The following is a 288,358-nucleotide window of genomic DNA, read 5'->3' as shown; positions in this document are numbered from 1 at the left end:
ACGCCCATTTCTCCTCTACAAACTATTTTTTGTAACAGATCAGTTAAATTGAGCATAGCCAAGATAGCAGTAGAATATGGAGATTGGAGAATATTGGATTCAGACCATTGGGCAGCCCTGAAAGCCAACACTGCCTGAAAGCCAATGGCAGTGGAATTCCCCAAGGTGCTAAATCAGATTGCTGCTTAGTTTATGCCATTGTAATGTTATTCCATCTTTTTTTTTCATCTGCTCCATCATGGTATGGTATCGATATTTTGTGCCCATATCTGTGACCTTCCTATTGAGATAAAATTTCTCTAAATTAGGGTTGGTCAAATAGCACTAACCCACATCACAAAAATACCCAGCTCCTATTCAGAAACCCTAAGGTTTCTCATTCTCCCTGAAATTGTTTTAACTTATTTCCACATGTCTTAATCTTGTTCTTTTGTGCCATATAATAACTGCACTTTGTAAGTATGCTGGTGTGGTTGTGGTGGTTACATGATTTGCATTAACATTAGAGATCTTTAATATGCATAATATGTAATAGCACTTGTAGTTGTGTTATTTATTTATATTTATATATCTATATGGATTAATTCATATTTGCCCAAATACCTTAAGTAGATATGGGAATATACTGGTGATTGTATTGCACAGAGGGACTCTAAGACACTAGAAACACAGCTGTGCTTGAAGAATGGAGGAGGTATGGGGAAAATTTCTCTGTGACTGATTTTTATTTGGCCGCTGGGCTGATATGCTCAGTAAGGGATACATTCTGATAATCTTTTAAGCCAGGAATTCTGCTTCATTGCAGTCATATTGTTCCATCTCTTGTCAGTGGAAAGAAATGGCCCAGTATGGGGCAGGGAGAGGATTTCTCTGCACCAGGAGGTACCCTGGAAAGGAAGGAAAGAATAAGATATTCTGGATGAATCCATATTAGCTGTGGGGCCATTTTATTTTTTTGTTAAAAAAAAAAAAACGATTCTGTATATTGTTAACCTCATGGAAGACCTTCTGTCTAAGTTGTCGGTGTAGCCGTGTGCTCTGTGACCATGGCCCAGCATGCAGCCGCTTTGTCTGACTCTCCTTCGATGTTTCACCTTTCTTCTGTGAAGGACGCACTGCGGTCTCACCTCCTGTGCCTTTCAAACTGAAGGGAGAAAAACCAAACTAATTTCACACCGATTCTTCGGTGACTCTTCTATGAACCTGGAATGCAAATCATATTTACCAATAAAAACATGCAAAGATTTTTAATAATTTGTTCAGGAGTATAATTTGACTGGCAGAATGGCAGCAGCCCTATGGTTATCTATAAGGCATCTTTCATGCGCTTCAAAAACTGAATTTATTTCAGTTTGAACATGCACACATTCCTTTTTGTTTGTTTATTTCTATGACATTTGGGGCAAAATATGCCTCCCCAGTAGCTATAAGCATGAGCTCTCTGATGCTCTTTACAGTGTTGTTTGGCTAGAGGAAACATAATAAAACAGGCAGCCACACTAACTACCTTAGGTAAAATGCATTACCAGCATTATGGTGCAGAGGGTCATCATTTGGATAAGATGATAATCTTTATGAGGTGTTAAATCTTTCCCTTTATCTGCCCAGTTTGTCTTCGGTAGGTTTAACCGATTTTATGACACTATTCTACAAAATACCCACCATAATGGACTGTATGGTGTGTATTCGGGTGCAAAAATATAAAACCTAATTTATAATAATATAAAAATCCTTGCAAATAGCATTTGGGATTTGTAGTAGAAGAACAAACAGCAATGAGAATGGTTATGAGTGTTTACTGAAGATTTCAGTAGAAGCTCATAGATCTTCAAAGAACAAAGCTTGAAAGGGTTATGTGAAAAAAATGAGTATAAACAATTCCAAATGTATTTAGTTGTTTGATCCTGTTCTTTTAAAACAATTGCCAAGACCAGTGTCTATCCGCTGAGGTTTTGTTTATTGAAGTTTATTCAGATACATTCTACTTTCTAGGAGAGGATAGTGAGACCAACATTTTATTTTGTTGTCTCCTAAGTATATTCTTGCATAAATATAGAAAGTTGGGCTGTTCCTATGGAGAACAATGCCCTTAGCCTTTTGCTCCATTCAGTCATAATCTGGGCATCTTCGTGTATTATTTATTTTATATCCCAGTCTGGTTAGCACTGATGTGCAATACATACAAAACTACACTAATTAATATAATCCTGCAAATTTGGCCTGCAAATTATTCCACCGGAGTGCCATAAATTCACACAGCATTTGTATTTGAGAGCATGTATTGTAGCATATTAACTAACACCTATGTAATGGAACAATGTCGCAGCACTATGATATTTTTGTTTCTGTTGTGCTGTTTTCTTTTCTGTACCTTTAAAAAAAAGTGTTTCATAACCAACTCTTACTGGGGTCAGCAAGCAATCTTTATGTAAGTTTTTTTTACTAAACTGGAAAACATTTCCTTTATGCCGGGAGGCATCTCACTACCCTGCCAATAAGAGCTGAAGAAGCTAAGAAGGCCATGGAATACAATAGTATAGAAGTTTTTTTTTTTTTTAAACGAAGAAAAAAAGTTCCACAGGGCTATTCAAATTTGACTGGGTGTTATACAAATATTATGATAGTCTATCAGGAGAGTCATTGCAAAGGTGCAAAGCCAAATTAAATCTTGTTTGACTTTCCAATGTTCTACCAGCTGATCAGTAGGTACCCCACGGAAATGACTGAGATGTCAACATCCTTACCTGTAGCCGTAGAATCACAGCTACCTCATTAAATTTCAAAATAGTTGCAGCTGTGCACTGCCGCTTATACCCTTTTGGTAAATATTGAAACTATAATTAGAAAGTTACATTAACCAAGGGAGGGCTACCTTTCACAGTAAACTGCCAGTTTAGTTGTCTTAGGCAGTGGAGCACATGAATACTATAGGTCAATGTAGGTTATACTAGACTTGGCCCATAAAATGTATAGTTTATGGTGATTTTTATGATTTCTTAGCATATAAAGTTATTCTTAGCATACAAAAAAGTAAGGATAGAAGATGAGAGCTGTATACTGATACGTCCTGGTGTTTTTAAAGAAAACTGACAGCTGTGCTTCTTGGTTAATATGTCTGTATTCAAAGATGGATATGTTATGATAACATTCATAACAAATGGATATGCTATTAATGCTATAACACACATAACAGGGACTCTGCTGCACGTGTTTCTGTGGCATCTGACATGACAAACGTGATGTGCACTAGAGTACATAAGGAATATCTCTGTGGCTGAAAGAGAGGAAAATATACGAAGACACAAGCCGATCTTTCAGACACAAATATAAACTAGGACAAAAAAAAAAAGAATCTTTCTCTGTCACTCACACAGCTAAGAAAGGGCTATTCCTGCACAACAACTGATGCACACTCTGAGCCTTCGTGCATGCCTTAATTTAGTTACTCAAGGGACCTGTTCCCTTTACTTTGCATATAATATTGTTGCTATTCATGTGCAAAATATCACCAGGACAATTTCTCCATAGACTAGCATCCTCAGCTTCAAGTTCAGTCTGAAAGTAACTTGTCTGGTATCATTATAATGCTGACTCTTATTTGTGAATAAACAAACAGAGGAATGAAAAAAATAATATACAACTGTTCTAAAGCTCCTCCTCCATAACTCCATATGCATTAAATTCACCAAACTGTTCCTTTGTACTTTTGATATCTGTATTGCTGCCATTCTGTGGCACTGTTGTGCTAAAGAAAATGAAAAAAAAACTACAAAAAAATTCTGCGAAATTTGCCTTGTCATGTTAGCCAATGAAATTACATTTCTCCCGGTGTACATGCTTACATAAAAATGGATGTTAGGCTTGCATAAACGGGCACACATTGGGCCTCATTCACAACCTTTCTTAAATATTCTTACTTTTGTTTTTAAAAATGTTCCTGTGAAAAACCAATATGGGATTTATGACACATTTGCAAACGACTTAGCTCAGGAGATAAGAGTGGTTGTCTGGTAGTCGGAGGGTTGCCGGTTCGATCCCCCTCCCTGGGCGTGTCGAAGTGTCCCTGTACAAGACACCTAACCCCTAATTGCTCCCAACGAGCTGATTGGTACCTTGCGTGGCAGCCTTTCACCATTGGTGTGTGAGTGTGTGTGTGAAGGTGTGAATGAAAGGCATCAACTGTAACGCGCTTTGGATAAAAGCACTATATAAATGCAGTCCATTTACCATTTTTGTGCTTATCCCAGGTGCTTGAGATTATGAATGCTGATTGATTGTAATTTTTATACATAATCCTGTTCATGTGATTAGCATAAGGAAACAGCCATGAACAAATACAGACAAAAATAAAAAAAAGATGAAATGTTTTTGGAAACGTTCTTATACACAGCAGCATAAGATCAAATGTGATCGTAGACATGTTTTGTGAATGAGGCATTTATCTTGCGTAAACAAACCTAACCTTTTCAGTACACAGTACCGAGTGCAACATATAGTTTTTAAAGACCCATAAAATCATTTGGTTACCAAGTGTCCTTTTAGGGTCTCCAAATGGCCTTTTTGGAAACCTGCCTTGACATAGCTCAGAAAAAAAACAATGCAGAATATTAATTTGTGGTATGGTCATCAAATTTGAACCACGATTTGTCCAACATTGTAGCTGTAGCTCCATTGTATTTCTTAGCTGGCACTGCCACAAGCATATGTATCCACTGAGAAAATAATAACATATTAGGTGAGATAAACTTCCACTTCCACTGTGTTTGAGCGTCTGTCACTTTGTTTCAGTAATATTTAAAGTAATTCTAACCAAACATAACTGCCAAGGGTTACCTTACAGAACAGAACAGAACAGAATTACAGAATTATGCATGTTGTCAAATCGGTTCAAGAATATTAACCATTTATTTTGAATTTGTCATTTTCAGGCTTGTTTTTAAAAAGTGGGTGCTACAGATGTCATGGGTTTGGGGTGTAGTTCTGTTTTTTGGCCTCCCGGCCTGATTATTACCTCATTGGATGCACCTGTTTCCATTTATTCCTCCCTATGCTGTGATTTTGGCCACCTGTGTCATGCAAGGCTATTTAAGACGCTGTCTGAGTTTCAGTCCTTGCTTCAGTGTCGACTTATGTTCACATTGAGCCGGTAAGGTATTCAGAGCCTGTTTAAAAGCCTCCTATTCTCTCGCTTCTCAAGAAGCATTTACCCCTTAGAAGGTTTGTATTTCGGTCTGTGTTTCTGGGCTTTGTGCCGGCAGACCGTTAGGGCTTCACCTTTTCGTTTTCCTAAGCTGCGTTTTAGGTTCTTGGGTATCTCTGTGTTCGACCCCAAGTTTTCCTTTTTGTTTTTGGGTCTGAGCTGCGACTCAGTTATGTTGGGTTTCCCTGGTTTCTATCCCAACTATTTTCATTCCTGAGCGGTGCTCAGTGGGTTTTCTTTCTGTTTCTCGCCCTTGTTTTTACGGGGTTGTTTTTGGTTTGGCCCTTTTCTTAAGGCTTGACAGGGAGTTTAAGTTTTCACTCCTGTCATTCTGTTTTATTTTTCCCCTTCCTCGTTTCCTCTAGCCTCAGTGGCTTATCACCTCGGTGATAAGCTTTTCGAGTCCCTGTTCAGTTGTGTGTGGCCCTCCGACACCCCCCCCCCCCCCACAACAGAATGGGTTATCAGAACCAAGTGTTTTACTGCATAGGTAAAATATCGGCATGTACTCATCATACATTTGGTTAAATTCAGGACGTCCAGCCTTTGTTTTGAAATACAGTTAAAATCACTGTTTACCATTTAAGCAGCACATTTCTATAGAGATAACATTACATTACATTACAGGCATTTGGCAGACGCTCTTATCCAGACCGACGTACAACAAAGTGTATAACCATAACCAGGAACAAGTATGACAACTCTAGAGAGAAGTACCGGTCCAAGTGCAGGGAACAACCGCATAGTTCAACGTGGACCCTGAAGGTTAAACTGATTAACACTAACACAACGAGAACGGCAACAACGCAGTCTATGGAAAAAATACAAGCAGTAGTTAAGACAGTTAATGCACCTAAGTCACCTACGAAACAGCTGCCTAGTTACAACCCTAAGCTTACAATCATTTACAGGGGGGTAGGGAGGGATGGGGAGAGGTGCAGCCTGAAGAGGTGAGTCTTCAGTCGTCGCTTGAAATGGGTCAGTGTCTCAGCTGTTCTGACCTCCACGGGGAGGTCATTCCACCATCCTGGGGCCAGAACAGACAGGAGACGTGTTCTGGAAGTGCAGGTGCGAAGAGGGGGAGGTGCCAGGCATCCTGAGGTAGCAGAACGGAGGGATCTGGCTGGCATGTAGGGTTTGAATATCTTGTGGAGGTATGCTGGGGGTGATCCCTTGACTGCCTGGTATGCTAGGACCAATGTTTTAAATTTGATGCAAGCTATAACAGGCAGCCAGTGAAGGGTAGTGAGCAGGGGAGTGACGTGGGAGTGTCTGGGGAGGTTGAAGACCAGACGAGCCGCAGCATTCTGAATGAGTTGCAGGGGTCTGGTGGCAGATGCCGGTAGTCCAGCCAGAAGAGAGTTACAGTAGTCCAGGCGGGATAGAACCATTGCTTGGACCAGGAGCTGGGTTGAGTAGGTGGTGAGAAAGGGGCGGATTCTCCGGATATTATACAGGAAAAATCTGCATGCCCGGCTTACTGCTGCGATGTTCTTCGAGAGGGACAGCCTGTTGTCCATCACCACTCCGAGATTCTTGGCACAGGGTGATGATGTCACTAAAGTGTCCCCTAGGAAAATGGAAAAGTCAAGGAGGGGAGAGGATAGAGCAGGAATAAAGATTAGCTCCGTCTTTCCTGGGTTGAGCTTCAGGTGGTGATTGTCCATCCAGCTCTGGATGTCCCTCAGGTAAGCGGAGATGCGGGCAGGGACCTGTGTGTCCGATGGGGAGAAGGAGAGAAAGAGTTGCGTGTCGTGGGCATAGGAGTGATAGGACAAGCCATGGGCAGATATTACAAGGCCAAGGGATCTGGTGTATAAGGAGAAGAGAAGGGGACCGAGGACTGAGCCCTGAGGAACTCGAGGGGACGAGGGGACGGGGTGGTGATACCTTACCCGCCCAGGCAACCTGGAAGGAACGGTCAGAGAAGTAAGACTCAATCCAGTCAAGGACTGTGCCGCAGATCCCTGTTGCTGCCAGGGAGGACAGGAGGATAGAGTGCTCCACAGTGTCAAATGCAGCGGAGAGGTCTAGAAGAATCAGGACAGAGGAGAGGGAGGCTGCTCGTGCGGCATGGAGTGACTCACTGACCGAGAGGAGTGCAGTCTCGGTCGAGTGGCCAGGCCTGAAGCCAGACTGGTGGGAGTCAAGCAGGTTGTTCTGAGAGAAGAAAGCAGAGTTTGTTAGATAACACAATGGAGTGTCCATTTCCCCTTATACTTGCTTTTAATAAAAGGATTTTATCATCCGAAAGTTACAATCATACATCTGTTTGAATGTCATAGTGATAGCAATTTAATTTTCCTTCATAAAATGCAACAAAAATATTATGTAACTGTTAGATTCACCAATATGTTCAGACAGAGCAATGCAAACCCAAATGTCAGTACTACAGAATGACTTCAGTCTACAAAAAGCACAAGAGACTGAGTGCTTTGAACCAACAGTAATTCTCTCTTCTGTCTCAGAAGTTTGCTTGCCCTCTCTCAGTCTCACATGAATTGGCTGCAGCTCGATTGTTTCTCTAAAGTTTTTGAGTAGGCCTACAATTTTGGTACTCTCTGGGGTCAATGCAGAGAACTGTAAAAAGCCATTTTGTTTAAGAAAAAAATGTGGTATTTTTGAATATGCAATTATTTGATGCTACGGGGCATATCACCGTATTCATCTTTTTCTGTATGGAATCAAGCAATCCAAAGCTAAATTCAGTTGCCATGGCATCTATATACAATGGATAATTTCTCCATATCTCTCGTTCTTTCTTTCTCACACTTTGTGTGTGCGTGCACATGACCAGAGGAGTGTATTACTGTTTATATGCATTGAAATGTAAAAATGTTATGTTCCGTAACAGCTTTATTTTGTTCCTTTTGCATGGCCAGAAACAACCACCATATGCACCTCCTCTTATTCTATCATGTTTCAGATATCAGACCGTGCATGAGATATTTGTTTCTAAGCTTTATCAAGCTACAGCTTGTCACATTATTTTTCAGCTGAAGCATTAAATATTACAATGCTCAATTTGAGGTATAACAATCTTGATTCAAATAAAATGGCACATCCTTGAAGCTATATTTGAATACATTGCTGAAAAATAGGCCACGAGACAAAGAAACAGAGAAAAAAAAGCTAGAAGAAATGTTTTTTTTTTTTGTTTTTTTTTCTCCTGCAGAATGGAATGCGTGGAGAATTAATACCTTCATGAAACTGTTATGTATATCTTTATATAGCAATGTACATGACCCATTCTAAGCATGGGTGGATCTACCACCTTGGAGGTGATAGTTATTTATTATATATCACTGAGTTATAGTAATGAATTATTTTAAAATAAACATTAAATGCTTTGTGGTGTATATATTAATTGTATCTCAGAAGCCGGCACCAGGTGGGGAAATGCCTCTGAGAGAAAGAAAAGAGGAAAAAATGACAAATCACCTCAACGGCTTTAGTACACAATCCATCATCCATGGTAAGGAATGGATAGGAAAAAAAAAACTCACCCCCTCATTAAATAAACCCTGATCACAAGAAGCTTTCCACTGGGCCATGAGTAAATGTTTCAGCAGATTTACAATCGACACCTTTGCCAAGGAGCTGCTGAAAAATTGTCTCGGTTTTGTGCTCGGATGTGTTTGTCAGCTTCAAATTTGCCTACTGGCTTCAGTGAGCTTTCAGTGAGCTGTTGCTTACCTATGGGTACATTTCAGTGAAATATATTTCCTGTTATTCTTCTCATGGTGGCAGGTCACATGGTGAGGAGAGCCATGTAGAAGACTTCAATCCCTTTAATCATGGCAGCTGAAAGGGAAGGGTATTTTCCTCCTGCGTCTTGATGTGAGATAAAATAATTGTTTAGCCGTCAGTGCTGCACCCTATAATCTTCTCAAACAGGGTGTGTGGGGAAAATATTATTTTGGGAAATAATATTTATTATTTTTAGATTCCATTCACAGCATTCTGTATATACTCATAACTTATTTTGAGCTTTGTAAGACATACAAAAGTCAACCTGAAGGAAAAAAAAATACATGTCCAGCCATACAGCACCCTTTCCATTGAATTTTCATTGTGAAATTGCAAGGATCTTCTACACTGGGCATGTAGTGAATCTGTGCATACTATGTCCATCAGAGACGTGTATCCAGAGTGATGGTAGTGGAGGAGGTTGTCTACACCAGAGGCAGAACTGGAACAGACCTGCTGCTGCGCAGCTTTGAAGAAAGTGGCTGTTCTATATTTTCAGCTTGTTGCACGACACACCAATGTGTTTGCACACATAAATTAGCACTAAAATGCTGGATGCCTATTATCTGATGTAAATTACACCCTTATATCACTGCAGGTGCATCCCTAGTTCCCTTCTGTACCAGTTGAGAACAGCAGATATTTTAATAAGCAGCTAATTAAATTCTGTCCTGGCAGAAATTAAATACAATTAAATATGTGAAAAAAAATAAATAAATAAACAAATAAAACTGTGGCGTCACTAGCTAATTTTTGTAGAGGGGGCAGGGTGATTTTGAAAATACAAAAAATAAATGCTGATCAAATGACATAACCAAGAAGTGAAAGAAAGAGAGCCATAGATTGTGAACAGGAAACATACAGTAAGACGTTCAATCAGATCCTTAGACGGTTGCTCCTAGCCTGTTTTATCTCTCAGATATTTGTTCTCTGTGCTTGCAGCAAGGCCTTTGGGCAATATGCACAGCATTAAAACAATATATTCTGATTGATAATGAAAAATAAATTCTGTGATAGAAGTTTTGCACAAGCCATTATAACATTTGCTGCTCAAAGCTTGGGATGTGACTAGGGCCATGGTATCCATTCAAGATAACATGCTTATCCTTATGGTGGTAAACTGTCTTTACTGAATCAGACTGTGATCATTTGAATTATTCGAGGTGAATACAGAAAATGCTACCATGAGAAAGAACACATTTCCAATGGAAGTTCCAATGATATTCTGCCCCAGCAAATTAATGAGTTCTCTAGTTGAGCTATGTCAATAGTTCCCAAACCACAAATTATTAATTAAATCTATATTTCTGTCTATATGAGTTGATTATATATGCAATATATTAACAATTTTGATTCATTGCACCTGGTAAGTAATTTTGTGATATAATATAAATTCAATATGTAATATCAATACAAAAAATCACTTTTTTTCAGAATTTATGAATGCAGATTACATCTTACTCATGCGTCATGACAAAAGCAAAATATAGCTGTCTAACAAATCCAGCCTATATGAAAACCCACTGGATAGAGAATGCAATAGATGCAAAGCAAACAGAACCATTATAGAAACACAAGCAACATGTTGTGCTGTTTCTACGTGTCTCTAATGCACTGACGCCACTACACATGCAGAGAAGATGAGCCTTAACCTTGTCTTGAGCCCAATTCGTGCTGAATGAATACATGGCAGATGGTGTCGACGATGAGCTCTCCCAATCAAAAAAAGAAAAAGTGAAAGTGGAAAACTGAAAAGGAGATGAATTGGGATTCCACTTCAGGTTAAACAGTGATTTCTGCATTAAAGTTACACTGGAAAGAGCTGGAAAGGTTGTCTCTGGATTATCATGCTATCATTGGATGTGTATTTTTCAGCTGGCTTTGACGTATTGGTGTGTATTGTTTGTTTTCTATGTAGGCCCATTGTCTTTCTCTCAGGGGCATGGTGTAACCTTGCAGCACTCGCACATTTGGATACACTAAAGACTTAATCAGTGTAAGATGGGGACAGGACTTTTTATTAGTGTTATCATGTAAATATACCCTTGTTGTGTGGGAATGTATTCGCGTATTTGTGGTGGGAAGTGGGGATAAATTTGAGTTAGGCTCAGTATTATGGCTTGCTGTAAGCTGACTGGTCCGGATCCTGTTGCCAGGGAGTCTTGGGCAGACTCTCTAAAGAGATGTGTCTTAACACAGTGCATGAAGGGCTTGGAAGAGAGGAGATCTTTATTTAACAAAGAACGAGCTTTGGCATCACAACCAAGTTATGACCATGGTTACAGGGGGGCTCCACAATAACAAATCAAAAAGCACAATGTAGAAACAAAACATTAAATGGTAATCTTTGCAGTTGAATGGAGGGCACAGAACATGTCCATTTTGATGATCGGACGCCATTTGATGAAAAATATTATAAATGAAAAACTCAGGGGACCATGCTAATGCTTGTCTCTTAAAAAGGAAAAGGAAAGGTAATAATGATGAATATACAGTATAATTAAAATTATAAATATTTGTACTGAATGAAAGCAAGTCTAGCCAGTCTCATGTTAAAGGAGGAGTTCACTGGATTTTTTTCTTTGAATAATTTTGTCATAATTTCACAGTAAAAATGTGAGCACAGGGAGCACTGCAGCTGAAGTGTGCGTACTCTGCTGATACACTTTCCCACAGGACAGTGAATGCTTTTTTAGCTCCATGGTTTACTACAGTGGAGCTGGTGACAGTCAGACGAGAGGCACATTTCTCCCTGACTACTGCTAGTAACCTGTAGTCGCCTGGTGTGTAGCGAGGGAGTGCATTTACAGTGGCAAAAAAAAAAAAAAAACTGTAAAATCTCTGGGAATAAACAAGTTTTGCCCTGCCAGCAATTATCTCAAGCAGAATGTTTGGTATCTATTACAGTATCCTTGCAGTTTCTATAAAATAAACATTCTAAAATTTTCAGCATCTGAATGGAATAACCATTCCATCAAAACTCTTATGTAGAACACACCTTTCATTTCTACATTTCATTCAGAGAAGATTTGCCTTGAAACATCTAATTCTAACATAGCAGTGGCACCACCTGGGAGTTTCACCAAATAGAATAAATATACCCAGTACAAATGTGGATTTTTTTTCATTCTGAGAAACTGAGGCCTGTTAGGTCCTGTAGAAATGTCTAAGATACAATGAGCAGCTTCAGAGACTGATAACTCGGAAATGACTGATGCCACAGAGATGTTCGTTGGGTGTGTTTACTGGTTTCTGGAGTAATTCTGTTCTAGCCTTTCTCCTTGGCTTTATGTCAAGTTAAGTTAATATTCCTTATTGCACCACAGGACCCCAGTCTTGGTTATTTCAGCTTTGTAAAGATCTACTAATTTGCTCTCCAGGGAAAATTATGTAACTGCTTAGTTGTTTATTTTTGTTCTAACATACGCCAAAAAAAAAGAAGCTACTTCTGATATATACCTGTTCCTGCAACTGTGAGATGTGCATATAAATTTACTCATAAAAACCTGATACATATAATATTTTCATCTGGGAACTGAGGGAAAGGCACAAACAAAATGGTGCCTTTGTGTGCCCATGATGAATTATGCACTTGATAAATTAATGCATTTCCATTGTTCTCCTCCAGAGCAGCGCACCTCATTAATGGCATCTCCTGAGTGTGGAGTGGCTTGGAGATGGGGAGATAAAAAGATATAGAGGGAGGGAAAGGAAATGGCAGATTGGACAGGAGGCCCTCCCTCTCTCTGTAAGGAATGGATTTGGGGAATCTAAGGTGCTCATTTACCATTGCTTACAGAAGCTGGCTTGTTAGAGTGGGGATAGTGCAGGACTGTCTGTTCTAGCAGTGTGCTGGTGCACTCTGATGAGGAGGGTGCATTGCGGCTGAATAAGCTGAGCTGGGGATGGTGGTGATTAAATAATTTGACTGTAGTAATGAATCATGGGATTAAATGGCAGCAAGGACCCCTGGGAATTAGGTGCTCTTTATCATTAGGGTGTGATAATGATGTGAGGATGGTATTTCCACTGCCTTCTATAATGTGAGACGAATGGACACATAATGATGAGTTTGCCTTGCAGTTGAGGTCTATTCCTAAACTGGAGGGACTAATTCAAAGCAAATACATTTTAATGAAGCATAGGCTTACACTGATTCCAGTAAATAATTTAAAAAAAATAAAGAAAACAGAATTTTTCACCTACTCAGCTATGTATGTTAGAATACAGACCTCCCTCATGCAAAAAATTATTTTAATTGCATTTTTTGCAATGAGTTGTACTGAAAACTTTAATTATCCTTTTTATTTTTTTATTTAATTATTATTCAATGAGTGGTGTCAAAAAGGAAAATGATGAATACCTGTGTTTTAATGACTTCTAATGGGATTGTTTTCATGTGAGATGGCTTTGCATCTGTTATTGAAAACAAAGAATGTTAATTATGAGTGGTAGAAAGGGAGTTCATTTATACTGGGCCATAATTGGCGTGCTTATCACCTGATGATTGAGTGTAACTAATGCTTCCAAATTACGTGGCGGGAGTGGATTATTGAACCATATTTTCCTATCAGATGTATTGTAAATTCATGTATTGTGTTTATCATTTTAACTACATTCAAGTAAAATAAAAAATAAAGTGTCCATGTTGAGTATAGAGTCATTCTTCGCTTTAGAGACAGGTATAAGAAAAATAATTAAATACAATACCCCAGGGATGACAAGAAAGTATATGAACAGTCATAAACAATTAAAAATAGAAATAAATACAGGAATAATATAAAAAGGAAAAGAAATGCAAATGAAGCGTTTTTCCTGCACCTGGGATTTATATCGGAGTCAAATTGGACAACATATGATCCACAAAAATAGTTGATTGGCTTTTGAATAGGGTATGATCATATGCGCATTGCATGGGAAAGCACCATAGATCTGGTCTGAGCGGGTGGCAAGAGTACCAGTGGCAGACTATACTGACCCAAAAATTGCAATGAGCTGCACAAAAATTGCAATGTGCTGCTTGACCTTGACTGACACACCCTGAGCAGTGGCACTCCTCACACGTCGACCCATGGTGAGTCATGAAACTCATGCGTCAAAGATGAAAATGCCACTTCGCCAGTGTGACGGTTCGCAACATGCCATGTGCAGGCTAGGAAATAGAGTATATAATGTTATAATATCATGTGTATTAAGTCAAAATTGTTTGACATCAAAGTGATCAACTCTAAGGTTAGAGAAACCATCATGGAACATTATGTATGTGCAGTTGAAATGAATTTATGGGTAGATTTTGGAAAGTGTAACTTGGGGTGCATATTTATGAATGCCTTGGCCATATGTGTGTCTGTGTGTGTTTACCCTGCTCTTTTCTGTTAGATTGCAGTGGAAAAAAGTGAGGAAAAGCCTCCTCGGTATTGATGCCTCCTCTCACCAGTTCTTTTAAATATTCATGCACATGCTTCATCCCTGAAGGCATCTTGCTCTGCTGCTGTGCCTCTTACTGCTTTTATATTTCATGGAAAAACATGGCCAAAAACACAAATTAAGTACCCTCAGTAGTGGGTTTTATCATGGATTTCAGCTATGCCTGTGTTTTGTTTTGATTGATGTGATGTTGGCCCCTGGAGACCACTCCGTAACAAAATTGTGGAATGTGGGATGTCTTTGATAGTTGCTATGATCTTTAAAATGCTAACATCTGATCAATGTGAAGGTGCTTTAGACAATATTTTAAAAGTCTTACTTTTATGTGCAGGGGCTCTGATGAATAGCCTTCATGCCAGGCTCATAAAAAGACCGCAGACAGTCGTCTCGAATGTGCTGTGACTATCACACATCCCACACAGAGAACGATCTGAAAACATATTTCTCAACTCATCCTCCGCAAGGCTACAGCTGCAGTCATGACTTCCGCTGGGCAGCAGTTCAAACTTTGTCTCCTCCTGAAATACATCTCCTGCACTGTCTCCCAATTATCACACTCCAGGCAACGTGAGGTGGTTTTCTGTTGTACATCTCTTCCCCCTGTCTGCTTTGATAAGAGGGCTTTTCGTTGTTAATGTGCTAAAAGTCCTCTTAAAATTTCTGTTCTTGTGCCACTAATCAGACCTTTGGAGACATTTTTAGATGAGGCATTCTGGAAAGAGTAACTCCTGCTCTAAGACATTAACACCAGCTGAAGTACTCCACTTCTCTGCCACTGTGGTCATGTATTTCAGTTTGTTTAAAATATAATTCCCCTCCTCAGTAGCTATGAAATTTAAGGACCACAGCACTCAAACAAGCATTACCATTATTTTTTTCACAATTTAACCAGTTTTGTGTATAAATGATAGAGAGCAGACAAGTGTGAAAACAATTACAGTACTGACAAAAGAAACATGATTCCTCGTTGTGAAATATGAAAAGCAAGACACGCAACCTTTCCTTTGCTGTGCAGTTGCGTCAACCTGACAGGCAGACATTAAGATCTGGTGTTCTCAGTCACAGTCTGTCTGTATTTGTTTATTTTTCTCAAGTTCTCATTCTGAGACTCAGGCTTTTTAAATTCACATGGTGTTAAGCAGCAACTGCAGTGGTGCTCAGGACTCAGGGAGAAACAATACATTTCCTAATGGAACACTGCACTGCAGGAGTAAATTGCATTTTTATATGTTCTTGGCTAGGAGCAGCTCTGCCCCTGTTTAATGAATTCTAGCCTCATGTTTATTGTATGAGTCCTTTACAATTTAGGCATAAATAAATGATACATTTCATTATGTGTGTATTTTAAACATGCTTTCAGGGAAAGTTGTGATCGTTAATCCTTTGTCTTGTGGTAATCCTAATTGACTGCTTCAAACAGGATCAGCTCAGCTGGCCCTCTCTTCCACAAGTCATCGCAAGTGTGTTTCTTAGTCAATTATTTCTTTTTTGACAATAGTATTTTCACCAGCTTCAATGCCTGTTGTTTGTGTCCCTGTAGCACAGGCAGATGCCAGGGTTTTATTTCGAAGCATTACTGGGTATATGTTGAAAGCACAGGGCCAACAGAAGAAGTGATTCCCGCTCCTCTGTCTGTCATAATGTCCATGTTATTACTGCTAGGGAATCAGAGAGAAGGGAAAGTTCATTGATTTTTCCTCCACAGCAGCTGGTAAGGACTGAACAAGACTTTCCCTTGTCCTCTTGATTTTTTGGACATTTTTATAAACAGAAAGATCTGGTCTGGGTCTGTGATTTGCAATCAATTTTCCAGCTGAATTTCAATTTAATGACTTACTCCTAGTGTACTCCATTTTACTACAGTACAGTTGTAAGTAATTGTCTAATATGCCTATTTTCGATGCATGCTAAATGCAGTAACGTTATATTAGGTACTCCACAGTGTGATAATTGTATAATGAGTTGTTTCTCTTTGAACTGACCATCAAATTAACTGACTTCCTGGGATGGGATAAGCCACATGCTGGAATAATTTATCTGTCACTATAGAGAGTCAGTCTTCCAGGTAATTTCATTACAAAAACCTGGCAGCTTTTGATTTTAAATTTGCAATTGTCATTCTATAGGTTTAGATGGCTATGAAAGTGTTATCTATCGTAAATAGGAATGAGTGGGTATTCTACATGTTATCAATCCCTGCAGTCTTTTTCACTTTTCATGGAAAATATCTATATACTCTAATGGAAATGCTAATAGATATGATATTGACATTGCTGGTGTTTATTGAATTAACTAGCCTGGAATGCAGAAGTCTGTGGTGTTATGTGGATCTCAAGTTGCACTATTTTAAGAGCTGATGTATTTTATTACTGCATGTGGGTGCTGATTTCTTATAATGGCATCAGGAATGTAATGGGACTTATGTAGCTTATATATGTAGTATTGTTCTACATTACCTCCATTTTTGGGTGGAGATGGGGGTTTTGGGTTTTGAAGTAATATTTTATTATTAACAGAGTTTAGTTGCATTTGGGAGGTGGGGGAGCCAAGTGGCACTCAGCACTTGTATGGGCACTTCTTGCTCTTTTTATTTAAGAACACAGATACGGACACACTGACATAAACTAATAGTAATTCCAAACAAAGTACTTCCTGTCAACACATTGATTAAATAATCCTTTCCTTCACTAGAAATTTTCATTTGAGATGCGGAGCGCCTAAATTAAAAACTAGACTGATGGGAATGACTCTGAATGCTGGGCAGAAGCGTGATGTAAAGCAGACTCAATTACTGCTGATTGATAAGGCCTTGGTTTTGCATCAGAGCCCCAGGCCTCCAGGAGGAGCCCCTCTCTCCCTGTGGCTAAAGGGCCAGCCAGTTTTTCCAACCTTTGAGAATTGATTGCTCTTCCTTCGCTGCAGTATTGACCGTACGGGTGAATGCTCTTGGCCCACAACTTTCGACATGCTGGGGGTCAGCTAGTCCCTCCGCTGTGTGAGCAGAGGTGGTAAATCTCCAAAGACAGCGGCTGAGCAGGAAACGCCATTCGCTAACTCCCAGCCTTCCTGGCACTTGTGTCCAAAACTAATGCGACACTTGGACTGGCATCCTTTCCCATACGGCCACTTTTGAAGTGGGAATGGCCATCTGTCCCTACAGTCTCCCATGCCAGCACCAGTCTGTCCCTCCCTTCCTACTGACTGGCAGGTCCTGGAGCCCTTCCAGGACCTGTTCCCCGGATATCTGCACCCACGGTAGAAACCCTCTGGCACCTGGGGCTAGTGTCACTGTTCTGGACAAAGCTGCAATCTCACTTTTTAGCAAGTAAGAACAAAGACACCTGTCCCATTTTGGTTCTCTTTACTTCAAGTGATGTCAAGTGGCACATAATTCATTCCAGTTAAGCTGAAATGAATTAGCTCCAAGTGGGCTATTCTTGTTTGTATACTTTATTAATCACACAAAGTAATAAAAAAGCTTGCATTACAGGTACATTATATTCCCTGCTAAGGCCGTGCAGGGACCTATTGAGGGGCAGGTGCTCAAAGTGAGAAAAGGGCACACCAAACTATCATTATGCTACATCCAGTTATTGTACAGAATATATTTAACAAAAATGAATGAATGAAAATTAATGACAGCAACAATGATAAAACACATATTACTTTTTTATTCAAATCAAAAGATCACATCAGGCACTTGGGGCAAAAGGGGCAGGTATTTAGGCTCCAAGTGTGCATGTGTGCGAGTGTGTGTGTGGGTATGCTTATGCGTGTATGTTTGTGTCTGTGTGGGTCTGCTTCGGGGGTGGGAAGGAGTGATTTTCCCATGATGCATCAGGCCACTGCTGAGCAGATGGGCACAGCATGAGGTGAGATTAGTCATGAGGGACACCGTGTTTGCCAAAGACACAGTGACCCACCCTCTCATACTGGAGTCCAGCTTATATAGAATCAGTTACTTGGCACCCACAGGACAGCACGATCTCCTCGTATCCATAGAGCCAACTTGTGTTCAGTCGCTATGCACTACAAGTTCACAAATACATACATATGCACAAACACACTGGGCCTCATTTATCAAATGTGAGCCAATCAAATTTGATTGTATATTATCCGTAAATGCTTTTATGCTAACAAAATGTGGGATCTATCAATTTTCATATTTCAGTTTGTTTGTAGGATCCGAACAGATTTCACGAGTGCTCTAAACCATTTATATTGTGTGCATAAATTAAAAAACATGGTTTCAAAACCATGGATATTTGTGCTTGTATCATTTAATTAAATAATCTTTTCATTAATCTTTTTATTTTTAAAAGAGAAGCTAAATTATTTTCATAAATAAGTCAATTGAATATTATACTATAATTTCTCAAATTATAATACAAAAATCAATCGGATTCAATATTAAAACTTAGTGATGCTTAATTTGTGTAATCCTGATAAATCAAATTAATGCTTAATTGAAATTGAAATTGAAATGGGTAAAATAGGTAAAAATGTTCACTATAAATAGGTCATAGAAGCCATACCTTAGGCCTTTGTTGCTATGGCTGACCTCACTTAATTAGAAGATTTGGTGCATAGCACACTTTGGAGAGAGGGCATCTTTAAAGTCCAGGCCAATTTGTTTTGCTGAGGATGAAGAAAGACTGCCGAGACACCTCCTGAGCCTGTGAAAGGACAGGATGCTGTCATCCTCTGGGGTGATTCCATACAGCAATGTCTCTCCTATAATTTGGCCAAGGCGTTTATCTTGCGACTTGCGTAGACAACTGGGTCAAACTATGACCAGCCCCTGTGGCTGATGTGCTCCATTTGTGGGCTAGGTTTTTCTTTGCCTCGAGTTTCATGTCAAACAATTTTGTTTCACCTGTGGCATAGTACGCAGAACTTGAGAAACTGAGTTTACAACAGTGATATCTTTCCAGGGTTTAGTCTTACCCAGTCCTGACACTTCACAGCTTATGCTACTGAATAAAATATATTTTTGGGCTTGTACTTCCATTAACAGCACTTCAATCTTAGCTTCAGACGGTTTTTTTTTTTTGTCTTGACTACCTCTTGAAATTTTCTGCAGTGGAATTCCAAGCTCCTTACATAGTATTTTATGGCCGTGAATTTATTCTAATCACAAGTTCTGTGAACACTCTTTTAGTTTACAATTTATCTGAATTTATCAACATATACATGTAGATAAAAAGGTATGAAATGTAAAAATTGCACTTACATTAAAGTAACTGCAAAGGCAAATCCGTGAATGGCTACTATTGTATGGGCTTACTATAATATGCATTAAGCATCAGCAACAGTATGATAAATCAATTGCATTGCAATATCGACTTATATGAGTCTAAACATTTCCATCAGTTCCTATTTGTGGATTGGATGGATGGAGGTCAATTTGGGTCCAGGTCCTTCATGATGTCATGACAGACCTGATATAATGGCCAATGAATGTTATAGTCTCATTGCATATCTCCTCCCATAGTTTGAGGCAAATAAAAGTATTCTCAGCTTCTTTGAGTTGAGTGAAACACTCTTTTGCCATAGATAATCATTGTCTGTGTTATAAATATTGATATAATATTCTGCTCTCCTCACAGGTTCATTTGTATGGGTTAGGAGATAGCAAACAGCTCCAATAAAGTTCCAGACTCATAAAATAAAGTTCAGGTACTTTACTGGCATGATCATTTCTTGTAAAACTGCATGCACAAAACTGACAGAAATAAAGATTTTTACTTGCCTGGTTTGTTTCTCTTTTTTTGTATACCTACACTTACAACAATATATTAGAATTAGCGTAGACTATTATTATTAACATTAGACTAGCAGTGGTATTGTAAGAACAATACATCTTCTAATTTCTCTACATTAATACACATTAAACAATGGATAATTATTTTGTTAAATACTATTACAGCCATACATCTCTCAAGGCTAATGAAGAAAGAAAAGCTGAGACATTAACATCAATCATCTAATTTTTAAAATAAAACTATTCAACGGTCTCATCACGAAGCGTCTTTTGATGGACTTAGAAACAATGAAACTATATGATGTTCTTATCAAGTGTTTTTCATAACCTTAGGCTATATAATAAAATAGTCTATACACTAATGTTAACCAAAAGAGGAAGCCAGGAGCTGCCTATGAATAGTGCAGAACATAGACTGTGAGTGATTTTGGTGCAGTAATGTACATTCACTTTTAAGGTTTATTTGTACCAAAGCATGCACTGGAAAATATTCTGTAATATTGAGAAGTTGGGTATAGACTATTGTTAATTGTTTTCATTTATGAGGTAGACTGCAGTAGGCTATATATGTAAGGTCTTATATTTCCCGTTTTGCGAAATCGAACGGAATCACAGAACCTGTGTTAAAAGGCAGAATTTACACATAAACCGGAATGACAGATAATTGTGAATTTGGCGCCGTTGAGCATTCGGGATACCATTGTGTATTTGTTTAGCCCCGTGTGTTTGTTTACATGTGGGTGTGGCCGTTTGGGAGTTCAGTGGGGAGGTGAGGTCGCGGGGTGCTCCCAACCACGGCCATACAACAATCCTGAGGTTTTTTTCAGCACTGATTTTATGACTGATTGGAAAGGTGTGTTATAGTTATGGACATGACTTTGAATAGATATTTGGTGGATGTGTTGAAGATACATCCCTCTTTAAGTTGATGTACACACAGCAATGTCACACCAATAAACAAAGAGGAGTACATTTCTTCAGAGTGCTGATCTGTGTCACTCATACATGTGTAGTTTGCTTTTAAAGTAGAGGCAGAAGGCAGTCTTATAGATTGATTCAAATTATATGAAGCATGAATCATTTTTTTTATACCCTTGACAGGCTGGTCTATCGTGTTGTGGGTTTAGCAGCTTGACAAGCTAGTCAATATTAGATATTGCTGCCTGTGAAACTGGTTAATATAAGCTATTTCTGCCTGAAAATATTACAACAAAAGTAAGACTAGCAGATTACACATCTTACAGGCAAAGTAGGTGGCTGTTGGGCAGGTTTACATAATCAATAACCGGGCTCCACCAATACTTCAAATCAACTTGAGTCTCATCTTGTGTCTGATTTAAAATGATGTCACATTAAGAGTAAAAGGCATGGTGGAGTCAACTCAGTCAAGTGGCGACCACTTAAAATCAGTGTGAAATTTTGCCATCCTTACAATGTTGCAAACTCTAGCATGATACAGGCAAATTATTACATTTGTTTCACCAGTGAAGTTTGATTCATTACCTCAATTTGCATGCTGCCTAGACTGAGAAGAGGGGCCATAAAGATGGTACATCTATAGTCAGCCTCATAATGAGGTGTAGGAATCAGTGAAATTAGATCTGTGATAAATGTTGAATGAAGTGTATGATTGCATTTCTGATTGTCAACTTTTAAACCAGAGACACTGTCCTAGGTGAAGTACTTGAAAACTGGAAACTTGAACATTTGAGAATTATGCTTAATGTCACTGATGCATGAACCAAGTAATTAGAAAACAGTGAGAATGATCAAAGCTCAGTGGGTAAATAAATAAATAAATAAATAAATAAATAAATAAATAAAACATTGCAACGATGAAGGGCAACTTCCCCTGTCTTAAGAGTTTAGATCAAAGATCTAAGATCAAAGAAACTGGAATCAGGTCTACTGCTATAAATTTAAAGTGAAACTTCAATGTTAAAAAGAAAAAGAAACAGCAGCTTATTGTAATCCCTCCTACTACTTAATTGTCATCCAGGCATTTCCAACAACTATTTATAGGCCGGTTTTCTCCATACTATGGACAATTATTAAAATGGCTGGGTTTTTCTTGTATAATATATGGATGCAATCTGCTTAGCCAAGTGTAATTGAAACAAAATGAGACTACTTTAGGTTTACTTTTTAGTTCTTTTTCTGCCAGTGTTTTCTAACAATCAGAATATTGAGTTTCTTTTCTATTATGTTTGCTTTTGGACTGTTATATCTCAAGAGGAAAAAACTGAATGAACAACGCAGCTAGCAATCAAAACAGCTCTGCAATTTCCCAAAAACATCAAAACAAAATTTGTGTTTCTCATAAATATGCCTTTTAGTAGGCTAAAACAATGGACTCCATCTGACTCCAACAGGCTCCAAAGGTCTGATGGAGACACATGTCTGCATTAGGCAGGGAAATTAAAAATTGTAATCATCCACCTGGGTCTTCAGCAATTGTAGATAAAGGCTGCATTAAATTATTTATTTTCTCTACAGGCACTTTGATTCATGGTGATTTCGATTTCCTGCACACACAGATTAAATGGATGGATATTTTACTGAATAAATTCAGGCAAGATGCTTTCCGACAGTATACCACCCAGATTCAAACCCATGGCTTTCTGGGTATGAGCCTAGGTCCATTGTCACCAATTAGGTCTATCCATACATTTCCTATCTTGTGAAGAGCAGCCATGAAAATGATTTCTCTGCAGAGCGACAAAGCTTGTGTTTACAGCATTGTGTCTTCAGAGTCCTGAATCCAAAAGGCATTAGTTGTGCAGCGATGAATATTAAAGTGTGGTCCAATTAAATATTCACAACAGAGTGAGACAGGGAGTGGTCTCATATTGGGGTTTATTGCTGTTATTCCTGCCAGAAAGTACTCTGGATTAATATTTCATGAGTGAGAAATAAAAAAATAAAAAAACATGCAAAAAGTGTGAAATGTTTCTTCAGCGAAAAGAGTTTCTTCTGAAAAGTGATCAAGTATTACGGCTTTGATATGAAATATAGTATCTTCATGTTATATTTACCTATCAAAAATAAATATTATTCATGCTCTAAATATTAATGTTCTGGGAATGGTACAATATGCTTTTTGACAATAACAGGCAGATACAGAAAAGATGTATAGATGCATATTAAATGTCATTCTAGCAGACCCATCCATCCATTATCTATACCCACTTATCCTTAACAGGGTCACGGGGGGGGGGGGGGGGGGAGGCGGGGGGCAGGAGGCAGGAACACACCCTGGGCAGTGCTACCCATGGAAAAAGCCAACCTGCCAGATAGCAATAGAGGCCATTGGAGCAAGAAGATTGTTTTTTGTTTGTTTACTCAACATACATCACAATGGCATTGGACGCTATTGTCAGAAGCTTCCCAATTGTTTGCAATTGTCTGAGAATTTCATACAATCCAACATTTTCAGTAAATTCATATTCATTCAGTTTGTTCTGCTAGAGTACAGCACCCAGCTTGAGAGCTATCATGTTTTAAAGAGTACAAATGGCAATATACTAAAAGAACACAAGTTGTTCTAAGACTAGCTGTGTGGCTTTCACAGTATTCTAGCATTACTACTTTTATCATCCCCATTAAAGAATTCACATGGCAGGCAGCCTTATCTGGAGGACCTGACATTGCTCACACTTAACATAATATCCATTTATCCAGCTGGGCATTTACAATAGAAAATCTTACCCTTTCCTTTGTAAATAACTTGCTCAATGATAGAACTGACCCAGTACATTCAGTATCATGGTCGTGTGGCTTTATTTTTTGAGTCTCTCTCTTTCCCTTTCTGGTGAGTTCCCCTAAAGAACTCTTGTCACTTAATGTGGCTAGAACAGTTTACAGTCTGGTAATTTCAATGGAGGATAAGACTGAAATTAGGAACTTATCTAGAGCCCATACAGAAATTTTATATGTGCAACGAAAATTATATCTAGAGATTTTTATTTGATGCCATTACTAAACTGTGCACCTATCGATAGAGTGGCATTCACGGCTTTTGGCAGATATATTGTTGTTTTATTCAACAATGTTCAAAATACTGCGTCAGTAATAGATTATGGTTTATCAGTTATAGAATACAATTTTTTTGCTGGTGAGGTCTGCTTTTTTCTCCATGGTTCTTCAGTTAGCAGTGACAGACTTAAGAGCTAAATATCTGGAACTCTCTGACCTTGCCATATTTTGTACTTTTGAAGAAAAGGAAATTTCAAGGTAGCATGTTGTTTGAATTCATTGCCAATGTCAGTGACTTTCATGCATTGGCCGGTGGATTGTTTTTATTCATTTATGTAAATAACAAAGTTATGGACTTATTTTAAAATCATCCCCTGTCTGGTCGGTGTGCACTTGACATAATGCAAATCAGCATGTATGATTTGCATAAAATACATTCAGCTGAGGAGCACTGGAAAACATGACAGCCTGACAGCCTAGTCTCTGGCATGAGTCCAAAAACATAATGGAAAATAAGTATAAATATTCTTAGGCATTTAGGATGAGCACACAATAAGGAACATCAGTGGAACGCAGATAGAATATTGTCTGGATTTTTGAAAGAAAAAAAGGCCTCTCTCTCAGGCACCATAGTTAATCATCTGCAATGTCCATGAGCACAGGATATGAGAAATGTCCAATCAATGCATCTGAAAAGGCTGGGGGTGATGGATGCTTTTGGAATGGCAGCCCTCACAAAACAAATGACAACCTGGCGTGTTAGAGGAGCCACTTTCCGTCTGGCAGCGAAGGGCAAGTTCCAGCATAATATGCCAATTTGAACTGCACTGTCTAAACAAGAAACAATCAATTTGTCAATTTCGCACCCCCCCCCCCCCCTCATTATTGATGGGGGGCAAAAACACAGTGCACATTGAACTTCTCTTAAGTGAGATTAATGTTGAGTTGACAATATAAAAATAAAAAAAACTACAACTATAAAACTTATAACCAATGGAAATACCTTATGTTGTTATGTTGCAGAGCTTTAGTATAAAACTAACAAGTTTTCAGTATTTATAAGTCCGGACAACTTACAGCAGGAATACTGTTCCTGTTGATATGCAAAATATATCTTACCTATATACTTGTTATTATTAATTCTCCAAGGAATTATGTGATTTATCCACTTGGTAAAGGTTGACAGCAGGTGCCAAACTGACCTGGGACAAAGAGAAAGGGGACTCTATGCCACATCAAACCCTCCCACTGTGGTGATGCTATGCTAGCCCTTGTATTTGGACGTAAATAGCAAATTTATCACTCAGATTATTCCAGTTGAAGGATACAAGCACTTTTGGTTGTGTGAAAATGTTTGTGACTGAAAGTGAAATTGTAACACACTACAGTACAATTTTTAGAATCTTAATCTAATATTGAAGTGATTACTTATTATAAACTAGCTTTATTATTTCAACAGGCTATTGTCGTTCTGTTGCTAAGTTTATGTTAATCAACAATCATGCCAGTAGTGAGCAGGACCTCTAAGGTTGAATAATTTTTGTTCTATGTAGGCTCTCCAAACAGTTGCCTACTTATTATTTTCAGTAACCCATTATCCTAGTATTACAAACAGATTTTTTTGCTTTATAATAATTGACCGTATTGCCAACTACGTAATTGATATCAAAGCCATTTACAAATTGCAAGGTGGTTTTAAAATAACTACACAAATACCCAGAATGCCCAAAATACTATTTTGAAATACAATACTGGTGTGATGCAAATGTCTTTAGACTTTGCAACTATACAGCTGCAACAAGACTTTAGACTATACAATCTGTACACCTGCATTTGTCTTTGTTCTTTCAAGTTTATACATTTGAGGACGGAATATTGCATGACTTAATAATGTTGATACGTTAGTACAAGCAGTCCAGCAAGCTTTAATCACAAAGTCTTCCTGCTGACACTAGTGGAGATTTCATATGTTGGTCACACCTATCAATACCACATTTTATCTTGAGATGACAACATAGGGTCAACTTACAATACTTGACCACATGTAGGAAATCATGATTAGCATTACTTTGGAATAGGAATCGCTTAGTTTTCGTGAAATTAATTGGAGAACATTTTTTACAGCAAGGTGGTGTGTAAACAGATTTTTTGGATTGTTTTGATATTGACTGTCTCCTCAAATCAACATCCGAAATTCTAATCTTAAATAACTGTTAACCCTCAAATGGGTGTCAAGTCAAGTCAAAGTTTATTTATATAGCACATTTACAGCAACCACAGTTGACCAAAGTGCTTGAACAAGCTTAAAATACCAAAAATGAATATAAAAGTAATAAAAATAAGAATAAAAGGAAACAATAAACAATAAACATAGTGTGTGATGTAATCAACCGCAATCAAGCTTTTTTTTTTATTGTCTCAATTGTTATTGGCATGTACACTTATCATCAAAGTATTGGCTTGCCAAGTGAGATTTACAATTAAGGGGTATAACCATTGTGGCTGGAAATTGGGTTCTTAACAACTTTTCTCCGAAGGTTGTTCTAACTGTCATGAAACAAAAATATGTCAAGAACAAAACTGTTGCCGATAAATTGAAGCTCCCCAGTCTTCTAGTCTGGCTGCATAAAAGCTGTCACGCAATGACTTCCGAAATGCTCAACCTTGGAGATGCTGAAGAAGATTTTGCAGGTATATCAGTATATCATGTTTTTAAGAGAAAAGGACAAAGTGGTGTTTTTCATTCACTTTCATTTGAATGCAGTTTAAAAAACATGTACTGCAACCATAATGTTAAAATCACTGTATCTGTTCAACTGAAAACAAAATACCTGGATGACGAAGCCTTTGTTATTTAGAGCGAGACAGGATTTTTGGACCGTTGCAGCCTCAGAATTTTTCATTCGCTGAACTTATATCAAAATAAAGGTTATTAAATCTTCTTAAATCTGTGCATAACCATGACATTTGGAATTACATGGGTATACATGTTTGGATTCTGCAGAATGAAGGGGGGGTTCTCAACCTCAGATCTGAAAAGGACACTGTCCACTCACACATTCTGTCAGCACGTAGGGTACGGCTCTCCAACAGGCTCCTGTCTTTGAAAGGTGAGAAATAGAGGAGAAATTCACACCTGCCTTCATCTGAAAAGAACAACCTGTCAAGACTCCATTTACTTCTCCAGTCCCATACGCAACAATAATTCCAAAGCTAATGAAAAATGCACAGTGCATCAGCATCCTATTCATTTAAAGCATGCTCTTGACTTTCTCATTTGAAAGGTGTCAACTGCATTCAAATTGTTCAAGAAGTTGCAAAGTGCTTTGAGGATTGGATTTCCACCTTTTGTTGTGAATGACAGGTGAGCATTGCCATCTGAAAAAAATTCCCTTTTTTTTGAGACAGCCAAAGATTTTCCTAAGGGTGTTTATGCATTAAATTAATCTGTTGTGGGACTCTCACTTTTTTATTTGAAATTGAGATTCCAGTTCACGTATATAGATTTCGGTTTTCAGATTTTGGACCCAGATAACCTCTTCTGAATTTCAGGTTCAGAAGATTTAAGTGCATTGTCAACAAAAGTCACCTTCTCCAAGATTGAATTTCAAGGCAGGGTCTTTAAACCAACTGCCCTCATTCAAAAAATTAAGGGGTTCGCAACCGGCTTATATGCGACTGGGTATGATTTTGCAACGAACCTCACATAAACATGGTGTTAAAACATTTCTATGATCAATGCCTACATTGAATACTAAGATAAGTACCAGTAGGACCACATTGCTAGTTTTGATAATCATGTATATTTTTATATATATGATGGTACTAGCAACACAGGAACAATAGAGTTGACAGAATGGGAGATTGAAGTTTGTCGTGCACTTCTAACCCTGTAGTTGACTTTTACTGTACAGGTTTTAGGTGCCAGATCTAGAATACAATTTGGAAAGATTGGAAGGTTTTTGTGAATTCTGACTTCTTCATTTACTGGTTCAATTTGTTATTACTAGCTGATAAGAATAAATAATGATTTAATTTCAAGTAGTTTAGAGACTGTTCAAGTAGCTTTTAAAAATGTTCAAAACATAAATATTACTTTCATTGCAAGATGTAAGAAGCAGAAGTCATTTATTCAAAATTGAAACTAGAATGACTATTTTCATATAATTTTGTAATTTTTTTGATGCTGTTCCATGCGCTCTTCAGAGAGTCCATAGCTATGCGCTCTTTAATCCAAATTTAAAAAGGCATAAACCTTGATACTTTACTTGAGCGCAAACTACAATCCAAGATCCATTAACAGCCTGTTTATAATCAAGATTTGTATTAACTTTGACTTAAATTTCAAGCATAATAATATTTATGCTTAATTTCAATAAATACTGATTCAATCCAGGTCTGTGTATTTTAATTGCGCATATGCTTTGTTGTATTTAACCCGGGCATCAATGAGTCATACAAGTTTGTTTAGCACACCCTGTCTTTCTGTGTGTAATTACTGTCTTTAATATGACCCAATATATAGGGAATGTCCAAATTTGTGCAAATGGGAATAAGCATGCCACCCATTTCAAAGCACTTTTTATGAAATTATGTTGTGTATTGGGCCGGTGGGCCACAGCTGAGAGGTGTGAAATTCAGAGATGCATATAAGACAGCATTTACAATCATATTGATCCAGGGAAGGGATGTTTTCTGTAATTCAATTCCGTTGATTCTAAAAAAAATTGAATCAAGTTTACTGACATTTTTGCCACCTTGCAGAGATGTTTGGCTCAACATAATGTAACATCAAACTGTCTGACATATTGTACAAAATCAGCACAATTTCAGCAATACAATACAATCATTATTTCTGTATCAGCGGATTTTCATTATGTGATATCACCTTAGAAATACATTCGCGAAAGATCACAGGGGGTGAGGGGATACCTTTTTAACTGATCACAGAAAATTCACAACAGCTTTGAAATATTAAATTGAACCTTTAGGTGTATAGGTTATGATTTACTAAAGCACATGAAATAATGGTTGCCCTTTCAAAGTCTGGTGTTCCAGAAAAAGCAACATTTTTCAGAATTGCTTTGTTTCTGCTTCAGTAGATTTTCATTATTTGACTACTCACAGACTTATCTGCAGTTGAAGCAATTATCAGTATTTGCTCTGCCCAATATTAGCTAGACACAGAAATGAATATTGGGCTGGAAAAAGGAATCAAAGTAAATTGTTTTTGCATATTACTTTCCTGTAAAACACGGGTTGATAAACATTGCTTCGATAGAAGAATGCCTTTGCAAAACAATGCAGAGCTGCAGGCAATTTGTTCATTTATGAGCTGCAAATAGCTAGATGAATGGAAAGTCATTGGAAATTGAATTATTCTCATTTTATTACACAGCTTTGTTGAATGCCCAATTCTGATTGTGGTCGAATAATTCTGAATATTGACCGCTGCTATGGGTAACACACTGCTTTAACTTAGAACTCTTTGCTTGTCACTCTGCAGAAAGAAATGCCGTGGAGGCCAATTTGGTCATTGTCGCTTTGAGAAATTCTGTAAGTTTCCCCTTTTGTGACTTCCTAAACATTCAAATTATATCAGAATGTTAAATAAATATATCAATATTGCATAAGGAACTAAATATCTAAACATTTACTTGCTTAAATAGCCATGAATGGTCATTTTGATCACTGCATGTAACATTGTTGAGAAATGACAAGGCTGCCAATGCCGTACATGCCTGTGTTGCCTGCTAAATCTAATTGTTATTACAGTAATAACTGTAATAATTAGAATAAGCTATACAGTACATTCAGTTAGTTAACATTAGCTATAAACCAGTCATACAAAGTTTTACAAAGTCATAGAGCGATTTACATTGACAAAGTGAAAACTGATTGCAAACAAAATGTTAGCTATGTTAAATTACAAGAGGTGAGTAAGGGCTGAATCATATGCCAGGGAGGAAATGAAGGTCAATAGTGTGAGGACAGGGACAGTGAGCCAAAAATAGTTAAGTCAAGAGACTAGTAAAGTCTTGCATTTCAACGTTCTATATTCTACAGAGATTGTACAGAGAGTTAAGGAAAATATATTGCAATAAAAGGATAGGACTAACTCTTAACATCTATTTCCCATTTAATTTGTCATCATTTTCACACCAGTTTCTCATCAAAATAATAAAGATGCCAACTGAGAGCATTCACTCATGCCCTCAAACACCCACATACACCTACGCATCTAAGCAGAAGGAGTATATGTGCCTGATTCTCAGTGAAGTCATTTTTCATGTGTTTTTATGAAAAATACTGAGCTAATCATCCTTTGTATGTACTTCTTCTGCTAGATTTCTGTTGTGTCCATGCTTATAGAACCTAAATACAATAATGTGGTTCATTTAGCAGAATTATTCAGGGATCTATTTGCACTGGTGAACTCCATTCTGTAGTTCTCAAGCCTTGGGAAACAAATAGACCATGTCCTTTTTAAAAAATAAGCATGTATTCTACCATTTTAACAGTCATGCTTAGAGTTACTGTAACAGATTGCCATTTTTGAAAGAAAAAAATTGGTTAAATTAAAAGATGGTTATCCTAAAAAAAAAAAAAAAACAGTAGAAATCTTAAAATTAATAATTAAGGTATACTAATTAAGGTATGCAGTGGAGGGCAGAGGAAAATGAATTCTGCAGGAAAATCTAATTTTGATGATGCACCAGTACCTAAATAAATGCCTGATCAAATCAGTGTTGAATGCAAAAAAGAAATGCTAGTGCATCGGCTTTCATAGGTTTGGATGTTCAATTAATGATTTTTTTACATCAATACTGTAATCTTGGGTCATCAGTTCCACTTGCTGCCACCCATACTTTCATGTTGCCCAGGCAGGCAGGCAGGCTTTGATAATTCAAACTATATGAGAGAATATTCCTACGATATAATATATTGTACAATCAGTATGACTGTTTTGCTTGTAATATTTTCCAGAATGTTTTCACAAATTCATTTTTCATTTGCATTTGCAGAATATAATCCATTTACAATACTAAAATGAAGCATACAGAACATACCATGATATTGGAACAATTATGTACTGAAAATTAGCACTTGATGTCTGTGAAAATTATCATCTGATTTATATTTTCTGATTTTGCTGCAACACATTTTTGTCTTGTCTACTTTTACTTTGCTCTCTCTCTCTCTCTCTCTCTCTCTCCCTCCCTCCTTCCTCACACCCACTCACTTCACTGGCCCAGTTCTGTGTCTCTGTGGAAATGGAGCCCAAAAGGCACAGAATAACACACAATATTCTCACCGCACCAGACTCATCTCTTTCCACCATTAAATATTCCATTGTTCTGGCTTGTTCTGGCCCTTCCAGAATTATTAGTATTGTTTTCTCAGGCGAGCATGCACGCACACACACACACACATAAATAGGCCAGTTAAATTTACATGTTTGAAATGCAAATGAATGCCTTTATTGGATACTGTGTCAAAATGTTTTTATAAAGAAAGCATAATTGAATTGTTGAAATATAACCTAAATATATGAATAAATAGTAATGGCACTAAAAACTCTCAACATATGCCTGTTCTTGTCTCTAAAGTGAACTCAAAAAGCTGCTGTCATTATTTTTAATTGTAATGAGAGATGCAGCAGCCTTCAGGTGTGTGTATTTTGTTTTAGCTCATAGCACACGCATGGATGTGTGGGAGCATTTTATCCAATGTTCATGGAACCACAAGTGTTAGTTGTGTGGCTGCAATGAAGGTATGCCAATTAAAATAAGTAAAGAAATAAATAGAAATCCTGTAATACAGTAAAATGTCTGGCAGCAGAGTTATAGTTGTAGTAGTTATAGTGGTATAATAGTATATACCTACTACAAAATTACAGTGAAGTAGACTAAACGTATAGATAATTTTCTGCATTCAACTAGTCTTTACCATTTTACATGAATTTACATGACTTATATGTAAATCTATCAACATTGGCTGGCAATTTATTTTGTAGATGAAGTAACACTCTGGCAATTGTATTTGTTAATAAGAATATTATGGGCAATATTGATAGATTAACAGCATAACTTCGTAACTAAACCATACATGTAAGTTTTGGTACTGTGAATAAGCCCTCTACTAGGTAGGTTTACTACTGTTGTATTTCATACAGCCTTCTTTACTCATTTTTATCAAGGGTGCAAATGATTTTGGAGAGCATTGTAGCATGTAAATAATAATACTATTTATTTAAACAATAATATACATTTTTGTTGAATTGTGTTTAAAATATTTATTAGGGGTGTCAATAATTGTGGCATTTTTTTGGGAAAAACTTGTATGAACATACAATGTAGCTCATTACTTGTTCTGTTTATTTTATAAAACATTCTTTGCTCATCTTTATCAAGCATGTGAGTTATTTTTGAGGCACTGTATATGGTTCTGCCATTGGTATGCATTTACAATAAGAGGTCTATCATTGTAACAAGTCTGTGAATTATTTTGAGACTGAAAATGCTCAAAAAAGGAAGAAAGAATGTACAGAAAGGCAGTGGAAAGATTCTCTTCCACCTGAATGTCGAGCTGAAAGATTTTCTGAGATATGGACTTACCGTTTCGCTATGTCCCAGAGAAGGCAGAGGCTGTTGAAATGAAAATGAGATAAGCATTGCCTGCAGAGACAGTTCAATACATATTTACAGTTTAGACGTTGAAGACTCCCCTATCGAATTAATGTGACAGTCACCTTGATCAGAGAGCAATGAAGAAGTTGGTTGAGTTCACCTCAATGACTCAGAGGAGATCTGAAGATTTCAGCATAAAGTCAGGCATAGGTGGATTTGCCAAGTATTTCTCCATTCTCAGCCATTTTCTCTCGCCTTCCCTCAGTCCAAAACGCAATATCTGTGCACATAAGCACAAGGTTATCAAAATATATTTACAGTAATTACAAGACTGAAAACAGAGTAAATCTGCATTTTTATTCGATCAAAAGCTTGCTAAATTAACTTGCTGAGAAAATATGTTTCTCATTAAGAGCAGAGTGAGTATATCTACTGTAAATAAAATATGACAGTCCCTGGATATTTGAGTGTGGACTTTTTAATGTGTGTGCATGTGTGCGTGCACATGTATATGCATACAGTACTATGCAGAAAGGCATAATATGCAGACATTTTTAGCCTTGCTGTGGTCCTGTATTTACAATCAAAGAAGTCTCCTCCATCCTCAACCCTGCCCACTCACCACCATTTTTAAATTTTATATATGTTTTTATAATGTTTTTATTTTTGTATCTCCTTTTTTGATAGCTGTTGCCATCAAATAAATTCTGAGGCTGACTCGGGCTTTGAGCGAGTCCTGTCAGCTTGTCATTTCACTTAGCTGTACTCTTCACGCCACCACTGCAGCAGCTAGCTATAGCAACAAACGCTCCTACACTGAAACTTGATCCTACCCCACAGGCTCTGTAGCCACACCCACCCCTCCCTACATAGAAAAGTTGTCACACATCTTAGAAGAACTACAGGCAGAGCAGCATGGATCTGGCATATGTGCATGAAGACAGATTGCCAGTGCATCATAGATATGACTGAGCATAGTTATTTTATAATATTTTCAAGGTAAAAATTGTGCATAGCATGGTTTTAAAACACCGCATAAATGTAATTTTTCTTCGACAAGGTTACACATAGTAAGGTTATACAAAGATTTCAGCAATGTGCTTGTAAACGGCATGTCAAATAGGGTATGATATTTTATGACCTGACCAATAAGAATTATTTATGTGGCAGTAGTTAAACAGGCCTGCAGAGGCGCCTTTGCCCTTGACTCAGGGCATTTTTGAGTGGAGTCCAAGTGGTCCCCTTGAGATGGCCTTCAGGCAATGTGTCAGAGGGCTGAACTCACTGGCTCCATGACAGACACTGAAATATGAATGAAAGAGAGATGAAAGAGGGACGGAGAGGGACCCCTGGTAACCTGTCAGCAGAAAAGACAGAAAACCGGACTGCTGGAAACAGTTTGAAAATCACAAATCCCCTTTCACACCGCAGGTACAGGGACCTTTAGCTGCCTTTCTGCACTGTAAGACCTGCCTTCTCATCAGTGTGATATGTGATCCCCCTGGCGCATGCCACCATTTGAGAGCCCCCTTTTTATTATTACCTTAAAGGTGACTTATTACTACTTACATGCAGTATGAATGGATAAGGCTAAACTGCAGCTATCTGAAACACATGGACGCTGGTTATAGAGCTAGGCATCAGTACCAGACAGCTTTGCCAATAACAGAACTCAAAAATATTTTTCTTTGACTTCGTTATCAGTAACTACATCCTATTTGTTTACACCCTTAGCAATCCCCACACATATACAGCAGTCATTTTAAGCTACATTTTTAAGGGCGGGAAATGTTTGATGTTACTTGATGTAAGTCATTAGAGTGGTCCTATTGTCTTTTTGCGACGAACTGCTCTTTACACATGTTATGCTTATTTATATAAAGACCAACAGTCCCACAATCACTATAGGTTATAAAGCCTACAAGCAGACGGTGAACATTTTTTATTCAGCATACTTCCATCCATTCCTTTCATGACAAAATGGAAGTACAGCAGTACTTATATTTATAAATTGATTTGGGACAGTTAAAGTGCAGAAGGCAGTATTTTTATAACTATTAAACACATTGCATAACAGTCAGAGGATGAGGAACTTGAACTCATCTTATCCTTGCTTATCATTTGGCTGTGAATCATCCTTTTTTCTATGCCAACCCTTTTTTGTTTGGAAGCATATATTCTACCTAACCATACTGCTGTTTGCACTTTAAACTGCGAAACAGGTCTAAAATGTTACATTTTTTCATAGGCCTGTGTTGAATTAAATCAACATCTGCCCATAAATGTATCCATGACCAAAACATAATGAGCTTATAACAGAACAAGTATTGTAGTTTGTGCTGCCCAGACACAATGTGCTGACTGCTGAACTTACCATGCTGTTAAAAAAACAAAACAAACAAACAAAAAATATTGCTTGGTTTGCATTTAATTTAGAGTCAATGTTCAATGTTAAGGACAACTGGACAACTAAAAATTGAAACTAGATCATGCTCTACACAACTTTGTTATTTGGTTATTTCTTTGACCTCAGTTAAGGATGCAGCATACTGAGATCAAACTAAACACATGCTAAGAGTTTTCCCCCCTGGTTCACATACGTCTCATAATTCTTCAAATGTTACTATTCACAGTGAGCTTCATCAATACATTGGGGTCAGTGCGTGGAGTGAAATTAAATTCGCATGCAGTGACCTTCTGAGAAATTAATTTTTCCATGTTTCTCCCTGCTCCCTTAGGTCAGTCAAATATCTGACATGTTTCTAAAGGGAAAGCACCATCGTGTTCTCACAGCAGCAGAAAAACAAAGGAAAGCAAAGTTAAAGTGTTTTTGTATTCGTGAATGCATGCATGTGTTTTTGTGTGTGCATGCGTGTGTAACTTAACTAGTACCTTAATTACACCTGCTCAGCCTTTATATTTTTATCCCAGTTATTTCTCCTCATTCTGAATGCCTCACTAGTGATGAAAAACTTCTCATGCTTGACATCTTTTGTACATGGTAAATAAAGAAGTCTAAATCTACCTGTGAGTGTGCTACAAAATATAATTTGAAATCAAAGCTATTTTTTGAAACAATGATATAGCAAAGCTATGAATAAATTACTTATACAGTTATACATATATTTATGCATTTTTTAAATTACATCCTACTATTTACTGCAGTTTGAAAGCATTTAAAAAAAACATTTATTAAAAATTACGTGTGGACCCTCACTTGTGAAATTATTCATTACTTTGGTTGGATATGTTATTCTCCATAAAATTTCCAATTATCTAATACCCGAAAATACACCAGACAAACATATTTTCTTCATAACAAGCATGGAACCGTCCAGACCCACGGCGCAACTCAATTCCGCAGACACATTTTAGCTGGCACCACCTGCGCATGTGTCCTACTAAAGGAAGCACCACCTGCGCATGCGTCCCACAAAATGTCCCTCAAAAATTGTCCATGCGTGAGTGAGTGACCACAATTTTCCATGCATAGCCCACGGCGGCAGTTCCTGCAAGCCTTGGGGAAAATGATCGCAAGGAGGATATTGAATGAGAAAAAACCTTTAAGACACCACACCAACATATTTTTGTTTGATAATCCTTAAATGTTTGTATTCTTGAGACATTGCAGTCCTTTACTGTGCTTATTTACCTTTAAAAGGCAATGCAGTCCAGGGTCCATCTTTAAGAGAGACACATGTTTCAGCAACTTATGTGCTTGAATATCATTACTCAAACTGTTTGAGTTTGTGCTCATTTTCTGATATTTTCTGAGTGAAAAGTGAAAGTAATCTCTTTTTGATGCTTACTGTGGAGGTTGTTGATGTCTCTTCCTTCCCAGAGCCTTGCAAATGAAACTCCAAAGAATTCAAAGCATAGGAGCTTACATCACTTGTCATTGGAGCAGAAAGTGTTTCAGTAGCTTGGAATGAGATTAAACTCTGAGCCACAGAAGCCTTGAGAGACAAAGGAAAAATACAAAATAAACATCAGTTACAGGTGAAGAATGACTCTTTTTTTCACAAACAGTGCTGTGTCCAGAAAGTACTGTGATTCTGAAAGAAGAAAGACAAAAATATGTTAAGGCTAATACTAAGACATTTACAAGTAATGTAAGTAATGTAAAGTACAAGAAGAAACATATGCATGTTGACACTCTACATATGTTTACATATCCCAGTGGGTGCACTGGAAGAAACAAGGAAGATGGTCAGTTGTTATTCAGATGCATTTCTCTCCCTCTGTGAGCTAGTTATTTAAAGTGGCGTTGCCCATCAATAAAATGAGTCTAACCTATATTTAACTTGAATGTCTCATAATTCACAGGTGAAGAGCTGGAAACCTAGAATCTTTCTGAGCTTAAATGAAGAGAACTTATAGCTAGCTGATGGTTACAGTGATTTAATAGATAGTTGGAGAAACGCTTTATTTTAGACAAGCAGAATTTCTGTCCCAAATTTAGTTCTGATGGAAGTCTATAAATATTAAATTATGATTAATGCACATTATTAGCTAAATGATCTGTCTGTCATGGTTCCTTAAGCCGTGTGTGGTGCAGCATTGTGGGTTGTGCTAATCGACGCCGTTTCGTGCTAATCGGCTACTCAGTATCCCCGTTGAGGAAACTGAGTGCTGTTTCGGGTAACTGAGTGTGGTAATCTTCAGGACCGCCTGAGGGCGCTCTGTGATTGCTTTTGATTACGACAGATTGTTTGCACCTGATTGAGAGAGCTTATATACGCTCACGTGAGATCTGTTCTTCGCTTTAGTGTCTACTTACGTACATGAAAGCCGGTACAGAGAAAAGCTCTCTTAGGAGAAACGGTGGTAAGAAAAAGGTATAGGATTTTTGAATTTAGCTTTTGTTTTGACTAGTAGTAAGTCACCTGTCCTACTAGTCACCTAGCTTTAATTCTTTATTTTCCGCCTTTTGCCTTCGTCATTTACGAGCCACCCTGTTCTTTTGCTTTTCTTCAGACTGCACTGCAGTCTTCCTAAAGTTCACTCACTCCTTACGCCTTAGTTTCATTCTCCTGCAGAGACATTTACTTTGTGTTGGGATATTCTCCCTTAGGAGTTGAGTCTTCTTTTCGTTATCCCCCTCCTTAAGTCTCTTTCTGAGACCTGGTGGTTATTCCACTTCAGTGGGTAAACTTTAAGAAACTCCTTTTGAATTCACTGTAGTTGCATGTGGTCGTTACCACTTCCCCACCCTCATATTGTCTAGTTATAATATAACAGTGCCCAGGGCTGGCCCAAGGTTTTTGGGGGCCCTAAACAAAAAGTCTATATGGGGTCCTCTGTTTCGGTTGAAAACCACCCCCCAAGCCCCAGCCAGCAAGATTTGGCACCAATAGAAATATATTTAGATTAATGAAAAAGCCTTAGGGAACACAATTATTTATTGAAATATTTAAAAAAAATATTTATGTATATATCTTGGAGGGAGGGGGCCCTAAACAAATGTTTACTTTGTTTATTGGGTCAGCCCGGCCCTGACAGTGCCTTAGCAAGCTACATAGCTAACATTGGCTGGCTAGCATACTTTGCTATGTAAATTGCCACCAGCTGTTCAATCTTTTCTACTCCCTGATCACAACAACAGTCAGCAGTCTTGTATTAGTTGACAGTAAGGACATTAAAATGAACACTACCTGGCTTGTTAACAGTATATCATATATTATTAAGCTGCTTCATCCAATCTTGCAATGAAACCTCATAACAAGGAACTGGATAACCGTAATAGAAAATAAATGCAGTATTACCTTGTGACATTAGATTATAACATATTTGTAAGAATTAACTAAAGAACAACATTAAATCTGACTGTACTTGCTTTCCTAGCACAGAGCCTTGCAGACTACTGATTCTGAAACTTGAATTGGGGGGGACTTCTTATGGAGTGATTGCTTATGAAACAAACATTTAGTGAAAAATATTTGAAGAAATTATATATTTAATTCATCACACATTTGGTAAAACATGAGGTGGAAATATGTTGGTGTTCCTGTAATTTCATTGCTCAAGTGCCTAGGCAGATGTATAAAATGTGCCTTCCCACTGTACTATGGGATTTTAAGTGAATAGAGAAACTGCACAGCTACAGAAGATAATATAAGACCATGCTGAAAAATGTGTTTATAAAGCTGTTCTTTCTCAACTATCCATTCAGAATGTCTATAGCAAGATAAGTGATTGTGTGCACATGGGAGATGTTTTGTGGAAGGTACAGACCATCCACTGAGAATGTGTCTGTACCTTGCACAAAACATCTCCCATGTGCATATGTCAACACATATCAACTTGCTAATCATTCTATATGGATCTACTTTTAAAAGAACCCAACAAGGGAAATAAATTGATAGCATTTTGTAAGAAGAAACTAAAAAAAGTTCAAGATAATGTTAAAGCTGGGCACTAAACATGGAGACATTATGTTTATAGCATGTTTAGTGGAGATACTAAACATACCATAAACTATGGTCAAGGTGGATTGAATTGAAAACACAGTTTAAAATTAGTAAAAATATTAATATACAAATAAATGCAAAACAAATATTTGTTTAAATGCCAAAACACATATTCCTATGTAAAAAGCGCACTTCAAAGTATAACACAGGGTTAACTAAGTATGTCCCTCAGAGAACAAGGTTACTTGAACAGTCTCACGTTCTCTACTGGAGAAAGACAGCACCTGGGCTGTACAGTACACATTTCTATTTGGGTTAGGGATGCATGATATAGTGGAAATGACTATGGATGGTTCCTCAGGAAATAGTGTCCTAAACCTCACATTAATATGTTAGCCGAAACTGCCTCTTGGAGTACTATACACACACTCCCAGGGACAGGAAAGCCCTGGAGCAGAACAGTCTTCAGGCAGTAGCCAGTGCATCTCAGAGACAATGAACTAACCATTCAAAGACTCACAGGCGAGGGAGAAGCCCCTGGAGCACAATGTTCACGAGGCAGCCAGAGGCTATTGTGCAGAGTAGGGCAATTCCATTGAAGTCCAATACATTTCTTCCAACATAAATTGAATTGACTCAAACAGATAATGTTCAAAATGGAGGGCCTTAGCCTGACTCAAAGCTAAACTTAAATCCTAAAAGGAGAAGGGCCAAGGAAGCCAGGCACGTTAGACTCAGCAGATGGAACAGCAGCCACATTCAGGCAAGACTGAAAATTGTGGATGCCACACCTTTACAAAAGTGGAAACCACTCCTGGTGGAATATGTTTTGACTGAGGGATTAGGAAGAGCAGGTAACTCAGATGTTAACATGGCCATAGTGAAAATGGACAGCTTGCTTCGCAGAAAGAGCTCAGTATTTCAGCAGACAGAGCAGAACCTTTATCTTACGAGGATTTTTTAAGGAGTAGGGCATGGAAGTAATGCAGGGACGACTAACGACAGTGTGAGGTTAGCCTTATTCAGGGCCAATGTGTGCTTGAGAGGCAACTTTCAATATAACGTTTTATCATGATTGCATTGCATTACATTACATTAAAGGAAACTTTAATTGTGAACATCCTGGTCAGACACCACAAGCCTCTCTCTTGGCAGAGAAATCCTCTACCTTCGGTAAACTTCATCTTGGCTAACTCTCTTGAAGAATGGTATTGCGAGGCAACTTCCTGAAACTGACCAGGAACTGTTTAAAAATAGTGGGCAACTTGTTACGATCCAGAAAATCCTTCAACCCAGATGCAAGATCTATCTCCTTTATCATGTACGAGCAAACAGAAAACCCTTGTGGAGTACCTTGCAGCCTCAGCACCAGCACCAGGAGCTAACCCACATGTGGTAATCCTCCCCAAAAGGATTAAACAGTATTTCTACTTCAATACCTAGTGCCCTTTCAGTGTGCATCAGCAGAGCTCTCAAATATTCTACAGAGAGTTCCAGAAAAGCTATATCTTTGGCAGGGGCTTCAACTGGTCCTAGTGGGGAAAAAGGCACAATAACAGCAGAATGACAAATACGCCATCTGCCTCACAAGAGAGCTAATAAATTACATACACAGCAGTGCAAAAGGAAGAAAACATGGTGGAGTCCATTTGGATTTCTGTGAGCTGGTCGTGCTGCTTTCTGCCTGCAGATGATAAATACGTCCTATGAATGGGGGGCCCTACTTCAGCTATAAGACAGATGGAAATGTCCTATAGTAGAAACACCTGCTCATATATGGGAATTTATGGTGGAAATAAGTATTGCACTCTAATCTATCACCTGGCCAAATACTAGTTCTACCGAAGTGACGATCAGTTTTGTACATATGGTCAAAAAAATAATCCAATTATCACTTACTTACCAAATGGCTTTTTCGTGGTCAATTTTTAAATCTAGAGATATTTGGCTTTTATAAGTGGAAATGGCTAACAAAATGAATTATCTTTTCACCTGTGCATTTTATTTTTTCACACCTTTACCGTATGACACTAAAGTCCTAGAGCCTGTACTCTTTAGAAACATAGCACGTTGTCTCTGTATTTACCAGAACTGTGGCCAGTTCTACACATAAAAACTATGGCCTATGGTGCCCTTCGTATATAGGGGCACCAACCATCTGTAGGAGGGAAAAATGAAGGGGGACACAGAAAAAGAGCTGTGTCCATGATAGTTGGTGCTCCCTGCATGGCCCCCACCTGCCCACCAACCCCCCATCACCACCTTCCCCCACCATCACAATTGGGCCTCTTCTATTATTTTGAAATCATAGTTATCTTCAAAAATAAGTTTATCATTGAAACTTATATCAGTGAAACTAGATACTCTGAGATTATTCCCTATTAGAGAACTATCCTGGACATGATAGCAAAGGCTATCTTTATCCTATGGAGTGTGCAGTATCGATTGGATGGTCAGGGGATAAGAGCAAGACAAAGTGCTCACCTTGATTTGGTGATCAATAGCACAAGAAGGTGGAAGTTTTGTCAAATTAACAATGAAAATAAGTATCCAGTATTGTTCATATATCCTACTGTTGCTGTGTAACTCTGGCCTTGTAAAGGTGTTTGGTTAACATGCTGCATTAAATGCATAAACAGAAACAGTGTAAATAATGTATAAGTAAATATACTGATTCAATGAATTATGCACATTATGCACATTAATATGTTTTCCCAAGTATAAAATCAATCAGAGTCATGGATAAGTATGACTAATAGGCATGCCCAAAAAATGGCAAAATGACAACAAAATGAAAAAGAAAAGAACAATGGTTTCCAAACAGGTTATCTAAAATATGAGGGGTGAGAGGTGGGTAAAACAGGATCATTTTCTTTGCGACTCAAACCTTTACATTTCAAATGCAATCATAAACATTTCACCCACAGTATTTCAATTTTGAAAAGTCTGTCTGTAGTTTTCTACTGTTTGAAGATGATTTTTAAAATATATTTCCAGACAAAGACATCTGCCTTCAAAAATAACCTTGAAGAGACAGTATTATAATAGTCACACTAATTATAACATTTAACAGTCATCCTTAAATGGATCAAGAGGCCATCAAGACCTGTTCATTATTAAAAGCTTCAAGAGCAGAACAAAATTCCCTTATGCATATAAAACAGTCCTAATGAGAGCTTCTGTTTTTTCTGTGCTTTCTTGGTCCAGTGAAATTCACTGTGTGAACATATGAGGTTCTTAAGCCAGACATACATGACGGAGGGACAACATAACATATAAAATATTTTTTTTAAAGCAAAGGAGAAAAGGCAAGGGCAAAAGAAGAGAATCTGCTCTAGAAATAAGTTATAGAGCACAGAGACTAGGAAATGGATGGACAGGAAATTACAGGGACAGAGAAGGAAAATGACTCCTCGCTCTTTGCTCTGTTTCCAGAGGCATGCCTGTCATATGTGTAGGGAAGGAGGTGAGAGAGGGAGAGAGAGAGAGAGAGTGATGAGGAAGGCCGATTAGTTCCGCCTGATGTTGATCGATCAGCTCTATTAGCCAGATATCTGTGCGCACTCAAGCAAGCTGACCTCTCGGCAGGTAAGAGTCTGTAAGGCCACAGCTGTACACAAGAAATGTAGTAGAATCAATTCAATCTTAAGCTCTGTTGGTTCTCTATGTGCTATGTCTCAGTCCCAAGAGGAAAAACAGATCAAGACAACTAACCGATATCATACAGTGTATTCACACAGTAAGTTCACATCCACTGAAGAAAGAGTGGTGCATTGTCTCCTCTCAATATTTTAAATGCAAAGTTATTACTTATCCTATGAAAGCAACTGACTGTAAAACATTTTTTACAGTCAGTTGCTTGACAATATCTTTCATGGGATAGTTGAAGCATGTTCTTCAGCTGTCCCACATGTCAATTATTTTTGTTCAAACAGCAACACTTAATGAAATGAAATTCATGATATATTCAGAGAGCATCCAATTCACGATCTTTGAATTTCTACCCACAGCATCACACTATCTGCACTTGTTTTCGGAGACTTGCTGACGAAGCATTTGGCAATTTTGCTTTTTGTTGTAATGTCTTACTGGCACTGTTAGCAATGAAATACTCTTTAGTTCTTTGAAGATTGCATTTCTTTGAAATATTGGACAGCAGTGTCAATTTATACACTTCACTTTCAGGCAACACACAACATTCATGCTCAAAAGCAGGGCATTTTTGTTCCCATTTAGCTGCCTGATAACTATTCTTGTCCATAAAACACATCAACAGTACCTCAACAGAAACCCTTTCTACCTTTAAATGATGCTTTCATTCTGCATCAAAAAAGAAGCATTGATCTTGACCTCACAGACCTTGGGTGCATTTACTCTAAATCTCTATTTGTGCATTTTCACCTTTCTTCAGTATTGTATGCCCTTAAACAGTAGGGTCCAGATTAAATCTGAGTGTGGTATAAATAGTCTTTTTTGAATTATGAATTCAGGCTATTCAATAATATTTTCATTTTTTATTCCCTCACAATATTCGTCAATGAATTTGGCAATGATGATTCCATTCCAGCATTCAGCAAAATGTCACATAGAATTGAGCAACACTTATTTGTGTTTGAAAATTAATGGCCATCCATACAAAGGTAATTGAGTCTGGATGGAATCTGCATGCATCAGTAATATGTAAAATGAGTTTCACCAAAGCTTTTGTGTTTTTGTGTTAATACAACATTCAGAGATGTATTATAGATTACAATATCCTTTGTCTCATGCATATATTTGAGTTGCTGTTATAACTGCCTGGATGACAAATTGATAAATGGAGAAATGCCATTATACCATGACAATAATTCCTGTGCACTTATTCCCAAGAAAGAGGACTGTCTTTGAGCTTTGTTCAAGCCAAATGACTGTATATTGTAAAACGTAAAGCATAAACTTATGTTTCCACATTTGTGGATCTTACAATTAAATTACATGATACAATTTTACTTGTAAATTGTACGATCAGAAAAAAAAAAAAAGACTTTTACATACATTTTAGCATTAGCAGATGCTTTTATGCATACACAGATTACATTTTCACATGCATTTCTTTTATACATCTGAATATTTTTTTGAAGCAATATAAGTAACAGGTTAAACAACTTGCCAAATTGACCCCACAACCTTTGGGTTACAAGTCCAGGTCCCATACACTTGCAAGTTAAATATAAGGAAAAATTACAAAAATGTATGGAAGTACATAGCTGTAACGTGTATTACAGATTTTAATGCCCTGGCCACAACATATTAACCTGTTATTTTGACTTTATTTTCTGTGCCTAAACATACTCATTAGTTTTGGTGATTGCTTGTTTAATGAACACATGTTCCTCTCTCCAAAATAAAGCACATCTCCATTCAGAGGCAGATCCTGCGGCAATGGGTTTCTCTGAGGAACAATAAATGTGCTTCAGCAGCAAGTCAACAGGGCTGTGTTGTGTTTATTTCTAGATAGAATCACAATGAAAAAATAAAATTTGTAGTTGGCATCAATATGTCAGTATATCTATTTTTTTGGGTGGGTGGAGAGTGATGTGGAGTAAATTTACTAGATAGCTAGATGGGCTATATTAGATACATGTGACATCTTTCACTTTCATGTGCGTGGGAACACACGCACTCTCTCTCACACACACACAAACACGGTCATACATACACAAAGACAAGACCATGCATAAACACTCAGGCCTGTGCTTTTGCCTTATCTTCTAACACGATAAAACAAACGTAATGTGTGTTTATAGAGAAGCTAGTAATTGCATTCCTATGAGTAATTAAAACAGGGTAATTAATCAACCAGAAGCAACTAACTGCATCATGAATAAGATTTATCTTCATCATGGCAAACTGATATTATCCGTCATTAAGCAGATTCTTAATGTTTAATTCCAGCTACTCTCCTAACGGTGCTTCTTTGATTTTGTTGTAACAGGAAATTTTTTAATTTTATGAGACTAAAGCACATTGTAAAGCTTCAGTCATTTCTGGCTTCTGATTTTTCTGTCTGCATGTTTTTATCACTATTTTTCTCATTCAAGAGCTTATGCCTTAATCCATACAATTTATTTTGCCACAGGCTGTTAAATAAATTAATTGATCACAGAAAACAAGGGGAAAAAAACAACTGCAGCATGACAAAGGAAGAAAAACTGTCAGATTATCTTTACATTGCAGTAAATCATAATGAAGTAATAATTTAAACTGACTGTAGTTTGGTTTATATATCAGTATGAAATCGTTACTGATGAAGAGGAAGGACACTAAGGGCATTCTGATGTATTTTGCATGCATATTAGATATACTCCATTCATTACTCAATTTCAGGTGTAACAGTGCTTTTAGGACTGTTGGTACTGCATTTTATCTGTTGGTAAAACACAATCTTCTTTTGTTTATTTGGACTGGACTCCACACCATACACAAGTGAAACTACTGCATTTTTATAAGATGTGCACTCTGTTCAATGTGATGAAAAGCATTAAAGGGTTTGCTGACATTCTTTTGGGCTTTGTCTGCAATGACATTGCCTGATGCTTCAGGCGTCCTGCGGCAGGCCTTGGGAGATGTGTTCTAAAATGGGCGCTGGAAATTGACCAGCCAAGAAACAACAGCAGCAACAACAAAAAGGAATCACAAAAATAAACAAAGAGAAAATAAAACTTTGAACCATGAGGGAATTACACCAGCAAAGATTCATAGCCTCACTGTCTCCTGCTTTTTTTCTAACAAGGAATAGAATAAAATAAAAAATTGTCTGATTTAAAGGGGATTCCAAAAGGACACATTTGTCTCAGTTTTGTAGCCCAATAACTCAGTGCAGCAAGAAAAATGTCTAGTCACCATAATAATGATAATAATAATAATAATAATAATAATAATAATAATAATAATACTATTATGCTGATAGTCAGAATAGAGTACATGGGAGGAGTTTTGAATAATTACTTTCATTTTTCAGTAAAATAATTAGGATGAATTTCTAAAAATCAGGGTTCTCTACATAGCATGGAGATACTATAGCTTGAATTATGAATTTTCTGTCTATCCCTACATATTTTTGGGAATTCTTGGGCTGTGCAAATGGCAGTTTTGACACTGCTGCCTGCCTGCAAGACTGGAACACAATATAAAGGTCCTGTCTAATGCAGGGTTTGATTAGAAATCTTATATTTTTAGATTGGCTGTCAGAGTTACTGTTGCGTCAGTTCTGTGTCACTCATAGTGTCCAAGGCATTTTTATCTTATATAATTCTTGCTGTCATTAATTTTCCTCTCAGTGTGTTTTATAACAGTACATTCATTTTAAGGGAATTCATTAGGTTGTGTTTGTGCAATACATAACTGTAATGCTGTTCTCTTAAAAATAACATAGTTAGCTGATAACCTGCAGTTAGAAGATGCTATGTGTTCAGGATCCCTGTATTAGCCCAGACTTGCTCCTGGTTGCATTCAGGGACTCTTCTGTACAGAGAAGTGTATACAATATTTCACTTAGTGCTTTGTCAGTCTTTCCAGCCACCCCAAACAGAAATGGCAGTTGTTAATTACCGTGATTAATTGCCTGTCATTGATTAAATGTACCTTGTGTTAAATCATTGATGATGAGTGACTGATGAAATGTTGTGGGTAGAATAGCTCAGTTTGAACTTCTAGGTTTTGCAACCAAATTCAATGTTCTTTGACCTGCTATCTTCTAAATTATGCCCAAGGCTGGTGAATGGGCTGTAACTGTTTCTGATGCATAAATACCTTTAATTGCAATTTAATTGGGGCCACACTATTTAAGATAGTAATTAGAAAGGTTAATCAGAAAGGTTCAAATTTATCACAAAATGGCAAGCTAATTACAGCATTACTGTATGTCTTTTTCTGTTATCTGAAAAGTGTGCTTTGTGGATTATTTATAAGACACAGGAAATTGGACTCGGATACCAGTCGCCTTCAGAGTAATTCCATCGGCTCTCAGTCTGAGCATGGAGTTTCTATGCTGTCTGCACCCAAACAAGAAATGCACGAAGTACAAAGAAGCAAACAGACAGCACCAAGGTTATATCTGTCCTGCATCTCAACAATCAAAGCCCTTGGTTTGTGACAGTGAGGCCAGTATTATTTGCATTTTGATAGGTTGCAGCGCAGCAAGAATCATAAAATTCCAGTGACACCTGCGGAGCAACTGGCTGGCAGTTTGCAAACTTTGGCGAGTGAGAACATTCTGCTGATCAGTGCCCAGTCCTATCAACTGGCCAAGGCAACTTCTATGTGATATTACATGAAGTTTATACACCTATTTGGAATTGTTCTCAGAACAACATTGTCACAATCCCAAATGAACAGCAGCGAGGAGCTGTAGCCAATGCATTTGAACTTTGGATCATCCCCGCTACGCTATTTCTGTATAAAGTCACCTGGAACTGCACAAGTTTTCATTTAACTGTCAAGCCTGATGGTCATGGCTGATACCCAGCACAAATTTATAATGTTGGATATAAGTGGGTTTGGAAGGAAAAATTGGTTTGGCATCATTCTGGCTGTTTTTGGACATTGGTTGAAGAGTGACCAGCTGAGCCTCCCTCTGTCAAAAGAACTGCTTGGAATAAGAATAGTCACCACTTGTGCTTCACGGGGATGGAGTATTTCTAATAGGTTCTTGTATTACTACATACACTGACTTTGACCACCGCCAGCAGCTTACTGGCATATCCTGAAAATACAATGTAATCCATGCTAATAATGTTAGAGTGTTTATGTGGGTGAGGTTTGTGTGAGGTTATAGCTGTATCAAATTAAACATTTGAAGCTAAGCCAGGCTTTAAAAAACAGATAATGCATTTCCCCCAATTCTGAATGTTCAATCATGCTAATGCAGGATAAGCACGCGCTCTTGCCTAAAACACAATGCCGCAGCCATTTATTTTCACACCATGGTCAACAAGCTGGGCTTGCACAGACATAAGTCGGAGGAAAACACTATGGTCGTATCTCAACAATAAAAAAGCGAGGGTCCAATCTACCAGCGGGGAGTGCTAGTGCGTAATGAAACATCATCATCCTTGCCTGGTATGGCATCACTGTTGCATCAGCTTTGTGGCACTCATAGTGTCCAAGGCATTTTATCTTTTATGGACAGTTTCTTTCTTAATAGCGCTTTGCCACCACTTCTACTCACATTTATAGTTAAGGGAAACCCGCCCTTCCTGAGTAATGCTAACGCCAGTGCATTGCCCGATGGGGCTACCAGTCACAGTTAGCACTGGCATAGCCCCAATTTGATACCAGACCACAGGGCCCTTCCTTTCACTGGAACAGTGCCATAAAAATATGTGCCATCTCTTGGGAGGTGATACCTCTGGGGAAGCCCCAGCACAGTGATGAGCACTCTGTGCTCTAGAAGGTATCATTCCACACAGATATTAAAATAAAGCCCTGAGTTGCTGTGACCATAAAATATCCTGTGAAGCTTTCTAAAAATAATATAAGGACATTGAAATTGAATTGAAAATAAAAAAACGGTTTTGTCAGTCTGGCTAAATCATCTAAATCATCCTCCAACAGTTGATTGTGCCTGAAAGTTGGCTGCATTGTCTGGAAAACTGGGATTGGAAAAAGAGCAATTAGGACATGAATCAGTCTGCTTCAGCTGTGCTACTTTATTAGGAAATGTTAATACATAAAAACAGAGAATGTTTTGACTGCAATGGGTGTTCATCAAGTCTCAAACTATTTATATTTTTACATGACTGGAGCTGGTCAGTATTTTCCAGCCAGTTACTGAAATTTCTGCAGTAGGCACTGAAATAGGTAGTTAAATTGGCTAACTGTTGGTTATGGTAACATTAGTGTTTTAATTTGCTGGCTGGATAGCTGTTTCCAGAAAAAGAGACTGACTATAAATGATCAACATGCATGAAGTGGGCAGAGCAAGTTTGGTCAGGAAACTGACCTAAGCCACAGCAACCACATGTTCTCATACTCAAGCTATCACATACACACATCACTGCATATTCTCATACTCAACCAATCACATACAACGCATCACTACATAAAGTTAATATGGCTAACGTCTGATCCAAGGTTAACAGCTTGTGTGCCGTCTCCGTGCTGGAGGGATATCGATATGGTCTTCCTGATCTTTCAGAGCAGGTGCTCTGCTGTACATATAGTTTAGGATTTGACGTTTGGATGATCTGCTGTTGGAGGTTTTGGAAATTCTCCCATTTTGTATGAAATATGTATTGTGATCTTTGTTTAATAGGCATTGCATGCTGGTGCGTGCACAGATGTACCTAAAGCAAATCCATTCTGTGCCAAACCAAAAAATAATACATTTTCATAAACGCCAATGCATATATTTAATCTAAATACAAAATTTGTCCTGACTGAATGTATATTTTTATCCAACTTATTACTGGGTAATTTCATAGCTAGTTCATAAACCTGTCAAATATCAGATACTTGAAGCCTACAACGGCAGCTGTCTCTGAAGGCAGTTGTCTACCTGGGCAACCAGGCAGCTGTCTGTTTCAAAATGGGAACACAGTCTTGTATTTTTTTTTTTTTCAGTCACCACTTCATCCTTACTACAAGAAAAGTCCTTTCCTCACTGGATTTTTTGGTGTACATGTTCATCATTTTATTGCTCAGCTATATGCCAAGCTCTGTCACTGCTTTACTTTGTCTAACATACAGCGTACGATCCAAGACAATATTTGTTTTAGAGTTTCAATCCTCAGCTGTCTGACTGACTGACTGAATGGTCTGCCTGACATGAAGCTGTTTTACCTAGAGTGCAGCCATGCTCTGGGTATGTTTGCATTGGTCAGCTCTCCAATATAGACATATAGGGATAATGACCTCAGGGCTGGGCATTATGCAGTTTTAACGCCTGACACAAAGGTAGTCAATTGCCAGAGGTGAAGCTGATTTCATGACACACAGTGAGCTCTGTCATTTTTGGGTGTGTGGCCCTGTAAGCTACATCTAAACAAAATACTGTAGCTAGCATTACATCAGAATTATTACCAGTATTATTACACATCTACTTTGTTATCTATGAGTATCTAAATACATGAGCTGATAGTAATGTGGCCATCCAAGTCATCACATGATTATATTTACAAATCATTAGCTAATATATTATTTTGTGGAAGAATAGTTGTTGATTGTTAATTCAGCTGAAAGGGACATTTCCCTTAGGTATAACACAAGTAATTTCGTGGAGCTTACCCCATTGTATTTGTGTAGTGTGAATGTTGGATTTTGGAGCCTATCCCAACACACAATTCACTCACCATTAACTCACACAGTCTTACCTATGGGCAATTTAGAATCTCCAATTAGCCTACCTGCATGTATTTGGACTTTGGGAGGAAACTGAAGTATCCGAAGGAAACCCACGCGGACATTTCATAGTCATAATTTAATAATTCATTTCATGAGACTGATTAATTATTAGACTTTCTTGTCAAAACCCGGAATTGAGTGTAGTGAGAGGGTTGACACATTGAGTCTGTGCACTAGCTTGAGAGCAAAAATCTTAACACCCTTAAGAAATTTGTGAGTTGGTTTATAGAAACATTCTTTTTGAGTTGCTCAATGTTGTAATATGTTGTGAGTTTCTCTGCGACTTTATTGAAAGTTTTGACAAATTGGTGGTTTATTGTTTTGTCTGTACTATGCATCTGCTGAGCAAGTGCACAGTATTCATTCGTAAGCTGTTCAATTTTATTATAGGTTTCATGGATTACTTTCGTGCCACCAGATCATGTCAATGAGACTCTTGCCATTTTCAGCAATTAACAAGAGCTGTGTTTCCAAGCCCTTATCCCTCAATAATGCCTCATGCTCTGTCAGCACAATGGTGTTTGGTGTGATATCCATCTTCATTTCCACAAATCTGGGATAAAAATAGAAGTATGAATGGTACAGCAGAATACCAACTTCCCCATGATTTTGCATGGTTCACGGGGGAGTTTTATTGACAAAGAATAACCTTGTCTGGTAAATGTGCTCCTAATATGCATGTAACACATTTTTTGGCTTGGATAATGCTTAAAAACTTTCTTGACAGTGGTCACAAGTTGGAAAATTTTAGGGAAATTGACACTACTCGCCAGTGCCACAATGTGGACATTGCAAGTTAAAGCCTGGAAACATAGTCTACCTAAGTATGCAAATGCAAATGAAAATGCCAGGCTGACACACTGCAAATGCACGGCTTGGTTGTACATACTCGGCGTGCATTCTTATGTCCATGTGGAGCTAATACTGTGATACTTAGGTACACTGTGTCAGCAAAGAGATCTTACAGATCGGTTGTGAGGGATTCCACTTGAAGAACAAATAAAATATGTAAAACCTAATTGTCTTTTCCATCTGTTGATTCCTCCATGACCACACACATGCAGTCAGTTCTTTCAATCAGGTCTTGAATGATTTTTTCTCTTATGCAACGTAGTAGTCTGCTGCACATACTTCTGTCAAAGCTGTCGATCTGATGGAATTACCCCCTATTAATTACATTCTTGTTTAAAAATGCACACAATTTGGATTTTTCAAGTGTAACTTTTTCAAGTGGAATATTTGCACTTAAGAATGCACCTGTTAAATCTTGAATGACATTATGTCACTGCTGAAGGCACTGCTGACAGTTGATTCCCCCTGTGTTTATTTCAGACCTTGATTCATGCTTATTCCTTTTTAAATGTCAGTCTATTGTTAACATCTTGGGATTTACTAATAAATATCAAATTGTGCAAAATAAATTCAGTCTGTCAGTGCGAAATGTACCAGGTGGATACTGCTTCACTCATTTGCTGTTGTATGTTTGATATTTTTGTCATTGCTCTTGTAATGTGACGGGTACAACGAGGTGATTTGGCCAGTGAGACTTTCAGCAGTGCGATGTGGAAGCGATGCTACTGAAATGACAATGACAGATTTGATTTTTCATAAACCCACAATCATACATCACAATAAGGTAACATACTGCACAGGGCTGATAGCTATAACATTTTAAAGCTATAATAAGAGTAGTTATAGCTACAATGTGATGAATGAAGCTATAGAGTGGCCTGATTATTATCAATATTTCCATCCTCCCCTACAACTCTCTTTGTAGTACTAGGAGTCTGTTTTGGCTATGTAGAACCCAACTATGGTTGGTAAATGTGAGATGTCCTGAGATGTTATGACAGAAAACATTGTGTAGTGTATGTCCGGCCTAAATGTTTGCTTTTACCAAAAGCCTCAAAAGACAGGAATTTACATTTATCAGCCCTAATGCTAACATCAGCTTGCAGGGTGTATTAGCAAAGAGCTTTGACAACTGCTACAGGCCTAACTGTACGTCAAAGAACTCATAATCACCACTGGGCAAATTGCTTAAGATTCAAACCTTTGACGTAGCCATTTTGACTATCTCTTTCTCATACAACATGTTCTAAGCTTAATTTGCTGATGCATTTTAATGGATATCGTGCTTTTAACAATATGAGGTTGGAGACACGTCTTCTTGTAAGCTGTAGACACTGAATTTGGTTGCAGACACTTGAAGTATCAGCTTAGCCTTGTGGGGGTTCCAATGTACAGCGCATGTGCCTCTTCTGAACGTCCCCCAAGGGAGTCTGTGCAGTCTTTTACAAAATGGCCATGGGAAAAGGGAATGGGATTCCATCCACATTACATATTAATGGCAGTAATAACCTAATAATTCCTAAAGATGTACATATTTGTTTAGCCAAGGGTCAGTGGCAATATTAGCTGAGGGCTATTGTACTGTGCTGGATTTGGCCTCATATGACATCTCTTTACTTCACAGTAAGTACTAGGAGACTCAGGGGGATTATGTATATATAGTTTTTGCTTGTGTCATTATCAGATTACATTGTTACGGACACCAGCCAGAGTCAAAAAATAGTTTTATGATTCTCTCAGTCTCCTCTATTGATCCTTTGAGAAATGAAGGGATACGGAAGGAAGACGAATGCTCCGCATGCCTCCTTGAAGCACCTCTTCAGAGCACTTGTGCCTCTGTGAGCATTAAAAACAGGTCTGTCTGTCTCTCAGAACAGATGAGCCTGTCTTCTGCTGCACCGGGTGCTGGGAGCCATGTGGCCGAGCCCAGGAGAAAAAAAAGCACTGATATCCAGGCCTGCACTGCCGCAGAGAAATCATTCTCATTCCAACAGCATTGGAGCTCCGAGGCTTAAAATGGACTGCGTCTTGCACTCCATGTACAATGCTGCATGCTTTTCTTCTGCATTTGCCCCATTCGATGCCTACGCTGTCCGTGCAGCGAATTTGTTCATCTTTCTTTTTTTTCCTGGGTGCGATATTAAATATTCACACAGAAAGCTCTCTGCTCAGCTCTGCTCATTGAAGCTATTTCCAGTTCTCTCTGTGGAAATCAGCAGCATTTCTCCCTCAGTGGCTCCACCCAGCACTATTCTTCAAACCATGGAATTACTCATTACACTGCATTGTTTACTGTATTCATCGGTTTCTGCATTCTATATCATTGTCCCCCCCCCCCCCCCCCACAATGGTAATGTTTTCAGATGGCAAGCATTGTTGGGCTGAATGGCCTGTTCTCATCATTATGTCGTGTTATGTTATGGTACAGTATAGTATGATCCCTCTTGTGTTTATTTAAAGCTAATTTGTTGACGCTGTAATATGTATTGTTTGTCTGCCAGGAGTGGGGCGTAAGCATTTCTAAGAGGATCTCTTACATCATCTTGTAGATTTCAGGCTTGACACTGTTGGCCATTTGCTGTCAGGGGATTTAAAAATGAGCTTGGTCTGAATTTATTCTGCAAATGACCCTGGTTGCATTGCCCTGCATTCGAAGATACTACAGGGTGAGCGTAACATAAAATATTGCAGACAAATTCAGTCTGCCTTATGCGTTATTCATGAGGATGAATTATTTGTATTCAGCTAATTAATCATGTATAACAGACATTTAAAAGAGCAAAATACCAAGATCGGCATGGTTTAATATTATGTTGCTGCATTGCTAAGGTGTTAGTGTTCTGTGTGGGGGTCTCTGTGTGGTTCTCACACCAACTGTGCACTTATATAATCCTCTGAAATATTTATCAAATTACCTCTACAGTCCCTGCTGTTACATTATAAGGTGTGCAAAATAGCTTATCTACATTATGTTTGTAATCATACTGGGTATCTTAAACAATTTAATAAGATTGCAGGTTTTATAAAAACTAATAGTTTATAAATCAGTTCCATAAAAATTAATTACAGCTTTTAAAGAAAATGATGAGCATTCTTTCTCTACACATCATAATGGTTGGCTATTCTGGTCGGAGTTACATGTTCCAAATCAGACATGCATGTGTCAAAGAGTACAGTATAACTGAAGACAGACCATAACTCTACAGGACAATCACCGTGATGCATTGTCTGTTAACTGGAGGTGCAGGTGGAATAAACTGGCCCACTGTCATCTATCTTTGTCTATAGTAATGTGTCCAGACCTGAGAATGCACTTCTCTATGATTTCTTTTTAAGGGTCACCACCTAAGGCTGTAGATAGTATTATCTTTGATGATAATGATCATCAAAGGATTACTATGCTGCTCTGTCTGTGTAGGTCAAGAACTCTGGGTCCTCTTGAGGTTCTCTCCTCCAAAATCACAGAATCTTCTGTAAACCATCCTCTTTATAATCTCAGTTGAAGGCACACCTTGGGATTTATATGTCAAACATCTGGCCATATGTGCTGTATGAATATGGGAAATGATTGGATATAAACAAAAAAACCCAGATTGTCAGTTAAAATACAGTTTGTATTTGATAAGCAGTGTATAGAGCTAGGCAATCAATACAAGTCATGTGGAGTCTTGTTTTGTCTGAGAAAGGACATAGTGCAACTTCCAGATTGATTGCTGTGAAGTGTTTCTTTAATTAAGTTTTTAAGCTCTCTCCAGATAATGAGTCCACTCATCTCTGTACCAGTACCTTGTCTCTTTTTCCAGATGTTGACATTTGTTCTGCCTCTAATTGTCAGAAAGAAAAAAAAAACTGATTACTATAAACTCTTTATTCCATTCTTAACTTTGTCCATGAGACTAATTTTTATCCATCTGTGTTACTGGAAGACAAAACACCCATCCTATTGTCCAGATTAACTGAATCTCCATTGAAAATTAGGATAACACGTAATACTCACAGTTATACGCTAAATAACTATTTGGCTAATAACTGTAACTAGCAAGCTATAACATTTGAAATGACATGTACCAAGGCAAATGGAGAGTCACTGGGCAAATAAAGGGTGCCCTTTTCCCTTTGATCCCCTGCCCAACAAATAGCTTGTACACACTCTAGCATATGCCTGTAGCTATGTTGCTATGAAGTTAGCTATGGATAGATCATGTGTGCAGGCTAGCACAAATTAGCTAGCAGACAACTGGATAGAGACACTAGTTACATAGAGCTAACTCACACCAATATTTCAGAACAGTCACACGACACATGCAATTACAGTTGTGCATCCATTGTTGTTTCCAACCCATTTAAAAAAAAAAAAAAAAAAAAAAAAAAAAAACTTCAGTATATTTATTTCAGCTAGTTCAGTGTCTGTGATGAAGGCAACTGACCCAAAGGGCTTAAATAAAAGCACACTACATTTTTATCTACAGTGCACATTACAGAGCCTTGACAGGTGCCTACACACATGGCTGAGTGCATACTTATTAAGCTCAGCCATGTGTATACTTGCATGACTTTGAGCAACTTGTGAATTTATTTAGGAATATTTACTTCTGGGGAAAATATGGGCAGAAAATGTGTAATTGCCTCTGGTGCTTTTCTGCACTAGAACATTTCTCTACTCTACCATATATTTAGTATTCTAGATGCAGATTGGGAGTTTCTGCTTTCTGTGTATTGTCAGGGTAGGATTCCTTCAGTCATGGTGGATTGCCTTTGCCACCTCTGCAGATTTTGGGTGTCAGACCCAACCTGGTAGGATACTGCATATTTTCTGAAAGAGGTCCTACAGCTAATACAGTCATTCCCCAAAATTAGGTTCCAACACCATAATGGCATATATCTTCCAGCCTTGTATCGTCTCTCTTTAACCATGATTAATGGAATCGGTATTTCGTGGTTCCTGGATTATGGATAAATAATGTGCTCAGCATTCATCCCTGCATGCAAAAACAATGAAGAATGTAATAAAGCAACTTGTTATATTTAGAATGTTTGGTTTCTATCGCACCCTCTGCAGTGTAATATTCTTATGTATCCAGCATGGATCCTCAAGCACTGTATTACTGTAAACAGAAGTACTCCTGTTAATGAAACAACCAGCCTGGTAAAGATGATAAATCATTTGACAAGCAGTGTTTTTTGTGTTTGAAATGAAACAGAGGACACATTTTAATTTGCGACAAAGCCTTGGAATTATGGCACTGAATAAAACACGGCATTCAAGTTTGGATCACATCGAAGAGCTGTCAGAACAAATGTCAATTAGTGCCAGTTAAGATGCCAGTTTTAAAGGCTGAAAAGCAAAGCAGTAGGATCATGTATTTTTTTATTTCACTGAGCTTGGATGAGCATTGCTGAACTGCACTGTGATTGATTAAATAATAGATGCAAAAGACATGGGAAAATGGGAGGAAGCCTATTTCAGTTTAATCTGAGCTGTCAGTGATGGAGCAGTGGGTGCGGAAAAGCCACTGTTTTTTAGGGATAGGAGAAGATGACCTATTAGCCCTTGCTAATGTTGGGCTTTTTGGGTTTTGCCCATCACAGCCCGGTCATGGATTAACTTCCCAGTAATGTATTGCTGGAAATGACCTGTTCCACCATGTAAATGTGCACTGCAGTAGAATTATGGCCCATATACATTCTTGACTTCTTTTGTAACCTGTAGTTCTCTAGCACTATGAGGTCACTATAGTCCCTTCTCTAACATCTTGTTAAAGAATCATATCATTATGGAACATTTATCATCTTAATTAGTCTTAAAAGTGGTACTATTAAAACACAGCATGTTACAGGTGAGAGATAAATGTCAATGCCAGCATACATCACTGCTGTTTTACCCCCTGAGCAAGGTACAGATCCATTACATTCCTGACACAATACGATCGATATTAATCTAAACAGACCGAATAACAAATCACTTTGGTACTTTTTACATCAATTAAAGAGGAAATTTGAACTGTGACACAAGTGAATCTCATATAATTCTAAATTTGCTACATCCATTTCAACTGCTACATTCATATTCTATTTTTTTTTTTAAATCTCAAATTAAATTATAACATGAAACACTTGTTTGAATTTAATCCAAGGTAATGGAAAAGTGCATATTACTTAAAACGGAAGCGGATTTAATCCCTTTGCACAACTGGTTGGAGTAACAATAGCCAATTCTGCCAATTTGCCATCCTGTGGCTGTTCGGTTCACTGCACAGGTGATGGTAAAAAAAAAAGCGTTCCTGTTGAGAACAGTCGTCTGTTTTCAGTCACTGACAGTTTTGCTTGTGAGAAGTGGGCTGTGAGAACCCTGTATAACCCCACAACACTACGGTCTACTCTCACTTTAGTCAATTAACATTCGAGGGAAGAAAAAAGAAGGAGCCAGGCTTCCTGTCTCCAGCCACAGAGCTTTCCTGAAATAGGTTGAAAGCCAACCAGCAAAACATTTTTTTTTTTTTTTGCTTGGCTTGTTAGGATGCGTTCCCTAGGACTCCTTGACACTTCTAATTTTGGTCTCAGCGCTAGCCTTAGATACAGTGCTCCTCCCATCCCACTGTGCTTAGATCATTGCCAAAGTGAGTAATTGTCAAATAGGTTTTTTGTGATACTCCAATTAGTAACGGTGATTTTTAGAGGTCATTGCATCATGCATATGCAATGTAAAGGCGCATCGAAATGATTCTCAGTACCATTAAGTTTATAATATCTGGGGTTGTATTAGGTGTCCTTAATCAGGTCCACTGCTGATATGTCTAGCTTGCAATCCATACTCTTATTCAATGACAATGCTATTTATATTGCTCAACACTCATCAGATTACAATTTTATGTAATGTCACCTTCATCTTGATGCTCAGAAAGAAATGAACACTCTTATCTCATAAGGTATGCTGAAAGTAAGGCTGTTATTGTAATATTGTAATAAACTGTAAGTACTCCAGCACATAAGATAAGATATACTTTTATTGAACCCCGTGGGGTAATTTATCCTTTGCATTTGACCCATCCTAGTTACTTAGGAGCAGTGGGCAGCCACAGTGCAGCGCCCGGGGACCAACTCCATTTCTGAGGCCAGTGCCTTGGTCAAGGGCAACTGCAGGAGCACACCTAGCATGCATGTCATATTGCATGTGAAATGAAACAGTGAAAAGTGCAGAATGTCAGATTTAATTTGTAGGGATTTACATGCATATCATTGAACCATGTACAAACTGCAGCCCTTTTTTATTTGTAGTCCCCCCATTTTGGGGGACCATATATTAATCTTTTTTAGTTATACATTTATACATCAGAACCTTACTGGAGAAATATTTATGAAACACGCTAATTGCACCATACCTATATTGAATCAATGTTGAATCTCCTAACCACAGTACATAGATACCATTGGGCAAGAAAAAAGGGACAATAATAATTTTACTAAACTCTGTATGCTCTATCAATTTCTTTGAAATCACAACAAAGAAAAGATGACTTTTTTACCTATCAATTATGCTTTCCAGTTTTCCGTGTTTTCTGCACGAGCAATTACTCCCATCTGTTCTTGCATCCTCTCACCAAATGCTTTTCTTACTAATTAATAAAGAAAGCAGTGAAGCAAATTTCACCTCCATGATTTTCAGTTAGCACATGCGTTTCAGAAGGATGCAGTGCCTTTACCATTTAAAGCAGCTCAAGAAGTGCACTCTGCATCAGCAAACCAGACATTGATGTGGCTTTTCTCTGTAGCACCAGTCTAAAACTCGCTGTAACCATGAATAACCTTCCTCGTGTGGCAATAAAAGTGTCACATCATGGCATTAAATGCAAATGTTGCTCAACTGCATCCTTTTTATGGATGTGCTGTATTTGAATTTTTAGCCATTTTTGCTCCGCCTCTAGATATTGCTCTTGTGCTCATTAATAAGACTTCCAATTATGCTGCCAATAGAAATTATGCTATACCTAATGGTGACTGTGTGTAATTAAAACAACGCAATAAGAACACCACAGGGGATGTTAGCCATGAAGGGATGTGAGGATGTAATGAGTACTCCCTGGGACTACAAATGAAAAGTAACCTTTTGTATCTGTTGCGTACATTGCAGCACACAATTCTCCACACTGTTTTTAATTGTATACTAATTTAAAAAATGTTTTTGAAACTAGGTCAGTCAGCTGACAACACAAATTACCTTTGCATAGATGACATCAAGGTATGTAGGCATAAAAGGTTGTGTAGCCTGTCAGATTTAGGGGCCTATTGTGGCCAGATCTGGTAACCCAGTTTCAAATTTTGTTGCAATTTGACCAGTCTGTGGGTGTTAACACCCCTTACTCTTTAAAAAAAAAGTGTTGTTTTGGCTACAATATAATAATATAATATAAAATATTATATTATTATATAAATAAATACATAAATATATATTATTGAACTGTGCCTTTTTGCATATAAGACAAAGTGAAGTTGCAAAGCCACACAGGACAAAGCAGTGACTGGAAGCAATGAAAAGGGCATAATATATGCATGCCAGTGCCAAGGTCAAAACTGTTGGCTAGGCTGTTCAACTTTTATTGGGTGATGTCTGTTCATTTTGCAGCAACCCTTGTTAAGTTAGTTGTAATTGTATTTAGGAAGTATCACATTAGACTCCGATGGACGAGACTGTCAGATTTCTGTCAGATTTCAAACTGGATATTATTTTAAATTCTATAACTTACAGTATTAACATTTTCTTGGTAACTAGATGGCTAAGTATTATTGCTATGGAGCTAGCTGGTGAGCACCACCAAGAAAAGCACTGCTTGCTGAGCTGACAACTATTTCAACTTAAAACAATAATAATTCACTATATACTATTATAGATTGTAATTAATCAGTTAATCTTTCAATTTGTATTTGGAAGCTTAACTAAATTCATGCAGATTATTTTTGATTGTAGACAGGTGTTTCTTTATGCTTGGCAATGTTAAATTATGAATTTAAAGTGATGCCTTTCCTGTAGGCTGTACATTTATAATTTTGTCTAGATTAGTTGCTATAATTGTAGCTTACTTTCATGAATTAAATATTGCTGGTAGCTACAATTACAAAATGCCCCCTGCTTCCAAAACATATAAAACATATTTTATAATACTGCATTCTGTTAATTAAATTGTTAATTATTTTATGTTTCAGTGATAGGTTGCAAACTGAATAACATATGCAGAGAGTTTTCACTAATTATTTTATTATTTTAATATCTACTGTACATGGTAAATGTACAGTCCTTTACTTGGGAATTTAAGGCTAATGATAAACATCAAGGGGCAGCACATTGGTGCTGTGGGTTGCACTGTTGCCTCTCAGCAAGAATGGTGGTTCGCATCCCAGCCGGGGCCTTTCTGTGTGGAGTTTGCATGTTCTCCCCGTGTCCGTGTGGGTTTCCTCCAGGTACTTCCGTTTCCTCTCAAGGACATGCAGGATAGGTTAATTGGACAGTCTAAATTGCCCCTAGTTATGAGTGTGTGAGTGAATGGTGTGAGTGCCCTGTGATGGACTGGCGGCCTGTCCAGGGTGTATTCCTGCCTCTTGCCCAGTGCATGCTGGGATGGGCTCCAGTACCCCTCATGGCCCTAACCAGGGCTGTGTCCCAAATGACTCACTTGTTCACTCATTCACTATTCCCTATGTAGTGGGAAATATGTAGCACACTACATAGGGAGTGAGCGGCAGACCGAACGTTTGCTTTGGGACACTGTTGTCATCACCCTGCGCCGCTACTATCTTTTGAATGTCTGTCGCACTATAACAGAAATTGCATTCGTTATTGATGTGGCGAGAAAGCGACGTTGTTTTTTGGTCCCTGATAAAAAAATTTTTGAACGTAATCTGTACATGTATACATGAAATTCTCGGTTAAATATTCATTAATGTTGGCCTCGACCAAATGTATCGCAGTACTGTTCAAAAATCTTTTATCAGGGACCGAAAATGACGTTTTGCTTGAGTTGCACTGCTACCGAGATTAGCTAGCTTCTTAGCTAGCAAGCAGCTCTCCGGAGAAAAACCGTTAACGTTACACTTAGCACTCTAACAAAAATTGGTGACTTTTTGTATTGAATATGCAAATATAATTCATGATTTGACATAACTATGGACAACTTGTATTTATACAAGCAGCTACCTCTCCCTTGTTCCAACCGCCATCTTTGTTGAAATAAACCGTAAAGCCCTACCGCAGTGTATAGTGGGATGTTGGGCTTCTGCATAGTGTACATAGCTTTTACCATACATTTTACAGTGCATTGTGGGGCGGAAGTAGTTCACTACATAGTGTGCTACAATTTTGTTTCTCAGATGGGACACTACAAAATGGCCAATGCCAAAAGTAGTGCACTATATAGGGAATAGGGAGTGATTTGGGGCATAGCCCATGAGTAAGCGGGTTGGATAATGAATGGATGCATGGATAGATAAACATCAGTTAGACATTCTGAAAGCTCTATATTTCTTAAAGTGGCACTTTGTGTTTCCAATGACCTTCCCAAAAACTGTCAGAATACTTATATAACATCTAACAAACTGCTGCCACTGATGAACTACGGGTGAATTATGTTATCCCCATTGACGTCACTGGATAAATTTTCCTTTGTCTATCATTGCCAGGGGAGTTCCATGATTCATGATGCTTTCACTTTCATTTTTAGACTTAAAGCATCTGGAAATTGCAATGTCCATTAACATGAACAGCAGCTCTAGAGGAAGCAGGATATATATATATATATATGTGTATATATATACATTTTTTTTCTTTGGTTGAATGGCCTTTTCAACAAATAAAGGAAATAATTGAATGCATACACAATATAGCACAACAAATAATAATAAAAAAATCAGATACACGTTTCACTATGATTTTGGGTTCCTCAAATTGAAGGTGTATGCATTACCCACTCTTTCTGGTAAGTATATCCCCCATATCCTCCCAGCCAGTAGTTAAAATTCCCTTAGCCATTAGTGATTGCATTGCACCATTTTTCACCCCATAATCATACTGGGTCTTACATACATAATTATACATATATAATAATGGATCTCAGAAAATGCAATTTATACTTACAAAATTTCATTAAATCACTTGTTATTCATCTACTGCTTCCAAATCACCCTAAAATGTATTCTCTAGCCTTCTTTAATATACAGACCATGTGCACTGAAGCACACGCACACACACGCACACGCACACGCACACCACACGCACACGCACACCTAGTTAGCTGTAAATACATGCCAGTGCACCTCTTACTCTGTATGTCAAGTTACATTTGCACTCGGCTGCTTCAATTCATTACATTCGTTGAAAATCCTTCATACATTTTGAAAGGAAGCACAGCAAATTCACATTCCTTCTGACCAAGCTAATGCAGGTCTGTGTTAATCTAAGCCTAGGAGCTGTATTTTACTGCAGTTAAATATTCAATTAGATCTTTAAAATATGCTGCCAGGAGAAAGAGGCTCCAGTCAAATTCAGCCAATGATATCGTACTTCTTGTGCGCAGCCTTGCCATGGAATACTAATCTATGCTCCAGAGAAACTCTCTGACTCTGATAGCACTATACTGATCACATCCGTTTCTGATGCTTTTAGCAAGAGTTTCTCTGAGCAAATAAGGGATGAGGGCTTATTATTATGGCTTCTTTTTTATTATGTTGTTTGCACATGTCTCTGACAGTATGGAGAGCTTGGTGATTTCACAAAGTAAGAAAAAAAAAACTTGATTTATAGGCTCATGGCTTGCAGGGACATTTGAATTATAGCAACCATATAATACTAATGTCGGCAGTGGCGGTGTAGTATAATTGGGGTCACCATTTTTTCTAATGCAGTTTCGCACTTGCATTTCATTTCTCTGCATGAGGTCAGTGTTGCCAGTACATGTTAGAAAATTAGCACCTTCCCAGTCATCCACATTGGTAAATCATTAGTGTGGTCTATGTCATTAGTCATTAGTGTGTTCATTAGAACAGCAGACATGTAGAAATGCAGTTATCACATGCACAACAAGATAAATAGAAGGCAGTTCTTAATACATAAATTCATAATAAATATCCCCTGTCATTGCTTGATGATGCTTGGTGTGAACGTATCTGTATGAAGAGATCTTTCTTCTTCAACAGCTGGTTGGCATGACACGCAACTTTGTTTTCTCCATAATATTTGTGTGTGTGTGTCTGTCTGTATGTACATCTGTCTTATTGTACGTCGCTTTGGATAGAAGTGTCTGCCGAATAAATGTAATATAATTGTGCGTGTGTGTCTGTGTGAGCTTTGTACCATAACTCCATCAGTTCCATTGCAGTGCTGAATTTTTGTGCAAATAATATGTAATTGTTAGTTCTCATCAAATCCTGGAATCAAATCCAGATGGAGCTCATTGAAAGAAACAGTTTATTTTAGTGTCCATCAAGGTTGCAACATGTCGTCAATTTCTCCTCAACGACTCTGAACATTTTGATGCAGTGACTCTCCTGACTGTGCACTGTTATTTGTAGTACTGAAATTTGTTGCATTATTAGATTAATTAGAAGTGGTGTGTAGTGCAACTTTCTGCACAAGTTTGTAAAGTTTGGGGAAATTGCTTGGCCAAATGCCACTCACCAGTACCACAATGTAGGCATTACAAGTTAAATGGATAACATTTGGCATCAAGCCTTTCAGGATTCCCTTGAATGCAGTCACACTGGAAATCTACTGCAAGATCCAACAGGTATTCCTAGGTGTCATCCACATCTGAACATTAATTTACATCAGACCATAAGTATCATGGGTAGGGTACTGAGCTTTTAACCTAAAGGCTAGAGGTTCAAATTCCAGGTGATGCCATTGTACTGTTGCATTGTATTCTTAAGCAAGGTACTTAGCCTGAACGGCTTCTGTGATTTTCAACAAATTTGCTGTGACTGCTCCGTGACTTTTTTCGTGACAAACTCCCAGCCTTACTGATAGGTAATCTGTAGTATTTTCCCCTTAGAATTCACCAGAAATTATAATTTCATAGCTGTTCTTTAAAAAAAATTTATTCCAGGGGGACATGCACCTGGACCCCCCTAGAGAGTTGCAGTTCTCAGTGTCTTTGCATTTCAACACCCCTAATATTCAAACTAAAGTTACACCCTTGTTACCACCAGTGTAGTTATATTTTTAGTCTTGTTGGATTAAACCATTCTTGCAACACTTATATGAATGACAGTATTAATGCAAATACTGTGAACTGTCTTCATACATGAATTGCTTCTTTGCATGAACTGTCATATTATACTCTTTAGATTATATTGTTTAACATATTTTAAATGCAGAGAAATTCAGTATATGTCAATAATCAAGAGAGTATGGTCTGAATAAATGATCAATTCATCAAAATGAACTCATTAAATTTAACATCATTGTTCATTATATAAATAATCCAGCTGTGAATGACTTTTAAAGATATAAATAACCCATGCTATTTGATTATGACAGCTGTGGTTTTGACCTTTAATCTTTCACACACTGTTCACCTTAATCAGTCATAAAAATATACTAACAAAAAATGATCAAGCCATAGAAACATAAAATATCAGAGACGCTGATAATGCATCAAAAAAGTATGGCTTTTTTCCATAGTGACATCTGTGATGGCAAGGAAATGAAATATTCAAAAAATGAGCAGCTGTGGTGTTTCCATGTCATCTGTTTGGTCCTTAGCATTTCACAAGAGGAGCACAAGGTTTTTGTATGGGAGGTGCATGGGGGAGAGCCAAGAGCGCAGCATTTATGACATTTTGAATAAATAGTGCATAATGCTGTGTATCTGATTAATGGAACATTTTTGCTACTGCGATGAGTGAAGGGGCTGTCAGAAACGTTACTCCACCAAGCTGTTGGGGATGTGTGGATGTATCTCCTTGATCAAGTTGGAGTTTGAGCAGCTCACCTCCTGTAGTATGACTTCACCACCAGCAGTGGGTGCAGTGTGAATATTTACCAAGTTGGCATCTGCACAAAGCTTTGCTTTGACACGTGTCTCCATCTGTGTGAGGCTGAATGCATAGATATGAGCCAGCCATGCAGCCAATCAGAACACAGACCTTGATGTAGGAAATGGCAGAAGAGCTGTAAGGTGTAGAGCAAAGAGCATCTGGGTGGAGGTAGCTTTAATTTTCACCCTGCTGTACTGTGAATCTGAGGGGAGCCTGAAAAGGATGGAGTGAGATAGACGGGCAGAATAATACTCTCACATCGTATTGGAGATCCCAGTGGCATTGCCCTCGGACACCCTGCTGAGCAGACCCTTCAGACGGAGTTGCAGAAAGACTGAAACTAATTCAAAGCTTGAGCTCAGTGGAGCCCTTTGTTTTGAAGTGTGGCAAAAATCTTTTATCCCACTGATGCATTTTAATAGAAATGAGAGAGAGAGGGAGAGAGAGAGAGATATAGATATAAATCTTCTCATTCTGTCACAGGCAGGCTGTTCTCTTTTCTGCTCTCTGTGCTGGCTGTGTTGACTCGAGATTCTTAATGAGAGTGCAGGCAGGAACTCTAAATTATTTAATACGTATGAGAAGAAATTCAGATTCTCTCTCTCCTCCTTGATCTGAAAATAGTCTTTCTTTTAAAGGGAACACGGAATGAATATTTTATCTCCGCACCACAAATGCAGTGTTCACCTTAAATGGCAGTTTTTTTTTATGGGAAACATATTTTTATGAAACATATTTGACTGGCGAAACCACTTTCATGTTCAGCTTTTAAGATCCTCTCCGTATCTGTAAACAGGAGTTAAAATGGATATCTCTGTTGTTCTGAGACCCTCTTTGAATGGTGGTGGCTGTGTAGCGTGCTCAGCTCTGGTGTTTGTTATCCTTCTCTCTCTGACTACACCTTGCTGGGATTTCACTGTCATATTTTAAACACCCTCCTCATCAAATGCAAATAGGACAGAGTATAAATTAATTCTCCATCAATTGCGAGTATTATCCTTTGGTTCCAAATCCCTGTCCATTTACCTTTGGCGTAATAACTGTTCGCTGTGAAGGCCATTAATCACGTTTGATTTTAATGCCCGGCGCCAGCAATCTCACACAGATGCATCTGCTGCCTGAATCCGGGGAGCAGCCAGTAATTTCCATGACAAGCTCCGGCGATGATCCCTGGATATGCCTCTAAGCCCCTGATGTGCTGGGGCTTTGTCTAATAATTCCATCTCCCTGCCAGTTCTCTCAGTCAGCCCACAGAATGCTTTTCTCAGAAACAGCGCGTTTTAATACACAAAAAGAAAAATAACGGAAATGTATAAATATATAAATGCCCTCTAAAGCCACTTTCATATTTCTTCACTGGTTTTATATGACAGGTAGCTCTCGTATCCCCCCTCTTTCTGAGTCCTCCACTTCTTATATGAATTATTCTATTCATCTATATGTCATAAATATCACATACCTTTAATGTGCACAATACCTACAAGCCAAGTGAATGCATACATAAGTATTTGTGGGGTATACAAATATATTTATATGTTTTGAAGAAAGCATCCCGTGTATGATTTATACATTTTTATTTTAATTTTGGCACAGAGAATGTATATTTTTTTATGGGAATAATATCGGAGATATGGGGGAGAGCTGGAAAGGGATATGACGGTGAGAGAGGAGGTGGAGGCAAACCAACGCATTGGAAGCTTAAACATGTCTTGTTAATGGTTCCCTTTCCATGATGGGCTGCCAGGAGACAGATGTAAATGACGGCAGCGAACTCCCCTGACGGTCGTTAGCGGTGCAGCCCAGGGATGGTGCATGATGGGATGAAATGTTTTTATACACCTGAGGTGACACGCCTCCCTGGCATTATTGTCACTGTATCTTCCTGGTATCTTCCTCTGTTTTATCTGCACATTCATTTATACTCCATGCAGCATCTGTGATTTACTGCACAAGATCCTACAGAATGAATATCAACTTACACATCTTTTTCGCTCGATCCATTCGATCTCTACAGGGGCAGGGGTTTTCTGTTCATCTTTGCAGTAAAATCACAAATGTGCAATTGACTTAGAAACTGGATACTTAGTACTTGAAACATAAGACGCACCGTAAAATATGACTGTGTTGAAAGTGAAAAAGTGTATTTTTAATTATTGCTATATACGGCTTTGTAATCCAAATCGGACACATCTCACCCTCAAGCTGGGTATCCCATTAAAGGCAGTCTAATTACAGATCATTAATTAATGCAATCTGTGTGCTGTAATATAAATCCACACACTGTTGCACTGACAGCACCAATCAAAACAAAAAACGAAGGGGGTATCACAATTTTCATCTGGCGTTGCATAAATCTTGAGGAAATGAGATGGAGCAAGGCGGAGGAAATTAATAGGGTTTTATATTCTCTCATAAGAGCCTTGCTGTAATGAGTTCTGCCACTGAGGCTACCCCAGTCCCTTTTAGTCCTTCAGTCACATGTTAAAGAGCAATGGCGGAAAACAGCTGAGGAAGGGAAGGGTACTGACTAGCGGTGGTTCTTTCAGGTTTACGTATATTGCTTGCTTTGCACTGTTGTACTTACTGCTTGCATTGCAGTAATGGACCATATTCTTTTCTAGTTCTTTGGCTTATTAAATTTTCTCATGTTATAGGCATTTGTCAAAATGGTACAGTGAAAGGCTGTCTATTTTGGGCTTTTGCTAGTGACAGAATGAAGAATGTCCATGCAAATTGGACTGGCAAAAATTTGTCCTCAACATTTTGACACGCCGCGGATATTAATACATATGCTTGCTGAATGACATATTTACCATGACACCAATAATAAATTGTTTTTAATACTGAGAAATTAGACATTCTGAGTTCCCAAGCAAAATCAGAAATAAAATTCCCAATGGCAGTTGCTTCGGTTTGGTAGTGGAAGAAAATAAATTAATCTGATTCAAAAATAATCAGGCACATTGATAATGAAGCACAGTGCCTTTCTCTCTTCCCTACGTCTAGCTGACCCTGCTGCATTGCAGATATATCCAGCATTTATGGTTTTGTCCTTAATGAGCCCATTAGTTTTCATCGTGTGTTTCCATTTATCTCTCTTCTGCACCAGCCCCCCAATGGTGAGAGACAGGCGGGTGAGGGTGACGCAGATTTCTCAGGTGTCTCAGTAACAGATGGGTGTCTCATTGCTGACGGGGCTGCGAAGCTGCATTGCTGCTCCAGGAACCCCAAGGGCAAGGGACAGGTTCTGAACCATGTGGCAGAATGCCGCACACCTGTCTTTGTGGGTAACGCACAGCATATCCAGAGCCTCCGAGCAGACCTGTGGGCAGGGATGGGTAGTATTTCAATTACCCCAATGTATTTCCTCATTTGTCTCTGAAAATTTGTACAGCATGCATTTGTATTTAACAAATTTGACATTTGCATTTAAAGATTAAACAGAATTTTATACTGAACTAATTTTATTTTGTATTTAATGGCTTGCCTTAGTCATTCTTAATAAGTAAAAAATATGGTTGTATTGTACATACTGGGTGTATTGTGCCTGAGAATCCTAGATGAGAGAGTCTTTTGCTGGCCTTACACTTGACAATGTGTTAAATGATGTCACAGTCTTGGAAGTCATAGTAAGTCTTACCTCAGTACCCCGTTACGACTTATAATTAGTATGAGGCGATATTAAGACTGCTCCGACTGAGTTTGTCACAGTTTCTTTTTCTCGTCTTGACCATTCCAACAAAATCAATCATTTTATATTTTCATATCTTCTTTAGTCTTTAGTCTTGCCTCAAAAGGTTTGTGATGGTCAAGGATGTGATTTATAATCCTACACTGCTGAAGCTTACTGAAAAGATGTCAGACGAGTGGCATACAGAATGTTGGTGTGGAATAAGAAGAAACAATACAGAAAACACTAAACTGGCTTTATCAGTGAACTTAAATGCCCTCCAGTGGGGCCATAACTTTGTCTAGGACACCATCTTTGAGCAAACCTCCACTTTATATACATGAAAATGAAGCTTCTAATTGAAATATGCTTTTTCAGGTTCTTCAAATACTTCTGTCACAGCTTAAAACCTTTTTCTCCGATCCGCCATAATTATGAATGCATTGTATAGCACAATGGCAAGTAGTTAGGAGAACTAGCTGGCATTTCGGCTGTGCGCATTTACTCATTATCAGTACAATCTTCATGACGCATAGTGGCCCATTTTTTAATAAATTGCGGATATTTGCTTTGTTACCGTTCCTTGGACACTGGTGCCCAAACCACTAGGGGGCTGGAGGGATAGGTCTACAGCAAATAGCCTCCTTCTTGTTTAAGCAGGGTATTGCAAATGTATTTACAATATACAAAGCACTATTTTGTAATTAAATACTTAATTAAGACACATTTTTGTGTATTTAAGGCTGTGCATCTGATTCTTGCTACAGCAGAATTGCTACAGCGGCACCGATATTGACTATAGTTTGTGTCTCATGCTGTTTGAATCCCCTGGCAAGGTCTTCATGGAGGCACAAATCCTACTATTCTGCTGTATTTGTCATAAATAAAGCCTCTATGGTGCTTCAGCCCCAGAGTACACTGTCTGGTACCAACATAAATTCCATTTCTCATAGGTTTAAATTAAAGTGAAGGAAGCATTATTGCTAGGGAAACAGTAAAAACATACAATTTCCACTGGAAAATACATCAAAGTAGCTGTAACTATCAAACTGAAATAGGTAGATTAACTGCTCTGCTTCATTGGCTCTAGCTCCTGGAGAGCACCGCAGTAATTGTGTACCCAAGAAACTCTATTTTTGTTTCTTTCTGTGGAACACTCTCTTATATAGCCCTGACTACAGTATATGGTGCAGACCTTACTAATATCTCATCTTTTAAGAAATTGTGCTCTCAATTTGATTTAAAATGTCATTATATTGAAACTGAAAACATCAGCAGCAAACATTCTCTCCATCTCTCACATTCACATAAAAATGTGATAATGCAGTTACGCAAACATTTATTGTTGCAATCTACATAGGTACATTGCAATCACTGAGTTTGTCTTTCCATATTCCTAGTTCCAGAGCTGGTATTACAGTTGACAGAATAAATAAAGTGGACCGTATCTCAATGCAGTCGCATTCCTAAGACTGCATACAGACCGGTCTGCAACAAGACAGCTCTAACTGTGAGTTGCTGGGTCTTCGGGAAAAAAATGAACAAAGAGCAAAGCTGAGTTTGATGGCAGAGATGTTGGTCCTGGTTTGGTTGTTTGATTTTGTGTTGTGTAATAGACAAATTCAAAACCTAATTTTTGGTGATTCCTGACCCATAATGTGTGAGTGTGTATGTATGTGTGTGTGTGTGTGTGTGTGTGTGTGTGTGTGTGAGAGAGAAAGAGCTCTATCAGAAAGAAGGATGAGATGGAGCAGATTATTAAAGCCAAAAGAACATTTGGGATAACTTTTTAAAATCACATTCAGGACTTCTGCTCTGGGTGGTGTTGTCTGAGGCTAGGTACTAAAACGTGTCTTGACTGGTCAATGCTTGGACTTGGCAGTGCTTTGCTGCATTCTGGGATTAATTCAACCTCTCACAGTAGGTCTTGGGGCCTTGCTGTAAGGAGAGAGTGGAGTCCAATGTGTAGCTCCCGCTGTGCTCAAGGAAGTTAATCAGAGGCAAAAAATAGAAAGAACAGATGCTCTTTTTTTCAAGAGTTATTACTGGTGACTTCTGAGGAGTTGCTTAAGGAAGGATACAAAATGTGCTTTCATCCTCTTTTACACTTCTTTAATCATAATAATATTATTATTATTATTATTATTATTATTAATAACCTTATGAAATATCCTACTTTACTGATTTAGGCACCCACAGTATTTGATGCTATCTTAGTTTATATGATGGGATTATGAAATGTTTATTTTTTTCCAGGTGGTGTCTCATTATTTCATTTTTATTGACAGAGAAAGATTGTAACACTACTGATTTGGATGTTATTCAGTTGCCTGCATATGTCATTAGTAATTTTATTCTTCGTTGATTTGATTTTTCTTTTATCATTCAAAGTCAACCCATTTTTCTGTTTCTCATTACTGGCAGTCTCTGAGAGCCTGAGACTTGATATTCAGAATATCAATGACTCTTTTTTCTGACTAACAAGACTAAATCATCTAGTTTTTGTTCTGCAAAGGTGCTACATTGCTTATTTTTCTCATGTGAACTTTTCTCAAAATGAATAGTTTAAAAACTGATTTGAGGAGTTCAAACTCTTTTAGAGTCTGTTTTAAGTTCATCTTGGACAGTATTGAGATTTGTGATGTGCACAACTGTGAGGCTATTATACTGAGGGACAGCATCAATATACAACTCTCCAGCTGACCACCTCAGTGATTATCACTGAGGATAGAGTGGCAGTGACAATACACTGTGCTCTATCATTTAGGTAAAGTACATGTACGTGGTCCATAGCTCATCCTACACAGTGCATGCATGTACATATGAGAAAAGCAATATTATTTATTTTCAAGTGCTCTCTGAAATGGTTAAACTCTGTATTACGTCTCCCTGAAAGGAATCAGCTGTCTGAAAATGATTTTTGAATAATATAAAATCAACTTAAATATATTGTGGTGAGATTGTGGTGGGGATAGGGGGTGGTAGCTAAATGTCACCTTGGAAAGGAATACCAAAATTAGCTAGATGTATTCTGTTTTTCACATTATTAAGCACAAGTTTTTGTACTACTTGTTTATACAGCTAAATGTTTGCTGATGCAATCCATGGTGAATACCTTAATAAAGGACGCAGTCTCTCACCTTGAAAACAATTTTGGGCTCCAAATCCTCAGCCACAATGGCATGCTGCCACACTAAATAATGGGGACAAAAATATTGACATAAAAATATCATCCCCATAGATAATGAGATCTCAATCTCAGTGGGAATAGAACGCACTGTTTTCCATCTTTGAGAAACGGGTAAAGGGGCATGCATTGCCTGCTCTTATGCTTTCTTTTAACTCCAAATGAATGGTTTGACACAAGGCTGATTGGATTCCTCGCTGCCCCGCGGGCGATATCACATGGAGTGCAATCCCTGGGGCGATTCTGTCAAAAATAATTTTAACCAAGCGGTCTGAGCCAATTAAACACCCTATGCTGTTTATTCCCTAATACCTACCCCACTATGCAGAGAGCTGGGCAAAATTGAGTAATGAACATGGGTGTTTTGCTTCAGAAAAAGGGAAGCTTGAGATCAACATTATCAGCAGTGTCTCTTGACCAGTGTCTCTCATTAGTATCATATTTTTATTAATATGTATTCTTTTTCATTATTTTATGAAGACAAAAACTGGTCATGCCGCTCACTTCAAAATTCGGAATATTACTCTGTACTAATCGCCTAATCAATTGTATATTTCTGCAGGTTTCCAAACGGTGATTTAATTTCCATGAAACCTAACCTTAATCTTTTTAGCTCATGGTATTACTGACAGGCAAGTGAAAAGTGAAACCGTTTGATAAACCTCACTGTTTAAGTGCATTCTAAAGCATTCTAAGAAACTATATTTAAAATGGCCCTTCAATTGATTTTTTTTGAATTTATGTGCAATGCCTGTAATAGTTTCAAGTTAATATAGAAACCAAGAATGCAGCCCTACTGTGTACCTCAAATAAACCTCTGGACTGAGAAATGTTTTAATCTTGTGATGAACAGAATTGCACGTGCACACACACACACATATATAAACCAATTCAAGAACCATACAAGCACTCAAGTGCACTCAAACTATGACACTTAGCTACTATTTACTGTACATGCTGACCCTATCATTAGCTTGGACGTCATTGGGGCAAAACCATTAAGGTAATATTAAGTACACTGTGGAATAACACACTGAGGTGCACTGATTGTGTCTGGGTTAGGGGAGCCTTCAAGTCACCATGTACTCTTTAATCATGTTGGCTTTCTCTATCTAAATGATTAGAATGCAGTTCTGGCTTTCGCAGAAGCGGACTTATTTCACCTCTAACGGACCCCGAATACTGCGAAAAAAGCTAAATTAGGCCATTTGGAAATTCTCTTGTGTTACAATATGTGTACATTTTTGGTGTTCATTATGCATTATCCCATTATGTATTTCTGGAATTCTGCTGCCTCGGCATTCTAGGCAATGCTTTTGTCCCTCGACTACAGTCAAGCAATTTAGAATGTAGAATGTAATGTCTTATTCTTCATCCATGTTGAGCATTGAAACCACATGTCAGGTGCCTATGGACTTGCTAGCCTTCATATGTTTTCCATTGATCAGATCGGGGCTGAATCAGCGGCTCCACACTGCAATAAAACAGTCAGGTCCGTTTTGTTTGCAGAGTGGATGTGTGTGGCTTCGAAGCCGAGGCTATTTATCACAAGTATGAAACAAACTGTAAACAAACCCTTTTTAAAGAAATTCTTTAAAAGGGGGTGGGGTGGAGGCTGGAGGAGGGGACAAGCACAAAGCCTAAGCGATTATGAATATAGAACCTCATCTTCAGATCCCGCGAAAGGAGCAGATGGTCTCATTGACTATTCATTGCATGCAATGTTGCTGTTGTGCTCCGCATCAATCATGCAGGGAACGTGCAGTGACTCTGGCCTGTGAGTGTGCTATTGTATCTCTATGCAGGGAGGTCTGTATGTGATCCATAATGAATGGCAGTGCCGCCACCCATGGAATCAAAAACGCTTGGAAATTGCATGTAAAACGTGAATATTTCTGTGAGGTTCATATTTGATGAATCCATAGAATAGGGCTATTTGATTGCTGTATACTGTCAGCTAACATCCAGAATAAAGAGTTTAAAAATTAAGGTTGATTTTGTATCAGGACATGCTCTATAGTAGCTCTTCACAACTTCAGATGTCACTGCATTTAACTGTAATTTAACTGAATATATTACAATCTATTAATGCACTCCCCATTGCTTTCTCAACCTTATTTTGCTATTTTTCAACATTACTCTTCATTACTTAATGCTCTCTGACACATTTCTTTCTTCTAAAGCATGGACACAGACTATAATTCTGAATTAGGGTTATTTTGCCATATGGTTCACACAAAAGTAGCCTTTTACAGAGCCAGGGATGAACTGCAATGGTGCATTCAGTTGAATTTTGATGGAAAGGATTACCCAGTATTATATTGTCAGTTCTACTTCCAGCCTGTTTTGCATTTGAATGTTTGTGTACGAGTTGCTTGAATGGATAATTAAAAGTGAATTGACAGTGTTGGTGTAGAAAAGGGCATTGATCCCATGTCTGGTAAGCAATTTAAATGCTGTCACTCAAGGATGATGAGTCAGGTAAGGAAGACATTGGATATCAGTGGTCAAGCCATTAAATACTGAATGAGTGATTACATTGAGTGGCAGGTACAGTAATCGGTGAAGAGGGAATCATTAAGAGTGCTGTTTTAACTGAACATTGCAGATCACCAGAGAAACAGGTTTTCTACTCTGAATAAGTGTTTTCTATTGCACATCAGTGGATCATGGAAGAGATCCATACTTTGATATTTTCTAGGCAAATGCCACTGGAGAGCATAAAAGGTCAACTCCAAATTAAGCCAGAATAGAGGCTGAAGTTGTAGGGTTATCTGACATCAGAAATTATTTTTTATTATTAGTGAGGTAAAATTTTGACATGAAACACTAAAGAGGATACATTTTAGCTTGCTTTTAGAGCAGTGGTTTTCAAACTCTGTCCTGGTGGACCACTATGTATGCTGGTTTTTGTTCTAAGCAAAATTGCAATCGCAGAATTTTAACAAGCTGTTAATTTTTCTTGATTAGGTGCTTTCATGTTTTAGAGCAGGGGACCCCAATCTTATCCAGAAAGGGCCAGTGTGGATGTCGGCTTTTGTTTCAACCAACACACCAGATTCTACTAATTAACCACTCGAATCTTCGCTAAGCACCTTGATTGAGTTTAGCTATAACTAAAACTATGCTTTAGTTCAAATTTGCTATTTTATTATTGTGAGGTGGTGGCACCTCTCACTCTGATTTCTGTGGGTTAATTGTCCCTGATGAGGGTCAGGTGTGGGAGACCTATATCTAGCCCCTGATTTCTGCGGTTTAGCGCAGACTCATTGTTCGTCATGCTCTTGGTGTGTAGGGGTGTAAGAATCGGCAGAAGTTACTGCATTGATCCTATCTGCCAGATTTGGTCACCATTTAGTTTCTTCTCTAGCTGATTATCTCTTAGCGCTGTGGAGGACATTTTGCCCTCGTCTCTTTAGTTTTCCTTTTGTTTTCTACCCGCCAGGCTGCGAGTGTCCTTTTTCTTTTGTAAGTTACTCCACTCTGTTTTTCTAGTGGGGTTTTTCTTTCTGGGTAGCTACGCTGTGGCGGTGTTTCATTTCTTTTAGTTTTCTGAGTCCACTGACAGAAGTTTCAGTGAGTGGAGGGAGCATTTATTTCGCTCTTTATTAGTTGGTATTTCCCATGTCCCTTTCTATCGCTCAGCGGTTTTGTGGTTACCCCTCGGGGTTAATTTTTAGATCCCCTCGGTCCGCAATTGTGTGCCACCCTCCGCAACCGTGACAATTATACTCTAAGGGCCATACAGTTCAATATTACGCCCACACAATGGGGTACACAAGTAATCCTACACAATGCAATTCTAGTCCCAAAGTGGCCAAATGATCCTTTAAGATATGATTTACCATAAGTAAATAATTTTAAAAAAAAAATTAAAAAAAACTTTAACCGAAGGAAATGATTTTTACATCCTTACCAAATAGCATTGATATGTAATTCAGTTCTGAAGCAGATCACACACAAGTGGTTTCATCCATTTCCTGCCTCTGAGGCCCAGTGTTCCATACCTGGTGCATGTCCAGTCCTTTCATTGGTTCATTATTCTATCTCTCTGCTTAAGTGTTTATTGATTTAGTGGTAGTATGGCAGTGAAAGCAGTAGCCTTCAGCCGTAAAATAGTTGCAGTAAAACTGTTTTTATTACCAGTCTCAATCTACTGCTTGTTGAGTAAACAAAATGCTCCCGAAATGTGATTTCCTATAATGCTAGTCTTCCAATTAAGCATGATCTACCGCCTCAAAAATGTTTATTCTTTATTTCTGCTATATTATGTTGTGTTTTCCATATAAAGGGATGCTTACAAATTTAAATGTAGAGACTACTACAAATACAGGGTCCTCATTGCTGATTAAACATAATTGGTGATATTAAGTAGGCTTTCATTAAACAGGATCTAATCAACATTAATTTAACCTCTGGATTGCAAATTACAGATTTTTGAGGGATATCCACATAACAATCACATTCAGGCCAAAATATACAGTATAAATAAAAGACAGGATTGCGTTTCTAACCCTGTCTTCTGTAGCCAACTCAACTCAACCTGCAGTCAGCTGGCCAGCTCATTGAACACATGAGAGAAAATAAAAATGTGTACCACATAATACCACAAATGTAACCACATAATATGAGATTATACATGTGACAATTCACTGTTATTATATTTCTTGTAGTATATTTTAAATTCCATGACAGCCATGTGCCATAAATATTGCACCAGACAGCTAGCTATCAATTTATAAAGAAAAGTCATGTTCAATTTCATGGCTGCAGTCACTGAAATTTGCAAAATGATTACCTTTGAAGTATGACAACTTAATACAAGCTAAAATTCATCACTTGTAAAATGTAAGAAGATGGTAAGAAGATAGATAAAGCACTGGATAATATGGGGAGAGCAGGATTTAATTGACATAAGGATCTGAACTATAACCATTTATAATTAAATAAATATTTCATAGCCAATGGCTTGACTTCACTCTTCGCTGCAAATATGATACATTAAGGAAATACAGTATATGCTCTTTGAAAAGCTATTTACCAGCCTGGATTTAATTTTCCCAAACCATTAGATTTTGATTTGATAATAATGATTAAAATATGAACTGAACGGCTCAAAATTATGTTGACACTGTGGTACAGTGCTCGTGGTTAAAACTGCCTCTCACATTGCATTAACTGGATGACCGGCAGTAACACTCTTTCATTCAATTTTATGCAGCTAGAAGTAGAATAAATCAATATATTGAGTTTTCTGTCATTGTTTTGCATGGACAATCAAACACACTTTATTTATACAGTTTATTGTTTGCTCGGTTTGCAGGTTGATTTGTAATATAGAAATTAGATAGGCCTCATTAATATTTTGAGTAGCATTAGTTGTCTGTTTTATACCTGTCACAATACTGAAAATATGTGGCACACTAATGAGTATGCTTATGCAATGTATTGCTTTTCAAATGAGTTTAAGCATTCATAGAATTCATGCAAATCACTGTCAGTGTAGCTATTATCTCTTGATACAGAATAATGAGGCGAAAATGATTAGCATGTATCTGGCCCACTTAAGCACTCACATCTGTGGAAACATTCATCTGTCTTTCAATTTATTCCACCATTCAGATGCAATGCTCTTCCCTCCACTTCCAATAGAAATGGCTTTTCTATGGCTTATAACAAAGGCATCCGCATTGCGTCTGTGAGATAAAAACGACGTTTTATTAACAATCCGAACAGCGCCTCAGGGTTCTGTTAAGGCATTGGGATTTCTCTTGTTTTGACAGGGGTTTGGGGGGTGAGTAGTAGCATTCCTCTGATGGGGTCAGACCCAGTGGCTATTTCTACTGTGTTACAGTAGAAAAATATATATTTGTAGCCCAAGGCTAAAGTCTGAAAGACTGTGGATGGCTAATACTCTTTAACCATCCACAACCCATATGTTTAGCATCCTGAATGGCCAGGAAACAACCATTCTATGGCTGCACAGTGGGCTAATCAGTTAAGAGGTAGTGCAAACTAGAAGAAAATGAATAACATTTAGAAAATACAATGTAATGATGTGTACAGAATAATTTATCGGCTTTCACCCTAATATTTTCTCATATGCTAATTTACTGCGAGATTTATTTATTTATTTATTTATTTATTTATTTATTTTTAATGCAGCAAACAATAGTTAAGTGCCATCAAGTAATTTATTCTTATCAGCAATGAAATAATGAATCGATTCTTTAACATATCCTCTGAACATAATTCAACATCTAATAAAATGTACATTTTGGAGGAAAATCCTGTGGATTAAAGGTATTAAGGAAGAGGAAGATCTAGGTTCAGCCTTTCAAATGAACCACACTTGGTTAAATCTAGTGAAGAGTACAATTGTTACTGTATGGGAGCTGAAGACAAATGATATACAAAAAGGAAAAACTTCATTATACAAAAAAATAAAGGTGAAAAAAGAATCTGAATCATGTGGTTCATTCCGATTGGATATTTGTACAGATTTTTCATATTAAAAATAAAGTGATTCTGTAGTAAAATAAATAGCATGGTATATTCTACAGTGGAAGCTGACAGTCGTCTGCATTAACATTTCTGCAGCCCACCTGCTGACATGGCATTTATGAGTACCAGAATCATAATCCTGGACACATCCTCATTTATCTGATTTATTTTATTTCTCTACACGATTGGTTTCTTTGTCTGCATCCTGTGCTCATATGCATACATTTGTGTTCACTATGCTCTATCACTTCTTTGGACGTACATTTGAAGAAATATGAAATATGAAGAAGGTGAAAAATATGGAAAATAATATAGCAAATATGAAGACCACCATTTGCCACGTTCTGTTTGATAACCAACCGCAATCCTCACACTAGCTGAGGAGATTGGAATACTGTTGAACTGATTTTAAAATAAGAAGCGCAATGAAAATAGCGCTGAAATTGTATTACAATCATTGGTTTTGAAGATATGAAATAATGGTGCCAATTTCAGATCAAAGACAATCCAGACAAATGTTCATTAGCAGCTCTTGTTTGTCCTCTTGTTTAACGTCAGTCTTGACAAGTCTTGGGTAACCTTTTCTCACATGTGCATTAGGCAGGAATGGCCACACGTTTTTTTCAGCGATTTCTCAGAGCAATGCCTGTAAGGTGCATGTTTTTTTCCACTCTTCATTCTGGGTCTTCATGGTTCTTCCATGTTCTCGTTCCCTGTCTGTGCTCATACATAAACCAACAAATTTTGATGCCTGCTGTACGTCCTCATATTCCATTGTTCTATTTCAAAACCTTGTCAGAGACAATGTTATGGCAGTCGCCTCGCTCCAGCACATAAATTGTAAGATGATTCATTAAGAGAGCATGAGAGAGGCCAAGCGACAAATTCATATATCAGATGACACACAGTTTGGTGCATTACATGCAAGAGATTCATGTGTCACATTCAGTTCAATTTCAGATGTCACAGTGCCCCTCAGGTCACCTTCTCACTGTAGTGGCTGTGAGGTGATATCTGAATGGTATGTGAGTATGATCATGCTTGTTCTCTTCATTATCTTCCTGAAACTCTAAGAGCAGATTTGTCCTGACCGTATTTGCGGGAAAAAAAATGTCTGCAGTTCAAAAACTGTTTCGCAGAACTCTGACAAACACAGGAAACACTGCCCATTAGCTACATTAGCAATGTAGATTCTAATTTGACAACAATGCTCAGTACAGAAATACATCTAGAACTTTGTACTTGTTTAGCACAACATGCGGAAATCAGAGTATGTTCTCAGTTATTGTAATTCCTTTGGCACTGATTTTATGTGCCAGCCCAATAGACCTAAAGTGATTAAATCCCTCCACCCGGATTTAAAAAAAATCTTTATGAGTAATATTTTCTGTGGAAGATCCTGACAGGAACACATTTAAATGAAAATGCTGCTCTAAATTGCAACTACAAGCAGATATTTTTGATTTATTATTGAACAATTAAAGAGAGTGATTTTTGTCTCTTTATGCTTTCCTGAGGGCGTATCGATTTATCATGCATAGATATTTTAATCTGCAAAGGAAGTAATAAAAAAAATTACCATACAAGTATAACTTTGGTTAGAAAACAAAGAAATAAAAAGGGTTATAGTTTTAGCTGGGGTTTGGCTATGATGCTATGAAATGGCTGTATTGAATGTGTAGTGAATATGAGAATATGTAAGGTAACATTACTACTGTAAAATTCAGGAGAAGTGACATTCGTTTGCTAAAATTAGTAAGCCAAGCATTTTAGCTAGATAATAATAACAATAACCATTTAAACATTTTAGACTATTTATAGATTCTACCTTTCTACCTTTGATGCAATGATTTTTATGACATTTGGCCACCAGGTAGGAAAATCATACTTCCATTTGATTACATAGTCATAATCAAATATGTCCACCCCCAACCTTGTACTTTAAGAAAGTTAATTATTTAACAAGGTTATTTTTTTGTCACAAAATGTGTGTTCCCTCAGAATAATACCCTTGTTTGACAAGTTCCTTGCTGCCAATTACTTGTGAGTTTGATACAGCAAAGAACCTGTCTCTTCTTCCTCATTAGCCACTTTCTTGTATATATCAGTCAGCCAGCTGCTTCATGTAGAGATTTCCCTAAAGGCCATCATGAACTGGTTTCCTGTATTCATTTTTCCCAGGACATTTCCATCTAAGGCCATAACGCATCCATTTCCTTTTAAGAGTACAGTGGAAGTAGGGACATATCCTTGATAAATGGCTTTCCTCAAACACACATACACACACACACACACACACACGTACACTTAAGCACAAAGAACAATGCTATGTTTGGAGATTTAATTATCCCAGTGCTTACAGATGCAAAAGATACAATTCTTAAATTAGCAATGAAGTGAAATGCAGTGGAAATACTATGGTTTGTCCCATGGACAAATTTGAGAAAGCTGATACATACAGCATTTGGTATATGTACCTTACAATTCTCCAAGATTTAACTAAAATAAAATGCATTCTTATTGCATGGAATATGTTTCATAATCTAACAAGATGCGTTGCCTGTTTTCTATCAAATTAATGTTATATGTATAGCTAAGCAATGATTGAAATAATAGTGATTTAAATGAACCCAATTTACTCCCTTAAATTATTTATGAAGAAATGCTAGCATGAAATATGATCGTACACTATGTACATTTTATTAAATTTATTGCCTGCGAACTTTACCCAAGTGTATTGAAGTGCTTTCATTTGAACTTTTTTCCCCCCAAGACACAGAGCCTAAGGCAAAATGGCTACTATGGAAATGTACATTACATTTATATACTTTTAGAGCATAATGCTCCTACTGCTTTGATAAATCCTAAGGATACGCTCTAACATGATTTGCCAGTTACAAGGTTATTGTTTCTTGAGTCTTGGATCTGCTGATGATGTGGGGGTTATCTCTAACCCAGCTGCAGTTCTTTTGCCTGAGGCTTCCACTTCCTCTCCTGCTTCATTTTGCTCTACTTACATCTCATTATCATTTTACACATTATAAATCCAGACCAGGTTAGGCAGACACATCCCAGCCTATTTCTGTGTAGGTATCTTTCAAGGTGGAAAGAGATCAGGACAAGGAATTCATTGATTTCACTTTTGCACACACAGTCAATACATTTGATAAATACATTGCCCCCACCCAAAATTATTCAAATACCTTGCTAAAGATGAACTAGGTCATGAATATAGATTTCAATACTGTATGGGTCTGAATATTCACATATAAATATACACTTATTTTCTTGGACTGTATGTTTTGAAGTATGCATGAAGTATTTTTTTATTTATTTCATCATTTCATTTGAAACATTTTCCCAATGGTTACACTCGTTCCTGTTTCTTAATCCCTTTTGATTCTTTGGATAAGACTGTACTGGGAACTGAAACAAATCACATTTGCAAAACCTGCTTGCAGATTTAATTGATTTTGTAGTTCGGGCCTCTAGAAAATATTTGATTATTGAGCTACCCATGTACAACTAAATTATTAATTAACTACATTACCAGAATCCAGATATATATTACATTCCCACTGGCCTGTCTGGACCATCTTCGGTATTTTTTTTTAAAGCTGAGTCAACTACTTGTATGTACTACCACACTGTTTCTGCTCATAGTATTTCAGGGCATGTTCAGTACTAAGCTGTAAAAAGGAGTCACCAGCTTTAATATGCAAGCAAGAAAATCACATGGAAGCCATAAAACTAAAGTTTCAGCCCACTGAATTGTTTTTTATAAGTGATATATATGTATAAATGTTTGTTTGACAGCTGTGCCATAATGAAACAATCTCACTTGTGCGTACTACTAAAATCATCTTGATCAGGACTTACTTTAATCCAAGGTTTCTGCTGTATTTTGTGTTCAGTTGCTTTAACTATTTTCATTTTTAGAACCCTGTGAAATTAATTCACTGTGCTATGAAGAAGTAAACCTAACCAGATATATCTAAAAGCATTTGCTAAGATTTTGCTTGCACATATTTTATTCATTAACCTTTATTCATACAGGGCAGGTTGACTGAGTATGCGTGTTCTTTTGTAGCAATGCCCTGTGAATGGGGGATGGGGGAGTCACCACAAACGTACGTAAAAATACATCTGCTTAGAAAGAGTTCTTAAGTAGAAAGGCAAGAATAAAAAGATGTAGAGTGAATGGTGATTGGTTTACATGAATTCATAAGCTGCAATGCCAGCTCTTGCCCCAAATTCCTTATGTAACCATGCTTTCAATTAGACTGCATTTTTCAACTAAATTCTGGAAGTCTATTCCATCAATTCAAGACTTAGACGTTTGAGCACAGGGTGCTAAGAGGTGAGGGCGCAGGTGGAAAGTTAAAGCAAAAGGCTTCTTCCCTCAGCTGTCAGGCCTGAAAAATACAATTTAGGGAATTCATTAACATCCTCCCGCCATAAAAAAGAACAATTAACACCAATTTGCTTCCCCGGGAAATGACCGCTGTTAAATAATTGGTGGCAAAGAACCCACTGATTGATTTTATACATTTTACTGCCTTCTTTTCAGCCAGGACTGCTATAAACACCACAGCTCAGTGATTTGTTCTTAGAGAACTGTGTAGCTGATGACCAGGGCACATCATTTTTGATTCTTCTCATCCCCCTACATCAGTGCTTTTAATTCAGAGACACTCTGCAGGGATCAGATCTGTCGAGTCAAAATACGTAAATAAAATAAAGATACTGAGGGCAATTCAGCTCCTTGGAACAAGGGTGGATTCTGGAAGAGAAAAAACACCACATTCTATCTTGCAAATTGACTCCATCCCTATTGCACAGAACATTGTTTCATATAGCCCTTGTGTGTTACAGGTGCTCTCCGATTCCCAGTGCTGATTGTAATTCAAAGCCCCAGATATGGGGCAGCACTCTTGCCCCTAGAACTGAGGTCTGAGATAAATTTTCTGGCAGAGAACAGTTTGTGCTTTGACTGAAAATAGAAGCCATCATTTATTCATTGATTGAAACATCAGAGATAGCAAAAAAGATGGAGATAGCGGACAGGAGGTGCCAACTAGGAGACAGTGTCCTTTGCAGCATTATACATAGACTGTGTTAGCTGTCTTTTATCTTAACAGAGTGACCAGGGTCTTAGATGGATCCAGATGAGTAAATCACAGACATGGACATTTGCTGGACACAGTGACTGTTATTCTATATTCTTACTGTATTACAGTTAAGATGTTCTTACTGTATTTCTTCAAAAGCATCTTGTCCTCTGTTGTATTTCATTAACCCTGACAATTGCAGTCTGTGTAGTATTGACTGTGGTATTGGTGAATGGCAAACACATTACAGATGGCCCAGGTAATGACCATTTCCTCTAATGCTGCCCCTGTGCACTTAATTTTTGAGTGTAGATTTGTGACTAGTAACTCTGCAAAATAATTCAAATGAATACAACAGAATTTTTCATTTACGTGATTATAAAACAGTAAAATTATTTTTTTTAAATAGTGAAACATTTTTTACTTCTTTAAGAAAAATGTAAAACTTAAAAAGGTACCTTTATATTTAAAAAGCGGCTGGAGTGCCAAATTGTCTTGTTTTGAATATTATTGCTCAGAAGATATATAAGTATAATACCACGTTTGTTACAAAATAACATTATTCTCATCATCATCATCATTATAGTTAAGGAAAATGTACTGGTGAATGTGCAGTGAAGCTAAAATGTAGTTGAATGTGGAAATTAATGTGGAATGGAATTTATCTGTATAATCTGGCCTGTCTGTCTGCCATAAGTTAACTTGCTTATAGTAAAGATTTGCTGGAGTGCATCAGGCTGATGGTGTATTTTTTTCATCAGTGTGTCACTGTCATCCATTTCATAAATTACTTGTTGTAGAGGGTTGAAAGTGTTGACTGTAGATATATAGCAAGAGTTGTGCCAAGCAGCTCTATACAACTTAGTCCAAGCTTTAATGATGACAAAACTGAGTGTCAAACCTTGTGATACAGTGGGAGAAGATCCAGGTTGACTCCAGACGAGTTTAGAACAAACACGAGCTCAGATCAAAACTCCTTTGTTTATTAACATGAACTATCTCATGGCAGGTACAACACACATCCAAGTAAGCGCAAAAGTGTAAGCCATTTATCTCTGCTAAGAAACACAAATAGCAGACTTGTAAGTTCAGTTATGAAAGAGGAGCCAACGGATAGATCATTGCCCCAAAGATAATTAGCTTGATACGTTCTTGTTTTATATATATATATATATATATAAATATATATATATATATATATATATATAGTCTTGGAATATTTTTTGTTCAATAAAAAGATACGTATGAGCTAGATAGATTCTTTCTGTACAGTTCAATCTAACAAAAGTAGCACAGTCAGTACCAACAGGAAGGTGATACAAAAACATAAAAACGGAAAGGACAGCTAAATCAAGAAAAAGCTTTGCCCCACAAGTTAACTAACCCCATTTGATTTTATAGCATCATACAGCAAAAACATCCATAAGAGCAGACTATGGTCATATAAAAAAGCCCATGCAAAAGAAAGGAAGAAAAAAGAAGAGCTTCACGTACAACCACAAAGACAAGAATCATAAACAGGGTGCTTCCAACAGTCATTGCCTTCATTTCTTGAGTTGGCGTGTTTTTTTTTTTCCAAGACCTGTTTTTATTTGCTACCAATAAAAGGATATGATTGGATTATGTTCTTCATTGTGTGTTCCACAGCACATTTTCCCCTTTTACTCTCTGCAAACAAAGCATCTGAGTTTATCAGTAAGCTCCCAAAGCTGATGAATGATCAAACATCAGAAGGTTATACTTGGGATACACTGCAACTGTAACAATCCTGTTTGTTGGTGTTCATTAAGAAAAAAAAAAGAACGGCGTGACGTTTTAGCATCTGTCCTTATTAGTGATTCTTTTTTTTCTTGTACATCACATATAGTTTTTGAAAACTTATATTTTTTATGTTGTTATGTTTCTCTGTAGCATAATCCCACTACATTTACGTGTCGTGTGATACACAGAATGTCTCTGAGGGGGTGCTTACAGCTCTTCAGAGCGGATAACGTGGAACAAGGTTACATTGTACAGCACCTGATGACCGTTGTTCCATGCGTAAAGGGCTCTGTCCTTGGGGTTGTAGTCTAGCATGGAGATGTGAGAGTACTTGTTCTGGAAGGCGATGTCTATGTACTCATAGGTGGAGGAGTTGGTGTGGAAGGCATAGTACACCTTGGTCCCCCCAGCATAGCCATTGGTAACGTACAGTGTGCCACAGATCATGAAAGCCTCCCCGGCGCTCCTCTTCGGGTGGTTTGTGGTCCAGCTCTTGATGATGTGCAGAGTGTTGGGGTTCAGCTTGCTGATGACAATGTTCCCCGCATTCTGATTGGTTGCATACACGGCCCACAAGCCCCCTTCATCCACCATCAGATCAATGTCAGAGTGGCCACCCCAGGCGTAGTGATACATGTTGTTGTAGCCGGCATAGTCCAACTGGCGAGACTTGCTAATAGAGGAGGTCTTGAAGTCAAACTTGATGATGATGTGACTCTGGAACTTGTTGAAGTAGATGGAGCCATTGTAGACCACCTGACCAGTGCCAGACCAGGGGTGAGGGAGACGGTGCGAAGTGAAATTGTCCGTGGTCATAAAATCTGTCATGGACTTGTACTCACGCACAAAGCGATTGTTGTGGTAGCCATCCATGTACCACACCTAGAAGACATAACCAAAGAAAAAGGTCAGGTGGAAAAGCAAAAAATAAAAGAAAAAATCTATCAAGTATTATATAATCCATATAATTTTACACCAATAATAGTAATTACCAAGATTTTAACCTTGATGCAGAAAGTTTTTTTAAAAAATGGTGAAAGATGCTGTTCCTTCCACTCATCCTTAATTTACAGAAGAGGGGATGACTGCGATCATTTGACTGCTGTCTGGGAGCCGTAATGACAATCAAGACCTTTCAAGATAAAAGCCTTTTTGTTCAGCTGCTTCAAAGCAGCCTGCCTTGCTTCCTGTGGTGGGAAGTGGGACTTCCAGATAACCTAAAATTGTCCATCACCTTTCCTTTTCACAATCACTTCTGAGCACTGCTTTGATGAAGAATCAACCAGAAGGCTAATTTTAGGTGGATGGGTAAAGAACCGTCATATGTTGCTCTCAAATAAGAGACAACAGAAAATTAACTTTAATATACCTTTCTAATAACCCATAACATGCTCTGTTTCACATACTGGAGCAAGCGCCTGCCAACCAAAAGAATCAATAAAAACATTAAATCGCAATGATATGGACAGTTAGCATTTGATTATGTACGTGTAATGTAAGAGTATGAACGGTAGTTTCCAGTCCTGTTCCATAGTCAAACTGATGTAACCTTCCCGTGGGGAGGGGGGACAACTAAAACTGCAGTTCTACTCACTGGAATTTTTATGCATACTATATTGCACAATTTAACTTACTGCACACAAACTGCAGACTGGTATTCAAAACTATTCAGTGACATTAATGTCCTTCCAGACTCTGCTTCTTTCATTAATGACTTGACTGCCTAGATTCAGTATTAACCAGAGAGATTTACCCCCACTATTTGCATTTTAATGCGTTGCCATAATGAAATCTGTGCTGTCCATTTGATTAACAGTTGCCCAATGAACATTGCTAATATTTTACATTATATGCTTAGCAGATGCCAGTATCCAGGGTGACTTACATGGCTTACATATTATCCACTGATACAGCTGAGGTTTTTATTTAAGTAATTTGGCTTAAGCGATGCGCCATGCTTTGCATCACGGCTCTACCTGGGAATGCCATCCAAACCATTTTCTTGATGTGTCCAGTTCACTGCATTATGTTGATATTAACAGTCTTACAAGCGGCTTGAATTTTAATCATGCGCATTGTCCATATCAAAGTCCAGAGGAATCAACAGGACTTTGATCTGATAACCCACAAATCCATACATCTGCCTCCCTCACCAGTGAATCAAGGTGAAAAATAATTGGAATAATTGATTGATAAATACTAAGCAAATGGTGTCTTGCACTGTGTGGCAAGGGTAATGCACCCCTGAGGACTAATGTGCGTAGCGTGCCAGTTTGTGTGCAACCAGGACTTACCCGGGTATCTCCCTCAGGTGCCAGGGGATCAGTCATCCAAGATCCAAACCTCGACCCAGACGTCTTTATAGTGATAGGGTCACTTATCCCCGTTAGCTTGCCGCAAGCTGCAAGGGTTAAATTTAGCTGTAAGTTCCTTTTCCAAAAATATACAGTTGATGGTTCATATATACATTCACACACACACACACACACACACACACACATATGCGCAAGCCCACACAAAAGCATTTCTGACCAAATATGCGTTAGTTGTGTATGGTTTATATATGTCTATAAATGTATTTCATGATTGATGTTCTGTCCAGTGTATATATACACACACATTTAATGTGACACAGGCAATGACAGAATGAAAGTCAAAGGGGTGAGCAGTAAAGAACACTCTTCATTGCTGAATTAAATTCCTCCATTTCGATGGCTGATGTAATCAGGCAGAACTAGGGCAGATGTGTGGAATCTGTCAATGTTTTCTAATAAGAGAGTTAGGCGCTGCCGTGCTCAGTGAGCTCTCTCTCCTTAGCATATACAGCACCTTTATAATTAGGCTATAATTAGTCACTCTGCTCTGCACTAACTGTAGGTCCTACTGAATCGTAAGAACTTGCACATGGAGCTATTAATTGATAAGGTCTTCCACCACTAAAGTTGGGTAAACAATGTGAGCTATCACTCAATTAGCTAAACAAGATGTAAAGTTTAGTAGGGCAAACAAAATTGTCCTCTTTTCAAGGTGTTAATTGTCCTGACACATAATGTAACACATAATTATACCTTACATAGCTGCTTAATTACAATTTTAATAGGTGGGCGAAGAAGACAATTACTACTGCACTTTCATAGACTGCAATTAAAGGTGGCTGTCTGGGTGGGTAGTGTATGTGAATCATTAACATTTATCCTTGAAGAGATGAGGTGTTGCAAGGTTCTAAATTGTTTGTCATTGTTCTACTGAGACAAAGCATATTCTTCACTTGAAGAGTTGAGGTGATTGTGAATCGTTGATGGTCACATAGTTGTTTCCTTTCTCCCTACCACCAGTGTGTCAGGTCCTTCTGTATCACCATGACTGTCTGAAGAAGGGCAGATGGTACGGTTGCCATGCGCTTGTTGCTACTCTTGATAATCCCCTGATACAGACTTGCACTATTTGTTAATCCCTCCATGCATAGAGCAATGCTCTCCTTTTGTCCACCCCCCCCCCCCCCCCCATGGAGTAGAGTCAGGGAATCTGAATTATATTCTTGTTTTTTATATATATTTTTCCTTAACTACTGCTTGCTTTCACACTCCTTCCATTTCCCCTTATGTGCCTCACTGTGACAAAAAAGCTGATAGATTTTACACCTCTTTTGTATTTTTAACTTTGAGCTGCTGATCTGAGAACTGTTATGAGTCTTAATCATATCACAGTGAACAGCAGTAGCTGTGCTATCTTCAGGCACAGCTATAGATAACAGCATCTGTCTCTTAGAGCAATGCATCATTCTCACACATTGAGACCATTTGTTTGTAGCGAAACTACTTCTAAGGATAGAAGGCAATTAAAGATTTTTTTTTTTCCACCAACACTGTGCCATGGCCCAGAGAGAACCATAAAGGAGCAGTGCAGTGTTTTCTTTTCTGCTACATGTTGGATAGTATAAATAGACTGTTACCAAACCTGACAAGCTGGTTTACTCACTGTTGCCAGTTCTGAATAACTGAGTGCACAGTTTAGCATCTCTGGTAAATTTGAGTGGAAATAACATGAAGTGCTCTCATTTATGTCAAATACTCAACGAGTATCAAGTCAAGCTCACTAAACGTCAGTGGAAAGACAACACTGTGTTTGTAATGATACTAAGATAGATCCCTTACATTGCATATCCAGAACTACATGCAGCCTAGGGATTACTGAAAGCAGTAATCTGTCCTATTTTTATAATATTGTATCAGAACTGCTCATAGCTTTGGCCCAAGAAGAGGACAGAAGCTATAATCTCGTGTTGGCATTAACTGAACAAAATTGTAAGGGCTTTATAAACCTATGCCAATGAAAATTAAACAGGGTTACATCTGAGCAAAAACTATATTTCTAAATGAGTTTTACGAAAAAAATAATAATAGTTTGGTGTATTTGGTTTTCAGCTCATTTGTACAAATGTGAAAGGAATTACTCCTTCACAATCAATATTTTTCAATGTAGATGAAGCATATAAAACAGGACATTTTAATTCCTCTAGATATTTCTATCATTAAATCTTCCAAATTTGCAACTACAAGGTATTCATTTTCCCCTCTTGTTTATAAAATGCCATTTTGTCCTGAAATTAAAATGCCCTTTCAACTGTTGTACTGTGCATGCACTGAAAAGGCTCTTAATCCATCCATGTTGATCAGCCAGCTGTTCACAGGGGCAGCTGTCTAGCAGTCGATGTGTCAATTCAGCAATGTACTGGGCTTTCCAGGGGATTTCTCTAACAGAAACAATAGAGAGAGGACAGAAAAAAGGATAGCAATTTGTGCTTTTCCTCCATCATTCACGAAGGAATAGCAGTCTGTCCTGCCCACAGGCACACAGATGGGCCACAGCCTCCACAGAAAGCCCATCTCTGTGCAAGCCCAACGCTATTTATTTATTTGATTATTTTACAGCGAGCTGCCATGCTCCCCGCTGATAAATGGCCTTTGTACGTGCGTCACATGCCATCACTCTCCCCTCGCACAGAAGTGCGGGCCAAACGCCTCTCAGCTATTCAATCAGCGTCTCAGACCGAGCCAGCCGGTGAAATCAGCTTGGCCCGACAGGGACCGAGCCAATCACCGTGGGGAGGGAGAGCCAGGAGAGGGGCCGCGGCTGAGAAATAAGATGCCCCAATGCAGGCTGACCTCTCTCTGTCTCCTCTAACTGTGTGCACCTTGGCTTGATTCCTGCCATCCATCTCTCTGTATTGATGCCCTGGGCAGGGAACAAACATTCTGAGGACATCAGTCATTGCGGAAGGGCTTGGGATGCATAAAGGGTGAAATAGGAGACACTGCATGTCAAACGAGAACAAATGTTGATCTGTGATTTTTCTGAGGTGGAGTTGGGCCACGACCCTCATTTTCAGTTGCATTTCTTTATACTGCCACATGCAGAAAAAGCAGTTTATTCCTAGCAATATAGCCAATTTAGAGAAACAGATCCTCAAATTTCCCACGGTTGTGTTCCCTTAGCTACCTTTATTTTTCATAGACAAGCGGTAACCGTATTATATAGGACACAGTGATGATTATCATAGTGTGTCTGCATCTGTGCAACTAAAATAAACGTCCACATATAAGAATTAAATGCAACTGTGGTCATAATATAAACAGTGAGAAAATGGCACATACCTCATTCTTGTTCATACTGTTTTGATATTAAACTGTTATAGATGTTCTGTTCTCAGTCATTGTTGTATCACAAGTGTATGAAAGGCAAGATAAGTGCAAGCTTGCTGACAATTCATCTAAAAACAATATATAAATGTGGGCAGAGAAATAACTAAAAACAAAAAACCACATCTACTTTGCTCCACAAAGCCTCCGTGTACAGTACCTACACGTTGAATTTGTACGAATGTGGAACACAGTAAATGGTGAGCATTTGTTTTTTGCATAAAAATAAAACAATAAAAAAATACAATGAAAAATGTGTAAGTTGTGAAATTTTACATGACCTTATGACTGAATAAATGTGGTCAGGCAGGTATTTTGAAGCCAAAGGTGCATTATTTGCAAATAAGGCAACGGTATAGGCATGTGTACTAATTTTATAAACAATATAATAAAAAAGTGATGGGAAGCTGTAAGTGTCATAGATATGTTCAGGCCAGGTGTGTTAGAATTAAGAAAGGCAACATAGGTGATGTTTTTTTTTTTTTAAACATTTTTTACAGACAGTTGAAACCTGAAGAGGGTGGGAGACAAAAATATCACAGGTGTGTTGTGTGTGTGATGTGGTATGCAGTGACTGGATTGCAGATGTTTGGCAGGTGTGAGACAGCAGGAGTCTGGAGGTGTGAGTGATTTCAGCTCCGGTCTGACCCCTCCCTCTGGGATAGGGTGGGGGTGTTCTCTGCGCCTACCTAATTTTTGCATGCATGCACGGAGCCTCTCCTCAAGATTTGACACTCTGTTCTGTAGCTCCTCGTAGTCATAGGCTCCCATCTCCTCCTGAAGTTCGTTTAGAACTGACGTCAGATTCTGGACTTCCTCTTTAAACTGCAATACCAATTTTGCATCGGCTTTGTACTCCTCCAACACTGGTATCAATGGCCTAAGTTCCTCCATTTTCGCTTTTATTGCCTGAAAGGTTAAAATAAGCTTGGTTCAGTGTCATGCGTGCAAATTGCTGTCCAAACACCTGCCTTGCCCTACACTGACTGTCTCCCTATAGTGAATGCAGGTGTGCCTAAGACCTTCCACAGCACCAAGAGCAGATATCCAAAAAAATACAAGCAGTATGAAACGAGTCCTCAGTACACGAAAAACAATTGGGAAAGCTCTTTATTTTTCATCTTTTAAAATGCAACATCTTAGGGTTACATGCTTCATGTCACATACAACAAAGTGTTTCTTTTGTTGTCATTTTAGTAGTTTTTCTTTAGTAACCAAATATCCACTGACAAACAAACAAAATAATAATAATAATAATAATAATAATAATAATAATAATAATAATAATAAGCTTTAAAAGCTATGTATGGAATGACGCTACGGTTAACATGCAGGCAGAGAGCAGTGATGGGCTGGGGTCCTTAGTGATTAAGGTGCTAAATTCAAATAAATTGCATGATGCTTAAAAAAAACAAACAAAAAAAAAAGAAAAGAAAAATCAGTAGCCCAGTTCAGGGTAACATTGGATAGAACTGCCTCTTCAGTCTCTGCAGCATTGATAAAATTTCTTAAAGTTAGCCCTGCAAGCAAGAAAATGAGATACTGTTGAGGGATCTAGCTCACTAGCCTATCTAATGTACACAAAATAAACAAGTCTCCACATTCCCAGATGCACATCACTGCACGCGTGACATACCAGAAGCACAAGTGGGGTGAGTTTCATGGCATGCACAAATATCCACAGACACACAGGCTCAATATTATGTTGAGATGTTAAGATGTGCAAAACCAACTAGTAATTAGTAATCAATAATTAACAAAGGCCCTACAAAATCATAAAACTATATTTGATAAGGTTGTTATTTTTCAGTGAATTTCAGTGAGTATGGCATACAGTCCTATTCAGTCTCCTTGTTAGGAAACAACCTTTTATTTTAACAAAATTGCTGTTATATTTTTAGCTCATAGCTCCAAGTATTGCGTTTGCCAATGCGTCAACTATACATTTTGTCCAAATTGCAGGATTGCTATGGGGGAGTCACCTGCTATAATGGTGGAGCATTGTATACCAAAGAAACTGTAATAGGTAATAGAATAGAAACTGTAATAGCTTTGCACATTTCTGCACACAATATAATACACATTTGTCATGCTGCTTCACTACTAAATAACATTAATTAAAACTTGATAATAAGACTGTCATTTCTTTTGCCGGAAATTGTGATTGTGGAAAGTACAAATTGGTATGGTGGGAATAGCCATTCCAAACTGTTTTACTGCAACCTGACAGCTATGGCTCCATTATAATATAGCAGAATAGTGTTAACTCAATAAAGAGGCAAAAATGGCTAACTTAAATGAATGTCTTTGTACATGACATCAGGATTTCTCATTTTTAAATGGCCATTAACAAGGGAGCCAATCAAACCTATAGGCGGGTAAAGCTTTGCAATAATAGGCTTCACAATGCATAGGTATTAGGTACCCAGTTTTATTCATCTACATCTCTTACATTCCCAGTCATGCAGAACTGGCACGTTTTTGCCACTCATCTAACAAGTAATAATAATAATTATAATAATAATACATAAAGGTGAACTCTTTCTTCAGAGATATACAATGCTTAGCAGTTATGATTGAAGGCTGTAAATTTGTGAATGTAATGTTCACAGTAGTTCTTTGTCTATCTTTATACTATGCCATTGACATGACTACAAAAGGCTCACAATTTTCTTTCAGGTGAATTTTGGGGGAAGCGATATTATATAAGGTACATTGACCTTAAGCCCAGCTAAAACCAGTCAATTGGGCAGTCAATGGCTTTGGGAGAAGATCTCTCTGGATCTGAAGGATGGTGGCAATAGGAGCTTACCTTGTATTGTTTGGCAATGTTCTGCTTATGGTTTTCCTCCACCTGTCGGAACTTGGTCTCCAGACCGCGCAGTTGAATTTCCATCTTCTCCACATACTGTAGGTCCCTCTGGGTCCGCTGGTCCAGAACCTGGATGGACTGTGTCATGTTCTGGACCTGAAACAGGCAGCAGAGCAGTGTGTCACTTAGTGTTGGATATGCTTTATTCTTTAGTTCAACTCAAATTGGGCTAAACAATATGGCACTGCTGCATCCCACACATCTAGTTAGATAAATTTGTGTTTATAGTCCCTTTACTGAATCAATTGTGATACAAATCAAATCAAACACAGCAAAACATCATATAACACAGATTTAAAAAAAAAAGCATTTAAAGGCTTTACCAAGGTGTTTACTCTTTTGGTTAGCCGTTTTATCTGTCAGAAAATCTGAAAATCAGACAATCCTCAAAACTACTATATTACAGAGGAAGTGCATAATCAGCCCTACATTATTTTTCAACTAACAAAATAACACAGCCCTTTCACAAAATGCTCATTTCAAATCAAATTGAATACTTAAATTACACACTTGCAGTCTTGTGTATGCCAGGTAAGATATACATAAGTATTATACAACATTTTTTCATGCACTAATGAAACTTTATAGAATTGGGAATTGAATCCATCTACACTTTAAACCAAGCTGCAGCCATAGAGGTAAATAATATATCATCAAAATATGTCTTCAGATTGCAGCAACTTATTGAACTTTGTATTGTATCTTATGGAGAGGAACTAATCAGCACAAGTGGCAATGTCACAGATGACACCTTAATGCAGGTCACGTAGATGTGCTGCTGACAGCAAGGTAGTTTGAACTACGGCAACGAGGACAGAAAGGGCTTTTCTTGCTGAGCTTGTTCTCCTGTTTCCTGATAGTGTCACCCATGTGGTGAAAAGCCTGTGTGAACTGTTTCGCTTTGAAAGCTATTATCAAGGGAATCTATTAGTGTGTGATTCCTCTCAATCTCCCAGGGCAATTAGTTATGGTAGGGTGAGGGGAGGGGCCAAGACTTGGGTTAGACAAGAAGTGTGTGGCTTGAGGGTTTAGTGGGGTGCAGCGCCTGTGCGGCTGGTGTCAGGGGCATGGAGTGGAGTGACGCAGAGAACGATGAAGGGTGGTATCTGTAGCAACTGTTGTCGTGGTTACTTTTTCCAGCAGCTGCCGCAGCTGTTTGGTCCTGGCGTCTCGTGAGCACATGGCTTGCTGGGGTGCGACCACTGTGCAGATACATCTACCCTCACTGTCCTGGGCTGAGCTGTACACCTGCCAGGATTCCTCTGGGTTTGCAGGCAGCACCTGGGCAGGAGCCAATCAGGAGGAGGAACACAGTCACAGACAAAAAGGAGGAAGGAAAAAGGACAGGCGGGGAAACAAAAGACAGAATCATTACACTGGTCCAATCTAGGAAACCAAAATAAAATTGTGTCTCCTACAGAAATTTTGTTGTAAAATTTTATAAAATCGAATTTTGTAAATATCTTTTGTCCTGCAGTTCAGGGACTGAGCTGTACTTGTGCAAAGCACGATCCATTTATTTATTACTTTTTTTTTTTTTTTTTTTGAAGTCACGTCTGTGAGATGATTACGCATGATTACGTAATGTGCCATCTGGACTGTGGCTCTCCACTGAGGCTGCAGTGTGTTCAATCTCCAGTAATCAATTTCTGCCCCAAATAATTGTATTGAGGGCTCAAATTGTCGAATTTAATATATTTTGAGCCCTACCTGATATTCTGATACACACCTTCACAACAACAATTACACTCCACTTTTTCCCATTGATTTGAAAATAAATAAATAGATTAAAAACACTATAGAATACAATATTGCTCTTCAGCTCATTTTGAATTGAATAACATCACAAGATCTAGGGTGTGAATACCCCACATACACCAACAGAGCCTCAGCAGATTGGAGGACTATGTCATGTTTGTCATTAATTTGATTATTGTTCCGGGGTGATATTGATTGTCCCATAATTCAGGCAGCCAGGCGTCAGGTATCAGCTATTGGATGAGTGATGACAGACAGGGACACTAAGAGCTTCCGTTAATCTGGACAAATACGTCTACCACATGCTGCACAATTCTCATGGGGGTCCACCATGGAGCCTGTGCTGTTAAAATATTCATTTATATGGCCCTTACAAATGGACACTTTTATGGTTCAGTTTACCACCACACAAGCTGGATCATATAATGCTATTATTCCTGTGTCTCTAGTCACAAGGTGACTTTGTTCCGAGGTCTGGGCTCATCCACTATCTTCAGACAGTGAGTAGGATTAAATAGAATCACTTTGATAAGACTGTAACGATCAAGTGCCTACTCTTTTAACCACTCAAAAGACAAGAAGAACTGATGCCCTTCCCATCATTGTGTAAACAATTGAAATGGAATAAAGTAGAATTATGATAACAGCCTTTAATATGTAAGTGCAAAATATCTCTGGATTCCAAACAAATGAAACCACTTCATTGCACTCTGACTGTGCTGGGTCAGAACCAGCTCAGCCTAAGGCATAGTGACTTCACTGTTTTTAAAACTAATTCTAGAATGATCTGTAAAATATTTCATTAATTCATTTTTACTCTAGTATGATAAACATGGTTTGGAAAAAAAAAACAAAAAAAAAAACGCTTTTGCCTTTTCTTCCATGTACTATACTCTGCATTTATTTTTACAATTTCATTTTAAACTACCGATTCATTCAGTATGTCAATGATCACCCTGCAACTACTGTTGCCATTCTAAAGAAATGGCAACAAAGAATGCTCTGCATAATCCGTGGACAAGTCTTGGCCTTATATTAGACAATGCAATGCAAAACTAACAAAAGATAAGCAAAAACCACTCTGAGTAGCCTTTCAAGGCATTAAGACCTAATGGGGGATTACCATAACATGTGTGTGCCTTTAATGGATCTTGACCATTTTCTTAATACATATTGATTGCTTGATGAGTGCAAAGAATTTACAAAGCAATAAAGCTTTCACACACACACACACACGCGCGCGCGCACACACACACACACACACACTGTAGTGTAGAGGAGCTCTCACAAATAGCCAGCAACTCATTTCCAGATGTATTCCCAACAATGTTGTCCTTAACGGCATAACAAAAAATGATTTAAAACAATCAGGCTATTTCAAGGCCCTTTGAATTGTGTTAATTTATAATGACCCCTGCAGAACTGTATCTAATATGGTGCAAAACCATAAGTTTGTGTCCTTATCAATATTTTTTGGTTGCATGTCTTTCCTGCCCTTCACCCCAAAGAATGCCATTCTTAGCCTGGCTTGGATTTTAGCTACAGTATGTTGACATTTGTGATGAATGCACCCATTGTACTGTAAAGCACAGGCTACTCTATTTATCTTAAAACACTTGCACTCTGACTTATAATAGCATTTTAATTATCAACATCAGAGGTACTGACAAAAAATCTGGTAAATCTGACAAATATAAGGTAAGTCCAGGTGAGCAGTACAATGACAAAAATTGAACTAAATCTAATATGGCAAAACAAATGCTAAATCAGGATTGTGCATTTGTTTGTGTCATCTATCACACAATTATAAACTGGCCTTAGCCATAATTTCTCTTAATTTATGTCCACAATTATAATATGCCACAATTTAAATATCATACCACAAAAATATTGCAAAACATCATTATTGTGCAGTTATTAGCAAACAAAGAAAGTGGATAAAAACATGGCAAAGGGGCAAGAGACAAGCTAGAAATTTGTGGGGCATGTTGACACACGATTTTCAAATTGAAATATGCTTCTACGATGCCTTTAAATTGCGGACCTTTTAAAGCTCAGCAAAGATGACCCAAAACATAAATCCCCATGGATTACGTCAATGGACAAAGTAATATGGATAATTCTCTCCTATATAAAACTGAAATTATTTGTAATCCCATGACTCCGGTCAGCTTTGATGCCGACACCTTCGCTTCCCTTTTCTATCGTTCAACAATTAGGCTACAACAATTACAATGGGTCCTTTTCCCCCTCCCTTCTTGGAACAGCTGGAAGATTCATGTCTTCCTGTACAGGTCTAACAAAAGAAAATAAATCGTTCTGGGTCTGATCAATGGACTGAACCGTGTTTATATTTTAATATAATAAACATATTAGAACTAAATCTTTTTTTTTTATTCTCAATAAAACAACCGAAAATCCGCATTACTTTACAAGTCGAAAATAATAGTTATAGTCGTAAATTCAATAAACATATGGCGATAATGATGGTGGTGGTAGTGGTCTTATAGTATTACGGTTTTTAGCAGTAGTAGTAGTTCTAGTGGTAGAGTAGTAGTAGTAGTAGTAGTAGTAGTAGGCTAGTAGTAGTAGTGGTAGTGGTACTACACAATTATAACTATATTTAACGGGGGGGAAAATGCTCAAATTTAAAGGTATTACTCGAAATAAACGAGCGAGATTTTAAATCCTGACCAATTAAAAACCACAGCAGAGACAAACTTACTCCGGTGCTCCGATCTGGTATCCCTCCAGGTGCTGCCGCGAGCTTGGTGGTGTTCAGTCCCACCAAGGAGGGCAGCGTCTGCGACATCCAGTTGGTGATCATAGCCATTGTGCTAAGCACAACCCCAATCTTGAGTAAAGGCACCGACATCTCTGCGCTCTACGTCTCTCAAAAACCTTCATTCTACAGATTCCAGCCGAGGACACTCGTGGCAATCCATGTTGCCAGGAAAAGCTTGTTGCGGCACCCGTGCACCCAGTTCGGACAGTCTGGCGTTGGGCATTGCTGGCATATGATCGAAGGAGCTTTTATTGTGCCTCGTAACGGAGAGCAAAAATATCCCGGCGTGGTTGTCTGGAGAAGCTGTGACGCTTCCCTGCAGGTCTATACGAGAAGTGGGTATGAGGGGGTATTAGCTCAGTGTCTACTATCCACTGTTCTGCTGTGCTCTGCTGGCTCTGGCGGCAGTCTTTTCTATTTCGTGAAATGCCTAGATCCGCCTCTCTTGCTCGCCGAGAAAGTGCGAGTGACTGTAGAAATGCTGTTCGGAAAGGATAAGGGGGAGGTGATTCTATGGATCTATGTAACGAAGCGCAATGTGATGTCAGGTTCGTTTTGCTTACGAGACGCCCTTCCTATGCCGCTTGGGATCCGTTGCCTGTGAGTCTTAAATTGCGTTTTATTGTCCCGGATTCATCCCTTGTGTAATGGTAGGGAGGTTTGCGAAGGTCGTTGTTCTCGTGTGGTATCTGGAAGCAGAGTGCTTAATGACCATCTGACATGTCACAACCCATGCGAACTGTTGGTCATGAATAAAATAGTCTACATAGCTGACAGACATCGCCGCGGTTATGATGTATACACATACAATCATTCTATGTTATTAAAATAACCTTAAATTGACTAACAATAAAACTACACAAACAGGGTAGGCTATGGGTGATGTATTTAATGTTAGAGTTATTTATTTTGCAAACATGGTACTTTCGAGAGAGAAAAAAAAAACAAACAAAAAAAAAACAGTATCCTACTAATTGTGTTAAGACGCACATAATTACGACACCGTCAATACAATAGGTCTAGCTGTATACATAAAAATGTGATTTATCAAAAACGCCAGAGAAGCGCCAGTTCTAAGTAAGCAGAGGCGACTGTTACCGCAGGAGTGTTAAACATGAACGGAATGACTCGATCGCCACCTTGTTGCTACTGGTGGTATTGCTCTTGAGTATCCATTGCTGTATTCGTATACCACGGTCAAGCATTCATGCTGACGACACACATTAACACTTTATGGAATGCCCTGCGACCCTAATTAGATTTGAGGCGTCCTAAATTCTGTTATATCCTCGATATGGTCACTTTGTGGCACTGCTCCACGTTTCCCTTGACTTTTAAAAAATTAAGTAGCCGATAATAATTTCTATATAGGCCTGCAAATCATGACATTTGCTACTTCAACTAATTCATTCGTATTATAAGTATAATATGTATCTAAATACGTATAGGCCTATATAGGATTGGTTACCGGTAGTAGCACAGTAAGAAACAACATGGACACGCCTTATGTTGAATGTGAAATTTGATGTACGCTTGTCTGAAAATATAATTAATACTAAACAATATCTCGACATTGATCTAGTATCATATATCTCGCCGTTCTACTACTATATTGTTTATACTATTTAATGTATTTTGGAGTAGCTTACTGCGCTTGTCTCTTGTGATAATGTGGAACTGTTGGCACTAGGACGCAAGACAAATTTCAGAACAATCAGACAGTAAAGTATCATCGTATCGTATCGTATTGTAGGCTATCGTATATTCCCGTTCTTATTCTTTCTTACTTATTCGTAGTTTGTTCAACAAATTAACTATCAAATTCACAAAAAAACATTATTATTATTATTATTATTATTATTATTATTATTATTATTATTATGCGATAATGAAGCCATTTTTTGCTCACCCTGTTTCTTGTAATTAAATTCCCACAGCAGAAACAGATACGATCTGTTACAATTAGTGGGCGTTCCGAAAATCAGTTTAATAAAACATCGCATACAGTGCATCTTCGCCGCAGAACGCTTAAAGTAGGTCACATCTACTTATGCACTTTCACTCAATCCTTCCCCTTTCTCCTTCACCAAACAAATAGCCCAGTGCAATGAAACGTCGACATTTGGAATGTGTAAATTTGGCCCGTTGAAAAAAAAGTAGGCTAAATAAATAAATAAATAAATAAATAATATACATTTTTTATAGATACCAAGGACAAATCAATCAATCAATTCTCCCAGTGTTTTATATTATTCATATACAAAAGCTGAATTAAAATAAATCCTTTCAGTAGTGAGATAGGTAATGTTAAAGGCTCTTTTGGGGTTTTTCCACATGGTAGCATGTCAAAATTTTTTGGGTGATTTGTAATGTGAGCAGCTGATGCTAAAAAAACGTAAGTACATTAGTAAGTAAGTAAATTTTATTTGTAAGGCACATTTAAAAACAACTGGTGTTGACCAAAGTGCTGTACACAAATACGTAGCCATATTTGCATACAAACACATGTACAGACCTGTGGGTGAACATGGCCATGTACACGTGAGTGTGTGCATGCCTATGAGTATGGCCTTGTGTGCACCTGTTACAGAGATGTACTGTGAGTGTCAGTATTGCTTGTGTGCACTCTCAATGTCTAATTACTCATGTATGTGTGAGGCAGAAGGTAAGGCAAGCAAGCTATGCACAGCTGCATCATTCCTGTCCTTGGCCTGTAAGTGTTACTGGAGCCACTGAGTAGCACTAACACTGAAACTGTCCACACAGTGAGGAATGGAATAGAGACAGTGTGCCCTCAGTGAATCAGAGCCAAGACATGTCTACAAAGTGATATAATAACCAGAAAACAATTAGATCACCCATGTGATAAAATTCTAGAAGAATATTTATCTCAACATACACTGTGCATGCACACTAGTGTCAGTTACTATAGGAACAGCACAGTTCATTGTGAGGATTTCATGCACTGCATTGATAATTATCCACTGTACTGGAATTCACCATTATAATCCAATATCTTGAAAGGTATTTGAAAAGTTACTTTATGACTTTATATACTTTATAGCACAGTATTCTGAGATGCTGTATCCAATACAGTCAAAGCAACCATACTGGCACATCAACAGGCAGGAAGGCAAATCTATACTCGATATGAAACATTCTTATGTCCATAGTTCTCCCATAAAGAAATCCATAATGATGTTGCAGGTTTCCATTTTGAAATCAAAGACAACAAAGAAAAAGATATAGCTCTGTAGTTCTGATATTCTGAGCTCTTAGTTTGATCTCTCTGTTACTGAACCTTTCATCTCTGTTGTCCCTCTCACTGACCTTCTGGACTGGAAGCAGGGTACTATATTTATTAGTCTAGAAATGGCCGTTGCTAAGGTCACACATCACCACTGTGACTGCTGTAAACTGTCTGACCCAGACTGCAGCACTCAATGACCTCCTCTCCCACGTGCATTTTATTTGTGGCCTAAAACAGCATATCATCCTCAGCAGGCTGAATCACATACATAACTCTGTAGATGTGACTGTGTGCTGTTTCATTTGTTTATGCAGTGCAGTTGCTATTTGTCTTTGAGTGTAGGGGGAAGGCTCAGATACAAGCTCAATATATTACCACTTGATTACTCAACCAATCCTTGCAAGATCACAGAGAATATGTCATAGGAAAGGAAATGTACTATTTTGTTGTAAAACTATATACATTTGTGGTCCTTACAAAGTGATATACCGGAATTCACAGGATAGATAGAAATGATTAATATGCATATTTTGACAGTTTATTCCCATAAAAGCCAACAGACACCAATCTGTTCTTCTCTTGTAAAAGTAACACAATCATGCTAGATTTCCAGTATCTCCTGAAGGGTGACCTACCAATTATTTTCTTTGGGGCACATATAAATCCTTCCTTATTATAATGCAAGGTGTCACGGTGGCCATTTATTTTTCCTTCTCCTTCAAAAATGTGATGTATTACAGGAGATAATTTGCATAAAATACACATCCTTTCCCATGTCCCTGCACAGAAAACATTTGTTTTTATTTTCCAGGACTGGTGATTGATTTTACTGTGAGGGAAAATTCTAGAGGCTGGGGGGAAGAGCTAAGGTAAGAGAAGCTGGTCTGTGTGTGTGTGTGTGTGTGTGTGCGCGCACCTGGGTCTGTGTGTGTGCATGTGCGTGTATGTGTGATGTATAGTGGAGAGTGGGGTGTTAAATTTTTTAACAACTCTGCTCAGATCCCTCTGAAATGTGCACAGAGAGAGAGAGAGAGAGAGAGAGAGAGAGCCCTTGGGGTGCTACAGGGGCCAACACCAGCAACTGAGAATCACTGACTGAAAAAAAATAAAACCCATTATAGACAATATTTAAGCATGTGCATGTGTGGTTTTCACTATAAGAGTTTTTAAGGAATTTCTGTGAATGAATGTAAGCAGGGGTGTAGATGTCGGTCTGTACCGCTTCAATGGTAGAGACAAATGCAATGCTGTCAATCTAAAGCACACTACGTGAAGGATTGGGGCTGGGTGCGAGAGACAAGATAAGTTCAGAACAGTTACAGAATGATGTCCTTACTTGCATTGGATCATGCTGCGGTTCACCTGCTTTGAGATGTGTTTTTTCTTTTTTTTGCAAACAAGTATTCCCCTACATACTTTTCTGGCTGCCTTTCATTGTCATAAGATTATTTCGACTAAGCATGTGAATGCATTTTGTGAACAGAGAAATTTACTCAGTCTCACCAGTGAATGTTTAACAGCACAACACTTGAAAGCACAGCACAACCTATCCTTTCATTATCCAGCCAGGTGGACATCAGCCCTTGCAAGGTATGTTAACACATAACATCATATGTATTTGTGATAACAGCAAGGCACAAATAAGCATGTACTTGCTTCACGTAAATAATAAATGATGTATATTGAATGAAAATATGTAAATATATGAATCGGCACAATGATAACGATTAAAATAGCCAAAGGAAGAGCTTTTGTGCAGGAGGTATTGTCAACCTAATCATGCGACACACCTAGAGAAAACACAACCTAAATCCAGCTATACTTAATGAGTATTGACTTTCACCTAAGCTCTCCCTTGTATCAATTGCCCTGACACTGACACAAGTTCTAGTAAATAAGCAAACACTTTCAGTCTCTTCAGGCTAACATTTACAAAACTGCTGTCATTAAAGGAATGAATAATGCAATTTTAGAACTTCTATAATAGCTCAGCCTGAATCTGTCTAGTACTAACATGCCACAAATAGCATAAAAATATAGAGGATTTGGATGCAATGCCATCTGCAAATGACTTTATTACATATTAAATTCCTCAATCTGTCAAGCTAATTTAAGACTTTTAATAGTGTACCACCCTTTCTCTCTGAAATTGAACTTCCACGGATTAATTAGAAGATTCTCTCTAATTAAGTAAGCTCTACAGCAGGGATGCCCAATCTTATCCAAAAAGGGTTGGTATGGGTGCAGGTTTTTGTTGTAGTCTCGCACTAAGACACCTGATTCTACTTGTCAAGGTCTTGATGAAGACTATGATTAGCTATTTAGTTGAATCAGGTGTCCTTGTGCTGGGCTAAAAGAAAAATGTGCACCCACACTGGCCCATTTCCCAAGACTGGACACCCTAAACTTAGCTGATCATTTCAGTGAGAATAACTACTCATTGAACAATCATGAAAAAAAAAACAGAAGAATAAAAAAGAGGACTCGACTCGAACCATCATAGGGTTTCCTCCTGTCTTTCTATTAGCTTCAGTATGCTCTACTAGTAATAATGACACCACTATGAGACAAAGACGAATCATCCCATCTGCACAAATGTAATGTACAATAAGAACTTCAGTAGGCTTCAGTCTCTTTAAGACTCTTCTGCCAAAGCCCTCCATTCCAAAACCATTAATATTCATCTCAGTGCACTTCTCTTCTGAAGTCCATCAGTGCAGATGCCTCATTAAAATTCTTGTTTTTTCTGAAAGGTCTGCTGCTCTACACTCAATTAGACAACACTTGTGAGCGCTTGCAAAACCTGCATACTCAAAGAAGCACCAAGCTGAGCTATAATACTACAGCAGCTTGTGTCAATTTTAGCAGTTGTGGAGAATACAGCCTCATCACTTTCCCCCAAACACTATTGCCCAAAGACCGCAATGCTATGAAATGCACACGCTTTAGATGTAAATCATATGGCAACTCTGGAGCTTTCCATGAGTTATGTATTGCTTTTAGGAGATGACAGTGACATATGTTTAAATATGAAGAAATAATCATGTGCTACTTATCAGTTTGTCCCTCTTTCCTTGTGGCTTCTCCAGCATGTTATAAATCTCATCATAAAATTAAGCATACAATAATGATACATTTCAAAAGCTGGGAAACACAAAACATAATCCATCAATGCGGCTCTTATTTCATATTTTCCATGAAGTAGTTTCCAATGAAGGGCAACCCTTCCTCAAGGAGAAAAGATATGTAAAGGTTTTCACCAAATCTCGTTTTGATATCACTATGTCATATTTGGTTGTGTATACGTTGCACTACAAATATCCACTCTTTATTATATTTATTCTGCCAATAATAGTTTTTACTCAAATATTTAGGAATGTACACATGTACACTACTGCATTATCAACAGTAGTTACTCTCTGCAGTATGTGAAGAAACTGATGCTTGCCTGTCTAACATTTATTTATACTTTTATACCACACCCAGCACTTTGAGTAAAGAAAGCCATAATACAAGGCACTTGAAATGTAAACAGGAAAAATAGGAATATTTGAGACATGAAACAAGAATCCTAAGCTGTATTGTGCTGTTTCATTTTCCATCCAAGGTTTTGGTATTGTGAGTTGTTAAAATAGCTTGGAGCTTTGATTCTGGCACCTTATGTTATGTGGGCTGAAAGGGGGATGTGTGTGTTTGTTCTCGCTCAATCATCATGCAATTGTGGGTAACACACATATGTGTGCCTTTTAAGTTCATCAGAATTAATAACAGAACCAAAGAAAATGAATTATATTTCATATCGTAATATGCTGTACTTACTGTTGGCAATCAAAGTAGATTTTGAATGACATGAACTGAAGGCAACAGATTCTCTGTAGAAAATGTTAAATAACAATTCACAGGTCCGTTTTCTTTTCACTATTCCAAAGATACATATACAATGTTTGTTTTCAGTTCTATAAATTTAAAACAAATAACTATGAGATTAGAGACAATGTTAAAGTTTAACAACGTTAAACTGATGTAATGTTTGTTTGGTATGAAGAGTCCTGTACTTTCCCCACTTTTTCTTCGGTGACTTTACTTTCTTTGATATACTTTGTAGAATACATGTGTACCATCAGCCAGAACTGTGCCATATCCTTTCATAGTTTCTGGTTTTAGGTACCTATGCATGTTTTATATTTGGGGTCAATTGAATAGCTGAAACCATTCTTGTTAAGTGATATTTTTCACCTCAGCAGATGAAAGCCTGTAAAAATGACTGAAGCATTCAGTATTTTAAATATTAAAATAAAAGGAGACATATTCATGAGTATATGCCAAACAATACATGTTTCTAATGTGTGTGTGTGCATGTCTGTGTGTCTATTTGGGGGTGTGTGTGTGTGTGCATGTTTGTGCACCTACCTCAACATTTTTAATGCCATTTTTTTTCACAGAGGCAAGATATGCTCCGTCCTCAAAATCACTTAGCATTATATTTAAACTCTGCAGAAGTTGGTAATTACATCTTTTGTTTCATTCCATGTTATGAACAGCCTACTCTAAAGAGAGAATTAGGCACAATTAAGTTGTATGTAAGAGGCAAATGAGAAAAATATTAATAAAACAAAAACAGTGAAAAAAATTAGGCTAAGGATAGTTTCACATAAATATCCATTGACTGAGCTGTTCACACCACATGGAGTTTTACTTCAATAACTAAACACAAAAATATGTATGCCAAGGTGTTCTACCTGTATTACGACAGTTGCAAGTAACTTCTTATACTTACCCTATTTTATTTTAGTATATACATGTAAAAAAGAATGACGAAATGCAGCACATGAACAATGGTAGGCGCTATCAATATGTAAGCAATTGATATTATCCGTGTTTTGAACGTATCTATTTAGCAGAACACACCAAACTTAGGTTATGAATTAACTAGCATATAGAATGTGTACTGAAATCTTAGAAGCATACAAGGTTGCTGGTCACACACACCCATCTCCCTTTTTCAATCTGTTACAAAATTGCTTTATAGTGTGAAAATGCTGCATTTTTAGAATTCTGTTGTTGCCCTGGCCACCCGTCGACTATCATACTACACGTACATAAAACCGGGATAATAGTCACTGATCTGATTAAACTAAGGATCTGCCCAATACTCTAGACCATTTTAAACGATGCACACAAGTATCTCCTTAATAGCGGGCTAATAAGTGGTGGTGTAGCTTTAAAGGGAGGAAAATGGCGATTGCAAACCTACTTGGGTTAGTTCTGTTCCCATCAAGACGAGGAGGACAAGACTCAAAAGCTTGCTTGCGGGCTGCATTTCTTGCCTCCGACGTGTGCACCAGCACTCTTACATACAGATTGTCCCTTTCTCCCTCTCAATATTCTTCAGTTCAGAGAACCCTCGTCTTGTTGCAGTCCACTCTGCAGCCTTCAGCAACCAAATAAAGGATAGCAAGAAATCTGTTTTACGGAGCCGTCACTTTGCATATTTATTGCATCTCAGTTTCCTCGTTGCTCTTGCCCGTTTTTCCTCTTTCCGCTGGCCGCGACAGTCTTCAATAGGCCTTTGCAAAGGAATACGATTGAACGGAACACGTAATATTTATAGTACTATTACCAAAAGTTTGCTTCTCAAAGAGGGGCAGACAGACAAGCGAGAGGAAAATTGGGAAAGCAGGAGCTAGCCACGGTGCTGAAACCGGATGTGACATCGAACAAGCGTGGGAAATTCAAGCGAGAGAGAGAGAGAGAGAGAGAGAGATGGAGAGAGAGAGAGAGAGAATTTGCTTATTACTGTTTAATCAACAATTTGGCTAATGTTTAAGCTCTTAATTATGATACATGCATGCATATTTTGCAATTGTGAAATTTCAGAGTGTTCAATTATTGGAAAAGCATATTATTACGCTGATGTTGTTGTTGTTGTTGTTATTATTATTATTATTATTATTATTTGTAGTAGTAGTACTGTTTTATATTATCATTCAGCATAATGGAGTGAGCAACCAGCAATCCTTGCATTGCAGTTAACCGCCAAAAACTTTACAGTGTAATCTTCAAATTAGTTTTGCATACAGTTTCAAAACATTATTGTAATTCGAATTGTAGGTTTAACAACATGGCACCCATGTGATTATTTTACATATAGTTGTATGTACCATGACAGTTCTTTTACTTCCCAGGAGCGCATAAATAAAGCTGAAAAGGAAAACAGATCACTGCTGTGTTCTCTGATATCAACATCAGCATCTGAATGACCCAACGAAAACCGGAGAAACATGTAAGGAGTCAAAAATTCACCTGGGTATTTACCTCTCATTGCTGACCAAATAAAATCTGCACATGCTTCTGTCAGGAGACTCTTTACAGTGAGGCAGTATAATATGCTTTCAGTTGTAAACTGAATGTCCTTTTAAGTGCCTCAGAGTAGTTTGTGCTGAAAGTGACTGAACTCATAGAAATATAATAGCTAGCAAGTTACAACCAATGTTAGGGTAGACCTTTTCAAGGAAAGAAGACAGCCAGAGGAGTCATATACCTTAACCTCACTGTAAAGCTGAACCAAGATTCCAATTACAGCTTGAAAAGGGCACATCAATTATACACAGCTAGACAGGGGCAGGGGGTTTGCAGGTATAAGCTAAATTCATTCTATCTTATATTTTCTCTGCTTAGATCTAACTACAAAACATCTGGTAATTTGCAGTGTATGGTATACCAGTAAAGTGTTGCTTTTTTTTTTTTTTTTTTTACTGTTTGGGTTTTAAAATGTGTTCTTCGGGCTCCTCGGCAATCTCCATTAAGAGCAGAAACTAGAAACACTGAATGTATTTAATCTTATTTGAAGGCAAGACCATGATCTATAATTAGCATACTAATTTATATTTTCATTAGCATGTTTTTTTTTTTTCATTTTTAGTACTGAAAAAAAAAACTCTTGATAATGTGTAGTTCTATGTTTTTTATGTTTTTATATGTGCGTGCATGCATGCACATATAAATATGTGTGTGTAAGCATTCTTTGTTAGTACGAGCCTCACTCATTGTGAGGCCATGTCATAGCTTTTTATATTTGAAAGAAGTGTAATGGTCCTGTCAAGTGATTACAAGTCAAGCTTGGATGAAGTTATATTTCAGAAAGCCTATATCCAACCTGAATTGTATCATGCATTAACAGCTCAAAGCCACGTGGCCTTATCTACTCCCTGTAATTCCAAAAAGCACAAAGTGGGAGCTTGCATAAGCTATACTAATCAATTGGGTTACCAAGCAACATGACACAGTGGAAACAGGGTTCTGTTTTTATGTAATGCAATTTCAGTTAAAGTTATGCAAAAATGAATTAACTCTGTTCATTAGTAACAGTTTCATGATCTTGCCAATATTAAACAATGTCGTAGTTCTGTTTTTGCCTCAGAGTGGCCCTCACTGCTTGGATTTATAACTAGCAATAAACAGATTAGATACATCACTAATGCACATGTCCATTTTATTTGATTATCAAATTTAAACAATTATTGAATAAATTTAATTTTTCTTTTTACCAAATTGATTTTAAATTCACTAACTAGCCAACCTTTTGACATCAATGTCTTATTGGCATATGAATTCATTTAAGTATTAAATTAATTTAGGGTACAAATACCACCAGTCACAAAAAGATGGTGCAAGCATTATTTGAGTGAATGTATAAAAATAATTAACATACAGCAAGTTGATATTTGTGTGGATTCATTAAGTTAAAAGGTTAATTAATATTATACTCTTAAGTTTTGAGTGGCAGAAATAAAATAGCATGACAATTCCAAATAGCACAATTTCTGTAGAATGACCTTGTGTATAGGCTGAAATACACAAATGCCTTGCTTAAATACTTTGATACTTTAATCCATGCTGTAATTGAAACTAAATTGAGGCGACAAGGGTTATGCCGTGACTGCCCTTACCGTAAAACAAGAGCGTAACTTAAAGAGGGATAGAGAGGGTTATAACCTCCCAATATTAAAAAACAGGCCAAATAATCTCCTCTCCCCCCCACAATATAGCATGATGATGAGAAAAATAATTTCATATAATAAAGATGGGGATTTGAGGAAGTGATTGGGATAATATATGCATACTAATTAGCATAATATATATGCTAATTACTAGTATGGCTGGGCATTTGCCACGGAAGTTTCAAATTTCCTCCATTTTAGTGATTTCCATGATTTTTTGGCAGTTTTGGAGGGCAACCTGTCAACCTTAACGTAACCTATACAATGGTATTTGTGTAGACCTAAGCATTATAACAACAGCCTATTGCCAAATGCTAGGAGAAACAAACTGCAACAATGTAGGCCCATACAGATTCTGCAATGCGCCAGGATCAAGATTCCCATTCTTGTCACTTGTTGCAATCAGATTTGACTGCCCCTGTCAGCAGTGTTGCCCTGCCCTCATTCCCTATTATGGTAACATTACATTACATTACATTACAGGCATTTGGCAGACGCTCTTATCCAGAGCGACGTACAACAAAGTGTATAACCATAACCAGGAACAAGTATGACGAAACCCCTAGAGAGAAGTACCGGTCCAAGTACAGGGAACAACCGCATAGTTCAACTTGGACCCTGATGGTTAAACTGATTAACACTAACAACGAGAACGGCAACAACGCAATCTATGGAAAAAATAAAAATAAATAAAAATACAAGTAGTCGTTAAGACAGTTGATGCGCCTAAGTCACCTATGAAACAGCTGCCTAGTTACAACCCTAAGTTTAGTCATTTACAGGGGGGAAGGGAGGGATGAGGAGAGGTGCAGCCTGGAGAGGTGGGTCTTCAGTCGTCGTTTGAAATGGGTCACAGTCTCAGCTGTTCTGACCTCCACAGGGAGGTCATTCCACCATCGTGGGGCCAGAACAGACAGGAGACGTGTTCTGGAAGTGCAGGTGCGAAGAGGGGGAGGTGCTAGGCGTCCTGAGGTTAGCAGAACGGAGGGATCTGGCTGGCATGTAGGGTTTGAATATCTTGTGGAGGTATGCTGGGGCTGATCCCTTGACTGCCTGGTATGTTAGGACCAATGTTTTAAATTTGATGCGAGCTATAACAGGCAGCCAGCGGAGGGTAGTGAGCAGGGGAGTTACGTGGGAGTGTCTGGGGAGGTTGAAGACCAGACGAGCCGCAGCATTCTGAATGAGTTGCAGGGGTCTGGTGGCAGATGCCGGTAGTCCAGCCAGAAGAGAGTTGCAGTAGTCCAGGCGGGATAGAACCATTGCTTGGACCAGGAGCTGGGTTGAGTAGGTGGTGAGAAAGGGGCGGATTCTGCGGATGTTGTATAGGAAAAATCTGCATGCCCGGGTTACTGCTGCAATGTTGTTGGAGAGGGACAGCCTGTTGTCCATCATCACTCCGAGATTCTTGGCGCAGGGTGATGATGTCACTACGGTGTCCCCTAAGGAAATGGAAAAGTCGAGGAGGGGAGAGGATAGAGCAGGAATAAAGATTAGCTCCGTCTTTCCCGGGTTGAGCTTCAGGTGGTGATTGTCTATCCAGCTCTGAATGTCCCTCAGACAAGCGGAGATGCGGGCAGGGACCTGTGTGTCCGATGGGATTTTATCTGTGATAAAAGCTAAATCAAAGATTCAGACCTGGCAATGTACAACTTACTGTGCCAAAACAAACTCTTAAGAAATAGAAATGGACACAGTAACCATATTTTATTTATTGATGCAATTTAATCATGCTCTATTTATAACAGCGTTTTGTTAAAAGCAAAAAAAAGCATGCTCTTTCCATGATGGTCTGAATTAACCGAGTAAATGCACCAGCCTATTAATATATTTCATTTGTATGTTGTTCCTAGTAGCTGGCAAGTGCCCGTTGATTTTTTTGAAACTTCAAGAATTTGTTACTGTTGCTATAGCTGCAAATGTTATTTAAATCATTCCCCACTGCTGCGCATGAGATTAATTAATGTAATAGAAATCTCTGATTTCTTCTGCTTTTTTTTCCAGTTTCTGCTTTTTTTCCAGTTTCAACTTTAGTTGTGACTGCTCTGTGACTTCATCCAATATTTTTAACTCTCAGCCTTATTGAACAGTAATCTGAAATGTTTTCCTCTTAGAATTCACCGCAACCGGTGATTTCACAGCTGTTCTTCTAAAAAGTTCTTCCACGGGGCATGGCACGCCTAGAGGGTTGCGGTTCTCTGGGTCCATGCATTTCAACCCTAACTAAAGTTACGCCCTTGTCCTAAGAGCTTCACTGGTTCCAAAAAACAGGATATGGAGCATTGCAAAGTATTTGTATATTTTATTATTAGACAGAATTGTGCATAAAGATGTAAACTGTCGAGTAGAGAGGAATTTCATTAGACCAGGAAAGGATCAAAGAGAGTCTACGAGTAACGTGGAATAAATGCATACTGACAACAACTGGTCTCAGCTGGGTAAAGGGGTGCATAAGCTTTTTGCCTTTCAAATTCAGGTACTATTGCTGAAAAGGGTTAGTTTAACAAAGGGTTATTAAAACATGATTGAGGGTGTTGACCCGATGACCCATCTATCATAGTCTAGTGGTCATGCCACAATGTCTTACACAGACACTATCACACAGAGTACTTAAGAAAATCTTACAACTGTCACATGGCCACACAGTAATGCATGCTTCAAAACATTGCATGTTCTCCATTCCCATGCATCAGTGATCAATCCAGGATCTAAACCTACATGAATAAGCATGTTTACTGAACATGTATACAACTCTATAGCCATCTAAGACTACCACTGAGTAGAGTGCATCTGACAATTTGTTCAGTGTGGCTTACGAACAATACTGTAGCTGTGTTTCCAATAAGATGTGACAGCAATTTTAATTCAGAGCACTAAACACAATTGTTACTACTTGATGCATGAAACAGCCATCAAGGTGAATGTTTTCAAACTGATTATATTCAGAAAAGGGTTATTATGATTTGAGCAATTGTTACATGATTTGGTCAGTGATGATTTAAAAATCACTTGAATGTGAAAATGACTGAATTTATCATTCAGCCAGGGTGCTGATGTAGGTTTGTTGCAATTTTCAAATATTTAAATTTGTCATAATGTTCAGTTTGACCAGTTTATTCACATTTCCTCAAGCTACCAAATCAGTGAAAACGCAAAAATTACTGTTCACATCTGCTCAGTTCCATTAGAGAAGATGAACTGGGAAATAAATTTGCGGTATTGTAAATGAAGCTAATGATATAATGGGTCCTGTGTGCTTAAGGTTCTGTTTACAGGGTTTATTTTTATCTAGTACATGTCATGATCTTGACAGTGTTTTTTCATCGGTTTGCATGACCCACATAGTATCAGTAGTGCTCTCACTCTCATTCTTCACATGTGGGGGTGTCCATTATACAATAACAATGCCAGAAAATTTCCCCCCAGAGTTCCAGTGTTTTTTTCTTTTCATATTGATTGAAATGGGACCCAGTCCATGTGTCCACCAATAATGACCAGTCTGTCTGATCCCAGACTTCACCCTCTGTCTTGAGTCTGACCCCCTGCTATGAAATCTAGAACCCCTTGACACCACCCTTCCTTACTAATGCACTACACTGCTGACCTAGTTCTCTGCTGTTGATGGATATCATTCTCCGGAGCTCAACGAGCACCACACCAAAGTAAGATTATCAGAGATTTCCACCTCACTGCCATTTAAAGACCCACTTATTCAGGTTTTACCTGAACCCCAGTATGCATGCATTGAATAATATCACTATCATCATCCCAGAAACAAATATGTTTGCATTGTACTTTAGATTGGATTGGATATGCCAGATTGGATATGTATTATGAACATGTAAACAGGAAAAAAGCACATGGAATCGGATATTTTCATATATCCGTTTTGGGCCACAGTCATATGTGGAAATAAATCCAATATGAATCACATATCTGCCAATGGGAATGTTATCTAAATGCACAGATTGGAATTTCCCTGTAATTGTGATTTGCACGTTATTCAAAAGGTGATAATGGTTGCTTATCACACTAACCAAATTCACTAAGGAACAATCAAGCCACTTTTGTTTTACCTTGCTGTGTGCTCTGACCTGCACTCAGCTGTCCGGCTCGCTGTAAACCAGGCTTGTAAGTCAGCTGCTGCAATTTGCATAAGGATGAAATGAGGCACGGCATCCCAGCACCACTTTTATTAGTTATCGAAGCTTGAATTTCTCAGGGAAGTGTGAAGTGAGGGAACTCATGTCTTTCACCAACAGCCTCACATGCAGGCACACATACAGTACAGATCTCCCCCGATCACAACAGGGTGAGAGTCCACATGGAGGAAAATTACGAAAAAAAATAAAATAATAATAATTTAAAAAAAATTAAAATTAAAAAAAAAAAAAATATATATATATATAAATCAAATCACAAACCATTTACAATAATATAATGCCCTTTATCACTTCTGCAGTGTTTTTTATGCAAGCATTTGCGGATGAACAAACAGTTCCGATAAACAATTGATAAAGCACACGTTAAGCTTTCACTCCTGCTCCATGCGAAAATGCTATGTAAAAGTAATTGGGTAGGCAGCAGGTTAGGTAAGACATCATTTCAATGACAAGAAAGTCATAAACTACATTTGAAAGCTATGTAAAGGAGCTTGAAAAATGTAACACTGTAAAATTGCTGTAATGTGGATTCTAAGCAGGGGCAAAAAGTCAAAAAGGGTATTTTTTAGGAAGCTAGGAAATGACTTAGTAGCTAGCTTCTAGGTCATTTCCTTGGCACTGGAAAGTCTAATTGAGATCATTTTTGCACTGTTTGTAAGGTAAGATGTTCATTTTTTCATACAAATGGCAGTTATGGCATTTGAAATTCTATTTACATGAATAGAAATGCTTGTTTTCAAATGCTCCTGAAATCACTTTCAGCTCAATGGAAAGAACGCATAATGAATAGTAAATTTTGCTGGCCCGTATACAAAGAACATGTTGATTTGTTTAGGGATCAGAGGGGGATTTTAGTAATAGTTATACCATCACTGTAGTATTAGCAGTTGATTGACTTGTTGCGGATAGTTCTTGGATTATAGAATACCATAATCTTCAACCTGGGGTGTCAATTTCAGCCCTCCTTTGGGGAAGGGGACTGCATTGTTATTTCTATTGTTATCTCTAGTGGTGTTAGCGATTGAGGCAAGGTTTTTTTGCATCAAAGTGCAAAGAGTCTAAGCTTTACAACAGTGTTACAGCAGTGCACCTTGAATCAGTGACCAATAAAAGCAATAATTTAAGAGAATGCTATTTTTAGATGCCAGGGTCTAACTGGGGCTATTGACTTTCCACCCTACCAGAGTTATAACTTATGTAGTACTTTCCTTCATGAAACATTACACAGTGAAATGTTCAGTGCTAAATCAACTCGTACGGAGTACATATGGTCCCAATTGAACCTCCTTTTAGTACCTACTGTACTGTGCAGTGCCATGCATCCTGCTTACTAGCTGTGTGCCTTTTAATAAGAGAGATATTTTCTGCCATTGTAACAGGAGTCAAGGAGACTAACTTCTCTCTGGTCGATTTGAATTGACATCAAGCGACATCATGAGTTACGTTACAGTTAGCCTATCATCCAACATAAGCATGTTTTGTCACCCTTTATAATGTTTAGCTATTAGCTAGGTGACTTTGTTGCTTATGTCACATTTGAGATATGACATTTGACATGTTGTGTTAGAAGGTGTTATGTCACCATTTATGAAGCATGACATTTGGTTGCATATGATTCATGGAACTATTATGTCTTGTTTAAGAAGGCAGTATATATTCTATATAAAGCTTTTATGAGAAAAACTTCATTTAAATTGCTACCAATAATAATAATAATAATAATAATAATACATTGCTTTGTGTTGTTCCTTAGCATGGGGAAATGATGGTTAAGCATACTTTTATTACTTCACATGAGCAGAGTAAGGTTGTGTATGAAAATATCAATGCATTTCAGATTTGGTACTTCAGACTTAAATGAGGTACTTAACCTTACTCTCACTACTGAACATAGCTGTACAGAGAGAATATAAAGAGCACAACTCTTGCTGGACAAACATCTTAATGCATAAGTCATTTCAGTCCAAAATGGTTCATGTAGTCTGCCTTCCTGTGACTCTATATCCCCTATTATACAGCTCCTTGACTAACTTACCCCTTTACAAGAGGGCTAGAAAATTAAATTTTATGTATTTGCATCCTCTAAGCTCCTAAATACCTGTGAAAACAGCCTCCATTTGAATGTGTAATATATATATATATATATATATATATATATATATGTGTGTGTGTGTGTGTGTGTGTGTGTGTGTGTGTGAAAGATTATTTTTTAATGTCTTCTGTTATTTCATAGTATATAATGTTAATGATTTTCCAGTTATTTTTCCATTTTACAGAATGTGTATCCTAAAAATCTAGGCAGGTGAAACAATGGAATGATTTCTGTGTGCAGAAAACAAAGAGGAAGGTTGAATTAGAGATCATTGATTGTTATTGGAGATGGGGAGGTAAGACATTACTAATTGGTAGTGATTTTTTGTGAAACATAATCATGGCTAATGAATTGCATTGCAGCTGGTATTGGGCATGGCAATAATTGTTATCGAACCACCTCTCTACTCTGACTCAAGACAAGGAAATGCCTACACCATAATAATGGAGACTGCCACTGTGCTAAATTTTGACATTACAGCTTCATGATGGAGCTTCTTTGCAGTCTTGCTGTCTCTGCCACATCCAATCCTCATTGTTGCAGTGAGGAATGAAGATTGGGCAGATTCACTGCATGAAATGAAAGGAAGATCTGGACAGATTAAGGATAAGATTTTCACCCTTTTGTCTCCGTGATTCATTTTGGTGGAACACAATGACACTGCGCTTTAGTTTCATCTGAGATTGATCTTGCCTAGGCAGTGCCAACTTCATAAAAGCATGATTTAATACAGATGCAGGCCTGCTCTGAGGACAGACCCAACCAATGAATCAGCTGTAATGTGTTAACTCTATAGAGTTTGGTTTGAAACCAACTTCTTACGTATGTCATCATTTTTCACTTTGCTAGCTATTTTTTTGGGGGTGTAACAATATTTGAGACTCTGTCCTCTTCTGTCTATTTCTTCCCTCAGGTTTCAGAATTAAATAAAAAAAGCTCACCACCATTTAGTTGTTTCAGAACTTGATAAAAGTTAAACGAAAGGGCAAGAGGGAATGCTCCACGGCTGTGGTTATGTGTAAATATAAATGCCTGCATACAGTTGGCTATTTGGAATGCTGATAGGCAAACAAAATGGGTCAGAATTATTATTATAAATGAATACAGTCATTTTCAGTCTCCCGGCTGCAGCTATATTCATGCCAAGAGCTCCCCTGGAGTCATTTTCCTATGCAGAGCTGGACTGTACTGATTAAAGGGAGCTGGTAATATGCCTGAGGGTATGAAACCTGAGAAACTGGGACAGGCATTGTGTGTCTGACATAGCCAGCAACTTTTTGTCTGCTGATGATACCTTCCCTCCCAAATCTCTGTCTCTATAAAGACAATTAAAAATTCATTGTCACAATACCCATTCCAATTATATTGTCCTCCAGAGGGGATAACACTCATTGTGGCCTATCATATAGTCTTCCTGGGAGGTGTGGAGCATATCTAAAAAGAATATAATAAAACAGTTAATTTCAGAGCTTTTTATATGATTGACACATCTGACCCCAACCACTGACACCGTGGGAAGATGTGGTGATAACCTGAAAAGCCAGGAGACCTCTAAAAAGACGTGATAGTGAGGAAAAGCATACACAGGGATACATGAATATGCAAACTAGCATGTCCGTCCAGCAAAGAATATGCACATAATTGTACCAAAAACGAATGTAAATAGTCCTGGGACTCTCCTAAAGACAGAATGGAGTCCAATAGGACAGATTTCCAGGCATTGATTCAGATTGAAGGAAGGACAAAGAAGAGGGAAACAGAAAAGGCAAAGAGGAAAATATATATATTGACGGGAAATATGGGAGAACAAAAATAAAATAAAAATGTAATTTCATCCTGATTGTACTGCTGGCCATACCCAATCAGCAATGTCATTACAGGTATTTTGCCTCAGCTGTCAATGGAAGAATTCCAGTAATGACATCACTGATTTAGATGTGGCCAGCAGTGCAACCTCGTTGAAATTTTCAACCTATAGGGAGTGCTGCAACTACAGTTTCCTGCCCTGTGTCGACTTACTCGTTAAGGACAGCTGAGGCTACAGGGAGGAAAGGACAGATTTGAGCTAAAAGGAGGGAAAAGTTTTATTTGCATCATTTCAGCTGTACACATGAGCTGCTGAGTAGGCTAGGGGAGGGGCTGACTTCAGTGACCAATATGACCACTCCTCCCCACTACCAACATTCCAAACAAGGTAATTATGCAGTCTTCACTAGCAGGTTTTTAAGGCATGTCAACACAGGCAACATTGTAGGGTATCCCTATGCTGTAGCCTAAAATACTAAGTACATTACACACTAAATCTCACAGCAACAATTGTTTATCCCTCAACCTCGCTGTCATAAAGAGGCCATATCCCAACCTGCTATCTTCCTTTATTCATGCCATCTCAAACATGACTTTGTATCTATCATGTATTGTTTAAGTGTGATTAGTTAGCAGATAAGCATCAGCTTGTCAAGTACAGTTTGCTAGTGCTTTAGCTTGCTTTGTGAGTACACCAGTTTGCACAACAAATCACGCAGGCTAAAGCGTCAGTGTCTCAAACAAAGGCATACTGTTATATTGTGTCCTTGCAACGAGGTTAAGGTGTGAGTTGCTGGAGAACTTTATTCACTGCTCATCAAAATCATTCAGCAGCATTTAATATTGATGAAGGGCTTTGTAGGTCAGGCTAGATGGGCTGGAAGCGCACTAGTGAAGAAAAGGGCAGTCTAATGTTTGTTCACACCTGTGTCAATGTCAATTAAAACTGACTACGGTCATGAAATGTCAAGCACTGTATGAGGAAAAGCTATCTGACACCCTATGTCTCTTATATCTCTTAATGATGCTCTAGAGGCTCCATGCTGCCTACAGAGTGGTTGCATCACTAAAGCCCCAGACCTCCATTTGAAACCCTCATTTATATTAGAAACTTTGAGCAGTTTAAACTGTGCCAAGAATCTGTTCAGACAAAGGGAAAATGGGGTGTGGGGGTATTATTGTCCAGTTAATATTTTGTGATGTATCTGACTGAATTTACAAATCAAAGTTAAAGGGAGCATGAGAATGTGACTGCGTTACAGGTATATTTTGCGAGCAGCCTCATTTTCCCAATTAGCAGCTTTCTTTCTACATGTCATATGGTGGCTTGTATGGAGAGCATGGTCCATGATTATTTGCTTTTGATTATAGCTAGTTAACTAATTGGGGAAGCCTTCCTTCAGATTTCATTGCAGCATCACCTTAGTCACTGTTTCTTTTAAAACAAGGAAGTTCAGCAGTCTTAGTCACTCAAGCTCCATCCAAACGCACCACAACAGCTGACCCACTTTCAAAGTAACTGACTTCTTCTAGCCATGATAGCAACTGGGCAACTTAACATCAGCATTTTTATGCACAACCACAAGCATACTGGGATGTTAATTGCTCAATTAGCTCAACACATGTGGAATCATTTCAATATACTTTGTATCCCTCATTTACTCAAGCGTTTCCTTTATTTTGACAGTTACCTGTGTTCTTAACTGATGCTGCTAACAAAATAACATTTCAGGGGCATGTATGATTAATATATTGTTACTTGTTTTGAGAATTAAACTTGATAGAAAGGACCAGGTTTAGCAAGGCAAAAGGTACAGAGCTAAAAAATCAGCTTACATGTGGCCACAGTCAGCATGATACTGGAAGAAATGTTTTGTGAAATATGTAATTAAGCAGAATTTTTTAAGAAACACTGCTGTCACCCACAGCAACAAATATTCTGGAATACATTTAAATTCACAACTCAGAATTCACACCCCACATTTAGAAAATTCTTGAAATACATATTCATTCTGTACAAAGAATTGCAGGCGTAGGTGGTGGTGCTTTTCCTTGCAAAATAAGTGCTTAATAAGATAATGTAGTTAAGACTACTGAGTAATCCAAGACATATATATTTTTTTTATCCTTTACCACTTTTATCATTTTCAGAGTGCTCACACAATTATTGTGAAGTTAAAGTGCTCTGGGCCATGACGCTTTAAACAACGCATGTCACATTTCAGTTTTAAAACAAAACAAAACAAAAAAAAACTATGCATCAGAATAAGAGAAACCATTTCTCTGTGCAATAGCCACTTATATTACAAATGCATAAGGGAAGAGTCTTTATAGTGCAGCAGTAGCATTTGCAGTTGAACCTCCTGCAAGTGGAATGATGGGTATGCGAATGAGTTAAAGAAATAAACAGGGTAAGGGAGGAAGGGAGAGGGGTAGAACACTCTATATCTTCAGTATGTTTCGGAAGCATTAAATTAAGATTTGTGCAATCCCTCCTGATGGCTATCAAGTCTAAATCAATAAAAATCTTGTGATTTATTTATCCATTTATACACAATCTTAAAACATTATTTGTTTATATCCGTACAGCAGCCACCAGCTTCCACTGAGTATCAGATCAATGCCAAAACAAGCAGGAGGTGTAAAATCCTATTCTCCAGTGAGAGTTGATGAGCAGCAAACACAACCACCCCCCCAAAGACACGCACACACACACACACACTCACAAACACATACCACTCTTTCCTAAATATAAAAAGTCAAAGCTCTCAGACTCAAACTCACATCTTTTCTATCCATTTTCTAAAAATGACTTTTAGTTTTTTGGCATACTAGCAAGTGGGTGTTTGAGGAAAACTTGCTATTATCACTGATTTTAGTTTTAGATTTTTGATCTGATGCAGAATTGAATTATTTCTAGTTTGTGTATGGGAACAAAATGTTAAATATTATTTGTTATTCTCCCTGAAAACATTAGAAAATACAGTGCTACAAGTAGCCATGTTCAAATTCTTTAACATTATATTTTGAAGTAATCATTTTAAAGGGGAGGTTCCTAATTGATGGTCAGTAATCTATACCCGTTCATCCTGTGCCCGTATGTATACAGAGACTACTTTCTGTTTTCATTTGATGGTTGTACTGAACAAAGGAAAATTATATACTATAATAATTTGAACTTAATACGTTATGAAGGATAGTTAGTCCTGGTTTTTTTATTGTGTGTTTCACACTGCTTTGAAAATTGTATGGCAAGTCTCTTCACAAAGATAATAGGTATTGTAAGGCATGACAAAGACAAGGAAATTCATGGCTTCTCATATCCTATTTGCAATGCTTTGACAAAATATGACGGATCAATTCTGTTCAATCCATTGTTATTTTAAATTGACAGAGGCAAATTATTGGCCTAACAGTAGCTCTGGCTTGGCATCTTTTACAATTTCTCTACTCAGGAAATCATCTTTCTAATATAATTATATTTCTTTTGGTATTATGGTAACAGTGACAGACTGTATTTTCGTGGATTTTGTAATATTTCTTTTTATAACTTGACAGCTCAATCCAACCACCATAAAATATGACTTCTGTTTAAAATTTGTATGGTTTTCAATGAGGTTTTGAACAGATAATTTGCATGACAAGCAGTTGTGTGATGTCTTTCTGTATTTTCAAAAGAATAGTGTTCCTTTGTAACCTTGTGTGGCTGCAATCACTCATACTGAGGGGAAATAATCAAAACAGAAGCAAAATATATGGCCAGCTTATGAATGAAAAATGCAGAGTGTGTGGCTGTGAATATTGCATCAGACTCTCATTACAAACTCTTTCTCAGGACAATATGTGATTTACAAAGTGCACACAGAAAGGACCTGAAACATTTCTGAGGTCTAAAATACAGGTTTAAGTCTTTTCTCTGAGCTGGTCCTTGAGTTTGCTGGTAAAGGGAAGCACAGGACTGGCTAAAGCTTAAGCAGGTAACCTGCTGATTTCATAGCAGTTTTCTTCTCTTGCCATGTTGTGTGTGGGGGTGGACCTTTTCTCATCAGTGCTGGCAGCTGCCACTGCTGAGTGGAATGTGAATATTCCTACTTGCTAAAACAATTCTACACAAAGAAAATAGGACCCACAATGTTTAATTTATGTTTATTTTATGAATCATCAAGCTTTCTAAATGGATCAATTCCATTTTTTTTAATGTTTTGAGGTAGTAACAGACAGTTTAGATGTTGTGACCTTGTATTTAGAAATGTGTGTGTGTGTGTTTGTGGACATGCATGTACAGTAAATGTTTGTGCACATGTGCATGGAAGTAATAATATTACTGGACATATCTGCCATTTTTTCTCTGAACAAGACCATTTTATTTTCTCATCTTTTGTTATGAATATATATATCCGAGGATTAAAACATGGCAACAAGGATTATTCATCTTTTCTGAAAGCCGATCCTGTCATTGTCAGCACACATTTATATGACATTAGCACTTTAACACTGACAAAAGATTTTTGCTCTGTAATGAATTACCTTGAGAATATTCAAAATGGTAATGGCATAAAAACTCTTTGAAAAACTACTCTCTGTATTGTCACTGACAACATGTGGTGAAGAATACAACATAACATGGTCACCATTGATCAAAATTATGCAGGATGTCTGAATTATGAGAGCGCTGTAATTGACCTGTGGAGGTTTAGATGCTGGATCAAATGTGTTTTTGCTTTCCAGAGTCCAGCTACATTTTTAAAAGACCATTTATAACTTACACAAACTTTTAAAAAAAATAATTTATTTTTAAATAAATGGCCAATTTAATTGTACTCAATGGAACAAAAAAAAAAAGAAAAAAAAAACATGCTGTGAGAAATGATGGCTGTAAGTAATGCTGTTTTAAGTAAGAATAGATATATTCAGAAAGATTTCAGGAAGTTTAATCTGTCGTAAGATTAGTTCTATAAATGCACAGAACAAGCACGAATAGTAGATGTATTTTTAACTGTAGTTAAAAAGTATGGCTGATGGATACTGTCTCTATGTTGTCTTGAGTAATATACAGTATATAAAAAAGGCTTCAGTTTGGGCTTCTACATTTCAATGACTGATGACTTAACACTGTAATTATTACACATGGCACATGGCTATATCATTGATCCCTTAGTCAAATGTCTGTGCTTGTGGTCATTAGCAACATTGGCTGAAACCCTAGGAAAGGTGTTTGATTTGTGACATAAGTAGCTACAGATGCTCTTGAATCGATTGCACTAATGCACTATCATAAATGTTGCATCTTCAGGGGCTGCATAGTGCTTGAGGAACTGGACTTCATAATTAGAAGGTGGCTTGATTGATTCTCAGGACGGTTGCTGCCACTGATTGATGTTAAAAAATAATTACATTTTCCTAACTGTAAATAGGAACTGTATACTGGATGGTGATTAAAACCAACAAATTTAAACATATGAGAAATACATTTGAAAGCTACTTTATTTCATATACAGAGCTCAGTAGAAAGACCTAAGTGTGAGTGTGCGTGTGTGTGTGTGCTTGTGTGTGTGTGTGTGTGTGGAGATAAAAAAAGAAATTAAAAAAAGAATAATGGTTAAGTGGTAACGCTGGACTGGAATCCTGAATGCACCAGAAAACTTGCTTCCCTTCACTTAAGGGACGTGAGCCTGGGTTTCCATGGGCGTGAGTGTCTGATGACAGGGTGATTGTGGGCTAACAGTGATGTGCTTACCTCTGCCAGAGCACTGCTCGGATTGAGGCCAAACTGAAGACATGGAGTTGGAGTGGAGGTGGAGTGGGAGTGGAGGTCGTGGAGTTTTCTTTGTTTGCAGTGTAGCTAGGTCCGGCAAAGTGGCGTGGGCTGATGCTTCATCCCTTTGTTCTTTTGTATTTGTCCTTTGTGTATGTCTGTGTGTGTATATGGTGGCGTGCTCTGGTGAAGCAACTTCCCTCTGTAATCCCTGTATCTCCAAACTTAACTTAAATTTCCCATAGGGCAAGAAGTGATCTAAAATTGGACACAGCAAGGTATAGTAACAGCTGCCAGCTGGCTCCTGCTAAGACATAGTGATATGGTGTAGTGATGTGCCCTGTTGAAAGCATATTAGTTACCATAGCGTTGCCTAGAGAAGAACAATTTTATTTGGTAGGTTTGTTCTTGTCTTATTGCGCAAGAGCAGCTCTGGTTGGGCACCTGAGGTTTGCAGTGAAAAGAAGTGTATGCACATGCTACAGAGGAGAGCATCTGCTTGTCTAGAGACTTCTTAATTTATGGATTTTATCAAACAAAATAAAATTTAAAAAAGTGATCAGAAATAATTGAATAAATGTACACTGTAGTATAACTGTATAGCAACGTATTTATCTAAACTGGATACAAAGCTGTGTCCTTGAAAACCTAACCGAATAATTGCATCTACTTCTTAAAGCTCAACTGCACATTGCAGTTAATGGACTGTAGGACTCTGGGTGAAGTGTTGCTGCTGCTGTTTTTCTTTACTTTCTGTTATTACATTTTCAGATTTGGTGTTTAAATATTTAAGAAATATTTTATATTGTCACTTTACAACAGCATTTAGAATCACATTACGTGGCGCAAGGGCTTAATGCACATTCTCCGGCACAATGGAATTGAGTCAGATGGACAGCAGGCCACCAAAGTGAATAAATGCCCTACCAAATATTTTAATCATCAGCTCTTGAGATGAGGGAACAGGCTCCCTGTGGTGGGACAAGTAAGCTGTGCTTTGAGATGTAAACACATAGATTTAATTAATGAAGCCAGCGAGTAGCATTGCCGAGCGCTCGTATAAAGCCCTGCTGAGAATCCTGAACAGCTTGAACCAACTGCAAGGATGCCACAGATGCACAGTGTCATCTTTGAAGGCATCTGTCACATGCAAATCAATTTTTAAAAGATTCCCTGCCTAAGAGATCATCGGATTCATCTCGATACTCAGTAGGAATGTGTCTGATCTCGCTATACTTCAGATACTGTACTTTTCTCGAATGCCCTTTACACGATTGTCCTGTCAGCCAGAGTGACCTTTTCAGCAATAGCCGCACTGGTGTTGGAGTGGATAAGTCTTAACTGCACAAATTGTCTCTCCCCGGGAACGCTGCACAGCAACACGGCTGAATCTCCTCGCTAGTTTCTGTAACACGCTGTCAATGGCATCCACCGGAGAGCAGCCGCCCATGATAATGGCACAGATCGAGAACAGAGTGTACTGCGGCCCAGCGTGCAGTTGGAAAGTGAACGCATGAGAGATCCAAGTTTGACAGCCAGTACCTTGCGATCTGCCCCCGCATCTTTTGTTTCTGGTGCAAACACAATGCACGGTATGGAAACAGTGTAGGCTGGAAAAACAGAATTTTCCACGTTATGTACTTGTGTCTTGCAAATGTGACCTTGTATTGCTGAACGCACCTGCAGAGACATAACACTACAGCGTAGTTCAGCACCTCGTATGTACTGCTTGAGCAGCTTCCAAAGTCTAAGGAGTCCATGAATGGTCCTGCAGGGATGGTGTGTTAAATTACTGCAGCACAGACTAGCCTTTCTCATTCTCATCACTCATGTTCTGTCACGCTCTGCTTTACTTCAGCATTGGCTCTCCGGCATCCACAGCAACCTACTGTTTTGCCCTCTGCACTTGCACAAACTGTCTCCCAGATATCAGCTGTGAAGTTTGACATGTTATTTATTTTTTTATTTTCCAAGGATAATGGCATGCTATCTCTCTGGGCTACTGTGAGCACACACCTTTCTGAAGTGATTTCTCAGTATCACTGCATGCAGTGGTCCAGGTTGGATACATTTGTTGGTCATTAAGAAAGAGCTATGAGACATGCTTTGACATGCTTTCCATATTTCCTACCAGCACAAATTAACCTTTATTTGGATTCACATAGAGAATACTTTATCGAGTCACAATCAGTGTCCATATAATGAGCATAATAATTATGCTTTCATTAAAAATAATATATATATATTTTGAATGTCTCAACTGACCCCCTTACAGTACCTATTTTGTTGTTACACATTCATAACCATACAAGACAACATCAATTCTCACATAAATGGAAGGTGATCTTGCCAAAACAAATTGATTATCTGATCTTTGTTAATGTTTATATTTTAGAGGCAATGTAGAGAGAAAATAATGAAAATGAATGAACATGAATCCTTGAAATTTGTAGATTATTATTTTTTAAAAGAGGATGTGACCAAAGCTTACTATGTATTGTGTGCACTATACAAGTTATCCAACCTTTTTTATTGCCATTGTCATATCTGATTGACAAATGATTCAATATAGAGCCAGCTTCCAGTTACAAAACCACAGTATATTTAAATGCACTTTGGAGCAAAGTCACCTCTGAAATCTGAATGTGATCAGAATGCAATTAAAGCCAGATTAGGCTACTGTATGTGAAAGTACATTCAGGGGGAACCATCACCAGATTACTGTTTGGTTGGAAAAACTGCAGAGAAACATCTATCACTCATGTACAAAAAACTGACGAGAAAAAAACAACAGCCACCTGCAATATTATTCCCATTACAATTATGCTTCAAATGAGGAAACCATAGAAAGTTTATTCAGATCTGTTCCCTCATACTCACCAGTTGGTTGTACAACACAGTTATAAGTACTGGCTTAGTGAAATACGCAATATGCTTCTGTACTATTGACTGTGAAAAACTGCTCAATTTCCTGCAAGCCTTGGAGCTAAGTTCTACCCTCTGAGAAATCTGTCATAAATCACATGGTAGGACATGCATTAAGTGTTGCTAATAATTAACTGATGTATATCTCAACACAATATATATGGAAATCTATCATAATAATGTATGTGCTTAAATAGCTACTTGACATTACATAATACAGTGCATACAAATAACAAATTATAGTTGTGTTATGAAAACAATGATTTTCAGAATGTAACCTTCAAATGACTTGCCTTCATGTGCTTCAGCAACAGAAAATGAAAGTAAGACTGATTCTGATGTCTTGCTAATGTATTTTAAACATTATTTTGTTTAGTCTGGCTACCCAACTATCTCAATTGCCACAACTACTATAGTATATGACAACTATAATTGCTTCACGATATATAGTAAGCTGTGTGAACTACTTAACTTCTTCCCACTTAATTTCCTCATGCAGTGAAAAGTAAGTCAACTGCCAATATCCAAATCATAACTTGGCCTGGATATAAAGATCTATGAACTTCATAAAACTGCTGTTGATGTCAGACAAAATCAGTTTGGGCTCTTGAGGCCAAACTGTTGGTGGTATGCTTTGTTTTCTATAACTGCAATTTACAAAGTGAAAAGGTTGTTTGGATTTATACATTAATAAATTCAAGACCCAATGGAAATGTTTGATTGCATATGTTTCTCAGATACCCTGGTGTTCATTGGAAGGAACAAAAGCAACTAAGTAGTCGCACTGCCCACCCCATACTTTTAATTTGATAATTACTATGCCAAGATCCTTCAAAAGGTCAGCAGAGTGAGATGATCTTGTTAATAGTCAAACTCCAAAGTTCGAGAGATTTCAATATAGAGTTAAAGTAGAGAGATCTGTTTTTGTTCTGTTTTTAAAGATTTGTTTATTTAGAGATGATTAAAATGCATCAAGCAAAAGTGTAACAAATCAGTCTGATGAAAGATTAGAAATAGGACAAATAGAAGTTGGATAATTGAAAGCAGTGATTTACAGTACAGAGATGACACACTCGTTCTGGAGCTGCTATCAAGACTAGAATACTAGATTAGTGATACATTAAACAGGAATGTATTTGGCTTGATTGCATTTGTATAATAATAATAATAATAATAATAATAATAATAATCTGACTACTTCCTTGGAACAGCGTTTTGAACATTTTCTTTAATTAGTTGGATGACAATATCTCCAATCGTGCTAACTGGCCAGTTTGTTTGTTAGTTAAATCCCAGTCCCTATCTGTTTGCTTATGCTGCAATTTATGAGATGTAAATTTCTAACAAACAAAAACTGTTTGCTTATGGAAAACAGCCCCACAGCCAAACATCCAATTTTTAATACCTCTACAGAAACCCAAATATAATCAGCCAATATTTCCTTAAAGGACAAATTAGATGCTATAGGAAAAGCCGTGGAGTAACACTATCACCCCATATATCGACAAAACTACTAAGAATTCTCCACAGGTATATGTCCCCCAATCTGAAAACTGTTTTACAGGGGTTTTGAAGTTTTGTTTATAGGTGAAATGACCAGAGAAGGTAATAGAAAACAGCTGTGTATTTCAAATATAGCAAAAGGTTGTTTTGCATTGCAATTCAACCAACCCAGTATTTTTCATGTTTGAATGACAATTCAGGCTCCGGTGCTTTCAGAACCCAGCTGTTCCTTGTTTGTCTGCTCTCACTGTCCTCTGCATTACTGTCTGCCTAAAGCAACATGTCGAGCTGGGCTTCTCACCTTCTCGTTTTCTCTCTGCTCCACGACGGATGGCCCATCAGCTCCACTTCCATTTTTAGAACCATTTTTAGAGACCTTTGTTTCTTCCTTTTCTTTTTGTCAGGCACTGCAGAGGGAAGTGACAGCATAGAGAGTAATGAACAAGGAACTGTGAGTGACACGTTCAGCTGGTGACACAGTGATAGCATATTTTTCACCTGTGGGTTGTGAGAGAAAGATGAAGGTACCACAGAGACACTGAGTCCTGTCGAAAGCAAAAAAAAAAAAAAAAGTAGATGAGTAGTAAATTAAAGATCTGTGTTTTTATATTACCACAGTGTTGTATCAGGACAGAGCTTTCCTTCCTATTAAAAATGCATCTGCCTTAGCAGTGGGGGAGGGTGATGAGATGCAGGGAGGTTCTGCCCTAGTATTGGAAAATGGAGGACAAAAAACTCCCAAATACATTTGTTTACAAAGGGATGCTTAAGATGCATTAAAAAAAATAATTAAAAAAAACCAATAAAAACAGGTGCACATTAGGTAACAGTGGCACAAGTAATATGCATTACATTACATTACATTACATTACAGGCATTTAGCAGATGCTCTTATCCAGAGCGACGTACAACAAGTGCAACAGTTCAATGTGCAGAGGTGCAAAAGAAACACACTAGAGTGAAGTAAAGATCGTAGTGCCAAAAGTGACCACATAGATCAGGACTCCAACCCTGTAGGGTAACCTGTTCAGCAATGCGCTCTTGAAACAAAATTAATGACCTGATTGGGAACAGCTTTGCAGCTGATAGCAGACTCACTTGGTTACTAGACAACCACTATTAACATACCATTGCTAACCAACTAAATAGTTAGCTGGCTCTCAGACTTAAAACTGTAGATGTCTGTAATATCTAAGCTGTTACGCAAGGTCCCCAAGGCTATGGCCCAAACAGAAAAATTACTGTGATAGGGGTGTACAGCACTGAATAAATCTTCTGTACTTTGTAAGGCCCACAGAAAGAAGCACAATGGATTGTCTGTTTGAAAATAATAATTCAGTAGACATATGGTGCAGTGGGTAGCACTGTCGCCTCACAGCAAGAAGGTTGTGGATTTGAATCTCAGCTCGGAGCCTTTCTGTGTGAAATTTGCATGTTCTCCCCGTGTCCGCGTGGGTTTCCTCCGGGTACTTCAGTTTCCTCCCACAGTCCAAAGACATGCAGGTAGGCTAATTAGAGACTCTAAATTGCCCATAGGTATGAATGTGTGAGTGAACGGTGTGTGCCCTGCGATAGATTGGCGGCCTGTCCAGGGTGTATTCCTGCCTCCCGCCCAATGCATGCTGGGATAGGCTCCAGCACCCCCTGCAACCCTGCTCAGGATAAACGGATATAGATAAAGGATGGAATACCATATATGTTCCAAACCCCCTAGCAGTCTTTTCTTTTTAAGCATATTTTTATTCAAATGAAAGGTATAGCATCAGCATACAATTCTAGAGCGTAGTTTTTTTTCCACCATTTTTTCCCCCCACCCCTACCAGTCCATTCTGAAATTAAAGAGAGTGATTAGTTGCTAACATAGCCATGGTTTCTTGAGAAAGGAATGGACTGCTAGACAGCCTTGTTGCTTTATCCTCTCAAGGGGATACAAGGCAGAAAGGAGGCTGAATAGTAGGCTTTCCCCAGCATCTGGCTCATGCCAGTGTAAGGCCTGGGTTTACAGCACATTTGATGGCCATTTCACTAGCTAATCCAGTCACTCAACATGGCATATCCCAACCCCCTGGCAGTCTATGCCTCTTTCAGTGAGTCATGGCTACTTGAGTAACTCATTGTGCCCTTTTAGATTATTATTCACTGTTAATGGAATCACACTTAATATCCAACCCCACCACACAGTAACAAAATATAAACTTCTGTCATGTGATCATCAGTTTTATAAGTCTTTGTGTATGGCCTTGAAATATCTTTGAAATTTCCAGCATATGGAACAACTAAATATAATGAATTGGTTCATACAGTAGGCTATGAAGCTTGATGAGAAATGGATAAGTTAGCAGAACATCACACAATTTGTGGTATTTAAAAATACATGCAAGACATTACATGGATTGAATATTGAATATATAAAAAAACCTACCAAAATACATTATAAATACTATTTTCTGAAAAGAAATTATGAAAACCTTTTGAAAGTGATAGGAAGTGGGTCATTACTAATTCAACTGTTTGACAAGGATATGAGGTTATTCCTGGGTCAGCACAATTTTTGAATGGCACTAAAAGGACACACTAGATGATATAGAAACCTGTATATGTATAATTGCATGCAGGTTACTGCCAATTACTAATGTTCAGGAGTACCACCAGGGATTTTAGGCACCATTTAAAGATTTCACATTTGTGCATTCTAAGTGATTCCAGGACATACCATGTTAAATGTGGCAGTGCTGTATTCATTTTACTTTTTTTTTTTTTTTTTGTAGAATTTACTGAACATTGTAAATACAATGGTGAATGGAAATTACCCTTGGGATCTGTATACTAATGATGATCCTGGACTAAACCAGAGGAAAGAAATAATAATATGGTGAATACCCAGAGTTTGTAGCTTAATATATAGAAACAGTGAACAAATTAACATGTACACTGAAATAAAATTGTACAAAATCAAACTAGATATTTTATACTATGCTATTAGACAGTTCTTGTACCATATGTTATTAAAGCCAGCTGTAATTTCATTTGGTTAGAGATGTATAGGACCAAGTGTGAAATTTGGCACAGAACTCCAAATCCCAGCTGTGTTCGGAGTATCAATGATGGCAAACAAATTTTACCCAAGACACCAGCCTGCTGCTGATCTGCTACGTATTGACATATGCAGTGGCATTGATTGGTTTTGCTCAGCCTGATATCATGGTCAAACATGGATTTTTCCAGGCTTAGTATAATATCAATGTGTGATGTCTGAGGTTATGCCACATGTCAATATTAGTCCAGTCAAAAATCTAGTTTTTGCGTAACAACTGTTTGTTGCGTATTTGCATATGCCCATTCAAAAATATTATATACTAATATTAATATATACTTATATAAAATATACAATAATTTTATGATGACAAAGAAATCTATTTTTGAACAATGAAATTGCACAAGTGGGATACTACATGAGAAGTTAGTTGTTATACTCTACAAGATTCCTGATAACTAGTTTTTATTTATTTATTTATTTATTTATTTATTTATTTAATTCGGCATCTAACGTGGCCATATGATATTTGGCCTGCAATTGCTATTGGTTGTGATTGTCTACATTATTTATTAAATATTGTTTGAGAAATAAAAACTCCAGCCCTGCTAATCAGACCATCACAAAAATCCAAAAATAATGTGATTCAAGAACAAAAAGACAAAAATATTTTTCCTTCTCCAGGGTGCAATATGGGCCCCATCCAAACTATGTGGAAGAAATAATCCAAAAGAGACAAGGCAGCCTGTCCCTCATCCATTCCTGACTTACTGCAGTTGCCAGTGCACATTTTATAGTAAAACAAAGCAAGTGTGAATTCCAGCTGGATCCTAATTCCACTAATCTGGGAGAGGCCTGCTTTTGTGACATAGTTAGGCCTGCAAAAACCAGATAGAAACGCGACAGCATGAATTTACTTCTCTGCAGGAAATGGAAGTTTTTGAGCCACATGTGCACAGCGAGCATCAAGCATAATAGAGTTAGGGCAGGGTTGCTATTAACGGAGGCGAATCCTCTAGTGATTTGTTGCAAAGCCCAACTCATTTAAATATGCTAGTCACTGACAAAAAAGACAACCAAAAGATAATTGCATTAATAAAATAGAATAAGGACATTAATGGGGAGGAAAAGGTTTGACCTGATAGCTAACTCTTCAGAATCAACAGTGTCCTTTGTCTTGTTCTTGTCTATGCTGTCCTTGCAGGATTTCTGTGAGGTGAAATTCAATTAGAGGACTTCTCCATGCTTTGATTAACATGCTCTCTGGGTGAGAAGGGAAATCACATAAGCATGGATTTCCTGTAAAGGGAGACAAAGGCACTATTTTTACCCAATCTGCATTTTAGTGTGGTTATGAGAGCATGCATTTTAAGAGCCTGAGTGATTTTGTTCATGTTATATACACCGATCAGCCACAACATTAAAAACACCTGCATTTTTCTGATTTAATATTTTATTTTCTCTGTTTGTAATCAAACAATTCACATGTGGTCAAAGTGCAGACTCGGAGCTTTTATTAAAGGGTATTCTGATACATTTTGGTTTCACCATGTAGTAATTGCAGCACTTTTTACACGTAGTCCCCCATTTCAGTGTTTTAGACAAATTAACATAATGCCAAATAAAAGAGTCATGTTTTGTATTTGGTTGCATATCATTTGCATGCCATGACTTCCTGATGTCTGTGACCTATCGACATCATCAGAGTCTGGATATCTTATTGTCAGGTTGTCCTACAAGCGATACAAAAACCCTTTGCATTTGAATGGATCTCTACGGGGATTGGGAGGTGGGACTAGATTCAGCTGTAAATTATGCTATTACAGTATGGAACACATTTGTTGGCTAAATGGCTAAGTCATCAAGGGTCCAAGGTATCAAATGAGCCACAAACCACGGTGCTGCTGCCAGATATGCAGTAGATACTACAAGCATTGTTTCTCTTGATTAATTTTCCTGTTGAAGTCAATGGAAAAAATATTCAGGAGAAACAATGGTTGTAGTATATACTGCAACCTTGGAATTATTTTTCTTCAGTGATGAAAAGCGATGCCAAGTTGGCCTGTTTTTGTTGGACCTGTACGTAACGTTACTTTCAGCTAGTTACGTTATGCAGCTAGATGCCCAGGGTTGGGTAGCTTTTGTATCGAATTCCATTCTTCCATCAAGATGTCTCCCCCCTATGGGAACTGCTGTTACTGTTTATACTGTTTACTACCTTGGTAATTCACCTGCATTTGTTTCAATGAGGTAAACTGAATTCAGTACAGCATGCATGCTATCTAGCTAACGTCATGTGAAGCCAGCTTCATTAACAAAGCTAACAACATTGCTAACAACTTTGAAAAGGGTACAGATAACTTCACAGAAAAAGTCATTCACTTTACAAGTACAGTATATTAACTAGCTATGATAGACCTATGGCCTGCTAACGTTACTTATTCCACACATGATTCCGTGTTTACAATGTCGGTAAATGTCCAGGAGGATATTTCACTTAGCAGAATTACTGAGTTAGCTGGATAACTGTAGGGAGTAAAACCCAGAACATCTCGTTTTACTTTGGTCCATGTTTCAGATTAGGGAGGGTTCCAAGTTTTACTCAGTGCAGATATCCGGCTAACTCGGCAATCCTACTTCGTGAAACAGGGCCCAGAATAGCTAAATACCAAAAAGGGAAAACATAAAATAGTTACAATAGCACTAAGTGGCTTCCGTAAGATGTTCCCACACGCTAAGGGTTGCACTCAGTGTAAAGATGCTATTTTCCCTCTGACCACCTCACCTCTTCTTGACATTTTGTTTACAGTGCTCAAGGGTGTGTCCTCAACAGAGGTGTGGGTGGGATTGAGGACAAAGGAGCAGTAATTTTTTTTACAACATGACAAGCAAGTACTAGTACAGGGGATTCATTGAAAATAATGAGTAGATGAGGGGGATTTTTTTCTTTATTGATGGGCTTTTGATCTTTCTGATAGATCGGCTGGTGATTCTACATGCATTCAACTTAAATATTTTATTCATGCGACATTCTTACTTGTTTCATTATCTTCTGTTTCTAAAAGGAATCATGAGAAACAAGGTTGGGGAGCAGGAGAGGAGACGAGGATACAAGAGCAGATTTATGCACTGGAAAGCACTCAGGTATTTCAGTTCACTCTGTTCTTCTTTTGAAGCATTGTTTTTCATTAGTGACACTAAGAGCTGCAGCACACGCAGATCCACTATAACACTTTAGTTTTAACTATACATTTTGCTTTGTGAAATTGCAACAACAAACACAATTTGACTGAATAATTCAATAAATTGAATGGATGAACAACATCCTTACTTCATTACTTCCTCTTTCTTTCCTATTTTTTCTGACTTTTCTTTTCCCTTACTGGTTAGATGTGCTGAGCTGGCGAATGTGCAGTCATTTCAAAATCACTTCCACAAAGGACACCTCCCTGTATTCTCTGCTGAAGGAGATTTACAAGGATAAATCATGCTTATGTCCTCCATTTACTAAACAATTTAAACATTGCCTGTCATGACAGCCAATTAGCCACTTCCAGGTCACAAGAAGAAAAGTAGGTGAGGATGGCAGGAAGGAAGGATGCATAAAGTATTTGAATCTTGCCTTGCTCTCCACCCATACTGAAAAAAGGTGTCTAGTTCTCTGCAGTTCATTCAGGGATAGCTGTCAAGGCTTTAAAGAAATATGATGCGATAAAATTGCTTAAATGCACATTTTCCAATGCTATCCCCTATACAGACGACCAGCCTCAGCAACCCAATCTGAACTATTTACAGCCTCATGCAAATCTGGCCAGAGTTACTGCAGTGCAACGCTGCACATTAACGTCCGCAAGAAAAAATATACTATGACTCTGTCATAATGTACTGCGTGAAAATCCACATGACCCTGGGGTTTTTGAAAGCCAGTCTGCCACAGAGTAATTCCCATGCCTTTACGGAGACAGTACAGCCAGTGAAAGTGTCAGTGATCCACAATGACCTCTGCAACACACCTGAATACATCAATGTCCAGGGCCCACTTTTTTCAATATCAAATGTGCGTCCCCAAAACACTGCAAAGAATATGTGGTAGGACACTGGTGTCAGGTGTTGAAAAGGTTAAAAAATCAATTTAGAAGGCTTCAATTCGGCAATCTATAAAGCAATCTATATGTGTAATAATGCATGTGAAGACAATACATTTTTAAAGGAAAGAAAGCATTTTGCAAATATTATACTGAGTGAAGAATGCACACCTGCATGCAGCCCTCCAAATGTTATAATTTTTTACATTTAGGCCATACTTGATGATACTACTACTACTACTACCACATATTCTAATTTAAAAATGCAAATTGAACATACTGTATCCTAATTAAATGATGAGTGAATTGGCTGATTGTGAGTGGCCTATAAAAGGCGTCAGAAATGGAAATTATTTACAAATACCTTCTATGTTATAAAGAAATCTCAGATTTAAATAAATATCATTCCTTAATCAATGGATTCAACTATGATGCTGTCATGCCAGGACCAATACATCATTACTGTGTTTCATGGTCAGTCTACTAGCTGTACAGTACATTGACTCAGGAGGCCTGAAGATGAGGTAACAATGCACCGTTCTGCAAGTGATCGGGGCCGCTCGTTAAATTATGACCGTGTTCAAGTGCAATGTTAGTAAAGAGGGTTTGGGGAAATGACCCAAATTAATAATGCATCATAGAAGGGTTCTTATGATGGTTTTAGTGCTTTGGGAAATGGGAGCACAGGTGATTTTGTTTTCAAAGGATCCTTTAAGCCATAATCTCAATGAAACATACTGCCTGTATGCTGTACTCTAGCATTTTGCTGAGACAGGGGCTGCTTTTTTGTGTTTGTTATTTGACTATCATAACCATGGGACTGTGAAATGAAACCAAAATGTGTTCCACACTGCCTATTTGAGATGAGACATCTTCAACAGTGCACAGCTGTGTTTCCTGATTAACTTTACTCTTGCTTATGAGGAGGAATCAACCATTGTAAGACTTTCACAGAACTGCAAAGATAATCTTGAGAACATTTTCATAGTCAAAATGTAAATATGGCATTTCAGCATATGTCATACAAGTCAGAGTTGAGTTGACTGTAATTCAGCATAAATATCAGATACGCATTACAGTGAAGTTATGATTGAATAAACACAAAAAACATCCTCCTACCTGTTCGGAAGTACAGCATGTGAAAAATAACCACATTATCCCTCATCATTCGGCAAAATTTTCAAATGTAGCTCCCTCTATGTCCAGTGTATGTGCATACTCAGATCTTGGTAAATATCAGTAAACTTTACTGCATGGAGGTGTTAATAATGTGTGAGAGAGCAACATATTCTGAGGCAGCAGCAGCAGCATGTGCTGCATGTTTGCACTGTAGTGGTTTGCTGATTCCTGCTGATTGTAAGCTGGGTATCCTGAGGGACACCGATAATGCTAATGTCCTTGAAATCAGCAGTACTGCACTTGAACAAGATTTTCAGTGAATAACTGCCCCTATTTACACCTCCTACAGTTAAGCCTTCATTTATAACGTGCCTGAATGCATAACTATACTTCATGTTGGGCCATGTGCTGCACCGTGATTACACAGCATAGAGGCATTCACTCCCGAAGGAATAAATGCTGAACTGCATTCACATCTTATTCAACTGCCTCATTATTTTATGTTCCACATAATTGCCCGCATGCTTGCTAGATGAGGAAGGACTGCCAAGCATGTTAGATGAAGTGGCACATAAAAGCATGGTATGACATTAATTACAATACCCTGGCATATTGGAAATGGTATTTATGAGGCAGTTTGTAGGTCAGCAGATGTCTACTCATAAAGTTCAAAATGTGAAGGAGGACTCATGCCCAGCATAAGACCTGACGTGATTAAATGATTGCACACTGTTGCTGGAATATGTGTTGCAAGTTGCAAGAATGCATATTGTGTCAATGAATTTGAAATATATGGAAAATAAATATTGAGTGACATCAGGAGCCTTGGTGATGCTGTTGGTTTGTTTTAACCACAAGATACAGTTCTGGGGATCACAAAGAGTAAATTTTCAATCACTAGATTGTTGACGGTCTATGCTTATTTATTTATTCAGTAAATCAATTTGCCAATAATCTGAACTTCATTTGGCTGTATTAATCATATATAGGTTAGCTCAATGTAGCACAGTAATACTGTTTTGTAGACTTCTGTCTATGGTTAAGCAACTGAAATTCTAGAAATCAAAAGTGTTGGAAGGGGTCAGTAAAAAAATATTTTAAAAGATATTTGTTAAGTTTAATAATAGCATACATAGTTGGCCATATTAAAATTTAGAAACCAAGTCCAATTCCAGGATTCAGGCATCCAATGCTTTCTCAGCTCAACTGTCAAGTATAATTTGTCTCTCCAGCTGAATAAGCATAACGGTGCTCAGCATCAGCCTTTTGCCCCGTTCGACTTTTTAAAAGAAATGTTGGATTGTCCATGGTTAACCCAAGCACAGTCATTAAACTTGTCATTTTATGACTAATAATTGTGTGAACACTCTAAATATAATGTTCAATACTATGATTACGAAACATATGCTCATTTTCCCAGACATCTGCTTGAACGAAGAGGGCTTTCATTGCTCAGGTGTCAGAAAAGAGGATTGATGGCACCACAGACTCTAATGGGGAGAAGTGTACTTATGTATTACACAGAAATACTATCCCAGTAGCAGGGCTTGGTGATATGTTGAATTTTAATTTAATATTCAATAAAATTGTGTAGGGGATACAAAATGAAGCTACATGGAGAACATTGCGTTATTTACAACGGCAAAGCAAAAACTGACCTAGTGTTAGCGATGTTACAAGATGTGTGAAGCTGAATCAGATACTGGGGAGGAAATTAATGTCAATGACACTGACTATGTCAGGAGAGTGACAGTGAGCCAGAAATACAGAGACAGAGCAACAAAAAGGAGTTGTCTTTCGGCTACCGATACAGTGGTTCTGTGCACAGCTATTCCAGTTGGTGTTAGTCTATGAAATCACTGTTAGCCATTAGTTATTACATTTTATATAAATATATATTACGGAGACTCTGTTACTAATGTTAACTTGCCTCGTATCTTACTCCAATACCCCATTAGTCAAAACTCCCGAATAGGCAAGCATGCCTTGAGACCATTTTGACCTATAAACCCAACTGAATTTTCACTGGGTAACGTAACAGTAAATCTAGCATAAAGCTAACAATAGTTTACATTCTAACTGGTTTAAGAGCGACAAAAAAGACGCTGTTTACGTTGCGTGACCAAACCATTTTAAAAAGTGAGGGAGATAAATTTGAGTTTTTTCAATTTTCTTCATGTAATGACAAATAACCAAAATTGGTGCTAATTATATTGAATAAAAATGAGAAGGAACTATTTTTTCCCAATAGAATTACTGTTTTCATGGAATAAAAGAATTAACAACCAGAGTTTTCCTTGACAACACTAAACCAATATAATCAAAGGGTCATGAAAGAATATCTCAAATCAATAAAGGTACAAGTAAGTAATAAACAGTATAATCATTGTTGGTAAATGTTGTATAAGGTAGCCATGTAATAAGTGGGATAATCCCCTCCGAGGTGGTCATCTATTGGGAAATATTGACCTTTCTGTTCGGTGGGTTATTCGCCTCCACAGCTTATCCCTTAATCAACAATCCTTGCACATTATTGTGAAATTTTTGATAATACCACAATTAGTTACATTTTTCAAGTTGTGTTAATTTGTATTATTGTCAACATTGCAAGTGCTGCTAACATTTGAGAAACAGTTTAAAGTACTTTTTCTAAGTATCTGTAATGAACAATACTATTTGCTGTAGTTTAAAGGCATACTACCTATGCAGGCTTTTTAGGTCTGCTGTGGTCTCGTGTTTACAATCAAAGTCTCTTCCATCCTCAACCCCATTCTCTCACTTCTATTTTATATTTAATATCTGTTCATATAACATTTATATTTTTGTATCTTTGTTGGCTGTTGGCATCAAAAAAAAAAAAAAAAAAAACTGTTCCAAGGTTGACTCTGCTTTTTGAATGAGCTGTGTCCCACTGGGAGGGCAGTTATTTCCAGTGGTAACATTGGGTCATGCCATTGAGCATCACTCAAGCCAGAAACTAGACAGACTTGTGTTCCTGGCTAAAAACTTGTAAAAGCAGCTCAGCAGCCAGAGAAGTTTGCCTTACACAAGAGTCAGGATGCATGCCCACCAACATGAAAGGGAATACTTGGAAAGATTACTTAGTGCTTAAAGAAGCCATTTTTTCTGTTAATTTGGACTTTGTTTTGTGTGTGCCTTGTGCTCATTTAGTGTGCACTATTTCAGAGGCTCCACTCAATTTTTTGGATCTATGGAAAAAATATTGTGTACAGGGAATAATTTTTGTTTACCTTGTCATGCTGTCATCGAGCCAATGTGCTGCAATTTATTTTCAGTTGACAGTTATCCAGTTTTATATGTTGCATTTGATATGAGTTGTTTTGCACGCAATTATTTTTTGAAATTTGGAACAATCCTTAGTCCAATCATAAATGTGTCTGAGCACTGTTGTTGTTTTGAGCCAGGTCCTAAAAGATATTAATCAAATTGTACTGAATATGTTTACATTAAGTAGATGATTCTGATTTGAATCACTGTTAAGCAATTTCAGAAAAAAAAAACAGTAATACTGAGAGATGCATCACCAAAAGGCTTAACAATATCAAGATATTATTTTTTAGCCATATCGCCCAGCCCTACCCAGTAGTGTCTTCTATAGTGACATGGGGAAAAAGCGACAATGGATTTGATGTCTCATCCCATGTGTATATCTCCCTTTCAAAATGAATGGCAAAACAAAACTGGTCACTTATAGTAACTTCTACATTCAGTAGTATACATTTTCACTTGCTTGAATTTATCATTCTTATTTGATTTATCATGCTTTGGGAACTTTGTTTGAAATTTAGGGACAATTTCTTGTTTCCCAGGTATGTTGGTGGACTGCCTGAAGGGTATGTGAGTAATAGTATTCTGCAGTATATTTTCTCATGCTGGACTATCAATGCCTGGATGAAGATGTTGTCTAAAAAAGAACAACAGTTTAGTTAATTCCATATATGCTAATGGTACACAAAGATGAGGTTCATTTGATTAAGTAGTTTAATAAATGTTGGTTGAATTGTGGAATTCAAATTTGTACAGAAAGCTGTGCATTCTGGTTCAGCTAGTGGCGTTGCCTCATAGACTCACCCCTAAATACAAGGAGAATGTTGACAGTGTTTCTAAACCTCATCAGGTAATGTTGAGTAAGTAATTAGACAGAGTGGGAGGCTCACATTTAAATCTGCATAACACAATTCAGGCCGCTAACAAACAAATGAGTGTCAGCATTTATTTCCCTGTGATGTTCAAGCAGTGTTTTGGCCCTTGGAATTTTCAGCGACAGTTTGATTTATCTATAGAAAAGAGAGGGCGATAGCAATATCAGGCTGCGTCAGCCTGCAGCCATTAGTTGAATTATTCTCTGTGTCAGTCTACAATGCGCACTGTTGAGAGGCCCTGTCAGCTTTCAACACCGCCCTCCTCTCATAGCTCTCTAACTGCAGCCAAACTGTGAGGGTGAGAATATTTCCAATCAAGTCCTACTGTACATTATAGCCCCAGTCCTTAGGGAGCTGGGGGAAGAAAAAGTTTTTTGCTTGTGGAAAATAATTTGTTTATATATAGACCAACCAACAGCTCTAGAGGCAAAAATTAAATCACAAAAATGCACAGAGCATTTCCTTGGCTGCCCTCAGAATGCCTATTCATAGATGTGAAATCCAATCAGGGCAATCAAGGTCCCATCAATGGGGCATAATAACTTCAGGAGTCTTAGGCTCAGCTAAGGTCAGTGTTCATGACTGGGCCAAAATGGGATTAATGGGAGAATAGTAAGGTGGAAACCACTGCTAAAGAAGAGAAACGTTCATGCTCTTTGTGCATTTGCAAAAAATAACAAAAAAACAAAAAAGCAAAAACACCTGGATGATCCACAAGCCTTTTTGGATAATTTTCTACGGACTGATGATAAAAGTGGAACTTTTTGGACGATACAGGTCCCATTATGTCTGGAAAAAATACAGTATGCATAAAGCAAATACAGCGTGTCACTGGAGGAACAACATACCAAGCAGGGTGGTGGTAGTGTGATGGTGAGGAAATGCTTTACTACGTCAGGGGCCTTGACGACTTATTGAAAGAACCATTAATTCTGCTCTGTACCAGAAAAGTCTGGGAGCTGAAGCTGAAGCATTATTAGGTTATGCAGCAAGACTATGATCCAAAACACAGAAGGACATTCACAACTGAATCTGAAAAGGAAGAAATGTAATGTTTTGGAGTGACGTAGTCAATGACAAATATGCAATAATAGAGGAATTCAGGAAGAGGACAAATCATTTTTCCAGCACTGTATGTGCCAAGTTTATGCCTAACTTGTGCAACTGTTATTCACATATAAGATGCTGCAGGCATACCAGGGACACCAGTGTTGTGTGTAGTGACAGTTATAGTGGTAATCTGCATTTTTATTGGAGGTGAGCTTTGATTGACAGTTGGTTTTTCTCTGCTGCAAGTAATGTCATGTAAATTCACCTGATTGGTTAATGGAAGTTGTATAATTGCACCAGAGTGCTTGTAAAAGGTTGTTCAGTTAATGGCTGACAGCCAGGAGGAGCTGTGCCACTGTTCCCCATCAACATCTGCACAAAGCTATACTTGCTGGTTAACGTTGCTAAATAAATGAGAACTACTTTGCTGTTTTTTTTTCGTTTGTTGTTGTTTTGTAAATAAGAATACACGCTGCACCATAATTGCAGTGTGCTGCTCAATCTTGTCCTGACACACCCCCATCAGCAGTTCTCCTCCTGCATGGCGAGTCATCAAATGGCTCAGGCATGTCAAGATCCATGACAAAAATACCACTTAACCAGTGCAACAGCTTGCAACATGCAATGTAAAGGCTGGAAAATAGAATCCCATAGGTGCTGGGCTGGAGGGGGTGACATTAATGGCAACTATCTAGCAGCTGAGCAACCAGATGAGCCAGATGACCTGACTTAAACCCTCCTATCCTTGTTAATACTATTGCTTATAATTATACATCAAACCACAGGACTCCCACAGCAGGTGCTGGCCGAGATCCCATCTGTGCCAAAGGACACATTGCAGCACTATGCTAATTCTACCTTATTTTAATGACAGGAAAGGAGAGCATTTTTGTTATTTTGAATCTTCATCGTTCAGTTTGTTGTATCATTTCATTTATTTATTTACTGTTTTTACATGAATTGCGCATTTCACAAGTAATAAAAGGTGCTGCTTATAGCATTGATTTGTAATAAGCTGTAAAGGCTTTGCGTCATCTAGCTCTGTTGGTAAAAGCACTGCTTGCAGTGCATGAATGAGCACCATGGTCTCTGATTGAATCTAACCTGTGCAGGTGCCAACTGTGGCCAGCTGCCCAGTAGGGGCAGTGCTCAGTTGGCTTAATGCCATCCAAGATATATATAGGGATTCAGTTAGTGTGGATAGCAGTGTTTATAGCTCCAGTGACCCCTGTTGGCCCAGCTTGCTCTCTGCAAATGTGTATGATTGGCTTTTCTCCACCCTCGCTTTGCGCATGATCAGTTTGTGTCTGTGGTGTGAAAAGAAGCAGTTGGCTGGCACCATGTGTTTCAGAGGAGAACCACAAGTTGTCTTCACTCTCCTGAGCTAGCAGCAGGGGTGTATATGAGAATGCTTGTACATAGTTTGCACATTGGACATTCCAAATTTGGGTGTGATTGGAGATGTGAAATATAAAAATAAAAAGACAAAGTATGGACAGTTCTCTGTGATAAACCTAAAGAATTATTGCAACAGCTGTAAGGCGGTTTACAGAATTGTGCCCCTCATCAGACCCCTAAAGGAAAACAGACTGTGTTTACACTGTGGACAGTGAGTCAGAAGGGTTTTATAAAGAGACGATAGCAGTTGCTAAACATTCTACTCGATCAGCATTATGTAAACCTTAAGTTGGTGTCTTTGATGGTGTGGTACAGTAGGTGCTGACTAAAGATTCTGGAACACCGTTCAAAATTGAACAAGTCAGCACCCAACTGAACTACAAAGGTTAACCCGGTTTGATAGGCTTACAGAGAATGAACAAGCAGAATCAATAATGTAACTCTTTTGTTATGATTGTGTCTTTATTTGATGACTGGGGGTTTTCCTTCGATCCTTGGCTATATAGGGGAAAAAGTAGAATGGTTTGAGAAGGCTGGTCAGATGGCCTCATGTGTGCCATTTGCGTATAGCCATTCAACACATACATCAGGCAGCATTATATATTACCATTCTCTTCAGATGGTAAGATGAAAAAACACAGGGCCAAGATACTTGAAATAATTTAGGAAACATTGGGTAGCAGCATTGCTTTGGAATGCAACTTGCATAATTTGTGAGGCTAAGAGCCAATATTATTTCTTGTAACTTGGGGCCTAATTTTGATATCAATTCTTTTAATAGCTAAGATTTTCCAAGTTTGAATTAATGACTTATAGAGAGTGTTTTGTATGTGTGAGTAACTTGTCATTTGTGTCCGTTGAAAACTGCGTTTTTCTTCATATATAACTTCTTTTTGTACTATGCTTGTTATGAGTAGCAATAGTAATGCATATAAATTTAGCCTGTGAGAGAGACATGCACACACATGCATACATGCAAACATACAGGCATAGATTCAGTAATTTCAACAAAGCCACGTGCCATTGTATAAATCCTTCTGGGTAACATGCAGCCATACATTAGAGTTTTGCATTTGACATTTTGAGTTTAACAGTAGGTAGCTTGCTAATGAGTCAACCAAGAGAGTGTATAACGTTAGTGCAGATGGCTCTTGTGCAACATCAGGAACCAGTTCTACGGGTTTTAATTTTAAGTGTAAAACACTGTACACTAAATTGTATAACAGATGCAAAGACTGTCCCAAGTCTAGAACATTGTGCAACGGATCATGCAAGGGAGCTCAACTGAATTTCAGCCATAATCACAGAAACTAGTGCTATCCATGCTCTGATTAGACGAAGATATTGTTTCGTTAGTGGATCCCGCTCCACTGATGAAACAGTAACAGCGGTCTAAACCCTAACAAGTGACAGTGGTCACAAATCTGCATGAGCGAATGTGGTCATACAGCAAGGAGAAAACCTGCCAAGCTAGAATCATGGAAGCCCTCTGAGTGCGGATGCTAGCCTTGAGTGGAGGACCATGGGGATTTATGATCCTGCTCATTCTCATGTCCTTGACCTTCACTAATGTTTCTCTTACTGTCTGTGCTCTCCTCCTGCTTCTAAACTGATGGATGGTTTGCAAGATATACATGGCATGCAATTGAACAGGTCAATGGTATGAGACGCCAGCTTTATATGCATGTGTGTGTGTGTGTGTGTGTGCCAGTTATGCAATATGTTATGTGTGGGTTTATGAATGCAACCGGTTGTGTATGGACCTGCAAAAGTGACAAGTGCATGTTCGCTTGTGTGTGTGCTTGTAAACATGATATGATACTTCATGCATGTACATGTGTGTCTGTGAATGTGACAGTTTGTGTGTGTGTGTGTGTGTGTGCTGTCTTCATTTCTGTGTCACATTTAGCATACAGAATAATAATATATGTACATATATTACTTTCTATTTTCAAAGTCATAAATTTGTAAGCTGGATGAAACACGGTGTAGTAATACATCAAAATAATGTAGTGGAAACAGAAAGGAATAGCTTTTATCTGTTGATTTATTATTTATATCCATCAACAAAACTCAGATTGAGTTTTGGAAAAGTTAACAGTGCAATGCTTAATTTTTTGATTATATCCTTTGTTTGACTAAAAATATATTTAATTGCCAAAGCAGAGAATATTACTTACTCATACATGAAGCTCTGCGCTGTAAATCATGCCATGCAATCCCTCTGGTATCATTTGCAAGGCCATATATTCTCATTTAATCACATCTTACATCCATCGTCTCATTCTATTTTCCACAACCCCCAAAGTATTGCTCACATATGCTATGCATGCACCAAGGTAGATATGAAACATTTTCTCATTGATTACTCTAGGCTAGCAAAAATATATCAAATTGGTCCCAGCCTTGAAAGAGTGAGTAGTGCTCCAAACACCCAGTGCTCATATCATTTATTTCATACTGGCCGTGTGAAACCAAGCATGATTATTATTTTAGACTCTATTGTTGTGCGTTCATATATTCATATTCACTGTCGTGTGTCCAGGAGTGAGCAGCCATCTGGTGTGGGGGCTGAGGGAAGAAGATCCACACTGTAGTGAGAGATCGCACTTGTCAGCCCCTCAACATCTTAGCTGATAGCTGCTGGCACTTCAGCAGCAGACACCCACTGTCATGGAAAGCGTTCAGAGAATATCAAATTCCTGTTCCTGCTGGCCAAATATTAATAACCTATTAAAAGAGAAGAGCAATCGTGTATGCAAACACATTTATTTATTTATTGGGGATTATATTCTTTTGCTCACTCTTTTTAACAAGTTACTCCAAATTACTCAGAAGTGGGGGAATAGTTTTCAAGCCAAACTTTGATATTCAGTGTGTGTGTTTTCCTAATTAAAATAGGTTGTTGGTAGTCTTCCTAATCATCTGTAGTTTGTAAATTTGAATGGTGACAGTGTGACACTGCAGTAAAACAAGTAAGACACCACAGCAGAGTTCCTAGACAAAGATCCAGTGTGCATTCTGTACATGTTCAGTCAGTACATGCTGAGCCAAGTGAATGCGGCCAGAGTCCAGCTCAGATTCCCAACTCCAAGCCAAAAGGTAAGGCAAAAAATTCCAGAAACACAAATCAGTTAGTAATCACTTCATCCAAAAATAGATCATCCAGAAATAAATCGTCTCAAGTTCATAGCTGCACATTTACTGTGTTCCTCTTCTCCTCCTCCTCTTCCTCTACAAAACATCTAGTGCTTCCCAGCACAATTTCTTTCATTGTGCCATAGAGCTACTGCTCTTGTAAACCTACTGAATAACATTTATATAATTACCCTTGACAGAGTGTGTCTTGGGTGACAAAAACTTTCAGTGAAAATATTTTCGAAAATATTATTTTATTTTTATTGAATGTCTCTTGACCAACAGGTTGGTTCTTGAGATGAAGACCAGAGACTCATATCCCCTACAAGGGATTCCAGGTTTTAGGAGGATATATACCGTGTAGCAGATATGGTGAGCTTTCAGATTTTCTATTTGGCCACTGTAGAGGTAGATGTGTATTTTCAAAGGTCAATATATTATGGGGCTCTCAATTATCTGAGGAAAGAAACAGTACCCTCAAATTGCCATGCAAAGTGATGCTGATGCAATTGCCAGAACTATTCTTACTATCTGTGGCAGTATGTGAGCTTTAATCATGTACATATTAACAGTGCCTCCTAAATCAATCTGTATTTGTTTAGAGTTTAGAGGTGGTTTAATGCAATTATTCATAATTCAGCCCCACAGTAACAGACAAATGGAGTTTACGCTTATAAATACTATTTTCCATTTTAAGTGGCTAATGATGCTTGGAAATTCGGGTTTTATTTGACAGTGCACTTACATTTCACAAGCCACCTGCATAATGGATGTTTCAGTTAAACAGTAACACAATATTCAAGTCCAGTCTTTGCCAGAAAAAAATACAGAGAGATAAGACAACTGGAAAAGGAGATAGACATTGAGAGAAATAGAGCAACAGAGAGAGAATCAACAAAAACATGGCAGCCGAATACAATGAAGGGATTTAAGAAGGCATTATTGCATGGATAAGGTGTTGCACTTGGTCTCTAAGCAGTTATGAACCTCCTCCCGCTCCTCCCGCAGACTATAAATCTCTTTGATTACATCAGACCATCCTGCGTGCTCTCCTCCACTCTGGTGATTAAGTCAGAATGCACAGTCAGCAGTTACAGGACTGCCTCTGGCTCAATTAGGCGCTTGTGGTACCACGCCTTCCCAAGAGGTCAAACAATCTGGAGCCTGAACTAACCAACCCACACATCTCTCAGCTGTGAGGAGTGGCCCCGACACTCTTCTCCACAAAGTGAGATCAACTGACAGATGATCTCTGGATCTTCTTCATGTTGGCTGGAGTAATGGCTGCATTCTGAGCCATGTAGCTAATGGCAATAATCTGAACGAGTGATTGAATGTGGCAATAGAAAGCAATAGAAATTACCATTTGTCGTGCACAAGGTTAGATGTGTTCTGGTTTATTACCTAGATTAAAATGAAGATGTAAATCATGGTAGCTGTAAACTATCACTTTAAATATCACCAGCTGCCATTAATATCTTGCTGGTTTCGTAATTCTGCATACAGTATGTCATGAACCACAGTGGCTAATATAACAGACCTGAACCAGCACTCCCTTGAGAAAGCTTTTACGCTGGCTCAGCTCCTTAATGCAAATTATTTATTAAACTATATATTATTTCCCCAACATTGGGAATTTTTTATTGGCCTACTCATCTTTGATGAGACACATTTAAGTATTTTCTCTGCAAAGTTCAAATGCTCACCACTGGGGTCTGAAGAGAATGTTGATATGTTATCTTGCATTATCTATATTATAGTTCACCACCACCAAGGGGTTAATGGGGCTGAGTTCACAGTTAAAGTGATTTCAAGTCACATGTCAAACAAGCAATAATCATTAATCATTCAATTATCACTTAATCAGGAACCTGAGAATAACAACACAGCATGTATATCCATTAACAAAGTTTTTAAAAATAATTGTAATGCATTTAGCATATACTGTATCACATAATAATAATAATAATAATAATTGGAAATTATTAATCACAATATTTCGTGGTGACATTGGGAGTGCACAGACTCAACATCTGGTCGACTGGATGTGGGTTCATGGTGGGTTCATGGTGATTGCAGCCTACCCTACTGAACCTCAGTTATATTGAACCTAAAATCCAAGGGATGCACTCAACACGAAGATTCTAAAAAATGACAAATAAGCAATAATAGAGGGAATCAGGAAGGGGGCAAATACTTCTTAATGGCACTGTATCTTTTTTAATATGGTTTATGGTAAGATGCTTTATGGTTCTGTCTGTGCTACAAATCTGTTTGCCCCTGTTTGATATAAAACTTCACAAACTGGCAAAATGACCAACATAATTATGCAATGAGAACAATTCTGTGAAAAAAAGAAAAAATAAAAACGTTTAAAACCAGGTCACTCATAATATTATTCTTTTTTTTTTTGCTTGTTACCTTTCAGTCAGGCAGTTACCTAAGTAAAAAATACAATTATATATATGATATATAATTTATTTGTCACCTTTATAAATGCTCAAGGTCACCTGCAATTAATACTAGTTACAAATGACACATACAGTCATACATAGTATCACTTCTAAAAACTTTCTTAAGGTGACATCAAGAAAAGTATATATTTTATTACCTGTACACTTAGCTATAAAACCCTGTAGGGTGATTGGAAAAGCTATGGTCAAATATGGTCTGCCTTTCAATCATTACATTTTGCACACATTGGGGGAAAAGCATCAAGTTTGAGTTTATCTTTTGGAAATACTTTGATTGCTGAATCTATTTCTTTATTTCCAACCAAACATAAGAATATGTTCCAAAATATACTACATATTTCTACAATCTGAAATGTTGTGTCCTCCATTCCCTAAAGAACATCACCGTTTTTTTACATTTGCCTTGAATATTCATAACTCCACAGAAAGCAATGCTGTTTCTCCTGACAATGCCACCAGAGAACAGTAAGGGTAAATTTAGTATATGCGTGCAAGTATCAGATCAAATCTTCCTGAATAATATTCTAATTTTTTGACATGATGAATGGATGATTCACTTCCATTCCTAAAGGGAAAATGTCTCAGGTTAAATCTGCATGGCTAATTTACATATCAAATGTCATCTTTTCCCTCATTTTCTGAAACAGGTCTCTTATGGAGACAAGAAGAGATGTGGAACCCCCATGGGGAAAAGGAAGACATATACTGCCTGGGCGTGAATTACATACGCAGAAGGTAAAATTGTGATGGAATCACAGATTTCCTGTGATTGATGATGATTCTTTTTTTTGTTTTGTTTGTGGTAACAAGGATTCTCTTTCCTTTGCCCTGATTTAAATTCACTTGTGACATATGAAGAAGGGTTCTGCTCATGAATTACAAAGAATGTTTTAAGCTAGAGCTTGTTGCAGAAACATTGGAAAATAAGCTACCATATGTAGGGTAAATGGTAAATGGACTGCATTTATATAGCGCTTTTATCCAAAGTGCTTTACAATTGATGCCTCTCATTCGCCAGAGCAGTTAGGGATTAGGTGTCTTGCTCAAGGACACATCGACATTCCCAGGGCGGGGTTTGAACCGGAAACCCTCCGACTGCCAGACAATCGGTCTTACCTCCTGAGCTATGTCGCCCCATGGGTACAAATGTTAAAATGAAAAGAGACATATATGGTTATCAGTTACATACTGTAAGTATGTACAGTACTGTATGCTATCTTGACTATGTCACATTTGAAATATAAAGTAAAAATAAATTTTTTATGAAATAAAAAGTTAACTCTCGTATAAAAGGTTTTTTAAAGTATTACAGTATTAGGTTTTTTGTATTACATTGCATCAATATTGCATTGATGTCTTGTTCAAAGCATTCTTTCTATTCACCCATTGCAGGGTTTGTTATGATGAACCTCTTAACTACTCATTGTAAACTGTGTTTGTGCTCTGTTCTGTTCACCATTTCATGTTGTTTTATTTTCCTTTTGTGCCATTAAATCTGATTCCTATTTGTAGTGCCTTCTGTCCTCTATATTGCGGTCTTGCACATATGATCAATGTCGAACACTCAATGTTTGTATCATTCTTCAGATGTGATGCTGTTTTATAGATGGAATTTAAGAGTGGAAAGGAACCCTGTGTCTCTTGAAGTCACTGGAGTGTGCAGCAGCGGATTGTGTCTTCTGTGGTACCTCCATCAAGTCGATCAGCTCCACTATAAATCCTCATTCCTCAATGGCAGTGATGAATGCACCAATAAATTCATGTAGCAGCTGTCTAGTTCTTTAGCCCAGGTAAAATCATGGTCATAAAAAAAAAAAACACCCTGGTCTGTGGTCTGGCATGTGACTTCATCGTGTCATCACTGAGCACTTCGATGTCCCTGCTGTAAATCCAACAGAGCACCAGTCGTAAAAAAGAAACCATTTTTACATAGCCTATACATCATGTCACACACAATGAGAATTCAGGGTGACCAAATGAGACAGTTGTGTTGGATCATGAGAGGATCATATTAATTTAATGCTCTAGTGACTTAGGACAATTTTAAAAAGACAAATTCTGTCTTTATTATGCATTTTGGAATTAATTTAATTTCTATTCCTATAATAATAATAATAATAATCATAATCATAATCATAATCATAATAATCCTAATAATCAAAATAATAATAATCATCATCATAATAATGTTATGGTATCCCGGGGGAGGGCAGGAAATGTCTGCTGGGTGATCTGGATGAGGTTGAAAATTACATGTATTTAATATTTTACTGCTCATTGTACCGCGACATAAGGGTTCAACTTTTTTGTGATCAGCGGAGATTTGCTTTATGTGACTGATTAATGTAAGTTTCAATATCTGTTCAATAAAAAAGCTTTCCAGGTAGCTCAATTTCTGAAAAATGCCTTCCAACTACATATGAATACATTGTATGTATAATTTCCTAACTGGAATGTTGCTCTCATGCATGTGTAATATGTATTCTTTATGTATCTATTCCCATCTAATAATAATAATAATAATAATAATAATAACTAGACAATTCCTGCAGAAATTGTGGTGTGGTTGCCGCCAATGCAAAGTCGACTTAGTGCTGAACAGAGTGAACAGTGTCTGTAATATGAGCAGAAACAGAAACAGCTCCACTATAAATCCTCATTCCTCAATGGCAGTGATGAATGCACCAATAAATTCATGTAGCAGCTGTCTAGTTCTTTAGCCCAGGTAAAATCATGGTCATAAAAAAAAAAAACACCCTGGTCTGTGGTCTGGCATGTGACTTCATCGTGTCATCACTGAGCACTTCGATGTCCCTGCTGTAAATCCAACAGAGCACCAGTCGTAAAAAAGAAACCATTTTTACATAGCCTATACATCATGTCACACACAATGAGAATTCAGGGTGACCAAATGAGACAGTTGTGTTGGATCATGAGAGGATCATATTAATTTAATGCTCTAGTGACTTAGGACAATTTTAAAAAGACAAATTCTGTCTTTATTATGCATTTTGGAATTAATTTAATTTCTATTCCTATAATAATAATAATAATAATCATAATCATAATCATAATCATAATAATCCTAATAATCAAAATAATAATAATCATCATCATAATAATGTTATGGTATCCCGGGGGAGGGCAGGAAATGTCTGCTGGGTGATCTGGATGAGGTTGAAAATTACATGTATTTAATATTTTACTGCTCATTGTACCGCGACATAAGGGTTCAACTTTTTTGTGATCAGCGGAGATTTGCTTTATGTGACTGATTAATGTAAGTTTCAATATCTGTTCAATAAAAAAGCTTTCCAGGTAGCTCAATTTCTGAAAAATGCCTTCCAACTACATATGAATACATTGTATGTATAATTTCCTAACTGGAATGTTGCTCTCATGCATGTGTAATATGTATTCTTTATGTATCTATTCCCATCTAATAATAATAATAATAATAATAATAATAACTAGACAATTCCTGCAGAAATTGTGGTGTGGTTGCCGCCAATGCAAAGTCGACTTAGTGCTGAACAGAGTGAACAGTGTCTGTAATATGAGCAGAAACAGAGTATTGTGTATGTGCTATAACATCACGGTAACAAGTTGATATGCGACGCATATATACAGAGCTAAATTAACTCTTCATCAAAACTTTATGTGTGCTATGGTGTTCAAGGTGGTTGCCAAGGTGTTGCTAGGTGGTTACTATGGTGTTGTATGCAGTTGCTAGGGTGTTCTAGATGGTTGCTAGGGTGTTGCTAGGTAGTTGCTATGGTGTTTTACATGGTTGTTAGGGTGTTGCTAGGTAGTTGCTATGGTGTTTCACGTGATTGCTAGTGTATTCTAGGTGGTAGCTAGGGTGTTGCTAGGTGGTTGCTATGGAGTACTAGGTGGTTGCTAAAAGGTTCTAGGTGGTAGCTAGGATATTCTAGGTGGTGGCTAGGGTGTTACTACGTGGTTGCTATGGAGTTGTAAATGGCTAATAGGGTGTTGCTAGGTGGTTGCTATGGAGTTCTAGGCAGTTACTAGGGTGTTGCTAGGTGGTTGCTATGGAGTTGTAGGCAGTTGTTAGGGTGTTCTAGGTTGTTTCTATGGAGTTATAGGCAGTTGCTATGGAGTTCTAGTTGGTTGCTAGGGTGTTGCTAGGTGGTTGCTATGGAGTTCTAGGCAGTTGCAAGGGTGTTGCTAGGTAATTGATATGATGTTTTAAGCAGTTGCAAGGGTGTTCTAGCTGGTTACTAGGGAGTTGTAGGTGGTTCCTATGGAGATATAGGCGGTTGCCAGGGTGTTGCTAGGTAGTTTATATGGTATTTTAGGCGGTTGCTAGGGAGTTCTATGTGGTTGCTAGGGTGTTGCTAGGTGGTTGCTTTGGAGTTCAATGAGGTTGCAATGGTGTTCTAGGTGGTTGCTAGGGTGATGAATGTGGTAGCTAGGGTATTCAATGAGGTTAGGGTTAGGGTTAAAGTTACAGCTAGAGTCTGGGATAGGGTTACAGCTTGGGTTAGGGTTTGATTTATGGCTAGAGTTAGGGTTACGGCTAGGGTTAAGGCAAGGGTTAGGGTTAGGCTTACAGTGAGGTTTAAGGTTAGGGTAACAACTAGGGTTAGGTTTACAGCTACATATAAGGTTAGGGTTAGGGTGTGGATTACAGCAAGAGTTAGGGTTAGGTTTACAGCTAGGGTTAGAGTTATGGTTACATCTAGGCTTAGGGTTAGGGTTTCAGCTAGGCCTAGGGTTAGGGTTACAGCTAGGTTTAGGGTTAGGGTTACAGCTAGGGTTCAGGTTAGGGTTAAGGTTACAGCTAGGGTTAGGGTTAGGGTTACAGCTAGGGTAAGGGTTAGGGTTACATCTAGGGTTAGGGTTAGGGTTACAGCTAGGGTTAGGGTTATAGCTAGGGTTAGGGTTAGGGTAACAGCTAGGGTTAGGGTTACAGCTAGGGTTAGGGTTTGGGTTATAGCTAGGGTTAGGGTTAGGGTTATGGCTAAAGTTAGGGTTAGGGTTGCATCTAGGGTTAGGGTTATGGTTACAACTAGGGTTAGGGTTAGGGTTACAGCTAGGGTTAGGGTTAGGGTCACAGCTAGGGTTAGGGTTAGGGTTAGGGTTACAGCTAGGGTTAGGGTTAGGGTTACAGCTAGGGTTAGGGTTAGGGTTACATCTAGGGTTAGTGTTAGGGTTACAGCTAGGGTTAGGGTTAGGTTTACAGATAGGGTTAGGGTTATAGCTATAGTTAGGGTTAGGGTTACAGCTAGGGTTATGGTTACTGCTATGGTTAGGGTTAGGGTTTCAACTAGGTTTAGAGTTAGGGTTACAGTTAGGGTTAGGGTTAGGGTTACAGCTAAGGTTAGGGTTAGGGTTACAGCTATGGTTAGGGTTAGGGTTACAGTTAGGGTTAGGGTTACAGCTAGGGTTAGGGTTACATCTAGCTTTAGGGTTAGGGTTATAGCTAGGGTTTGGGTGAGGGTTACAGCTAGGGTTAGGTTTGCAGCTACGGTTAGGGATATGGTTACAGCTATGGTTAGGGTTAGGGTTCTAGCTAGTGTTAGTGTTAGGGTAACTGTTAGGTTTAGGGTTACAGCTAGGGTTTGGGTTAGGGTTACAGCTAGGGTTAGGGTAACATCTAGTTTTAGGGTTAGGGTTACAGCTAAGGTTAGGGTTATAGCTAGGGTTAGGGTGAGTGATACAGCTAGGGTTAGGGTTAGGGTTAGTGTTACAACTAAAGTTAGGGTTAGGGTTTCATCTTGGGTAAGGGGTAGGGTTACAGCTAGGGTTAGGGTTACGGTTACAGCTGGGGTTAGGGTTAAGGATAGAGCTAGGGATAGCGTTAGGGTTAGAGCTAGGGTTAGCGTTAGGGTTACATGTAGGTTTTGGGTTTGGATTACTTCTAGGGTTAGGGTTAGGGTTATAGCTAAGGTTAGGGTTAGGGTTACAGCTATGGTTAGGGTTAGGGTTATAGCTAGGGTTAGGGTTAATGCTATGGTTAGGATTAAGGTTCGGGTTTCAACTAGGTTTAGGGTTATGGTTACAGCTATGCTAAGGGTTAGGGTTACATCTAGGGTTAGGGTTATAGCTAGGGTTAGTGTTAGGGTAACATCTAGGGTTAGGGTTAGAGTTACAGCTAGGGTTAGGGTTAAAGGTAGAGCTAGGGTTGGGGTTAGGGTTACAGCTAGGGTTAGGGTTAGAGCTAGGGTTAGGGTTAGGGTTATAGCAAGGGCTAAGGTTAGGGTTATAGCTAGGGTTAGGGTTAGGGTTACATCTAGGGTTAGGGTTAGGGTTACAACTAGGGTTAGGGTTAGGGTTATAGTTAGGGTTGAAGTTAGTGTTAGGGTTATGGTTACAGCTAGGGTTAGGGTTCTAGCTAGCGTTAGTGTTAGGGTTACAGTTAGGGTTCGGGTTACAGCTAGGGTTAGGGTTAGGGTTATACCTAGGGTTAGGGTAATTGCTAGGGTTAGGGTTAGGGTTACAGCTATGGTTAGGGTTAGACTTACAGCTACGATTTGGGTTACTACTAGGGTTAGGGTTAGGGTTACAGCTAGTGTTAGGGTTAGGATTACAACTAGGGTTAGGGTTAGGGTTACAACTAGGGTTAGGGTTAGGGTTATAGCTAGGGTTAGGGTGTCAGATAGGGTTAGGATTAGGGTTACAGCTAGGGTTAGTGTTAGGGTTACAGCTAGGGTTAGGGTTAGGGTTACAGCTAGGGTTAGGGTTAGGATTTCATCTTGGGTAACGGTTAGGGTTACAGCTAGGGATAGGGTTAGGGTTACAGCTAGGGTTAGGGTTAGGGTTACAGCTAGGGATAGGGTTAGGGTTACAGCTAGGGTTAGGGTTAGGGTTACATCTAGGGTTAGGGTTAGGGTTACAGCTAGGGTTAGGGTTAGAATTATAGCTAGTGTTAAGGTTAGGGTAACATCTAGGGTTGGGGTTAGAGTTACAGCTAGGGTTAGGGTAACATCTAGTTTTAGGGTTAGGGTTACAGCTAAGGTTAGGGTTATAGCTAGGGTTAGGGTTAGGGTTACAGCTAGGGTTAGGGTTAGGGTTATAGCTATGGTTCGGGTTAGGGTTACATCTAGGGTTAAGGTTAGGGTTAGAGGTAGGGTTAGGGTTAGGGTTACAGCTAGTGTTTGGGTTAGGGTTACATCTAGGGTTTGGGTTAGGGTTATTGCTAGGGTTAGGGTTACAGCTTGGGTTAGGGTTATGGTTAGAGCTAGGGTTAGGGTCAGTGCCAGCATTAGGCTTAGGGTTTGGGTTACAGCTAGGTTTAGGGTTAGCTTTACATCTAGGGTTAGGGTTAGGGTTATAGCTAGGGCTAGGGTTAGGGTTACAGCTAGTGCTAGGGTTGTGATTACTTCTAGTGTTATGGTTACGGTTTCAGCTAGGGTTAGGGTTAGGGTTTGAGTTTCAGCTAGGGTTAGGGTTAGGTTTAGGGTTACAGCTAGGGATAGGGTTAGGGTTTCAGCTGGGGTTAGGGTTAGGGTTACAGCTAGGGTTAGGGTTGCGTTTACGTCTTGTGTTATGGTTAAGGTTTCAGCTAGGGTTAGGGTTAGAGTTACAGCTAGGGTTAGGGTTCGGTTTAGGGTTACAGCTAGGGATAGGGTTAGGGTTATGGTTAGTGTTACAGCTAGGGTTAGGGTTACTGCTACGGTTAGGGTTAAGGTTACAGCTAGGTTTAGGGTTAGGGTTATAGCTAGGGTTAGGGTTAGCGTTACAGCTACGGTTAGGGTTACTGCTAGGGTTAGGGTTAGGCTTACAGCTAGGGTTCGGGTTACTGCTTGGGTTAGGGTTAGGGTTACAGCTAGGGTAAGGGTTAGGGTTACAGCTAGGGTTAGGGTTAGGGTTAGGGTTAGAGCCAGGGTTAGGGTTACTGCTAGGGTTAGTTTTAGAGTTTTAGCTAGGGTTTGGGTTACGGTTATGGTTAGGGTTATGGTTAGGGTTACAGCTAGGGTTAGGGTTAGGCTTACATCTTGGGTTAGAGTTAAAGTTTGGGTTACAGCTAGGGTTAGAGTTAGGGTTTCACTTTGGGTTAGGGTTAGGGTAACAGCTGGGGTTTGGGTATGTCTTATCGTTAGGGTTACAGCTAGGGTTAGGGTTTGCTAGTCTAGTTTCAGCTAACCCAAGGTGCTTTTTATCTGCATTTTGTTCAATGGACTTAAGTGGACTTGATCCTGAGTTTGGTTACACTGTTGTAAGTCGCTCTGGATAAGAGCGTCAGCTAAATGCCTATAATGTAATGTAATGTAATGTAATAGTCTAACCAAATTTTTCCGTGGAAAAAGATTTGCCTTTTCCTATGGACAAGTTTGCACTCAGCACCATTACGTGATGACAAGGGGATTGTTGACCAACTGACCATGATCAAATGTTAATATTATATGATAAACTTTGTGTTTTTATTTTATTTGAGTTCATGTCTTTTTTTATAAGCTGACAGCCTTGCAAGCTATTTATTTGTCCTCTTTACTCTTATTTATCAATTAGTCATTAGATTTTTTTTCATGCCTACTTTCCCTTGCTCTGGAAAAATATTCATAACGCCTAACATAACGAGGCACATTACTGTAAAAGTTCATCTTTGTGTTCTTAGTGCTATTTGATGTCGATTTCTGGGGTAGGGCAATGTGATCAATGACTGACACGAAGGCTCTGTCAACCTCTCGCTGTGAGATGATTGAATTGCAGGTGAGAAAACTGCCCAAGATAAACTGGTGTAAACATTACAGTAAGAGCATACTACTTAAAATGCAGAATAAATGTCAAATCATTCCAGATGTAAACCAGGGTTTGCCCTCCTGATCTTTGAGAAGGTAATATCTAATAATGATTGTACAGTATGATTGTCTGACTCAAAGTCCAAAGACAATAAGTTATCCCATAGTTGTCCAAAGGAAATCCTGACAAGTATACAGGGACTGCTCAGTGGTGTAGTTTTATTTCTAATGACAACCCCTGCATTTATTATACATACCCATTCTGGGTGCTTGATTGTGGTGCCTATAGTAAATGCCAGTGGACAAATGCTAGTCACACAATCAAAGAATTTATGTGACTCCTGAAGTGTGCTGAATCTCATTTTCTTACCACCATGTCCGCAATAAAGATGGGTGGTAATAGATCTTGTCTGTTTGAACTGGTCTACAGAATTCTAACTATATTGAGGGGGTATTTTCATTACAGGTCTACTGCATGTGGCAGTTATGTGCCCTTAAGTATCCAACAGCATGGTTCTCTGTCTGGGGTGGATGCTGTGAAAGGAGATTTGTTGGATTTAAATAAAGGCAAGACCCAGAGGGTAGTGCTATGACTCTACTGCCAATGCATGCATGCCAACCAGCTCAGAGCAAACAGCAGACAACAGGAACAGGAAGGGAGGGGAAAAGGTCAGTTTGGACAGAAATGTGGTGCTGTTTCCGGAAAAGTTCATTGCCAGCAACCAGACATTCTATCAGGCTCTGTTCGGTTGGTAGTCGCCAGGAGCTTGGTGTGTGCTCCATCTGTTCAGGCAGCCGACAGGGGATCAAGACAGGCCTCGATGCACAGGTGGTCCCCCTGGTCATCCTCAGAGCTCAGAGATTTGGCAGCCAGCAATGGAGAGGATGTTTAGTGATCTTCTTCCAAAAGCACAGCCAATGAGCTCTGTGATCTCTCAAGAACAGAGGATGAGATCTGAAACTAACAGTTAGGATTGTTATTAACTGATATTATGCCATATTTCAAATGTAAATCAACACACAACTTTGAATTAGAAATAAATTGGATATAAATGATGGAGGTAAGGTTAAAATGCTTAAGAAGCCTCATTTCATTCGTGGAATATTGCTCCCTAAGCCATTAATGTGCATGCTGATGAAGAGTATATCGCTTCACTGCACTGATTTCTGTCATTAAAAGATCAGAGGCCTTTCAGCCATTAGCTTCCTGTAGCTAGTAATTCTGCTCTACTTACTACTACTCTGTTACAACAGTATACAAGATTCCCAGATGCATTATCAATTAGATGAGAATATCAAATATTTCTCCCTGGGCAGTTGTTTGTTATCCATGTTACACCACTAATAAAGCATTTTATTTAGTTTATATTTTATTACATATATGTGTATTTTCATTATATGTCTCCTTAGACACACGTATACTGTATATTTATTTACACATTATAGCACATACACACAGAATTCCAATGTACTTTCACAAAATGCACACATGCATATACACGTATATATTAAAACATATTAGAGATAAGTTTAGAAATGTATATATACAAATACAATAATTGTTAATTTTGAGCTATATACACTGTAAATGATATCTGTAGGTTTCACAATACAAAAATATAGTTGTAGATCTGCAAAGCCTTCTGATCAAAATTTTGTGTCGGGTGCAACATTAATAGACATATATGACTGCCAAAGTCTTCCAGCTTCAAATGACAACTTTAATGCCCTTAAAATGTCTGATGTCAGAAAAATGTTTATTTCTACACTAAAGGACTCATGGATTTTGACTCATTGTCAAAATCAGGCAAGTAGCCTATTCAGATATTTTTGATTCATGCAAAATAGTCTAATTTGTAACTTTAATTAAAGTAGCTCTGAATTACCAAGAGCTATTTATTTTATCACAGCTACTTGTATAATGTGTAGATAGTGATATTTATATTATGTGGAAGAGAACCTGTGTTTGTTTTTTGTTTGACTCAATGAGCATGGTGCCCTTCTGAATAACACTGGTTTGGAAATGTGAAAATTCCAGAGTTCTACCAGCAGGTGTCTATTATACTACATCACACATACAGAGTAAGAGGTTTATTATGGATGCATAATCTGGTCATAATTCAAATGGAAATAGAATTTTTAATTTTGTTGGCACTTAATCTGACAATTTGAAAATTTAAATGAAAAGTCCATTTGACTTTACATTTTGCATTTTCCATACATGACACAGCCCTATTATAATTAAAATGCAAATTGAAACCATGACATCTGTATGTTTATAATAACATTTTCTTTTAACTACAATTGATGACAAAAAGGAAACAATAATTCATCTTTTTATGTCTGAAGGCCAACCAACTTCTCATGGTACAGTATAAGGCTGACATAAGTGAAAATCCACTGTAGTTCTACCGTTTGCATGCTGTCTTGCTTCTACCATGACGAAATTCAAACAATAATGCAATCCCTCCTTTAAATTTTCATTTTCAAAGTCAAGTGACCTGTCAGTGAAAGAGCAGGGGCATTACAGAGGCAGTTCAAACCATACCAAAAAGTCCTCTTTACAGATCAAAGATGGGTTGATTGCTTTTTTTTATAATGTATGACAAAACTGGGTCAGCACCATTCTGCTGTGGATAGTACCATTGTTGTAAGCATCCGGGTATTCTAAAGACATACAGTACACGTTTGCCTGAACTGTAGGTGTGAGTGAATGGAAGCTTGATTAAAGGTGGTCATTGAAATAGGCACAATTGAACCTACAGTAAATATGGCAATGACACTCACTGCTTTACATAATATGAAAGTAAGACAATTGTACAGGGACTATGAGATAAATCAGACTTACTATATTCATGTCTCACTGCAGTTACATATAGTTGTGTTTCCCTTTATTTTTCAGAGCTGTGTGAAGCCCATTTGACACAAAGGACTCTTTGACATTGAGCATTGTACAAATCAGCACAATCCACACATATCAAATCCACCCCCCCCCCCCCCCCCCCAATGCACACACTTTCACAAATATATATATTCTTATATATTTCTCATAAATTCAAAGCATACCAGACATGCTGTACCATATTCATATACATATATACATACACATATACATACAATTACAAACATATGTAAATATGTTATATATTCACAATGCACAGTACATATCATATCCTTATGTCGTTGTATATCATTTTTGGTCTGTTGGGACAACCTGTCAGTTCCACCTACCAGGAATTTTTCTGAATACATTGATATCAAAAACATTGTTATTCTTTACAGCATCAAATAGTTTAGAGATGCAGGGCTTGCATCGGCTTGTTTAATACGTAGGTGAAATCATGATATCAGCCTTTTAAATCTCCAAGAAATCACTGCATTCATTAGATCCAGTACCACATATCCGAGGAGGAGCCCATCAGTGCATGAGCGTCTCAGGGGGGAACTTTGCAGTTCGCTATCTTCAGTGCGAAAAAGTAGGTGCCACTTCTCACGGGTGATAATGATGACTGGTGAGTGAGCGCTCCTCCATCTGTCACTGGTAAGACAGCTCACTGATGTATGCCTGCAAGCCTGGAGTTGCAAGGTATGAAGGAGATCTGGCAACCATCCGTCTCCCTGCCACAGCCAGAAGCTCACTTTCAGCTGGAGATATACTCCCCCTTTGCAGCATGTGGGTACCTGAGAAAGGGAGAGAGAGAGAGAGAGAGAGAGAGAGGGGGAGAGAGAGAGAGAGAGAGAGAGAGAGAGGCTAGAAAGTGATGAAATAAATGGGCAATGTGACCTCGACATATGCTCATTGCACTTTTCTATTTACTCTCAGAGTTGCACACAGATGCCTCTTGCGAATCATGTACATTGACATATTTTTGAGTGGCTGCAAGAGATGCAAACATTCATAAATATTTAAGCAAGCATTAATATTAAACATATCTTGTCCTGCTTTTATCTCATTTCACTTTGCACATTTATTCTTGGATGCTGTTGTGGGCATAAGGAAAAATGGGCTTTAGAAGGAATAAATCTGACAACAAAGCTCTTAAAACCAAGGATGTGTTTTTTAGATGTAGAGTATATTGGTGTTTTATCTATTTCATTTTTACCCAGGGGACGACATAAGACAAACACACACTGTCTGTGCCATTTGCTGAGAGATTTTCACAATTCATACAAAGTGTAATGTGCTGAAATTGTAGCACTCCAAATCAACCAATCAGAGGCAGTGCATTATTTCAGGCTGCACAAAATATAATTCTGAAACCAGAGGATTGTAAATGACTCTGTAAAAAATATGTCCTGCAAAAAAAGGCAGCAATGTTGCCAGTAAAAAAACATTTAATAAAAGAAGAAATCCAGTTATTCAACTGTATAATGTTATGTTATGGGATGGCCATTAAATAATGAGTTATTGCATTATTCAGCATGGCTTTGACAGTGAAAGTCTGTAACATTTTACCATAAAAACGGTGAATAAGAACTAAATCCAAACGGCATTAGAAAGATGCTTTCAGCAGTTGAAAAAAAGACATCATACCTCACATTCACGATGTATTGCTTCCTTTAATCCCATATTAACAGTTCCCTCTAGTTATTTCAGACTACTTTGGAAAGCTGCCTCTTGGTAATGTCTAATCCTATTGTTTAATCTTATTGATGCAGGTACTGAGAGTATAATTTTAGTGACAGAAAGAATACTGGCACAGAATGAAATAGCTGTTAAATGAAAAATCTAAAAACACCTTCGGAAAAATATTTAAATCAAAACATTTTGAGCTGCTAATCATAATTTCATACTGTAACAGTGCAAGGTATTCCCTTTAGTGTATTTTACAAAAGTACCAAAGTGTCAGGATTCCGTTTTGAAAAATAACTAAATGAACTGAGAAGCATGTAGTTTAAAAAAGCATTGGCAAGCAGCCACATGATGTAAATGCCACTGATAACTTTTGGGACCAAATTGCTGAGAGGCAGTCTATTGTACACACCACACATGATACAGTACTGTTGTAATATCTGCACATTCAATAGCATGCCAAGGAGATAGGAAGCTGCTATTAATCTAAAGAGGGAACTAAAACATTCAACAAATTATTTGGCATGTATGCGTTCTTATATGCAGCTAGCATAATTACTCAATCATATGAACTACATTGTGTTTCAGAAGAGTAATGACTGTAACTATATGCATAGATATCATAAAGGTCTGTAAACTTTATATTGTTGAGCCACCACTTCCAAACCAGGAGTGTCAAACTTCAGTCCAGAAGGTCCACTGTGTCTGCAGGTATTTGTGGTTGTCTTTCAATCAGCAGGCCTTAAAGCACTGAGAACAAGATATTTGGTCTCCTTAGCCAATCAATGAGTGAGATGAATCACTCATGTTGAAGCACACCTAAAACCAGCGGACACAAACTGGAGTTCGACACCCCTGCTCTAAACCTTTCTAAATCAATCATCTTAACAATGCTCAAGGTAATTTTCCCAAATATAAGAGATAAAGAGGGGGCCCTTCAGTAATACTATTCAATTTACATTTATTTTCTTAAATAATACAATAAATATACTACAAAGAAACATTTGGCTTGGTAGAGAATTACAATAGCAACGTCCTCTCCCCTTCACAAGTTCGGACATGTTTGGTCAATCAATGTTTTCAAAAATTAAAAAATGGTTTGAGGGCAAATAATTCTAAATTATAACAAGAGAAAAAAAATCTTACAGATTCATGCATACAGGTAGGTTTTAATGCTTTAAAAGACATACAAGATACACACCTCAAAGGAGTGGAAGGGCACAGTAAACTTGAATTTATTGACATAAACACCAATATATCTTCTGTCCTTTCTTACACAGGTTTGACAAGACCTTAAAACGCACAAACAAAATAAACAAAACAAAAACTTTATTGGCAGCATTTCTGCTGGTTCAATTTTTTATTTTACAAGAATGCTTTGTTGACAGCAATACTTAAAACTGGGCCCGCTGCACCAAAATCCATGCTCTGTAAGTGTATTTTAATTACAAAAATGGTTCAAGTCACAGATAAAAAATAAAAAAAAACAAGTTATCAATGAAGGACAGTAAATCATTTGCATGTGGTAGATGCTGAGTGGTCAATAAGTTCAGAGAAAAGAGTGCTACTTGAACTCAGAGTGCACTATAGCGAGAGTGTGTGTGTGTGCGTGGGGGGGGGGTGTCAAAGAAAGAAATTTTAGGCAATAGAGGAATCATGTTGGCCATGTAATGACAGAATGATCAACTGGGGAATCCTAGTCTTTTCAAGTCACATAAATGCATTTTTTTTTTTGAGAAAGGAAATAATAGAGAATGAAACTGATCCTCACATGAAGACAGTCTGCAGTCCTTTTTAAATACCAATGGACCACAAGCCTTCTTTGTTTTCAAGTTTGTCAACAGGGGCAAACTAAGATATTGGAAAGCTTGGTAGAGAATCTAGGATTTCTGATACATACACTGTAAAACCGTAGGTTTTCCACAAATCACTTTGGGATTCTCATAGAGGTTTATTGCCACAAAAACAGAAAAGCTCCAAAAGGCGTTTTCTCAAATATTTGAAAAGCTAAGTGTAAGCCTTTGTGGCGGATAATTGCGGGGAGAGAGTCCATTGCACATATTCTGCTCGCTGAGATCCATTTACAAAATGCACCATTTCCAGAAGCCACCATGCAAACAAATTGCAATTTTTTACTTTTTCCCAGATGTCTGCATCCGAGGATGGAATATATAAATTAGCACCACATTTAGCAAACAATTAGAATCTGCCATTATTGCAAACCTAATATTACAGTTATTTCAGAGGTTTTGTTTCTACATGGGCCATACTAGCTGAAACAACAAAGAAATATGGTTCCTATGTATGAGTATGAAAAAAAAATGTCATGCATAACAATAATTCCCAACAACTTCAGCAAGGATAACCTTTTTGTGAAGGAGGTGAGAGCTAAGAATGTTTTGGGAGACATGGTAATGGCTGGACATCACCAGTGTTTTTCTTTACATTAAAAAAGTGAAAAATAAAAAACAAAACATAGCACCACAGACGGAATTCAAAATAGCACCTATGTGTCTTATTTATTCCATAATAATGTGATATCCCTCCCATATATAATCTCCCATTGCATATATTTTTATAGAACAAATATGGAAGTATTGAAAAATGAGAAAGCCTTAACCACCTTAAATTATTCATCTGCAACTATACGTAAGCAAGTTTACAACAGCCATTTTAAAGAGGGCGGTAGACATAAAGACAAAAGTCCTTTTTGTGAAAAACAATTTTTTCTTTGAAAATTAATGCTCACATGATAGCGCTGTGTGCTTTTTTGTCTTTTATTATTATTTGTTTTTTTTAAATTACAAATAAGATGTGCTTAACACCTGTAGCACAACAGGACTATAACTTTTTCACATCCAATTAATTTCTGTGCATATTTCTTATTTTATTCAAATAATTATCATCTCCATCCTTACAATATAAATGTCACATGCATGTTTTGAAGCCGGAATCAATAAACAATACCAGGAAAAAATATACAAAACGTACTTACAAACATACAAAAAATATATTTATATATATATATAAGCACCATTCCAGGGAATGGGTTGACAATATGCACAAAATGAAGCTTGAAGGATGAACTCGACAAAGGAAAAAAACAACTGCCATTTAAGGTGGAGGCCATGGTAAGTCCTGCCTTTTTAACGTGTTAGAATCCCAAGTTTGTCTCAAGGCAATGGGCACAATACGACATTACTTCTAGCAAGAGTGCTGTTACTTAGAGGCAGAGAGAGAGAGACATGGGGCGGGTGGGTGCATGGTGGCTAGTGCGGAATGGTAGCAAACAACTGGCTCATCCAGTTTCAAAACCTGCATGTGATGGAGAAGGTACACTGAGGTTACAAAGTTGTTTTTTTTATTCTTTTATTGAATTATTTGTTTCCTTGTTTTTTTTTCTTTTTGGAGACACAACATTTTACAGATGTGATGTTTTATATATATATTTTTGCTGTGTGTTTTGTTCGAGTTAATTATTATATTTCTCAGTAAACAGTCTCAACCAATGAAGCAGACAGGCCCCACTTCAAATCCAAACTTCTGAGAGGCTCCGCCAAAATCGTTGAACATGATGTCAACAAAAGGCACTTGTTCCACCTTTGGTGTGTTGATCTCAAGTACAGTCTTTTCATAGCCCTTTTTCAACTGCAAAGGCAAAACAGGGAGAGAGAACAGACTGTTACCACACTGAATAAATAAATTAGCTTCCTGCCCTTGAAAATATAGTTCCTGGCAACAGTAAAGTAAATGCTGGTCTTCTGATGTTCTGCAACATTACTCAGCTGCTCTGCAAAAACATGGCCATACAAGTACAGAAATCTACAGTCACAAGGAATGTTACTGAAACTTGCATTGCTCAATTATTTCTTAAGGTGACAAATAAGACTGATTCAGAACATGGAAAGGCATTTAAGGATATGAAAGTATTAAACTATCTTAAAATGCTTATGATAAATAACAGATTCAAAGTTCTGTTTACAGTTTTGTTCCTATAAACCTGCACTTCAGTTAATTCAATTTTCATTTTCTTCACACAGAACATCCAGCTGGCCAGTATTACTCTCATGGCTCAATACAGCATGATGGTGTAACGAGAGCACAGCATTGTACTACAAGCAAAACTATGCACTCGACCTAACAACTTGCCTACAGTGATATTCTTCCCCTCAAGCTGTGGTTACTCACCGCACAGCCGTCTACCACGGCGCGGATGTAGGGATTATTGTCATAGGACATCTCCTCATCGTTAGAGCCCAGGAAGCGGATGGCCTTGTCGTAGGAGTCCCCTTCTGAGTCGTGCCAGGCCACTGACTGGTAGCAGTTGTAGGTGAGGTTCTGTCGGGCAGATGCGCTCAGCAGACGCAGGAAGGTCATCTGGACCACACCGATCGGGTTGCCCTCCGAGTCCATGTAGGAAAGCTAGTCGATGGCACACAGGGGGGAAAAAAAACAAACGGTCTAGACAGAGGAACACACCAGGGCCAGATGCAAGCCCCTGCCGGAATACAGGTGACACCTCCTCAAACAGACAACTGGAGCAGGCCAAACTATCCACGTACTGTAAATCAACCATCAGTAAATTGTACTTAACAGATATTCACCAAGCCTGCAAATCTTTGGGGTTTGGAAAATGAAAATGCATGCCAATATGTATTCCCCTGGGTACTGGGGAGATAATAATTGGCATGTTCCTGCAGCTCATTTGAGTGGAGTGATCTAGCACAGCTCATTACTCAGAATAACCTGCGTTCTAATAGAAATGAGATTTTTGTCCACTCTTTACACCAAAAAATCACATGGGTACTTCAAGATGTTCAAATACCTTCTCTACTAGGAATTCTGATCTACAGAATAAATAGCATAATGAAAACCTTTTCTATCTGACTTTTTGTTTATGTTTAGAGTAATTATACATCTAAGTACCATCACATTAAATTGTGGCTTTATACTGTAGTAGCATTTAGCTGGATTAGTACAGAAATATGCTGACAGGTATAGTATTCCTTCCTAAAATAGGGCAACATAAACACAGCTATTTACAAGATAAATAAAAAGGCATAATGATAAAAAATGAGCAGCACGGGTTTTATGTGGAACAGGTGATCTAAAAGCTAAACAAAATCTGATTGTTTCCTAAAGCATTCAACACTAAAATGGAAAATTTTCATGGAAAAACAAGACTACACTTTTATATATATGCACCATAATGTTTGGGACAGATAGCTTCACAGGTGTCTCTGATTAGTCAGGTATGCTCAATTGCTTCCTTAGTGCAAGTATAAGAGAGCTTTCTGCATCTAGTCTTGACTCAAGGCTTTTCATTGCCTTTGGAGTCTGTTATTGCTGGTTGTCAACATGACCAGAGTTGTACCAAAGAAAGTCAAGAAAGCCATTATGAGGCTGAGAAATAAATAAAGAAAAAAAAAACAGTTAGAGATATAAGCCAAACCTTAGGCCTACCAAAATCAGCTGTTTGGAACATCATTGAGAAGAGAGAGCATGAGCAGGCTCAGTAATCGCAAAGGGCCTGGTAGGCCAAGAAAAATCCCTATAGTATCCCTATGACTGAAGAATTCTCACTCACTCTAAGAAGCTGTTTTAGTGGGAGATAATACTTTTGCCTCAAACTATGGGAGGAGATATGCAGTGAGACTAAAACATTTATTTGGCTATTACATCAGGTCCTTCATGACATGACATGAAGGATCTGGACCCAGATTGAACTCTATCCATTCAATCCACAAACAGGAACTGATGGAAATGTTCATACTGACATAAATCGATATTGCAATGCAATTGAATTCTCATACTGTCGCTGATGCTTAATACACACCATAGCAACCCCATACAACGCAGTCTGAAGCCATTCATGGATTTACCTTTACAGTCACTTTAAGGCAAGTAGCCCCCAAAACAAGAAAGAGCTGAAGATGGCTGCAGTACAGGCCTGGCAGAGCATTACCAGAGAAGATACTGAGCACCTGGCGATGTCTATGGGTCACAGACTCCAGGCAGTCACTGAATGCAAAGGATATGCCACAAAGTACTAAACATGACTACTTTCAGTTACAAAACATTTATACGTCCCAAATATTATGGTGCCCAGAAATGGGGGCCCATGTATAAAAAATGCTGTAATGTCTACATGGTGAAATAAAAATACCCTTAAATAAAAGCTGAAAATGTGCACTATAACAATATGTGAATTGTTAGATTTAAAAAAAGCTTTGTCTTAAACATTATGAAGATCGCATTATATTACACCACTTAAAAATTTCATGCAAGAATCTCAATTATAAAAACTTTCCAGTAGTAAAATACATACACAGAAGAATTCTTGCCCAGCATTGCATAAGTTATATGCTCATTACAGGTATGAAGTGTGCATAGTCAGAACGAGTGAGCCCTTAACTCAGGCCAAACATGAATATGTAAATGGGAAATTTTTAATAAAAAAGAAATAATGATAATAATGTATAATTACTATAACATTTATCTACTTAAACAAAAATGAATCAGTTAAACAATAAAGTTAATACATAACTACCCAGAAAGATAATATTTGTTCATTAAAGGTAATCTTCATAGTGAAAACACTGTTTCATTCACAAACACTTAAAATCCATAAAATTTGCTTAAAATATTTATTTCCTAACTTAATACTATTTCATGGCTAATTATTTCATAAAGAAATAATTATTTTAGATAACTGTCATATTTTCATGAGACTCTTTTACAGCCTGTGGTCAGGTTTCACAATAGCCTACCTCTGCATAAGAAGCAAGAATTTTAGTAACACGTCTTGAGGATGGATGATTCAATTTTTAATCACAGACCTTATATGGGCAGCTGCTGGAAACTGAAGTTCTCTGGTTGTCATTATAAATATATACATTTACTCTTTTGGAATTATTTGATATTTCCTATTGGGAAATCAGTGTCCATACCAACCAGTTCTGGTCCTTCTGATCCATAAGGTTTCTTCTTTCAGACAAACAGGACTGACCAAGAAAGAAGCGCATGCATTGGCCAATAATATCGGAGCAGAGAACCTTGGACAGACACCCAAAATGGACAACAGTAGACGGAAATGGACATGATCCAGGAAAGGAGAGATATTTAGAAGCCTGAAGCATTTTATCTACATGTTTCATTTAAATACCCAATGTAAAACAATATTGTCTCATTATTTGTCTCATAATCCCAATAGACTACATGGTCAGTATACTATTAACTCAGATTAAAATGCTAGGTGATAATAAGAATGTACAGTGGAGTACAAGCTGAGTCAGGTTTGTCCTGTATGTCCATGATGAGTGTCAGTATGGTGGTTCAGAACAGGAGTAACACCCCACCAGCGACAGAGTCACATGGTGTAGGTGAAAAACTCCTCTGCTCCGGTCCAAGCTTCCCAACAGCCACCCATTCCCACCCGCTCCAAGTGTAGAACCAGCGCACCATCACAGATGACACATTACCTCTCCATCACAGCCGCAAGTCAAGTGTGGCTGAGTACCTAGAAGCCCCTGTACAGTGACTCAGTGCCTTACTGTAATAACAGCAGAGTTCTGGCCTAGTGTAATACTGACTTTCACCAAAATATACATGAGAAATTGCATGTACTCACCTTTGTGAATACTGGAAACTAGGCATGTTGTCATAGCATGCAACAATAAGCAACTGAAGACAAAACATATGGTTGGAGTCTGACTACTTAGTTCACTAAAAATACTATTATTCAGGCACCAAGTCACTTTTAGGTGACACCTTCTCACTTCAAGGAATTATGGTCAAGAAAGCACGTACAGAGAACCACCTTCCCATCACAGGACACACATAGAAAGTACATACAGTATAAATTGTATACAAACCAATTAATTATGGCCTTAGGCTATTCCGAAACAGCATCAAAGTGACCAATACCTGATATTATCTGTCAAAGTTTCCTGAAAGGGAAGTGGACTTGTTTGCTCTCTCCACAGTTTCCATCAGTTGAAAGAAGGCACACCTCAGCTGTATGACTTCTGATGAGCTGTAGTGAGGCATGCACCAGGCAGAGAATAGCAGGTGCCAGAAGCATGCAGGACTGAAGGCCCGAGACCGAACAGAGCCCCAGGCCTTGGCGTGCAACTTACCAGGGACCCTCTCTTGTACCGACTATACCAAGTGCCTGGCGTGTCTTTGGGCCAACGGGCCATTTTACTCTGTAAAATATAAAAGCTGTTAAAGGAAGAGAAAGGAACAGTGGAGTTGTGCTTACCAGTTTACCACGTTTGAATTCACTGAACCAGGACCCGGGAATCTCCTTTGCCCAGGAAGTGAGCCTAGCCTAGTGTTCAGGGCAGGACAGAGAGGAAGAAAATGTTTGTTAAAGAGGGAAATTGCATCAGAGGGGTTGTGATTTAAGGCTATGCAGTGTCAGTGAGAGCAACTGGGGGTGAGAGGGTATACAATAACTACGGACATCCAATATAAATCAAAGAGCATGTGCTGAAAGAAGCTTTTAAGCAATTCTATGTACAGATGAAATGTCACGTCAACTTATTCTAAGGTCAAAGAGAAGGGGTGGAACCGAGGAGTGGCCTTTGGCAGTGACGTCCACCAGAGATTCAATATGGCTTTGTTTTTGTTCCAAGTTCAATGTATACCTTTCTTGTAGCTCCTCTACCTTAACCCTAAACCATTCTAAATAAACAAGAATACCGAGTTGCATAATTAGGAGGTAATGATAGGCTTATCTTCAGTTCACTTTTGATATAGATAAAAACAGAAAATACTGTCTAAGGAGATTAGATCTTACTGCCCTACAGTGAACCCAAATCTGGACGCAGCATTCTCTCATTTGAAAGGTTTGCTTTGTTTTTCAACCTGAGCCACAATACGAACTGGTCCACTCTATCTCAGAACAGTCAGAACAAGAAGATTGCAAAACACAAACAACAATCTTTTCAAAGGCAAATCAATTATTCAGAGTTGAACCAATTTAATTGTGAGTTATAGCCAGATCATAAAATGTCCAAAAGTGCTCTATTATGCATCAGACTGTCTCTGTGATAATGTTTCACACCCACATATAAGGAAGTATGGGGGTGTATTGGGACAGTAAAAATATTAGAGCACATTCATTGTGACACAGCCAGACTCATTATAAATGGCATTTACCTCCAGGACCATGCCAGGACAAATTAGATGAAAACATATGTCGGCTTTGCAACGATTCATTGTTATTCTTTGAGTCAAGATTAAAGCATGGTTGAAATATTATACATCAGAAAAAGAAGTCAGCTTTTGGGGCAATGGAAGATCAATATTAACTGCAGTTTTTTCATCTCCCCTAAATCTGGACTGCAGAGGGGGAGCAATAGTTATCTGTCTGAACCAATCAGTGAAACGTGCAAGGATTAGATTCACATTTAATACAATTGAATAAAATTGAACTCAGATCTAATTTTGTTTAAACAATCTCATTGGTTTGACAATTCATTTTTTTCCTCTAAAAACAATATTGGAGTATTTAAATTTCATCCTGAGCAGTTGTCCAAGTGCATTAATAGCATGCCTTATTACTTTATAACCTAAGGATAGCTTGGTTTGTCAGCAATGCAACTGTTTGTTTTTAGTATACTTACTCCTTCTGACTTCTTGTCTGGGTAGATGCAGCTCTCTCCTCCAGCTGTGAAGTTACAGTAAACTTTGAAGGAGTCACGAGAGCAACCCTGGTTAGGATCAATCCAGTATTCACCTGTAAAACAACAAAAACAACCCACATCCCACTCATATTAGGCACATGGCACAGAAAGAAAAGGACATCGCTACAGTTGACCATCTGGCAAGGTCAACAGGACTGTGGGAGTAGTTCAGCAATTGCCAGGACTGAGGGAGGTAAAGCGATGTTGGCAGGAGCGTTGTGGAAACAGCCAGTTGCATACCATCAGGGAAGTCTGGGTGACACAGCTGCAGATCCTTGCAGGTACGGGCAGGGTTGGCTTGGGTGCCTAGTGGGTGCTTCATTTGCTCGATCTCCAGTTTGAGGGAGTTGAGTGAGCCAAATATCTCTTCCATGCCATCGTCATAGTCCTTGTAGTTTTCAGGGTTGGCCTCATCGTCCATCAGCTGGCTGGCATCGATGTTCCTCCTGCTCCTCTTGGGACTGGACTGAATGGGCAGGGGGTGGATGACATCACCTGGAGGTCCCTGCAGGAAAGGAGAAGTGCAAAGATACATTGGCAAAACTTGAGAGAGGTGTTTATCATTGAACTGGCTGGGAATGCATGTAATGTACTGACACTTTTTGGTGGGCACCCTGTAATAGAACTTTATAAAACTGCTTTTGAAGTTGTTTTTAACCTGATAATCCATACAAATATATACAGGTTGTTCATTTTCTTTTTTTTTAAACTTAAGAAAATGTATGATAACTTACTGGAGGTCCAGGAGGTCCAGGAACACCAGACTCACCCTTTGGACCAGTCTGACCCTGCATTGGACAACACAGTACAATGTTACATCTAGGAAACCAAGACACTGCTGAATTTACACAGCTCAGACTTCAGATGGAGCAACACGGTCTCTCCACAAGATCCAATAACTGTACTGTGAACTGTTTTAAAGTCATTTGGTAACACGCTAATCATTCTGAAACACAGACTGCATCTGAATGGAGGAGATCTGCATATAAAACAGAAAAATTAAGAATGTGTAATGTTTTATCAGAAACTTACCGACGAGCCCTTTGCACCCTTAGGACCAGGGGGACCCTGCAAGAGGCATAAAAATCATACTCTGAACGCGGGGGAAATGATATTAATTGAAATTTGATTTACTACACCATAATTCAGGAAATATTCACACTGATGTGCATATTTAAAATAGGCACATTTCACAATAACTGAGGAGGTTAAAGACCTGGCTGGTCATAACGGAGGAATTCAACTGCAAGTGATGGTGACTTCATTACAGGAATACAATAAATGCCTCAAAAGGCAATTTAGACACTGTTACGACTTTGGAGAAATACCACATCTCTATACTCAAATTAAAAGTCAGCTTGATTCGTGACATTTCTGCTGATATCTGCACTGTGGTCTTACCGGCAAACCTGGGGGACCAATGGGACCAAGTGGACCAGAGGGGCCAGCAATACCCTGGAGGTGTGAGACAATTTCAGATAGACAGGTGAGAGTCATGTCATAAGCATACATGTACCTTAGGATAACAGCACAAAGACAAGAACAGACGAGAATGCTGCTTACAGTGTCGCCTTTGGGACCTGATGACCCCTGCGGGCCTGGAAGACCTCTGTCACCCTTCTCTCCCTGCTCGCCCGGGGGTCCAATCAGACCAATCAGACCAGGGTGGCCCTAAGGAGATCAACCCCACAGCACTATTAATAAATAACTTAATGATTCACCACACAGAGGCACTTACAGTATCTTTACGGACAGTGTCGTTGATGAGGTAAAAAGGGTAATTCCAGGTTAAAACAGAACATCTATTGTGTTTGGGGTATTAGCCTACAGCATCAGAGCTTTGCTTATATTTCAGAAGTCTCACCTTTTCTCCTTTAAGACCAGTGTCACCTTTCAAACCAGGTAAACCCGGTGGACCCTGGAAGACAGCATCAGAAATAACATTTTAAATTGCAGCTATTTTACCTTCAAATCTCACAATTTACTATGTAATTACAGGAACATTTTTAAGCAATTTCCGTGAGAAATGCAGTTACTTCTCCATACCATAGGTCCAGGAGGTCCATCAGGGCCAGGTGGCCCAGGGAGGCCTTGTTCACCCTTTCAAGAGAAAAAAAAAAGATTTCTTGCATTCCTTTTGAGAGGCATATGCCATGTACACACTTATATCCAAAGCTAAGACTGAGATAATCAAAGAGATTTTACGTACAACTGGACCAGGGATTCCCCGGAGGCCTTCAGAACCTGGCTTGCCTGGAGCACCTTGTGGACCCACAGGACCTGTCTTGCCTTGTGGGCCCTCCAGACCTGGCTCACCCTGTAGAAAAATATGCAAGGCCATCAATGTACAGAAATGGGTGACTTTGTGGCAGAATGACAATAGTTCAAACATTCCCTTACCTTGCCTCCTTTTTCTCCTTGTCTTCCTTCAGGTCCAGCAGCCCCAGGGGGTCCCTATGAGAGAGAAAAGAAGAATAGAGGAAATAAGTTAGCTAACAACTCCTTCAAATATAGAGAAGAAAAGCAAGGGATAGATAATAGATATAATATTTAACAGTTCAACTTACTCTCTTTCCAGGTGGGCCAGAAGGTCCGGACTCACCAGTAGGTCCAGGAGAACCCTGGGGGAATGAGAGTGGGAGGGGAAATACGAAATTATTGGGGATATCAAATATCACAACTGGTCAAATACCTTGGATGCAATAATAGGTACACTTACAGGTTGACCAGCCTCTCCATCATCTCCCTTGTCACCAGCAGGACCATCTTGACCCTGTAGAGTGAATTAAAGGACAGGCTTTCATCAGCAAGAGGCAATCCCTGAGAATGTGATGTCAAATTACACAAGACGTCAGCCATCATAGGACTGATCATTTTGTACTTGTTACTTTACCATATATGACCATAGTTATCATTCCCAAGATTATAGATTTTAGTGGAATTAACATATGTGACTGATTCAATGTGAACTTACAGGCTGTCCAGGCTCTCCAGGAGGACCAGGGTCACCAGGGAAACCGCTTGGACCCTAGAAGAAGAGATACGATTATCACTAACCAGTGTCTTACTTTCTTACAATATAAATCAATGTACAATCTAATCAATTCTGAAAAATTGAAATTATACATACAGGGCTGCCCTTAGGACCATCATCTCCAGGAGGACCTTTTGGACCAGGAGGGCCAGCAGAACCAGCGGGACCGGCTTCACCCTTCTCTCCCCGTTCACCTCTGGCACCCTGTCAAATGGAAAAAGCCTTATTTAAAAAACTGCTTCTGTACAATCATTCTCTTTTATTCTTCTGAATGCCTTAACCTAACAAACTGAAAACTGAACTGTGTTCCATTGCTGCTATTTGTATTGTTATGCTACAATGTACAGGTACTTATTATAGCAACAACTATACTAACTTGGATGGTTTTTCTTATTATTTCAAGTATTTATAATTTTTCTGATTGTATAAAAAATATTATTAACAACACATTTTTTCACAATCTATGCTTTTAATTATGTTTTTTTTTGTTATGGTGGACACATGCAACAATAAAGAATATACAACAATGATGTGTAGTTTAGTACTATCTGAACAAAAACTGTGTATAGTTACAGGAAACGTAATCCTTATATCTCCAGTAAGAAACAGTGAGGTAGATTATTGTTTTTAAAAAATGTGTAGTATCATAGATCGTCATACTGGTGGGCCGACATCTCCTTGAAGACCAGGCTCTCCGGTTTCACCAGATTCACCCTAATTGAGAGAGAGAAAGATAGAGAGAGAGATGGGAGAGTGGATATGAGTAGCTGTACCAAGCTCTAACACAGAAAATGTGGAAAAAAAAATTAGATAAACAGGATGCATTTATAGCATTTTCAATGCCTGAAGGTCCTTGGTCAACAACGGGTCAAAAGAAAATTCAAAAACAGCAACAACAAGTGAAAGGATTTCAATCCATCAATCCATCCAACTGGTGTCAGATTTGGTTCTGAATAAAGAACACAATGGCACCTCAGGGGACTTCTCTCTTCTCATAAATTGTTCCCTCCTTTTTTATTCATGTTATCTCCCCCAGTGGCCTGAGTTCTTGGCATTGCCATTTCTCACTGTCAAATAAAGTGTGCCCATCTTGAGTACAGCAGAGCAATGTCTAAAACACATTTCCATCATGCATATGACATTCTGCTGGGCGGTCACTGAATACAAGCCCACTTTCTCAGACGTTTGTGGCACCACATCACTCTGGTCCAATGATAATGGCCCAGCCTCTTTTTAGTAATTTCAGATCACAGTGTGTTCCAGTCAGTTCTTGTTGCCCTCAGCATTTATGTCTTAGTAAAATAGGCAACAATTTGATTGATTCATCTGGGCTGGGAGGGGCAGCTATGGGTTCTTTATTTCTTTCTGAAATTGGAAATAGTGCAGGAGTACTGCTGGTAATAGCTCTGCTGCCAGCTCGTAATAGTCTGGACCAGCTTTGTAAATCCTCCAAGACTTGGCCATCAACAGTAAATGCTGGCTCTCTTTCTCATGTTAGCTGCTGTGGGAAGGGCCTCCAGATCAATTTATAGTGGGTAAATGGGGGAGATTTATGCAGTGAAAGCCTTTGTTTGTGGAAGGGCACTCTGCTGGGAGGCTTCAGGCAAGAAGTAATTCTCTCAACGGAAAGGAAACAAATCAAACAATCATTTGTGGAAATGCTGAGAGCTACACACAGCAGAACCTCTCAAAACAAATAGTTTTTTTTGCTCTTAAGCACAAGATGTGTGTATGTGTGTGTGTGTCTCCATAATAAATGTTATAACACTGTAGCGACCCTCGCCACAATACTATAAAATAACCACATAACCATGTCATGCCAACCAAGCAGTTCATAAAGCACATGCATTTGTCATGGTATGATGCATATACTGTAATCATAACTGTTTGTCAACAGTAGCAATAATATAATTGCCTTAACCAACACCAGCAACAAAGGTTAATTTAATTTATTTCAGCTTGTTTGAATATGGGGTTCACTATCCAGAATCCTTATGACTATTACCATTTACGACTTTTTCTTTTGGCATGCTATGCAAATATTATGAAGCATTATGACATGCTTATGACATGGTATATTTCCTTTCATCAACCTGACCTACAGTATTCAAGACACTGGCAAATAAATGTGTGTCAATTTAACTTTGTTCCACAATTCCCAGTGTATCTCATGCTATTATATAGAAGTACTATCTAGGTTGTCCTCCAAAACAGTATGTTAGTAACATTAGTGCCTGAGTAGTCCTCCATATATAATGTTACTAACATACTGTTTTGGAGGACAACCTAGATAGTACATCTATATAATAGCATGAGATACACAGGGAATTAGAAAGTAATTACAAGCATTATACAATATACAGTCTGCGATCGACCTCAAATTAAGGAAATAAGGAACTTGAGTTGTTTTCTATGCATTGGGGATAATCTTCAAAGTGACGGTGACATGTAAAACATATAAATTGTTTTTGAGGAATCAGAGAAGTATCTTAATTTTATGGACATTAATAGGGAGCCTGGCATTGTGGGCCCCTACACAGAGACATCAGCTGTAAGCCCGTGTCTCTCCCTTGTATTCTGAAATGGCAAAAACTATTGAGTAGAAATAAAAATTATAAGAATTTTTGAGGACAAACACTCTTGATTTCTGCTCAATTGGGAAGGATTTATTAGACTTACTGTAATACCTCCTTCAACAGCATGACCTTTCCAATGCATTTTTAAATGTCTGTATTTCCTCAGATGGGAAATAAATTTAAAAGTGGATTAAAAAATATATACTTTTGCTCCAGGATGGGAGAATATATTTCTGGCTGTACCTCTGACCTCATACAGGATGTGATATTTCCAGAGTCCCATTTCAGTCTCTGGAGGACCATGACTAGGCCTTACCTTCTCTCCCACAGCTCCAGGGTTGCCGATGCCACCTGGGGGGCCTTGAGGGCCATCTGCTCCAGGGGCACCAGAGGGACCTCTTGGGCCAGGGGGACCAGGGGGGCCCTGAGTGGAGAAAGTGGCGAGCATGAAAAACTCAACTTCAGAATGAATTCATAAAAAGTCAATGAATACATGAATACATTTCTCAGTGAACATTACCATTTGGCCAACGTCTCCGGTTTCTCCTTTCTCACCTGAAGGCCCAGGCAAACCCTGCAATGACAAAATATATATATTTTTTTACTGGGAATAGGGAAACATTCTTAACAAACCAAAACCAAAACAAAGCAAGTTTAGTGGTTTAGTGCACTACACTGCCACTCTCACCTGCAGCCCAACTGGGCCAGGAGGTCCAGGGAACCCTCTGGGTCCTTCATCACCTTTCTGCCCAAAGAGCCCCTGCTGTCCTCGAGGTCCAGGCTCCCCATCAGCACCCTATCAGAGAGAAGACATGCAGGCTTTAGCACGATTGGATGATACATATTCAGCCCACTGTCTGTCGCACACGTCACATATGTACTCCCACCAAACCCGCAAACACACCATATTCTAAAGAAAAATATGATCAAAGTCACTGTGACGTCGTCCACTGACTGTCTATGGGCTTGGTGAAAAGTGTTCTGAAGCCCGGGGAGTGCAGTTTGTGGACGCTGCCATGTTGGACAAATTGGAGCCAGAGACTGTGCAATAGGGACATGAAGTCCAGTCATCCACTAAGCGTGTGGGATACAGTGGCAGTGATGAAAACTGTCCCTGATTTGTCCACAAAACATTACATTCTTGTCCAAATAACACAAAATTGGTGCATGGGGAGAAATTAGTTGAAGAAAAAACACCTATTGCAAATGCATTTTGCTGTGGGAAAAAAATGATTGACTTTGTACTTTCATCGTATTGTTACCATTTAATTACATTGAATATGGTGGTCGAAACACTGGTACTAGAGTCAACCGCACTGGCGGTAGTGAGCAAGATCTCTCAACAAGACAAGGAAGTGATCTTCAAAAACCCAGCTCGGTTTTGGCTGCTTGAAACACACATTAACACATAAACTCTAGACGTGAAAGTGAAGAGATGAATGCAGTACAGAATGATCAAAGATACTTACAGCAGGACCAGGCTGTCCAATTGGGCCTTGAGGACCAGTCGGACCAGGTGGACCCTACAAGATTGAAACAACAAAATCAGAGGGCCGCAGAGAAAATGGTGTAACACAATAACCCCAAGGTTTATTCTGACTGTAAAACTATCTATACTCACATCAAGAACATAGGAGACATCAGTTACCATTAAGCTCAAAATAGTGAGTACAAGAAAAATGAATAGATTTCTTACATGTTCTCCCTTGTCCCCTTTGCTTCCCTTTTGCCCTGGTTCACCGATCTCTCCCTGGTGGGAAAAGAAAGAGAGTGGTCAATAAATCGCATGCATTATAGATCACAGCACTGTTCTTTACTTCACCCACCACATATTCTCAGCAGGCTTTACTGTTCCAGTCACTGAGTCACAGAGTGACACAAGCCAGTACGATTTTCTAATCCACCTCCTTTCCACAGTAAATGTAGATGGCTGTTCTGTGGATGTCTGTAGCGTGGGCGTGCGACTTACATCAATGAGTGTCTCATTCTCGACAAGTGTGATGGAAATGAGGGATCTTGTATTTGTCAAAGGATGATTGAGCATCTGAGAACACCAGCTGGGTTGTTTCCACCAGAAAAATTAATTCAAAGACATCAAAGCCAATTCAAATTCAAATTCAGATGTATGTGGAATGTACTGACATGTCTCTCATATTTGGTGACACTCACTAAAACTTCTGAACATCACACCGTGTCACAGACAAAAAAATTTCAACACGGTTAGCATAAGCTGATAGAAAAAAATCTAATACAATAAGAACATCACTTTTTTTCTATTCTGTTTCCCAATAAACAACCTTTTACACATCTCTCAGAAAAATAGCCTTTCCTTCTAGAAGAACATTAAATGAGATTCTGTAAATGTTCTCTGATTCTTGTGTCCCAGTCTGAAATGTAAATGCTTCAATATTCTGAGCCCTTATCACCAGCAGAAGAGTCATTAGTCAGTTAAAGGCAATCTATTTCTCAGAGAAAAGAGAGATGAGATAAAGATTGATATCCCCAAAATGTGTTCTTCTGAGTGCATAAATGCATACTAATGTAAAATCTCTCCACATCATCCTCAATACAAAATAAAGCTGTCAAATGATTGATTCCCAAACCTTCACCTTTTTTACGCCAGTAACAACTTATCCTTTCAATCTCTGCTGACAGAAGGCTTTCATATCCAGAAAGGTTGATTTATGATTTGTGTGGGTGATTTGTTAGACAGATGTTTCCATCAGTGCTATAGGCCTTTGTGTGACACTGATCTTTGTGTCCATCTCAAATCCCCTGCAAGGTGTAAGTCCGAGGAACCTTCCTGCGATTAGAGCACTGTGAAACAAGAAGTACACATGGCTGAGATAAGGCTCACCCATTTCAGTCTTACCTTATCTCCGTCCTCTCCTGGGGGTCCGAGAGGGCCGGCTGGGCCTGGAAGACCGACAGGACCCTGGACACCATCTCTTCCTGCAGGACCTTGTGGACCTTTCTCACCCTATAGTGCAAGGCAGCAAACTCACTCATTCTGCTCAAGGGGGTAATTGGAGAATAAACAGAATGCAGGTGGGGCTGCCCCACTGCAAGAAATTCAAGAATAATAGGCTTATGCTATGAGGCGTACTGCTAAGAATAAATACAGCCAATTATTCTTCAGGGAAAAGAAGAACGAATGCCTGAAAACCCCAGAATGCGTTGAAGAAAGTACTTATAAATTATACACATAAAGTTAAATCAAGAGGGACTGATGAGATATTCTATATTCTAACACATTATATGCACTAGAGAGAGAAGAATTCATTCTCACCGGTCCACCCTTCTCTCCAGCGGGGCCTGGGGGGCCCTGGGGTCCAGGGCGTCCTGGAAGTCCGGTGGGTCCAGCTGGGCCGGCAGGACCTCGTTCACCAGGAGAACCCTGTGTTGGTACATAAAGTTTGAATTATTGCTGAAACCAATATTCAGTGCATTCTTTTGTTCTTCAATAACATAAATAATGGCAACTTTTCTATAATACAGTATATAATAATGTGTAACATCACATTTTATCAGTGTCCTTGAAATTTGGAGATAATATACACAATATCCAGCTCAGGAAAAAAAAATGAAGAGACCAGTGTATGGGCACGTGTCTGCGTAAAATCTCATTCTTATTTTCTTTCATGAACTATTGACCACATTTGATGTTAATTCAAAACAAAATATTGTCATTCAGAGCATTTATTTGCAGAAAATGACAACTGGTCAAAATCCAAAAAAATCTAAATAATACCAAAGTTCATATTAAAAAATAAATAATAACAATTCCAATGTCTTCACTTAGTAAAGGGTTCAATTATGAATATGTCTAACTTAGTAAAGGGTTCAATTATGAATATGTCTAACCCCCGATTTGTAATCAAGTAACCACTTTTTCCAAAAATATGGGGTGGTCTCTTTAATTTTTACAGAGCTGTAGCTGTGACACATCAAGCCAGAAGCAAACAGCACCATTTCATTTAAAACTATACATTTGATATTCCTGCCATGGAAATATCTGATTTGCGTGAGTTCATCTGAAAGTGAAAGTATCTGTCTGTGCTCACCGCAGGTCCAGGAGGGCCGTTGGGACCTTCATTTCCTTTCAAACCAGGTGCCCCCTATGGACAGCAAAAAAAATCTTTAAAACAAGCATTTAGTCCAAAGAAGTCATTCTATATAACATTCTCCTAGAAGATGCTCCACTGGACAGAGACTGAGTAAGATAGATGCTTATGAATCATGATTCGTAAGCCACTATAACTAGTAACACCAGCATCTAAACTCCCTATGTTGAAGAAAAAATAAATACATAAAATAATTTGCACCATTTACATCTCCAACTTTAATTTAATTCTACATTGGATCATGAACTATCTATGAGTAATTATTCAAATTTTAGTTTCATAGCTCAAGGGATTAAAATAAGAGGCTTTCAAATTCATTATAATGCAACATAGGAGGATAGTGCAGAATCCTCTTCATGAAACTGAGGACGAGAATGAAAAATAGTGGTACTCACTACTGGACCAGGCAGGCCTCGTTCTCCAGGGAATCCTCTCAAACCAGGTGGGCCATCTTTACCAGCAGGGCCAGCGGGACCCGGGTCACCCTGTGGTGACAGCGACAACTCTCATAACTGACGGCACCTCCCCAAATGCTCTGCAAACACTATTAGGTCAAATGTCCTGTAAAATCACTTCAAAAACATTCAGCTTAGTGCAGCCAGGAGCATTTGAAAGTTTGAATATAATGAACCAGGCTTACAGAATTGAAACCCCTGACTGTCCAACTTTTTGACGTGCACGACAAACTGCTGAGGCTGGAGCTCTTACCTTGGCCCCCTCTTTCCCTGTAGCTCCCGGAAGGCCCTGCTCACCAGGGGGCCCAAGAGGTCCTGGGTGGCCCCGGTCTCCCATTGGTCCAGTTTCACCTGTTGGGCCCTGCAAAAGAATGATTGGAAACATGTTATTGATTGTAGATGTATGTATTACAACAGGGCTTGCAGGTGAGCTACAACATTTAAGGTCTAATAAACTAAGTGAGTGGTAATAGAAAGGTGGACAAGGGAGAATTGCATATAGGATGATATCATTTCATTTTCATTTTTTGTTCTGTTATTTCTTCTAATATCTTTTACATGAGATTGAAACTGCACTCTATTTCCATAACTGATTAATCATACTGCTACTGACTGGTGCAGCCAGTTTTCCACCCTTTGGTTTGCTGTATTGAAAAAGTGTTATTAGTGCTTTGACCTTGTGCATTTGTTCATTGACAAAGCCCTCTGGCTAAAGGACCCATGAGAAGTCTATTTTCAGCAGCACATTAATGTCATGGTAGAATCCATTTTCAGGTTATTAAAATATTTAAGATTTTTTCAGTGTTATTTAGCTGTGAATCAGCAAACTCTTCCAGGCCGCTGTCTCTCCTCAATAAAGAAGACAGTATACTTCATTGGCATGTGTGGTTGCTTATTCACTGTAAGACCTGTCTAGTGTATGAAGGGAGAGTGAAGGTTATTGTCACTCTTTCAACTCACAGTGATTGATGTATTACACCCTTCTGACTGACTACTTTGGCATTGTAGCATGTGAACATTTCAGCATTTATTTCTATACTATGCACCTTGTCTTCTCTCATATTTGTCAGAACCAGCTATAGCCCACCTCAGAGCAGTTTTCCTTGCTGCAGTGGTTTTACCTCAGGAAAGCCACATTTTCCATTTTCTAATTTTTCATGTTGTTTTCTCGACCAACAAACTGGTCTCATGTTTATCCCAAGGAAACCAGCAAAAGTTTTCCAGCCATTGATTGTGCCAAGAGTGGGAGAGGTCAGAACGGTACGTCGATATATGCAATGCTGGCAATTAGCTTTTTGAAAAAGCACAGGCGTGGAAATGGGCTGTTGACTTGGCATGTATAATGAATGAATGGGGAAGGGCTTTTGTCTGAAAGGAAAGACATGATACTCCTTGGCAGTAAGGGCATATGAAAAATGTGCTGTTTGGAGGCCTTCTGCCTGAGGAACGAACATGGCCGAAACACCCCGTCTAATGGCTGTTGCCTTCGCTTTCCTGTCCATTAAAATTGATTTAAACCATAGTAAATATTTCAGTAACACTGCTAAAAGGGCATATATAAACAAATGTTTATGTTACTCTCTTTAAATGTTAGCAATTCTCTTGTGCCATAGCCATTAATATAAATAGGGAAATAAAAGCAATTAGGGATGTGCTGCTTTTTTGGATGTATGGTTTGTGCTAAGCTTTTACAGTACATAACTGAAAGCACTATTATTTTGTCAAGTGAGTCAAGTCAAGTGAGGTCAAAAAAAAAAAGTGCAACCGATGGTCATATTTTTTGAATGAGAGCTTCGAATCTTCAAGGTCAGAATCATATAATAGATCAATAATAGAGGCCTGCAAGTTGTATCTCCACCCAATCCCTCCCCTGACACTATTTCTGATAGCATGCAAGAGAGACAAACCATTTGTTTCTCAAGACACCTCTGATTCTATTTTCAACATGGTTGATATAGGGCGTCTTGGTTATATTTTCAGTATCTTGCACTTGTACTGTTTTGTGTTTGTTTCACTCCAAAGCTATCTGCCCTGCTCCCACAACAGCCATGTTTGTTATGAAAGTCAATAGGGACCTGTGCAGTGTTTTCTGCTAAGCTAAGTCCTGCCCAGATGCTCTGAACCATGGCTTCTGAGCTCTATCCAAAAATGTTCCCAAAAGTTAGGATTATTAAACCAGCGTCTAATGCAGGGGACAATATGTATTGAATCTTTTCTCAGCAATTATTACAGGTAGCAGTGAAAATGAATAAGGTAGGCTTGAACAGCCCCTACAAGTATGTGTGTGTGTGTGTGTATGTGTGTGGGGGTGTGCACGTGTGTGAGTGGTGTGCAGAAATGATGATTGATGGGCATGGTTGAACTGTCTGCTACATCTGAGTGAACGGTGAGAATGAGAGACTCACCTGAGGTCCAACAACACCTGGTGGTCCAGGAGGTCCAGTCTTGCCTTGGAAGCCCTGTGGAAAGAGGATAAGTTAGACTCTGAAGAAGACAGCAAGTGACACCTGTGAAGACAGTTCTCTGATCATCTGTTTGATAGTCTCCCTCTCTGGCATAGTGGTAGTGTGTATACTGTTCCCTCTCATCACTATTATTCTGTTGCTTGCATTCTTTGTCCCAGAGTAACTGAGCAATGCAGCTTAGGGTGTGAAATATGGTACTCACAGTTTCACCTCTCTGCCCAGGGTGTCCAGGAAGTCCATCTTTTCCAGCTGGGCCCTGGAATAAACAGAAAAAAGATGAATCACGTCCTACATAGACATGGCATTAATGAACAGCAGCCTTGGCAAGAGTTCCACATCTGTGGCAGAAAAGGATCATGAAGCAGAATGACACCATTTATGATCTGATCAGAAATTCTGAAAGATTCACAAAACACACATTTTTATTTTGGAAAGCCTTACTACTTACAGGTGGGCCCTTTGGTCCAGGGAATCCAGTTGGACCCTGAGGCCCTGGAACACCCTAGAAAAGGAGGGAGAAATTACAACTGCCCAGCATCAATGCTCACTTCCCCCCAAATGCTCAGCTGAATGGATTAACTCATATAAATGCTTTGAACAATAATTAGAATAATGTATCATACCCTTTCGCCTGGTGGTCCAGGAGGACCATCGCTTCCTGAGTTACCCTGTGGAGGTAGGAGAGGGATTATTACATTCAGTCTATGGTTAATAAGGACTGATACTCTAATAGGGGTATACGGTTAGAGTGACACAACTCAGGAGTTATCACCTTAGGCCCCGCCTTTCCTGTTGGACCTCTTGGACCCCTCTCTCCACGTGGACCCTAAAGAATAGCAAGAAATGTCATGATTCATGATACAAGGTGCTCATCTTTCTGGTCTGGCATCTGATCATTAATTGTTTCTGAGCCATGTTCCTTATTATACACAATACCTAAAACCATCCAGTGACATAGAAGCCAGACAGCTTATTTAGACCTAATTAACTGAAGCAGTTGGAAAAATAATTGTTATTACTTTTTAAATGGCCTATACAGTGTACCCACAGGACTAGTGTAAGTAAGCGCAGGTTTGCATATATTCCAAAAGCTACAGATCAAGGAGGTTTTCAACACTTTCTTTCTTCATCTTCTATTCTACAGCTAACATATACAGCTTAAAAGGTACATAAAGGTACAACACAGGATCAAAACCCACATGCCTCCGGTACAGAGCGGACTGGACCATTGCTCATTGTGGGGTATATGTACCATTACAACACAAAACTATTTGCCAATGTGAGAGGAAACTTACAGTTGGTCCCCTCTGTCCTCTTGGCCCAGGCTTTCCAGCTGTACCCTGAGGCAGTGAAAAAGAAGAATTAAAAAGTGCCCTCTGTCCACACTTCTGATCTCAGGCCTGAAGAGATGAAAGCCATTCTCCTGGACAGCCTGACAAATGTGATCCTCTGCGTAGGTAGGCTTCACGAACGGAATTAAACCAACAGCAGACAAGTGTGGGTCAGGGAACACATCCATTACGTCCTCCTGGTACTAAGGATAGTTAAATAAACGTCCTACCTTCCCTGTGTATACAAGAACCTCCATACAAGTTTTGTCTCATCTGTAAGTATTAATTAAGGAATATTTGTCATCGAAAAATAAGGTAATCAGGATGATTTGAAACCAAGGGTGTTTTTTCTTGTGAAACATACAACATAATGCCAACATCTGTTTAAACTTTTATGTCTTTCACACCAGGTATTTCATACTTCTTTAAAGCAAGCCCTACAAATTACATCAAAATAGAAGACAATGAGCTGAGAAAATCCTTTGTTGTAATTGGCAAGCAGCTTATTTTTTAAGCTTTGCAGGAGGAAAAGCTGTGTATGGTATTTTTGAACAGTACGAAATGCCATTGCTCTTTGACTGTGTTAACGAACCAGCTCTAATTAAACATGTAAAAGGCTTCTGAACATTATACTGTGCCACTCACTGGGTGTTTTCATACATTTAAAAACAGTGGTGCTAATGGGCTGAGACATGCACCCCGTCGTCCCTGGTAATCTCTTTCCCATTTATGAAAGAACACAAACATTCAGTCTGCTTATGTCAAGCTCCAGTGAGGTTTGCTTCTCATAATGTCCCTCCCGTATTGGTCTTGGTAAATGTTTCCCTGCCGGTCTAGATGGCTGAGAGTTTAAAATGGACGGCTCTTACTTACTCGTGTTCCTTTTTCTCCATTCGCTCCTGGAAAACCTTGAAATCCCTGAGATCCCTAAAATACAGAAGGGGGGGGGGGGGGGGAAGGACAAGATTTAACCACATGCCCTTCAAAGACAAAGGGGAAGGGGAAATTGCCTGTTCAGCTGAATATTGTACTGTGGAGCACTGATGAAACCAAACGACATGCTAAATCTTTTAATGCTTTGATCAGTAGAGTTCAAACATGTCTGGTACAAGCTCCAAATCCAGGGCTGTCAAAGGAGGGCCTTGGGATTGGAAAAGGTGCACCGTCTGTTATGTTTAATGAAGGGCCCAAAGAAACATATGGCCCAAGTTTGGCACCATAGGAGATTGCTGATACTATGCAAAAACACAACTGTGAAATTTCCTCAGGTGAAGTAACTAAAGAGAAGACATTGGATAACAACTTACCTTTGGACCTTGTCTACCTGGGTAACCTGGCAGCCCTGGAACACCAAGCTTGCCCTGAAAACATAAAACAAGGTGCGTTGAGAAGCAGTTTCCTCTAGATTCATTACATAATACTGAATGCGTCATTCAAATCTCATTGACAGCAGAGCTGAACAGTACGGTGGGTGCGAACTTGCTTACTCATTTGCATGATTGCAAACGTCTTGACGTCTTCATACCATATGACAAATGAGATATAAACTGCAGTCTTGCTTTCAAATGTTTTGGTTTGTAACTCCATTTGGGCCACTATGAAAACAAATTTCTTTGCATTCTCATTAAAGTCTTATTCAGGTTAATATGAGTGGGAATTCCAATAAGAAATTAGCTGCTTTACTAATGCTTTAATTTAGTAAAACCTTAGGGAAACTTTGCAATTCCTCTCATATAAAAAGATTAGAGAAACCACAAATAATCGTACATTTATTTCAAAAGCTTTTTTTCATAGGACAGACCATGTAGCGAACCATATGCATCACAGGCATATCTCAAACACCCACCTTTTCGCCATTAGGCCCAAGAGGACCAGAATCCCCAGGAAGCCCAGACCGACCTTTGGGACCCTCAGGGCCATCCTCGCCTCTGGGTCCAGCAGGTCCCAGTTCTCCCTGTGTGAACACATACCAAAAAGGTTATAGCACAGATATAGTAGAAAACGTCTTCAGTTTCCATAGTTGATTACTTCTAATACTGCTTTCAAAGTTTTAATGTAAGGCCTGCAGTATTAGATGGCTTTCTGTGTCTGTGTGAATTATTACTTATGCGCATTGACACTTGCCTTTGACTGTTCTGCTGTATTTACAACAGTGCACTTAGTCCCTCAAAGGAAACGGACAAAGCAATTTCCAGAGCTGTCAGACACTGCAGCATGAGTTACAGCCTGCTTTATTCTCTCTGTCTTAAAACGTATTCATGTATCTCAAGTTTCATAAAACAGTGACAGATTCACTTCTGCAGCTTGGCATAAGCTGGTACTGACAATACGTTGTTACCGTGCTGACTCCATAGAACACTGTAACCATGACAGTTCTATTCTCTTTGACCCCTAGCCTGTAAGGGTTCTCTGTGGTAACATCTTCTCTTGGATGTGCAGCCCATACTTGCTGAAATGTTCTTTAATCAGGTATTATGACATGTCCAGAGGAATTTGACTTCAACCCATTTCTCTCTCTTTCTCTGTTTCTCTCTCCCTCTCTCTGTACTTTGAACAGATTTAACTGATTTCTGGATGCTTTTGCTAGTTAAGGATTGTGGTTGTCTTGTTTGAAGTGATGGATAGAAAGAGTATTACTGCATACCTTCAATGATGCTTTCAATATATCCCCTGACTTTACTATTAACTGAATTCCTAACAAGGTCCAAGGAAGGGCAGGAAAGGCAGAGGCGATGGGAAAGGGGAATTTTTGAGTCTATTACAGACCCTGGGATACTCTTCCATGGGGACTTGGCACTGAGTGGACGGCTTGTCAGCAGTAATTGGAAATGATGGGCAGTGCGGGTGTCATCTAATTTACAGGAACATTCAGCCCTCAGCTGCAGAGGGACAGTCTGTGTTTGCTCATTATGTACAATTACACAGTGACTCAGGGGTCAAAACGCTTTATGACAACAGGGAAAACATAGAGGCTCAATATATCGACCAGTTACTGTCAAGGTTACCTCGCCACTTTCAGACTTCATTTCAGTTATATTGAGGGGATAGTCCTATGCTGTGAACTAAAACAGCCCCTAATATATTTATCAGTGTTTCTCTTATTCATTTGTTAACACAAGAAAGGTCAGAGGCCACGTCATCCGGTATTTAAAATTACTCAGACACTGTAGATGCAGTGCCCTCCTCCTCCTAACTGTGTTAAAAATTCAAAAAAATCTACTCAGTAAAAAAAATACAGTCAGTTTGTGCTGTTTACTTCACAAAATCCTCTGTCTGACAATGGGAGGCAGGTGCTGGTACTCAGGTGTGAACGTGTCGCTCTCTTCTCCGGCATGCTATTCAGCTACTGACTGACTGATGCTTTGATATACGAGTTGCTCAATCAAGCGTTATCAAAAATAATTTAGCACATACAATCACACAAAATTCATTCATTGCAATCGTGTGATGAAGTTGATAAGGACTTTATGGTCAGGATGAATAATTGTGGGCATAGAAATGACATGATTAGAACTCTGAGATAATGCCTTCAACAAATTTTTGGTTTATCATTGAAACAGACTTTGAATAAACTGAATAGATTAGCTGCACGACAACCTCGTGCAATTTAACTGAATTGTGTGCATGCGGTCCCTGCAAACCACCAAAGCCATGCATTTTCTGATGAGTAAGAGGAGAGTGACAGTGCATATGTAAAAGCGCACTCCTAACAGCAAGAGCAGGGAAAGGGAAAAGCATGCAGAATTTGAAGTTATTTGAGTAAAGTATAACTGTTTTTAAAAATACTGCACTTTGTATTTCTTTAACTACATTTTTCCATTTGGTGTTTTTTCTTGCTTTGCATAATATGCCTTGATACATTTTTGCCTTGGCCTATATAAGAAAACCACTCAAATTTTGAAATACAAATTTTGAAATTGATTTCAAGAAAATAGTTTTGAAAAATATGGTTTCGTAATACTTATGAAATTAGGACACCGGGTGGGTGGAGAAATCGATGCTATAATAATGGACAAGGCTGACGCTGCTGGACATAATAGGAAGTTTAAAAAAAGACAGCTTTTCTAGTGTAAAAACCTTACTGTAATTATTCAGCAGCACTGTCCAATTAGATGGGGATCTGTCGCTGGTCAAATTCATGGAGACTATACCCATAATTTTGGGCAGAGTATACATTCCTTACTCTGGAAATTACATGAAGGAAGTATTAGCTTATTAAAGCTTACTGATATGCCTACCACCTACCCTGAGTCTATATTATTGCACGGGTGCACTGAAATAAATAATTAAACATGCTTCCTTGATTCCAGCTGGCTCCTGTCTTCAAGTGGAAGCTGTTAAATCTCAGCCACTGAATCAATGTATGTGTGTGTGCATGTGCGTGTGTGTGTGTGGCTGCGTTGTGTGTTTGTGTGTGTGTGAGTGTGTGTGTGAGATATAATACAATGCATTGAAAAATGAAAATCACATACCCTGTCACCCTTAATTCCCATATCCCCCTTGAATCCAGGGAAGCCATCTTCTCCCTGTGAGAGAAAAAAAATAGGAAGAACACGTGAGGTCATACAGAAATGAGAACGTCTGTTCCCCCTTGCTCATTTCAGTGATTAAGGATACGCTCCAGGACCACAGATTTATTTAAGCAATTGTGGCAGTGAGTGCAATGAAAGGGCTAATTAATCTTAACATAGGACGCATGGCACACAGAGGGGAGAAGAATAAGCCTTATTTCAGTCTGTTGCCATAGAAACTCTCGCTCTAGCTGCAAAGAATAGCTGTGGTATATTGGATCTGTAAAAATACTGATCCTCAGCAGTGCCTTGTGTTTAATGTGCTTTTTGCTCTGTGTTTTGTGATTTGAGACACTAACAGTCGCAGGAATTAAAAATAATCATAATAATACTAAATTGAAAAAAATGCATATACATTGATATTGAGACAAAGCATTGATAACTCAAAACAACAACATCATACCTTTTCACCCTTGGTTCCTTTCAGACCACGGACTCCATCAGCACCCTAAAAGAAGAATTTACTAGGTATGAATTTCTGTGAAGCTATAATGTAAAGGGCAAAGTGAAGTTAAAAAGCACATTCAAAAACATTAACAATGCTATACCCCCTAGTGGTAGCACTATTGGATTACACCCACTCAAGTATGTTTCTATGCTGAGATAAATGTGTTGCCCAATCCAGAGGTGGAAAGTAGAAGTCCTGCCATGTGTTTCTTCCACCCGTTAACTCAACCAGCTGATTACACTAATTGCTTCTACCTCCTAGCTGAAGAATTGTGCTAATTAGCAAATACAGGTGATTGGAACAAAATACTGAGGAGGACTCCTGCTGTCTGAAACCAGAATTTTCCATGTTCGGATCTATGACCCGACGTCCTCATGCAATGTACGTGTTTAGCTTTTCTATTTATTGGAAAAGAACCTACTGTAACACAAACTCTCACTTTCTATGAACCGCAATAATAATGTGGTCCAACATTCTGATAGAATTTTAAACAGATATAAAATGGCACATGAAATCAAAGAGACCATTACTAGGGTATTCATATGTATATCTACTGCATAATATTTTTTTTTACCTTTACGCCTCTGGGTCCAGGATAACCAATTGGGCCTTGAGGACCAGCGGGTCCCTATGAACAAAAATGAAAAAAAGACATAATTTTAATTACACAGGTCACAGCAACTAATACAGTGGTATTTATTTCAGAAGGACTTGCCTTACAAGGCATGTGCTGCATGTTGCATTATATACTCACAAAATTTCCCTTTTCACCAGATGGTCCCTCTTTTCCTGGGTGACCCTGTGAGTTATTAGAGAACCTCATAATTACCCAATTACAATTTGAAACTATTATAATAATAAAATAATGAGTATATTATAATTAGCAAAAAAAAAATAAACAAATCAGTTTTACATGGCTCCTGAAATGCAAGATAAGTAATGATCAGTCATTGATGGCTGTGGCAGAAGACCCAAAGACAGCAAGGCCTTGTGCTCTCATAATTCCAGATAATTCCTCCCTGCAATGGACCACAAGCTGCTTATTAGCACGCTCACTGGGAGAAGGCTGGGGATGAAGGGATTGGACTCTGTTCCTCTGAGAGTCAAGACTCAATATCTTCCACTCACAATGCATAATGGCTCTAATTGGGAGAACCAGTATAAGACCATCATTATCACCCTCATTCAATCCCTTGAGCTCCAGGCCCTACAAGTCGGGAGGACAGCTGCTCTACTGTCCAAAAGTGAGTAAAGCAGTTAAGCCCTGAGAATGGGACTCAGGAACTATGAAGGCACATCTGTTTCCACATAAAAACACATTACAAACTCTTAGCTTGAGTGATATCATTATTTGATAATGACATGTTTGTTTTATTGCGTTTTGCGTAATATTTCTTGAAGATGGTGAAATCAAATTTATGAGTGCACAGAGCATCTTTGTAGATGGTGAACAGGGTACTGCATTCCCCCCTCCAGGATCAACATGAAAGGCAATTAAAGGCGTGTGGACACTATGGGGAATGTGGTCTCTCTGCACATCAAAGAACACCAGGTGCTCTGCTCGTCTCATCTTGCCTCGTGGCAGCATCTGTGTTTGTGTCATCTGCTTTTCCCTAGATACCTGTCGGTCAGCCAGACCGTCTGGGAAAAGCGGGAATCACACACTCACCGGCGGTCCATCAGCTCCTGGCATTCCCGACAGGCCTGGCTTCCCGGTCGGACCCTGCAGGCGAACGACAGGTGCAGTCAGTGTAAGTGAGATTCAGAGAAGTGTGCTGTCTGTAAGGACACCAGCATTTTTGATCCTGTACTTTTAAACTCTCAGCACGGAGACGTCAAATCCAGTCAGTTAAATGAACAGGTTCTCAAAGCTATTCGGTGATGCATAATAAATCCAGGTTTGTCTGGACGCACTAATATATTATCAATAAGAATTTTATAAACTGTTTATTTTGTGTGAATTTATCCACTGAAATGTCCTTTCATTTATAAATACTCTCACCACTGAATCCTATTTTCAGTTCCAATTAGAACTTTATCAAAGATAAATTAGTTTTTTCTGGGAACTTACATGCCCTTTACTGCAGATGCAAGTATGATAAAAACAATTTCTGACCCTCGGCTCAGCAATTACTTCAGGCATTGAGCTTCATTAAGCTGCTACTTTAGGAAACCTAGAATGCACCAACTGCTGTTATATCGGCAATGGGTTCAGCCATTTTCACCCAAATACGAGTGGAAATGCCACATTCATTAAACATTATAAAGTCAAAATATTACACTTTGATCCTTTACTGTCTTTTTGAAAACAAAACCATTTTGTACTGAGTTCATGGCTGAGCAGAGTACCTCTATGCTACCACTAGGTGGAGCCAATAGTTGGGTACTTTGCAGGTGCCTTGGTGTATTTTAGAAGCCAACCAATCATAGCTCTAAGCCACACTACGTAATTAATAGGTTCCATGTTACCAAGGGTAGGCAATAAAGACCAAAGCTTCATGCTAGACAGAAGCAATCAACACATGATGATAGCTGGATTATCTGTTCTCTCACCAAGAGACCGAAGTCTCTGGTGAAAGACAAGGGCAGTTTCTGTCATACTGTATGTGCTCAAAAGAAGCAAGAGACTGAATGAAAATAGATTTGTCCTCGCATTTGATTAATATTTGTCCTCAACGTTTGTAACATTTAAATAAAAGCATAACATTTTTAACGTGGACAGGTGTTGACTGAATCCAGGTTTTGATCTCTGGGTGATCTTCAAAAGGTTTAGAAGGAGACTTACCTTCTCTCCTGGAGGACCAATGGCTCCTTGAGGCCCTGGCAGACCCTATGGCGATAAGACACGCTGTAAGATTACACACCTGTAGAAGTTTCTGACACCCTGTTAGAAAATCGCTTATTCACAGAAACAGGCTGATTATTCAGTGCAGTGCTTGAGAATTTGGACAGCTGGGCACTGAGTGGAGAGATAAAGAGGCACTCTGAGGTTAACCAGCTACATTCCTTAATTAAATACCTTCCTTTAAAAGCAGTCACCTGCTTGATTCCGTTCAGTGACTTAGAGAAGATTAGGGCTCTGGGAGAAGCACAGTGATCAGAGAAACAGGTGTACGGACAATGCCTTGCGGCTCAGTTCTCTTCAGCAGCTGATACTGACCTGAGCTCCTGGGTTCCCCTGCTGTCCAGGAGGTCCAGGCTCTCCTTGAGGACCCTAAAAAGAAGCAGCTGTGAGCATATGCTGCAGTTCCCCAACCTCTAAACCCCACTTGCCTCCCGCTGTGCCACAGAGGGGGTATCATTTCCCTCCTATCCAAGAACAGCTTCCACAAGGTCTGAAAGGATACTCTAACATGAGGCACGTGAAATCAATATGCGAACATATCACTCTTATGAGATGAGACTCAGACACAATGTCTTCACACTGTTCCCATATGTGTGGTTTCACCCTTTTGGGCTTTCTGTTACACAGCCCAGAAGAACATAGGATAACAAATGCTTCCCCTTTATGGTGAAAGAGGTAGGTCCTGTACTCTCCTTCATCCAACTACAGGACTCAAATGTTCATTAAACATATAATAATGTAGGAAAAGTAGTTCTCCTTGTTAAGATATGATTTTATTTCTTACATAATTCCTAGCGCTTCAGCTAACACAAGGAAGACAGGCCCACATTATTTTTGGTACGTTGTATCGATCGCCAAAGAGCTTCCCATCTCCAGTTTGGAGTGAGATTTACCATCAGCAAAAGACAGAGCCATTACAAATTCTCACAGTATCAGTCTAAATGATCAGCATTCAGGTCTCAACAAGGCAATTACTCCAGCGCAAGATTACTGTGCTTCAGTGGCCTGCACGCACGTACACAGTGACAGCAACTGCCAGGACTCAAGCACTTCGTTCAAGATAATTGAGAATCAATTAAGAGCCTGAGACTGGGCTGGTGGGGAGATGCACATCTCCCATCTATTCTTAATGGACAAAATACCCACGGGGAAGCAGCCCTGCATACAAGAGGCTCACATTAGGACCACTGCATCCGCTAAGTCGATTTGGAATTACAGAAAGAGCCTTGGTGTTCTTTTTGCCCCAGGCCTCAATTTACTCACACACACTCAGTCTCAACCGCGATTCCTCCGGTGTTTTTTTTTCAGCTCTTCGGCTTGATGTCATCATGTACGGATAAAGATATGTGCATGTGTGCGTTTTGTGTGTTGTATGTGTTTGTGTTTCGTTAAACTCACAATATTTCCTTTGGGTCCAGGGTGGCCGTCCATTCCAGTTACACCCTGTCATGCAAAAAAGAATCTGATATGAAAGCCGGCTGATGGCTAAGCCGCCTGTGGCCATGTATAAATGTACAAAGTAGAATTATGCATCAAGATTTCATGACAAGAGTTTTTTGAAGACATGGGATTCCATATAAGCAGGCTGATGATATTTATTCCATATAAGCAGAGTAATACATATTTATTCTGTGCTTGAAATGAGGTAAGCAATCACTTGCTAAGGACACAATTGATATATTCAATAAGGACTGTGGGCCACAAAATAATGATTTTTGTGAGGCTGTATTCCCACACTTACAGGAGATCCAGGAGGCCCTTGGGGTCCCTTTGGTCCTAGCAAACCACGAGGCCCCTGTGAGGACAGAGAAATAGTGTGATGGAGTGACAGCGAGAGAGAATGGGAGAAAGAAAGAAAGAAAGAAAAAAAACAGTCAGGCCTGTCTAAAGGAAAAACAGAAACGTGACTCTAAAATGGTAAGTAAGGGCTTTAAAAAGGCATCATCGTGCAGATATGCACTTCGCACCTCAGTAGCAAAACTAGGCAAATTTAAATTTAAAACAACACCTTGCCTGGCTGAAGAAACCCTTTGATGATAATGTGAGAAAGCAGAAAGCGTGAAAGAGCTATGAGTGGGTTACAGGGCAAAAAAAGGTGAGACCTGTAAAACTAAAGACTCCGGGTGTGATTTCACCCTCCTGCTGAGATGCTGGTAAGGATGAGGTCATGCCTGAGCAATGCTTTCCTAGGGGGAGCTGTTTGGTGTTTTCCCTCTGCTGGTCTGTCCAGAAAACTGCAGCTGCAGGAAGGCTGGCAGCCAGTCTGCCTCTAGAACAGTGTCTATGCTGCGCTAACACTGCAGTCGGAGTCTAATTTTATTCTACCAGCAGTCCATACTAATTTTATGTGTGTAAAACTATGTGTAGACTGTGGCTGCATTCTGACATGATGGGCATGCACAAATGATCTGAGATTACATACAGTATATCTATGACATTAATCAATAGTCAGACTGTGGACAACAACAAACTAACCTCAGACATTTAAATTAGGCTTTTTTATTTTTATCTGGCCCTGAAGCCATGATCTCAAGTAGGCATGTGCTGTCATACCAATGAAGACATTCTTTGTATCCAATTGTGGTGCAGAAACATACCCATGTAAACTGACAATGAGGCTGATAATGTTATTTCAGAATAACTATGCTGGTTCTTTCTTGTCTCCCAGCTACTGATTATGACATTTGCCAGTGCCATGATATTCTTGGCAAAGGAAAATAACATTGGCAACGCCAAAACTATTATACGCATGCCAATGTAAGTCGTAAAACGTAGGAGCAGTTATTGACAAAATATCACATATGAATGTGGTATAAAATAGAATTGACCAAATTCAACTGCATTTTTTGCCATTTATATATTGACCAATAAACCAAATTGTACATTAAAATTAGATTTAGGTCATTATAAATGCTATAGGCCTTATTGTTGGAATAGAGAAATGCATATAATCGGCCTCCTGTGGTCAGCTTGTGCAACTGCGGCTGTGAATTATCAGGACACTGTGCCCCGACTGCATTCACCACCAGCAGAGCATCGGGGCCGTCCAGGTCACAGTCCCTCCCGACCATTGGAAGAAAAGACCATTCTTTTCAAGCTAATTTTATTAGGGTCTTAGTCTCAAAGGCACAGTGCAGGATGGAGGAATAAAAAGCAGGAGAAGATGCTATAAAGGTCGCTCTGCCACCTTTGACATTACAGGTACAGGATTTCATCAGCTGCCTTTCCGGACTTTCACCTTCAGCAGACAGGAATAGCAATGGAAAATTTTTATTTTGCTTAAAAGGAATGTGAGGTATGGATTCCAAACCTCTGAAACTCGATCTGTCTGGGCCAGTGAAAATGGAGGTCTGTTAGTCTGGGAAGAACATCCAACCACAACAAGACTGGAAAGGCTGACCACATAACTGCATAAGGCACAGCTAAAGCTACTCAGATATAAAGCAGACGGAAGATAAGAATAAAAACTTTAAAGAAGAGCACTCACAGGCTCGCCTGGCAGACCCCTTGGTCCGACCTCACCATCATCGCCCTGTGAGAAGGAAACACAATTGTTAAGCCAAAGGTCAAGTTTCACAACCAAATCAACATGCCATATTGGGAAATTTGTCCAGACTGCTTGTTGAGTTAAGCCATGTGGTACTAGGCAGTCCAGTGACCTAACCAGACAGGCAAACTGCAGTGACACAAAAACCATACAGAACTGAGGCAGGATCAAAGCACAGGGATAATGGGAAAGGGGAGGAGGAGATGGTGTAAGGGTGACATCAGCCCAGCTCAGAATGGTCCTGAATGGCCTCAGTCTGTTGATCTTATGAGTAATTTCTCCATTCCATTTATGAATTTCATCACACAGCAGTAGCAATGAACTGTCACTTGGAAAGAAAGAATGGGAAAATCAGGGGGTGGGGTTAAAGTGAGAGACCTGAGGGAGAAGAAGTGAACAGGGAAGGGGGATAAGTGTGCTGCTGTTTAAGTAGAGCAATAAGAGGAAGAAGATGAGAGGAATGGTAAGGGTTGAATTAGTGGGGAAAGCATGTTTGTGGGAGATAAGAAGGATATAGAAGGATGACAGAACTGAGAGGGGGAAGTAGAAGGTGGATAACAGAGGTTAAGAGAGATTAACTAAAAAGCTGAGAGACAAGGAAGGCTGATGAGTGGTGGGGGAGGAGGGAGGACTGTCAAAGCTCTTACTCTTTCACCATCCTCTCCTGTTGGTCCAGGAGGCCCCTGTGGCCCTGCCTCGCCCTAGAAACACACAAAAACACACATACCAAACATGCACCAATGAGAGAAGCACATGGTCATAGACCACAGTCACATTTCATCAAGCAATACAGGCAGAGTTCATGTTGCTGGTACAAACATGCATTCTATACACAGCAGAAGATCTGAGTAAACATGGGAATGGTGAACCGCTGCTCAACTTCCTTCAGTTCTCACCATAAAAGGCTTTGCCTTGGGTAGTACACAGCCAAACACAACACTAATGCAACTCTTCACCAGTACCAGAGAGTGAACGGTGTCTCTACATTAACACAGTGAAGATATGAACACCTACAGAAACAACATGGATTGGAGTGTTCTATGCAACAGGCTCTGATACAAGGAGATTTTTTTTGTGTTTATATCATAGCATTGATTCTTTTCAGCAGAATCGAGAAATCAACCATTTAATGTCTGTGTTGACAATATTTGGCTTGCCACTCAGTGCTGAAGTTCTGAATGCTCTTTCACTTTTCGGCTAAGTGTACGGCAGATATCCCCGGCCAGCACAACAAACAGGCACAAGTTATCACAGGTCATGGTGGTGAACAGCCAACATAGGACACTGTACACATCACTAGATGAGAAAATAATGGGTGGCTCATATTGTTTGGCATGGACAGACACTCTGTCCCTGTCTCCCTGAGCTCATGTCATGGTAACTGAGCTCTTGCCATTCTGTACATGGTCAGCTTGAAGAAGTGGTTCTAGTCAGGCTTGGTGGATTTCCTTGTAACCAGCAATATTCACAAGTCTTTCTTTGACAAGAATAAGGTCAATCTCTTTGGTTCTTTGACATTGTTCTCTACCCCTAATAGAAACACCCTGTGAGCAGAACTTCTGGGTCAGCGTGGTACATATAATACATCACAGCTGACTGTAACAATAAACCCACCACTACACTAACAGCTGAAACAACAGAGGTTTACACAACAATAGCATTTATAAACATCTGGGCTGCAATTTGCCTCATTGGTCATCTGTTCAGGGGAAGTTTGCTTTAACTAAATATTATATGGGATGCCATATTTAAAACCATGGAAAACAAAGCGTAGCAACAAAACAAAAAAAACAGCACTTACTCTGTGTCCCTTTTCACCAGGTAATCCGGCAAGGCCATCGAACCCTCTATCACCCTATTGTATGAAGGAAACAGATTTTTTAGGTGTCCTTAAAACAGTAGATATGCTAAATGGCCACACTTCATAATAGCCATGCCTCAATATAGGCAATTGACAAATGCTAAAAATTAATTTAGAAGATGTTCTTATCGAGAGTCACATACAACAGAAGTGCATCACCTGATTTATATAGTACTGTCGGGCCTCGCAGACAACATTTCCAGTACAGTGAGTATTCTTGTAATATTACTTGCACTAATACAAATTAACTATATTTTAGTTCTGGCTTCGCTTCATGAGGGTGAGAGACCAGGACAGATCCATGGGGTGGTCTGAGTGAGTAATGATGATCGATTCACAACTTCCAGCATAATGGATGAGAAACTTTGGTTTGCTAGCCGTCATGTTATATGTCGATAATGTGTGGCCTAGACACTTTACCTTTGTTCCTGTCAGTCCTGGCATTCCTCTGGCTCCATCTGCCCCAGCCCGACCCTGAACACACAATAACAGTTTAAATACATTTTATATTATACATTTACTATTATTACTATGATTATAATAATCCTTCTTCTCATTATTATTATTATTATTATTATTATTATTACTATACATTGAACACATTTTGGATGTAATTCTAAGTACAGCAGCAGATATGCTTAAGCTGATGAAAGCATCTCCTCTTCTTCCCATAGTGTGTTGAAATATGTTGCAATTTTACCAAAATCCAGCATACATTCTTGTGCTACACCAGTGGAAGAAGAAAGCCATACGCATATTTCTCAGGTACCATGTCCTGCATCCTGAAGGCAGCCGTCCATATGTTTTATTTATCAGATAAACAAGCTGATTTTGCAAAGTGTTTGTGGCATGAATGTGATTCATAGTGAAGTCCCATTTCAATCTGTGGTAATTTATTTCAGGAAAACATTCTGCCCTTTTCTCATTACAATCCAAAAAACAAAGGATGTACCTTAAAGGTAGGGTTTTTCAATATAGCGTCTCCATTAGTCCCGTTTTGGTACACTTGTGTTTATTCATTTCAGACATCCACAACAGCAGGACAAAGAACCGTCAAAGGACCTGGAATTCTTTTCATCTTGGTCCTATTACACTTCCCTCAATTTCAGTCCATCAAAGCCTCGGAGTGGGAAGTGGATGAAAAAACACAGGGGCTATGAGTCCAGAAGGGGCTCATAAAAAATTCTGGGACTGAGGTAAAAGAAAGCGGGTGTGGGATTGGCTGAAAATCATGGTCTCAGGCTTGCCGAAACTCAATTCTGAAGCTAGAATACCAGCCTTGCCACGGAGGTGATGCTGCACATGTCATTTTAAAGGTGACCCCATTGGCAACACAAACTGCAGAACTGACTCACCCGTCTTCCTGGTTTCCCTGTAGGCCCAGGGGACCCCATAGGGCCACGAGGTCCCTGCAAGACAGACGAAACAAAAAATATGACAAAACTAGAATGACAAAATTCTGCAAATTGAGGGTAAATTATTTAATAACATAAACAAAGATTCTACAAAGGTGCATATTTTCTACATTTTACACACTGTTTTTAGAATATTTATAGCCTATCCATAATTGCAAGGTAACTAAACCAACACTGCAAGCAAGATCAAAGCCTGAGGATCAAAGTTATTTTCTCAGTGTCTATGGGTCTTAGTTTTATCTTGCTGCATTGGCAGTTTCACAGATATGCAAAAATGCCATGCTCGTAAGCTTCACTGGATCGCTGGAAGTGCAAGTGAAAGGAAAGGCACGGAGTCCTGAATATAAAGCCCAGAGGAGCAGGGATTAAGGCTCTGTGAGAGGCTCCATTCCCCTACCTGTGGACCACTCTCCCCAGACTCTCCCTTCAGTCCAGAAATACCTGGAGAACCCTGGGATAGTAAGACACCAACAAGTATTAGGGAAAATATTTTATGGATGAAACCAAACAATACAAATCAAAGCAAGTAAAAGGAAAGAAATACAGGATATAAGATTCAGGAACCAGCACATACCAAAGGCCCGGGCCTCCCAGTCAAACCCATTGGTCCTGTAGGACCCCTAAGAGCCAGCTGCAGAAACAAAATGATAATGTTACACACAAAAGCATGTTCACAAGGGGAAGCAGTCAGGGAATGTACTACAGTTACATGTGTGACTCATGTGCGTGTGTGTGTGCGCATGTGTGCGTGTGTGTGTGCGTGTGTGTGTGTGTGTGTAGGTGTGCTTGTGTGTGTGTGTATGTGTGTGTGTGTGTGTGCGTGTGCATGTGTGTGTGCACGTGAGTGTGTGTGTGCGTGTGTGTATGGTGTGCATGTGTGTGTGCGTGTGTGTCCTTACCCTGGCCTGCTGCATGAGGGCTTGCATCTGGGCCTGCTGAGCTGACACAGCAGGCCCCTTCTGTCCTGAGTCCCCTCCTGCACTGAAGCGGAACTGAGGGACGAGAGAAGAAAGAAAGCGAGAGAGAGCTAAGGCACATGATTGCAGAACAAACTGCAGTCAACAATTTGAGAAGTGGAGCTAACAAAGAACTCCTACAGAGAACAAAAAAGGAAGGGGGGAGATAGTGTAGCCCCTCTGCTGTATGAATACCATGAACCGTCTGAAATACTCTTCCCCTAATCATCCATTACCAAGTAACTTATTTATTTAAAAAGTATCAACTTCATGAAAATCTATTGATTGTACATACATGAAGAAAATTTAACTCATAAAATATTTTAAATGGCTATTATATAGAGTGTATCGCTCAGAAATATAATAATTGCTATGTTTTCATAAGGCAATAGTGAAACCTTTTTTGTCTGATCAATCTTTTCAATTTCCAGAATTGATCTCTGATTAGAGCAGACAGACAAAACCTCAACAGTATAAGGAAGGCACTTAGTGCTTCCTCTTCTTGAGAGAAATTTCCAGCAACAAGATTCTGAGATCCCAAGAGCCTGCAACATCCGCCCTTTTTCTATCTGTTCTATTTTCACTGTTCAGCTGCAGTCTGAGTGCTATTCTGCCCTTAATCCTGTGCTGCCATCTGCTGGATAACTTTAGCCCCAACAACACAGGCCATTTCTATTTAGTTGTGGACAAACCAGAGCCCTGGAAAATACGCCACTGCAACTTTTTTATCCTTTATTGACATCAATGAAATCATGTTGGCCTTTGACAAGTGTCCAATTTCAGTGTTGGAACCTAAGCCAATCAAAATGATGTATTTGTTAGCGGTTAAAGGAATTCAAGAATGCAACTACATCAGTAGCCAGGATTATACAATTTCTTGGTCCAGGGCATGCTCTATGCAAAATTTTACTGGAACAGGTCCACATTAAGATGGTCTGAGAAATATGTAAGCTCCAAGCCAACATCATTTCATTTTGATAGTCATTTATTGGCTATTTACACATGAAAAATGAAGGCCATGGTGCTCTTATGATCTATGAATAACCTGTGAGGCCTGAATTCTTTCTGTTCACAGCCAGGCTGAGCCACCTGACAGGCCTGCAAGCAGAGAACATGGTGAACAGGGTGTGCTGCAGACACTCTCACTGAGCTGTTTGTGTTCCACACTGTCAAACAAATCACCAAACAGCCAAATGAATGATGAACAGATGAATGATTCATGGGGTAAATTACTGGGACATACTGGGATGGGCTCCTGTGATCATGGGAGTAAAATGACATTTTTATGCATTGCATTCTGAAAACAGTGCTGTGGAAATCTCTGACTTAAACTGAGATCAGTAAAAATTTTCACTTCGAAGATTTTATGAAGGATAATAGCAAGTTGTACATCAAACTGAAAAGTGAGCCTCTAAACTGCAGCAAAGGGAAGGAGACATGACAACACAAGCAAACAACACCTAAGTACAACATCAAAATGGGTTCCTGTTATGTACGCATTTCAAAGGACTCTAACAGCCCTTTTCACTTGCCATTTCAAACAGTGGACATTTAGAAAAACTGACTGTTTTCAGTTCTATGATCACAGAACTTGAATTAAAAATATAAAATACATTTTTTTTAAAGGTTGCTGAAATGATTTATAACACAGCAGATATCCTCTGAAGGGGAATTAAGTTAGTACTGGTTTCTATGGAGAAAGAGGGAAACAAAAAAAATAGATATGGAGACTTGACGTGCAGTTCTGCTTCAGCCAGCACTGTCTCAGTGGAGTAGTTGAGTGAAATGTACTTCTTGGCACTGCTCCAGGGTTTATATAGGCCCTATGCGCTTTAGGCTGCCAGCAGCAATTTCAGTGTCCAAGAGAAAGGGGAAGAGAAGACATGCAGCTCTCTGGAGAGATTCCCCTGCCATCACAATTCACACGTCTCAACACAGCGAGCGGAAAGAACACGCTGCTCCAGCTAACATCAAGGCGGGTGTTTGTCTCACCTGTGGAGAGCTGTCTGAGATCCGGCCCACTCCCCTTTCAGATCCTCAATCTGATCCCCTATCTAATGACCTCACTGATCTGGGAACAGCGATTCCCAGCACTCCTTGGTGGAGAGCTGGTACTGCTGTTTATTTAATCAGACACAGTGGAAGTGGAGCGGAATCCAAATTCCCCGGCGCTACCTGAAATCCCTCAACTCCCACATGGGATTTACAGGGGAAGGCTGCAGAAGCCGTTATGGGGAGGGGTGTGGGCAGGGTTTTCAGTCTGCAGATGCTGAAGACTTTTTTCTATTTTCACTTTTTGGAAAAATATCTAGTGTCGTAATAACACCATGGGAGTGGCAGTTGTGTGTGTTTAGATTGGCTTGCTCTGCAGATTCTGTGTAGTGAGCCAAGGTCAAACCATGTCCACTGAGAGATACTCAGGACTTGCTTAAAAATCTGACCATCACATCTTTATATATTACTACTTTACTGCCTACACTAAATGGAGCCATTTTCTTTGCTTACTCAACTCAGTATAAATATGGGCTTGAGGAAATTAATTGATCTTTATAACAGTAAACACATCCATTCAGGGACTGGGGAACTAAACAATAGTTCCTGAGTGGCTCAGCTGGTAAAGGCAGTTGCCATGAGCACAGCATGGGTCCTACAGCTGTGACATTGCAAGTTTAAGCCTGGATAAGTCACTAGGCAACAATGATGGAGTCCACAGTAGTTGAAGACAGATGTTCAGGGGCAGGATTTTAAGTTAGCCAGGGTTCCTTTAAATACCACTGCATGAGTAACTCCCAAAAATGTGCGAGGAACCCACAGATGAACAGCTATCATCTATGTGAGCTGCACCTTAACTCCAACTGGATCTAGCTCCCCTGTAATACTGCCTGTGGTGTGGAGAATAGTCACCACTGGCTAGTGCATGGTAGTTTATTGGAGGCTGCAGTGCCCTTGGGTATCGGTGGCACAGCAATAACTTGAGAGACACAATTAGAGATTCCAAATAGGGGATAAAAGAAACAATGGGAGTGCCAGAGGGTGGAGCTACTGTGCTGAGACAGACTTTTACACAATCTCCTCTAAGCACTCCCAGGCTTAGTCCAGAAGCATAGGGTGATGATATTCCTGCATTCCAATAACAGAAGAAACTCTGACTCTCGAAAACCATAGTGCGATAGATGATAAAAAGCAGTAGTGAGATAATATGGGAAGAAGAACCCCCACAAACTGGGAGTTTATGCTGTTGTCTGCAATGCTAGCTCAGAGAACATCTGTGCGGGGTAACAGGTATGTCAAAACTCACCATGAGGACAAACACATCAGCATTGTTAAGTCTATCATACCGATACCATTCAGAGGGAATTTGTGTAATTACAGCAGGGCCATAGCGAAGGCGTATGCACACTTGTGAGCATTTACTTACAGGCATCATTAAGACAGTCCCTGGGGGGCCTGGCAGGCCATCAGCACCGGGCAGGCCTGCACGACCAGGAGGGCCCTGTAAGAAAGATTCGCACATCATGTTACATTTCCATCTACATTGATTAAAGCAATATTTTAAGGATGTATCCACAATCTATAAATACACATAAAATAAATAGGAAGTGCATGTATGCTTTGTTGTGAGCAGAGTGGTCTATCCAACATTCAATTCAGAGCCCATACCCTTCCAAGTTACGTTTCTCACAGGTACAGTATACAGTAGTGTGTTTGTAAAAATCAGACTGGCACTGAGTGCCTCTGTTTGAGGAATACATAGGCTCTGGGACCAACTGGCTCTATGTAATTATTACAGAGAGTCTCGGGCTAAGCATGTGTTTGCCGATTATTTTGACTCTGGAACTGAGTGGCTTTATGTAATTATCACTGAGACTCAGAGATGGAGAGCCTCTGCAAGGATCAGTGACAAGTGAAAGTCAGAGGCTGTTTGTGAGGGACAGAGCATACTGCTAGGAAAGCTGAAATAATCTCATATTATATGTAGGACAGATGTTACACTCTTTCCAAACTATGCTCTGCTCCAGGGCTTTTGAGGCATTATTGGACCGTACTCATGGAGTGGTTCTGTGGAGAAAGAGCTGTTTTAAAGGCTGCAAAGTTACTTCTTTGGCATGAAAGCCCAAGTCGTTTGAGTGCTCTGAGGATACACAGTACTCACCCTATCTCCAGGATCTCCAGCAATGCCTGGGGATCCAGACGTACCTGGGGGCCCAGGGAGACCCTGAGGATGACATCAAAGCTCACTTCATATCAATAATAAAACACACATGCACACACATGCACACACACACGCACACACAGACACATAGATACACATTTAGCTTTCTCATTTATCAAACACACCAGGAGATAGGTGTCTAACAGGAGGCTAGGGGATCTGTCAAAGCGTAAATCAGTTCCCTATCCTCCTTCAATACATTCTTCATGTTATTCTTGGCAACCACTGCTGGTTTCTGTGTTCCCAAGCACCTTGAGGTCAAATAGCACACAAGAAGGAGCGTGTCATAAATAAATGTGTACATCCCACTCCCTTACAGAGAATCTTGGCGAATCACAGCCTTCCAGAACTCTACTACGACTCCCACTATTCCATTTCATAATTGACAGCGATACATGCCAAAATTATTCAGAATATGTTTTGTTAAAGTCTCTTCCAAAAAACCAATAGAAAACAGCATCTGCAGGGGACGTGATGATAGCCAGGATGAGGCTGAGAAAAGAACAGCGTGTGAGAAAGAGAGAGAAGGAGGGAAAGAAGGAGAGAGAGGGCAGGACGCAAGAACAGCTGTATTCAAATGAGTCTGATTGGCTGTAGCAACTCCCGAAAGAAACAGAGGGAAAGACGGAGGTACTTACGGTAGGGCCTTCAGGACCCGGCGGACCCTCCACCAGCATTCCCTGCAATGCAGAAAACACAGGCACTTTAGACATGTGTGTCAGGGAATGAAGAGCCCATACAGGTGACAGCCTGCCCGCCGTATGACATCATGGATCAATCCCATTTAAGGAGTGGAGCACCTCCCCTTCTCTCCACCTGTGGAATTATTCCACTAGTAAGTATTTGATTGATGGCTGGTGTGTCCTTCAGCTTTCCTCTTTGTGTTTGTGTGTGTGTGTGCGCACGTGTGTTTGCTCGTGTGTGCGTGTGCACGTGTATATGCATGGATTTGTATTCGTCTGGAAAAAGCATATTCAAATTTTAATACAATGTACCATTCTATATAGGAAAACAGCGAGGAATCAATCCAGTAATATGTCATTAAATTAATCTGATTTAGAAATCTGATTGTAAAACCAGGAGTTTTCTTTTTACCATCTGGTGGTGTGTGTTCATGTGTGGATTATAGAGAACAGCTTGCTTCAGCTACACAGGAAGCAAGTCTGTCCAAGAAGATTTGTGTTGTCCAAATCAAGCCAAGATTAAGTACAATGCCCTTCCAGCTCTCTGTGTGAAACAGAGAATGCAGAGCAAAAAACATACACTACGGGCCTCAGCCCTCTCTCTCCCGATAGCTGGCATGACATGCAGAAAATCTTCATCGACATTAATTGGTGTTTACTGAACATGGTAAGAATTTCCTTCCGTGTGGTAGAACTAGCATATTGGAAGACCCCATCTGGGCTCCTTTGTAGCTGCAAATATAGAAACCTACAGCTACTGTACCATGTTTTCATAGTCAACACACTTATCCAGGCAACATTTATTTTCCAAATAAAAATAGATTCACAGCCTCCTACAAGTCAGTTTAGAAAATACTGAAGGCTAGATTTCCTAGCGGAGCATTATTGGATTGGTTTTAAATAAAACAACTCAAAGAACAATATGATAGGAAAAAGGAAACTATGTGGGTAGCACTTAAGTCACTAGACAAGCCTGAAGATATGATTTCCCAGAGTATACAGATAGGACAGGCGTTCAACGTTCTGTTTTGGACAGATGAGAGGGCTCTTCACAGCATACTCATTTTAGAGAGACAGCATGAAGGCCAGCATCAGCCTTGAGGAGATCTATCTTTCAAGCACTTTACAAATTTTTGTTCTCTTGTGTCATGTGTACCAAAAACCAATAACAAAACCTCACCAGCTGCACCAGCTGCACCAGCTGCACACTTCTCGGCTACAAAGTATTTACTTATTTATTTATTTATTTACTCAATGAAACTATATACACAGCATGTGGAAAATCTCTTGAGCAGGGATCTCCTTGGATTTGTGGTCTCAGAGTAGAATAAACACAAGACAACTGCATTCTGTGCTTTATAATGCTAATAATGCAATGAATTTGGGTATAAGCATCTACGATTTCAATGATCCATATTTATTTTGTATGTGTGTTTGTGGATGTGTGTATGCTACCACACATTAGGCATCAATCCCATTAAAGGAGTGGAGCTCCTCCCTTTCTCTCCACCTGTGGAATTATTCCACTAGCAAGTATTTGATTTAGGGCTGGCGTGCCCTTCAGCTTTCCTCCGTGTGTGTGTGTGTATGTGTGTGCATGCATGTGTGTGTGTATGTGGTTCACATGTAAGCGAGTTCCCATGGTGCAATTCAAGCAGTTGTGGCTATGAGAATCCATTTGAAAGCTGAAAAAAAAGTATGTATTTAACCAAACCAAACCCATGTAAATTCACAGATTGTTCTATTTGGTTTGTATTAAATAAATGACATGGTTTTCCTTTAACCCACAAACAAGGCTTTACAACGCGAGGGAGACAGTCTCATTAGAAAAAGAAACATCAAAGCCATGAGTTACTCCAGCGAAAAGGAGTCTATTCCAGGACAGCCTGTCAAATGACGAGGTTCCGCTGAGTGTGAACTGCATATGGCTTCAGCAGACAGGAAGGATTAACTCTTTTTGCACCGCTGTATGAATGTATGTCATGCCCAGCCGACCTCTGGAAATTCACAGCCTGGAATGAGTTTTCCTGGTTTACAGCTCTGTGATTTTTGTGTGAGTGAGAGGGGCAGGTTCTGGCCTGGCCCAATGTATTGTGTAGTTAAAAGGCCATTCAGAAGAGGCCAGGTCATTCTGGGTGGTAAAAGATCTTAAAACAGCCTTGTAGCTTGGCTGCTGAAAAGACATTTACATAAAAGATATTTTAAGATATTTTACTTGAGATATTCTATTCTCATTAATACTGTGCATTACATGCCATCATGTATTATATCAGTGATGTACACTACAACATTGGGTCTGTGAAGTGTAGCATTGTGTGACATACAACCATCAGAACGCAGAATCCCCAGCTATTTCTCTGGTCAGCTCATTTGCAGCTGGTCTCTCTGTGTTTATGCTGGCCTCCTGTATGTTTAGACTTGAAAGATAATACAACATACTTCACTGAAGCCATTCTGCAAATGTTTATGCTTCAGAACTGCCAGAGATGTAACCTACAATACATTTCAGCAGAATTAATATGTACATGAGGGTGCCCCCTCCTGTGTGTGTGCGTGTGCGTGTGTGTGTATGTGTGTTTGTGTGCGTGTGTGTGTGTGTGTATAAAAAATACAGTCATGAGTGAATTATTTTAAAACATTTGACATCAAGAGTAGCAGCAAAGGCTGAAAAAATTAGAAATCTGCAAAGTAGTACATCTGAAGACATTGACACCATATTCAGTGTATTACACTGTGGGTGCATGATTGTGTGCATTGCAGTGTAGTGCTATGTTTTTATAAGTGAGTGTGCTGAGTCACACACACACACAAATCTATGAGCAGTTATACTTACAGGTTCAATGACAGCAGGCTCTCCTTTCTGCCCCTTCTCTCCCCTGGCTCCGCCAACCTGCCAAAGATACATCATCTTTGTGTTTCATTTTAACATTTTTTTGAACAAATCCAGCTGGTTTATATAATATCTATAACTCAAGACTAACTTCACTTAGCAGTCTCACAATCTGTGGCCTTTACAAACAAAAAAATGAGACCCTACCTGTTCGTACTCATTCTGCACTGCTGGTAACTCTCCATCGCCGTAGTCCACATCTGTGTAGTCATAGATGTCCTTTATCGTCATATCGTCATCATCAAAGGATTCCTCCTTGAACCCATCGAGATCTGTATAATCTGCTTCACCCTCCACGCCACCCGCTGTGCCTCCAGCACCAGCACCAGCACCAGCACCAGCACCAGCACCAGCACCAGCACCAGCACCGACACCGACACCGACACCGGCACCAGCACCAGCCCCAGCACTCGCGGATCCTCCCCCAGTGCCTGCAGAGCCGACACTCACAGAACCACCGCCAACGCTCACAGAGCCACCACCGACGCTCACAGAGCCACCTCCAACGCTCACAGAGCCACCACCGACGCTCACAGAACCACCAGAACTCGAGGAACTGCTGCCGCCACCGGCTCCATGGTCAATTCGGTAGTCCTCTCCGTACTCGTAGCCCTCGCCATAGTGGTCGTCACCTCCAACCTGCAGAGACAGAGAGACATATGACACTGCCAGTTGATGTTATTGCACCACAGACAAGAGAAACACAAGCTTTTCCCATTTCCTCACTTTCAGTCTTCATCTGTTGTTCAGGACACCATTGTGGTCCCAGATTGGGTGTGATTGACAGGCGACTTTGCACAAGCACAGTTTCAGTAAAACGCTCTGCTCTGCAGAATAGGGCAGGAGCTGTACTCACGCGGGTAACGTTCCCTGTCATGGTGATAGTCGAGCTGCCTGTGGTGATCTTCTTGTCCAGGTCCACTCCGGTGCCCAGATTAATCCTTCCCCCAAGTCCCAGGTCCACCTCAGCACCAGTCACGGTACCATGGTCCACGCTGCCAGTGATGGTCACCCGTCGAGAGGAGTCAGGCTTTGCCGTGGATTCATCGTAGTAGGTTTCGTAGTTCCCATAGTTGTCGTAGCTTTCATAAGGGCTGGTCTCCTCAGTGTAGGAGTCCTCCGAGGGGCCTTCCCCAGTGGCAGTCTCCGTCACCGAGGTCACAACCTTCTCCACTGTTGTCACCTTGCCATTGCCCAATACGTCAACCTGACCATGACAATACCATGTTCACAACCAAGTACAGTCCAGCAGGAGAGGAAGGATAAAGTCTTCTACAGGAAGAAGAAATAAATGGGACAGGAAGAGGAACAGGAATGAAAAGACCATACCTTGTCACCCTCAGTGATGGGTCCTGCAACCTCATCTGGAGCTGGGGATGACTCATGGGGCTTGGAATCCATGTCCTCATAGTAAGGGTATTCATAGTAATAGCTATCTTCCTCTGGGTTCTGAAAAAAACCAGGAGAGATTATATCCTGAGTCATCCACCATCAAAACACCTGTGAAATGCCATGTATGGGACCTAATCACCATATACCAAATAGATCTGATGCTGCCATTTCTTAGATGCTAATACATCTGATGGTCCATTCTGAAAACTTGGTACAGCCCCCACATTATTGAATAGAGCACCATAAGCTCAAGGATACATTTTATTAAAGAAGAAGTGACTGGAATTATTTCAGAATAGTATATATTTAAAAGCCTTTGATATTGTTTCTGATGTTATACAAAGGCTCCTTCTGTTCATTTTCTTTGGTAATGCATAAAATGTATTGATGGCAACTCAAAATTGACCTTTTTTGAGTTCACATTTTATTTACCAACAACAAAACTATCCTTTGCTAAATAATTGCCCCATTCTGCTTCTTCTAATAAAACTGTCAGGAATCTATTATCTTAGTCCCTGTCAAATAAAGTATTTTTCACAGCACTTTTTTTCCTTTAATCTGAAATTAATGCTTTGTCAATTTACAGTATCATGCAGAAAGAATTTGGTCGCTCACAGTATTCAAGAGATCACAAATGCATTCTTAAAGCTATCTTGATTTGCAAAATGAGGCAATACCCACCCACATTGCCTCTAACTCCTGTCTGTGCAACACTTCAGGAGCAGATGTCACAAGGTAGAACATGGTCATTCACCTCAACATAGTGTTAATAGTGTTTAATATCCTAACTACCATATGTCATTTAAATGCTTTATTCTTTGCTCATGGAAATGCTGTTTTTGCATTTTCCATTCCTGCTGACAACAGAGCAAGTGGTATAATGTTACTGGAGAAAACCATCTCTGCAAAGTCCCATTACTGATATATACCAGAACCTTCTCTATCCCTCAAACCATCAGCTTCCAACAAAATTCCTGCTTTGCGTTTTTTTCTGGACAGCACATTCTTTTTTATTTTATTTTTTTTTACAGAAACTGGGTGTCACACGATTGATGGATTTAGTATACTGGAGGGAATCTGTGCCCCACATTTCGCCTAGCTCCTTTAGGCAGCAATGCTTAACTTAGAGGAAGAGTTCAGCTGAAGTCCACCAACTTCAAAGCCTCAGAAGGCAGAGTTTAAATCTTTCGGTATGGGAAGATAATCACTGGGAAAACGGCAGTGTCTGTGCTAGATCTGTTGCTAATTGATATTAAGAAAACTAAAATGTGCAGGTTTGATTGTGATCAATCCACAGAGGTTATTATTTTAGATTGAAGTGAGTTTCACTACTTCAAATTCACAAGAAGGGAGAGCTAATAGTCAGTATATGTTTGGCATAGTACATTTTTTTTTGTACATTATCTTTTATGAAAGTGAAATATATAAAGGACACTTTCATAAGGGAAAAATGCTAGCTGTTCCATAGGAATCACATTATTAAGCCATATTTAGGTGTCTTGTACACTCTTTAAATTACATCTTACAGTATAACTGAAATTACACTTATCAAGACTGTTTTTATGGCTCTATGACTCATCTATTACAGAAATTAAATTATAGGACAGAAATGCTTTGTAACACTGGCATTTCCAGAAGTTTCTTGTTATGAAAAGGCAATAATTTGAGAGGCAGATTAGAGTTTATAGCATCTTCCTTTATTTTATTTATTTCTTTTTACTATTCTCTTTTGAAAAAATATAGGACTTGAAATGACAAAGAAACTCATGCTTTAACACATTTCCACAGAAAACAGCACAGAAATGCCTAGCAGATACAATTAAAAGGTGATATGTTATTACTAATGTTTACATTTGTCTGAATGCTCATCCTATTGCTTAGACGCAAGAGCTCTGATGTTTAGTCTCATGTCTTCCAGCTGCCCTCTGTCTAAACTTTACCATCACCATTACTCCAAAACTGCAGGGTGGATATTGACCTCTAAGTGGTTACACATGGACAGATAGCACAGAGAGTCCTCCATGGACAGATGGAACAATCATATGAGCATAGAAAAGACCAGGACATTTTGAAAACCGGGTCTCCTTCAGACAGGTCTAGACCTGTAATACATGGAGCTCTTGCTAAAAAAAAAGAAACGATCTAGTGAGAGGTGAGGTCATCATCAAGCCAGGAATGGAAAAATGGAGCTGGAGCCCTGGCGGCTCTCTGGCCATGTCTATCAGAGCCTCAGTTTCATTCTGAACTCTGAGTAGAGGAGGGAACTTAACTGGGTTACATCAGCATACAGTGGAGGAGTCACAAATGTTGCCTGACGTGGTGCACAGAGAAACAAGCTTAAACAAGCTTTCAACACCATTTCTGCATATTTATCATTTCTCGTTGTATTCATCACTCAGATCTGATATCGGGTTTTTTTCCCCCACCGACAGCACATTAACACAAAATCTGTCAAAAGACAATCCTTCATCAGATTGGCCAACTTAGTACAAGTACAGACTGGTAAAACAGTACCTGATTTAAATCTCAATCCTGAACATGTGTTGGGACTGGATGGACAATAATTGCCAGGATAAAAATACAAATACATACATTAGAAGCTGTCTTTTGAAAAGAATAGCTTGAACTGCAGATTTAAGGTCGCCTAATGAGACCATTTGTTTTAGCTCTGTCGTGCCAATATCAGCAGATGAGTTCAAATCCAGAAGTGAAACTTGTGAGTGAATCTTAGCTGGGTGCATATTGAGAATTATATGAAAATAAATGCACAGCAACTATTAACTGAATTAGTTCTTAATGAACTGAATGACTGAAGTAGATTCACTCTGAAGTACAATGAATGGGCTGAGGGAAGTTTACAAGGTGTCCACACTTACGTATTCATCGGCATTTGGGTCTTGGTTCTGAGGGGCATCTGGGATGGGTACCTCACAGTCAGGGCTGTAGTGTTCACAGTAGTCATAGGCTGCCCGGTGGTCTGCTACGATCATCAGCTGCTGGATGTCTCCCTGGAAAAGAAAAGGTATTGAAACATGATAATCCCGAAACAGGAAATGGGAACTGATGAAATCGCAAACCGACAACGCGATTTTGCAAACAACTGTTTCATTCCACCAAGCTGAATCTCACTTACAATGGGGCTTGCAACATGTGTATTTATGAACAGTGAATAAAAACTGCAGAAAGTGGGTCAGTTGCTGGGATACAGTATGTGACTAAGCGACAAAGAATTCTGTTTAAAATGCAGAAGGTTCCAATCATGTGAGAATAAGGATGCAGCACAGAGGAGTAGAAACTGGGCCAGCATGTGTGTGTGTGCATCCGTGTGTGCAAGTATACATGCACGCATGTGTGTGTCAGGGTTTGGTTGGGGTGGAGGGTGGGGGGTAATTCAGACCTAATGTGGATAGGGAATGTTTAGTCATAAATTCTACAAGGCAGTCCCTGTCTTAGAAAACTCATTCCACGGATCCACAGCACAACAAGAAGCCACAGTTAATTATTCTCTACTTTGCAAAAACAAACCAAAAAATTCAACCAGAATGCAAAGAATCTCAACCTCCAGAAAAACATAAGAATGTGAAGAGGAACACAGCCTTCAAAATGTTTTATTTTAAAAATAAATATTAAACTAGCTACTGTGGATAGTGGAATTTGAAAATATGAATGGATCTGCACTGAAAAACATAAAAAAGGTGATTTACAGTAGTCTTTGTAGGAAAGAGAAGAATGAGTTTGCGAGCTTGCCTGTCAGCTATGCAGAAGGCCCAGCAGGCTGAGCTGGGAGTTGGGTGTACATGCTGTACTCCCTCCTAACGGAGACTGCGTGGAACCCCACACTCACATTCCCCAGCGATGTGTAACAATAAGAAAAACCAGCGGCAGCCAGACAATGGCTGGTGTACCAGGAACATTGCTCCCTGTACACTGAGCTGTGTTCTCATGCAACAACAGATCAATACTGGGAGGCAGTCTGTGACAAAATATATACTGATACAGCTGCACACATGCACGCACGCACACACACACACACACACCCCATGCACACACACAAATATAAACAAACATATCAGACATATTTCTCACATATCAGCCCATAAGCACCCCGTCACAATTTTTGGTACATACACATTTGTACACCAAACCAGCCACTTACACACAAAGACTTATGTATACAAAAATGTGCAAATATGCTTTCTGGGTAAATGACTTGCTTATTAGAAGCTTTGTTCTCCCCCCTATTCCCACAACCTCTTTCTGGAAACAGAAGGGCAATATTGAATGTCCAACTCCACTTCTTTCCCCTAAAATTATAAGAGAAATTGCCTTTGTCTCCTAGAGGAATTTCAGATTTGAGTTTATTAAAGTTGCCTGCCAGAGGAATATTTTCCAAACATGATATCACTCAGCAAAGGACTATTACTCTTACTCTACTCCACTCTTACTAAAAAAAGACATTCAGAAGATCCAATGGAGGCCTATGCAATGAAAACATAGGCAATAGTTAACAACCTAAAAGCCCCTCTGAATTATCACTGAACACAAAATTAAATTATCACTGGACACATAACTCAAACTTTATATAAGAACAAAAGATTCTACATAAAAATCACAGATGATAGTTTCATAATGAGTTGTGGCCAATTGCAAAGGCAAAGTGACTAGAGTTAGATCATTCTAAAATGAGCAGAAACTGGACTATCCGGCAGGAGAAAGGTCATGAAGATGTCTTTTGGCTCTCCATCAGCCATGGTATGTCTCTTAATTACAGAGAGATAATTTAGTGAGTTTACAGAGACACAGAGCAATTAGAGACATATCTGCCCTATGATACTATCACTGTTCTTTGCTGCATCTAAGCAGGGAAACAGCAGGTCTCAACAGTACTGCTACAGGACTAGTCTTCCTCTAGGAAAACAGATATTACATAGCTCACCTGTGTACATACCAATATATTATCAGGGAGATGCAGGGTTGGTTGAGAAAGCATCATGCTTACTGGTGCCAAAGAGGAGTGTTGCACTAGGGCCACTAGGTTGAATGCCAGGGCCAATGAAAAACACCTGGGCTGGAGTAAGGGCTATGACATACCCATCTTTAAAATGAGGCTGTTTCTGCACAGCTATAATCATTGCCACAGTAATGAGGTCATCAGTGCAGTGCGAACTTAATAGCATTTTCCGACTCCATGTTATCAGGGAAGGTGTTGCTGTTTTATGACATATATTTAGGCAGGAAAAACTGAGGCCTGTGTTTGATTGTGATACGTCACTTATGGCAATAGCACACGTTTACCGCACAGTGAGCGTAGACGCCAGGAGCTAGACAGGGTGCGAGACGTAGTTGTGGGGGAAAGAGGGGGAAAAATGCAGGGTCATAAAGGTACCTTGGCTATGTTAATAGCACAGCACGCCTTTCAGTATGGATTGCACATTCACCTTTGTGAAGCGACAAGCCATGAAAATGCTTTTCTCTGTGACACAGGGCTGCCTGAATAAAGCATGTGCATTTTGCTATGATTGGTGTGTTTGGCAACAAAGCAAACAATCAAAAGCGCTCCTTCCAAACCTCATTATTCACTTGCTGACACTTTTACTCAAGAAGCCATGTTTTCTACGTAGCCATAAACAAAGGTATAAACCAGTGTTCAAACAGGGTCAAGCAGGCCCTCGAGTCATCATCTCCACCTGTCCCATGGAATTTATGGGTGATTTCTATTTGGGGTCAGGTAAAGAGAGAAGAGAGAAATTGGGGGCAATAAGTTGTAACATTTTTGTACAGGAATCCACTAGCAGACTGGGTCTGCTTTTCAAACAGATTTCTGTGATCAAAGCAAAACTTCTGGAAAGTATAAGACAGCTATACAGAGCACAGACTCTTTTGGTTTGTTTGTCATTAAAAAGAGAAATTAAGAAATATATTTCTGTGAACTGCATGACAGTCTGTGGGAATAATAAGGAGATGAAAAACATTTAGCTACAATTATGCTCAGGCTGAGTCGTGCAGCCTAGTCATCAGTATTTTGAGTCTGGGCTCTGTCATATTATTTGGACTATGACTGGGGCTGGCACATAGCTGGCACATACCATCCTGTAACGGTCTGATGGGTTTAAGTTTGACAGCATTCCTTGGGTTACAGCTGCATAAATGCCCCTATGTACTAACAATTTCCTGGTGACTTAATTGAGAAATGTACAACTCCATCAAAGCTCTCTGTAGTACATGCTTGCAGCATGGAGAATAATCGAGAACTTGGTAAGGGAGCGTACTAGTGCACAAGGTTCAGCTACAGTGCAGCCTAAACAGGTGCAGAAGGATAATTAGAGGGACGAGGAAACTGTTGACTCCCTGCCCCCTCCAAAAAAATAGCTATCAGAACTGCATGCATTTGATTGCAAGAAAAATGTATGCATTTGATTTGCAAGGGACTCTATGTCAGGGGTTGCCTTTTAAAACAAGGCACTGATCAACACAGACTGTATTTTGCACTGTAGTGACATCTCTTTGAAGAAGTACAGATTAACCAAACAACTGCTTAACACCAATAGCTAAACACAATGCGGCATCAACACATTTAACTTTTATAAGAAGATTGTATATCGACAGTCTGATCCAGCTAACCTGAAATATAGTTTACAAAACCAAACTGAAAAGATAAGGTCTTTAATTATAACGTGCAAAAGATGCACCCTGTAGTTTCCTGTTTTCATCTGGCCATTCACAAACACAAACAATAGCTGTGTTCAGAAATTATGGTCGACTGCTCAGATTACTGGCTTACAATTTAGAGGCCTATTTTAGCAAGCACACAACCAGAACTCTCGGTGTTAGTATCAGACAGCTACGTTTATCATTTTAAATATCACGTATCACATCAGAGCACCACTTACAACCCAGATGTCAACAATAACAGCCTGCCTGCCATAAACATATCGAAAGGACCTGGTGAAATATGGTTGCCTTGGTAGCCAGCAATTCCCACACCCTCACATGAAACCTGTCTGTGGTTAGATGAGCTGTGATGTACCTGAGATGCTAGCGTATTCTGAAAATCTATAGATTGGACTAGACGTCATATCATGCGTCCACATATTATTCATAAATTATCTTTTTATGCTGATAAAATATTGTTAAATCTTATTACATTTTCTTCTCTAAAGTTTAGCATCATTAGAGTGTGTTGATATTATGACATATTTTGTATATTATTATTATTATTATTATTATTATTATTATTATATTTTGAAATAATAATTACCATTATTTTAGGTTTGCCTCAAGTTTTTTAATTGCCAGCAAAGGTATGCCCCACATTCTATTACTACAAGGGGTAGACTTGAACCAGCAGTGTTGAATTAATCAAAATGTAAGATTTCCTACAGATATATGAGGGCAAAGGGAAGAGTGTGTTCCTGCTTCACAGAAAATTTAAAGGAGTCCTGTAGTAAAGTTTCTCTCAACACAGCTGCTTTAAATCACCTCCCTTCCAGTGAAAATCTTTGACCAGGATACATCGTTATCACTTGAACAATGGGAAACATAAACATGCCTGCTATTCTATGAGGCTTTCCCTGAAACAGAAAAACAGACACCATGAACACTCCCAGTCAAGAGCCTGCTATGCAGCACAATGTCTATGATTCTTCGGGATTAATGTCACAAAGGCCTGCATGTCAAAGTTCAGAGGCAAGTTGCCATAATTTTGTCATTCCCCCTAGAATATCGGCCCAGGAACTAGACATGCCTGCACCCTCCATTACCATGGCAATGGGACCTTGGTATGCTGTCCTGACATGACTGCCATTGAGCCGGGCAAGAGCAGCAGCATTTGCCTGCATGCTCATAGCAGGGGACCAAATAAAGGCAGAACATTCACCCTGTGACCCTTCGTGTCTGCCATCTCCTTAAAACAAAAAAGGAAGGCCATTCAGAGACCATGGGGAGAGAAAGAATGAACAGGCCCATTGTCTCCACATAGCTCCTCCTAATTTCACCAGGACTACGCAGCAGCTGTACCAGTGGTAACTCAGAATAATCTCTCAGGATAGGGAGGAATGCTAGAACACCTCATAAAAACATGCTTGCATCATACAAATGAGACACAGGAACCAGCCTCTGATTGCAGAGTTAACTTTTTATATAGTGATAGGAGGCACAGTTAAAAGACTTGTTCTAGTGCAGTCAGGCTAAAGACATGCATATGAACACAACTGGTCTTCCTCAAGCTACATTTGAAAAAAAAAAAAAAAAACCCAGCAAATTACATCACAAATCCCTGCCAGTGAGAGGCTCAGAAATTTTCCTTGAGGAAAAGCATGTCACACCAGGGATTCTGAAACTTGGTCCGGAAGGCTCCCATGTATGCTGGTTTTTGTTAGAGCCAGTTCTTTATCAAGTAAGGTTGCTGAAAACATGTGCTCAAATGATTTCCTAATGCTATTAATGCTGGTTCAACCTATTTGCTATGTGTCATGTCCATACATTCGGCAAGTAGAATCCCACTGAATTCACCAGTCAACTTACAATTAAATGAAGTAGAAATGTACCTCCTTACTAAAAACAATCACTTGACATATAGGACATAAGCAAAACAAAAGCAGATAGTCAGCCTCAGAAATTTAAAATCCTGTAATGTGAAAATCGGACAATAGTTCTTCATGGTGCACACAGGTATTTCAGTTGAAATAATAGGTCACCCCTGAACAAAATGATCAGTTTCTATTTAAAAGTAATGAATAACTTGGTACAATCCACTGGTTGCTATCTTAGGTAAAACAAAAACCAAAAGGCACAAGGTTCCCCTAGGGCCTAGTTTTAGAAGCCCTGCGTTACACAAAGTTCATGGCTTTCAGCAGCAGTGAAACTACGTGACCATCCTGGAGTGGAGGAAGTGTGTCACTTCTGCCACTGGGTCAGGGTTCCCAGTCCTTCCCAATTCTTAAACAGTAGCCTAACTTTTCTGGGGCCACAAATTAAATTTAATGTACATGTTATTCATGCAATTGTAGTCTATGTTGTGGTTGGTTCATTGCTTTAAGCATTGCATTACATTGCAGTGTGTAATTCATAAACTAAACCATTAATGAAATACTTGTACATTGTTTTAGATTGTGTGTATGTGTCTGTGTGTTATACAAGGGAAAATATGCACACACATTTGTTAAATGCATAGGTAGTAATCAATAATACAGAACTGAAAAGTTTTTATTTTCTCTTTTGCTCCAATTGTCTCATCCCTCCTCAGAATTGTAGTACATTTTATATCCAGATGGGGGCAGGAGGGATTTTAGCCATAGAAAACCCAAAAAGGAATCTCAACAGAAAATGAAAATAAATAAATAAATAGAATCAGGCCAAATTGTAATCAACCGACTTGGACTCACGTGTCGGCTGCTTGTCTAAATGAATGAGAAAACCTAATAGGAAGCTGTGTCTATTTCCAGAGTCCAGACTTATAAAACTGTAGACTAATGGACGGAGCACAAGAAAAGGCAGAGCTTGCTTCCTCTCTTAACAGCCAGACTAAGAACTTCTTGAGAAGAACTGGGCAGACTAAGCACCTGTAAACCAAATGCTCTCAGCTGCTTGGGCACGCCCAGTTTCTAAGCAGGAACACATGTGGGACCTCTCTCATTCCTGGCCCCTAGCAGCCAGAGAGAGGATTCACTGCAGGCTCTCCTGTGCTGTACAGGCATGGCGTGAGTTTGGATGTGGCGTGGTATTGCAGAGCGGGTCTGCTCCGGGGGAAAGGGGGCTCTGGAGGGGGGGCTCCTTTCCCCCTTTCATTCCTCTCATCCTGCCATTTCTCTTGACCTCTTTCCAGATTCAGCACAGAGGAACAGTTTGCCAACATGTATCGCTTCATACAGGAATTCTCTGTGTGTCCATAGAATTTGTTTTACAAACAGATTAGTTTGTATGTATGTTAAAAAGCTGCAAATTTCTGGAACAAAGTCTTATAGACAGATGTGGCAAATATTGACTTGTACCAAAGTAAGAAGAAAGAAATGAACAGCTTGTGACACAAAGCATACCACCTCACCTGTAAAACATGGTGGAAGTAGTGTTTTACCCAGGCAGGCAGGCAGACAACAAATGCAAGGGATTTTTTAACGAAGTACTAAATAATGACATTATTTTATGTAAAAACAAATGTTAATTTGTCCAATTACCTTTGGTTCCATAAAATGTGGGGAATACATAGTATATGCAATTCCTCAATGCATCACCCATTTTGGATGTAAAGGTCCTTAAATTAAAGCTGGCAGTCCACACTATAAATTTATGTGCATTGTTTCAATTCAAATCCAATGTGATGGAGTAAAGAGCCAAAAAAAAAGTGTTACTATCCAAATACTAACGGATTGCACTGTATATAATACAAACCATAACATCTGAGTAATACCAGTGGGAATATTAAGGTTGAGCTTTTACAATTCTACATTTTTTGCAATTTTGATTGTTGATTACATTTTTATTGACTTTGTTTAATTGCTTGCATTCATTTGACTTGTAAGTTTGCCACAAGAGATATTAAGCCACTCCATACACATGTACAAGGGGCATGTACACTATGAGCTCTGCCAGCAATATACAGCACTTGTGGGGAGGTTAATGGCCCTTAGAGTTTACCTTGGGCCAACTCATTATCCCAGCTGTGCCATAAATGATCATACTTAGACAGAATGTCATGGATTATATATTAGACACACATGCACAGACAGACACATAAGCACACGTGTCAAAGCAACCAGCCCTGGCTAACAAAGGACACATCTCACAAAGTGTGTCATCAAAAGGAGCCTTGGTAGATAATTATACACAGAATCCCATTGTCTAAGCTGGTTGTTGCTCATTGCACTAGCTGTGAGCAGATGGGTAAATTAAAACAGCTGGTTAGTTATAATGGACAGAGACCCTCCAGAGTCAGTATTAGGAGTTCAAACACTACAGGACACTGCAGCAGCATTTCCCCATGAAGTCATGATATATTAAACGCAGGCTCAGTAAAGCAAATGCCCATTATGAGTAATGTAATAATGCTGGGCCCTCATTTGTCAATGAGAAAAAAAGGGCTCTGGGAGCTTTTCTCTAGGAGGTCTATTTCTAACCGCTTAAAGCATTTATTTTTACAGTGCCCCAAAGCCAGGCCTAAACCAATAGTCGAGCCCAACAAGTGGGCATTTTTGACCCAACCACATTACCAAATAACACACTGCAAAGGTCAAGTACCAGCGTGGTGACCATAAATCAATATACTTTCCTCTCAGACTTCAGCGGGACTCTGAGACCTCAGTGGAGTTTTGCCAAGAGCAACAACGTGTCCCCCACCTCAACTCCCCTCCCTCCCTTCCCCCTGGCCCTCCTGCCCAGGACTTGTACTGCAGGCTGGGTTATGGGATGGCTATGACTGTGTCCGGCCCCCATTTCCTACTCTTTGGGCTGATGGAAAGGAGTGGGGCCTAGAGCAGCGTCGGACGCTTGGGAATGTTTTTCTTGGCGTTTCCCTCGAACCCGCAAAAAAAGTGCTTAGAGCACAACTTTTATGCCTGCTCCGATACTCAGGATCTGGACCGCAGACATCTGCAATGCGTTAAGGAAATGTCCCCCCGTTTATTCCAGGGTAACCTCATCTGTGGCCTGAGGTACCAGATGAACTGGCTTTCCTGCCATCTAACTGTATGACATCATGTGTGTGACCTTCATCAGGTGGTGTTTCTTATCTGCTTTTTTAATATGTGCATTTGCAATCAAATTTCTAGCTTGCAAAATAATATAGTCCTAAATATAATCAATTTAAGATACAGCAGCAGATTCAAACATGCAGCAAAATCCAATATATGTGGAAAGAGGACCTATGGCATGGTGCACAGTGGATTTAATACAACCACTGTGAACATTGATGTTCATTGCACAAACAAGCAGTGCATCCAATTCAAAGTATAAAGCTTGCCTACACATACAGACAGGAATTGAAAGATATGAAAGATATGTTAGTATCAGCACTGATTTATCTCACAGCATGTAGCTTTCAACAGTGAAGCCAATACAAAAAATTAAATCATAATAAAATGAATGTTGATTGCATAGCTATCATAAATTTAGACAAATCTGGACAGATAACATTATGTTTTTTGTTCAAGTTGCCTTTCTCACATGTTTAGACACATAATATGACCTGCTGGCAGCTATGCTGTATAACGCTCAACAAAGTAACACAGATTATGGATAAAAAATAACTTAATAATGTCACATGTGTAGCAGATCGTAGAAGTGTCTGTCATGGTGAGATTGCGCCAGGTGAAAGCATTTAAACACTTTGCCCAAGTCTCCCACTCGCCCCCAGTCAATAAACCATCCAGAATTCCTTCTGGAATTGAAGGTACACCTGGAAAAATAATAGATAGAATTCTCAGAGGGGGCTGGGGCAAATGGGGAGGGGAGGGGGTAGGTGGGGGTGTAACACAGTCTAGGTGTTTCCCCTACAGCTGTTTGGCTCAGGACCAAACAGGCAGTCCCTCGACAAGCTGTCATGAGTTCTTCACATCTCTCTCTCTCTTTCTCTCTCTCTCTCTCCCTCCCTCCCTCCCTCCCTCCATCTCTCCCTCCCTCACTAGGAAGATTGGTGTTGGCTGCAATTTCAGCAGCAATGTGGAGAAAAGGTACAAACAGAGCAGGGAAAAGGCAAGGGCAGGAGAAAAAATAAACAGGAACCATAATAAAGTTATTTTATAATATTAACTTTTGGTGTCGGGACTTTAACTGCCGACAGGCCACTGTTTTTTTACAGCTTTTTCCAGCCAGAGCCGGAGCAACAGCCATGTTCACCCTTGCGATGGCTTATCCCCAGCCATCTGTGCCATGCGCTGGACCTCCCCCTTTCCCCCGCTCCGGGTTGTCCCATCAGGCGCACTCTGGTAACCTCCGGATGATATCATTATATGCAGTCACTGTTCCAAGCCTTACATCAGTGTCTGGAAGAGAAATTCTCACTCTTTCCAAGGCCCCGACCAAGCTCACCTCCACCTCTCTCGCTACCACAGACTGCTGTGCCAAAACCGTCAAGACTGATGCACAGCAGCTGCTAGGGTTAGTCACCCTGTTCCACCAATCCCATAAATGCACAACAGCTTACAACCTAGTGTCTTTCATGTGGGGGCTTCTGTTTCCCATTGTCTATGCTCCAATAGCTGGGTACCCTTACTGTACTATGCATTTGCTGAACATACTTTAGCATATTAGAATTTGCCTAGAATTCAACAGCACAACAGATACGCCAAGTATCCTTGCCTCAGCTCTCTAACAGCTGCAGAAACCTGGTTTCAATCTCTCCTCACATTCCACATTTTCCAGCACCGTGGCCATTTTGATCCCCCAACTCCCCTCCCCTCATCTTGGCTATAGAGAGAACAGAAGGATCTGCGGTACAGTGCTCACATTGTGGACAGAACAGAGAAAAAACATCTGGAAGGAGTGCACTGCTTCTTACAGCCTGCTGGTATATTATTACAGGAAAATGAAAATAAGGAGAAAGCATGCCACAATCATATGCCTCAGAAATGACAGTTTGCATTCCAAATAGAACTGAGATTTCTGGTCCAGACGACCACCATTTTAGTCTCCCTCTCCCTGAATGTCCACTCACGCATATAAGAGGCAGTGTAACCACTTATAAAATGATTCAAACAGTCATACATTCTGCATTCATTACATGCATTTTTATTTATAATACATTCAATACAAAACAATGTGGAACTTTAATTTATTGGCCAAAAATAGTGAAGTAAGGAGAAACGTTTTATAATTTTACAGAGATTATGAAGGGTGGAACTGATGGAGATATGCATGATTAGTCTTGATAGAGAAATTGATTCATAGTATGGGTAGGGATTTCAGTGTAGACTGCAAATTAATGTATTCATGGGTATTAGTGACAGGGATAGTAATGATGAATGCATTGCTGGATAGCAATAAAATTATTCAATGACTTATACTGATGGAGCTACTGATGGACATTTCTGTAGAGACAATAGTTCCTACTAAAGGAGATATTTATTGGTAGCAATGTGCCGTTATGCTTTATTTTTTGGAGAGTCAATGGGAAAATGCCCCCCCGCCCCCTATTAAAATACCTGAATAATTATGAGGAACGTTTCACACAAGCAGGCATTGTGTGATGTTAAAAAGGTGGGGGTTTTGGGACATAACATGCTTCCTGTTTCCACTGAGATGGCTTGCATTTTGGGTATTTACCAACTTCAGTACAATGAGTCATCCAAACACAAATTATTTATGAGTAAACTAAGATCAACCCCCAAAGCTAGCTATAATCCCTAAGAGCCAGACAAGACACATCTTGAATTTTCATGTCCGGAACAACAGCTAGCGGTGCTAAGAAACACAAGGCTTAACCACAACTGATTCCAGCCAAGACGATACAGCAACCATGAGCCAGTATAATCAGAGATTTTAAATAAATATATAAATCATATGAGCTGAAAACAATGGGGTAAATCCTCTGAGAAAAAAATATTGAGTGTAATTCATGCCGTTTATTGCAAAATAGCTGTAAACACTGTCAGTGCCACATTCTTTAATAACATATTGACGAAAATGAAATAACCGCACAACAACAGACAAAACGTTAGTGAGGGCAGTTCACAAGTATGATATTCCATGTTTTAGATGTGAAACAAAAATGTTTCAGACATCAGATCAATCTTCAAAGGACATTTTTGAGCAAGGGAAGCATCAACGTTCACCTTCTCAGCTGCATTTGCTTACATTTCAGACTGCACTCTGTCTCAGTTGTCTGAGCAGAGTTATTATCTATTTATTCTTAGGAGTTTTTTTTTTCCTTTTTATAACTCAAAAACGCCTTTGCAAGTTTTCTCCAAATGCACGAATAAAGTGAAAGGCTGTTTTTGCTCAAACTAATGTTTGAAGTTTAGTAAGTGGTGTAGCTGAATTGTAAGTGTTTTTATTTTTATTTTTTTCTGGTATTTGTGACAGATTAATTTGTGGATCCTCCCCCAGTATGGCAGACTTCCTTGTTTCACAGCCTATAAATCTATTTTAGTCTGACACGGCCTTAAGATGAGCTCATACTTGAAACTGAACCTATTTTCCTTGATATTTGTTAGTGTTGTCCTGTATGTATGCCCATTTATTATTCAGGTATCTGCTATGTGGTTAGTAACTAGGCTTATATTAAATCGCAAATAGAAGAGCGCGAATGCTATTTTTGAATTATTTCCTTTGTAAACACTGTCAACTAATATCAATACAGATTTTCAAAAGGAAGCAAAACTTAATGTGAGTGCGGGAGGACGAGAAAGCTGAGAAGATAATAAAACTATGCACATATACTGTACACACTATACTTTACATTTTCAAAAATGCTCTCTGCTTCCCTTCAACAAATACTAAGCAGGAGGACAGCAGCTGGGGGATGTGGCCACCCTAACGACCAGAGTGGTCACCAATGTGCGATAAGCCATGGACATCCCACCAACTAAAATCTCTACGCCAAAATAATGTTGTGGCCGATTATGCGCTGCCCAGTGGCACGAGAGTCAGTGGCAGGGTTCAGGATTCTGCCACACACTATTACAGTGACGTAAGACGAATAGTCAACCTAAATTGATGAAAATTACATTTTCACATCCATATCACATCAGAGGTGAGTGGATTCACCATTCATGCAGATGGTGAGTTGAAAAAATATATATTTACATGAGGCTAAACTATGACTTAAATAAGTTGAGCCTCCCATTGAATAGGAATTCTATTGTCATATTTATTACCACTGCATAGAAACAATAAGTGTATATTTTTCTATCCTAAAAGCAAGGCAAATCTACCTGGAGGAGAAGATCACCTATATAAATAAATGGTGACAAACAACTAAGAAAAGGGGTGACTGTGGATACAAAATAAAACTCAGCCACATTCTCAAATAAATCTTTTTTTCTTTTTTTACATGAATGGCGACCCTTATTGGCTGGTTGAGCAGATTGGTGACCCAATAAAAAGTTTGAGGGTGATGAACAGGCAAAGGAATTTAGTGACGGGGGTCAGGATCGCTTGGTGGGGGGTTGAAACGACAGGAGAAGCAGACACTTCATTTGGGAAGGTATTTTGGGCCGAGAAGCTTAATTGTTTTATGACCCGATTCATTTAAAAAGAGCCTTATTTTAAAAAGAGCAGTAGCTACTGCTGGCTGCCTTGCTGCTGGCGGAGTGCAGTTTGACTGAGAATGTCTGCAGAGCAGTGGGATTAGGGGCACAGCACAGGCTTCTTTTAGTGCCCTCTATGTTCTGCTGAAGCTACTAGAGTAACAAATGAGAGTCACATCCCCTAGCTGATCAGTATTTATTTTGTGTAGTGCTATTTACAAAGATGTCACGTAGTAATTCAAAGTAAGATTTTGAAGGAAAAACTCATTTTGAATAATTGTAAGAGAAAAAAACATGATATTCACTGACCATGAAAAAAACAATTATGCTGACCTCTTAGATCACACAGAACACATTTACATTTGCTGTTTGGTGCTTGTATAGCAAATAGTTTCTATTTAATGACTGCTGTATTCATTTACCTAACAAAAAAATGCTCTTTACAGTTTTCACTTAAAGGAATCCTTAGGAAAACAAAGCCATATTATCTACCCACAGTGCTCTGAAATGATGAGATGTCACCTGACTTAACGTGTGCCTTCCTTCTCAGAGCAGCTGTAGGTTAAAAGGTGCACTGGCTTTACATCAAACCTATCAGTCAAGCTCTAATATTAATTGCAATTGAGAATTTCATCCTTAATCCCCAGATATTAACAAAGGGATTAGCACAAGCATCTGGAGGATTGGATTCTGACAAGATGATAATGTGAAAGAAAAAAAACATTCAATATTCCAGGAATGTTATTACGTTAGGAAAATCTCGTCACAAAAGGATAATTTATAATTTTGTTGTTTTATTTTGCGGGCTTAACTAGGCTGTTACTTAGTTTGCCAAAAAAAAGAATCTTTCCGTCACATCATATTACCTGTGAATATGCAAGTACATCAATTATATTTGGAAAAATACATTTTTGCGGCAATCTTCTTTCTAAAAATTCTCAGAAATATATATGAATCAACTAGATATCTGCTACATCATTGTTCTACTATTGTAATTTGATGGTACAGAGTGGTAACCTTTACCCTATGTTACATCATCTTGCAGAGATGATATTTTCCAGACTACAATATCCACATCAACATGGCTGATATCCACATAGTGTTTTATTGTAATCTAAACCCAAATGAGATATTCAAGTTCCATATTGTCATAAGTATATTTTTATGGGTTACTGGATGGCTAATTCTGTTAAAGCACTGTTCTAGTGCTTGCATCAAATCAGAGCCATGCCAATTCTGATACTGTGGAAGCTTGCTGCGCAGGTCAGTGCATAATTGGCAGTATGATCGAGCAGCGTTAGGAAGGGGTGAGTCAGCTGGCCTCATTGCTTTCTTGTGACCATCGCTGGCTGATCAGACGCCCATTGTCTGCTTGCTAAAGCTGTGCATGAAGTGCCCTCCGCAGTATATGATTGGGCATTCCGAATTGCCTCCATTTTATTTTTGCACAGACCAACACACAAACAGACATGTATGCATGCATGAACACACACACGCACACACACACACACACACACACACACGCGCACACAGCAAACCACAATCATACATCAATCAGCTATCTGTGTTTGATAATAGCCTGCGTGACAAGCTGCTAGAAATACTCTGTCTCATATCATTAAAAATATAATCACTCTTTGCAGTATTCTTCCAGAAGAAAATCTAAAAAGGGAGGGAGAATGATAGAAAAAATGCAGATAATGTTTTCAAGCTAAAAAAAACTAAAATGAAAAGAGCAATATCTCCAGACTGATATCAAATATACTTTAGCTGGTGACCCAGAAGAATTGAGCAAGCTTATGAATTACATATATCTCTGTATTGCAGGTTAGGCCTTTTGGCAACTTGTGCGCTCCATTTCTAAAAGTAAAATAACTTCCTCAGTTGACAAAAATATTTACAATTACATATATCAAGGCCATCAACATTAAAATTACTCCAATGGAAAACAGTAATTCGCCTTGGAATAATGGAGTAACACCAACATTCTACAGAATGCTCTCAATAGATCCGGCTCCTTTGTAATTTGAGGCTACTTTCCTTCATTAATAACCTTACAGTAATCTGTGACTATAAGATAATTTCTACATTATTAGCAAAACACACAGTGCATCTTCTTTATACAATCATTCACACAGCTCAGTCAGGTTTTATGAAGGCATAACATATTACAACCATTATCTAGTAACAGACATCCTTGACAACTCATATTACAACTTGCTTGTCTTCCACACATTAGCTTTCTTCTTAACTCAATTTCTGTAAAGTCTTTTGGAAGCAGACATTATTGTCTACTGGCCTTATTCAAGCCATACTACATCTCACAAGACAATGCAGGGAAACACTTCTCTTACAGTGCAGTTTTCTTTAAACACATCCGTAAACATAAGTGTGGAAGCATCTCAAGCTTCTGCATGAAAGGCTGAGGACCTGGCTGAAGCTGAAGCTTAAGCTATGCAAACAGCACAGATCTCAATGCCTGCCTCCACCTGTTGCTTTGCAGTAGTGGGGCATGTTTCTAATTGTAAGAATCCCTCTGTTGAACAAGGCTAAACAACACCCTTAAACAATGTTTTCGTCTGGTAAACAAGCATAAACATCACCCATTGTTCTGTGTGACAAAACTGATCATATAAATGCATCCATCTGGCTCTCATTTCCTCCAAGCCATTATTTCTGCTAATTTATGCAAGGAGCTGGAGCTATTCAAACAGTGATGACTGATTTAAAGATCTGATTTACATTTTACAAAGAAGAAATTATTTGAGTAAGAAAAGCTTATTTAACCCAAACATAGTGGAATACAGGCAGATACCAAATCTGTGCAACATTACAATGCAAGCTATCAAGAAAAAATATGAATTTCCCCTTTACCAATTATCCTTTTACAATTGAAGGTAAACATATTCTTGACCTACCTCAAAGACTTCTTCATCAAGTATCCTAGTTCCAAAAACCACAATGCCTTTGGTATCAATGATGGGATGTGGACTTCTAGCCAGGGTCTTCTTGGTCTGCTTTTTACAGTCCAATATCATTGTGATGGTTTGCTTATGCACACTAATAGCCACTCGATGCCACCTGAGGGACAGTAGACAAGGTTTAATACAGGCTCCATCTAACCTCCTTGCAAAAAAGAAGCAGGGCGTTTACACAGATTTGGAAATGCACTAGTCAGAACATTTGGCCATGCAGTTTTACACATTACTATATGAGAACAAAAGGCACGTGCACTAACTATATTTCCTTCATAGCCAACTGCCATTGCAATCATTACCCAGAATGCAATTATTCTGACATTAGTTTTGCATAACAGGGTAGGAAATGAAGATCCAACAAATTCTGGCTCTATAATGTTTTTTTTTTTTGTTTTGTTTTTTTGCAAAAGACAGAAGACCCAGAGAAGGGGAGGGGTCCTGCTCTTTATGTTCAGAGTGAAAAGTCAAGCAGGTTCATTTGAAGTATTTTGTGTGAAAGGCCTCCATGACAGACAGGGGATGTGTTGATTGAAATGTAAAAGACCTGGTAAAATACCATGTGACAAGCCCCAGGGTAGTCTATTTTGCATGTCAAAATTATTAAGTCCTTTTCCACCTGCCCATAATCAAAGGATATACAAACATTCAGACTAAGTGATACATGTAATCCAGGATTAAACTTCTCATGTCTCCTGTGCTCATGACAGAAACGTGTGTAAATTGCAGTTGGTTTGAAATAGGAGTTTCAGGCGAGATGTGTTAGCAGCATACAGGAAGAATTGAGACACAATCCTGATGGACAGAATCAAGGATAGGGCTCACAGCAGGCTGGGACTCACTTTCCATCAGCCAGGTTGACCCCTCTGAAGAGCGGGTAGTCCTCGGGGCCAGGTTTGCCCATGTGATCCTCATACATGAAGATTGGCGAGCGGCCCACCTCCATGCCGAGTTGCTGGATTCCCTGCTCATTGTAGATGGACATCAAAAAGGACTGGCTGCCTTTCTTTGGCCTCACTGTGGTCAGAATGGAGAAGTCCTCCGGAAAGGCCGTAGCTGGTGGGCAGGAAGGTTTATGTTATCATATGCCAGATTCATCCAATGTTGTTTAACAATGAAAAAGATACAAACTTGCAATAATTTTGTCCATGCACTTTTGAATATAAATGAAAAGTGTATGCTGTGTGGTTGCCACATTTTCTGCTTTGAGTCAAAGAAGGAAAGAAACCAATAACAATAGTTCCTTATGATGAAAGAAAATAGACCCCAAGGGCATAGCTTCCAGACGGAGTGTGCTCTCTGAATATTAATGTGTTGCAAATGTCACTTTGGGTCAGAGGCATTTTTTTTTTTTTTTTAAAGATCACAAAAATGAGAGGAGTAACTGAAATTAGACATGGCTTCTTCTAGTCAAGCACACAACCAAATATGCACAGTCAGCAAAACATGTCAAACAGATCATCATACAGCATCATCTTGTCTTAAAGATAACATAAACAATGGCAGTTAATATATTCTGATATCCTGGTCAAAATGAGCAACAGGATTTATGTACAGTGCAGGAAGTGATGCAGGCAGCCTTGGAATATATATGGAACCCAAAGGTTTTCCACTCCCCTGCTGGTGCTGAGGAGCAAAATGTGGAGCGTTTCCAGTGGAGCAGCACCACTGTCCTTGAAGAACAGGGTAATGAGAAGAGCATGCTCTCTCTGGACTCCACTTTAAATCGCTTTCTCAAAACTTTCCCAGAGTTAATGCGTCTGCCAGATCCGGAGCGAGGAGCCTCGGTTCTTTCCCTTGAAATAACATCTGCACGCATGTTTCTGCAGTCTAAATGTTTCCCTTTATTTCACGGCCCACATCTGGGAGACAGACGACAGCTGGAGTAAGAGGCCATTTTGAATAGCTGCTGTTAACATGTTTGCAATCAGAAATACTTTAGACGGTGGGGGTTCTCATCTTTGGCAACAAAAAAATATTGAAATGCAGTATGTGTTGAAATACCATAATTGAACACCGTGATAAAGTATCACCATTATAATAATCTAAATAAGCCTTCAACAAATATAACAGTTGAAAGGAAATTCCTTTTCTTAGAATTTGAATCCAAGCGCTGGTATCTATGTGCATATGTGGAGCAGTACAGATTTTTTTCTCCTTCTTTTGTATAGCATTAAATAATATTCTGTTTCTTTTTTAAACCATCAGCTTTACAATATACAAATCAGAAAGCAGTTTTCTCACAAATAACACTATTTTCTCCCAGGCTGGCCTCAAGTTTCTTTGTGTTTCCTGACCCCAGGCAACCACCCAAAACCCTTATTTGGTGATTTACATAAGACGGCAACCAATCACGCTGCCTGGATGCCCCGATACTGTGATGGAACAGAGGAGTCTGTCGCACATCTGGTCCTGAGCAGTCCCAGAGTCCAGCAGAGACTAGAAAGAGCCAAGGAGTCCCAGTTCTACATGGAGAGCCTGTAAATCAACTGTCTTTAATACCTCCTTTTTTATTCTCCTCTGAAAACAGCATGCCATTCCTTTTTGGCTGTTAGAAGTAAAATCAGAGCTTGGTGGAAGAACACGCCTGTTAAAATGGAATTTCAGTTTTGGCACAGAAAGCACAGTCTGACTTTGTGAAGTGATGTGTATTTCAAACAGCTCAACAGTGCCACAAACGCATTTCTTAAGTCACAGAAAAGGACCATTGTTAACCTGGACATGCTGTATGCACAGGAAAATAAAATGTAACCAGGTAGAAATACATTATTAAAATTAGTAAAGAAAAGGTTGACTGCTTATTTCTGTCAAATTCTGTTGACTGGTTTAACTCACAGTGACACATAGTAATGTCATTACGTCAACACATGATCACATTTCGCATTACTGTATAATGTTGTCCATCAATTTCAAGCAACAAACTGACTGGTCTCCAGCAAAAACCTGTCAAAAAAGTTGGCTACACTGATAACAAATTAAAATATACACATGCATACATTAAAGACTAATTGCAAGATAAACCTGGCTATTTCCTGATGTGGGTACACATTAAGTATCCTAATACATGACGACTGAGTAAAAATGCATTTCAAGCCATGACATGTTGGGGGAAGGCAGAGGGCAATGGAGCTGACCTTAGGTCGTTACTTGATTAAAGTCCCAGCAGGATGCTCACATAAATACACACCCCCACAGACAAAAAGCTTCTAAGAAGAGTTCTGTTCCTTTGTCTGACCTTCTCACTGGCAGAGACTGAACCTTTGGCCTCAGAATTAGTAATATATATACCCACGGTTTCTATAATGACCATTATTCTACCACATTTTGAATGCTACAATGAGCAGGGGAATTAAAAAGATTCCCACACAAAGGTAATGGGTGATTGGCTGCCTCTTTTTGATACAGAGGCAAACTTTGCTTAGGCTAGTTTGTGCACTGAAAAAATAGAGGAAAGAAGAAGAAATTAACGAGGGCTTCAAGCACGTGGTATGTGGCTTAGTTAAAAAGCCATCCTCTACTTTTTCTTTCAGCTTTGTACCTTTGATATCTGAAGAGACTGTGACACCATGCTTGGCCCAAGGGGAGACAAGGTGGTAGAATTATGCATGGAAGGAGACTAGATTTATACAGCTGACTGTGACATATCAGTATTATCAGAGGGTCATGGGAAATAGGGACTTTGACCACCGAATGTCATGACAACCGATCTCCTATTTGCTAGCAGCCTATATAAATCATCCATGTGCATCACTTGCTTATTTTATTTTGAGAGTTATATTTATGAGAATTAAATTGTCAACAGTATTATCAACACAACAGCATAGTACAATTCTCCATTACATTTGCAATGGGATGCAGATGCATTTTATTTTATTTTTATTTGTAAATCAGATACATATGAACCGAAACACAGTACAATACACTTCACAGTACAATACTTACTGCTTCACTTGCATTGCCTGCAATGCATTGTTCTGCATGTCTGCAAAACATCTTTATACCATTTATACCATTTCACTTTCATTGCAACCATAAATGTCTGCAAAACATCTTTATACCATTTTAGTTTCAATCATACTAAATTGTTACGTCATTAGTCAAAACATGACAATGTTAACAAAGGCCTACATGAGGTCAATATTATTTTCAGAATAATTTAGGTACTAATGAGTCATGCAAATAAGATGTTTACAGGCACAATACTGTAGTCTAGAAGCATGGTATACAATATGCTGTTCAGCAATGTTAAAATCACAAAAGCTGTACCACAGACTTGTCTGCTGTATCCCTCAGGCAGCTCAGGTAAAAATGCAGAGGAACTCATAAAAATAACTGTATACATACTTTGAAGCGTATGCATACAACCTCGAGCATGTGCCCTGAAGGTGTGGCATCAACTGGGTTGTACATGAAAGAATCATTTTCCATTTTCCAAGAACAATGTCTAGTAATTTATTGCAGTGTTGTTCCGACATGTCCTTCACAGAAAAAAAATACAATAAAAATCTTGGGACTGTGAGCAATTTATGGAAAGGGGCAGTGCAGAAGGCTGGCCTTACGGCTGACCTACCAATAAATACAGCAAAAACTTGATAATGTGTTTTCCAGTTTTGTCTGAGGAGAGAATTTGAAGACATAAAAAAAGTATAGAGCCAATTTCAAGGACCCTCCACAAGTGCTGTTTAGAAGACCACTCTGACCTTAGGGATATGCCAGCCTTGGCAAACATACACACATTCCAAACTCTAACAACTCTGACCAGGTGGATAGGTAACAAATCTAAGGGATTATAATATGTACCACATTAAAAGTAGTCTGCTTAATTTCCTATATGGGTGCAATTGCAGTGGTGAATATACTGGTAAATTCCTTATTTGTGAACATTGCACTTACCTTTATTTTGAAGGTTATTAATCTTACAAATATATACTATAGGTGTCTAATCAATCTTTTGATGAAAACTTATTACTGTGTTCCAAAGTATATTTTCTGACCATCTAAAGACAGCAAGCAGTCATATATCCAATAAATAACCTCCATATCCAGTGATCTCCAAAATGTTTGGACAAAGTCATATTTTTTTCTTGATTTGGCTCTCTACTCCATAATTTTAGATTTGTAATTTGATAATTCATATGTGTAAAGTGCATATTCTCAGCTTTTATGTAAGGATTGTTTTATACACTTTGGGTTCACCATGTATACATTATAGCACTTCTTATAAAAACTGAGAATCTGCACCTTGACCACATGTCTTTGTCCCAAACATTATGGAGCTCACTGTACTGCATCATCTGTGTTCCCCCTGGCCTTATCAGCGCACGTTATTCAGTCATTTTCATTCATATGATATGTCTACCTATTACAAGACATTAATGTGACTTGTGATGTGATTTGCAATGATGGTTTCTATTGTACAGCTGTTATTGGTGATTTCAAAAAGTGTATTTGTGTAGTCATGAAGATCCAGTTTCGGCTAAAGTACTGTCATGGCTGTGCTGAAATAAATGTATTAGCCCTGTAGTATAAACAGCGAGCTTGCTTCACTTTCAATTTTTAATCAACCAGTACATGCAACTACAAACATATGCCAGAGTCAAATGACCTCTTACTAAATTCTATTTTCTAAATACCAGAGTTTGGCTCAAACTCATACAGTGATTATTCACTGTCTTATCTTTGCCTTCACACCAGTATCACAGATTTATGTAGGTAATGAACTGGACCTGTTAACTGTGTGAGTTCACAATGGAAATAAAACGAATAACCCTTTCTGGAACATGGGGGTGAAGGCTGGGGGTGAAAGGAATAGCTCTTGTTCTTCTGAATGTAAGGCAGGAAAAAGGAAGGAATTCTTAACAGCAGACACCATTCTCTCTCCTCCCATTATTGCACAGGTTATCAGGGGGGTCTGTAGTTTCTGAGGAATGTGACACTGATCTGACCTCCACAGCGTACCATTTCTGCAATGGGCTATTGAACCACTTTCATTCTGGCTAGGTAATTGCCTATTTGGAGATAGCCTGGGGTGAGTTTGTGCTGTTCATGTCATCTGAGGCTCCCATTCAGGAGAAGAGTGACTGAGAATTCACTCCAACTGAGAGACCGGCCATTCTACCACTCTCAAGGATAGAGTGCACTTTACTTATAATAATCAAAGTTTATAAATAATGGAGAATCAATCTTAGCTGTGTCAAAACAGAATTTTATTTTGTTCAAGCCATGTATGACCAGCAACACAATGTTTTAACCTTCATTCACCGAGTTAGTAGTTGATCCAATAAAGGCCATAAAAAAGGTAGAGCGTCTTTACTCTATGCTCAGAGAAGACTGTTGTATTAACTTGAATCGTGCCTGAGAGAGCTGGTTCTCTTCCTGGGTGATTTATTCTGAGGAATTGGGTGCAATGGATTAAGAAAGCAGTCGAGGAGGGTGCTGCAAGCCAAGTGCCAGTAAGATGGCCACAGTTTGTGCTGGCAGCCTTGCATTTCAGATCAGATAACATTCAGACAAAAACAAGAGGAAATTCCATGGCCTCTGCAGACCCAGTGTACTCCCAGACGCCCTGAAAGCCAATCATGAACCCACAGAGAACTACTCGTCCAACTATGAGCCAATCAGAAGCTAAATCTGGCTTCCAGACACTGCGACAGCAAACATCAAATGGATGAATCAGTACAAGCGTCAGAGGGAACAGACTGTGGGAGACCACTGTGCCTTAAGACAGCGCACTTGCTGAAGAGAAGCAGGCCACACAGAGCAAAGAGATCTTTCAGAATGGAAAACTAAAGAAAAAAAAAAAAAACAGCGGAAATTGCTGCTAATCCCAACACATCATGGCATGCGAAGAGACACAATGTTCCCAAAGTCAACACACAATATTTTCCATGGTTAACTTCACTAACCTATCAATATTCCCACTATCTGAAAATAAAACAACCAGTTCCAGACCATTTGACAGTTTCAGTTTTCAGTTTTCAATTTCACAATATATATATATTCCTTGCTCATAACATTTTATAATCCAATATTAGACTCTGTGTTCTTTTTGGTAATGATGCACAAATCCATTTAGTAATAAATCATAACAGATGCCATAATACTACCTGCCTTCATATGAAGTAAGAACCTTCATTTAGTGTTACTGTCACATCAAAACCCCACAGTTTTTAGGTACAATTTTTAAATGGTTAAAAAAATGTATGTCACTAGTATATCTGTACATTCTCATTAAGGGTAGCATTTCAAAATAATGTCCCTGTTGTCAGTACACATTGCGTACATCAAGTCAGCTAGGACATTGGAAACATGCCAGTGTTTCTCCTTTTTCTGCTGTCTATTTAACTACACGTTGGCAGATTTTGTCAGACGTTTTTACGAATTTGCTTTAGTTAAATTATTAAGTGTTCCAACACCACTGGCAGTCTTAAAAAAAATACTTTTAACAATATTAATGGATGGATTCATCAAAATACAGTATTTGGCCTTGATCCAATTACTATGCATCTTTTTTTTTGCTATTATCCCATAAAAAATGAATGTCTAACACTTACTGGCAGTACCAGGAAATGTCTGCAAGAGCCAAGTTTTCTAGAAGACTCCAGCTATCCCTGGCTGCTGTTTCACACACCTCCTGGTGGTGTTTTGCAGACTGGGCGCATTAACTGCAGTTTGTCTTGCTAATCTCTGTCAGTGAACTTGCAGAGATTTTGGCTTTATTTATATGCTTGTGTCTATTTGCTTTTTGCTATGAAATCAAAGGACAAAGGTACTCTGTTAGAGGATTCAAATGCAATTCCATTTGGTGAAACCCACTATTATAAATCTATATGCAGAGTAACCATGTATAGGAACTACTTTTTCACTTTGAAAATAAGCAGCTTTTGATAGAGGTATGCAGCACTCCTCAGATATTATTGGATTTAGAGGTTATTTTTTTTATTTTTTTTATTTTTTAATCTAGGAAGTCTCCAGTTTCGCTATCCTGGCATTCCTCACTAATCTCTAACATAGCACATGCGTTCAGCCCTCATCGTTATGAGTACTTTTCTACCCAAACAGCACACTCTTTAATATAAAAAAGGGAAGGTAAAACAGTACTGGCTAATAGTGGCTCTGGTCTGCATTGTTAACCTTCCTATCAACCAGGTAGGTAGAATTTACAAGCGCCCTGAGATAATGACCAGCCTGTCATCCCAGATTTAAACATCTTACAATGGAACAAGGAGCATTCCTGAGGAACTGCCAGAGGCTTTGACAAAACAGACCAAGCTGTAGAAATAGAGAATCCTACCTAAATGAAAGGTAACAACATGATGAACAGCTTGTCAGTTCAGAGGAAGGTACTAATTTAATAATAATAATAATTATTATTATTATTATTATTATTTATTAAGCGTCATCTTAATGAATCTTTAACCTATCTGGTACAAACCATTTTGGGAAGGAGGGTAAGAAAAATATTCAGTTTCATATTTCAAAATTGTATTTAGTATTTTTTTCCATTTTTATATATTATGTTGCACACCTTCCCCATTATAATTGTTCCTAATTGTACAATTCTATAAGAAGGGACCACCCAGCCACTGTAGCCCTAATTATAGCAGGGAGCCCAGTGCCAAGTTGATGAAAAAAGCCACTCTGTAAGTTGACTGCAGTGCATCACTTTTTCCTCACCCATATGTTTTTACAGCCCTGGCATTGCCGACACTTGGCAATGAGCCCTTGTGGCCTACACGCGCCGCCTTCAGGAGCAGGCCAGACCACTAGGGCTTGCAGTATGGCCACATATGAGGATACCACAGCCTGTCAGCTCCAGAGAACAGGGGAGGGGGGTCAGGGAACATGGGGCACTGGAGCAGACCAATATCATTCCCGCTCTCTTTAAAGAAGAGAAGACAGGCTCAGCAGATTACTGCTGGCTTGCGGTTTTGACTGAGAATTGAAAAGCAAGGCAGTTTGGAAATAACCCTTTCTGTCTCCAGGTTGTACATTTGTGTCTCTTTTTATTGTAGTGAGAGAGGAGACATATTGAGATCATGTGAGATGGTTGCATGCAGAGCAGGTGAAATAGTGACTTTTTATTTTACCATGCAAACTGATCAGATTTGTCATTTGTTCTGAATGACATCCACATATTTGCTCATCCTAAACAGAAATGTACTGCTTACAAGCTACTGCAGTCCATTCACCTATTGAACTCTCCAGAGGGAAAGCTTGAAGTCATTTCCAATGTGGGAAAAAGCTGGTCTGTTTTGACAAGACCAGCTTGAGAAAAGTCAAGTGTAACAATCGAATAAAGCACTTCTTCTACCAGGACTTCAGCATGGAAGCTGTGGACCTCTTTTCCCACATTCCTGTATGGTCTCAGCGCTTGGAATGATTCATTTCTTCCAAATGTTTTCTTAATGACTGCATGTCCGAGCAGAGTGGTTGACTCCAAGAAAGTATATCATGTAAGGAGGGAGCATTCCAATTTTTTTTTTTTTTTTTTTACCTTTATTCACTTTTTGTATCTGACATAAGGTCCCTGAGCTATAAAGACATATGCATCATAACTCCCCGCGGATGGATGGAGAGAACTAAACATGCTCTTGAACTTTATGATAAGAGATCGGCATGAATCACTGTTCCATACCCCTTAGGGACAGTGTCCCACTCAGAAAAAAATTAATCATTCAACATTACTGCGGACAAGGGATAGGAGGCCACAAAATGGCTATCCTGTCTCACTGCAGTAATTAGAAACAGAGACCTGGACTGAACCAGCACAGAGTAGCAAAAAGAGAGAAGAAACTGTTAAAATATAATACATGACCTCACTCACTGCCTTCTGGAAAACATTAACTATAAGGGTTTATTCTTTCTTTTTTATTCTTGAAGCTGTGCTTCCAGCCATATGTATGAGGGGCCACAAGATGCCTGAATGTTATTAACTGGCAAAGGTTTGAATCCTTGGCAGATGGGGGAGTGACACACAGAAATAACAAGTGACTGGCAGCATTATCTGTTGGGGAGGTTACCCTATAAATTGACTTATTTACAAGTCACAGTGTTGACATTGCATGCATTTATATGACAATTGATCTTGGTTAATCTCAAAGCAATGGAGTCTCTCCGAATTGTGCTTTTTTCTCAATGGATCTCTTCAATATTATTATGAGAATAATAATAATAATAATAATAATAATAATCGTATGCATTTATTCATTTTACATAATGAGAAACTGTGAATCAAGTGTCCACGAAGAGAGCCCATCAAGAACAAGAGCCCAATCATTTTCTCTGGGATGAGTCAACCATCATAACAGTTTATCCAGTTGCCTAGACACAAAGTAATCAAGCTCAGCAATGGCTATTGACCTGCATATCTTGAGGGCACCAAAATGCTGTTAGTGTTAAACAGAATGGAGGTCACACAGAGGGAATAATAAACAACATCTCTCCTGGTAAATAGTAGTGAGAGCAAATAATAATCTGCATATAATATATAAAGGTATGTAAATGAATAAAAAAATGAATGCACTTAGACAGCTACACCCCTTAACTACATTGTAAAATAATGACCAACTCATTAATCATGTGCTACATAAAAAAATGCCTGTAGAGGCCTGCACAACTTCATATTCTTCAGCAAAATATTTTGTTATCAAGAACATATTTCTCATGAATTTGGCAGCTGCCCAAATTAGATTTTTACAATCAGCACAACTTGGATGTGTGTATTGCGCTTTCTCTATTTAAATTCCTTGGTTTTAAAAGGACACATTTCAAGCGAAAGAAAATGCTTGAATGTCCATATTTTTTTCAGTGGGATAGAAATGAATATATCTCACATATTTGCAACAAGTAACTAGGGGCAAACTTAATGCAATTGTTACAGATGTAGAAAATTAAGACTGAGACAGAAAGAGACAAAAGAACTAGGAAGGAGGGAGAGCAAACAGAGAGCAAAAGAGAGATGGAGTATGGTGGCAATTTAGAGGAAAAAAACTGAGTGGGAGGAAGGGAGCCTTTGAGAGAAGACAGAGGAAATGTTGAGTGCAAACTGAGAGAAAAGGCAGAAAAAGAAAGGGACAATTCAGAGAGGACAGGGTGGGAGGGAGGAAGAGAGTGAGTGAGACAAAGACAGCAAGAGATAGGGAAAGAAAAAGAGACGAGGGAGGCAATGTAGAGAGGACGAACTAAGAAAAAGAAGGGGGGAGAAGACACAGCAGCTGTGGAGCATGCTCAGTAGGGAGATCTACAGCCCTGTCAGCCTTAAGGCCCAGACACCCCCTTACTCTCCCTCCTCATGGACTTCCAATCTTAATGTGTAACTTCTTTTTCTGCTTTAGATCCAGAAAGGGAAAAAAAAGGTTTGCCTCTACGTGTCCTTTTCCTTCTTTTTTTTTTTCTTTTTTTTGGGAGGAAAGTGGGGGTGGAGTTGAATCAGAAACAAAATGAACACAGATTTTATTCAATGCAGATGTGGCCAGAAAAGGCCGACATAGAAATTGGACATAAACTACAATATTCCCACCACTGTTCAGCATTGTAACCCTGGCCCCAAAAGCCAGTGGTCACAAACTGACAGTCAGGGGCATATTTAAATCTTTATTACAGATAAGAGTGTTATGTATCATCTATATCAATGGATAAAAGTCCTTATTCCTGTTGCATATACTTTTTGTTCAGTTTCTCAGTTTCAAAGTGAGAAAGGTTTGGGTTTTCAGATACCAAGGACAAGACTTTTTAGAGGAGTTAAAACAAAACAACAAATACAACAAGACCTTGTTCAAGCATTACTGATCTGATTACACTGCACTTAATCAGTCAACTGCCATTTTGCCTCTAATAAAATGTGCTAAAAAAAGAAAGTGCTTCAGTGGTTTATGGAACTTAAATGAGTAGTTGAGTTAAAAATGTAAAATTATTAGGTAGTTAGGGGTGGTGGGGGAGATGGATGGTGGAGTTTTGAAACTGGAGGGCAGGTTATGTCATCAAAAATTAGCACACCAGTTGACAGTATAATATAATTGTTAGTTTAATAAAGTACCCTGTGGAGAGATCATAAAAGAAGTGCTAGCCATTTTACACTTCACTGAGACTATTTGGCCAAATAAAGGTAAAACAGTCAAATTCAAATACAAGTCAGGACAATGGTCAATGGGTCAGTACCTGAGATATATCACGATTCGCAAGGTCATCAAATTTAACTGTTCAAGAAATTAGCGATTATAATAATTTATCTTGATTATAATGATTCTGAGATGAAAGATTCCAGGTTTGTTGTAAGATGACGTTTCAGTTTAGCGTTATACAGCACAATCGTGTGGCTTCATCTCAGCTGTAAAGCTATCCCTGATCCATTTCCAGTTTAGTTCTGATACATACCTTATAGAATTTCCAACAACATAATAATAATACTAATACTAATAATAATAATAATACTACTAATACTACTACTACTACTACTAATAATAATAATAATAATAATAATGAATTAAGGAACATTTATAATAATTAATTTTGTACCAGAAATGTGGTTCAGCCTGGTGCTGTTCAACTTTTGGCCACTGGAGGCCCTCCTAAAGGGATCTACATGTAGCATACAATTGGATTGGATTTTAAAATGTTCATTGCGACAGGGAATTTAACCAGTAAGAACAGTTGCTTGTCTGTGTGCTGTAAAACATTTTTTGGAGACAGTGGGTCATGTCAGAGGGCACAGTAAGATTGTATATTCCTAAAGAGTATCATATTGAATGGATTGTGGGTACTCACAAGGGTACAGCTGTTTAGTAGGTGCGCTGAGCTGGGCGTCTTTGGATACTTTATATGCCACATCTGGTCCTTTTGTGGACTTCCGGTGCGTACAAAAACCTGTCGTCTTTGTTACGCCTTCAGGTAAATTTTGAAAATCTAATATCTTCAAGAGATCTGCGGGTTCCACTGTAAGGAGAGAAAAAGAAAGAAAGAAATGTTAGAAATCTGTCACAGCCATCACAAGCAACTGACAAGTCCAGGACAATGGTCTGGTACAATTACGGGCCTAACAGATACTCTATACAGCTCACACTGCTCAGCGGACACATGACACTAGGCTGCAGATTAGATCTCTGATCAGCTGGCGCTCATTCCCATTCCCTTTAAAGTGCGCATCTCTGCGTCTGCTCATGAACTCTCTCCCATATCAGTGTGTCTTCCTCTAATCTCACCAGCTTTTCAACACTAACTCTACAGAGCGACTACGGACCATCCTAAATTAAGAATACATCTGTCAAATGGAAGTGCTCCGGCACACCCCTCTTCCTCTCTCTCTAAGTTGGTGGGCAGTTAGTGCAGCAAAGGTACGGTTAGCATTGTTTTGGACTGGGCCTCAAGCTTCCCTGCAAGACCGGTCCATAACATTGTGTAACACGCAGGTGTTTCCCGGACCCGTACTTTGCCAGTTAAATGAGAAAGTGAGCAATGAGCAACAATGACAGTGGCAGGATGGACAGGAAACCTTTCCCCCTTGGGGATGATGGCCAGTTGCTCGGGTGTACAGAGTGAAATATCTTTTTGAAAACTGTGCTGAGGTATTTTAGAAAATATGATGAAAACACATACACATTTTTTGTTGTCTTTTTTCAATTGTTGCCCCAGCTACAGGCTTGCCAGCGCAGAGCATTCCTGCAATTCTCTCGTATGCAGCAGCGAGCCTAAGAAAGCCGCCCTCAAACACATATCACTCCTTTTCCTCAAGGGGTGGGTGTAAAACTCACAGACACAGGTAGACGGGATTGGGTGTCAGGGAGCTGAGACCACACACAGAAAATGAGTCTGGTTCAAAAACAGCTTTCATTGAGGACACCCTCCCCCCCTCCCCCCCTTGAAACACAGGAGGCCGGGGCCAGGGGTGGGATCTGTGTGTTCTCAGGGTCTGGGACACAGGGACGCTTTCACTGACGTCCAATCCCCTCCATCTGGATCTCATTAAAGGTATACTCATGTTGATGTGAAAGCAATTAAAACGACATCAGGTTGGCTTGTCATCATCTAATAATGAAGAACAATAGTCAATAGCTATGATCTAAAAAAAAATAAAACAGAACTGTCATCATATTATAGTAGTGCAGGTTGGGTAATAATTATTGTACATTCAATGACAATGGCGTCAGCTGAAAACTGCACTTCCCTGAAGGAATGTACAAAAATGACAGCAAGTATAATATGGATGTGAAAACAGACACATAGAAACATACATGCAGACGCACGCGCGCGCACACACACACACACACACATACACAAACACACACATTAAACTTCATTTAATAGAACAAGGACAAATAACGTAGGCTGACGGCAGCAGACAGTCTAGTGTATAGGGTGCTGGGTAGAGTTAAATTTCACCTGTTGAATACTTCTGAAGGATAGTGTGATCACCCATTCTTTATCAGAGTATGGGATTCAGAGGGAATGTGTGGGATTTTGGACTAAGGAAAGAATGTCTGCAACCCCCCCCAACTAGTCTGTAGTCTCCATTTTCCTACATTCTCATTCTAGGAATACACACATTATCCAACATAATGACCTTTAAAAATCTTTAATCTTTAAATCTTTATACTGCCCATTGGCTCAAAAATACCTATGAGGACAAAGTCAAGAATCGTTTCAATAGCATGTAGAATGTATTGCTGTTATTTAACATGGAAAACATGGATACAAATAAACATAAAAGCTGCTTCTGACACACTTCAGCCAAAATATTTTTTAAACAGCAAAGACACCCATGTGTGAATACAAAAGGGCTCTTTATCTTGGAATCTCCAATAGTGACAAATCTAATAAATAAAAAGATCTGGAGCAAACACAGCTTTGAACAACCTATGAACAAAAGCTACCTAATTCACTTTCATCTTTGGATTACTTAAACCCTGCCAACCATAACTGGGAAGGTGGCTTATCTCCCATCCCAGTGATTTATACTGTAAATGAAATTGAGTGAACAACAAAGTTGTGTTTTGAGAAATAAAGTTCAGGACAGGACCCATTTTAAATTTATTTCAACTCCATATCTACTCTACATCTACATATCTGTCTTGTTTCCCTGCCAGGGTTGTGGTTTCCGTGCCAACCAGCATGCCTATGAAATTCATTTCTTCACACTCCTGCACAACCACAGCGTTTACCCAAATCTGCCAAGCTTGCAGTTCCCGCCCCTCGGACAACCCACAGACATAACGCTGATGGTAAATGCACACCGCAGCGCAGTAAGGAGCACCACCAAATTTAGAAGAGGCTTGGCACATTTCACCCAGAGCTGCACCACATTCACCACAGGGCAGAGAACTGAATCATAGGACAAGTTCTGTCCACTGAACACTAAGACATATTATGAACTTCAATGACCCCTTATTAAGCACTGTAAATACTTGGGAATGACTTCCCTTCCTGTAAATTCTCCCCCCCCCCCCATTAGATGAAATACGATATGAAAAAAATAAAATAAATTTAAACAAATAGATAAATAAATAAATAAATTCAAGTCTCCACAGCTGGACACAACAAGCCACAGATCAGAATCACTTCTATGAAAATTCCAAAGAAATACACTGGAAGTCTACCAAAGATCCTAATATTGCAGTTGCATGGAAATGTAGACAAGTTCATACAGAAAATACTTGACGAGGGACTTGGTCCCACTAAAACACAGTGTTCAAGGGTAGCTGAGGACCCATAATCTCTCATCAAATTCTGACCTCCTCATTGCCATCAACCCTGCAGGGTAGTTCAAAATTCCCCATAGCTTTGCATAGCAAACGGGGTTATCCCTGTGTCATTGAACAGGAGAGACTATAGTCTATCTGTGCTCTACAAATTGACAATTAAATGAGCAAGCAACAAGCAACCAGAACTTGTCTACATGGTGCAAAATCAATTAGAGCAGAGTCTTTAAAGAAGCTCAGTTAAACACAGTTCAGTATAATTGGCCTTAATTATTAGATTTGTGAATTTATTGGATCTGTGAAAACACATACACACAGTTGCCAAGCAACATTTCTACTTTGAAACGGCATCTGGCCTAATAGATCTTAATCTAAAGGCCATCACTAAATGCATATTAAGGGGTGCTCTTTCTCTTTATTACAGAGGATTTGTTGGAGATATGCACCAGGTATTTAAAAAAAGAAGAGACGCCTGAGCTGGGACTGCTCTGTCTACAAGGTACAGTACAGTCAACACATCTTCTATAGTCATAAATCAGAGAGCATCCCCAAAGCAGGAGTAATTTGTTTCAGTGTCTGACATTAAATGCAGCTTTTAAAGGTTGAAAATACTACAGGCATGACAGTATATCATAATTACCCCAAGATCATACACCACGCATCATGCTTTCTCCAACAGATGTGAACTTCAATTATGGTACAAAAGGAGCCGTAGTACTCGCAGTGGTACTGCAGAGTGAACAGAGTATAACTATGCATTCAGAAGGTTACTGCACAAAGTAGCTCCATCACTCCTTCAACCTCCCCACCACCCTTTCTGCCATATTGCTACAGTGGTCTGTGGGTTCTCCATCTCCATAAAACAAAGGTGGCCCAGGGAAGGTGGAGGTTGGTTGAAATGAGACTATGAAGTCTGGGGATTCAGGCTTGGTAATTACTCAAAGCTGCTGCAGAGCTGACGTCTCACCGCCCCCAACCTCATAAGGCCGCCTCTTTGGCGCTAATTACAGAGCCCCGCCAACAAAGTGGCTGATTGATGGGTTGTGTCAGTGAGCGGCTGCTGAGCCGATTCCCCTGGATGGAATCCTCGTGCCAGAGGCCCCTGTTCACAAGCCAAGGCGCAGGAATCACATCCAACAGAGGAACCAGCAGCCTTGACATCTGACCCCATGAGCCAGTGAACTCATCTTTAAGCTCCGAGCTTGGGTGGGGCAGGGTAAGGGGAAGAGAGGCTGGGCTGGGTGGGGGGATGGGGGGTGGTTAAACAATTCCTGAGTTACTCATTATGTATGAGGTAACTATACATGTTGCCACATAAAACACTGTTGCAGCACTTAATAGATCTGAACAATCTAATGTTGAAACCAAATGCTCCAACTTCCCTCAGTCCCTGGTCTCAGGAGCAATGTCTTTTGTGGTACCTGATTCTGATTTACATATAATTCAAAAGAGCTGAAGACTGAAGACCTATATCATCTGTTTCCAAATATTAATATTCAGAATTCAAGTCATGCAGGCCATAATGTAACTTTTTGATTGAAATAAAAAATATTAGGGTGCATTTAGATGTAGCAGTGGATGATCAGCTCAGACATGAAACTGTGTACATGACCTTGGGTCAGGGCAGTTTGTTTTACTAATCTTCCTCAAAACAGTGTAATCCAATCAAGATCAGCAGCTTCAGAGAAAAAATGTGAGCCACCTGACTTGCCCTCTTTCGTCCTCTCTTTTTTCTGTGCCTTTTTTCCTCTCTTCCATCATCCCTCTCTTATATCATTTCGTTCCCTTTCTCCCCTTCCTATTTTTTTTCCATTTCCTTCTTTACCTTTACCCACCCCTTTCACCTTTCGACCCTCGCCTTCCTCAGCTAAGTCACTGGAAACATCTTGTGTTGACATTGTCCACTGGAGCGAGGGATGTCAGGCCGCTTTGATCAGCTCTCCGCCCGAGAGCCACGGCTCTCTCCCGGCTCTCCCAGCACCAATCATTATCACAGCCGCCCTTCTCCCTGGCAGGGGGGCATGCGAACCACAGAAGCGTGAGGACCTCGACATCCCCTTCGAGGCCCGAGGTGCTCCAGCCACCTGCTGGGCTGAGGGGATATCTGTTCATCCTCCTCCGGGTCAGCGCTGGCCAATGAGGAGGAAGAAGGGCAATTAGAACTTCCAGAAGGGGGAAGCAGGGCTAGATCCCTTGGAGTGCAGAAATGGGGGGGTGCGCGGACTTTGTTAGATTGCTGTATCCTTTACACCATTCTTGATTTTAGCTGATGGCCAAAACATGCTTTTTGAGCCTGCTTACAGATTAAATATAATGCCACAGCTGTATATTTATACACTGACAGTTTTCCTTATCAAATGCTTGACTAAAAAGTTAGGTTACATTACTAACTGAACTAACTGCAATCGCACCACACTCATGCTGGATTCACTCACCAGCATAAACATCACAGGTTGGCTGATCTGATAAAATCAGGCTCTAGCAGAATATAAATATAATCTTCTGTAAAAATAGATAGCACTCGTGCTTTTTCTCGCAAAGACAGATTTAGATCAGGCAGGTACTGCTACCACCTGTAGTGAACTGAGCCTCAGACATCAAACTCCAAAGTGTGTATGATACAACTCTGTTTCTGAGATAAAGATTAAATAAACCTCAAAAACACAAATGTTTACCATGACAGCAATGCAACGTACGGCATACAGATCAAAATGCAGGCAAATAATACAATGTTGGAAATCAAAAATACTGCGCAAACTAAGCACATACATCTCAGTGCAAATCACAGCTTCTGCATCAGCCTCATGGCTCAACGTAGCTATGGGAAAGGCATATTCAATGCACAACTCAGAAAGCCGTACCCTTAAGCACAGATAATTAGTTGTATTATCTCTATTGAGTAAAAATATGCTTCCAAATTGCCAATACCACTTTGCTTCTCAATATACCATGAAGCCACACTGCCAGGGACTGTACTTATAAGTGGTACAGTCATATGCCTGTTTGGACCTTAACTGACTACAAGTTTTTCTAAATTCTTCTCAGCGTTGGCAATGGGGACAGAAACATAGCCAGCAGTGATTATTCACATCCCTCTTGTAAAAGAGATTTCAGTCTCATGGGGATTTCCCTGTCAAATAAAGCATAAGTAAAAAAATGAAGGTGATGACCTGCAGATTTGGGTATCTCTCATGCCACTCCCCCTGAGTTTACTTTCATTTTGGAGGATTTAGAAAAAACAAGACATTCTGTTGGGCTGGAGTAACTATTCTTTCTCATCTGAGGAACCTCCCTGAGAGTGTGCAATTCGGTTCTGGCATTCTGGGCCAAGAAAACATCATCTGATCTAGGCAGCCGGCCCATTTGGAGAATAGAACAGACCACTAAGCATCACCAGGAGGGATAGGATGAGAACCAGGCTACTGAGGACAGCAGGACATTTAACATTGAAAATCGTGTTCAAGACAGTCACCCAAGTGCTCCCCATATCATCATGCCCCCCCCCCCCACACACACTTATGACATCACTGAAGCCTGGGAACCAGTTGCTCAGGAATCTCTGTCACTTGAGGAACAGCTCTATTTTCCCTCCCTCTGATGGACACTCCATCACTGACACTGCTTTTCTAACATTTTCTTGACCCTGCGCTCTTGGGCCTTCTTGTCAATGCTGTCCTCAGACTGTTTTTACTGTATCCAACTCTGAAGCTCGATCAGTAAGGGATAACTTCCCCACATGGGAGAGCCATGGGAACAACCCCTTAGCCACAGCACTGCCTAAACATGCAACCCTCAATTCCACCTTGTTAAGATGAAATGTTTGCCTACTTAAGGTGGCTCTCTTGAGAAAGCAAGTCTGTAGGAAAAAAAAAGTTTTCCTCACATAAAAAACAGCTAACATTTTTCTTTAAAACACACGGGGACTACCACAGCTAATGCTGCATGTCGGAAGAAGGACTGACATGACGGTAAATCACAAAATAGAGCTTTTAGAAGAGTAAAAGTGAATGCTGAAGAAGGAAAAATTTTATGTACTCTGACAATTTAGTCAAAAATATAACCAGCTCCTTTGATCTAGTTTAACAGATATCATAATTGAAGAACAGTTGCAAACCAATGACCCTGTTGCAAAAGAGCAAACACATGCCCCCTCACCCGCAAACACACATTAACAGACACACCAAGAGTGACGCTCATCTTCTGTCTGCTCTCTCTCTGCATCGTTGGCTCCACATGGTACAGACCGCAGCAGGGCCACAACACAGAAGACTCTCTCACTTGCTGCCAGATCTTAATTATATGTCCCATTCCACAGTTACAACAGACTCTTAAGCCCTGAGTCACATCAAAACAGCCACAGGGCCGTGGGCACATGTAGCATTTTACTGTGGCAGCTTCAGAAAATCTCATTCCATCTCTGATGTTTCCTACATAACCCATGGTACTCTCATCCATGTCAGTGTCGTCCACTCTTTAGTCCCGAGCAGCCTCAATAAATCCTCAATGTTCTTCTCAGACAGGCTCAATCAGACCCTAATATCCCTCCCAGACAACCTCAATCAAGCACCGATGTCTGTTTTTTTTTTTTTTTTTTCAACTTAATTGTCAGGGTGGAAGCAACTTTTCTCTTTATAACAGCCATATTAGTTAACCATAATTTGGCCACAATCTGAGGCACATGATATCTCCAGCCAGACAAATTGAGGTTCCTCTGAACATATTCTACAGATACGGCTTTCTCCAGACATAATGCATATATTCCCTGTTCTGTGGTTTTGGTTCGGAGAGTATTATAGTATTTATAGTACAGCCCCACTGGGTGGAACCATCAACCGTAAATCTAAAATTAGATTTAATCAGTTTAACTAAAAGTGAGTTTGAAAACAGGAATATGATATCATATGTAGCTGAGTCACATTCACTCGCAAACCCTCAGGACAGTGCATATTTATTTTTTGCCCAAAAAATATACTAACACATACAGTATTTGCTTTACGGAGCAAATGCATGCCGAGCATGCAAATGCATGATCAAACCTCTACACATTTCAATCATGATGGTTCATATATTTCTCTATGTCTTTCTCTCTCTCACTCTCTCTTTGAACAGCAGGGCTGATGCCAGACTTTTAATCTTGTTTAGGCTGGATGCCAGGGCTGCCCCAAACCTCTTCACCCCAGTCAAACGACTCAATTCACCATCACCGGGCTAGACAATTATGAGCCGTGGGGGGCAAATCCATTGAATCAAAAGTTTTTTTTATGGGACAGGATTAACATTCTTCATTCCTTCAGCTCTTTCTTCCTCATGTTTTGCTTTCTTTTTTTAGACTACTTTGTTTCTTCAGTACATACTTGACCCTGCACTGAGGACAAAGAGCAATCAGCAGACAAACTGTCAGTTATGGGTCGTCTGGAAATGGAAACACCGGCACCAAAAATAGGAAGCACATCTATCACCAGCATGTTCCCTGAGAAGAGTTTTTTTTTTTTTTTTACTCAGCATTGATCCACTTTTGTGGTAATTTCTTCTGTCACATGAAACTCCCTGTACAGCACAATGCTATATCCCCCTCCCCCCACACCCCCTTACAGAAGTATACTTCACAACTGTTTTATATAACCACCTTTGAACATTTACACACAAATACAACATAAACAAACAATTTCCATTTTCTGTTATATTATCTGATTATATTTTATTCTGACATGAACTATGCTGTTTTCTGCAACATTCTGAAAATTTGCAACTCGGGCAAACACATATCACAAACTACAAAAGCCACTCTTACTTAAGGGCAAGACCTCACAAACCTTGATTTCAAAACTCCCTTTTGAGGACATTGATTATGTTTAACATTAAACAACAAGGTACACTAAAAACACATTTCTCAGAATTATGATTATGTACCTCTTGCCAAAATGAGAGGTACAGGGTCTTTTATTGCTGAAACATTTTCACTTCAGACATTATTTATCTATGTATTTTTTATGTATTGTAATTATTTATTATTTAAATTCAACCATTTTGTGAATATGGTCAGTACTCCAAGCAAATTTTGATTCATTTGTATTTCAATATGGCCACATGCTTGAATTATTAATCTCTCTCTCTCTCTCTCTCTCTCTCTCTCACACACACACACACACACACACGCACACATACCGACAAACACACACCACACCCACACATCACACACACTCATAAATTGGTGTTTAGTAGAGAAAAATATCTTTTGCACTTCAGTCCCAGTTCATATCTGATGTAATCTGTGCTTATTATTTTAGCAGGAGGGAAAGCAGATGGTTTGCTTCATTGTCTGTGCTGTGAGCTTGAGCAGGCAAGTGTGGCAAGCAGAGATAAATCATTGTCTGCCGGCACAGACTAAAATGGAAAAACTGACTCAGGCATCGGGGGTGCTGTTTTTAATGCTTAGTTTACAGCTCGACTCCAGAGAAACTGCACTCATGAGACAGAAAGGCATTCTCTCTCTCTTTCTCTCTCTCTCTCTCTCTCCCGCTCTTGCTCACACACACAAATGCTCTCTCTCTTTTTTCTCTCTCTCTCCTTCCTCCAAACTTTTTATTTTCTGCTTTTCTGCTCTTTTCTGCTCATCCCTTTACCAATATGCTCCTTGGCATTAGTATTCCATTCTTCATTTTTTCTCAACACAGTTCAGCATCACTGCACACACTGTCAATAAACAGCACTGAGAGTGCATCTCAAGCTCTCTGTCCCAGCAAGACAGCACTCTACTTGGACAGGATGGGAAAGTGGAGGATGCAGTTTATCTTTAGCAGTATTAGATTTATTGTGGCTAAAAATCCATACCCCTGGTATAAGGCAAGAACACGTACAACAAAATTCAAGTTCTTCATAAAATTAGCAATCATAATGTAATAAATTTGCAATTATAATAACATACATTTAGCTCCTGCGAGCTAGTCCCCTTTATGATTGTGGTTGTGTCACTATCTCCAGCATTCAGAGAGCATGGCTTGGAATGCACCCAGAATCTAAGAGTAGCCCAAGACCTGACCTCCCTTGCGCTCTCACTACCAGCAACTCCAATATCAGCTCACACACAGTGTTAGTCAGTGGCCCATCTTAAAGGCACACACACTTCACACGGCCGTTGACAGAGGGCTGCACACTTGGGGTCTAAGGAAAATGCATTGTGGCAGGCCGCCAAAATTTAGTGTGTTTAATGTGTACACACTTTTCAGAAAAGATTCATGTGTGTCAGTTGAACATGCATTTTCAGACAAAGGAAGCATTCCAATGTGCCTGACTGCATTTTAGGGACCCAAGGCGCTCCTGTCACTACATCCAGCAGCAGTGTAGCAGTAGACTACCCAAGCACATGGGGCAAAAACTCAGCCCACCGGAAGCCATGTTTTCCCAAAAGCATGGATATCATTGCCGGGAGTTCACAACATAATGACGTTAAATGCAGTGTATACAAATAATTAACTGTGCTATGTAACCCCCTCCCCCTTCCAAAAGAAACAGAGGTCACCATGTCCTGCAGTGAGACTAATACAGTCTGGCTGCAGTAAGTCCTGAAAGCCCATAAACTACATGTCCAATTCATGGTGATTGATTCAGAGATTGCATTTCTGCAGGAAATCCATGTGTTTTTCTTCCTTGGGTTCATTTCAAAAAGGCACCATGATCGATTAAACACTGTTTTCTTTTGCATGCGCTATGGTATCACTGTTTTAAGGAAACAATAAGAGTTGAGCTGAAAAGTGGCTTTCAAAGTAGAGAAGGATAAATTGCAGCCTGCTTATGCTCCTGAACAAGTGACAAATGCCGAACTGTTCTGCATTATTTTCCACTGATGAAGTGTGTGCCACCCAGTAAAAGTGGCTTTAAGAAAATAGCGCGTGCCTGCATGCGTGCATACCTCTGTTAAAATGCTGCTTTCACAGAGAGAAAATCAATCTATATTTCCTTTATAAGCATCTGCAATCAAAAGATAACTAGTCAGACTGACCACCAAATGTCATGAATCACACACAATTGCTTCTACATTTTATTAATGCTAGAAAAAAGCACTGCCCAACCATATCGACAACCCCAAACACTGTTGTTGTTCCTCCCAGACATTCCCAGGTATATAACATCTCCACAATTCTCAGCCCAATGTAAATAAGAGAGGAAAGACTCCAGACTGCAACACAGTTCACAGCAACACAGAGAAAGCAGAAGGTTTTGGTGCTGATAATCCCACTCTTGATTCAAAGACTCATATCACCCCCTTCACTAGCCTGACATAGAGGGGAAATGGCTGCTGCCCCCTGCTTCTGTTACCAGGTCTAGATAGAGAGGTGATGGCTGTTGGCGATAATACACTACAGAGCATTCCCACTTCAACAGGCTGCAACTTTCTTAGCTGATCTGCCTAAATGTCATGGGATTATGAACCAGCTGGCTCCCTGCAAAAAGTGGAATTCCCAGAACACACTTCACTCTGAACACAGCACTCAATGTCCTCTACAATGCACAATTTACCACAGATATGCTCACACATTTTTTTTTCTCTAAATGTAATCCTGTATCCAGTATTATTTCAAGATGAAGAGGCCAAACACTGGTCAGCCTACAGCTATAAACTTCTCTCCAGGTGGTCCCCTTGGAGCTCCTTGGAGGCCTTGGAACTCTCACCCTCATCTCCTTAGAAACCAATTCCTGTCCTAGTTTCTGGGATCATTGGGTGTTCTTCTCAGGGGAACTGACCCTCTCCACTGTAAAGAGGATGAGATGACTCTGCCCCAAATGAGGTTGGAACCACATAATGACCACCTGACATACAAAGAAGGTCCCGGGCCTTAAATTACTCACCACTTTCATGGCTTTGTCATGACCTTGGCCTAGGACATGACAGGACTTTTCATCAAGCACAAAACTAGCATCGATCACTTCATCAACAACAGAGGTGGTGAAGAGCCAACTGAAGAAAATCTGCTTAAGTATCACCAAATGAAAGCCACTCACAAATTAAAGTTGGCAGCCAATGTAGAAAATGTATACTGTATATGATGTACTGCTAACAAACATACAGTGCGCATAGCCAGTAGTTCATGTTCTTAACTGTGCATTCGGTGTGGAAATGAAAACATGTGTTGTCTTACAATAAGCAAGGCAGTGTTGCAGATCCACTGTGGAGAATTATTCCATTATTAGCAATCATTTCAAATTGTTTTACCAAGCTCAAATGTAATTATTCACCTAATAAAATACAAATAGAAAAGAGCCTGCAGAAAAGTTGTTTCTGGCAGCACCAGGGGCCACATCACGTGCTTTTAAATGTCCCCCAAACTGGTTAGGCTCTTCTCTTCTGCAGGTTGGAAATAGTGAGTTGCTCCATCATAATATACACATAATACAGTAGTATAATGCCTTTCCCCTGGTCAAACACTACATATCTCTGCTTTCCATCAGCCAATACAGCATACTGTGGCTTTCCTGGTCAAATGTAGAGTAAAGCTTTCCATGGAGCCAATGCAGTGGAACATCTTTTTTCTATGTTACTCAGAATTTTTTTCTGTAATACTATTGACCTTAAACTAAGATACTTTACGAACATTGACTTTATCAGCAATTATGTTTTATCACACAAATACATACATAGACCCAGACACACACACACACACGCACACATAGACACAGGGTTAAAGCATGTGTGGCTTAATCTGGGGACTCAAAGTATAATGTAACACAAATGACAGTCATGAGGTAGCCAGTGACTGTCTCATATTTCTAACACATCCACATTCCTGCACATTCCAGACTTCCTAGTGATGAGTGCATTTTCTTACTTTCACTCCTTTTTCAGAAACAGGCTTCTTTGTGATATCACATCTTAAATGGAGCTATTGAGTAAATCTGTCATGTTCTTATGTTGATTGCATAATGAATAGTGTAATGGTTTCCATGTTGTAGAAAAACCAACAACTCCTGGACAGAATAGCCACGAGTGTGCTCTTAAATCAGAAGCAGTCTTCACTATTAGTCAAACCTGTTAGTATTCTGTCTGTTTCATGTAGCTTCAGAGAATTACTGAGTGGAAATGAAGTTTTATTGTTAATTATCCAATCCACTCAACATCGTAAGTTCATGTGAATGTTAAAAAAACATGCTAAGGACAGAGGAAATTGTGCTAAGCATGTTTTCTAACATGCTAAGCTGTATTTCAGCTGTATTTCAGTCATTATCTTCAATGAGTCACAGCTTAAATAGTTCCCAGGTCACATATTTAGGGAAAACTCAGGGACTAAACCATCATGCCAAAAAATTATGCTTTAAAGGCAATGTACAATAACCAGGTATTGCAACTAAAGAAGATTTTTTTTTTTTAAACCATTATTTAAAACCAAGGGCCTATGAGCTTCTTTGTCGACCTGAAGTCTCTGCAGCCAGCATGATGAATATGAATGAATGAATAATGAAATAAAAAACTCCTCCACATTACAATTATGATGTGGTCTTGGTTTGCATCTGAAACTTATCAAACCTAACAGCAAGCAAATTTGATCATCAGGGATGTAGGTGGTACAAATGCATCAGCTTCATCAGAGTCCCTTTTTTATCCAAAAGTGATTGGGACTAATTTGTCTGCAATTACTGAGCAAAATATAATATATATAATATTTACAATGTGCATTGGGACAAGCTAATTTAGCACAGGATTTTGTGTTGCGCGTGTTGTTTTTGAAATGGTAGTCCCATAGGCATTGCTTCATGAGAACTCAAAAGAGGTGGTGATTTATAAATATGTAATGGCCTTGTAATATCTTAGAAATTTAATTCAGAGAAGATAAATCTTCAAATCTTTTACTCATCAATCCTTGCCAAAACTTTCCAAAACACAATAAGTATGTGTATGAGGCAGTGTAACAATGCAAAGTCTTGCTTTCCAGCTTTAGTCACTTGAATGTCTTAACCTCAGCAAAAGAAAAAAAGAAAAAAAAAGAAACTGCCAGTGACCCCTGTAAACCCAAACTGTAACCATACCATTGGCGAAAGGGAGCAAGATTACAGGACAAGAGGTCAAGAGTTCTAAAGTATTTGGGGAATCCTTGTACTAGAGGTACCACATGCTATTTTAGTGAGATATTATTAGTATCTCTGACATAACAATGGGTTCTGTGACAGAGGAAGGAGGGATTTAACAGGATCAGAATTCTTTGGGACATACATATTTTTCTTATTTTGTCCTCAGCTTGCATTTTTAAAAAATTATAACATGATTGGGGTCCAATGGAATATTATGCATTTTAAATCCCATCTGGCCACATTAGATTTGATAAAGCCTCTATTCAAGAACTTAAACAGTGCATGCAAGTGTGGGGTCACTGCCTCTCTCCGCTGTTCGACTCGCTCAAATTCCATCTCCTACACGGTGGAGATACCAACACAAAACGCCTTTTCATTGCCCTTTATCAGATTGAATGAGAATTCAGTTTCCTCGCTGAATTTTGTCCACCCAGAGATATGCAATGAGAAACTTGAGTGACAAAAACAATTACTTCTGAAGAGCAGACATTTGAACAGAAACCTCTCCAACAGATGACAAAGACCAAAGAACACTAATCTGAGCCTCAATCTCGACACTAAATCCATCCCATAATCATAACAGTGGGTTTTCAATGAACTTTTCTGCTACTAGCATTTGCATCTCTGCCAAATATGATGTCATGTTCGCCTTGATCTTTGGTTTCCCAGCCTTTCCAAATGATGTTTTGTATGTTTATACAGGGAAATTTAACTGATTATATATTATCTGACATATTTTCTCATATAAATATTGTGCATACTTTTGCAGGGCTGCGAACACTTTGAGAAAGTAAAAAGGGAAAAATGGATTTTCATCAACAAAGACAATGTTGCAAATGTCTACGGAGTTGTTGCACTTTACCTTTGACCAGATCGTAATGAATGCCCACAATGTGCAAATAAAGCAAAGGAGTATGTATACCTCAATCAGCATTGCAGTTATATGAAATGTGCACCCTGTCTTTAATCCTGAGTAAATTAATCTAATGGGATACGGTATTTTTCCAGCCACGCTACGCAAAACATAAGGAAGAATAGTGTATTTTCTTTTTAAATGAAACAGTATTTTATTTCACAGTCCCTCTTCCACCAAGAGTGGAATAAAAACATCTGGAATGCATTTCTCTGGGATAAACAGACGGCACAATGGTTCATATCAGATCCAGATGTGTACAAGGACATAGAGAAATAGCGCCATGGAGATCAACCAACATCTGATTTTTTTTCCCTCTTTAAGGGGAAAAACTGCTTTTTGTAAACAATTTCAACTCTTTGCTTCTTTCCACTCCACCCTTTACGGTCCTACACAGGTGTGACTGTGGAGTCCACCCGCCCTCCATTTTCATTTACAAAATATTCAAGGAATGTTATTCCAGTCTAATTGATGAATAAAATAGTTTTACTTTGACAGTTCTAGCCATGTAGTGGCTTGCTTTTTTTTTGCCCATGTTTGCAAAGGAAGGGGGCAGGGATCTCCATCCATTTCAAAACCTTTCCTTAATTAACAATAATAGACCAAAAACCAAACATTTAAATATACCTTGCGTTTCAGCTTTGTGAAAAGGTTCCATTGATTTTGGGCAGCTGAGGGAAATGCAGGGCTGCCAGGAGGCTTATGGCTTTGAGACACTGTGAATCGATGTAAAAACTAAAGGACACTGGCCTGCTCAAAAATGTCAATATCATGGATATCAAACAAAAGTTACAATGAAGAACATTTGTTTTCTGGAGAAACACCTCATTAATTAAAACATGTTGTAACATAACGTGCATGCTCCAGGTCAGTCATTACAACACAACTGTATTTTCATTCAAATGCAATTAGAATGAGGGAGAACTTGTATGAACTTAGAAGCTCACAGCAGCTTGAAAACTCATTTGACCACTCAACTAAAATTAGGCCATCCTAACATTTTTAGTTCTTTTAACTATTTGGAATTAGACAGTTCTCCTGACATGCCAGTGACATCTTGTGCAGCCATATTTAAACAACAGATGCTCACAGACAAAAAGTGACAGTAAATTTGTTTTTGGCTACATTATTTCTAGGAAACATGTCATTTTAGTGTCTGTTATTCAGTAAAGGGAACAGTCATACCACTGTGCTAACATAATTAAAACAAATGCCATCCTCACTTTTACACTGGTCAGAAAGTTGGGTGACAGATGGCACAGCCATGTCTATGTTTAGTCAATATGTAATAAAAGGGGGCCCCAACACCCCAAAACCTAGACTACAATGCCATGCAATTAATATGACATTCCAGCAATTTTGGCTTTACTACCCCAAAAAGACAGGCCTGTGCCTAACCCCAAGGGGGCTCTAATCATTGTTACACACTTAAAATTAGGGTTGAAAGCAAAAGTACACTTAATACACATAATAAGAGGTTAGCCTGTGGTGACGCCTATTCATTGATGTTGGTTGGACCTCAGGGTTTGGAAAGACTGAGGTCAGAATTACAATATATGACCCCTGAATGCACTGTCCTTTCTAGACTACATTCTAGAGTACATTCAGGTGTAAGTTCTATTTTTTCTGTATATTTTACATGATAGGTATTTAGCTGAAAGGCATCATGCACAGCACATGGGGGAAACTTGCATCAGATGTAACATTTGCACAAGTAAACATGAAATGTGATCTTCAAATCAAATAAAAAATAAAAGCTTGTCTCTGTATAAATATAACAAGATGCATGAAGATGGCAAGTGTATCACTCCATTGCCAAAAAAATAACACTATATGACCAAAAGTATCTGAACACTCCTTGGTCTGGGGCTGTTTTTCATGGTTTTGGCAAGGCCCCTTAGTTCCAGTGAAGAAAAGTCTTAAGGCTACAGCATACAGTCACATTCAAGACGATTCTTTGCTTCCCCAAAAGTTTGGGGGTCCTTTCCTGTTTCAGCATGACAATGCCCCTGGGCACATGGCGAGGGCCACATACAAATGGTTTTGTTGAGAACGGACATGAAGAACTTCACAAGTATGGAAGAACTTGAATGGCCTGCACAGAGCCCTGACCTCAAATCCATCCAACACCTTTGGGATCAATTTAAAAGCCAACTGTGAGCCGGGCCTAATCGCCCAATCAGTGCCTGACCTCACTAATGCTTCTGGCTGAATGGAAGCAAATCCCTGCAGCAATGCTCAAACATCCAGTATAAAGCCTTCCCGGAGGAGTGGAGGTGGTTATAGCAGCCAAGGGGGTACCAACTCCATATTAATGCCTACTAATCATTTTAGATAAGATTTTGGATGTCAGGTGTCCACTTACTTTTGGCTATGTAGTGTACTTGCAGAAAAAGGATCTGATGTTGAAACTAAACTTATTAATAAATTATTAAATGTATTCATTTAATAATGGACTACATTTTACTGCACACAGCATAAAACATTAGCATACATGACACTCTTACTCTTATTAATTTTGCTTCACACATTGAAGATATTTGGGCCATTATCCATAGGTCAGAGATGAGAACTCAAATTCTGGAGGTCAAAGTTTTCCTGTTGATCCAAAGCCTGAAGGCAAGCTCATCTAGTTTTGTTTAATGATCAGAATTATTCAGAAAATATTGCAATGGTCATTTATTCCTTACACTTTAGTATGAATTATTCCAGCTAAAATCAGACTTTCAAGCCTATGCATAAAGATTGCATACTGTACATATATGCTCAGTCCCAAGTTTTGGCCTAGAATGCCACCCTCAACCATAAAGTGGAGTAGGCTCAGTCACCCTGCTATATAACACCTTAAAACACCATGAGGAATTTTTTTTTATACCCGAGCACAGCATTATCACAAAGACAAAGCCTTTCTGATTCTCCATACTCATGAGGGGGAGGCTTGGAGAATAATATGTCTGTCTGCATGAGGGCTCAACCCCAACTGGGCCTTCCACAGGAACAAACAGACCACCAATAATGCCAGGCATGCAGTTAATTGTCCATGCAGCACAGCAGGTGAAAGTGAAGTCTCTTGGATGTTCTGTCTTTTCTGGATGGTTTATAGAATCCACATACAACGCAGTTTCAACATGCAAGTATGCACAATAATCTCTTTTTATTATTGAAATGAGTGATCAAACACTCTAGGGTTAAATCTCAATCTGTGCTCAGAAATGTTACACCAAATGTTCCACTTGGTATGCAAGACCATAAATCAAGACTCATTCCCCTTCTTCCAAGAGCATTTGGCACTAAGGAATTTATAAAGCTTAGAGAGTGGAGACCCATATAACCAAGCTTTAAATATAAGAGGACAGCACATATCCTTCTATATTTACCTCTGTATTAAGGCCTATATTTGTAAGTATTTAGCCCCTGCAATCCAGTGGATATCCCGTGTCTGAGGCCTTGTCCAATAATAATCTATGCTTTCTTCTCTGCTTTATCAACTTCCTTCCACTTAGCCTTGGGGACAGAACTTATAAAAAGCAGATAGTGAGCAAATGTCAGGAGCAAGATCCATGCTCTCAGGACACATCCTCTGGTGGAAGACAGCTTCTCTGGAACAGGTTTTAGGTCACTCTGATATATAAACACAAGTCTTGAAAAGATAGATGGACCTTTTTTTGGTTTTGAAAAAAGTAAATTCCAAAACACCAACAGTCTGAGGCCTGCACTGGGGCAGCCCCTTAAGATGACATCACTGCACAAAGAAAGCCCACCCTGACAGTCTACAGATGAAATAGGAGATCCTATCAGTCCTCTCTCTGTCTGATGCCTCTTACTCTAGGTCCAGCAGGCGCAGAAGTCAGAACATGCCAAAAAGACTTCAACAGGTTATGCGATCCCTTTCCAAATCCTGCTTAAACTTTGATTTAGATGCAACACAGGGTGGGCTTAATGAAGGCAAAACACTGAGGAAGTGCTGCAACAATTTCAGATTCACACAGTATTTATTTTTATTTTATTTATTTATTGTTTTACTTGAAGTTAAAATATTTTTTGTTTCCATAGAGGAACAATGCAGAACCAGAAAAAACATAGCACAATGTCTTTAATGCATTATGGAACGCTACAAGCCAAACTTTTGTTCTTTGGCAGAACCGACATTGTTACCAAAAATGGCATTTAAACCTAATTAGAACTGAACGATTAAAGTGAGATTTCATTAAGCATACATTACTTCAGAATATTCCGAAAATGTAATGAAAACAAAAAGGAAAACATTTTAAGTAAAACATCAAATATGAGACTTGCCCATATGATAGCCCATGAACATCACAGCATCTTTCAATAACTAGCAGCCACGCGGCATCTCCACCCTGCAGCTGGAGAAGAGGGGTCACCCCACCCTCTCAGAAGTGTTCAGCAACTAAGGATGCTAATGAAAACCTAATGTAAACTTTTAATGTAACCTTTTAACTCAAGATATAAAAAAATATTGTTGAATGTTTCACGACACCAGTGGGTAGGCATCAATCAATTTGTGATTAATTCAGCCAATCTTGTTCTTAATTTCTCAAAAATCCAGTTTTTGCAAAGGCTTTTGGGTTTGGAACAAAGCTGGAGAGGGAATTTTATTTTATTTGTTTTAATCAACTGAAAAAAAAAAAAAAAATTAATACATTTTGTTTCATCTCCATGCCTTAAAATACGCAGCTGAGTGAAGAGCAGGAGAGAAAACCTCGGGTATGGACCAGTAGTCCGCATCAACTGAGACGACATACCTTACCATGATTCTATAAAGCAACTTACATTTCACAAGTTAGCAACTCTATATTCTGTTTAAATTTCTTCGTTTGGATGGCAGTAATTTCCAGGGCGTTAAAAAGTAAGCGAGAACGTGTGATGATATGCTGCACGCAACAGTGTACACTGTTGTTTCTCTCACAGTCAAGATACATGTGTTAAAACGTGGGGGGAAAAAACAAAGCTTCATGCGTCTTAACACGCCGAAGTGCACTGAATATGATGAAAGTGTCCTTGTGCACCAGAAATAATCGGTACAATAGATGGCGCAGGACATAAGCATTCTTTGGGGAAGTAGGCTACTGCTGGAGGCAACACATTTCACTTGGACGAAACTTAATGCTTAGGTTTATCGGATAAATAACTTTGTTTCGCCTGACAGCATTAGGAATACTAAGTCTTCGCTCTGGTTGTGAAGCATCTCACAAGTCTGAGTCCTATTGAATGGAAATATATGTGTTATGGTAACGAAAAGGGCTGGAATTAAACAAAACCCTGGTGCAATTCTTCAAAAGCCCGAAAGGGCCCCCGGTCATATCTGCTTGGGAAACCGAAAGACCATGGAATGCACTCCAGAAAATGAATTGTTTAAAGGGGGCAGCCTGCAATACAGTTGCATTGAGAAAATAATGTAAACGGGATTCCCCATGTGAACAGTAAAGAGCCCTATTTGCTCTGCGGTGTGAAGTTCCAACCTTTTTTACAGAGAAAGGCTATAAAAGCGGATGCATAACAGATTGTAGTGCGACTTACCTGAACTTGCTTGCGAAGTTACAAAGAGAAGAATTATTGCTAAAGTAAGGTGCAAGTCCCTTATCCGCCGTTTTATTTTCCATCTTATATGGGTATCCATGACCACCAATGATGTCCACAGAAAATGTGGCTTAATTTAAGAAATTAAAAATAAGTGTGACAACTTCTGATCAGGAGAGAACTGGTAGCCAAGATCCCAGAGAAAGGAGAAAATAACGTTATTTTTCATACAGCCATAAGTTTGCAGTCAACTCCTCCAGGGGCTAGTTCATGGATGGGGCACCCTCTCTCCCTCTCTCTCTCTCTCGCTCTCTCCCCTCTCTCCGTTCCACTGACCTACCCTGTACTGAGCCTGATCAGAAGTGATGCCCCCTCTCTGAATCGACACTGAAAGATCTTGGAAATAAAGAAGAAAACGCTCCCCAGTCTGTCATTCAGAACGCCTGTAAGAAAGGCCAGCAAATCAGCGTTGTCGACATGGTAAGCTGGCTTTTTCATTGGATGTAACTGGAGGGGAGAAAGTTTGGTGAAAGTTTTTCCGCCCTAAGACAGAAGTTTTCGTTTCCCTTTAGTAGACAACCATTGTACGGTATTGCTTCTCTCTTCTCCAACCATATGCATTATTCTAAAAGAGGCGTAGAAGCGGGAAAATTAAGTGTCAAAGCAACTTTCAAGTGTTCCGTCAGACTAGCAGAAGTTAACCGGTTCTTAAATACATTGAAATCTCTTTGGCGGCATTTTAAATATCCCAGTAAACACAGTACATGAAATATAGAACATTTAAGAACAATAAATATTACGCCTTAACTTCACAAAACTACAACAAAATTCCAAATTCAGCAATGCTTTCTTCACAAGAACGTCTCTCAATCTGTTTTTATCAATTCATCAACTAGCATGTTTAAACATAAGACAAAGTAAAAATTTGGAGCATTCTATTAAAAGACAAACCGGTGTAAGTCAAGACCTCTGACACAGGCGACAACTGGAGCGCGTTGGCCGGAGCAGGTGGTGATCTTTTGACATGGGGAAGGATGTCCTCTTATTTAGAAAGCAGTTATCTACAGCTAAATTTGGACAAAGTTTTTTTTTTTTTTTTTTTTTTTTACAATGGCACAAATTATATGCATAACTTGCAATCTCTCACCCATCCAAATGTGCAATCCTCGTAATATTTTTATAATACGCAATTCTGTAATATATATATATATATATATATATATATATGGTTTCGTTTTCTTGATCACCTATTTAAAAAATGGCATACAATTAACTCATACCAGATTACATAATTGCGTTTTTCCTTAATGAGTAAATGATAAATAAGTTAACACTGCAAAAGCACTTTTTCCATTTTTTTTATATGCGTGAGTGATAATAGAGCATGCACATTAATTAAATAAGATTCAGCAGAAATGACATGTAGCAATCGAGGGAGTCTTAGAAAAGGAGTAGTTGGAATGTAGATAGGGAGGTTGAAGTGCAGTTAAACTACTGGATTTGTTGAGGGGGTCAGATAGCAGCCAGCATGTTGCTGTAATTGACCAAACAGGAGGCCACAAGGGACTGGACCAACAGATGGTTGCAGTGTGTGGTGACCGAAATAATATTGTGCTGAAGGTAGATACCAAAATGTTGATGGACAATCTGTTGTACTGTTAATCACAGCTTAATCATAGTGAATCATGCATTGCTTTCTAGCAGATTCTACTGGTGATGTGGCACTTAGGTGAATTGTGTCTGCAACAGGCAAAAAATGGCTCTCTTCAAGTCTGATACATTGCCTAGGTACAAGAACACAACTAGGTTGGGAAAATGTGGTGGTTGGCTTTGCTATAGCATCAGATGAGGTTAGTGCCAGTTTTCAGCCACCAGGATTGCAGTCATGGGTGAGACAGAGTCATACTAGGATTGGGAATTGACAAGGACTAAAATTATTGAGAAAAGGGTAAGTAAAAAACAAACAAACACCCAAATTAGCACCCCAATCTTAATAGAATGTGTCAGACTATGGTCAGATTGCTAGGTCCACAAGAACCTCAGCAAGAGATAACAGGGCTGTACATAACTGCTGCACAAATCTTGCCAATTTCACTAAGAGCAATCAAAAATTGTAAATCAATAGTCAATTAAACTAAAACTTGAATTGAATACAGTACCTTTACAGCTAAGGTTAATTTTGAGGTTATTAAACTGGCTGATGGCTAGAGGGATGTCTATTTTAAAAAGTTAAACTTAACCCTGGTAATTCTATACTGGTGACCAGAATATAGAAGCTGGAACTCAAAATGAGGGGTGTGTACATTGTCTATAAAAATACATTCTGCTTTATGTACAATGTGTTTGATTTAACCTATTGTCGATTGAAAGATTATCAAAATAGCTTCAGTAAATGTTATAACAAAGACTCCACATTTTATTTTTACTTTAAAAAAAATCCTAAAACATAAAAGGCATTCTTGCCCCATGCGGACAGAATAAGTGTTCTTTTCAAAGGCAAGTTCTGAATCTGTGAGAATGAGCTTGAACCAATGGGTGGTCATTTAGGTCATGATTACAGTTAAGCATGCAAAGACTCATGAGTCATAAAGTATAAATTAAGGCCATGTGCATGCATGTCATGCACAACTGACTGCAGAGTCAGGGTAAGGATGGAAAGGTGGGAAGTTAAGTGGAAGTAAGACAAATAAGAAAAGGCCAGATTCAGTAGAGGCACTCAGCTACATTTAAGCACATTCACACCTGAAAACACATAAAGACCAGTTGTTCTCATGCTTTGTGTGTCAGACAGGATGGTGTGAGAAAGCCAAATGAGTGGAAGAAGGGTACAAACCATTTAAAGTAAGTGTGATCATAAGGTAATCACTGAGTTTCCCAGACAGAATGCTAAGATACAACGCAAGTCTGAGCTGATGTAATGAATGAATTGAACACGAAATGAACAAAGACAAACAATTGTACAGTTGAAAGAAGCTACAACTGTGTTCACCTGGGATCCACAATGCTTCTGTATTCCAACCTTTAACTATGCACTGCAATAAACATATTCAGTGGAAAGGGAAAACTAATACTGGGGGGGGGGGACCCCACTCACCCCCCAGCAGCCAAAATGGAAACTATTTATTCAGCTTTATGGAAAAACAAAAACACGGCAAAAGCCAGACTCTGCAGTTCAGAGCATCATTCTTTGTAAATGGTGTTAAAAAACCAGTGTTAAAAAACCAGTGGGGGCATACGTCCATAAAACCGCACAAACAACCCTCAGAAATTCTCTTCTCTCACCAGGCGCAGTATTTTGCACATGGTCTAATACCCCTCAGGGGGGTGTTTCCATTGGAGAGTATGTTTGATTGTGGAAACAGAAACCATGTGAAAGACAATTAAACTTGTATTGGGACAGCCCAGTTGCTATTAAGCATAAATGGAAATGCAATAATAGTATATTTAGAATGTGTGGACTATATGTAGATCTAACTGGAGTTTGGATCTGTCCTGAGAGATTAAGGCCTGGATTCAATCCATATATGTATTTATGTTTGCTTTTAAATAAATGTGTTTTTGGTGAAAATAAATTGTTTAAACAATTTGTGGTGAATGCTTACCAAAAACAGTAAATGAATTGTGACTCAATGTAGGATTTATGTTCGCAGTGTAATAATGGTTTTATTATATTAATGCCTATGTTTATCTTTAAAAATTGTATGAGGTTAATTAACTGTGCTAGCAATCTCTAAGTGGTACTGGTCAGGAAACCGTCCCTTTCTGAGAGTATCATGGCAGTATGTCAAGCATACCGCCATGATAAGTCTGACTCTAACTCCATAACATCCAGAGGATCCAGTGCTGACTCATCACCCACTTAACCCAGGTCATTTCCTGTCTGGGCTACTGCACCTCCTTCCTGCTAGTCTCCCTGCTTCTACCATCAAACCTCAGCAGCTCATCCAGAATGTTGCTGCTTGCCTAATGTATAACCTCCACAGGCTCAGCCATGTCACTACCTTTGATGCTATCCTATCAGACAGCTAAATGATCTTATCTGTTACATCAAAAGATCACCAGACTCAACACTCCAGCACACCAGACAAACCTCACTATTCTGCAACTTATTGGCACCTCCCCCTGCATGCCTGCACATCCACTGTAATCTGTCTGGTCTCCTCTAGCCCCCCCAGTGGTGTAATGAGATTCTCCCTGTGGTCAGAACAGCGGAAACCCTACCCATCTTCTGACACAGACCAAAGACCCACCTCTTCAGATTGCAGCAAGGCTCCCCTGACTCATTTTAGCAAACCTATTTCTTTCTATATGGTTTTAAATTTTGGGATAATACTGTTATAGGTGTTGTTGTGTAAAAATAGGTCAGCTGTGTAGTCATATTTATTTTAATTTAAAATTCAAATAGTTTTTTGTTGTTGATGTTGCTAGATTTACACTTATTATAAATATACCTTATGTGCCTTCTTTTGTGATATTGCACTTCTGTATTCCTGAGACGTTCACTGGTGTTCTCCACATTTGTCGATCAGGAAAAGAGGGTCTGCTAAGCGATTGGGAGTGAATCAGTACCATAACTCAAGGATAGACACAAAAACATGTGGGGCCTAAATGCTGCATATCAAGCCAGCATATTTTCCCTTTGATTAAAATGTATAAAAATGGGGCTGCTGGGTGGCTCATTTGGTTAAGGCATCATGCAGTGGTGCATAGATGAGCCCCACAGTCTCAGACTGATTCCAGAGTGTGCCAGTGTGGCTGGTCGCACTAAGTGAATTTTCTTACATTTGTAAAGGTATTTGCACCACAAAAATCAGATCCAACTCAGTCTTCAGCAGCAATGGAAACTTCTAAAGTTGATTTCCAGAGTAGCAGAGGCTAGTGCTGTGATTTATGTTTTATACAGTTATTTCAGAAATGCACCATACACCAGGTTCTATGATATTGGTGCCTTGGCTTGGTCATAGTAAGCTGAGATGAACTGTTGTTTAGGGAAAAAAAAGTCTTTGTGCTCTCCATGTCTACTCTCTATTGATCTGGGGAATCTTGATTACGCACCATATAATCACCTTACCTTCGTATTCACTTCTCCAAAATAAATTAAAATTAATTATACTTTTGCTTTATTTAATAGCCTTTAATTAAATGTAAGTCTAACCACGCAGAACACATTTGTTTTGAAACTTGTGTTTATTTTCTTGATTGTGGACTATTAATAATTTTAGTCTTAGTAGTGAAAATCGTCTTACCCAGTCATAAGGTAAATAATCACACAAAATACCGATGGCATGTGTTCCACATTGTGAATGCTCTCTGTAGTCCTGGGGAGTTGATTAAACAGTGCTGTCTCATGCTGCTTAAAGATTTCAAAGCATAGTAAGATTTTATAACCAAATGCAATTATAAATGAGCTGATCTGTATCACCAAACAAACCACAGAATGACAAGATAAGTGTGGTACGCTCCAAGTTTTCACCTGGTAATACCTTCCAGCAATGTCAGGACAAAGTATTTCTGATTAATCCACTTGGTAGGTGTCATTATTAATACAGTATATGGGATGTGGCAAAATGTGCTTTCACGTATTAGCAGATGGACAAAAACTATTTATATACAATGCATTTTATATGTAACAAAATCCTATTTGTTGCTATTTAGTTCTACTTTGAGTTCTTATTACCGCTGACAGTGTACATAATTTGTAGCATGGCATGTAAAAACTGAATATGTGAATACCATAACATAATAGAGAATAGAGAAGTGACATAAGTGCGAAACACCACTGGTTTCATTTGAAGGGCAAACACAGGCTGGCTAATAGGAAAATCATTTTCCTGTTTGACCACTTCCCTTTGTCAGTAGGAAGTCAGATCTGTGATACCTTGGCTGCAGCGCATATTGTTGGAGCAAAATGTCTGCATTGTGGCTTTAGCTCAAATGTAGCTGTTCTCCACAGGCCAGGGTTGTTTGTCTGCATGTGTTTCAGCATGCGAATGACTGGATAGCCTTATGACAGGCAAGCCTGTAGACAAGGTCATTGTGTGCAGAATGCTTATTTTATTAAACCTGTATTAGTTACAACATGACCTGAGTGTCATTATAATGCAATGGCAAACTAATCATACAGGCATTTTGATGTGACCAGATTTTCCTCCTCAATGTGATTTGTAATTATATTCAGAATGCCCCCTTGGCTTACTTGAATTATTCTTGTAAAAATAAAATAATCATGAATGCAACAATCTGCATTATATACTCATTTTGCACCAGCACCTCTGTTTTGCATTTTGTTAGGTGCTTTATTTTTTCATGTAGTACAAATTACGTCCTTGTTGCACTTCAATCAGCTGTAGGTGTTACCCTTGAAAGGAAATGATATGTAAATGAAAGAAAAGGTTGCAACACTACTTAATATAATTTTATTTGCTGAAGCACTTGCATAATAATTACAGCAATGTTTTGGTTAACTGGCCTTGTGAATTGTGCTTCAGTAAGTAAAACATGCTTTACTTTTCAATTATGCACTTTATGTTACAAGTACCATATTTTTTTAAGTATACATAAACACTGATATGTATTATTATTATTATTATTATTATACGCATATTATAAAAGTCCTTTATGATGATATATTTGGTTTTTCAGCCAAATAGTTTTCATGTTTTCAAATAACATCTACAGGTGCACTACAATTCCTGTCATATATTCCTCAAACAAAATGTGTGTTTATCTTCTGGCTTTTCAGGTGCTTGTGATTAGCTGCTTCATCCTCATAGCTCAGATGGTTTATTGCAGAGTGAACAGACCCCATGACTGCCCACATTTTGCACAACGTGTGTTTGGATGTGCTTTCCCAGATTATCACAGCATGGGGCAGGTCTACAGTTTCAAATAGGAATTATAAAATTGGGGATGACATAAATGTATTAATTAATAATGAATAGAATTGTTGAAAATAATGTCACTGAAAATGGGGCCATGAAGACTGCTGGGAATTCTTCTGTATTCCTGAAAAGTTCTAAGTCACTCTCGGGGACTGAAAGTCTGTGATTTAGTAGCAGTGGGTTTCCCTATCCCATGCTTTTAGCCTTTCACTGGTGTCAGGCCTTTATACCGGAAAGCTATTCTCAGTCCATCACTTTAATTGCTCTTTAGCATCAAACCAATTGTCTGTTGAGACTCAGTAAGGCCCAAAGTCCCCCAATCCACATATTTGATAATATTACTTTTCATTGTAGTTACACCCCAGTCAATATAAATAAACTAATTCAGGAATCTCATAAATCACTATAGAAGATGACTCAGTGGTTTTATCCTTGCTATGGGAGGGTGCACAAAGTACTGAAAATAGGAGTGCCAATAATTTAATCTTTTTTTGAAAATAAATAATGACTTTGTTCTGCTTTTTCTCTGAGCATTTCTTTCAGTATAAAAGAATATTGTTCTTACAATTTATATTGTTTTTACTGTGTTATTTATTATATATAGCCATGTGATTATTGTATTTATTACAATTCTTCATTGCAATACATTTCAAATGAATACTGCAGTCATTATTTAATCCATCCATTTAGTGAGCATGCATAGCCTGACTATGATGGTGAAATGTAAGGGTTTTTTAGTGAAAAGTGAAATTTTCAGTTCTAAATGAAAATGTAGTAGATTGCATAATTCTGGAAGTCGATAAAATCAAACATTACATTTCCTTCTATTCCTGTTTCAGTTCAGTTCCTGTGGGATTTTGGTGTAGTTTCTGATGACCACCTAGTGGAAGACACAACCACGTGCAAAGACATAAATTACAATTATATTGTGGGATAGCAGTGTAGTACAATGGTTGAGGAACTGAAGCTAACTTAAAGGTTCCATTCCTAGCTGGGGCACTGCTGTTGTGCCCATGCACAAGGTACTTATCCTGAAATGCTTCAGTAAACTATATTCTTAATGAATGAATTGCATGTTAAAAAAAATCTTTGTAATTCACTCTGGATAATGAATGCCAATTAATATTTGTATCGCAGGGAAAGAGTGTTTCTTATATTGCACATTAACAGATGCCACTAGCAGATCAGGCAGATCAACTTACAGAAATGTTCAATATTCTAAAGTTTAGAAATGCAGGAAGCTGGCTAGGAAGTTGTGAAAATGGAATTAAGTCGCAAATCTGAAGGAATTTAGATTTGTTTTTGAAGAAGACTGCATTACAGGCCTGACAGAGTTGCACTAGGGAAGATATCCAGGTCTGCTCATGTCTATGGGTCGCAGACATCAGGCAGTCATTGAATGCAAACAATTTGCAATCAAGTGCTTAAGATAATGACTCACATTAACTGTTTTATTTTAAATACAATGTGCTGGAGTACAGAGCCAAATCAACAAAAAATGTGTCACTGTCCTAATACTTTTACATTTAACTGTATGTATATATTGTATAAGAGGGAAAATAAATGTTAAAATCTATTTCAGTCTCACCTTTCCTTTGTATTCAATGACTGCCTGGAGTCCCCATAGACATCACTAGAACCTGGCTATCTTTCCCAGTGAGGCCCTGCCAGGCCTGTACTACAGCCATCTTCAGTTCCTGTTTCTAGGACGTCTTGTCTTCAGGAAGTGAAATGCATGTTCAATTGGATTCAGCATGGGTGATTTACTTAGCCAGCCAAGAACATTCCACTTTTTGGCCCTGAAAAACTCCTTGGTTGCTTTAGCAATATGCTTGGGGCCATTGTCTTGCTGCAAGGTGAAGTGACTTCCAATGAGCTTTGAGATATTTTATTGGATGTGAGCAGTTAAGATGTTCCTGTACATTTCACAATACATGTCCAAGTTATAACACAACTTCCACCACGTTTCACAGATGATGGAGGTACTTTAGATCATAAACAGTTCCATTCTTTCTCCGCACTTTCCTCTTTCCATCACTTCGGTACTTTTTTTTTTAGAAACTCTAACCTTGTCATTCTGCACTTGAGGCTTACCAGTGGTTTGCATTTTGTGGTCTACTGCAATGTTTGTATTGCTGAGCTCACATGTATGTACTGTATGTCCTTGCTTCTTAATGACAAATAAAACATTTGATTTTGATACACGCAATATTTTGACTATGTCTCTGATCGATTCATTCTGATTTTTCACCCTCATGGTGGCCTGCTTTACTGGCATTGACACTTACTGACACTTAACCAGCAACAGACTCCAAATGCAGATCTCACACTGAGAATCAACTCTAGATCTTTCATTAGCTTCCTTGTGCATGAACTAATGATGCAATGACGCCCATCTGGGCAAGAAACAGCCAAGCAGTCAATTGTGCAATTAATTTTGCTCCCCTAAAATGGAGGGAATATGTAGAAAATGGGCTGCAGTTCCTACACGGATCACCTGTTATGTATGTAATAACCTTACATTAAAGCTCATCGTCTGCATTGTAGCCTCAGGTTCATTGCTTCGTTTCAATTCCAATGTGATGGAGCACAGAGCCAAAACAACAAAAAGTATGCCCCTCTCCCAGTACTTCTACATTTAACTGTATTTTCCATTTATATGCCAGTACTAAAAACTATAATAAACAGTTCCCATGAACAATTCCACAGGGAGAATATTCCCAGACTGGCCAGGAGCAGGAGGCAGTTGGCAGAGACCCTCCAGTCAGGCTCAACATCATGCTACTGCCGCTACTGTTTCAATTTGGCAGGCATCGCTCTTGCGAACAGGATGATGGGAAAAAAGACGACATGTTTAGTTTGAATGTACTATAGCTTTTTTCTCTCTTTACTGTATTGTTTCTTTTGATTAATACTAGCATTTAAAATAAAGAAAACAATAAACACTAACAATTTTTGATATGCACTCGATAGATGAATGTATACTCATTAGGGAAACAGCTCTGCAGCCAACCAGTTCCTGCTCTTTTGTGTACTCTGTGAATCTCTAATCTCCATTGCAATTATCACGCAATTATCATGTCCTGTAATGTGTCCTCTGTGAGGTCTATGGTACATCCAAAGCGTATGGCTATGTAGTGTCAAATACAGCATGCTACAATGAGTATTGTGTGAGAGGAAACTAGAAATTTCACTTTTGCCCAGTTGTGTTTGCGCTTGTGTTGTCATCAAAATAGGGCTCTTTAAGTTTAACCAATAAAATAATCGAATAAACACCATATTTTTCATTTGTTTATTTATTTCATTTTTTATAAATCAAATCCCATTATAAATAACAAAGACATTGCTAAAGTTAAGATGTTCATAGCATAAATACATGCTATCACGTGTTAGCAAGAAGGCAGAAATTGCTTAAAAGAAGAAAATGAACTATACACTACTGAGATGGACTTTTCAACAGTGCTATGTCCTTATGGATTATTTTATTTTTCAAACTGGAAACTTTGGCTACTGTACCTCCATAAATGTTTTGCACTTTTGGTGCCTTTGCTACTTTTTACCAATTACTTGGCTTAGCAAGTCTGAGCTGAATGAAACAAATTTTCCTGGCAATGATCAGTTCTAACCCGCCTGAGTTAAAAAATAAAAGGAAGAAAATGCATCATAGCATTCAAAAGTCCGAGACAGACATTAATTTGCAACAGCTGAAGACTAATGACTGGAGGCTGGTATAATAGTTATAGTATGTCTAGTTTGTATTCAATACCTTTCACTGCTCCTGGCTACCAGGTAAGTAGCATGCTCAAACAGGCTGAGAGAATACGGACAACGCATATTTAAAACTATGAACACTATGCTGACTCAGGAGTGACCAAAAGGTTCTTCCACTATTTTCTTTTTCTATCTATAGATACTGAGTTGCTAGCATTAAATCGACTCTAGCAATGTTTATTTGTACCCAAATGGGACAATATAAAGCATTCGATCAGAGATGATTTTCCACTGACTAATATTACATTTCACACTGAACAACATTACATATTATCTGATGCAAAAAGTGCTAGTGCTTTTAATAAAAAATAAATAAATAAATAAATAAAACGTTAAAACTCTGTACTGAATCAGCTATCAAAAGTTATAATATGCATAATTCCCCGATTGTTCTGTATTACAGATACAGTTGATGGAATATCACACACCATGTTTGCAAGCATTGGTAGGCTGAATGGTGTTTTAAAAGCCTAGAAACCTTTCACTTAGCACATGGGATCCCGTAGAGAAACATTTCTTTATCCACTGTTGAAATCAACTACAGATTGCAGAAAAAAAGCCAATCTGAAAGAAGACCTCTACACAAAGTTACCCAGCTGGGATGGTTATTTAAAGCAAGAGGCATGTCTACGAATTCCATAAACACCATTGCAGAAACATCCTTTCAATTATTGGAACAAGGAATAACTTCTCTGCTCAAGCGCTTTCATTTTTCCCTGTGAAGATATAATATTCTGGAGTTTCTTGTAAACATCTCTAGTCGTGTATTTAAAAAAAAAAAGAATTATTCATTACACTAATAAATACATTGTTTTTCATAGATAATTAAAAATTTGCATAAAACATCTACTTCATCTACTTTACTGCACATATACCTGCAAACCATAAGACACAGGCCAAGTAAAACCAATGACTATACACTACTGAGTATACACTATGCAGAAACAAATATTAAGGGCACTTCATATAGGCCCCTGCCTGCCTGACAAATTTTGAGAGTTTTGAGAAACAGGCATAAAATATGGTGCATGAAAAAAGGAGATGAAGAAGCAAAGAAAATATAACTGAGAAAATATAGCCTTCATACCTGAGGTTCAAAGAAAGAAAATCAACGCCAGCTGCCCTTTGAGAAGGAATGAACATTTGTTATTTGTTTCAATTTGTGCTCAATTTGAAAAAGACATAGGATTAATAGTTGATCAGAGCCTTTCAGGTTCACTGTGCTGAAGCAGTAAAAAAAGGCCAACAGGATGTTGGCATAATATAGCCAAAAGTACTCAGTATAAGACCAAGGAAGTTATAGGTATCGTATAGAATACCTTTGCTTACCACGCATAGAGTATTGTGTGCAGTGCTGCGGACCGTACTACAAGAAAGATATAGAGGCTCTGGAATAGGTTAAAAGAAAGGCAACTAAATTGGTTCCTGGTATGAAAGGAAAAAGTTATGAGGAAAGACATAAGATGCTTAGGGCCATATTACTAAGCTTGCCACAAATAACAAAGTATTTACTAAAACTGGTTATGTAAATGAGCACCCTGTGAATGGCAGGAAAGCAACATTGTTGTACTGCTCCATCTCTGGTGATGGCATTTTTTGGACAGGTGTCGGGATCCATGGATGCAAAGAATAGGCACCGTCACCTTTAAATATTAACATGCCTGATTAGTAAAAACGTCAGAACACAGTTTTAATATTTCAAGTTGTTTAATTCCATACCCAATAGCCAACTATCCCCAGAGTCACCATTTCTCAACTTCTTTAACAGGCAACTGTCCCTAAAGCGTTAAAAGATTCTCTACTTTCACAAACATAGGGGAGAGTCACCATAAATTTAATGCTTGATAAATATAACAATTACTTAAAGGGGAACTGCACACAAAGATATGTTTTCCCCAATATTCTATAGCAGCATTTCCCAACCAGTGTGCCATTGCACCCTGGTGTGCCGTCAGGCGAGGTCAGGTGTGCCGTGTGAAAAGTCCTTTTAAAAAAAGTAAAGGTCAAGTGAATTTTAAAAACTAAAGTGAACACATTTCAGTCAGCTAAGCCAAAATAAATGCCATGTATAATGCATACTGCTTAACTAAAACCCCAAAAGAACATTTAGGCCTACTGTTGACACATCACATCATGGTCAAAACGTCGCTCACTTTTGAGAATAGTGCGCCATGAGGTTCTGTAAATTTGGAAGGTGTGCCGGGGAAGGAGAAAGGTTGGGAAATGCTGTTCTATAGGCCCATCATGAATATGTTCCCTGCCACAACTCAACACACAACAATGTTTCAGCATTTTATATTCTATTAGAAGTTAGTGCAATCCCATTTCTACCAACAATAACACAGAAAGGTGACAATTTGCTTATTTTAAAAATAGTGCCTATTTTACTTGAAGTACAGGCATTAGACTACCAGTAATAAAATAATAATTTAAAAAACTTAATATTTCACTCAATTTAATTACCCTTTCATCTCTCTCCCACCCTTCCACCCCCCACTTTACAAAATGATTGGATAAATTACCAATACAAATTTGTTTCCTTGTAATTAAAGCTGATGGAGGCTATTTTGAGGAAAGTGGTGTCTAAGATTATTTTGAAGTTGAACTTATGTTTGTATGTTATTGTACATAGAAATGCAAAAAAAAAAAAAAAAATATATATATATATATATATGTGTGTATATATATTTCCAAAATGGGGAGCAAACTTAGGTAACCAACACCTCCTCTGACATGTTCCTTGTTCATTGAGTTTGTGAGTATTATGGCAGTAAATGTTCATAATCCAAGTGGTGGCCAGCATTCATCTGTTTTAGGAATTTAGCAGACCTAATGCGAACCAGTCCCCCATATCAGCATCTGGGAGTGTCATACAGAATTATTGTTATTGCATGAAATGAAATCAAACAGCTGCTCCATTGGTTCACCCCCCCCCCCTTTTTTTTTTTTTTTTTTTTTTTTGTTCTCCCAGTTTGCAATTGGCAGCATTTACCACTGCACCACCCATACTCATGCATGGAGCACTAGAAGTGAATGTGCTCTTTCAATGCATACAGGGGAGCTAATTCCTGAAAAAACCGCTGGTAGAATTAGGTGTGTAGAGCATTGCTTGCAGAAGCTAATGCTGAAGAACTTTAACTAACTTAAATCCAGCATTCAAACATTTGATAAAAATGAGGATAATCTTCCACCATTTTACCACATTTGATTGTGGCATTGCTTCTGTTGTTAAGTTTTATTTTTAATTAAATGAGGACACCATTTGCTGAAGCCTGATGTTATACATTTATGGGGTTCCAGTTCCAAGAAACATATTTATATGGGCAGATGAGGACAAGATAGTTTTCAATTGTTATAATAATCATAACAGTAATTAATGGTTTTCACATTACACCATTGGAGGGTGGATTTCCACTGTCTCTCAGACTAGAGCTGCAGAAAGAAATATTCTTTTCAATAGGCTTAAAACATCCAGTTCCACATCACTGAATTATAATATTAAGTTGCTGATACACAAGTAAAAAAAAGCTTTGTTTATTCTGTGGTTTCCAGCAACCAGCTTTCAGTAACTCTTCAAAGGCAATCAAGCATCTCTGTTTCTGAAACACATTAATATTTTACTTATTCTGAAATATTATCCATCATGTTCAGTATTGGCTTAGAATTGTAACTTTGTAACAACACAGTAACATCTTACTTTTGCTGATAGCTCATTAATGTCACAAGCGAACCTTAAATGCATCAGGGTTTCACTGAAAGTTTAATCTGGTATTAAAACTGAGCAAATTAAGTGCTAACTTAGAATAGCTAGTCATCGGGTTTCTATACATATCTATTTTCTGTATGGTAGAAGTGAAATTTACTTGCTATATACTTAAGATTTGAGGATTTGATATCAAAAGATTAATATGAAACATAGTATAGACAATCAGCTTTTTTCATGACATTTATATGCATGCAGTCCACCACCGAAAACAATTAACAAAGTTCATTCCCTTGACCACACGATATGTATCTTTTGTAAGTGATTGTACTAAGTACAAAACAGTTCATTGATGTTCACAAATGAGCATGCAATCAGTGTCTGTGGAGCCCATTGCCTGGTCACTCCTCCCTCCTCAATAATAACTTTATTACAGCTTCTTTCTCTGGACCAGTGGACAGGTGTAAATAAGACTGATGTATGGAATGTTGTTCATTACTATGTTGCTTTGAAAACAAAAAAAATCTATCTCAACTTTTCAAGTTACAACTATGTCCAACATGTGAAAACTGCTGCCTGTAGTCTACAATATTAACAAACCATATCTGCAAAGTCACTCCTGTAATACACACAAGAGTGTAATTATCTTTACTTTTCATACCCTAGAATTTTACAAGATAGATCAGGCATGCTTTATACTTACAGCTGAAAGAGAACAGACTCCTTATTTATCTTCTAGACAGTTCCATTCACACAAGCATACTAATTTCAAAAGGAGATACAACGTGCACTACTAAAAACCCAAATATTTATTTAAATGTGTTCATGGCAACCACAACAAAAGCACCAAGAACATCTGCAATACCTAATCCCCTCTAACAGAATAATAAACCGTGCCATAGGTACGGTAGGTTTTGTACAATATTTACATTTTGAAAACATACCTTTTGTATTATGTTTGAAGGACCTGCTAATCCAGAGAAACACTTTCTATATAAATCGGACAGTTCTGAGCGCTTCACCAAATGCAGTAATTGATTATTTAAAAGACAACAGATAACAGAGAATAATATGCAATGTCATGATGGTTGAGAAAAAATTGCATACCCTAAACATATCTAAAAGTATCTAAATATTAATTAAAGATTATTACTGTAACATTTCACTGAGACTCTGAGAATGTTTATGCACCCTGGCCTTGCATATGTGAGCTTCAAGGCAAAATATAGCTAATAGAAATATGTCAATGAATGAAGCAGTATTTGCTATACCATATTGACAATTAACAGTATGAAAATAGAGCAAGCTTGTAATCCAATTACCACATATTACCACAATTGCTAATACTATGATCAAAGCACTGCAACTGAGTAGTGGGACAGAGGATCTGGCTTTTCTATAATGTTAAAGCTCTTCTTAAGGCACATTAACAAGATTTTTGTTACCTGGACTTGCTATTTGTCTGCTCATCTTCACTATGCTACATCCAACAATCAGTTACTACAGGTCTGTGAGAATCCTCAGTAGTATGTTCACAGGGTCTTGTCTCCCGTCAACTTTTAGATATCCGTAAGCAAGTTATCAGGGCCCTTTTTCACATATGTGGTTAACAGCTCGTAGTAACAGCCCTAGCTGTTAGTACGGGATGGAAACAGCATGGAAAATACTCATTCAAATTTAATGTGTGCTAATATGTACAAGATGAATGTAAAATTTCCCTTGGAGTGATCATATTAGTAACATGTTGTCCCATCTCCATGCAATTAAATATTATATACTGTAGAGTACGGAAAAAACATACAAGTGTAAATGATTACACATTTAGGTGTGTGTACCACAGTGCATTCAAATCACTGTGGCTATGCCCATTTACTTAACCAGTCTTAGTAAATATCCTGCTAAATTGAAAACATGCAGCGATAGAGAATTTTGTGGCACTGACAGTAATTTGCAGCATGCTTAGTAAATATGACCCATAGGCTTCAGAATGAAGACTTGTTCATGAAGTCTCCTTTGGAGTCTTTTCAATGATTACAATAAAACATACAGATCAAAGACAACAGGCAACTGATTGTGGGCTGTGTAACCTACTCTGATTCCAAATGGAGGAACTGATGGAAGGAAAAGCCCCAAAGCACTCAAAAGGCATGATAATCATATGCTGCCATTTGGTTGAGGGAAATTTGAATCATCATGCATTACCTCATCCAAAAAACTGAGGATGTTTCATTCAAACTTCAAATTCTGTATAAATAGAAAAAAAATTAAAAACCTCATCAGATCACTGACTTATCCATTCCTACTCGTCTTTTCCTTATGATGGAAAATGAAAATGTTGAGGAATGTTGTCAGTTGAATGTGTACAGATCCAGATGGCAGATTTTGATCATACCCCTTCACTCTCTGTCTCTCTCTTTCTCTGAGAGTCTGTTGGCTATAGTCTGCAGACCAGATGTCCCACAAAAAGTACTACACAGCTAGCAGAAGAGATCCCTCTCCATCTTCCTTATTTTTCCATAAACATTTGTCTGTGCACCCAATTTCTCTCTGAATATTCTCTCCCCTTTTTTGGATTCCCTTCTTGCAATATACCGATTTTTTAATTGCTCTTTAAATGTTTCTCATCTTTGCTGTCTGCTTCACTGCCCATGTTTGCCTTTCAGTATTGCTACACTCCGTTTTCCTCCAAATGTGAATATTTAAGTTTTTTCTTTTCTTTTACTGAAGTCACTCTGGCCTTTCCACCAATCCTTGACATGTGGGCCACAGCTTTTGGCTTTTTGCTCATTCCTCCATTGTCGTTGGGTCTGGGTGAGTTGATGTCATAAATTAAACATTTCAAACATTGCAAACAGACCAAATGAAAAGCTAATCAGAAGGTCCATGTAGGACTGTCTGCAATGCAATTATTTGGGGGGGGGGGGGTGGGGGGGGGGGGGGCGTGTATAGTCTGTATAGACTATGTGCCCTAAGCAGAACAAACTCTGTTTTTCAGTTAACTTAAATACATAAGTTTCCAAAAACATATTTTATTTTATAAAGTTTTTTTCCCCTTCATTTTCAGCCTGTGTTTATTTATATTTACTTTTTATCATATTAAGTATTAAAAATTATTCCAGTGCTCCAAAATAAAGCACAGGGATTGAAGTAAGGGAAAGGAGCAGATACGTATTGCTTATTCTGCTTTTATTTAAAAATAACTTTTAATTAATGTAAAATCATGACACTAAAAATTACTTCACCATAATTATATTCTTGAAATGTGTTCATTTCTTAAATGTCCATTGAAATATCTTAAGATTGTTTTCAGTTTGTGACATTTACCTCTCATATTTTGCATTGGTAAAACTATTAAACAGGTTTCAGGCCCATTAAGCATTCTGTCTGTTACCATCACTGTACTGGGATTCAATGAGTTTCAGATGAACATTTTACTGTCCTGGGACTGGTTTGTATCGAGAGTGATTCCAAAAAAAAAAAAAAGTGCATGAAATGGACTTTAATTTGGAAAAAAAAATTACCTTCACTCATCCAATTATTCATAAAAAGGCTTTATCATGCCAGGAATGTTTCAGCTGAGGGGAAACACAGGATTATACTGACTCAAGGCTTCTGCCAGAGTGGGTTTGAAACTGGCACTTGTATGTCCTTTTGAGTCCTGTGCCAGGTTGGCTTGGAACATGCATGATTTATCGACTGAAATCAAGTGAACATTGCCCTGAGTCATTGCTTAATTCATGACACGCATTCTCTATTCTGAATTCAGAGAAACCTGAAAACTGATAAGTTTTGTTTTCGCTATACTTCAATCAATCATACTTTCCTGATGATTATCCACATAAACTGATCATGCATGAACTTCTGCATTTCCTGAGCATTAGAATAAGCAGCTGAAGTTTTATACACCAGAAAACTTGCTCACAGAGTCAGTTGCTGGGAGTAATCGCTTACTCCAAATCTGTCTTTACTGCCTCTAGTAAGTCTTTTCCATGCAAAAGCATAAGGGGTAAGGGTTTGAACCGACAGAGAGCCTATAGAATCACCACTTAATTTATACTAAATGGAACATCTGCATAACAGATGCTGGTTACCGGGCCCCTTGAAACACAGTGAGTTACATATTCCTTTCATTACTGGCTCCTTTTTAGGTCCAGGATTCCTTTTGCCCATTTTAGATATGCTCAATATTTCCCTATGTAACCCATTGTTCAGTTGTATTAATTTTGAGTGATGCCTCTTCCAAATCCATTTTATGACTTATGATGCAAATATGAGAAGCTTGAAATCTAAACATCAAGGTCTAGAAATCTGTTACTGATCTCCTGATCCACCAATTTCCTCTCTTGAAAACCTCAGCTGATAATGTTGGTGTATTGCCTGCTATTGTTTATATAATGAATAAACAGTGATTCCAATCGCCTGTGTAATATAATGGTCACTATTTTCAATAAAAATGTTTTCCTGACATTTGATTATGTTCAGTAGACAAGACTAGTAGACAGACAAAAATAAACATTGCTTTCTAATAGTAATTGAGCTTGCATGACAGGTATAAATATTATACCTTTTTGTCACCAAAGGCTATGATAGCTATGAATTTATTACTAGTGATTAGTGAGCTGAAAACATATGGGGTGGAGAATGTCCCTTTAAACTGATCTTTGGTATCAATCCGTTTTCATTAATATCTCAATTAACAAGTGTGCCAAGTGTGTGATCTGAGTAATCAATTAAGTAAACACACAGCTTTTTCTTCACACCATTTTAGGGAGATTAAACAATAAATTCAATTTAAAAAAACCTGCACCACTGTTAACTACCACATTAGCTTTAAGCACAACCTGCAATAAAGACTATTTAACAAAACCCGCACTTTAGGGTTGTTTAACTTACAAAATATGCACATTGCAGATCTTTGCCATGAATAGCCCAAAGAATATTAAAGCTTAGCACCAAAATTAATGGAAACTCTTAATTCTACAGGCCTGGGGAAGTGTGCATACTAATTATGATAAAAAGGGAAAAAAAAAAAACTTTTTTTTTTCAGTAAAAGCAATTTATGCTGCTTCACTCTCAAGCACATATATGCACATACAGTGCACACACAGACACACACACCTCCGGAAGTCTTAATCCACATTTCTTTCTTACTGTGTAGTTTAACTTCTGAAGTATGAGCTGCTGTGTACCGGCTGGCAAAGGAAAATCCTTCAGACAGTTTACGTCCAGATGGTTTCCACTGAATGTGCAGTTATCTGAATAGAAGGGGGGGAGGGGGTTCATCCTCATAGATGTACGTGTGTGTGTTTGTGTGTGTGTGTGTGGAGTGGGCTTTCAAAGAACGGAGGAGCTCTTTTTCATATTGTTTATAAGGCTATGAAGTCTTTATTAAAACACAGACAGGGACAGCCAATGTCTTGAGGATGCAGACAACCACAGGACGGTGAGTAGGCAAGCAAGACCTTGCCTCCCACAAAAAAAAACAAAAAAAAGACAACCACAGCAATGGAATTGGGAAACTATTAGATTCTTGAGCTTTCAGAAATTCCATGAGGCAGAGGAAAACATGTGATGTGACTGCATATCTGCATTTTAAATCATAAGTGAGAAAAGTACAGGATAGCAGAGAAAGGAAGCCTGCTTTTCAGGAGCAAACTTTGGTCATGAGGTTCAGGATAAACAAACACATCCAGTCCATGCAATAGTACTGACTATGCTTACAAGCGCACTAATATTCCATATACACATATTCCAAATATGACATTATAGTCATGAAAACTCATTGTTCCATTAACCATAACCAAAAAAAGCTAGTAACCAGTATATGTCACAAAATGTGTTCATTTTACAGAATATTAAAGATGCAAGTTTATTTCTGTAGTGGCAGCAGATGTGAATTGGATCATAACATTAAAATGAAAATCAAAGTACAACGTGGCTTAACACTGCAAAAGCCCTAGTTGGTGGTTTGGTAAACTGGATTCACTTACTACATTCCAAGGACAATATTATGCACACTGGCAAAACATCTTTTATAAAGGAGGAAATATGTTGGTATGATGTGGTCTTACTGTGGAATTCTGTATTTACTTTGCTCTAGTGCTCTATACTCTATAACGGGTCGATCAAAAAAAAAGTTTGACTCATCTGTCCATAGACTACTATCCTAAAAGGCTTTGGGATCATGAGAATTGATGTTTCTCTTGGTTAGCAATGGTTTTCACCTTGCTGTTCTCTCAGGAATCCCATTTTGCCCAGTCTCTTTATTGTGGAGTCATGAATTCTTTGGATGTTCTTCTGGGATCTTTTGTGACTTCCTAATTGTTCCTGGCCCTTGGAGAAATTTTGGTGGATGGACCACTCCTTGGAAGATTCACCACTGTTCCAAGTGTTCACTATTTGGAGATAATGGCTCTCATTGTGGTTCGGTTGAGTCCCAGAGCCTTAGAAATGACTTTGTAACCCTTTCCAGACCAATTTAGAAAACTTTTTTTAATAACCTTTGTAATTTCCTTTTATCATGGAATAGTGTGCTTGTAGAAACTTCATGGGGACTACTTTACTCTGATGGTAACAATCAACAAGAGTGAGGATTAGATTCTGATTTTCACAGGGGTGATATGGGTGTTTTAAAACTTTATTCATTAAATGAGATCATTTAAAAAAACGTCTGTTATTTTATTCAATTTCCTTTTGTCTAGTGTCTAGTGAATTTTGTCTAAAGATCTGAAACCATTCAGTGTGACAAATGTGCAATAATGGAGAAAATCTGAAAGGGGGCAAATACTTTCTCCCAGCACTGTACCTCCTACCTAGGAAAACAGCTACAGCTGCTAAAGTCCTGTTTTGAAAGCATAATGGATCATAATTTACTTGTGAAATAAATAAATAACCTCACAATTTAGGAGCAGTTTTGATACATATTTCTGTTTTTCAGTAATGAAAGATGTGAATATTTTCATTTTAAATAAACACTGCTACATACCGCTGCAATGGATAGATTTAAGGGATTCTCCATTTGAGGATTTCATGACTGCCAGGTCCTCTATGTCATGACATGTCCTCAGAACTACTCAAAAGTTACAAAGAGTGCAACTGAGCAGAGGCTGAGAAATGACTATAGGAAGGGAACAGAAAGAGCATGTATCTTCCTCTTTCCACAGACCTCTGAATATTCGATGATCTTCTTGAAGATAACCCCTCGACAATAAGTCAAAGATTCAGATAATGCTCCGCAAAACACAGCACACATGCTCTGAAAGTACCACCGATCACTGCAAATGCAAACTTCAAAGCACAAGGCTCAGGCAAGCCAGGAACAGTCTAGACACGCTTTTGCCGCCACCCTCCCCCCACCAGTACCGAGCCTCCACCCGTCCCTTGCCTGTTCCGTTGCACTCTGAGCAGATGTGTGCTGCTCGGCTCTATCAGCCAACTCAGACTGAATGCCGGGCTAGAGGAGTGCAGGATGTTCTCTTATATTCTGCCTGTTGTTCTTGTGCTCTTGCCAGTAGGGCAGACTAGACTGAGGCGAGGCCATTCTCCTGACTACTTGCTGGACACACAAGGAAAAAATTCTACTTTATTGCAGAGTTACATCTATGAGACTCAAAAAATCAAGTCTGCTCATTTAAAAGTGTCCTGCATAGAGGGCACTTGTGGCAAATTGCATGAGGCAAATGCAATGGTTACTAAGAAAAACTGTATATTTATAATATGACATCATATCTTGTGATTCATTGCTAATCATCTTTCAGTGAGTTTCACTACAAGTTGAAAAAGTCAGTTCAGACTGAAGCTGAAAAGGAAACTCTGGTTAAAGGGGACTTGCAATAAGGATGAGGTAGCAGTTTCCAAGAGCTTTTCAGAAAATTATAAGGAGGCGGTGAGGCAGACTGAGTTTGATGGGAAACGGCTGGCTGAAAGTGATTAAACTACGTAACACTTTGAAAATGAACACCAAAAACTTGTTAAAATTTAGCACAGGACTCGTTGCTCATTATCTGGAATAAAATTACCCAAAAACCTTTAAAGATGACAAATATTTTGTGGCCTATTTCATGTAATTTGATGTTGGCACATAGAGTCATGTTCTCATACTGGTCTACGTGTTTGTTGGTGGGGAGACTTCCTTGGGGGTGTAGGTATGAAATTATTCAGAAGGTTGGGGGAAGTGACCAGATCCACGTAACTCCCTTGGCTCGGATGCAATGTGGGTGGATGACTAGCATAGGAACACATTCAGGCATAGTCGGGGGTCATTTGTTGATACTTCATGCTAGTACCTTACCAATAAGCAAAGTCTGTTAGTTAACCGTAACAATAAGCTTTTTCATGCAAATTTAAATACTAGATATTACATTTAAATCAAAGTTTAATAAAGATAAAATTTCATATCATATGTTGCATTATATACACCAACATTTCTGCTCCAGTAGACGCAGAAACCTCAGTTAATCATGACTTTAGAACACAGTGATGGGTGCCGTGTGGAAATTGTGAGCCTAGCAACACTATGCTATCGTGTCTGACTGGGAACGGGGAGGGGGAGATTATCCAGCTCAGCCCAGGGATGAGATCATGAGTCACACTGCAGGCTATTGGACCGAGGGTCACAGTCACACACAGCTCCGCTGCAAGGCTTCATAGGAGAGCGAAGGACCATCAGCCAAGAGCAGAGAATGCATATAATCCCTCAGCACAGCTCCACAGGGAGCCCAGGAATGAGGAAATTATGAATAACCTCTCAAATGCACAGGAGAATATCGACCACTGGAAAGCCCGGGTCTGCTATCCTCCTTTAACCAAAAGCAGTCTCTGACTTTTTTTTGTTGAGGTACAAAAAGGGTAAGAAGAATGTCTTTACAGTGAATAGTGTTAGCAGTCTTCTTTGTTGCATAATGCCAAGCAAAAGACTTAAATGAAAGTGTGACAAAAAATAAATAAAAGCATACAATATGAGAGCTTTTCTGTTACGACAAATAAGAAAAGTATGTAACCCATTCAAACTCAATTTTGCTGGCTTACCAATTTCAGTTTAGTTCAAACTTATATCAATACGCCTTTCCTTTATGTGTGTGTGCATGGGATTTTAAACAATTCTAATGAGATCCAGTTGGTTCGATTATTGGTCAATTTAAACAAAGGTTTTTGGCTACAAAAATAAAACAGAAAATATGGTAACAGTAATGTATTCCAGTGATTCAACTGTTTTATATTGGCATAAGTTACTGCAAAACACTTTATTTCCAAACAACCTTCCTTCTCTGTGCATTTATCTTAGAGGTTCTATTGTGCATACATGCATTTATTTAACAAACACATTTTTCTTGGACAATTTGACATGTTTAGAGATGGTGTCTCTCTCAACAGCCATCAAACAGTTCTGTGTGATCACTTCTCAGTCCAATATTTCCATGGCTGCGCAATGGTAATGCTACCAAAATACCTGTGTTTGAATTAAAAGAGTTGTCTGGGTGGGTTAAAAATAAAAATTATTATACACCAAATTAGCAGAGCAGCAAATGTTTTTCTGTTATCACACCCACTGGTGCTCCACCCATGCCATGTTGAAGCCAGCACCCTTATGGCTGACCGTGAAATGATAAATCCAAAGCAAAAGACTTGATTAAGGTTTTCACAATTTAAAATGCATGAATAAAGTGAACACAAAATGACCCGTGATGGATTTGAGTGCAAAACGAGAAGGCCTAAGTGGACATTTCACTAGGATATCAGGAAGAATCATAGAAGCAGAGACCCTTGGGGTGTTCATGTCCTAGCTTGACACAGCACTAGATAGTCTCTAGACTAGGCTCCCCAACCATGGTCCTGGAGTGCTACAATGTTGGTCTTCATTGTTACTCAGTGCTAAAAATGAAAAATAAAAACAGCAGTTCCTTGCTCTAGATGGAAGGCAGAATATGGAGCTTTAATGGGCTGAATGGTTTGTTCTCATCATGATGAGATTATTTGTTCTTCATTAAAGCACATCCTTATGTCTTGTTAACAATTTTGTTGCACTCTTTTGGGATAAATATATCCTCTATTTACACACAAGCACACATTTTACCACTGCAAGCCCATAAATATAAAGTTTAGTTAACAGACATTGTATTCAAAGGACATACAGACATAGAAAGTCAACTTTTGCTTAGAAATCCAGAAATCATCACAAAATATGATGAACAGCCTTACCCTATCTACTGCATTAAACAGACCATCCTCTTAATCCATCCTTCAAAACTTCTTCAAAGACCAGAAACTTAAACATTATGGGAACCAGATGACGTGGCTTGGGTTGAGCTGGCTTAAAAGACCAGTACCAGTACATTGGTATCACTAATGGAGAACAGAGAAACAGTAAGAAATATTACTTTACTCACATGCTGTTAAAACACAGGGGAGCCATATGAATAACTATTAAAATGGGACACGTATTCAGGGACAGTCATATGATAACCTTGCTGATTGCTGAGATGTTACAGGAAAATATTAATCTGTTCCCATTTAAACAATGAAATATTTCTGTCAAGGTATGTAAGGGCAAATGATGACCACAAGGAACCAACGACAGTTGGGTCATGGTGTTATTTCATTATAGAACTATTTAATTCATGACACATAGCTTTCATCAAATAGTAGTTGTTGAATACATTCCAGAGTTTGGCGGTGTTGCATTTATTAAGAATGTAGGCATGTGGGGGATACGTTCTGATACAAGGCAGTTATTTAAAAGTAGTTATAAGAAACATGCTAGTTAAAGTGGCTAAGCAATTGAACATGGTGCTACGTCACCAGAAGCTGGGGGAAAAGGACAAAAACAAAATGGAACAACTAACTTCTGGATTAGTGCATCACGGAGGTGAAGCATGATTCACTGCCAGTAGTATTACCAGCATGATTGCCTAGCAACCTGTAAACATATTTTTTTAGTTGAAGTTTGTGATAATAAAACTACAGAAAACCTAAATTGTTATCTATTGATTTCCAATGCGAAATCTGCAGAAGCTGGCTTTTGACAGTTCAACACAGCAACAAAAACAGAGGAATATAAGAATGTTGCTCCTGACTCGATAAGGACATACTGTAAGCTTAGCCGGTATGACTCCGTTAAGTGGTTAGTTCATAATGAAAACAGGATACTTAAGGAG

General features: G+C 38.8%; 2 protein-coding genes and 1 long non-coding RNA gene across 7 annotated transcripts; 1 reads left to right on the top strand and 2 right to left on the bottom strand.

Annotated features, from left to right (window-relative positions):
- Positions 1 to 85,103: 85,103 nt before the first annotated feature.
- Positions 85,104 to 107,731, bottom strand: olfm1b (olfactomedin 1b). 2 transcript variants are annotated; one of them, XM_035390604.1, is made up of 6 exons: positions 107,264 to 107,731; positions 95,348 to 95,497; positions 94,157 to 94,312; positions 92,034 to 92,253; positions 87,940 to 88,046; positions 85,104 to 86,527 (listed from the first exon to the last, which is right to left on the bottom strand). In XM_035390604.1, the coding sequence occupies exons 1-6, from the start codon at positions 107,327 to 107,329 to the stop codon at positions 85,853 to 85,855; spliced, it is 1,374 nt and encodes a 457-aa protein (XP_035246495.1). In that variant the 5' UTR covers positions 107,330 to 107,731; the 3' UTR covers positions 85,104 to 85,852. The 2 variants fall into 2 exon arrangements, with proteins under 2 accessions (XP_035246495.1, XP_035246494.1); XM_035390603.1 differs by lacking the exon at positions 107,264 to 107,731 and adding an exon at positions 98,700 to 99,227.
- On the top strand, positions 99,225 to 167,909 carry LOC118212587. 3 transcript variants are annotated; one of them, XR_004762273.1, is made up of 6 exons: positions 99,225 to 99,359; positions 102,821 to 102,878; positions 134,353 to 134,431; positions 144,731 to 146,612; positions 149,362 to 149,449; positions 166,033 to 167,909. It is a non-coding gene; the product is annotated as an uncharacterized LOC118212587 (long non-coding RNA). The 3 variants fall into 3 exon arrangements; XR_004762275.1 differs by lacking the exon at positions 166,033 to 167,909 and adding an exon at positions 150,321 to 151,209; XR_004762274.1 differs by lacking the exon at positions 166,033 to 167,909 and adding an exon at positions 150,302 to 151,209.
- On the bottom strand, positions 163,142 to 263,248 carry col5a1 (procollagen, type V, alpha 1). Of its 2 annotated transcripts, none has more exons than XM_035390597.1 (66): positions 262,851 to 263,248; positions 242,409 to 242,576; positions 230,486 to 230,699; positions 229,587 to 229,749; positions 213,367 to 213,498; positions 210,428 to 210,547; positions 209,955 to 210,305; positions 209,246 to 209,737; positions 209,042 to 209,098; positions 206,164 to 206,205; positions 205,466 to 205,528; positions 204,731 to 204,805; positions 201,256 to 201,348; positions 200,931 to 200,987; positions 200,754 to 200,807; positions 200,297 to 200,350; positions 199,362 to 199,415; positions 198,882 to 198,935; positions 197,728 to 197,781; positions 197,021 to 197,065; positions 195,275 to 195,328; positions 194,932 to 194,976; positions 193,849 to 193,902; positions 193,474 to 193,518; positions 192,358 to 192,411; positions 191,443 to 191,487; positions 191,263 to 191,316; positions 190,644 to 190,688; positions 190,142 to 190,195; positions 187,516 to 187,623; positions 186,977 to 187,030; positions 186,543 to 186,596; positions 185,634 to 185,678; positions 185,111 to 185,164; positions 184,962 to 185,006; positions 184,787 to 184,840; positions 184,541 to 184,594; positions 184,279 to 184,332; positions 182,127 to 182,234; positions 181,814 to 181,903; positions 181,359 to 181,412; positions 180,584 to 180,691; positions 180,167 to 180,274; positions 178,991 to 179,044; positions 178,764 to 178,817; positions 177,983 to 178,090; positions 177,815 to 177,868; positions 177,611 to 177,718; positions 175,379 to 175,432; positions 174,815 to 174,922; positions 174,659 to 174,712; positions 174,404 to 174,457; positions 174,252 to 174,305; positions 174,085 to 174,138; positions 173,894 to 174,001; positions 173,731 to 173,784; positions 173,549 to 173,602; positions 173,248 to 173,355; positions 173,086 to 173,139; positions 172,717 to 172,752; positions 172,419 to 172,472; positions 171,925 to 172,189; positions 171,625 to 171,737; positions 170,256 to 170,324; positions 166,181 to 166,414; positions 163,142 to 165,640 (listed from the first exon to the last, which is right to left on the bottom strand). In XM_035390597.1, the coding sequence occupies exons 1-66, from the start codon at positions 262,948 to 262,950 to the stop codon at positions 165,494 to 165,496; spliced, it is 5,934 nt and encodes a 1,977-aa protein (XP_035246488.1). In that variant the 5' UTR covers positions 262,951 to 263,248; the 3' UTR covers positions 163,142 to 165,493. The 2 variants fall into 2 exon arrangements, with proteins under 2 accessions (XP_035246488.1, XP_035246489.1); XM_035390598.1 differs by lacking the exon at positions 170,256 to 170,324 and adding an exon at positions 170,131 to 170,199.
- Between the last annotated feature and the right edge of the window lie 25,110 nt (positions 263,249 to 288,358).

Source organism: Anguilla anguilla, chromosome 14 (genome assembly GCF_013347855.1).
Source record: "Anguilla anguilla isolate fAngAng1 chromosome 14, fAngAng1.pri, whole genome shotgun sequence".
Lineage (NCBI taxonomy): Eukaryota > Metazoa > Chordata > Actinopteri > Anguilliformes > Anguillidae > Anguilla > Anguilla anguilla.
The sequence above is the reverse complement of the archived record's forward strand: the minus strand, read 5'-3'. Positions and strand labels throughout refer to the sequence as shown.

What these genes read in the sequence shown, in the direction of transcription:
- olfm1b (XM_035390603.1), bottom strand. Translation starts at nt 98,849, where the DNA reads ATGTCGGTGCCTTTACTCAAGATTGGGGTTGTGCTTAGCACAATGGCT. An exon ending in TGCGGCAGCTGCTGGAAAAA is followed by an intron (nt 94,313 to 95,347) that starts GTAACCACGACA and finishes TGCCTGTTTCAG; the next exon opens with GTCCAGAACATGACACAGTC. An exon ending in TGCATGCATGCAAAAATTAG is followed by an intron (nt 88,047 to 92,033) that starts GTAGGCGCAGAG and finishes TAACCCTTGCAG; the next exon opens with CTTGCGGCAAGCTAACGGGG.
- col5a1 (XM_035390597.1), bottom strand. Translation starts at nt 262,950, where the DNA reads ATGGATACCCATATAAGATGGAAAATAAAACGGCGGATAAGGGACTTG. An exon ending in AAGGAGAAAAAGGAGGCAAG is followed by an intron (nt 174,002 to 174,084) that starts GTAAGGGAATGT and finishes ATTTTTCTACAG; the next exon opens with GGTGAGCCAGGTCTGGAGGG. An exon ending in CCGTGGTAGACGGCTGTGCG is followed by an intron (nt 165,641 to 166,180) that starts GTGAGTAACCAC and finishes TTGCCTTTGCAG; the next exon opens with TTGAAAAAGGGCTATGAAAA.